This window comes from Electrophorus electricus, chromosome 24, assembly GCF_013358815.1.
Source record: "Electrophorus electricus isolate fEleEle1 chromosome 24, fEleEle1.pri, whole genome shotgun sequence".
Classification (NCBI taxonomy): domain Eukaryota; kingdom Metazoa; phylum Chordata; class Actinopteri; order Gymnotiformes; family Gymnotidae; genus Electrophorus; species Electrophorus electricus.
Genome location: NC_049558.1, coordinates 34,595 through 322,500, shown reverse-complemented (window position 1 = coordinate 322,500; position 287,906 = coordinate 34,595). Strand labels below are relative to the sequence as shown.

The window sequence follows — 287,906 nt, the reverse complement described above, 5'->3', positions numbered from 1 at the left end:
CACATTCCAAGCATTTTCCACAACTCTTTGCAGTCTCTATTTAATGAAAATAACTATGCACTCATAGAGTACTCAAGGAGTGATATTAAAGTTACAAGTACTCTGAAATTAGTGAGTTGATAAAGATGTTATGTACTGTACATACATGCATGAAGGCATGCACACATGCTTTCCTAAGCACACGCGCACACACACACACACACACACACACATATTTTTTAAAAAGTTTGTTAAAACACACACACACACACACACACACACACACACACACACACACACACACACACAGAAGATAACTTTGGGGCAGGCCAGCAATAGAGTCAACACTAAATCAGAGTTGGTTTGCCTTCTACTTCCTGGCTGTCAGTGTATGTTCAGGCTCTGGTCTCTGATGGCTGACTGTCTCAGAGCTTGACTCTGACTCTGGCTATCACCTCTGTGCGCGAACCCGGGCTGGACACCCAAGAGACCCAGGCACCTCAGAATACTCATTCTCTAACCTGGGCTGGACACCTGAGAGACTCAGGCACCTCAGAATACTCATTCTCTAACCTGGGCTGGACACCCAAGAGACCCAGGCACCTCAGAATACTCATTCTCTAACCTGGGCTGGACACCCAAGAGACCCAGGCACCTCAGAATACTCATTCTCTAAAAGACAAAAAGGTAAGAGAAGCCAAAACCAGCTCAGCACTGCAAGACAGAATTCTGCAACTTTCTTTTTCATCTACCTAGTGACAACCTCAAAGTGTTGCACTTTATAAAGGTAATGCATTTTATAAGGGGACAACATACAACTAAGTATTGTACTACAGCTATACATATTGTACTATATATATAGGGTGTATATATATATATATATATATATATATATATATATATATATATATATATATATATATATTTATTTATTTACATTTATGGCATTTAGACGCTTAGGCATTTAGACATTTATATCCAAAGCAACTTACAATTATGAGTACAATTTTGAGCAATTTCTCAGGGACCAAACAGTGGTAACTTGGCAGTGGTGGGACTTGAACTGACAACCTTCCGATTACTAGTCAAAGACCTTAACCACATTTAATATGATTTCTCGGTAAAGAGTTATTTAATAACATTGCAATCAAAACTGGAAGAATTATCAACAGTAGAGAGCTGTGACATCTTAGAACAGGCCAGACGCTTGCGGATAGCCGAGGTTTATTTATAGTGGAATAATCAACAATTGCAAATGCGAAACAGGCGAGGGTAATAGTTAGATATACACACCAGGGAATTGCTCAGTACACACTATAGAACAGCGACAATACTTTACACGGAATAAATGGAAGTGGAGAGAATAAATAGTGTAACAAAGATAAGACACAGGTGACACTAGAACTGGTAATGAGGATCTGGTGAGGTTGTGCCGGGGAAGACAGGAGTTGCAGTCATGGACTGAGGGCAGTTACATGACAAGAACAGATTTGTCTAGACATGAGGTATACCTTTTAAATGTGTAGTTTTTTAATTAATTTTGTTTTGCTGTCACCAAATTTGTTTTTTAAACAATGTAGTATAAATAAATAAATAAATAAATAAATAAATATATAAATATTCTTAAATAACAGTTCAAATGTATTCTTATGCAATAACATTAGCCCACCTATCAAAATGTTTTGAAGTGTTGATGTCCCTTTCTGTTGTCCTTCTTGTGTGCCATGGAGAAGAACTAGGGCAGATAGAACTGGTAGCAAATATTTCTGTGGGCAGTCTGTGTTCTGACACACACACACGCACGCACATGCACACGTACACGCACACACACAAACACACACACTACTGAAGTGTGACTCGTCGGAGCCTATCACTTTCCGTTATAGCCCAGTGGTCTATTACATGTGTTGCATGTGTAGTTGGAACCATAAACAGACAGTGTCAGGTGTGATAAAGAATTAGTGAACAGCAATCTGTCATGATCCCTTGTCCTGTCCTATTCCCCTCACACCACTGGACACTACAGCCTGTGTCCTCCCTGACCTCTGACCTGTGTCATCAGGTGCTTACATTCTTCGCTGCATGCCCTTTGCTGAATACTCCAACTTTGTCTCATTTATATTTTCTTTAAGTTTAGTTTTTTTCTAATAAATGCAGGCATTTTATTGTTCTACTGAACCCCTCAATTTCCTTTGCGATCAATAAAGTTTTTGTATGTATATGCATGCATTATCTAGTGTGCTAGACATCTATTATCCATGAGTATTTCACCTCAATATGCATTTACCTCCTTTTGATTATGTTTTACACATTTATTGTACCCCTTTGTTATCATCCATTTTATATCCAATAGGCAGGTGAATAGTTTGTTTCCTTGCGCCATATCTGTGTTGATCCAGCTGGAAGACAACTGTAATCCGAGCTGAAGCTCTTCACACAGCGTGCACTACTGAACCCTCATGCTTCAGTATATTCTCACACTACTGAACCCTCATGCTTCAGTATGTTCTCACACCACTGAACTCTCATGCTTCTACAAACACCACTGTCACGTTTTTAATTCACTTTGCACACAAAAAATCTACATACCAAAAACTGTGTCTTGTTTGCATCTCACTTTATATATTTATCCCAAATGTCACTTTGTACATAAGGTAAATGTTGTTCTTGCCATGTGCATTGTGGTTCACCTGTCTTACAGGTGGATTTTAAAGGTGTACAGTTACAGACCACAGCCCCTTGTTGCTGTAGATAATGCAGACTTTGTCAGCCGCGCTCTAACCTCATCTTTCATTATTCTCTGACTGCTGAACAGCTACTGACCTGATATTATCCAGGAGGTGGACCATTGCCAGCACAACAGTCACACTGACGTGCTGTAACGCTGCTGGCCCGAGTGCCGCAGGGCGCCGTGCAAGACGCACAGACTTCCTCAGCAGCACAAGACGTTTATTCACATTAAACATATACAACAAAGGTGGCACTCACACATAACACTTACGGTAAACATGACTCTACTCTTGACATTACAGGAAGAACACATATACATTAATACAGGACTACACAAACCAACGTTACGGCTACAGCGGGTCTCACAAAGATTAACACTAACACTTAGGTAGCAACAATGACCAACAATGGTGCACACACTGAGAGGGCTTTAAATAGACAAACATACAACAGTAAACCCTCTGCAGGTGTGTGCAATCGCGAGGGCGTGGTTACAAACACACATGTGAATCCTTCTGCATGCGGCGGGCCGTACCACATGACTCATGGGGGGCGGAGCATTCCGTGACATGTGCAAGGTGTTTCTAATACAAGATTTTGTTTAAAATAAAAATAGATGATTACTGTATATTTGGCTAGCTGATTTCTGAAAAAAATAAAATAAAATAGAAAAAAACCCTCCACTTTGCACATACTGTGCTTTAGAATATTACAGATCCATATATTGCATTTCCTTCTGAAGCCTAAACGCACTATTCCTTCTAAGATCTGTGATGCCTCTGTGTTCTTCTAGATTCTGTTTCTTTTCTGCATCTGACCAGCTGTTGAGCTCTGCACAGCTGGACATCCTTCCACCTGCTTGGTGAATAAAATGTCACTTCACATGACACAATCAAAAATGATTAGAGCTGCTATTAGAACATTCACGCTGGAAACAGTCAGTTATATTATGAGTTATATTATGAGTTATATTACAGTCTGTCACCATGTAATCTTTGCGGAGTGAAGCAGGATTTCAATCACTACAGACTGGATGTTGATCCCTCTATAGCTGGACAAAACCAGGCCAAAGTCTATGAGTCACACAGATTGGTGTCTTTAGGGTAGGAACACTTAAATTTAGGTATTTGGGGGTGGGGGTGGGGGGAAGGGGGCAATTAAAATATTTCAAGACTCACTCCTCAGATTCTTAATGTTCAGTCCCTGGCATGGATAATGCCACTCGGAAAAGCCTGAAAGGTTGAAATGCACCACTTTACAATGTAGAATACCAGCTTTGCTGAGAATATAGTCACCTATTATTCCACTGTTCAACTGAAAATGACATATACAAATTGAGCAGCTATCTACAGCAGCAGGAAATCTGCGTGAGTATGCTACATTAGGTCAGAGAACTCAGATCGTACTGTTCTCACATCCCCGTGGTGTCTTAATGGGACTGCTCTAGATCATGCCACTAGGATGGTGACAGGTCACTGTGCTCTTCATCCACAGAGAGACACATGGCTCTCGAGAAAGGGATCTTCACCTACATACAAAATCAATTGTCTGTTAATGAATTGATCTGACTCATCAAAAAAAAAAGAAAAAAGAATTGCCTAAATGTGAAACCATTGCTTTATACAAGCTAGAACACTAGCAGTCCTGCAGAAGCACGTGTGTACTTCCCTACTGCAGCATATATGAGGGACCACTGGAGTAATTACCAGGTCCTACAAGAGCTGAGTCAGATGAGCATGGAAAGTGCAGACCAGTGCTGTTTTGGTCAACATCATATGCAGATATAATTCATTTCAATGCATTTGCTGTCTTACTACATGTGATTCTTCAGCAGATTGTAGGTTACTGAATTTGAACATATCTAAAACTACATTTAATTATTTTATGTTAAAATCACCCCTAAAGAAAGCTGTTAACCATACATTATTAACAGTAGTGTGGAGTAGGCCCTTCTGTTCATTTGTAATCAGTATTGTATTTTGTGTTTTATAAGTTCTGATTGTGTGATTTATTTTCAGTTGTTTTTTTGTTGTGCTTTATTTATGTTTATGGTTTGCATTGATTACACTGAGGCACTTAATAATACTGTTTACAGACTAAATTGATTTATTAATTCAACTGAATTTGGTATTAAACTCCATACCAACAACTTGTATTTTCCCAAATAATATTGGTAGCATCTATGTGTGCCAGTGGACAATCTACCAGCTTCTGATAGCTGAGCTGACTGTGAGACCTGTGTCCCATCATTGATGTGTGTGCCTTGGGTGAATCAACCAGGCCCAGGAGGATACATCTCACAGACAGTCAGGCCCAGAGCCGACTGCGAGACTCAGTCATTGATATATGGGAGAATCAACCAGCACTGGCTTTCAGGCTCAGGAGAATATGCCTCCTAGACAGAACATGCCCATGTAGGACAGCCACCTGTAAGGTGTGTAGATGAAGGGTAGAAGGGTTTTGTTTGTTTGAACTGCCAGTGAAGTCAGGGGAGCCCTTCAGTTAATTTGTAATCAGCATGGTATTTTATCTGTTTTATCAGTTAATCATTGACTTATTTTCACGTGTTTCTGTTGTGCTTTGTTTTTGTTTTGCAGCTTGCTGTGGCACTGACTAATATTGATTAAGACTAAACTGATTTTCAATGGGACTAAATTGGAAATGGCCTCTGCACGAGTAAGGAGCTTCTATTTTCACAAATTATACCAGCAGCTACCTGTAGAATGGGTGAGTGTTTTAAAGAGCTGTAGAATAGGTGAGTGTTTTAAAGAGCTGTAGAATGGGTGAGTGTTTTAAAGAGCTGTAGAATGGGTGAGTGTTTTAAAGAGCTGTAGAATGGGTGAGTGGGCTTCTTTGTTTTGCTGTGTGTTGGTTGGTTGCTGCTATGCCAGTTTGATATTTCAGGCACTCATTGCCCCAGTGTCCTTAAGTTGCTATGAAGGCCCGCTATGGAGATGATCACCTGCTAGTCTATAATAAATAAATCTATAATCAAATGTGAAACAAATACATTGATTTTCTACAATATAGGTTTGTATAGAGGGTGTGCTGAAGTGAGCTGTGTGTGTGCGTGTGTTCAAGCTGCTTTGGGTACCAAGAGTTGGAGCTGAGCTGTACCCATTACTATCAGGAGGTGATTCAGTAAACACATTCCAAGACCCACGAAGAGCCAATAAAACTAGACATAGCCCATACCAGGCCTTACTGAACTCAAAGTACATGCCCAAGAGCTATGTAGAGCTACAGAACACTAATAGAAAGTTTTGTTACTCCCTGGATTCCTGATTTATCATAGATTATACTAACAGTGGTTTTGAAAATAAGACAGGGCCCAACATGACAGTAACTTCCCCAATTGCTGTTTGAATTAGTAACAGAAGAATTAGGTTTTGTTCAACACCTGGACTATGTTGTCTGAAATCTCTACCATTCCAGAATTTATCAGCTGTTAATCGAGACTGTATGTATCTAATATTGTTCATGCCACTACTATACAGTACTTATGGTCACAGCTCTTGAAGCCAAGCATGCAGATTACTAAGTTAATACTTCTCAATGGCAGATCTCTTACAAATAAAATATCCTTAATTAATGTTTCACTGTATAACATATATCTAGCTAAATTAATGTGGTATTCCAACCTTGCTAATTAAATCAGCTCCACCAAACTGCCAGGAAAGGAGGCAGGATAGCTGCTTCATTTAAAGATCATTTAGCCCATTTATGTATCTCTTTGCAACTCTGAAGGGGCACCACATATTCACAGTAATGCCATGGATCATGTTGCCATATTGGACTCTGTTGGTCTCTCACACCATATAACTGGTCCCATACATCCTTATGGTTATACCATGGCTTTGGTTATCTCAAAAGGACTCAATATTTCAACCACTGTTAAAGATGACCAGTGCATTTGATATGTGGGCTTCACTAAACACTAGACATATATGTTTCAAGAAAAGATCATACAACACAATTTTTATGGACAAAATGTCTACCTTTACATCCAACCTGGTTCAGTTGTGTCAATTCTGGTGAGAAAGGAAATTGGAGACATCTCCATGGTTATTCTGACCCGATACACTGATCCTATCTGGCCTAGTTGCATTAGTTTTGCATCAGCTAGCTGACTAGCTGACTCCAGTAAAATAGTTTACTGAAGTCCTCCAAGGGCCAATGAATGATCTAAACGGACATTGGGACACCTAGTGGCAAATAAAGAAAATTAGATTGAGCAAAAATAAGAAAAATAAAGCAAGGTAATCAGAAAAGACCATGAGAAAGGAAAATTAGAACAAGCCAATCAGAAAAGGATACTCTACCTTTAAAGAATCCCATATTTCAGATTACACACCACAATCATATTCTCTCTTAAGACTGACCACCTCTATTACTCAATCATTTGTAATAAAGTTTATTTTGGATTTTAAATATTTGTTGTTTTGCTTATCCTCAAATCTACATGAGAGACAGAAAAGAATCCTCAATGACAAATTTGGCAAGCCAGCCAGGAGCGCTAGATCTGGAGAAGTGGGACGGCATGCACTGCTCAGGTGGGAAAAGAACTTCTGGACGTTGTAGGGAAAAAGTGGAGGAGATCCTATTTTAGTAATATTAGTAGTATTAGTCTGCATTAGTAGTAGAGGGATAGCAAATGACCTAGCAAAACTTGAAGTAGGTGGATACGGCTGGATATCCAAGTACGAGGCACAGACGGCTGTACAGAGCCTCGTACTATGTGGCATAAAAGCCATGTTAATAAATAACATGTTAGTGACAGGAAAAGACATGACAAAGATTTTCTGAGAAGTAGGCCTGACAGTAGCTGTTAATACCAATCATCATGATGGAAAAACCTTTAATATGTACAGAAATATTTAATATGGGGACAATACCCCACTGACAGAGATGACTCAAGACTGAAGCATTCTAGAATTTCTAGAATTTATTAACAAGTGGTCCTGCCTCTGCCACCACTGCTACCACCCCAGTGATGAAGAAACCTGGAAATAGGGATGCCTAGAGAATGCTGTTGACCCACCACCAGTCGGTACAAGTGCCTTGCATCTACCAGCTGTTACCATGACACCTTAACAAGAACCCACTATCCTGGATGGGGTGTGATGCATCACCCTGCCCTTTCTTGTAGATTCAAGAACAACCTATTCTTTCATAAACATGCTTGAACCTATGATAGAGCTGCAACTAAAATTTATATGGAAGACTGTCTGATTTACTGAACCAAGTTCAAGTTCAAGTTCGGTTTATTCGTCACATACATAGTCATACACAGTATAACTCGCAGTGAAATGGTGGAGAGTGCTCTGTCCAAACTGAGGAAAGGAAACAGGGGTGCATAGAGAAAAATGTATATATGCAAGATAAATATATATACTCTATGTATGTACAAAATATATTAACAATGTGGTTGGGTATATATGTACACAATCTACAGAATGTACAGTGCAGGTGTAATATGGTTGGGTATAACCACAAATGCTGGTTGTGAAATATCAAACAACAGGGTTATCCTTTCTGTATACTCCAGCATCCCAAGTTTTTTTATATCATTTTTTGGATTGTTTTACATAATTTTCTCCCTAATCCTATTTCCACCTGTCAGGTGAGTCTCCACTGTCCCAAAACAGCTGCCAACCAGGGAGGGGGACAGCTGTCATATGCTTCTACTGAGGCACATGCAACCAATCAGCAAATCTTTTCAAGCTGCAGCTCATGCAATTTCAGAGAGCAGAGTAACATGCTCAGAGGATAGTGCTACCCACCCCTTTCTGATTCATGAGCTCACAGACACCCATTATTGGCCAGTATTACTGTAATTGACAGGGGAGAGTGAGTGTGCCACCCCTTCACCCTTGAAAGCACAGCCAGTTTGCTGTCTAAGGCTCCTGGCTATGGAAGGCTGTGGCATCATCAGATTCTCTGTGATAGGGTTATGATAGGGGCACAGAGTCCTGATTGTAGATGGTCTCACTACGTCCTGTTGACTGGCATGAATGTCGTTAATGACTGTTGGTTTGCAGCCCAGTGCACATCCAATGCTTACACACATTTTATTTGATGTTTGAGGATATTGTGAGGCTACCAGTGGATGTGGTACTGTTGGTGGAATACCAACAGGCCAGGTATGAACTGGGGTAGTAGGGTGGGAGAAGATTATCAGCAGTTAATGTATGCTTATTCTTTAGCTGATTAATCTATGGCTTGTGCAGCAGAACAGCCTTGTGCAGCAGAACAGTCTAAACAGGTATAGACTGACTAGATCAGAAGACTAGAATTCTTCCTTTAATTCCAGGAGAGCAAGAGGAGGAAGAACAGAGGGAGACCTGGGAAATGTAAGCTTAGGGGTTAATGGAATGTAGAGTCACATATGGTTGTCAACTAGATGGGGGGGGGGGGGGGGGGGCACAGATCCATGGAGTCAAGTCTAAGAGAAGAGGGAAAGGGAGAGCTTTGCAAAAGAATTCTATTAAGCTCTATATCACACCTATCACAGGTGCACCTGTAACAGACCCTGAGATGAGACCCAGTCATTGATATATGGCTGAATCAAGCAGCTCTGGCTCTGCAGGCCCAGGAAAATATGCCTTCTTGACAGACAGAATGTGCCACTGGTAAAAGTACAAAGGTGAGGTGTAAGGGACAGTGAAGGGCATAAGTGTTGGGGGGAAGTTGTATGTCCATTTATAATCAGTACTGTACATGTGCTTTAAAAGCTGTGACTGAGTCATTTATCTTTTTCATTTTTGTTGCTCTTTTTGGGTTTGTGATTTGCTGTGGTGGTGATTAATATTAGTAACTTTCTAAATTGATTCCATACCAATAAGTATGTTTTTCCCAAAGTACAACTGGAGCTACCTGCCTCTGATGGTTCACTTTGCTGTTTGTTACCATCTGATGTCATGCAGGTTTGATTTTTCGGGCAGTTGTCGTTCTGGTGTCCTCAAGCTGCTGTGAAGCCCTTACACAAAGATGATCACCGCTGCAGAGGCAGAACTACACATGCACTGAGGGCTAGTCTACCCGTGAGCACTCAGTAGCGGATCAATAGGAGGGGTTTTTGGAAGACATCACAGGAAGAACTATAGTTAGGTGAGTACAGTGCAAATGTGGAACACCATTAGATTAAACAGAATGGGCCTGAAAGCCCTGATGCTGCATATATGGGACTTGTATCTTGAACTCCGTGCTCGTGTATGGATGCTACTCTTCAGGGATTGTTGTTGACATCTTGTAGTGCAATTTGAATGGTTTTTTTTTCCATGTTCATGTATTTTAATAATGTAATATATGTTTTTTAATTGACTGAGTGAACTAATTGTGCTGCTCCTCCCACATCTAAAAGAAATTGATCTCGTTAGGCTAGTAGAGTCCCAGTTTGGCACTGGGTGGTGAAGTCAGTTAGTCATTATTTATCTGGGCAAAATCAGCATACATAAAGGTTTAATGTCACATTAAAGTTTATATTTAGCATGGTATTAAGGTCTGAAGCAAATTGGTCTAGTAAAATCAGAGTGATGCAGCAACAGAAAATTTGTCTCAGGACTGTGGGGAGCAACAAAAAATAACAATAAATAAAAGGAGGGGAAAAAGAGAAAAATAGCAGAAACAGAAGTGTGTGCGTGCGTCTGCCGAGCCCCACACCTTTGACGACAAGGATTATGTAACATCTTCAGCACACGTGCCTGGATGTGTGACTGCGAGAGCAACGAGCAAAGGCATGGGGAAGATGTGTGGAGTGTGCAGCAGAGAAGCCGCTGGCTCACTTGGCAAAGCTGTGTAGCTGAAGCAGCACTAACGGGGCGCATAAGAAGGCTCATAATGAGACACAAGAAAACAACGTGTGATGACGCAGCGCTTCCGCTGTTGCCGGATATCACGCCTGGCCATTTCAAGTGAAGGTCCCCTTTTTGAATTTGTTGAGAAGACAACTGAGGGATGCATAGAAACTCGGTGATAAAAAGCAATGCTGGCAAACACATTGTGTACAGACCATTACCTTCTTAGCTAGTTAGAAAATTATTAGGAGCCCGAATCTTGCTTCCTGTTGTGCTCATGTGGAAATAAGATTACCTTCTACATCATAAGTGTGCACTCACAATCTGATGCACTGCTTAAAAGACAAAAAAAAATTATGCATGAAAGGCATTTGAGATTAAAGCATAATTATTTCCATTTATAGCCAACATCCTTCTTTTCTTGCACAATGAAGGCCCTGGTTTTCCACCATAGACTGATTTAGTGCTATATCTTTCACTTTTAGATAACATGAATTATTTTTCACACACTTTAAGACAGTTGTTAGTGGAGCATTCGTGCGCAGACTGAGCAGCATGCAGTACTGAGAAAATGGAGTCTTGGCTAAAGCATAACACTGAGAGTTTTGGGAAGATCAGGGTAGGAGGATGTCCAATAAGGGAAATGGTAGCGATAGCACATTGATGTTGAGAAAGCCTGCTGGATTGCTACTGCGTGTGTGTAGCCCATGATAGGAACCCAGCCTGGGTTTCTGCCCCCATTGCTCTGCAAGCTTCCTGGTGCCATGATGAGAAAAAGGGGCCTCATGTTTCTTTTCTGCCTTTGCATTTTGAACAGTAGTGGCTTGCTGGGGACTGACATGACTATTTATGATGGTATGTTGGCCCAGGGTGCCAAATCCTGCCTGGATCACTGGAGAATGCCCGAGGGCAACATCTATGCATGCATGCTTCTTCTCCGCTTGTTTATAGAATCTGTTTCAGATTTGCCCCTCCTTGAACATGTACACATGTCCTTTTCATACATGAGTGGATCAAGAGGGATGTATAATGTTCAAAGATCCCCATGATGCCTGCCTACACACAAAAACAAAAACAAAAACAAAACCTTGAGCATGCAATAGATTTTGGAATTATAAAAAGATTTCATCATTTACAGAACTCTAGGTACACATATACATCATCTGATACATTCATCATTATTCCCTGTATACACTTATGATTCACCAATGATTGTTAGGATACACAACTGCAGAAGAAACTTTACATGAGCTTAATTCTGACCTTGTAAAAACTGGGATTCATTACAGCCAATACAAAGCAGAACCATGTATTTTCAGTGACCCTGAAGTATCTTCTCAAATATACATTGTACATTGTGTATATAATCATAATATATTGTACCTACATTGTTAATATATTTTGTACATATATAGAATATCTATATTTCTCTATGCACCCATTTTCTTTTTCCTCAGTTTGGACTGAGCACTCTCAACCATTTCACTGCGAGTTATACTGTGTATGACTATGTATGTGACAAATAAACCAAACTTGAACAAATCAGAGGTTTGCTTTTAAGCTTCTGCAGGGATCTGCTTACACGGTGCAGAAAGCCAACACCATTTCCCATTCAACAAGTGAGGAAAATCAGGAAATCTACTCTGTAATCCTCAAAGTTTTGCCAGGGAAAGAGCCAGTGTTCCCTGAAACCCCTCAGGGGTTGAGGGTCAACTGTCCTAAAATCTATTTTTTTGCCAGTGTTTTGGAGAGGTCTAGAAGAAAAAGTAAATACAGGCTTACCCTAAGACCCAACAGTTCAACTACACACACCTTCAGAGGTTAATGAAAATGTTATTTATGGGATAAAATAAGGTGACACTGATCAATCCATATTTATTTCAGGAATCTTTGGATGACATGGCAATATTCCTTTGTTTAATCTCAGAAGAATGAACTTAGTTTTTGAAAATGAACCAACATTGCCCCCTCGTGGTCTTATAAATTTAGTACCATTACAATTCATAGGAAGCATATCAATGTGCTTCTCCAAGTGCTGGAAAATGAGTGTTTTCTGAAGGAGGCCATTTTAGTAGTACAACCAGTTACTGTTTTTCAACCACAAACAATGAGCACAATCTACACATGAACCAGCTCAGAGAGCTCCAAGCATCTAGTGTCTTTGCTAGTTCTGATGAGACTGTTAATGAGTACAAAGTTCTACAGTTAGTTTGTTAAAAGATCCTTTTATTCCCCCCCCCACCCCAAGTATAATGAATATAAAAGTGGCACTTGTAAGAAAAAATGAAGCGCAAAAGGTCAAGATACATATAGACTAGCTATAATATTCTATTTCTTAACACAGATTTTAAGTGAGGAGACAGTCCGTTTGCCATTTCATCCAGTTCCACATTAATGGAGGACAAACAAACATTGTCAGACACATTATTTAAAAACATACTCAAATCACCAAAGAAAAATAAATGGCCCACAACTATTAATACTTTTAACCAATTTGTTCTGGCAATCTGACTTTTAACAAGTCTTCAGAAAAAAAAAAAAAGATCAACTTTTTTTTTTAAAGTAGAGAAAGGAATAGACAAGTGAAATGAATAATGGATATTAAATAGGTGTACACACACACACACACACACACACACACACACACACACACATACATATATATATATATATATATATATATATATATATATATACACATACATACATACTATATATATATATATATATTATATACATACATACATTATATATATATATATATATATATATATATATATATATATATATATATATACACACATATACATACATACATTATATATATATACATATACATACATACATTATACATATATATATATATATATATATATATATATATATATATACACATACATTATATATATATATATATATACACATACATTATATATATATATATATATATATATATATATATATATATATATACATACACACATACATTATATATATATATATACACACATACATTATATATATATATATATACACACATACATTATATATATATATATATATATATATATATATATATACATTATATATATATATATATACACACATACATTATATATATATATATATATATATATATATATATATATATATATATATATATATATATATACACACATACATTATATATATATATATATATATATATATATATATAAATAAATGGGGGGAAGTGTGTGTAACAGAAAAAAAATGAATTCATCACGCACTGCGTAACGATAGTCAGTTTATATTAAAAATGAATCAATTATGTGCTAGAGAATAAAGAGGCAAGTCAGAAATTATCAGGAAAAAAAAGAGAGTGGAATTATATTTAGGTTTGGTGTGTCAAGCTCCATGGTGAATTATTTCAACATGTAAATTTAAAGTTAGCCCTGAAGTCAAGACCTAGAAAAATTTTTTTTTAAAAAAGGCCAATAAAAGAACACTCCAAGTTCTGGTATTGCTCACGCTAGGTAAGGAAGATCTTAACTAGCAGGGGTCTTCAAATTATAAAAGTATTCGGAAATTCTGAATCTTGCTCCAGGTGCCAAATATCAAAGTGAAAATGAGCAAATGACAAGCATGAACCGTGCTGCTATGCGGGACATGGACATACAGTGTTTAGGTTCTGACCATCTCCTCTTTGGAGATTTAGAAGGTGCATTGGTCGAGAAGAAAGCATTTATGATGACATTCTACAAAAGAAATAATCCCAAGGATTTACATATTATGGCAGTATAAGGAAATAATAGATAAATGGCATCAAGAGAACAATTTACCCAAGTCCTGTAAAAAAACTTTAAAAAGCTGCATCACAGTCGAAATAGTTAAGAAACTCCAAGCCATGTATACTGTATGTATACTGCCTTTCCAGAGGCTGTGCTTCAAAGCTAGGTGCCAACACATCTAAAGAAATTTGTTATAAAAATATAATGAGTATACTGTTCCAGCAGCAGGACTTTCTAAAATTGTTACTGAAAATAAACAGATTCTAAGAATGCACAGTATAAAGATAGTGTCTGTAATAGATACCAGCTATTTGAAATATGCACTCAAGAAAGTGATTTTAAAAATAAAAACTTGTAAGGCCGGACTGCGTAAGAGCATCTAAATATGTCCTTAGTCATGAGCATAAACCCAGAAAATGAAGACTGCATGTTTTAGTTCCATTCTTCCATCTTTTGCATATTAACTAATTTAATGAAGAAACACTTGTGAATTGCTGGTCACCCAGGGTTTAGGGAAATCATCTTATTCTGTCATTATTCAGAAATGTAATATAAAACTGTCCATCTAATAAATAAAGTAGTAACTTGCAATGCAAATACACCCCAAATATCTACATGCTTGGGACCAAGGTATGCCACATAAAGTTTCAAAATGGTAAAGATTTCTTTGGTAGCCCTACTTAAAATGCTCTATGTGGATAGTATGTGGCCAGTCAGCCCCACCACCACCCCTAGAAAGATACCAGCACCAGAGGTTTTATATTTATAAAAAAATAATAATAATTAAAAAAAATAATAATAAAATAAAAAGTTTATGGCCTCATTCTCTGAAAATCCATAAACAGACTAGATTTTTACCATTTGTTTTCTTTGTGTGTTTTTAAAAACTGTTCACATAAAGTACTACTTGCCCACCCCCTCAACTTTAACAATACAGTCTGGTTCAACCATAAGACAAAAGCCTGAAACAGTAATCAAGATTGTGGCAGTTGTTTTTTCTCTCCAACTCCATGCATTAAAAAATATGAACACACATCACAGTCATTAATCAATTACACATTTTTTTCAATCTATTGAACATGTTGAAATGTTTGGCTTTAGTCTAGACTTGCCCAACATAATTGTTTGGGTTAACAATGCACACTAAAGGTCAGCATATCAAAAGTATCATCATAGAAAATCTACCATCTTGAGATCTTGGCTGCACCACTTTTGCTTGTCAACTCACCCCCTTCTCTGGTTATCACTGTCAAAGCTCTGCCCTAAAAAGCTCAGCAGATAGAGCAGAAAGGTCCAGTATTGGGACTTCCTACGTGTTATTTATAGGACATGGAGCACCTTCATGTGCAACGGGCCTGTGTGAGTGACCCCCCCCACCAAAAGGTGATTCTAGTCTCTAAAGCAATTGCTTGAATAACCAACATATAGCAGAAGAGAGATTTTGAGCTTTCTCCGATCGTCTCCTTGGCAACTGTAAAAACAATTAACATTAAACACTGCGAATGTATTTGGGTCAGAGGAAGACAAGGAGGTTGTGAAGCAGAGGTGACACAAAAATCCTTTTATAAGAGTGTCATGTCTGCTACTTCACTGTGTCTTGAGTTTACTGATTTGGTTGACTACCATTTTTGTTGTTTTGTTCTTTCTACAATTCTGATGCATGTATGAAGTCCTTGTGACTATCAGTGTGTTTTAGCAATGAGTCGAGAAGTGTGAAACAAAGCAAGCATAGATGCATGTTACTCACTGCCAAATAAAGTCTTGTGCTATGTCATAACCTTGCCTTGAGATTTTTTAAGTAATCCATTAACCTAACAGGCTGGCTGTCCCTGATATCACTATAATCATGTGAATAGGGACAGAATTATTGGGCTTCTCAAAAACACAAAGCTCTTGTTCCATAAGTGTAAGTAGTTCTACTACAGACACTAACCTGTCTGGATTTTCTAAAAAGCTTGACTCAGTGTTGACCATTTTAAGCCAAAGTCACCAAACTTGTTAGGTGTCTTGTTGCAAAAGCCAGATAACGCCAGGAAGCATTTAAACAATCCAAAGCTTATTATAACATGTACAATGAAAATCAAGCATGGCATAGTGCCAGTTTAGCAAGAAAATAAACATACAAAAAGCACAACTAAATTGGTTTTCACACTCACACAAACTTGGTGTGAAACGACCTTAACACAGGAAAAACCAAACCATGGATTGACTGGTTTCTCGGGGATCGCTCAGCCTTTATGAATTGGACTCAGGACTTCTGGATCCACCGCCTTTAGCCTTGATCTGCAGCCAGGTCTCACCCAAAGCCTGAGCAAAGTGGTCATCCACGGAGCCCGTGATGGACACGGAGTTAGAAGCTGCCTCAGGCTCCTGGTAGATGTCTCCCAGGCTACGCCGAAAATGCTCTTCTATCACAGGGTCACACACAGTATTTGCTAGGTGGTAAAGAGACATTTGAGAGTGCTTAAATTTAATATTTTCCAAAGCAAAATCTTATTTAGTGATCCTCAAACACTCAGAACATTGTTTTAGGAATGTTCTTTGAAATAATTTCCATCTTCCAAATCTGTAGAATACTGTCAATTACTACAGGCATAACCTTTTAAATATGTTTCTCTGTGCTTAGCACAGAATGCAAAAATCAGTTCAATTGAAACAATGGCAACCTAAAGGCAGTAGTAGTTCTCAGATTATTGCCCTTAGCCTTCTATTATAAGGTTTTTTTTTTTTACATTCTTTTCAAAGGACAGAAAACATTTTAAAGTTATTATAGTATCAGATAGAGATTTGGTTGGAAAAACTCTAGAATATTCCTTTAAAAGAAGGGGAAGTGTGAGGACTTACCATTAGTCTTGCTCTTTGCATTAGCTGGCACAGAGGTGCATCCATTTGGAGACATGTGACAGTGTGAAAGGTTGCATGTGCGGTTGTTTGCAGGGGCACAGGTAATCACAGATGGACGATTCTAAGGTACATCAATAAGAGCAGAAAACAAGCTGAGTGTCACTATGCTGATGTCGGGTGCTATGACACAAAATGTATTATGATTTTTAGTTTTCCTGAGGTCTATTAACAACTTGGAGCACACACACACAAAGCACCAGCAAAACAGCAGTGTTGCACAAATACATAATTGGTCAGCATTCTCAAAATACCAACAATACCCAGAAAGACCTATCGCAGTAATTACAGCATTTCATCATGTTGCGCACCCCTATGATGCCTTTCATTTATCAGAGCCCAGTTCAGCAGGCCCTCAGGGTTTAAATACTGAGACCACACTTGCCTGCTGACGTTCTGCAGTGCCAAGAGATGGAAGGATGGGGGACCTGGTACTGTCCATGTTATTTTTGGTCAATGCAAGAGGCTGCTCCACAGCAAAGATGGGAAAGGGAGCATACAGGGGGTTGCCATGGAGGCCACTGATCACAGAGGAAGTGTGCTCAAAAGGGTTGTGGCAGTGATTCCATGTCTCCTGCCTACTATCTCCATTGGCAGGATTTCCCCTTAAATCAAATATGAAACAAGTCAAATGCAAGCATCCAGACATAACAGTCTGGATACATGACTACAATGTACATGCTACATGTCAATGCACAGTGTGGTAGGGGCTGATTTAAAAAGGAATTATTGTTGTGAGCAATTTATATTTAAATAACCAATTTTATATTTTAGGCAAAGTGGTTAAGTAGGGAAACTCTGCTTCAGCATGTGTTGAGTTCTCTCAGGTAGTGTCTTGTGAGGGATTACAATGGATAAAACTCATTAAGCACAACATAAACTTACAGGTGAGATGTAAACAGACGACTCATTTTCGTCATTTGTTCATTGTCATAGTCGTGGCTGTTTCCAACTTGTTCTCCTTCATCAAACTTTCTTTTACTTGGGCTAATAGGTGTCCCCGTCCTACTGTTTCCTACTGAAGAGGACAATGCATGTATCCTCGAGTCCCCTGAATCATCTGAAAATCACCACAAAATCGAGATGTTTCATCCCATTATCTGACATTATTTTTAAGACAAATGAAGGACGGTTTCGTTACCAAACATGAGACTTCTAACTGAACACAATATGTTGGAAGAAAAACGAAGGTTAAAAAAAAACATCTAGTAGACGTTAAAGGCAAGTTAACTTGGAATACAATAATTTGTCTTAAAATTAAACGTTTACATTAAAGTGCTTTTGCTACAAATAAAATAATAGCTATACGACAACAAACAAACTAGCTAACCTATCTAACTAGCAAGGCGTATTTGAACAATTTAGCTCCACGCTAACTAGCTGTTACAGCTATACTTTATGCAACTCGGTTAGTCAAGAAAATAAGAAAAGGCTTTCGTTGTAAAGAAAAGCTAGAGGTCAACAAATACGACCTTAAACTCGTACTATATTATTTACTAACAATGAATATCAGCAAATTTGTTAAGATAGCTAGCGTTAACTAGCTTTATACGATTTAAATAAGTTTCTATTAATTTAACATAACTAAGATAGCTAGCTTTCTAACTAGGATTAGTGGAAACCAACCAAAACAAAGTTATCGATTGGGAATTAGCCAATTTAGTTAAGATACCTAATTGGACAGATTACACTATGCTAGCTATCTTTATGAACGTACCATCATACGCATCGTAGTGAAGTCTTCCGATGTTGTTGTTCATTTTATCCATAAATTGATGGCTCAAAAGGTCCATTCTCGGGAGAAGCATTTAGCTTAAGAGCTAGCCGCCAAGCTAGCTAGCCAACCAAGTAGTAGCTAGCTAGCTTAGCAATGACGAAAAGGTGCGCTGGAGTTCAAAATACGAGCCCTTTTCATTCGCAGGAGTGAAGAATAAGCGGTTTAGTTATTGGATATTTTGTCCGTTGCAGGCTTTAGCAAAAACGTAGCTAGCTAGCTAACGCTACTAAACAATATAACTAAATAGCACAACCTAACACTAGAGAGCTCTGCTTCAGAAGAAAGCCTTGCTAACACCGCCAGCTAGCAGAGTTAGCTTGCCTGCTAAATAACAAACCAAGAGTCGTCCAAAAGTTGTTAGTCAACCTAGCTAGCAAGTTAGCTGTACCAAACTATACTCCAACAATCTTCACGCGTGAACAAACAATTTTATATTTGAAAAAGAAAAACCCCACTTTTCACAGTCTTATTGACTTTTTTAAACGTCAAAAAGTCGGACGAAATGGTCCAAAGAACATGAAAACGTTAGCATACCACATAGCTAACTAAAATACGTTGGGCAATGTTTCGGCGCATGCGCGTTGGCGGACTTTCGTCGGTCGTGTCCTGCGATCCTGAATCAGATCCGCATTATCATAAAATACTGTTCACGTACAATTTTCAGTGTATTATTATAAGCAGTAAGTAACCACGCAACGCAAATTAAGCTCACTTCATTGAAGTTTTTGACATATACCATTTTGTACCTGAAGTATAGAATGAATGTGCTTGAGAGATTTAAATCAGCATAGATTGCCCATCTTCAATTAATACCGCCACCTTTACAAACTGCTGTTTGCCCATGATTTGAATACACCGAATACACGGACACAAACGCCTGACGAAAAATAAAAATGCATGTAGTTATCTACATAACATGATGCGCGCTTGAATTTTGAGCATACCCTGTATGAGTGTGAAGCACGGGGTGCGTTGCAGACCAATAGGCGATATCCTACCAAATGTAACGATCGGTGATACACACCAAAACGAATTGCATTAACTAGGTTGCTTGTGTTAAAAGTAGCACTTCTTAAATCAGTTGTTAGTGACATAAGCGTAGGAACAGAGGGAAATAACAGTCTGCTTGGCTTTGTACTAAGAACAGACACCATAATCCACCATGTTTTTACGCCACGAGACTGCTTAAAACACAGCAAACATGCCACGGAGAGAAATGAATCTATACGAAGCTACCTCAATTTTTTTTCTTCACACATGCACTGGAAACCCCCACCACTGGCTTTATTTATTTAATTATTTACACACACACACACCCAGCAGCACGAAAAAGACGTGACGATGGTAAGGCAGAAGATTGGGGGAGGGGGACCCAGGCAAAGCAGCACGTTCAGCACGTTCGTGAGTGGGTAGCAGCGGAGAGAGAGCGAGAGGGTGAGCATCTTCTGCAGGCATCCAGGCCGCAGAGGAGGCTTCTGATTGGTTGCTGGTAGTCAGCGACGTCAGCATCGCAGGCTGGGAGAGTGGAGAGGAAACACAGCGAGGCTGGAAGGGAACCCGTTGCACTCAAATGGGTGATCAGATCTGAGGGCACTCCACAGCTGCAGCTTGAAATCTTGTGATTTCTGCGCATATAAATCATTGCCTGAGCGACGTGTTACCCAGACCAGACCCTTCCCTTTAGGATTAGCACTGCAGACCACTGACCCTCAGACTCCAGCCATGAACTACCTGCGCCGCCGTCTCTCTGACAGCACCTTCATCTCCAACCTGCCCAATGGCTACTTGTCGGACCTCCAGAAGCCCGAATCATCCCAGCCGCCTCCACCCAACTCAACGGCCGAAGGTGGTCAGCAGGCCACCCCTCCGCCCGTCATTTCTCCTACTCCTGAGCGGAAACCCCAGCCAGCTGTCCAGCCCTCAGGGACAGGCTTCTTCAGCTCCATCACCAACGTGGTGAAGCAGACCGCAGCCTCGGCAGGGCTGGTGGAGCAAACCACCATCTCTATGGCTAAGAAGTACAAGATCCTCCTTGTCATTGATGAGCCCCAGCAGGACTGGTATGTGCTGCAACATGTTATCTTGCCAGTTTTGATCACTAAACAGCCTTTTGAATTGTGATCGCATCATATTACATTTTTGGGTTTTTGGTTTTGCATCTTGCTTTAGTTTGGTCAGTGGTCTGCTGAAACCTGTTGAAACATGTTGGTTAATGGGTAAATGCATATTAGAGCTAATGAGTGATATAATTGTCCGTTCAAATATATTGTGCAGTAATTGGCCAAACCAGGAAGCCTGCATCCCTACAGCATGGATGATGCATTTCTTTTAGTGTGTTTGTAGTGTGTGTGTTTGTGGTGTTGTTTTGTGTTGTGTGTGTTGTGTGTGTGTGTGTGTGTGTGTGTGTGTGTGTGTGTGTGTGTGCTCATATGTCCAAATTATAAGTAAAGCTGAAATCATTCATCAGATAATGTAACTCTGAAACACAATTAATGCAGGTTAACATTAATGCAGGTATAATTATTACAGTCAGTGTGCACAAAGTTCATAACTGATAACCAAATAGACCCAAATCCACAGACTATTCATGTATACTTCATACGATACTCAGCAGGTTAGTCTGATGTAAGCTGCTTGACATTGTTTTCCTTAAAAAATGACACTGTTTTTCAAATTCATTTTGTATATGTATACACCCATTTCTTCTAATTATTTTTTTTATTCACCAATTGGACACGCTGTCATGTATTTAGTCCCAAATATAAACTAGGGAAATCATTTACTGCCACCTTATATACTTAGGTTTTATTAAGATGTTCATTCCTTTGTATTTATCCCAGGTGCATAATAATAAAGATGAGTGAAGTAATGGTTGACAGATTTATTTTGCCTTTGAGATATTTGTCTTGTCTCATGAATGTACACTTCAGAAGATAGTATATGCCTCAGAGAGACTTAGAACAAGTGGAATGTTTATTAGATCTTCTTAAAACAGGCAGCGATATTGTGTAGGGAAATATTTGGAGGAGGTGTTTAACTATAGCCCTGTGCACGCTGTGTCATGTGAGTCACCCCTAGCAATTAAATAGATTAATTACAATATTTTGCCCCCTTTGATATAGGACCATGCAGTGATATAAGAGTGTAGTGACCGTAAAAGGATGACTGCGGTTTTGTTCCATGCCTCCTGACTATTGACAGGTTATTTCCATGTTATTGTACACACCTCTTCCTAGTTAATGGACTCATTTGCATGCACATGCTCCTTCAGCATTGTAATTTGCAAAGTCTTGTTTCTCACCCTGAGCCATGCTCTGAGCTTGTGCAATGACTGGGTAAGTTTTACATTGCTTGATTGTGTGTACTGTTTTTCCTCTTTGTTCTTTTTTTTAAAGAACAAATGAAAACTGAATTTTCATCAAAATAAATGAAACAAATTTTGAAGTAATATGTAAATACTGTTAAAGTTTCAAAACACACTGTTTATTCCCCCAGTCCATATATAGAATCTAAGCTGCAAAATCAGCACATTTCGAAATCACTCCAATGTCACAAGAACAGCCATGTAGCGCGAGCCCTGAATGATTTTTGAATGCAGCGCAGCCAATCAGAACAGAGCTCATTTAACTTGCATCCATCTTAAAGGTGCAATACAAGAAACAGCCTGTTTAGAAGTAGAAAAACGGTCATGTAAAAATGAATTATGGCTGTATTTAAAACCACACAAACTTAGTGGATGTCAAGGAAAACATATAAAAGAAAAATGTGGATATGAACCATTCAACAATTTTCATCTGTCTGGTTTGCCTGAATTAAGCTTTGTGACTGTATTTTCTAGAATTCGTATGCAGTATTTGATGTTAAAATCAGCATTCAGTGGATTTGTGTGTGATCTGTATGCAGGTTGAGCTTGTACTGGTGACAAGTTTTGAATTACCCACATTTGTCTGCTGTGGGTGAGGTTTATAGTTGGAGTGGTATGTTCAGTACCATTGGTTCAGGTGCAGCCACTGTCCGGACTAAATAGTTTGAAGCCCTCAAGCCACTGCGCAGCTTCAGAGGCAGTGTCTACATAACAAGCCTCATTGTTCAGTTACGATTTTTGACACAGATCTATTTTGCCTGTTCAAATTTGTTATTGCCTCTGGCCTGTATCAGTACACATATATGTGAACGCTTTTGTCCGTCACATGCGCACATTCATACATTTTGCACAGCTATCACCAACAACAAAAAACATTGTATTTGTGAGGTGATTCATGATATTAAAATTGGTAAAATGGACACACTAGTAGCTCATGAATGCATCACATTTTGTTCTGGAGGATGACAAACAGTTCGTCATGATCAGGTCGAGAAGGTTAGTTTTAGCTGTTTTAGCTGTTTTAGCTGTTGCTGTTGTCACTGATGTTGTTTTCCTTTGATGTTTTGCTGTACTACAGGTGCTGGTTGGTGACAACATGCATATAGGCAAAAGCCACACGAATTTTGATCTGACCTTTCTCATTTCTGTTGCATGGCAATGAATCGGATGTGTACCTGATCTTATACGAAAGTGACTCAAATGTGATTTGAAAAGATCAGCTTTCTTTGTCCACACAGCCCTGAAAAAGATCATATATGTGTCACATTAAGGCAAACTAGATTTGAATCACTTGAGCCTGGTAATGTGAATGCAGCCTTGAGAGCTCACCATGTGCAATCCTTAACAAGAAACATCTCACCCAGAGGGGATACAGTCATGTTCAAATGGCTTTCTGTTTATTATTATTATTATTTAAAAAATGGGTCATTATCACTGTAGACAGATTTTTATATTAAATTCTAAAGTGACTTTTAAATGTGTGATGGAGACCATCACTCCCTGGCTGTTGCATGAGGGAAGTAGCTCTTTGCTCTAGTGGTCAGAGCATATGTTCTCTGCTTAGAAGACTCAGGTTCAGCACTGGGAATGGTTGCTGCTTTCAGACCTTTGGTATAAAACAATAAGCAGAAATGGTGAAAGAAAAATAGTTATTAAATTGACCCCAAAATGCATAAATATTTTAGCTTCCATCATTCCTTCTACGTTAAAGCTGTTCTGCATTCTGTATTTGTTGTTTCAAAAATTATATTTTGGCATCAGTCATGGGTAGTGGAAAGGTGCATGGTAAGGACTTCCATAATGCTGTCTGTCCCTCTGCAGTCTTCTGTCAGTTTATTAAGGTCCAGCCAGACAAGAGAGAGGCTGGCTGGGGCAGCTGGCAGAGGAAACGGTGCAGTGAGGGTCACCACCAGAGCCCATCTGGTGCTGGACGAGAGAGACGGCACATGTCCACCTACCATGCTACAATGGTCAGACAGCAGACTGATACCGCGGTGCAGCTGTGTTTAGCGCTGCAGGAGAAAGCTCTGCATGCGCTCATGGGTCTGCTGCCGGAGCAGCACAGCAACCCCTCGGCAGCTATCACAGCATCACGGCAGGCAGGATGGGGGCTTGAGGAAGAGATAAGTGAGGAAGAGTTTACGTGCTGCAAGGCTTCTGAGCGAGTGGTGGAAGAACGACTAGTGTGTTGGTGGAGAAGGAGAGGGGGCACCATGCCAGCCAGTGCCGTGAATCAGAGCCATATTGAAAATAGGAGCGGGAATACCCAGTAAGGAGTGGGCAGAGTCCAGAGAAGATGACCCTCAGCATCAATGCTACAGCGAAGAAAATTGTTTGTTGCTGCAGACTTTAGATAAAGTGCAGGAAAGAGCTCACTGCCCTCACTGACACAGGTGTGCGCTGAGAACTGGGAAGTGACCACTGACCAATTCAAATCTGTCACTGACAGGGAAGTCGACATGACAGGAACGTGGCTCCCGTTGTGGTGGGAGGTCTAAGTGCACGGTGGCTCACACTGTGGAAATTTGGTGAGCTGCAGAACATCTTGGGTTTGGCTTTGTGATACCAGCACTTCGTCCACACATTTTTGAACCATCCACTACACCAACTCGTGGCAAAGTGGGCTGTGTTCCAGAGGGATGAGGAGTCTTGGCATGTGTTTGCTGTTTTCCACACTCAGCTGTGTGAGCCACCTGTGCTGGTAGTGCCCAGGGAAGGAGGTCAGTTTATCGTGGACAGTGGTAGCTCAGTGGTTAAGGTACTTTACTTGTAATCACATACTACATTGCATACTACAGTCATTGCTTGAGCAATCCAGAGCAAAACTACTGCATGATGAGGAGAGAGCTGTTGGCTGTAGTGGCGGGACTGTGGCATGTCCTCCGTTCCGCCCTTATCTTGTTAGCGTCCCCTTCCTCCTTCATCCCGATCACACCTCACAGACTTGCTCATGCAGTTCAGAGTCCAAGGGCCAGGTCATGAAACAGGTCATGGCTCTGCAAGAGTACTACTTCTACACCCAACACCACGTTGGATGGCTACATGGTAACACACATGCCCTGTCTCACCCGCCATGTGCCACTAAAGAATGTCAGTACGGTGTATACCTCAAAGAGAGCGTGGAGGCAGCAGGCTCAACGCTGCTGCTGTCATTGCCCCCGGTGACACGTACTCAATGCCATGAGCTGTGAGGAACTCTGCCACACCCAGTAGTAGGATGTGGCGCTCTCTCAGGTGCACAGATGGCTCCAAGCAGAACCATTAGGGTAGGCATGGTGCCACATGGGCCTACAGCTAAGACCCTTCAGGCTATCTGGGCCCTTCACGCTGTCTGGGACATTCTCCGGCTGTACCTCGAGCTGCTATACCGCGTGTGGCAGTTGCTAGTGCCAAGCAGTTTGATGAAGGCGGTGCTAAGCACAGTACATGGGCCAGCTGGCGTGACACACTTTAGCATAGGCAAAACACTGAAGTGTCTGTGACGGAGATTCTATTGGCTGGACTGCCACACGGACTTGGAACTACACTACTGCAACCAGTGCATGGCTAAAAAGGAACTGCTGCAGCAATCATATGCCCTCTCCTATTTCTCTGCTCCAGTCCACCTATGGGGAGAATCACCAGAGATGTCCTGGGTTCTTTTCCTACCATCGGCTCCAGGAACTAATATGCCATGGATTACTTCAGTAAGTGGCCAGAGGTATGCGCAATCCCAAACAAGAGCACAGATGCGATGGTGCAGCAGCTAGTCAAGGAGATCTTCTGCCACTTTGGAGTGCCTGAGGATCTCCTTGGCAAACAGGGCCACAACTTTAAGACAGCAATCATGACTGATGTCTGAAGATTCATTCAGATCCACAGATTCATTACATTCATTGCATTTTATATTCAGTGTAATGCAATTTAATGCAATCTGTAGAACTTGCTGCAGAAAAAAGCATGTGAGCACCTAACACCACCTCTCACACTTAAATTAGCTTCTTGGATATGCCCCTCCAAAATCCTGGGCATTAAAATGGAGCTGGCCCCCCTTAGCGGCTATACCAGCTTCCACTCTTCAGGAAATGCCTTAGACAAGATTATGGAGTGTTTGTTGCAATTTGTGCCCAATCAGTCTCACCAATGACTGGGGTTGACATCATGGCTTTGTGCAGGCTGCTGGAATTCATCTCAAGAAATCATGCCTTTATGGACCTTGTTTTGTGCCAAGTGAAACTGTTCTGCTTGAACAGGAAATGGCCTTCACCAAGCTGTTGTCACAAAGTAGCAAGCATATAATTATCTAAAATGGCTTTGAATGCTGTAGTATTAACATTACCCTTCACTGGAACTAAAAGGCCTAACCATAACCTGACAAAACAGCCCCCAGATCCTCCATCAACGTTTACAGTTTGTACTATACATTGTGGTAGGTAGCGAGATTCAGCTATCGCATCCCGATAGTAAAGTGTGATCGATCACTTGAGAGAACACGATTCTACTGCCCCAGAGTCCCATGGGGGTATTTTTACTGCCCCAGAGTCCCATGTGGGTGTGCTTTATACTACTGCAGCTGACATTAGCATTGTGCATTGTGATCGTAGGCTGATGTGCTGCTGCTTGGTCATGGAAATCTTTCATGGCACTCCTGACTCCCATTTCCTGTGATCAATCTGGATGATTCTATTTCACAATAATAGCTATTACAGTGGACTGGTGCAGGTCTATCAGGGCTGAAAGTTCACAAACTGACATGTAGCTGAGGTGGGCTCCTATGACTGCGCCATGTTTAAACTCACTGAACTCTTCAATGTGTCCCATTCTTCTGCGAGTATTTGTCTATGGCATGGTACCACATTATTGCCCTTGTTCACCTGTGTCTATCTCTGGTTCTATATGTTTCTTTTGCTGTGTGCGTTTGTTTTATTATGGCACGTTCCTTCTCCTTGTCTTTGAGCTCACCTGTGTCTTGTTTTAACACCTCCCCCTTCATCCTCAGGTGTTCTTTGTTTTTCAATGTCTATATATATTTCCCTGTTTATTTGTGTTTTTCTTTGGTGTGCATTTAGGTGTACCTATGCTAGTTTTTGTTCACTTTGCCTAGATCATTGTTGCTTTTCATTGAATGTCCCTTAGTATTTAATAATGAATAGTTTTTGTATCTTAGTTTATTTTGTTGTTTGTGTTTCCCCCCTGAACATTAATATGGACGACAGCAGTTTTGCGTCCTGTGTCCATGTCTTCTGCTACTCCAGCACTATGGTTGTGGTTTTGATTTTATATACCTGTCACCACTGAATGTGGTGGAAACATCGGAACACCTAATTAAGAGGGGTGACCCCATTATTTTGCCTATATAGCATATCCGATTGGTTGTGCTAGGCTGCTAACTTGTCAGTCAGAAAAAAACTCAACTAATGACTATTTAACAAATGCACAAGAATCCCAACTTGTATTCTTACCTTGTTTCTGTGAAGGTGATTGGCTAGGGAAAAATGAGCATCATCTCTGAAGAAAGATGGCTTAATCCACACAGAGCCTGTTATATTATATCAGACTTCATAAAACTATCACTGTGTAGATTCTATTAAAGATGGTTTGATTTCCCAGTCTTACAGTAAGAAAAGCATCACCACCTCTGCAACATGACATTTCCCTTCCACTGTGCACCTTTACAGTCCACTGATAGCAGCATTCCTGTAGTAGCCTACTCCGTATATTAATGTATGAAAGATAATATTGGTTTAGAAATGGGACATTTCATGGCTTTCATGGAGCTATGGCTTCAATGGAAAAGCCTCTTAATTAAATCACTACAGTGACTCATCAGAATGAGTGCCACCAATTTGCATAGTGAACGTGAAACTTGTGAAGAAGACCCAGCAGGTTAAAGAGACTGCATAGCCTTGCAGACTGTTGTTAGAGTTTGTTCTATTTTACTATCATTCATTATTTTTGCAAATAAGAAGCCTTTGTGTTATATCCATAATAAAATTTAAAATCAATCATTATTTATTTCTTTGATAAAAAGGGATGTAAGCAAGTTGTACAGTATTAAATATATGTTCTATTGAAGCTTCTTGCTTGGTATTTGGATGTATGGTTGAGTGGCAGGCTATCCCTTAAGTAATCCCCAGTAATCAGGGCAAAGATTATTGGGCGTACACTGCCCTTAACACTGGATTGCAAGACAGCTGCATTCATCCACTAATGCAGGCCCATCCTTGAAAGGACTGAGGCAGAGACAAGCTCACAGGAAGAGATTCATCCAGAGAGCAGCGTGTTAGGAGTGGGGCAAAGAACATCATATATCTATGAAATCTATTTCACACGCCAGTGGTTGTCATTTTCGTCATATCATTTTTGTTGTATATTTGTGCTTGTGCACAGTGATGTCACTGTGTTGCAGAATCATAGACGAAGGTATTTTGTGTTCAGTACGATGCAGTTTTTTGGGTTTTGTGCTGAGGCTGCTGGGAGAGCTACTGCTATTACTGTTGGTACTGCTGATCCTCTTTTGTGTGTACAGTGCAGTAGGACACTGTTTCCTTTTCCTTTTTTAAATTTTTCTACGTGCTTGTAATTGTATCTGATAATCCAGTGAAATACCTGCTACAACCAAAAGTGCTGGATTTTTTCAGCCTTTTTTTTTGTCTGTCATGGCAGTAAATAAGAAGTGAATCTCCACAGCAGCAATGACTGATCTCTGGTTGCTAATTTAAATGAAAGAAATGTTTAAAAATTAACTACTGCTGCTGAGGCATAGCCTGCCATCTCTATGACCGTTGACTAAAAGCAGAAGCTGTTGTAGCCCTGTAACATGCATGTTTTCCATCAACACATGCTCCAACTTCCTCTGGTTACTGGCACTTTATCATCTCCAGAACAGCATGGGGACGGGAGGCATGCAGTTATGCACATTTGAGCACATTTACAACAACATTGTGGATCCTAGCATTGCTACAGTGCCATGCAGGGAGAGGAGTGGTTTGCATAAGCAGCCCAGACCAGCCTGGTGTTCCTCAAGAAAAATCACATAAAATTCTCATGCTTTAAGAAACAAAATGCACTATAAACACAACTCTTTCTTCCCATTTATGTAAGATGGCATATCTCTTGGTGCTGTGAGATACCCATTTCACAATGATTTCAAACCCAGTCTTGATGGTTTGTGCCCCTTCTTCCATATGGATCTTTTGAGCTAATAAATAGGCATCACTTTCAGCCTGGCATTGATTTATTTTCTCCCCCTTTGATCTCGATGGGGATGAGTCACTGTCGTCTGCCCACAAGGTTCCGTGGTACAGTGTTGACATGAATAATTCACTTTCGACTTTCTGACAGTCTGCTGTCATACGCTCATTGCTGGTATATATGCTGCGTAAGCAAACAAATGTGTCTCCTGTCGTATTTGCTGTTAAATTGAGTGAATATATTTGGTGTTATAATATGGTTTGAAGTTCTTGATATGACTGTGTCCATTTGCTTATATCAACCCATTCACAAGGTCATCTGATCATTACCATTTAACCTTACCTTTGAGAAAATATCCCAATACCTGTTTTTCAACTAAATTCTGTATTGGTGCTTAAAAATACTCTCATAATTACAAATACTCTCATGTTTGTGTGCAGAACCCTAAAGCCTCATGTATGACAATGAGCATTGTGAACACACCCACAGTATTGGACACTAAACTGTAGGCTTTAGCCCATCTGTTCAATGCCCAGACACCCTCAGCTTCATTCATCACATCCAATTCAGGCAACAGCATCACTGCTGGTTAGTCATTATTAGGATGGCAGGTTAGCTGTTCTCAACACAGCAGTTACGCTGACATGGTAGTGGCATTGATATGAACCTCTCACACACCGCAGAATTGCTGGAGGTTTTGCATGTTTTATGTATCAGCATAACTGATGGATTAAGATTGATTTCTCATCCTGAAACATCCAGCCAACAGAAATGCTGTATTCAGAGACTGACCACTTACATAAAACCGGAGGCTGGCTAACACAAACAGGCAACATCTATAACGTGTTTCTAAGAAGCAAATGTTTCTAATGAAGTGTGTGTTGATGTACTAGATTACAGTCATTAATATTTGAGTTACACTAATTGACATTGTTTCTATGTTGTACAGGCCCAAAGTTTTTAAAGGCAAGAAGCTACAGGGAGATTATGATATCAGAGTGGAACAGGTAGGTGTATGAATATACCAGACATACTCAAAATATACCGTGGTTACGTGCCTGTAGTTTTGATGTTAACAATGATGTATGTCCTTGTTAATCTACTCATTCATCTGCATTGAAGGCGGAGTTTCGTGACCTCAGTGTGGTTTCCCATGCCAACGGGACCTGTAATGTGGCTATGCAAGTCCTGAGGAATGGAACCAAGGTAGTGAGGTAAGCACACAGACCTACACAAGCATTTGTATGTTTGGCTGAACTCTAATACATGATTTGTTTGTAGCATCTGGGTGTGTGCTGGGATAGATAACAATCTGCCTGTGCAATCACTTCTGCTACATAATGGATTGCAACCGCGTCATTTAAGATGCCTGTCTGCTATGTTGTAATGGTCTCTGTCCAAGTGTCTGGAAGCATTAGACACTAATTCATGCACATCACTAAGAGGGCTGCAGTGCGTTCATGGGCAGAAAGTTGTGGTACTGTCTGATCAGACTCCTGGCAAACACACAGAGCATTCTGGGAAAGCAGGAGGCTGTGATAACGCAGTAAGGCTCCTCTTTACCCCTCCTAAAACCATGAAGTGAATTCTTTAATCTAGCAATGAATCTATGTACTACAAGGACTCTTCTTCCTGAGTTATACATACTATTGAACAGTTGCCACTATTAGAAACATCTATCTTCTACTTACACTCACTGGCCTCTTCATTAGGTTAATTATCTTACAGGAGCTGTTATAGCAGTACAGTAACAGACTATAGGTCATGTTGCCTTGACCTGCAAAGTCTTTCTAATAAATGGTTCAAATAAAATTTAGGTGGCATATCTAATAAGGTGACTATGTTAAAACTACTATTAAATTATGGGGTTGATGTTGTAATTGAATGTAAGAAGGGTAACTGTGTGATATGATGCAGCACCTGTTATCACATTCCTGCTGTCTCACAGACCTATAAATACGCAATCCTACTGAGACACAACAAGACAATCATACATACAGACAAGGTGTTTACTATAGAGTTTAACAAGGCATTAGACCAAACCACCCCACAATCTGCTTTACAGCACTTGTGCGGTGCGGTGAGGTGAGTGGCTCTAAACGGAAAGTCTGAATGTGTTCGCAGGTCGTTTAAGCCGGACTCTGTGCTGATCCGACAGCATGCCTTCAGCATGACTGAGAATGCAGACTTCCGCAACCTTGTCATCGGGCTGCAATATGCAGGCATCCCTAGCATCAACTCACTGGAGTCTGTTTACAATCTCTGTGACAAACCATGGGCGGTGAGTCCTTCAGGAAAGTCGCATGGCGAGGATATCAATAATATGGAACAAAGTGAAGAAAGGGTAACTCAGGGTAACTCAGTGTTTACTTCATGTGTTTTACCTGAAGTTTGCTCAACTGATCAGCACACACAGGAAACTTGGAGCAGAGAAATTTCCACTGATTGGACAAACTTTCTATCCAAACCACAAAGAGATGGTAAGACATTTATGCTCACAGATAAGGGAGAAAGCTACAAGCAAAAACCAAACAAACAAATCAAACTATTATCAAGAACCATAAATATCTTTTCTGTTGTTATGCACTGTTTAGGTAACCATGCCAACCTTCCCTGTTGTTGTGAAAATTGGCCATGCACATTCTGGTGTGGGGAAGGTAAGCTTAAAATCAGCCAGTGTTCCTATAAAGTAGATAAATCCATTCAACTATGATGGGTCTGCAGAGAGCACAAGCGCTAACTGCTGTTTAAATCCACTTGTTAAGGTGAAGGTAGATAATCACTCAAAGTTCCAGGACATAGCGAGCGTGGTGGCTCTCACACAGACCTACTCAACATCTGAGCCCTTCATCGATTCCAAGTATGATATCAGGATTCAGAAAATTGGCAATGATTACAAAGCGTACATGTAAGTGTTACTGCTGTTGCCTAGAGATATATAGACTATGAAAATATCCCCACGGCAAGATGAGTTGTATCTGGTGAACTGGTCCTGTGTTGTAGGAGGACCTCTATCTCAGGAAACTGGAAGTCCAATACTGGCACTGCCATGCTTGAACAAGTGGCAATGACTGACAGGTAACGGAAAGAATAAAGGGAAATATATCAACATGAAAATGCATTCAGGGACCCTTTTTATATAGAACCTCTTATGAAAGGGGTTTCATTGGCTCAGTGTAAATTGGTCTATTATGCTAGACTGACAGACTGAGGAGCCCAAAATGATTCATCTTAGCGTGATCTGTTCTCTTACCTATAATTCAGCCTGCTAATAATTCAGTATTTCCTTTAAGAGTTTTCAGCAGAATTTCTCCTCCACAGATTTCTTCCTTTGTTATTGAGAGATTTCTAGTATGGTCACCATGAGTAGATTCAAATCCAGCAGAGTAAAGACAAGAATAATTTTGGATTCAGGAGTCTTGATGTAATATTGTGTGTTCTCACTTTCTGGTAACAAAACGGATGCCATAAACTTGCTTACCCAGACTCTGTGTGGCAGGTATAAGCTTTGGGTGGATACCTGCAGTGAGCTGTTTGGAGGACTTGATATTTGTGCAGTCAAAGCTATTCATGGCAAGGATGGGAAAGACTATATTACTGAGGTAGGCTTAAAATTGCAGGTGAACTATATTTGTTATTTTGGCAAATTGTTGGTGGTGGTGGTGGTGATGGTGCCTTAGGAAAGCAATTAAAAAATTTATTTTAAAAATGCTTCATGCTATTATAAATTAAAAATAGTTTTGTGTGATGACAGTGGGCTCTGCCACAGTGTGGTGTGACTGTGCTGAGCAGTGTGACTCGTCTCTGGACAGGTGGTGGGCTCCTCCATGCCACTAGTGGGCGATCACCAGACAGAGGACAGACAGCTCATCGCTGACATGGTTATTGCCAACATGAACCAGGCTATGGCACAAAACCCCAAGAGACCAACTACAATCCAGCCAACGCAGGTACATTTTGTCAGTTGTGGAGAGATACAAGAATAACATTTAAGAGCAGATTCAATAAATCAGTAATATATTGGTAATAGTAACAGTACCATTGTGGGTGTGCCCTGTAATTGCTAGAGTGGTTTCCTGATAGGCCTTTGAGTTGAATTAGCTGTTTGTATATCACGTTGTATATTTTACATTTTATGTCATATATGTTGTAAATCTGTGCAGCTGCCATCCTGGCCACATCTCACTTGTAAAAGAGATTCTTTGATCTCAGTGGGACTTAATACATTATGGCATTGTTGTATTTACTTGTAGAACAACAGTCAGAAGGAAGCCATGACAGACCTGAAGAAGACTCCGCCCCAAAAACCTCCGCCCCAGGGTTGTCTGCAGTACATTCTCGACTGTAATGGCGTTGCAGTAGGTTCAAAACCAGTCCAGGGAAACTGAGGTGGGAGAGAAGCCAGAGTAACATCACTCTTCCCAGGCTGAGCGCTAGAGGCAGGCTAAGGGCAGGCTCAGTCAGGTTTCTGTAAGGGTGGTCACAGAGAAACCCTGAACTGTGTTTTTTCCTGTGCAGTGTAATCTGTACTTCAGCTGTGTGCTTGGGAGGGTTGCTTGTGTTTCTGTGTATAGCGGTTGTGTTCTTCAGGGCTGTATTGTGTGCTGTTATGAGCAGACTATGTCCACATAGTTTAGTGTTGTTTCTCTCATCATGTACTTTGTTTCTTTGATTCTTGTTATCCCTGCTGCTGTCACCATGTCAGTGTTTGCTTATCAGTGGCGTTCAAACTGTGATTTGGTCAGCAGTTTGACATTGTGTGTGCAATATATGTGTGTGAGTGTGTGAGTGTGTATGATCATGGTGGAAATTATATAAATAGAAATGTATTGATATACATACACATTGTTTTTCTCCCTTTTTTGCATGAGCCCTTCAAAAGCAGATAATTGTGCAGAAGGTGTGGTGGACATGCTATGCTTTTTGGTGACATCACTGTTAATGTTTTAATAGAACAATTCGAACACATTAGTGGTGCTTATGGAATTGTGAATGCGTAATAAATATCGTCAATAGTAGTTACAACTTAGTGATCAGAGAACCTATGTACAGCACTGTCAGTTTTTGAAGAATTTAGAAATATTAGTGGCTTTTTATTTTAGCTACATTGTAAAGTCACATATTTTTTCCACCGGATTATGAAATACTATCATGTGTAAGACGACTCCAAACCTGAGTGATTGATTTTTGTATGAGTTTGGTAGAGATGTTTTTAAAAGTTCGCCTATTGAGTCAGGTGTCAATATATGACAATACACATGGGGTTTTTAGGAAAATGATAAGGTAGTGTTTTTTAAAATTGTGATTTAATTGTCACCGCAGACATTTTAAAAGATATCAATATAAGCCAAAGGTTTCTCCCCTTTATTCTAGTTTTAGGTATTGGTAATGTATTTATTTTTTATTAATGGAAGCTAGTATATTTGATTGCGACAACATCAGAGAGTTTCTGATAGCTGAATGTCCTGATTATTAATCCTATATGAACAAAGTTATATATCCATGTGTGAACAGCAAAGAAGAATGATGTACTGATTAAGGGTGAAGTGCATGTTATGCTCTAAGCCATATCAGCAGAAGACAATGACAGATTGGCTGGGACAGTATTTTAATTCCTTTCTTTGCCTTGTTATAGTCCATGTGTCACTGTGACCGTTTAATGGATGGAGATTGTGGCACTGGTGAAGGTGTGTTTGTGTTACTGCCATTCTTTCCATTTTTTGCCTTATTTACATCAGTGCAATATGTGCAGTATGTACATGTAGTTACTATTTATGTCGCAGAGAGGTTATAACACACATGACTGCAGTGCTAAGCAAACTCTTTGACTTGTCCTTGGTCAGAGGTGAGGTTCTCTATATGTTCTCCTTGGTCAGAGGTCAGGATTCCCTTCTGTGCTCTTGCACATTCCAATGCATGTGAGGTAGAAAATATTTGCTGTATAACAAAATGTATGTTGATGTTGAGAATAATACTGTGTGTGTCTTTTCTTGAACTTTGATGCTGTAAGGCTCATATAAGAAGATTAACATTTGTGTCTTTGGTTTATACTAATACAACTGTCCCCGTGTGTGTGTGTGTGTGTGTGTGTGTGTGTGTGTGTGTGTGTGTGTGTGTGTGTGTGTGTGTGTGTGTCTATATTAATATATATATATATATATATATATATATATATATATAATTACTCTTCTCTCAACTGAAGCATGATTCTATTCCAATGAAATTGTTAGACATTTCTGTCACAGGCTTATTTCTCTTCTAAACTCAATTGTTTGATATAAATGTATATGTACTGTACTATGGAAAATGAACACATGTACAAAAAGCTATGTGCTACTATTTTAAGGCAAAGCTACCAGATGCAGACATGGCTGTAGTAGTGTGTGATTTAAGTATCAGGATCTGGACTGAGTTTAATGAGAATGTGAGTCTGAACGTTTTTTAGCTGAATGAGTATTAAATTCAAATGTAGTGCTGCTCTGCGTAATCTTAATCTCAAATTTAGATTTACTACCTAATAAAGTGACATCAGGTTACGTAGGTTTTGAGAAATACCTTAAAACACAGAGCTGGAAAAAGCCAATGCAAAATCCAAAAAACATACAAACAAACAAACAAAAGAAAAACACTGAAAACATTGTCAATGCGTTTGTGAAATTTTGATTTCACAGGCAATAAAGCTTACATCGCAATATATGTTTATACTGTGTCATCAACTCAGTTATTTCTGTTCTGCATGAAAAGACAAATGAAGATTACTTGTATCTCTTCTAGTCTACTGTTGTGCTTTTTTGCACAGTCTCTGTGATTAACACAATTATATATACCCAGTTAAACATAATATACCCCTCTATACAAAAAGAAGCAGAGGGAGGAACCTTGATACTTGTACTGGGGACAACATGAGGTCATTTACACACAGACTAATGCAAACCACCGGATTTGCCAAGTCTGTCGGTTAACTCGTGGACTAAAAGTTAACAGCCTCATGCTGCCTTCACAGCATCCTGCTTTTGTGACGTGAAAGTGATGCTCTGACCGACCCATCATGTCCTCATGCAGAAGTGTTTGTTTATACTTAAACCCCCTGCACTCCTGCTTTCCTGTCTCTAATGTAAATGTAAAATGTCTCCTGTGTCCTGCAAATATAAATGTGGATGGATAAAATGAGAGGATTTGAGTGTTCAGCTGAAAAGCACTGCAATGTGTATTACAGTGTGTATTAATAACACAGTGTTTCTCATACAAAATTTAGGGGGCTGGTTGAAAACCCAGGCATCAATATCAGTTAATGATCAGGCTTCTTCTGGGGCATCTAGCATTGCACGGGTCAAGGGGCCAGCCGTCGGTCTGCCCACAGCATGCCTGTGCGCTGTCGGAGACACAGCCCAGGCTGTGACCGACGCACCTCATGTTCCAGACGTTCAGTGTCGGCGGAGCCTCACCTGACGCCACAAAGCAGGGAGCAGGTACACCCAGCGCTCAGGTGAGAGGTTTTACTTTCCATTTCATGTACAGCTGCTTTTGCTTTCTGTTGGATATTTTTCATTGATTATACACTTGGCTTCTGTCCTTCTCCAGTAAAGCTCAGTGCTGTCCAGTGCATCAGAATGTAGGGACAAGTCATTCTTCCACAGCCAGTGAGGACGAGGGCAGAGCTGAAGTGATCCGAGTCTTTCACAAGCCTGCTCTCAGACTGACTGCAAAACCAGAAAAGAGTTCTGCACATAAATGACAGTTCATTTCATACTGTTATGATTCCATCTGTGTATAATATACAGGCTACAAGAGATGTCCTAGTTGATGTTTTCTTTCTGTATTGTTGCATGTTAATTGCAAGTGCATGAGTCTCACTACATAGTCGTACAGTTGCATGTAACAATACAGATTAATGTAAGGCTTTTTTTAAATAAATGACTAACAAAAACAATGTTTGTGAAGTTATATTAAGTGATTGTATCATAAGTGCAGTTATATTAAGTGATTGTATCGTAAGTGCAGTTATATTAAGTGATTGTCTTATTTGCTGTCTATTAAATTGGTAGAAAGCAAAACAAGCATAAACACTTCTGGTAGGAAATTGTTGTGTAACCTCAAATTATAAGTTTTGGTTGTCTTCTTATTCATCTCTATTCCAGTGAATGGGAAACTGCTTAGGATATATAATTCCATCCTTTATTTTTTCCATCCTTTATTCTTTTGAGATCTGAAAGTAATCACATTGTGAAAAATATGTCTAGTGTCAGACCCTGAAAATCAGAATTGTTTGCATTACATTGTGTGTACATTTGTGGGTTTGGACATGAGCACACATGTTGTGTTGGAATACCAAGACCAGGTAAGCAGGCCCAAGCAACAGGAACAACTATCACTGATTACAAATAAAGCATTTTAAAGGCAGTGTGTCCAATGAATATAAACTGAACGTTCACTTTCAGAGTAGTGCAAAAGTAGTGGATTCAACTTCTCTATCAGTGCTGCTCTTTAAAAAAATACAACTGCTTAGGCACAAATAATTAATTAGGGAAATATCTGTAAGTGTAAAAAGCTATAAATTTAAATTGAATTTTGCTGAATAACAATACAGCTATAATATGCCAATATGGAATGAGTAAACAGATATGCAGGACAGTTATTATATATCCTGAAATAGTAAATAAAAACCTAATAATTAAGACTGAGTTTTTTGACATTCAATATAAAATTTTCTAACATGGTCCCCCCATAAATCCGTTCTAAATGCAGGCTGTTATTTTAAATCTTCACATCCCCCTGTATATTTTCAAATGGTTCATTCTGAGACAATTTAAGCAATAGGCCTACATATGACTCGAAACTTTTCCCTGGAAAATTGTTAGGAAGAACATAGGAATAAAGGCAGTATAAACTGACTGACTAACTAGCCAAACAACCAATCAATGAACTAACCAACCAACACTTGACAGCAAACTGTAAAATGATCATGACGCATTTTAAATTATGTTTTTACAACGTGATTTACACTTCCACTCTAACCCCAGAACCGTGGGTGGTTCCAGACCTCTGCTACTCATATACAATGCACATAAAGAAGGGACATGATATGAAACCTACAGTTTTCCTTTTTTGATTTAAATGAATTATTCCTGCATATTGAAAGATGGCTAATTAATGCAGTAAATAAACCTTGGCTATCATGCAGAAACAGCCCTATGAGGTATGAACAAACTTATACTTATATGGCCGAAACAGATATCAAATTGAATTCTGAAGTCTGATTCTCCAGGTTATGAAATGTTAAGCCATTACTCAGTAAAATTTACATTTATACTTAGCAGACGCTCTTATCCAGAGTGACTTACAAAAGTGCTTTGTCACTTACTTATAGAATGTATCCTAGGCAGCACAGTAGGTTACGGTTGAGATACTACTGGTTTAGAATATTGTTGAAATAGTTCCAGTATCACAGTGCTGAACAGAAGGTTTTCAACAACACCTCTGATGTGAGGTCATTTTTAAAAAGCTGAAGGTTTCGACAGCACCTGTGATGTGAGGTAATGTTTAAAAATAAGACCTGTGAGACCATCCCGTCAGCTCAGGCCAGCTCAGCCAAATGCTTTCAGACACGACTACAGCTATACACCTGCACCCAGCAATGACAAGACGAACACAGTCAACCACTGGCTCTGGACCTAAAAAGAAGATGCGTCAGTTTGGAATGAGCTTTACATTTATCACATTTTATCATGTTTCCCTCAATATATACTTCCCTGAATATAATAGAAAAGGTCTAGAAAAGGTCTTGGCCACAGGAATTTTGAATAAAATAGGGGCTGTATTTAGATGAGATTTAGTTTGAAGAGGATGGATGCCAGGGTCTTTCCTCCTCGTGTCAGGTGCACTAAGTCTGGTGTGGACAGTGAGTGCTGCTGAAGAGACACCGAGACCAGGCACAAGATGGGGAGGTAACTGAAGCCCTGTCACCAGGAAAGGTAGCAGCAAGTGGAAAATATTCTCTTACAGCATTTTTAATCATGGTCATTCTCTTGAATTTCAGTTATTGCACCAGCTCCACTTGTTAGAAACGATTAGATTAACAGCATGTGCAATTGATTTGCAGCTAAGATTGGGGAAGAGACACTCGAATACCTCCCAGAAGGACCCCTGGTGATCATTAGTAGCAGGATGTGTATATACATGTATATAGATGATCTCCTAAAAAAACATTCCTGATTAAAGGCAAATATGAACCAATATATCACATTGCAAGGATATTGGTAAAAATTCTAATTGTGGTATGTGTTGCAGCATAACATAACTGCTCTGGTAAACTCATGATGCAACGTGGCTAAAACAACCAAACACTCTTCTGATGAATGTCTGTTATAGAAAAGGGTGCTCACGGAACACTATAAAAAAAAATCATAGTTTGTAGTAGATATCATTTCTATAGTTTAACTTTCAGTGTTGAAAAGGCTAATACTTTGAGTAATGATATATAGAGATAGTAATTTTATAATATAAATATTTATTGTGCAGCCCTACCAATAACAATTTTACCCACATTTGTATAACATTTCTTATCTCTCTGTAGTCCTAAACAGCACTAACAACCAACAGCCAACGATCTTCTTTCTCTCCTGACCGTTTCTATAAGCAAAAATGCTTTAGGCCCCCTTATGTCAAAAGGTTGCTTATCTAAAGCTCATAGGATGCCCAGCTGTCAGTGAAAGCTTGCTTGAAAGATTACATTTATTCAGTAATGTGATCAAGCAATCAACATCTAATCGAGGGGGAAATACTTTATGTAAATAGTAAAAATAAAAAGCATAAAAGTGACTTTCTAAGATTGATTACCAAAATGAAAAACAAAGAGTCATAATGGATTTATGATGCAACATACTAAAATACCTTTTATTTGTATACACCTTTCTGGTACTGTCAAGTTCATAGTGTCATGCAATAAAAGATATAAATATGGGACAGAGGGGGAGTGTTTTTAAATAATCATATTTTAAAAGTTGTAATTATTATAGCTGTAACTTATTCTCAGATCTCTAAGGTGCCCAAATCAATGCAATTTTAAAATCTAGACTGAAAACTCCTGTGCTTTTTATAAAATCCATGGGCTTTGCACTGTAGCCATGTGTTTTCTTTTAATCAGTGTACTTCCTCCAATGTTTAATTCCTTAATCTTTTTCCTTTTGTGTGTCTATTTATTTACATTTTCTTCTATGCTCTTCTTCTCCTGCATGTAAATCTCCTCTGTGAATGGAGAATGCGATACAGATTACTTCGGCTGTTCTGTTCTATAAACTTTGTTTGGAGTCCAAACCCTCCACCATGAGAAAGCAGTTTCCTGTATGCTAAACTTCACAATGATATATCCAGTGCTTTGTTAAACATGTAGTGTAAAGTATTTGGTAACAGATCCTCTGGGTAACACTATGGAGTGCATGTATGTGAATGATGCAAGGTAATACAAACAACTAACAGTAACTGTGAATTGTTGGTGTAATTAAAAAGAACAACTGTGTGATTTATTTATATATATATTTATATATATATATAGTGTGTAGATATCCCTTGTGTGGTGGTCATATTTTTGTTACTCAGCCAATGTTTGACCCACCGCATTATTGGGTTTCTAAATCAATATAGCCATAACAATTTATGTAATCAAAATACCAGATGGTTTCCTTATGACATATACTAGCAATAAAGACAGGATATACGATTAATATTTAGTGTTTACCCCTTTTAAATCATATTTATAAATGATAGTGCAACCCGTTTATGTGCCAATGTAAAAAAAAATTAAAAATGTAAAAAAGGAAAATTCAATATCAGCATATAGGTGGAAAAAAACATGTTTATTTAGACCTCTCTAGCTTTCTGCCAATTTCTGTGTCCCACAGGGATTCTGTGGATTCCCCTTTGGCTAAGAAAACTCCAGCAAGGATAAGAAGCCCAAGGTATGCACGTAAATGGGTTTGGTCCATGTCCTTCCAACCTTCTCAAAAAACACCTTCCTTTTAAATTGGTGCAATCTAGAATACTTTTTGAGATGTCATCCAGAATGAAAAGTTCAAAAGAAGACTCATTGTCCTGGACGTGAGTAACTGCCATCCTTGTTGGCCCTGGTTGCATCTTTCTCACATTGGCAGACCTGCGGAGTGGCTCTTTCTTTGGCCAAGGAGACCATTCAATTTCACCATTTTTTGACATCCATATTTCTCCACATGCTAGCTGCTGATGTCCTGACTGCTGTTGGGCTGGTCTGGCGGCTGGCTGGTGAGGGATTCCTGAGGCTGGTTGTTGACTTTGTGTGTGTGTGTGTATAAACATTGCCTGTCCAAAAAAAAAAAAAAAAAAAAAAAAAAAAAAAAAAAGTCTCACAATAATATTTCGTTGGACTGCCTTTAGCTTTGATTACGGAATGCATTTGCTGTGGCATCGTTTCCACTAGCTTCTGCAATGTCACATTTATTTCTGTCCAGAGTTGCATTAATTCCCCCCTTTCACCATTAAACATATCCCTGAGTTCTGTTTTTCTATGATATAATTTCATACCGATGACAATCATTCAAGATTTTTAACACACACACACACGATTGATGTCAACTGTTGACTTGTTCGATGCATTTAACAAAAAGGTAAAGAAAATGTTCATGAAATTTTTTTATTTAATTTTTAAAGTGTCCAGTGCACTTTCAGGGCTTCTTTCAGAGAACTGTTAGATTAAAGGTGACAAATACTGTGAATTGAACTTGATAAATGTTAGTTCTGTCGCTTTCTGATGAGTTTTGGTGGGCATATCACAGCGTCAAGTCTCACTGCTCAGAATTTTGCTGTAAATATACAAGCCTAGAAAAACAGTATACATTTAAGGGACATTTACATTAAGGTTATAGTAAGTCTACTGGTCTAATTGAAGACTTAAATCTTAATTTCATGTACATCACTTAACCTACTAAAATCAAGGATTATTTAGTTATTAACTACCTGAAAGGGCTGTACTCACATGAACAGGAATGACAGTGTTGACCTACCCGAGGGTCTCTGAAGCATGGGTAGCTTTGGCTTACTTATTTTTGACAGCAGATTCCTAACAAATTGCATGGGACATTGATATGAAACGTTTGATGCAATAGGTTTCTGGGGTTGTGCGTTTTAAGATGTCTGCAGAAAACATACTGGGGATGAGTTGAAGAGCACTGTGAAATTGAGACTGTTCTCAGCTCTCATTTGAAGTGTGTTAGTGGTGGCTTAGGCAATGCTATGTGTGGCAGACCAGAACACTAGTTCACAGAGATGCAGTCACAAGAGCACCATGAGGCTTGAGCTGTTTGGTACAGAGTGAAGCTGACCAGATAGCCCATGGATGGGGTTTCCACTGTGGAACTTGACTGTTCTTCTCTGAGACTTCTTAGTCTTGAAGATTTTAGTTGACATCAATATTAAAAATCCAAATGAATATGAAAAACTCTCAATCTTTAAGAAATTTATAGATAAAATTAGTATTATTTTAAATTTTGAGGGAAGGACTATGTGGGACACCAGCCTGCAGAGGAACAGAATGCATTGTTAGTAATTCTTCTCACTCACACAGCTCTAAAGCCCAGTTGTCAAGACCAAAAATAATTCTAAATCTAGACCAACAAGAATTCCCAATGTAGATTCAATACTGGTACTGCACTTTAGCCCAAGAAAAGACTTGATCTGCGTCTGGACAGCTGGCCCTAATTTGAAAGCCTAAAAGCCAATCAATCAGTGAGGCTCCCGTCATCTCTTTCTCTAATGTTATAAGTTTTGGCCAAACTCCCCAAGCAGAGTGGGAGACGCTGAGCCCACGTGGATGCAGGCCAGCTGGACCAAGGACAGGCAAGTCTACAGGCCCTTTCCAAGTGCCTATATGATTCCTACCTCAAATGCAAGGTCAGGGCAATCCTAGCAGAAAAGCAAAGAACACAGTGGGATCTGTGCTTATTCCATATCCTACAGCATATCTGCTGACCGAAGATCAGGACTTTTGCCTCTTTTTGAATCCTATATTAAATCATTACTGTTATGTGAACAGTGTGCCTGATCCTAAATTAGTGCTCTTGGAGGCATTTAACAAATAAGCATGCTGACTGTGTTATTTAATACACGTTAAAATGTCTCTCTGGCATCTAGAACCTGCAGGAGCAAATATGCTATAAATAAACAAACATTATAACATTGCACCCTCATCTTCCCTCGGTTAGATTTCATCATCCACATGAGGTCTCTGCAGGGCAGGAGTTCCTGAACGGCAGGTGGTCCTGGGAGTCTCAGGACCCACTCCTGAGCTGGAAGTCTCTTTGGTCTTGCTGAGGTGGTGTAGCGGGTCACAAGATCGCCAAGAGCATCCCGGACTTTACGGAACCAGACCTGAGCAAACCAGTGGCCATGCTCGAGTCGAGTACACGCCTCTGAGGGCATCACCGTGAGACTGGTGTACCTCGGCATCAAGTGTGCTGACAGACACCAAATTGCTGCAGCTAATGACAAACCTGAGCCCCGTGGTGGTGGAACATGTCAGCATCGTCCACCTGCTAAAGGCGGCAGTTGGAGATGTTCCTCCACGCTTAAAGGAGATGGTGAAGAACGTATGCTAAAGCGCAGTTTGTCTAGACTTGATCTTACGAGATACAATGTGAGAAAGGGAAAGGTGCATCATTATGCACTATTCAGCTATGCCAATCTTCCATGTTGTGAGGAGGCATTTATGACCAAGATTTTTGTTCACAATTTTGACAGATGATTTCCACAAGGGGGCGTCTGATTGCACTTTTCCAACCATGTCCATCATAACAGACATAATTGTTATCTGTTTAAGGCCATCTCAATAAACAACAATTTCTACATGAACTCACAATCTCCTTCTCCCTCTCCCTCACCCACGCTAGTGTTGGTTCTCCAGTAGAGGTACCCATGCCCTGTAACATTACTTCAGTCTAAATGGGGAGGGGGGGGGCATGAGTAGGTGTTCAGACCTTAAAAGAAACTGGTAGAATTGTTAAGACTATAAATATAAAATATAGAAAACTTTTTCCATCCGTTTTTCATGGGTTCATTTGCCCAGTGTTGTTTTAAACCCCGACAGACTCCGAGAAGCTCATGATCAAAACTGAACTTTGACAGTTCAGAGCGTTTCCTGCCCTTCAGAGGCTCGGGCTCACGAGTCACTGCAACTGTACAGGCAGTTCAGCCTACCAATCATGCAACACCACGCTGCCACTGGAAACATGACACATGGGAAACTGCCGTACGTCTAGTAGAGCAGTCAAGAGGCTGGGAAATGCTGTGAAGCTGGGCGGGGCCACGATGAGGAGACGCTGGGAGGCTGAGGTTACCTACATACATCACTCTCCTTTCCTTACATTTTACTTGAATGCTGCTCCGACATCACCACACAGAGCCAGTTTTCTAAGCTCGATTACCTCTAATCTCATTACCCTTTACACTCAGAGCGGATGTATTTACTCAAACATCCTTCACATCCGAGCGCAGGTTCTGAGCCTGACAAAAACAAAGAGCTCAAAATGTGATACTTCAACTGGACAATTCTGTATTTAACTTAAATTTTATTAAAATAACCATTACTGATGAACAGTATATAGTCGCAGTCTGCAATAAAACCTTCAAAGAGCCAGATGACAAATCACTAAAGAATCAAAATCATTTTTAAAATGCTGAGACTAACATTTGTAATCAACTTTTAGCTGAACACTGATGTTTTTAAGGATGTGAACATTAACTGTTCATACACGTTCCAAACAACGCTTGATAAATGTGTAAGGAACTGATTGGATGGTTATAAAACTTCACACACAAAAAAGCCCAGCAACTGAGAAAGACTGCAAATTGTTTTTGCAGGAGTGATCCTCACAAAGGCACCCACCCCTGCCCTCTGCCACCCAAAACTGACTGGCAGCTCCTGGATGTGCTGTCTGCCTTCAGGGCCACACAGTCATGTCAAAAGACATTCTTCAACTGCAACACAACTACAAGTGCCTCTTCCATATTCACTATCCTGAAAAGGCCTTTAGCAAAGCAGTATGTGATCGCAAGCTATAGAAAATATTGTCTACTGTACTGTGAACTGAGCCATGAAGTTTATGTTGTTCAGTAGCTAAATTACAACATTCCTACAAGCCACCCGTGGCAGTATCAGTGACCTCTTCTACAGCGTTTCTGTTTGCATCACAAATGGGCATCTACTCATTTGGGGAGTTTTAAAAACATACCTAGATGTAATCTAACAGCTTGTTTTTTTGTATGACATAGACATCACCTCTGCCTATAGCAATGATGACATCGGTCCCAGAAACACAAGCACATGGATGCACATGCTGAAACCCCCCATCTGGACTTCAGCCCTTTCAGGCCAGAGCTCAGTCTCTCCTGCTAAGGGACTCCGGTCAGAGCGCAGAGGCAGCTTTAGCAGAACCTCCAACAACTTCTGGCTAAACCAAAACTTCTGGAAACTTCTGGCTAAACTGAAGCAGCTCCACTCGATTCTGGGGCTCCGTTGCAACCCTGCCAGATTACTGGCTGCAGATCGGATTTTGGCACGGACTGTCCCGTCAGAAGACAGGTAGCTTCATGGAAGTCAAAGTGCAGGAGTTGATGTCGTCGGTGTGCGCGGCGCGGTGCAGGGAAGGCTCCGAGGCACTGCGGTTGATCTTGGGGAGCGAATGCTGCAGCAGCTCAATGGAAGACAAGATCTACAGAAACACAGGCAGGAAGTAAGCCATTAAAATCAGTTCAATCTGCATTAGGTCAGTTCCAGTATAAACTGGAAAGAACAAACTATATGGAATTAAAATGCTGCTTAGATTCGAATGGAGTTGAATGGTCAGTCATGAAACAAAGTAACAACAATAAGATGGAATCAAGTGAAGAAGTATACAGGGAGAAAACTGAACATCTTGAGTAGAGAGTATAACCACACCACAGTATGACGTGTTCCAGACAGAATTTGAACAGTGGGACAACAGCTCCTCATACCTGTGGGAATAGAGGCCTTTCCTCTTTGGACTTTTTGATGCAGTCGGCTACCAGTCGCTTCATGGCTTTGGGGCAACTCTTATAGAGTTTACTGAGATCTGGGGACAGGTAACCCCTGCCAACCATAAAGATAATCTACAGACACGAGCAACAAGGAGAGTTAGAATAGAAGGAATGACACTTTGAACCAAGCCCTGCCTTCCTTCTGCTTTAAACATGTGAAGTAGAAACAGTGCTTGACTACAATCAAGTCAAACCCTACGAGTGTTTAAGAGTAGCACAGCAAATCAGGAGTTATGGTTTCAGAAAGCCATCGGATGCATATCCTCATGACTCCTGAGGTCTGTTTGAACAGAAATACAATCTACACTGGGACGTCAGGGCATTTTTAGACACCAGGCCTTCAGGTCCCACACAGTTTACTAAGAAAGCTCTGTGCCAGGGGGATGGAGCAGGACCACACGCCAACGCAGCAACCCAGCACACGAGGCGGGAGCTGGGCAGCGGGTCGGGCTCGTGATGGGGTGCTCTGGAGCTCAGCTTGGATTACACGATAAATTTAGTTTAGTTTTGAGGCTCCATAGTAACTGGGCCAGTAGAAGTCCAGAAGTGGCATGCTTCTCTCCCTCTGTCCCACTTTCTCTCACACACACCCACCAACCCACAAATTTTCAATTTCACATTTTGCTGATCACCCTAAATGTAAACTGTTCCTCAACTATGAGACAGAAACAAAAGTAGCTTTTAAGCAGTTATGTACACAATCTGTTTCACTAGGGACAATAAAGACAGGGACACAATACAATATCAATACCATTTAAAACATGTTAAAACACTTTTCTCTTTCAATTAAAAACCACCAAACAAATTTAAATGACATTCTGTATTAAACACAATACAAATGACTGTAAATGTATCTTAGCAGATAGAAACATACAAACCATCTTCGTTTAGGGGTTTGGTGGGGTGAGGCACTGTAGCAGTTGTTAATTTTTGTAATTACATCCAGGCCATGATGTACACCATTAAAATATATCTACCTGATCTCTGTTAGCTATGTGTGAATACGGCAACTCCCCCGTCATGAGCTCATACAACACTACGCCATAGGAGTAGACATCCGACTGGAAGCTGTACGGATTGTTGTCCTGCATCCGGATCACCTCAGGTGCCTGGGTGGAAACAGAGCAGCTCTTTCCAGCTGGAGTAGAAGGTGTGTTCCCACAATTGCCAAACTAACAGGTTGCTCCTCCAAACAAAGGGATGGCATATTTCTTTCACTGAATTATACTCTTTACTATTTATGTATTTGTGTAGTCCAATGTCAGGCATTCACTAAAAGAATGCATTTATTACTGAATTACTGAAAAATATAGGTTTATGATACAAGAGTTAAGCAGAAGTTTCAGAGGCCATATTTATTCAAATCCTGTTTTTAGGGATGACCACTGACCATCCATAATATAGATCCTGACGGCTGTTCCACCTGATGAGAACCACTCCACCGGGACTTCACCGTGGCCAAGCCAAAGTCTCCAATCTTCACCGTCAGGCCCTCGTGCAGGAAGATGTCTGTGTTTGAGTTAGAGGTGCACAGGGCAAGGTTCTCTAAATGGTGCCCATGTGTGGTCACGATCACTACCCTAGTTTTACTGCCAACAGATGCTGCTTTACAAAAATGACACCATGACATATGTGTATGCATGCAGGCTCCAAAGTACAAACTCAATGCAACAAAAGTGATTACAGTGATCCCTAACACACATGAGAACCTGTGATCATTGGAACTAAATGGACAAACCTGTGTTTTCCAATTAGCCCAATTGTATAACATGGTTACTAAATGACCTCTGAACGGGTGAACTTTCTCCATTTTGGATCTGTGAGCTGTGCATGTGCATGTCTGCAACAGGACTCCACATGGAAAATAACTGCCACAGGTGTTTAAAAAAATCTGACTGAAAAGGATACAGGAAGATCGGTCACCAATTAAAACACTGAGGAGGTACAGAACAAGCCACAGTATCACTAACCGAAACGACTGGCCTCGTAAAATTATGCGACAGGCAGAGCGCTACTCGCACAGTCCAGCTCTGAAAAACAGGGCCAGGTTCTTGGCTCAGGGGCCATCGGTGAGAATCTGACAGCCGAGACAGGACGAAGGACACTGCATAACGTTAACCTCTATGGATAACACCCAAGAAAGGCCTTGCCTGCTCTTTGGCATAAAACTGCAAGATTAAACTTTGCATGAAACATGAACATGGTAAGAAGCCTGATGAATACTGGGAGCACATTCTTTGGTCAGATGAGACCAAGATAAATGTGTTCAGCTCAGATGGAGTCCAGCATGTTTGGCATAAACATGGCCAGGATTACCAGTGAGTGCACAGTCCAGGCTGGGAGGCATGGAGGGGGGAGGGAGATATGGGGCTGCGTGACTGCAAAAAGCATTGGGGAGATGACAGTTATAGATGACACCACGAATGCCAGTGGATGCACCAAAATACTGGCTGACAGATGACCCCCAGTCACCAGAAGCTTGGCAGAAGAGGAATATTCCAGAATGAGGGTAAGCCAACGCTCACTGCCAAAATCATACAAGAGGTTCTTAAGAAGAAAAAAGTGAAAACCATCACCTGTCCAAGTATTTGGCCTGACCTGAATCTGACAGAACTCCTCTAGGGTATTTTAAAATGAAAGGGTAGAGGCAACACAGCCCCTCAACCAAAGAGCAGATGAACATTTCTCCAGAACATCTCTTCAGAAATGTGTGCAATCCTGGTGTTAAAAAATAAAAGATCTGAATCTCAGTTTTGTAGTAGAGTTCCTTCTTTGGGGCCTGTATATTTAATATACTAAAACTAAACTGTCAGTTTTAATTTTACATAAAGAACAAATACCCTACTGTTCATCTTATAAGTAATGCAATTACTGTAAAGTGATCCAATTTTGATTCATGTGACAATCATTTAAGTCTCACACACACACACACACACACACACACACACCATTTGGTGTGACTTGGTATGACATCTTAATGGTTTTTAATCATTGCTTCGTGTGCTCTCTTGAGAAGGATACTGTTTGACTTCATGTCCCGGTGGATGATGTTCTTTGCATGCAAGTAACTGGAAGAAAAGGAAGAGTGTAAGATCATGTTAAATAACCACGTAAAAGCGCTCTACATCAGAGAGGACATTTCCCTTCTACATCAGGCTGAACTCACTCCATGCCCTGAGCGGTCTGCCTGGCGATGTCGATCAGCTGGAACATCTGGAAGTTGGTCTCCAGCACATGGAGGTGTTTGTACAGGCTACTGCCCTCACACCACTGCGTCACAATGGCCAAGTTATCCCTCGTCATGTAGCCCATGAAAAGCAGGATGTTGACATGCCTTGTTTTGCTGTGGACAGACAGAGAGAGTGCTAAAAGACGTTGATGGGAAGAAGTAAGGTATCAAGTGCAAGTGTGTACCCATCCTGCTTGCTAAAGCTCAACCTGCAATAATCACTGCAGAGCAACTTAAAAACTGTAGGCTTCAGTGTAGGTACAAAACACACTGCAGTGTTGCTTTAAAGGAATATTCTATTTTCATTTTAAGCCTTAAAGAAATGTATTTCTGTTCTGCATTTAAAGTAATTTACCGCTGTAGAGTTACAGATGATGTTAAAATTGCCACACACACACGGCAATGATTTCTACAGGGCACAATTATAAGATATAATTACAAAATGCTTTCAGAAACTCTAATGTACAGCCAATATAATGCCATAATATCCACCAACAGCTGGAGGACCAATTCTTTTGTAAAGCAGGGACCTGATAAAGAAGACAACGCTATGCTAAGCCATATTGCTTTAAGCGTTTAATCTCACCGCAGGACTGCCACTTCGTTGCGGAAGGCCTGGAGCTGCTCCGGCGTCGGGTCCGTGACTTTGAGAATCTTCACTGCCACGTCACCTGCAGGTCAACCGAGAGACAAAGCACGGAAGTGTTGCGAGGCAGCACAGAGGCGACAGAGCATGTGCAGACCCAGAGCAGCAGGCCCATTACCATGCCATTTCCCTTTGTAGACAGTCCCGAAGGAGCCCGAGCCAATCCTGGACTGCAGCATGACCTCACTAGCTTCGATCTCCCAGTAGTAGCTCGAGTCTCTCTTATCCCGTGGCCTCTGGGACACAATACGGCAACGTCAGCCAATTTTTAACAAGGGGAAAAACAACAGAGCTTGCTGCCTGTATACGGCTGTCCGAGCATCAAGCCTAAAGGAAACTGGACTGGATTCAATAGGGTTGCTCGCTGTAGCAGTATGTAGTGAAGTTGCAGTATGAAAGCCTTTATGGGGAAAAAGATCATGTGTAATAAAGTGCACAGCAGAGTTACTGTTCATATTCACTACGTGGCAAGAGTAAGTTCAGAGCAACAGGAACTGTATTAACTAAGGCTTATCAGTAGTGTTACATCTGTTTCTTCTCTTGCGTTTCTCACAGGATGCACTTGAGAAAGGGGAAGTGTTACTCTGGTTCCACGCGGAAAAAAAGGGCCAAGGCAAAGAGCTTACAATTTTGTTTTTCTCCTGAGAATTGAAGGACGACACCCTCTCTTTCTGAGCTGGTGCAGGTGTTTTAGACTGGGTCCAGCCAGTCGGACTCTGGCTCGGGGAACTACCTGCTACAGAAGGAAGAGGGGACACAAAACAGAATGAGCATCTCACTACTGGAATGTATAAATGCAACACCTCAATCCAATCGTACCCAGTATTGCAATTTTCTTCTTACCTGAGCCATGCCCATGACGTATTACATCCTAAAAAATAAGTACATAAAAATGTAATAAATGTAAATAATCTTAAATGCAATGTAGCTAAACAGCACATTAGTCCTTTCATTCACACTGAGGAAAAGTCCCAGTGTGCCTTTCTAAGCAGCTTACAGAGCAGCTGCTGACCTCTGGCTAGATCAAGACACTGTTGCGCATTTAAACCAGAGGTGTCGGGGAGGCAAACAATACCTACTCTTCTCTTCAGACAATACTGGTGGCTCCAAGAGCTGGGAGAGGCATTCAGGAAATCTAGCTACTCCGCAGAGCAGCCCAACGAGAAGAGAGGGAAGAAACAAAAACAAAGAGGGAAATGGAGAGAGGGTGAGGGTGAAAAGGGAAGTGCACAGGGCACTGGCTGGTGTCCACATCAAAACACGAGCATGCTCTGAAGAGAAACGCGTGACAGCACGCACCACTGCAGTAAGCAGACCCTGTAAGCAGTCATCACACCTGCTTTGATTAATCAGCCATTTATTAAGCCCTGAGTGTATTTTAGTGTGGCAGGAGTCCAGACCTGTAAAGTTCGACAACCCTTAACTGGACTTCAATACCAGCTAGTGACAAACAGAAGGGATTGTGGAAGAGGCAGGCATAAGCAACCTGAAAGAAGAAAGTTTGCAGAAAGTACAGTGGTGAAGGAGTGACAGAACAGTGAGAGGAGTGAAAAGGGCAAACAAGAGCACAGGAGCAACAGGGATCCTTCTGGTGCTCTTACCCTGGCTAATCAGAGCAGAGGAGAGGAGCCAGGCTTTACCTCAATCAGGCTGCCATCAACAGGCAGGGCAGTGCTGACCATGTGCACATTGGGTGTTGAGGTGGAGCGCTGCCTCTGAGAGAGAGCCCCCCCTGCTGGCGAGTATGGGGTTGTACAGCTGAAGACGTAAGGGGTCGAATGTCTGTGCAGGGAGCTGGAAGACAGGAAAAAAATAAATAAATAAATAAATATTAGTCGGAGGGCCGTCGTGCCAAAAGCACACCAAGCACAGCATAACTCTCTGGGCCCCTGACAAAATGTGCTGAATGTTTATGTGAGTAACAATGACCTTCAACCAGGATGACCTTCAAAAGAGTCTGGGAAAGGTTTATTTAGACTTCAGACCACACCATTCTAACTATATTCACTCTTTCTCTTTGCTTGACTGAATCTGTGCATTCAGGTCAGTGTTTTTCTATCCGAAAGAATGGCTTGTCGTAGTTGACCGGAGATAATGTTAACAGGAAAACCACCACCACTAAAAACAGCACTCTAGGACCAGTTCCAGCTAAATGTGAGATTAAAACATGCATGTCAAAATATCCTGGTGCACCTGTGGAGGATGGCAGGCAAAAGCTGCCCACAGAACCCAACTCAAAACCGGACGGTGGACAGTGGCATATGATGTTGGGGCAATTAGGGAGTGGGTGTATCTGGCAGTGCTGGGGGCTCATCCTTTGTAAGGACTTTGCTTGTGTCTACAGAGGTGCGTGCAGACCAAGTTCAGCTTGCTGTGTGGGACGCGGCTGTTTGGACATTCAGGTGGCAATGAGCTCAGCTTGAAAATGACCAGGCCTGAGATTCAGAATGATAGCATAATGCTTGTCAGTGAACTTTAGCTCAGTTCTTTCCACCAAGTTAAGTCTACAGGTTGAAACTTAGGAGGCCAGAAATAAACTCTGTCCCAATCAACACACAGACATAGGGAAAGATCATTAAAATGAGTTGAACTTTAAAAACAGCTGCCATGAAGACATACTCCACTAACCGTACGGTGTGTCTGAGTTCCAAGAACACTGGATCAAGCAAACCCACAGCAGAGCTTAAACCAGCCTAACAGACCACAAGCAGATCCCTTAAAACTCTGGTAGGAGAACAAAAGCTTTTACCTGCTGGGGATTCGGGTGAGGGATTCCCTCATTCTCCTTGAAGTAAGAGGAGGTAGAGCTGGAGCTCCACTCTCACCTGGAGTTGGGAATAACCTGCCAGGAAAATTCAATCGTTCATTTAAAAACAACACTCATAAATCAATTCACTTAAAAAAGCCAAGATGATATCTGGTCATAAATCATTAGGTAAGTACATGTCCACCCACTGTGCCTAATGTTTGGCAGGAAGCAAAATTTACACTGATAGCTGCTGCACTGCTTCAAAAGCAGCTGGGCTTTCACTAAAAAAAAAAACACCTACATTGATCCTCTCGCTCCTTCTCATTAGTCACCAATAAACCAACAAATCCTGACAGCTTATCTTCATCACTTACAAGGTGGTTTGTTATCTCATTTGTAAAACCAAAACTTTAAATGTCTCATTTCTATACTTTCTCCTAAGCCTTTAATTACTTTTTTTCTGCACTTATACGAGGTGTAAGTTCAGGACAGAGTGCTGAATATAGTTTTTCTTGGTAAGAATGCCTGGATAGACAAAACATTGTGAGCCTCACAGGAGTTGCCTGATATTACTCCAGTCCACACACATCGTAGGAACTTTCGTGCTGCAATGCTCATGGAATTTATAGCCACATGTCTGGCAACGAAAGCCACTCAAAAGGAACTTCTGGCACATGTCACAGAACGCCAACTTCAGAAAGGTTTTCCGGGCCTAAAAATGAACAGGAAGGGTTCATGAGGACCAGGACTAAGGTCAGTACCAGAACTGTATACTTAGTGTTACTTAAAGTGCTAGTGTTCCATGGAACTTACAAAATTGTGGGTGGTCAAGGGTACATGGTCTAGGACCTCCACGAGCAGTTCCTCTCCGATCAGAGACGTCGAGTCCGTGCCCCAGTCCATTCGAGACTTTTTGCTGCAAGGTTAAAGAGGAAATTAAGCAGTGCAGAAAAACATGAACAAAAAAGAAGCTTCTGCATTAACCAGTTTGTTATTATAAAGAAGTATTTCTCAAGACACAGCTAGTCTAAACATCAAAGATGAACTCAATCAAAAATGCTCTAGTAATGAAGACTGCAATAATCTCTAAAGAGGTATATCCTTGGATTAAAATATTCATTATGGCAAAGAAATAGAACAGATAAATATGAACCACACTTCATATTGCAATAAGTAAAATTTTAACATCAACAATCCACACTGTGTAGTTTGGTTTCCATCATGCCTGCAAACAGCACTTGGTCCCACCCAGCTGCATCTTATCCACTGACCACAGTTCAGTGGTTTAGACAACAACCCCACAATTCCGCTCACTGTTTACAATTGTGAAAGTGCACGTTTGAATGCAACAAAAACATAGTAATGTCTGCACGCATATGACATGAATGTCTAACTTTTTTTTGTTTGTTTTTTTTTGGAAGACCCTTTAGTTAAACAAAGGCAGAAACAAATAAAATTCCAAACATTAAAAGAAGCACAGAGTCTGGCCATGGCAGGGCAGCTCCTACCTCCTGTGGGCTGCGTGGAGCTTGTAGACAGCACAGCACTCGGGCTGCAGACCCCGTACCTTCAGGGCTTTGATAAGGCAGCTGTGCAGGGACATTCCCGGACGCACGTTCACCTGAGCAAGTGACAGCAAACAGCATTTACACTCAGTGTGTTAGAAACACTGAATCTAAGTGTGAATGTGATGTGAACAGAGCAAAATATAAAGCTCTTGCTAAATTAGTCCTACGCTGACACTGTCCTGCGCATTATAGCCTTAGTCAAGTATGGAAAAATGTAATCCAATTATTTACAAATAATAAAAAAAAAACACAATACAAATATACCGCAAAACGTTCTACTATATTTGTATTTAGTCAAATCTTTTGAGAGAGCCTTTTGATACAGCGACAAAAACAACAGTGTTGCAAGACAAGAAATATTAATATAGATTTATTGAAACTAGAATACTAATTGACTTGACAATTGATGCTTAAATGATATGTATATGTATGACTACTGCGCTAGTGCGGAAGCACTGAAAAGGAGCAAATTATTGTGCATAAGATGCACATTGGTGTTCTGGTGTTCACTGCACCTCACAGACTTCACCGGGATAAGGATGGCTACTGAGTCTGAATCCTCTCAAGGCTTTTTTTCATGCCATCATTACCGGTCACTTGTCACTTTGGCTTGCTTAAATAAATAAATAAATAAAAATAAAAACTATACAAAAACTGAAGTGAACTAAATGCAGCCCCCACTTACAACAGTGCGCTGCTGGTTGGGGAGATACACTCGGATGGTGCTACTGGTTTTGGCGTCAGAGATTTTGCTGTCATCAGAAGCGTGGCGCTGGTACGGAAAGCCCTGCACCACCGTGGGGGAGACACAAGCGCTCTCAAACACGGAGTCCTTCATCCCCAATCCATTGCTTATGGTCTTCCAGGCTCCTTGGAGGTGCTCCATTGGGATAAGCTTATGAGTCTATGGATCAAGCACATTTACATTGGCACTTAGCCGCTGCTTTTATCCAATAAAAACCCTTACAATTATGTCTCAATACAACTTGAACAATTGAGGGTTAAGGGCCTTGCTCAGGGACCCAACAGTGGCAACTTGGCAGTGGTGGGGCATGAACGGGCAACCTTTGGTCATGTAGTGAGAAAGGGAACTAACGGCACCGTTCTCAACTCAGCAAGCCTTTTACAGAGGTGACCAGAGCACATGAATAAGCAATCTCCTATCTATTACAGCAACACAATGCCCAAGGTAACCTTTCAAAGAAGCGCATTCTGTGTTATGTTTTCTTTATGACAGTAATACCTATAAATGCTCCCTATAGCCTAAAATACTGAAGTTATATTACAATACTATGCGATCGAGATATATTTTACAATATATTAAGATAAAATGGCAAGCCCTTGATTTGATATGGTTGGGTTGCATTATTTATACCAAAATTATATTTGATGGATCATGTGAATGCCATGATTAATCACAACACCCAATGACCATTTGACTGACTGGTCACAATGTTCACAGCGAACACAAACTTCTGATTTGTTTTAGTACATATTGAATCCCTTTGCAATATCAGTACTGCAAAGGCCAATATTTTGATAATGATTAACAAACAATATAGGCTGTTCAGTCCTAGTAATGTACCCTGGGCCCCCAGTGTTTAAACCTTCTGTTATTAAAACCTCACACTCAGTCGGATATGACAGGATTTTTACAGACTATCTGTGCACAGTTGTAAGAAAGCTATGGTGATATTAACCTGATATTACCTTGATAACTTAAAATGGTGTGCTGATTATTGAGTTTTAAATAATTTTGAAATAATTAGCCAAATAATCTAGAATGCCCAAATATGGATATTCTAATTCCAGGGAACTAGACACTCATCAAATTGTTGGCACGGATCCTTCTTAAGACCCCAAATGGTCTCATGGCGTTTCCTGGCAAACAACATACAAACACTGATGGGGTCATCTACTAACCTCATCAATTAGCTTATCACAAAAAAAGAGCAAGAAGCAGTCAAAATAAAGGGCTATAAATATAACTGAACATTTTCATTTCTCTTCAGATGCATCGTGTCCCAGCCATATTCTAACATATCTAGGCTACCCTGCCAAAACCTTAGCTGAGCCCATACCTTAATTAACTGCACGAAAGGTGCTATATTAGGACTGGAACTAAACAGCAGGTGTGTTCATCACCACCAGGGCTGTGTCCTTGGTCTACTCAAATTTGCAAAAGTGTCAACTGTAATGTATTAATCACATTAGAAAAGTTGGATGGAGTACCCAGCAGTTTTCCAAACCTGCCGTGCATTGGTATCCAGCTTAAACAATTCACATGAGCCAAATAAACAAGAGCTGCAGAACGCTGCCTACCCGCATGAATACGTGAATATAGTGAAAGAAATCTCGAAGAAGTCCGTTTTAGCAACATTCACATATACAGTGATAACGCTTAGCACTGGAAATTAGACATTTTTTCTTTAAATTATATCCCTGCCACCTTCTCGGAATATTGGTTATTTACATCGCTATCTTGATTGAACGTTTTCTGTCATTATCTTACAACACGATATAGCATAAACTGCGCAGGAGACTCATTTTAATGAACTCTTTCTGGATAACAGAACAATGGCGGATTGCAGTCAGGCCGTATTTGTCTATTTGTAATATCAGAAACAGATAAACCGTTATTCACTTTGTCAGGGCTCTTATGTCAGCACTGCTCCTGCCACACGGAGGAAGCGTAGCAGGGCTCATCCTTCTACAGGTAACCGAGCAGAGTAGAAGCGAATTGGCACGTTAAAGTGACAAACGCAGCGTAAACTTCACATCAAACCTGTACACATCCTCCTTCCTTTTTTGGACATAAAACGTGAAGTGATAGCTACCTACATGGCACATATAACCGGCTTTGACTTTTTTTTTACCATATGGTCCTAAAAACTCGTTTTCATAGATCGCTGGCTAACGAACCGTGTCACTAAAATAGCCGAAGCCTAACCCGGGTTAGCTAACCTGAGCTGGTGACCTGAGGGTCGTGCTTCACAACCTCAAACCGAGAGCAAATCTAATTAATGTTAGTGCTTAGTAAAGAAACCACAATCCTCCCTCACTTAAGAGAGACGAGGTTAGCTAGCTAGGCTAGCGTTAAGTTTACACTCCAGCACTGAGTCACACACTCCAAACACTGTTTACACTTTTGGAGCCGCGCAAAGGAGGAAGCAAGCTAGCTAACAAAGTTACACATTTTTGAAAAGCTGTTAACCAAGTGAACTAGTTAGTTTTCGCGCTAGTTAACCTAACCTAGCTGCTAACCCTAGCTAACCTAACGCTAGCTAAGCTAGCTATTCACGGGCCCTCTCCAACGTCCTTCATAAACCTGGCTAACTAAAGCTAGCGGTACTTAGCTTAGCAAGCAAGCAAGCTGTTAGCTAACACAAAGTTCTAAATCATCAGGTAAACGTACCTTAAATGACTATTTTTGAACGAGTGCCAACATGCGTTACCGTTTATAATTCATCAAGTCAAATAAAGCAGCGACAGGTATATACGAGTCACAAACAGACTTACCAGGAAAACTTTGGAAACTTCAGCTCCGCCATAACTTCAAGAAAAAGCGGAGATCTGATGACATCACATTTGCATATTCAAATAAGAGATGGGACGGGCGGTGGGTCCGCGAGGAGCGTCTGATCTAGAGCTGTTAGGCAATAGATTTGTTGTTAACAACAGTCGACACAACCGACTACCTTGTTCTATGAAACATTTTAAATCTGTCTCAGTAATGTGGAACAACAACCACCTACAAATCTTATTACCAGCCTGGTCTAGAGAAGGGGCGATAAAGGGCTCAATCATTCGTCTGACTGACGTCGACGACTGAAATTGGATCCCTTGATCATTAGCCATGTGTGAATATTAAACGAAAAAAAAAACAGTGTACAAATAAGCTTATTAATGATATTTTAATTAATACTAATTTTAAACCTTTTCCTCAGCTCAAGTTGTGAAAAACGAAAAGGTTAAAAACATTTTACCAGCAAGTTGCCAAACGGCCTCTGGAGGCACGGATATCGGATCTGTTCAAGACGTCAAGTAACAGTAAGTGCCTAGGAATAAGTAGCTAATAATATTTTAAGACAACACACTGACATTTAATTGAAAAGCTAAAACACTAAAAAGGTGAAATACTGAGACACATGGTCTGTTTCCTTCATATAGGTGTTTTCTGATCAATTATGGCTTCGCCGTATGTTCACACATATAATTATCTACAATACACAATTTTGTTGCAATTTTCACATTTGAAAACTGTATAAAATACGAGAATCTTGTGCCACAGATGCACTTTTAGAGGCAAACGTTTACAAAAGTGGTTCTTCTTCCACCGGAGTTAAACTTTGTGAACAGTGACTGTAAAGTCACATGGAGACCGTTGGCGTGAGAGCAGCCGAGTTACCAGAACTGAGATTTGGGACTCGAGTCTTCACAGGACTGAACAGAAAATGACCCGGTGCAACAAGTGTTGTATCGCTTCTATGAAAACTAACCAAGAGCATCGCTGGGACGCTCACACTAAATAAAATAATCGTCTTTTAAAATTCCGTACACATAAGCAAGCTGGTCATTATAGGCGGGACAGTATCGTTTGCAAGCAACCTGATTTGACGAATCATGGGGGCGATGCCCATGCTCACGCGTTTCTTATTGGCTCAGGTTTGTTTTTGTGAGAGCTTTTATTGGCTACCGGAAACGTCAATCCGAACAGACATGCGCAGTTCGTATGTGCTGCATCGGCGAGGGGCGGAGTAAACACCAGTGAGTCACGTAGCTAACTGGCTAATAGTGAATCTAATAGGTGAGTCCAACAAATGTTAAGTTCTTTTCGCCAAATTGTTATTATATCGATTTAAATTAATTGTTTGATTAAGAGACTCTTTAAGGCTGGACAACAGGGATGTCCAAAATCAAGTAAACATCCCTGAAAGTAAGTTTACTTGGGCGACATAGCTGGCTAGTTTCCTCTCCGAGGGCTCGTGGCCTAGCTGTAGCGTGGCTGCGCGGGAAAGTCTTCTCAGAGCTGTGCGTGAATTGTTTAATTTTTGTAAAACACTTGCACTTTTACCCCCAAATTAATTACTCCATCTTTAGTGGATAAAGAAAATGTCTACCATCCAGATTACACCGTCGATGCTGTTGGTGTCTTTGGCAGTGTGCGCTGCATACAGTAATGCGGCCCAGTCCGGGGAAGCTCGCTGAAGTGACCGTTAGTCGAGCAGCCAGCTAGGATAATGTGCTAATTATCCTGGACAGCGCTAATGTCGTTAACGTTAAATTTTTTTCCCCAAGGGTTTGTTGAAGTTTCTTTGCCTAAATTTCAATGTGTAGTGACTGTTGCGTGTTGCACTTTCCATTCCACGTGTAGGACTGCAAGGTCGGCTCCACTTTCTCCAAGCCGTAGGGTTAGCTAATAGGTTAGATACCGTAGGGCTGCCTAGCTAACATAGCTATCTTGTTAGATACCAGGTAACTGGAACCCCAGCTAGCTGGTGATTGACTCCGAACGGTGCTCCAGCTCTCCGCTTTACTAAGTTACGTTGGTTAACTAGCGTCTTTGACTCTAAACGGTACTCCAGCTAGCTGTTTTACTAGGTCGGTTACTAGCGTCTGGCGGAGTGGTGCGCTGGCTGGCTCGGAGCTCCGTGTCCTGCCTACTTGGCTACACCAGTGGGGAATCACATGGCATGTGTCTTAGCTAGCTACATGCTACGGGAGTCTTTAAATAGCCACATCTTAGCTCGCTAGCTGGCCTCGCACGCTTTCATGGATGGATATGGCTAACTGGCCATGTTTGTTGTATTGGTGGATTTATCGTATTTAGCATATTTTATAGTGGTGAGGGGAGGTAAATCTAGCCTGCCCGTCGTGAGGTTAACTAGGAAACTCATTACTTTAATACAAGGGATGACAATGGCGTTATGAAGTTATTTAGCTAGATAGGGTAACTTTTTTAAATTTGCTGTTTGGCGCGTCATCTGAGTTTTTCAAACAGTCAAGATATTTTTTTTTTTTTTAAACCCTGTTTAGATAATGGATATGAGTAGCAGTGAGTGCTTCGGATGTGGCCGCTCTGGACACTGGGTGAAGAACTGTCCTAACGCTGGCCGTGGCCGCGGGAGAGGAAGGGGCCGTGGAAAGGGTAAGGACGTGACCCCTCCCCCCACTTATACCCGTTAGAAGACAGATCATTTATGCAAGTGGTACGTTTCTGAATTTTACATATTACCATTTTGTTATTAATTTCTCCCTAGATCTTTTCTGTTACCGATGTGGAGAACAAGGGCATATTGCCAGGGACTGTGAACAGACCGAGGATGGTGAGACACTGACTGGTTTTGAGTCATTTGCATTTGGGATGTATTGCCCTGAGCTGCCCATGTGCTCCGAAATCCAACCCGAGCGGGATTTTTCTTCCTTCCCGTTGCAGCATGCTACAACTGTCACAGGAGTGGCCACATCTCCAGGGACTGCAAAGAGCCCAAGAAGGAGCGTGAGCAGTGCTGCTACAACTGCGGCAAAGCTGGGCACGTTGCTCGTGACTGTGACCATGCCAATGAGCAGAAGTGCTACTCCTGCGGAGGATTTGGACACATCCAGAAACTGTGTGATAAAGTGAAGTGCTATCGGTAGGTGTTTTGCTGCTGAATGAGGAATAAAGCTGTGCCGTATTTCACTTGTTGCCTGTTACAGTATATGCCATTTGAGAGTATATTTAACCAGAGCAAGTTCATATATTCCAGTTAAATGTTTTTTGATGTCACAGCTTTCACTTGATCCAGCAAATCAAATTAAGCAAAATAAAGCATATTGATCACAAAGCAGACAAGTTGTGCATACCTAATGTAGCTCTTGATGCACATTTATTTATTTATTTACTGATTGTCCATACTGGTGGAAGAGACGGGGGGGGGGGAATTCCTAGCTGTGTCACGCTAAACTGGTTGTGTGTTTTGGTTTATGTTGTGCAGGTGTGGTGAGATCGGCCATGTGGCGGTGCAGTGCAGCAAGGCCAGTGAGGTGAACTGCTACAACTGTGGCAAAACCGGTCACCTGGCAAGAGAATGCACGATTGAAGCCTCTGCATAACCGGTTTCCTTTATCATCCCCTCCTTTTCAGATTGATGGTTGGTTGTATTATTTTCTCGGAATCCTCTTTATTGGCCAGTGCTTGGCAAACAGAGGCTTGTCCCGGGCCAGTGTGCTTCTTGAAATGTTTAAACAAAAAAAGAGGAAAAAAGGGGGTGAAAAGTCTTTCTGCATTTAATACAAAATGTCTATTTAGTTTGGTAGAGGTGTATGTATAATGCTTTATTAAAAGACCCCTTTCCATGCCGCTGGTGAGATCCTCACTGACTGGGACACAGTGTGGTATGTAGGAACCCTGGGCTCAGAGTGAGCCCTGGCAGTATGAGGCTAGAGAGAAGTTGAGGGAAGCCTCAGTTTCTGGATTTTTGTTTCAATCAAGTCAGGGGAATATAAACTGGCTTAGAGTATGACCGGGACAACCATTCGCACCACAGGAATCCAACTTAATCCAGGCACCACAAGCAAGGTGGGCTTTAACTTGTGCAGAAAAGTTATATTGATGACAGAATTCTGAAATATTGAGAAATTAAGTTTTTGTTTCCTTTTTTTTACTTTTTTTAAAAAGTCATCTGTTTGCAAGTGTAGCAAACATCGCTTATTAATGCCTGAAGTTAGATTCCAAAAGTAATTTTAGTCATTTCTATCTTAAATTATCAAACAATAAGCTTGTGGATTTATCAGTAATTTGCAAAAGGAGAATGTTTTCACAGAAATCAAATATTATTTTTGTACAATATCACTTGGACTACTGTAAGAATATCATTTGCTTGTACTCAGTTTTTAAGTCAGAAGGAAGATGCAACTGAAGTCCTATAACATAGAAAATGTAATTTTAAACTATCAATAAAGCTGGAGGAGGATCTGGAACCTGATTACACTTTTTTTTTTCCCTCTCTTCAACTGTTGGGACTTTTAAAGAACAACAGTGTATCAACATCTGAGTTGAGAAATACTGGGATAATAGTAAATGGTGTTTCTACTATATGTAGTGCTTCACTTGAAATACCTACAAACCTTGCAAGATGTATGGATAAAACAATTTGCAGAAATCAAATCATTTAATGTTTTGTTTGTGGCTGCCCATCTGTTGTACTAGTTTGTCTTGGGTCTGTTACAAATGCAATTCAGCAGATAAAGGCCTGTATTCTTTTAAAGCAGAACCGAGGTTAATAAGTTCTCTCCTTGGTTTACACACTGCATGCACCTCTTCTGCATATACAGAAGAAAAGGTTTTTGAAGATGATTAGATGTCTCAATACAAAGCTGTGACACTGTTATACTGGTAGAGTTGCAAGACAAAACCTTTGCTAAGTGAGAATGTGCTTCTCAATGTGGACAAAGTACATCTGGGGTAATGCTCTGAAAGCAGACCAATCAAACCTGAGACTTTTGAAGGCTGCTCCACCTCCACACATGCAAGTCTCCTGTAGTAGCCCCAGTAACAACCATGGGGTCAGGGACGTGAGATTATTCTAGTTAAGGTTAGGAAAAAAATGGAGTGGCATATTATTTGCAACTGACATTTCCTAAAGAAAACATTTAACAACATCCTTAAGTTTATATACATTTTATCATGTATTACAGTATGTCTTAATTGTATACCAACTAGTAGTCTTTTAATCTGGGGGTTTTTTTCTCTCTCATTCCAGTTTTTACAGGCACATTGTACAGAAATGACCTATCCTGTCTTTAGACATATTAAAAAACAAAAGCTATAAAACAATTTCAGTCATTGTAGGGTTATAAAATGATGGGATCAAGGTTTGGTCAGATCGGGACATGACCATCAATACAAGAACAGAGACAATCAACAAAGGAAAGGATATAAAAAACACAAAATAATGAACAAATTAGTAAATATCAGGATTATACTGAAAATAACTGCAAAAAGCTCTTGATTTAATCAGGGATTAATCATATCAAATATCAAAAGCAGTGAACATACCATTTTGGTTATATATGTATGGATTAGTAAGAAATGTACCACACTGATTTTTCAGTCATAATATTTTTACAGCCTTCACCTGCATATTGTAAATGACATGTTGCCATTGAGGAACAGTAAGAGAACAGTACAGGGCAACCTCAGGTAGTTGATGTTTCTTTGAAGTTTATGTTGTGTTCCTTATGCAATTCATCAATAATTTGAGGAAGGATCTCCATTTCGAGCAGAGGGCTCTGTAGCTCAACGTTGTGTTGGCTTGCACCAAAGCTCTTCTTCCTATATCTGTGTTTTGGCTTGAGAGAACGCAGAGATTCTACCTCGAAGCCTGTGTGTCTCTCACTAATGCCCAGAATGAACGTCAAGTCTTTAACCAGTAGCAAACACCACAACAGCAAACCAATGAGAACACTGAGCATGACCCCTACTGTTAAATTATAAAGGCTTCCAGAACATTGATGCTGCAGACAGGCAGAGAACTCAGCCTCACTGAGCCTAGCGATGGGTCTGTGAGGTAGTGAGGCAGGACTGGCACACGTAGGGCCCTCACCAGCCACAGCTTGGTTCTTCAGGACCCAAGCTCGCAGATACTGGATGTCACAGCCACAGTGAAAGGGATTTCCTGACAGATTTACCACCTGAAGGCTCTGCAGCATGTCAAAATGCCCAGGAGTAACTGAGCTCAGCTGGTTGTGCTGTAGGTATAGTTCTGTGGTGTCGGGAAAGTTTGGGGATTTTCTTGAGGCCCTGGGAGATGCAGTTAACCCTCAGTTCTTTAGAGGGCAATATAGAGCACTTGCAGGTGTCTGAGTTGATTTGCCCAACTGATAAACCCAGAAGAAGCAGCACTGAATTCAGTGGGGAAAAAAAACCATTGTAGATTCAGTGAAAAACACAGAACTTTTCTCCTAATATATATTTAAAAACTAATTGGATATCAATACAGGAAATTTATCGATTTGTTTTTATGAAATTGTAAACTTCACAGCCTTTTAAGTAGTTGCTATATTGGGTATCCAACACATACCTTTCATTGACCAACCTGCACTCAAAGAGGCTTTTGCAGCTTTTCTCATCCTGTTATAAGTGAAAATCTCATTTAGCACTTCTCTTTACATTATAGTAGATAAGTGTCCATTCCTGACCTTATTCAACCAACAAGTCTTTTGAGTAAGTACATTTCACAGCTCACTCTGGGTCATGTGACTGCAGGAAAGCATCTCTGTGGCCAGAGATAAGACTCTACCATGCCAAAGTTTTAATGGCCACACGATTATACTTGTGCGTTGATGCAGGAGAAAAAATACTGACTGTTAAAAAGTAACTTAATGGCATATCTGCTAAATAAATATATAGTGTTCCCTGCTGTCAGTCATATATTTTTAATATGCTTAATTAATCTTTAAGTAATTCGACCTCAAAACACAGGTTTTCATGCATAATAACCAGAAAGCTAGTCTCAGCTCTACTTGTAGTGGGCTCTAAAAGATGTGTAGGGAAAAAGCTTAATACTTGAAAAAAAAAAACGGTCTCCCTACGAGAAGAGTGCTTGGACCAAATTAATTGAGTCGGCCATGATATGGTCGCTTGGTAACCACGGGTGATTTCAATTGCCTAGTTGTTTTTACAGTTTTGTTAAAGTACGCTCTGCACTATCAAATCATTTCACTGTTTTTAGTAAACCAAATCTGTCTATAATGTGCCATGCATTTTCCAATATCTATGCTCTTTAATGAATATTTCACTCTTTTGCCAAAACTTGCCATCCTGCTTTCAAAGTTAATTAAGACAGAAAAGAGCTCCAACATAAGAGAAATTGTGTTTCACTCTTTAGTGTGTTTATTTTAGTTTTATTTCTCAACATTGTCACAGCTGAAGTTTTACACTGATCAGATCTTAAGCACTTAAAGACTGCATATCAAAATGAAAGCATTCTCTTTCCCAAATCTTCCCCTTCTCAGACACGATCGTAAGGACAGCAGTGGTCTGGTGGGCCAAAATGAGAGACAGTGAACTTTCTCAACAGTCTGTTTTAAATGTACAGCATCATAGCTCTGTATGGAGCAAAGCAGACATGAGCCAAACTGTACATCTCCATCCGCCTCAGCTGAGATGGGAACACACCCTCCAGATATAAACAAGGACGCTACATTATGAGGAATTATACTATGCACACTATGTACAAGCAGATATCCCCCACTTGGTCCTCTGATAGACTGATATTGTTACACATGGTTACTTCAGCTACTTAGACAATTCAAATGATTAGACTTCTTATTTACACAATATGAAGTCCTCAGATAGACTGCTGTGCAATAGTTGGACTCCTTTGTTACTTCTTTCTACCCTGCTCTCTTTTCTCACTTTTTTTTTTTTTTTTTTTTTTTTAACAATGGACATGGAAAAAGGGACTGCATGCCTCACTTCAGTAAAACACAATGCAGCACTAAACAGCAACAACAGGTCCATATCAAGGGTACAGATAAAGGATTAAAGAAAAAACTAAAGTGTTCCAGGCTGAGGGTCCTTCAGCTCACAGTGAACGCGATGCTTTGGGCCCGCGCAGTGCTTAGTTGGGATATGATTTTCTGGGTTTGGGATCCATGACAAAAAAAAAGTCAAAAATAAGTAGAACAGATTTGTCTTTTTTCCCCCTCAATATCATTTCCTTAAAGACATGTTTAAACATTAGAAAGAATAGAAAGATATATGAATTATGTAATATATGGATATACTTCATATGTTGTCTAAAACAATATAATGGATACTGCACAAGAGCCAGAAGCATCAGACATGAGGAGCAGCATGTGGATTCTTGGATCGGGGAACTAGACGTGAACCTCTGAACAAACATCATCCAAAGTGCTGCCTGAAGAACACTGCTCCATATTAAAAGCCAGGCAGTGCTGAAGTGTCTTTTAGCTGTCCCACCTGATTACCCACAATGCATCATGATAGTGCATTAAGCAATGGGCTCTGTGTGCTTCTGCAGAAACCACCATACATCCATGTCACCTTCCTAAATGCACTCTTCATTGTACTTTATCTGGAAGGAAAAGATATTTGCATAATTGGAACATTCACCTGAATATCTTGAAGGAGTAACAGCTGCTGCCCTATTATCAATGATTGCACTTCATTGCCAGGGTAACACTGATTTCTACTGGGGGAAAGATATCTAAGAATGAAATCACAGGACAAAAGACAGGACACACAAACACTTGACATTCCACTAAATTTCAAGCTAGTGGTTCACTGCATTACGGTGCCACTTATATAAGCCACTAAAATAATGTATTTGTAATTGTGGAAAAAAATAGCTTTCGCTCAGCATGAAAGAAAAGGATTCTTCACAAACTCATTACAAATATATTGCACATATGAAGGAAATGAAAAATACTTCAGTCACTGGCCCTCTTACATATTGAGCAAAACTCCACAGAAAATGTGCAGAACAAACATCAACTACTTAACCCACCTTTAGTACACTTTACCACACAAGAATCAGAGTTTAAAAGTAAGCTTAGTTGGTATTAGTAAAATACTAGTACATTCCCAAACTTTTTTTTTTTTTTGGGGGGGGGTTGTATAAGATTTAAAGAAAAAGCTGATCCCAGTACTGAGGGACCTGGGGGGAACACAACCAACTTCACAAAGACTCTCCGCCGTGCTGCTCACAGTTTGCTCTCCTGTATAGGACATTAGCTACCTGTCAGCCGCTGCACCTTCACTCACTCCACCACCTTCACTTCTGCAAATGTGAGGCTCAGTAACTCGTCAACCACACTGCTCAGTTCAAGCAGGTCTCCTACGTCTGTCCAGTCCCGTCCAACGGGTTCACGGGAGGCTGGAGCTGAAGCCCAACCAGGCCTGGTTCTGCATTCCCCAGCTGCTTCTAATATTTCAAAGGCATTGAAAATGTCCAAAATAGCTTTTTTTAATCCTTTGTTTGATACATCTGTATTGTACACCTGACCTTTACTGTACCTGTGACCATAATATTTGACTTATATTTAATCATAATATAAAAAAACCTTTATATTTTATATATATATATATATATATATATATATATATATATATATATATATATATATATATATATATATATATACATACATACACACACACACACACACACACACACACACACACACACTATCATAGAACATCTTACAATGGATGCAATTACACTACTAAATACTAATACATAAATTACAATATACACAGAGGAGAGCATTTGACTGAGTAGATATGCGATGATTATTGGCACATTTATATATGATTGCCAGGACAACAGATAAAGCCGTTATCCACAATAAATACAGTATTAGGATAACTTCTCTTGTGACTGACACCTGGGCAGTTCTGCCAGATCTATGCATCCATGTATAGAAGAGTTCATGTTTAAGCTCCTGAAAAACGATGAATCATTCTACAATGACCAACACGCACTTTGACATAAAAATAATCTCTTGGAGATGCGAGTAGGGAGAGTTTTAAAACGGCAACAATGAAAAGAACAGAAAAGCATGTCTTATGAGACTTTTTTCAGGGAGCTATTGTGAAGGAAACATGGCGTCTTCGTGCACCAGTCTGTGTCTCAGTGCTGCTGGCCCTCTGGAGAGTGACCAGGTGCTTCCGGGCTCACAGCACACGAGCAGAATCTGGCCAACTGCTGCTTTGCCTTTGCAGGGGAACATAGAGGCAGCTGAACCACTACTCATAGTTCACAACTCTATGGTCCTTCAACATCTCCCCCAAAACTCCATCCTAAGTGAAATCCTGACCGAGGACGCAGCGTCTTTGAGCTGGACGTCTCCCCGGCGAGGTGGTGGGGGTGTGGAGTCCTGCCTGCTTCTCCCACTTCTCAAGCCACTGGAGCTGTTGGCAAGGCAGCCGCCTACAGTGACTGTACGTATGGGATGCGTGTGAGGTTCATATGGCTCAGAATGGTGCTGGGGCTTCGGGGTAGGCCGGGTAGCTCACACCACCGTACTAATGCCGCAGTGTTTGGGTTTGGTGCCGATCGGAGCCGAGCCAAGTGCCTGCTGCTCGCGATGGTGGCCGTGATGGTAGAGGTGCGGTGGGAGCCGGGAGTGGCGCCCACCATGCGAGCGTGAGTGGGAGTGTGGCAGAGGGGCGTGGCCTGAGTGCTGCCGGAAGAGTCGGGGCCCGGCTGGGGTGTGTGCGGGTGGGTGATAGTGGTGATGGTGGTGATAGGGTGGAGGGTTCTGGGGGAGGGGACAGTGCTGTGCATGGTAGGTATGGCCTTGAGCCTCCACCTGGGCCTGGGCTGTGTGGTGCAGGTTGGTGGGGTGGGGCTTGTGGGAGATAAGAGTGGGGTGACCAGGGTGATTTGAAGGTGGAGGATGAGGAGGAGGAGGAGGAGGAGGAGGAGGGTAGCCCTGTGGCAGAAGCTTCCCTCGCCTGCTGCCGAAGAGCGATCCCAGCAGGGAGGGGGCGGGGCTAGGGCTGGGGTGCTGGGCGCAGGGCGAGTGCTCCCGGGCAGAGCTCACTCTCCGGCGCAGGTGGGGGGTGCTAATGATGGAGCCCTGTGAGCAGAGAGAGGCCAAGCAGAACCCATGAGTCCAAACACACCACTCTACACACGCACACACGCCCGCGCACGCACACGCGCGCACACACACGCACATTGCCAATGCTAAACTCTCATCAGATCTAATCCTGATCCGAGAAGGTTCCAAGGAAAATCTAACTTGTTTTTTCTAATAATACCTAATATTTTTACTGACAATCTGATCTGAGTTGGATTGACTTTGTAAAAAAAAGCATAATCAATCATTTAATAACAAAAAAATGTCTTGTTCTTACTGAAATTCAAAACTGGTATATAAAAAAAGTCATATTAAATATTGCAAATTACAGTATACAGAAATATTTTTACATACAGAAAAGTATGACATCATATATAGATTTACCCTTTTAGGTAATGTTTACAGAGCAATCTATATACTTTTAAAATATATAAATCACATTAATCTGCATCTATGTAGTGTTTTGGTGTTTTATGTTTTCTTAGAATATAAACACAAATGAGAAAACCTGAGCCACCTGACTGATGTAGACAGATGTGACACGGTGACATGTAGAAGAACATTTAAAGGAGCATTCCACCCAAATACCACCACCATCATCATCATCATCATCATCATCTAATGTGCTTATCCACCAAGAGCAGTTAGGGAAATAGAGCCTGCATTCACTACGCCTTCTAAAGTTCACACTAACTCACGATAATGGTCGCAGAATACTGAGCTACACCACAGATCTCTCCGAGAGGGGTCTTTCTAAGAGGGTTCTGTATGGCAAGTTTCTGTTTGGGTCATTTTTCATCAAGGATCTAGAACTTTTTAGGGAATTTAGGAGTTACTTAACCAGCCAGTACAGGAAAAAAACTGTTCATGAGCATATCCGTGCTTTGCTTTGCCACTATCCTGCACAAATGTAAAGATCGTGTAAATTAGGAGCGCATGACTATAAAGAGGGATGGGATGATGTATCATTTTAGCATGCAACAAAACCACAAGGGGAAACATGAAGCAAGATGGAGTTGTTTTGTGTAACTTAAATTTTGGGTAAGAACAATAACAACGAAACCCAAATCTCTCTGGGTTCCTCTGGTGGAAAAGAGGATAAAATTTCTGCCTTCTTGAAAAAGTTCCAGATTTCTGAAAAGGGTTCTGGCAGTAAAAAAATGGATTTTTGAGACATGGTTTACTGAGACATTGCTCTCACTCAGAGGGGTCAGTTCTCACAACAGCAATGTAGTTCAGTGATTGGCTCTTGAGTTCTCCTGCACAGTATGTTAAAGATCTAATTTCTGAGGCTAAACTGGGTCAGTTACAGCAGCAAAAAACACCAAAATGTGTAGTGCAGGTAAACTGCAGGACCAGAACTAGGAACCACTACTCCAACACTAAAGGAGGAAAAACTGTACAGTACCTGGAGCTTCCAGGGTTCTTCATCTGGATCCAGTATTTTGTCACACATTCTGGTCCTATAGTCTTCCTTACTATAAACCATTGAGTCACATGAGTTATCCTTCACTGTTGGTTTATTTCACAGTTACCTGGGGAACCTGGGCAATCTTGGCCAAAATTTCCACAGACCATTTTCATGGTGAGATATTAGATATTAAATGATAGATTTTGGGTAGAATTCTCCTTTAAATGTAAAATACATAAAATGGTAATAAAACACATTAGAGCCCAAGTCTGGGGACAAATCTTGCATGCAACTCATTAGGACGATGAGGGCGGATCTTCAACATGCAGGGACAGCAATGCCAAAATAAATAAATAAATAAAATTCAGTCCACACTTTCGCATTCATCTGAGGAACAGCTTGGAATCCCACAGGCGTTCTGCGTCTTTACTGCAGGGTTGGAAAACTGTGCATCTCTGTCACTTCCTTCAACCTTTTAAACCTTCTAATGAACTAACAAATGAAGTGAGGACGTTCGGAATGGTGACAAAACAGTGATCAGTACGCCAAGATTCCCAAACAGAAAAAGGTCATGAAAAAGGATGAATGTGTAATGACCATGAGTATGCTAATGAAATCCACAGACTTTGGGATTAGATTCAGGGTGCACATTGGTCCAGTCCCTGTGAGCGGAACGCCGTGGCTCTGGGTCACTACAGAGCTGGTCTCTGTGCTTCTCCCAAGGGACAGTGAAGCAGCTTCACTCTACGTCTGGATCGTTAGCCCTACTTTCACGCAGCGTAGAACTGCAGCCACGGAAAGGGTCCCAACAAACAGTGAAATGGAACAAAAAGGAGAAGCGGATGGCTGTGGAGAGTTAGTGCAGAGCATGCACCAGTCAGAGGACGGAAGTCGTCACGACGACAGCTCACACACGAGCCCAAAAGCCACAGGCACCTCATGCATGCATGTGAGCAGGCAGGCAGGTTAGGCATCAATAATCGAGTTCATGTGGAAACCAAAAACGGAAAAATGTAAGGGATGAACTCGTTGAAAACTATGAAGCATAAGAGGGTGCAAGAACATAAACAGTAAATGTTTGGGCCGGTTGTTTGGGCTTTTTTTTTTTTTTTGCTTTGTTTTGTTTTTATTTTAAAGCCTTGCTTTTAATGTGCACATCAACAGAGTAAGTGACTAGACATCCACTCCATCCTACTTACTTCCATATTGCTGTCTAGAGATCCTGCACTGGTGCGGCGCCCGCGCTTGCCTGCCCGAGACATGCAATACCACAGATTAGAGATGGCCATCACACCTTATGGGGGGCTAGTGGTGTGCACCTCCCTCGGCTCTAGGGGGCGCCAAAGGGACATGTGAGCACACAGAAAGCCTAGTTCAGTGTCTTAAAAGGGTGGACAGGGATGGAGGTTGGGAGATGGTGGTAGGCAGAGTAGTTGTACAACAGGCATTATTAAGGAGTGTAATATTCTAGTACCAGATTAATCAGTGGTCTGTGATTAATTTGATTAAATAAATGGACTGTGATTTATGTGAATAGACACAGACCCCGATGATTTTTGAGTTAGTTCTTATGCTAATGGAATGATTTGCAATTTAGTTTTTATTTAGCACTGTCGGACTCCTGTATTCCATAGTGAAAAGTACATTTGCTTAAGGAGAAATGTCTCAGTGTCAGAGAAATCTCTCAGTGTCTCAGGATAAACTATTTGGACTTGCATGAATCCTAATTGCACTCGGAAATGACAGACTGCAGAAGCAACTGCTGTGTGTGTGTGTGTGTGTGTATGTGGTCGTCCAAACCCCTTCTGCTGCTGCCTGTGAACGAGTCACACAAGCTTCAGCGAGACAACACGGCAGCCAATGGACAGATGACTGAGAGCCAGAAGCACTTCTGCACACACACTAGGCTGAGCGACACTGCACGATCAACAGCTATAACTCGCAGGAAATTTGGTGGCAGGGATGGAACGATGCCTCATACACATGACTGATTACAACTCATGCCACACTCCAAGTGGAGGACCTCATCAGCGATGTCGAACAACTGGGACTGAGCAAGGTGGATGGCGAGGGGACAGTGTGGGACACAACACCTTGTTAAACTAGGATGTTAGTATTTCTGGTGGGGGGGTAAATTGATGGAAAATAAGAATACAAATGGATTTTTTTGTTTCACTATGAATCTGATTCATTTTATGGATTTCATTCCATCATTTCTGATGGCCAACTGACAGCAAAAATTGAACCAGGATCAAAAATATTCTAGCACTTGGAGATGTCTTTGGAGATATCTTTTTGGAGATATCTTTCACCTTGGCTTTATGCTGAAATGTAAAGTGTAATTGGTCAAAACACAAAAAAAAAAAAGCTTAAATATAATTATGAAATTTATACTGATTTGAAATAAAAAGCAACTCAGACATGCTTGTGTTGGATTTAACATAACATCTGCATACAGCAAAGCTCTGAATCACTTCAAGTGCTTTTGATCAGATCAACATTATAGTCAGTTGGTTACAGGGTCAATGATACATGGGACTGATGATTCACCAGTTAACCTTTTAACTATGAAAGACAATAGTAAACTAAGCTTAGGATACAACAGAATATGAAATGTTATGGGAACAACAGGAGAATCAAAATGGAAGATTAACATTTTACAGGGTGTATAAGGCAGTTTCATTTTAGTTTAATCTAGCGTGGAACCAGTTAGCAAGTCTGGATATGACTAACCATGAATAAGAAGAAGTGATGTCCAATTAATTACAAATAAATAAAAAATGTTATCTAAATTTAGGCAGATATCATGCATCTCTATATGTCCAAAGTATACACATCAGGTTAGTGCATCCCTGGTACAGACATATTTTTCCATACCAAAATCTCTAACATTTTAGGATTTAATCATGTTAACCAACCTCTTTAAAACTCTTAACCAATGTCAAAGCCACAATATATAAACTCCTATACTATACAAAACATTCTCTCAACCTTTATGGTATTTGGGTACATAATCCATGCAATCTTATTGCACTAAAACAGAGAAAAACTTAGTCAGTCATCTACAGCACTATAGCATCTACGAATAGAAATTTATATAAATGCCAAATCATCTCTTTAATTGCCCTAAACACCTTTAACCAAAGCCCAGTAATACACACCACACAATCTATAAACTTTTAATTAAGACTTTCTGATCACCGTGGCACAAATGTACATATGAGGACTTTTCCTTGTCTGTGGTCCTGTTGTATAGGTCAGTGGTCCCACACAAAAACTCACCTGCTTCAGACAGGTCCCGCAGGGAGCTACTGAGCGCGCTCCTCTTTAGCCCCTCCCCCATGGCATAGGAGTCATCCAGGCTGGCGCGACTCATGGTCCCGTTGCCAGCCTCTTTCTTCAGGCCTGACATGCTCTGGGACATGCTGGGTCTTACTACACCTTTCTGCTTCTCCAGCTCAGCTACAAACACGAAACATGCATACGCACATGCTAGGTATATAGTGTTGTGAGGTGTAACCATTTTCACTTCTAAACACATAATTACAAATGCCACACAGGGACACCAGGGGGAGCTAAAGTAAAGCAAAGCCTGAACTGCAGCTGTCTGACTGTGTTCATTTAGTGAGACAGTAGAAATACACAAAATTGAAAAGCAATTCAATGTACACCAGCAGTCCCAGGTGTCCACAAGGGATCTGATTCTAGCCACATCAATGCAGAACTCACCAAGTCTGTGTGCTTAGGCAGCACATGAGTTCACTGTTTATTTTTGACCTTTATTTCAGCTTTTTAAGCTGCACTGATTTTATATTGTTTATGTTACCCTGGTGACAGTGAGAAGTCTCCAGCTCTGCCCCAGTGTGGCTTGGCTTGCCACAGAAGTGTGTGTATAGACGTGAGCAACGGTGAGTGAAGGAGAGATGAAAGAGATGAAGGTTGCCTACACTCTATCCGGTACTTTTCCATTTCCTGAACCTCAGCAATGGACTCCCGCAGGTCGTCAGTGAACTTCTTCCGGTCCTGGGGATTGGGAGCATTGAAGCTGATCAGGACCCTGATGTCAGATCCTGGGATGGCTGAAGTGAGCCGTATTCCATTGGGGTAATCTATAGGCACGAGAACACATGGGCTGCCTAGTGGAAAAACATCCTTAATACACTGCTAACAGTAGCCAAAAGCTAATAGTTACTAATTACTACTATACTAATGAGAAAGAACCTGGCGCTTGGAGACTGCTCAGTTTTATATACTGGTAGTGTCAGCCTTAGCCAGAAAGCTAACAGACCTCAGAGACAAAGAGAAAGAAACAGATGGGGGGGGGGGGGGGGCTACTAAAAAAAAAGTTACATTAACAGTTACTACTACTGCTACATTCTTACATTCTACTGTTACACTAACACAGTTACTGTTACTACTACTGTTACACTAACACAGTTACTGTTACTACTACTGTTACACTAACAGTTACTGTTACTACTACTGCTACACTAACAGTTACTGTTACTACTACTACTACTACTACATTCTACTGTTTCACTAATAGTTACTGTTACTACTACTACTACATTCTACTGTAACATGGTATAATGTTGTGAAGCGTGTTGTGATGCCTTGTAATGAGCAGCATCATAAAGACTTCCATGACTTACACTGGTTCTCAAAGAGCAGCACCTGCATGCCGTACAGGGAGAAGGACTGTCTCAGGCTGTACGTCACAGAGTTCTTCTTCTTCTGAAAAATCTTGGTTACCTATAAAGCCAAAGAAGGCCAGGAGTACGTGAGCAGAGCAGGTCTCAAGATCTCTCACAGATCCTGCAGCACTGACGTGCACCTGCAGGTTAATCTGCAGTCCAAGGCCTACAAGGTGTGTGTGTGTGTGTGTGTGTGTGTGTGCGTGTGTGTACGCGTGTGTGTGCGCGTGTGTGTGCATGCATGAGAGAGAGAGAATGAGTGACTGTGAGAGCTCTCACCACCAAGAGGTCGTTGAAGAGGAAGATCTCCCGCTGATGCAGGCCTAGCTTCTGTAGTTTGTTGGGGTCTGGCACTTCAAATAAACGACAGTAACACACCAGCCTACGATGGGGTAGGGAGAGCACCTATGGTTCACACACGCACACACGCAGGCACACGCACGCAGGCACACACACAGTTATATTATAAACCTGAAGCCTGTGCTTCCTGACTGCTTGTATTCAAGCTTCTCCAGTGAACCCCAACACAAAGGAGATGCTACACAATCATTTTCAGAAGCCTGCAAGCTTCTACCCTCGTCTCCTTGACTCAACTGATATGAATGAGGAGCTCTACCAACATGTCTGCAGGAAGTCTGAAGGCTTCAGCAGTAACAGGCACTAACGAAGAACTGCAGAAGTGAACTGGTTTGTGACCTTCTGGACTGCAGCATGCACTGTCAGCTTCCTGTCAGTACTGAAAGCAATACATTACCGCCATAGAATTAACTGTTATTGACCTAGTGACAGAGCTGTGAGTTCAGCTGACCACACTGCCGTAAAGCTTTATGCGAAAAGGCTCAATGTGGATTTTGGAGCTAGCATTCCTGTGAAGCCTGGCCTAAAGTTATAGATGCTTCTTCGACCAAATTCTGCTGCATGATAAATGATTTGAAGACATATTCCACCCACAGGCCCTGGTTCTCCCTGGTACTAGGAGTCTTTGCTTATATGTCAGGTGGAAGACAGAGAGAGAATACTTACACATCCTAAGCCATGATGAAGAGAGCCGATCTGCAAAACAAGGAGAAAGGAAATGAGTGTTTATCATATTACTGCAGTTACCGCTGATGCTTTCAGTGACTTACAATTATGACTGAATACAACCTGAGCAACTGAGGGTTAAGGGTCTTGCTCAGGGGCCCAACAGTGGCAACTTCATGATGGTGGGGCTTCTGAGTACTAGTCAAGTACCTTAACCACTACATATAGAAAGCTGATTTATAATTTCTTTAAGTAAATACAGTAAATCAACCTGATGGTGATAGAGGAAATGTTTTTGCTTGATCCTAAAAGGTTACGGAGGTAAAGGAAGATCAGTTACATTACACTGTACAGAGTTGAACAGCCAGTGAATATCTGAAACAAACACTGCAGAAACCTCCAAAACCTCTGAATGAAAATCTGAGGTGAGACTCTATAATTCTGCATCCAGTTACAAAAGGTAAATAATCAGGACATTTGGAGAATAAGATTATTTTTGGTTCACTGAAGCTGAAAATAAATCCATATCACCTTTAATTTGTTTATTATTTTTTTGCTAACAGTTCAGTGAAAATTGGCCACATATCCATCCCTCTATCCATCCATCCCTCCAACAAACCTAGTCTTACTAAAGGTCCCATTACGTCAGTAATCTTGATCACTAATGCTGCACGTCCATGAGAGACCACAGAGGCATTAAGCAGGAGGCAAGCAGGAGTCAGGCTTCGACACAACCACCTCACTAATCACAAGCCCACCTCCCCACTGCTCCCAGGACTTTACACCTCAGCTTTTATGGCTGACATCACTGCACAGGTACTAAATCTTGAACTCAAAGACACTTTACAGTCAGATATCAACTATTACACTCACTCACACACCTGATGAAATGCTAAGGATGACAAGAATTAAGCAGTAGGTCATTCTCTGAATTCATTATGAACAGCTTTTGTATCAGTACCTTTGCTAACAGTTACGGGTTGTATTTGATAAACAAATGCCTAAGTGCACCTGCAGTGTGATGTGACAGACTTCAGAATGAAAGCAGAATTGTGGGGATGTGCAGCACAATAGCACTTACTGGCTTCTTTCCCACAATCAGTTTCTCCACCTTCTGAACCTGAGACACATGGTCCTCATTGGTCTTCAGCTCCTTCTGCCGAATACGCTCATATATGCCAATCAGCATCTCACGAGGAATGTCCTCGCCATCATCAACGCCTAAAACACACATGCAGACACACACATGCATTTGACATCAGTTTGGCAAAATATGGCAAACCTGAATGCTAAACCTAACCCCATGGATTACTTCCATTATCCACAATTCCAGTTTCTGAATTTGACCTATGTGTATATCCTTAAACTGATAACCACAAAATATTGTCTGATCATCTTTGATCATATGCTCTAATCAACTTCTGCAAAAGGCCATTGAACACAGTTTCTGAAGACTCACCTCGCAGGTTCTTCACAAAGTCCTCCAGCTTCATCTTACGCTCAGGCTTCACGTTGGGGCTGTACATGTCTGTGTTGAGAAGGATGATGGCGAAAGCCAGGATGAAGATGGTGTCTGGGTTTCGGAACTGCCGTACCACGCCTGGGTTGCAGATGCAGTAGCGCTGGCTACGAAAGACAGGACAGTTTCAGGACTCCAGTACATCTAGACCTTGTTGTATCACAGTTATCTCACAGTGATCTGTCAGTTATATAAGCACACTGCTTTCCCAGTTAAATAAGCAAAATGATCTCAGATAAACCAGCACAGTAATGGTTGTTGTCATTCAGTGTAGCTGCAGTCTACACAGGTCAGACAACTGCCTTCACAGCTCATCCATCAGGCTTCCAGCTGTTTTAATACTTCTAGTTAGCTGTTTTTTACACTTAAACCCAAGACCATCAAACCATATATTAATATTAAAAATAAGAACACACTATTACACTTACACAAATGTCTAGTGAAGGATCCCTGCTGACCCTAAAGCTTTTCTGACCAGTTAACAATGGGGTTCCTGACCAATTAACAATGGTTGGCTTTTGTACTTAGTGTACACTCAACTTGCAATTAATTAATGATGTTCCTAAATGCTTAATATCTAACATTTAATAAAAATAAATACCTAAAACACAAATGTACTGCAATATTGTGATATTGATTAACATCATATATTGTGCAGTCCTCCTACTGAATGATGGGGTACAGCATAGAAAAACCATCAGTGCACACCTGAAAGCCTCAATTAGCCGTTCCACCTTCTGGGCTTCTCCTTGGACACGAATGTGTGCCTGGAATTTCCTGAGAGCTTCATCCAGCTCCATCCCTGAGAAATCCATCTCATCCACCACACAGCTAAAAACATACAAACAATTAACACAAATCAGATTTAGTATCAGAGAGCAGAGTTTACCAAAAATTTCCCTGCTAATTGCTGGGCTAAAAAAAACTGAAACAGAACTTTGAAAACTTCACATGTGCAGCTCAGTAATGAAAATATATGTTTAAGAGGACCAGGATTAATCCGGAACATTCAGCGTGATTGACAGAAACACCGAGGCGAACCTGCTCCATCAGATTAAGTCTGCTGGTACTTGACATTACTGAGGTAATCTGGAATGAAAGACTTATTGCCTGTGTGTGCGTGTGTGTGTGGTGTGTGTAAAACAGAGAGAACTCTATGTAGCGTGGAAAGTGTGTGAACAGCTGTCAGGAGGAGATGAATTAATTTCCAGAAAAAGTTGTACCTAATTAGACATACACTGTTTGATTGGATAAAGAGAGGGTGTCTGCACAGACAAGCAGAAATCCTCAGGGGACAGAAAGTAGATCACTTTCACAGACACTGTCCTAACAGCCTCTGGAAGTATAGTACTGTGTAATGAGGCAGCCATAGGAATCTGTGCAGGGGATTAAGATTTTTAAAGTAACAAGTCACTTTAAACAGCCAGTATGTATTTAATTTGCATACAGCCCAGGCCAACATGACATATTTCCCAAGGCGAAAGAAAGAAAACACTTACTCTAATACATCCCTGTTGAACTGTTTCTGCCGGTTGCCTAGGAATTCGCCAATCATCTGGCGGCTCAGCCCCTTCCTCTGAAGCAGGAAGTGGGCCACGCCCACAGGTGTGTCCGGAACAAAACCTCTCTCAGTCAGGTATTGAATACCTTTCTCTGGCTTTCTGAAAATGAATCAACAGATTTGTCTCAATCTTGAATATTCTGCACCCTTGACTCTGCCCTTTAACCCTCTCAGAGACCCCATGATGTGTTGCCTGAGTAATTTGAGAAAAGCATGAAGGGAAATGACTTTGGGTGAAATGTCAGAAGATTAAAACCAACAAAACAAAACAAGACTATTAGATGGCGAAAAATGAAGGTGAGAGCACCTGTGAAGTTTATTACCTATGAAATATAATTTGGCATGACTCCATATGATGATGTGGTCCACCAGGGTTTCCCCTGAGGGTGAGCTGGAGTAGAAGGTGGCATGAATAAAAACAACTTCATACTGAAATGCCCTCAGAAATTGCAGCCAAATTCACTCACACACAAAGAAAATGCAGATAGTTTCTATAATTACAACATACCATTAAAAAATAAAAGGAGAATATGTGCACTTGCAATAATCTAGGATCAATTTTGTCTGTTAGTTTTCTGGAGTAATACCATTAAACAATTAAAGTACAATTAGTCAAATTAATTGAACTAACATTTTATACTGCAGTATATTGCAATAATTATACAAAATGATCTACTGATTTTTCTATTCCACACACACACACACACACACACACACACACACACACACACATTTTCTACAATTCCTTTTTGTCTCTGAAGGAAACCTGACTCTCTCACACAATCCAGTTCGATATGAGCTGTAGCACTGAAGTCCTCTTTATGGACAGATATTCTCCAAATTTATATTCGGATTCAGAGAGCAAAGTGTTCAAAACGTTTTTGTGCAATCCTGTTCACTCAAAAGGAAAAGGGCCTCTGATCTTTTAAGTTGATAAAGGTATTCGTTTTTCTTTGCTGAGTTCAAAGCGAATTGGCAATTGAAAGTAAGGCTCTCACACAGACGTCAAAATATACAGTTACACCCCCAAGGACACCTATTAAATAGAATAATCTCAAAGCTGAAACAATAAGACCATTTCAAATGTACTTAGTTCCCACACTCATAGGAAGCCTTACTAATAAAGCATCTACAAAACTCTGAGTAAGTTTAGCCCACTGTTACCAATTTGTCTACTCCAACATATTAAGCACCTAACAAATGAGTAATGAAATAATTATCAAATAAAATAAACTTAGACATGAACTTCACATCTACTCCCACAACTGGGCTAAAGCGTGTGGATCTCCAGAAGTGGAGGACGTACTTGTTGAAGAGGTTGAGGCCAATGCGGTAGTGGCGTTTGCGGATGACGTCGTTGCTGAAGGCAGGCGAGTCCCAGCTGTTGCGCGTCTCCTTGTGATACGTCTGCTTGCTAAGCATCTGCTCCCTCACGCTGTCCCGCGATGACGACTCTGAGCTGCAGTTGATGGTGTCGGTGGAGTTTGAAGTGCTGTTGATGCTGTCGTTGTCGCCGTCACCGTCAGAGAAGTCCGACTCTGATTTGCTCTGTCGATTCCCGTTGATAGCCAGATGGCTCTCCAGCTGCCGGTGCCTGTGTCGGATGGGCTCCTTGTCCCGGGAGAAGGGGGGTCCTCGGGGAGGCAGGCTGTGAGCCACGTGCTTGGGACTGGCTTGCGGTCCGGCCACGCTTCGCTCGTAGAGATTCTGCTGCTTCAGCGAGTCAATCTCAGAGCGGTCGCTGTCGCTTGGCGGCTCAATGGTCAGAAGAGGGAGGTGTTCCAGATGCAGCCTGGGCTCCTGGACCTCCAGAGACGGTGTGCTCCGGCAGCTCGTGTCCGTGTCTGCTTTGTCGTCCTTCAGGTCCATGCGCCAGTACTCCTGGGAGGAGACCACAGACTGAGACTGCTGGTCCAACTCAGTGCCGGACGGTGGGTCGGCTGAGCGCGCAAACCGGATGGGGAGCGAGAGGTCCTCCTCATCGATGAAGAGCGTCACGTCACTGTATGAAGCCATCATATTGTCCATCTTGTGCTGGCTAGCCCCGTGAGCTGGGTTCAACTCATACGCAAGCTGGGCCTGCATGTCCTGGACCTGCTCGTGCTGGTCCTCCTCCACTTCGTGCAGGCTGCGACAGTTCAGGGCGTCATCGATTGACTCTGCCAATGACTTCACTTGCCTAGAGAAGGCGTCCTCCAGCTCTGTAATGGTGTCGCTGAGGTCGCTGGGAGCTGAGGGCGGAAGTGAGCACGCAGGGGCCACTTCCCCCCGCTCGGCCTGCACCACAGCTCCCACCTGACTCCCCTCGTCAGACACAGACATTTGCTGGCCCTCCAGAAATGAGCCATGGCCCTTCTCGGGCCCCTCAAAGGAACACTGCATCCTCATGTTGGACAGAACAATCCGCCGTGACATGCGGTTCTCTGACATGGAACTCCTGAGACGTTCAAAGTTCTTGTTCATCTGGTACTGGCGGAACGCTGTCTGGATGGTGCGAGCAGCATGTCTGCTAATGAAACGCCCGCCATATTTCCTCTCTAGCATCTCCACCTGGGAGGCCCGACAAAGAAGATTAAGAAGTTGGCCTTTGAAAATGAATAGTGCCCTTCAACATCATTAACAACATCAGTGAACGTAGCTCCCTCCCATTAGTCATACCTGCTTGTCCTGGAGGTCCGTGGAGAGCTCATAGCTCTCGGAGAGGGAGCGTGAGCGTTTGATGGCCTCTTCCTCGGCTTGCTTGCGGAGGATGGACTGGGAGTGCTGGAGTTTGGGCCGGCGTGGCCGCTGGGGCCCGGGCAGCGCCGTCGGGCCGTACCCCGCACCCTCGGGGCTGAGCGAGGAGCCAGGGCTTAGGGGACCGTAGCCTGGGCCCCGGTCCAGGGACGGAGTTGGCTCAGTACTCTGAACCTCCCCCTCCACACTGCAAAAGACAGACAGAGCACACAGTCCTTCAGCTGTAACGTGAGGCCAGAAAACCCACCACAGATGCCCTAGCAGAACACGAAGAGCAGACTAGTCTTCTTACTATGACTGTAGCAAAGAAATTGTTACAAATGCAGAAACTAGAGTCAGTACCAACGTATGACATGTGGTTCAATGAATCAACTAACATTCTGCACTCGGGAGAAACTGTATTTTCTATGTAATGAACAACTAGAATTATTTGATAAAATATGGGACCTGTTGTTTTCCTGCCTGGTAAAGGGTCAAGAATAACCACACCTGATATGTGAAGTACCTGGAGCTGGACATATACATGTTAACAGTAGAAGTCTGGATTGTAACTGTACTTTTAAGTTTTCGACCGGCCAAGTTCCAGTTGTGTTTTACGCTGTAAATGAAAATAAACACTTTCATTTCACCCTAGCAGTAGCCTATACCACAAAGTGCACTGCATTCAAATACAGTTCTCTGAAATCTGACAAGCAAAGCCTTCTCTGTCTGAATAAATAATACTGGAATATTTTACATACCACAAATGCAACAGTTTTATGAACAATAATAAGTTTCACATTTCACTTTTGTCAATCAGTAATGCTGAGGGTCCAAGAATGAAACCCAACAGCATTTGTTCCAGTCAGCTGATCAAACAAACGTGGGACTCAAAAATGACAGTAAACACAAAAACCATCAAATAATTACAGTAAACACCAAACGCATGAAATACATCAACAGTGGCAAACTTACAGAAACAGAATTCATAAATTAATAGTCAAGATCAAATTTTTACACTGACAGGTGTAGCAGGTCAACGGTTGGCTAGCGGAGTAACGCTTTAGTAAAGACACCTTCACATATCACATATTAACATCACATATTAGCGTAATGTAAGGTTTTACTCACTCACACTCTCTGTCCACAAGCCTTCTTCCAAAGAAAGGACTCCTGTGTCCAAAAAACTCGCAACTCTTCCTCCAAATATTATTAGCCATCACGAAAAAACAAACAAAAAGTTCAAAGTGCAGCGCAGACAAAGTCTGCTGTGATAAAACAAGACCAAGGACCAATCATTTACCAGCACTACCACGTCAGAGTGGAAACACTGTGCTTGGAACCAGTTTTTCAGAGGTTAAAATCAACAGGTATAGCCAAACATACAGGCTGTAACAGCAGAGACGTCCAGGCAGTGAGGCAGCTCGGGTGGGAGATCCTAGTGCCCCGGTCCTATCCACGGCCAGTAGGAGCACTCCCTCGGGCAGGGCTGCGTGAACCAGGAACTTTCACTTTAAACAAGCGATGCCTCACTTATAGTGCAGGCTGGGCCCTCCTCCCACACAGCCCCTGCCCCTAATGATACACATGCTTGCAGTACACAGCAGCAGCAGGCTCAGGAACCTGGCAGAGCAGATAGAGAACTGCTCTTATTCCTCCTCTTATCACACGTTCAGTCAAACTGACACTTATACAAAGTTGTGGGCTTCACTTATTTGGGAATGGAGTGCATATGTATGTATGTACATCTTGTAAAATGGTCTGCATTAAGAAATACAGTAATGTAAGTAAAGGCTAATACAATAACCTACTGAGAAGGCAGAAGGTTACATAAAAGTGCAGGCATGAGATTCTCAAAGGCAGAAAGTGAAATGGGTGGTAATGTTTACACATTCATCAAACACTAAGTGACTTAAACCCCTACTACCACAGCTGACTACAGGGGTAACAGGAGCAGTTGAATGTTCTGCTCAGACACCGGGCCAGAATGGTACGGATGAGCTTGCTCTGCTACATAAGCACAGGCATGCTCGCATGCACTGGCCCACGGGCCTGGGGCTTGTGGCCGTGACAACGTGGTTTACTGGTGAAGCAGCGAAGTTCACACATCTTGCATAATGGCCTCCACCATCTGTCTCAGCTCTGACTCTCTCGCTCTCTCTCATCTGGTAGAGATTCTACCCAGCATACCCTTTACAGCACCACCACCAGTGACAATGGATATAATGTACATAAATAAAAGGATAGAGAGAGAGAGAGAGAGAGAGAGAGAGACCCATGTCTTGCTGCTCTTCAGGCCCTGTCTGGTCACTTCCTCTTTTTGCAAACTGCTACTGCTGGTGCTTCTTCCTTCAACTTGTTCTGAGATATTTTTCAGTAGTGAGCTGGAGACAGTGTTCAGTAGTGAACTGGAGGACATTGTGAGCATGTCCATTTCAAATCGCAATACACAAGCAAAACTGATTTGACTTATTGAAGAATTAAAGGTTGTTTTCTAGATTTGTTTAACAAGTTCAACAATTTTAAACCATTTTTCTAAACGTCAAGCTCCACAGCAATAAGCACTCTTCTGAAATTAGTTTTGTGCGTTTGCCAACAGAGGAAACTGATCCAATAAAAGCTTTTGTATTTGTACACAGATACTGCATATAAAGCAATTGGCATCAGAATCTATTAATAATGTGCATATACCAAAAAATGACTGCTGTCTTGTACAATGTACAAAAGACGTGATGCATCCAAATTGAACTAAAAATGCTAGTGTGTGGGGAAATGTACATACATGTACATATGATGGTTATAGCACATAAAACCTGGCGATAAGGAGCAGACCCTGAGTTACACAGAGGACAGCAGTTCACAGCTTTCTGTGCGGTGGACACAGAAATTCCACATGATAGCAACAACACTGCTGCTGTCTGCAGGGCCTTCAATCTTTTGATCTATGGATCTCTAGCTGGAGGACACATGGCAACGTCAGCAGACAGGGCCAGAAAACCATGTTTACTGCCTGTTCAAAGTTGGTTTGACTGAACACAGGGGGCAGACTGAGCAACAATGTGAAGTACAGGAAAAATATTAGGATTATCCACCTCTGAAATCTCAAACACACTCAATAACCCCTGAAGGACAATAGCTTGTCACAAGAGAGGTCGCTCATGACTGGGACTCTGGTTCAAACCCCAGCTGGGCCAAGTGTCACCACTGAGAGTGCAGTGTGGATCTTTGGGTAACCTCTTTACCCAAATGCCACCGTACTACTTTTGTGTCAGCCGCCCCTTTTTCACAGCTCAAATATTCACAGACGCTTGCTGCTGTTATTTATGTCTTCTTCCACTTTTACACCCTGCACATGGAACTGGTGGATGCACTGTACTTCAATCAGTAGAAGACACTATATCTGATCCCCATGACTCAGAAGCTGGAAGTAGATGTGGTCTCCACACTCTGTGTGTGTGTGTGTATGTGTGTGTGTGTGTGTGTTTATAACCAAGATGACAGAAAATAAGTATCATCAATTATGTTTAAGATCAGACATGCTAAGCAGTGACAGGAAAGTGTGTGAGGTGTGTGTGTATTAGTGAGAAAGGTAACTAAGCATGCAGTGTGCACTACAGTTTCCCCAAAGGCTGTCTCACCTTTGCACCACAGCGAGGTCATAAAAAGAACATTCTGGAAAGAGCAGCTGTTGGCGTGCACGTGACGGAGAAAGCGCAGTGCCTGACAGAACTGTGCTGCCAGCACTCCCTTCAATAAAAGCACGTCCAAACTCTCCACATGAGACGAGACTTCTAATTTATTTACACTTGCAATAGCTGCAAAGTTGTAACATATAGCTGAACTTGCATCTCAAAGTCCCACTTCTTTATGAAATGGCATAAATTATGAGTGACTGCCATAAATGGAGACCAAGCATTTACTATATGAGCGATTTAAATTTTTTAAAATATCTCCCTAAGCATGTGTTAGAATTCTTTCCACATTCACCAGCTTAACCGCAAAGACCATAAATACAGCATATAGCAATTCTGAGGTTTTATCCATTAATGCAGAGATTCCTTGGTTATGAAAAACATTACTAAACCAGGAAGCAAACTAAGACCTTACATTGTCACTAACAGTAAGAATAGTGGAAAGTCCCATATGAAAACAAAGAAAATGACAAAATGAAAAAAAAGAAAATAAATTTCAATTAATTTCGAGTTGTCACTCTGGTGGGCAGATCAGGTAAAACTCTCCTATATATTCTACAGTAAGACAAAGAATAATTAACATGATGGGAATGCTACAGAACCATATGGTAGCAGTTCCTCGTGGGGGGAGCATGTGCAGGCAGTAGGTGGAGGCGGGCAGAAGTGGGTGGAGATGAAAATGGGTGGAGGCGAAGGAGGTGGAGCGGGTAGAGGTGAGTGGAGGTGGAGGTGGGTGGCAGAGGCGCTGCCCTCCAGCCCCTCCCCGCTTCCTGCCAAGCCAGCAGGAGCATCCAGAGCTTTGGCAGCTGCGTGCGATTTACAGTCAAGGGCAGGATTGGATCCGTTTAACCGGACGCCCCATAAACGTTCCCTCAACCTCCCTTTAACCGTCCCCAGAGCGCTCCTAACAGACGCTGCTTGAGGTTAATGTATTCCATCATGAGTTGGGGGAAAATTCCAACATTCCCAGTCCGGTGAGTAAGCATGGATAGAGGGGTTAGTGGAGGAAGGGGGGCAGGAAAATGTCCACAGACGTTCTGGGAAATCCGACCTGCTAATGAAGAGCAGTAGTGTGTATGTGTGTGTGTACGCATGACTGTATGTGTGTGTGTGTTTCTCCAGTGCCCCACACACCACTACTCACTCACATCTGTCTGTACCATCACGCTGTAGCATGTCAACATCCTCATGTGTTCCAGCAGTACCCTACACAGCATGTGCGTCTCCCCTATAGGAGATACGGAGATGAAATATTCCCTACTGCTGGCAATGGGGCCCTTGGTTCTCGCTAGTGAAAGCTGTACGCTTTTCCTATGCAAAAGGCAGCACTCTCTCTCGGGCCCCCAACCGTAAATGCCAACAGTACATAGCGGTTGTCCCGGAGAAGCCGGGACCAGCCTGGGGCAGACAGCATGGTGTAAAATAGCTGTCAAGAAGCTGGAGGAACTGGCAAAGTAAATGGTGACAGCCGTGGAAGAAGGCCAGTCGTCGTGCAACCAACAGCTGCCCCATCAGGAACGTGTTACTTCCAGAGAATGTCGGGCAGAGCTGCCGATGGTCATGGTCACTTGGACCGGCGTTAGCGTCAGTGTGGCCCGGGGAATTTAATGCTCCTCTGAACCCGAGGAAGCAGGAGTCCCGTATGCAAGCTGTTGCCTGATTTGGCCAGGCAGTGCTGAAATGTGACACTGTTGTATCCAGTATGTCACAGCAGACTAAAAAAAACAGCTTCTGTCTAGAGGACACTCAAAGTAATGCCTTTGGTTATGTTGCCTGGAAGGTTTGTATAACCTGTTGTAGGTTTGGTTACTCTAAGTTGAGGTAGACAGAAACATACAGAATGCTGTAACATGTTGAGAAAGTGCTCAAGGGCTTAACACAGAAGATGTAATGAAGACAAGTCAAACTTTTCACAGGAAGATGGATGTAAGTATGAAAGTATACAATTTTTAACAGGCCAGGCATGAATCTTACAAAACAACCATCAGTTTTGGAGAGTGCTCCTTTAGATGTCTTCATAAATAAACCATACACTGGCTTCTCACAGATGCCACTCTACGTCACGCCAGGTTGTTGTCAGTCATACACAACACGCCTTTAACCTCATTATGGAGCATCTCTCTGATAAAGTCACACAAGCTTATTAATGAATTCATATGCGGTGTACAGACACTACACACACTAGCACAAGTCCTTGACTAGGATGTGTAAAACTCCAGGCACGAATGGCTTAAGCTCCTAATAAGAAATGAATTAAATTCCTTCACAGAAATGCAGAGACATACTGGGCCATCGAGAGACCAGAGTATGAAATCACTGGGCTAAATTACTACCAAAATATGGAAGAGAACCTCTTGTAATTATCTCAATAAATGAAAGGTATTTCCAACATGTGAACACGTTCAAACTGACCCCTCTACTGTGGATACTGAAGGCCATTTCAGCGACATCACCCTAGTGAGCCCTCCCCACAACCCGCTCTGCTCACAAACAAAGACTCGTTTATATCACCACAAGCATCAGGTAACTTCTCATATCCTGTGAGTTTGTTCTTCAAACTCACACCCACCCACACATACATACATAATACTCTATTACACACACACACACACACACACACACACACACACACACACACACACACACTGCCCAGTCTTACCAGCCATCCAATTCCAGCTCCAGCAGGGACTGGGTCTTCTCAGAGTTGCACTGCAAGCACCACATATCTGCCTGATGAGCACACACTCCCGTAGAGCTCTGTGCCTGGCCATCACCACTGCACCCTGCAGACATGTGGTCCCACTCGGAGACAGCCGGCTAGGAGAGCCTCCGTGGAAGTCAAGCAGGCCATCGTCAGAATCACAAACAGAGCCCTGTCTGTCTCTCTCACTCTCTCTCTCTCTCTCTCTCTCTCTCTCTCTCTCTCTCTCCCTCTCTCTCTCTCTCTCCTTGGTACTGCCCCCTGCTCACAAGGAGTGAGTGTGAAGGGAGTGGGTGGGGTCTTAGAGAAACAGGGGGCGTGTGCTGTGTGTGAATGGAAGGACAGGAGCCAGGGGAAGGAGGCGGGGCTCTCTCCCAGTTCCGATGCCAATGAATGGAGTGAGTAAAAATGGCTTCCCAGGCTGCATATATAATAATCTGAAAAGTCTGAGAAAAAAAACCCATAAAATGTTAGTCAAGAAGAAAAGAGAGAAGGAATGGTGGGTGTCCACAAGATGATTCTCCGCCTCTTTTCAAAGGCAGCAGAGAAATGTTAGGGAGGCTTGGCAGGGGATGAGTGTCTATTAATAGAGCAGAGAACAAGGGAGAGACAGAGAGAGACAGACACACACACAGAAAGGGAGAGAGAGAGAGAGAGATAGAGTGTGTGAGACACACCTGCCTTTAAATTGACCTATATTAAAGTAAACCTCTCTGTTGTGTGGTATTTCTGCAGGTCTGCATGCTCTTAACCAAACTCTGCAGCTTTTGGTTAAGGGTCACACTAAAAACACACTCGACGCACACTCAACATACTGTGGGTGTGCTCAGCCATACACCCTCATAGCGGCACACCATCTCCGTCACACTCCTAGAACGTGCCGAGCATCCAAGATGTCTGTAGCGCTTTAGGAGTCTCCTCAGCTCAGACAGGTCCCGAGTTGTCTGTGGACCAGAAAGCTTGTGTGACTATGTGAGGAGTTTGTGTTTAATTGGCCCAGCGCTGACTGGAGACAGAAAAGGACGTGGGTGTTTGAAGGGAGACTGGTCCAAAGGCCACAGAAATGGGGGGACGGAAAGGCAGCTGAAGCAACCAAAAAAATGCCGAAAATAATTCCCAGATGGCCATGTGCATTTACAAGAGCATGGCAGGATGAAGCTGGCCAATGCCTCTAATTTGCAACCTGACATTTCTCTCCCTGAGGAGGTACTGGTTGTTTCCCCTGGCCTCACCGAAACTTCAAACAACAGACTTCCAAAGGGAAAATGGGTGTGTGTGTGTTTATACGTGTGTGTGTGTGTGTGTGTGTGTGTGTGTGTGTGTGTGTGTGTGTGTATGCGCCCAAGGGGGATGGGGGTCGCCCATATAAACATTTGCCATTGTGAGCTCTTTGATATGATATGGATGACAATGAGAGCAGCTGTCTGTGACTGGGTGTCCCAACGCTGTGCTATTTTAATGCCGCCGTGCAGTGCTTGCTGCTATAAGAGAGAAGTACAGCTGTCTGGTTTTTGTGACCAAGATGATTTACACACAGATATCATATGTTAGAGCAACTTCCTCTAATGCACTTTCCTTGTTCACACAGAAACCAGGTCACAGAACTGTATCTAATGACTGTCCTTCTAATATGCCAGAGCTACTAAGTCCTTGTGCCTCTAGGGCAGTTAAAAAAAATTGCTCGGTGTTTACAAAAACCAGGACCAGGTTTGGATTCAAGGGCCTGGATTGAGTATCAGGGTTCCAGATGCTCCTCTTCAAAAACCAGCAGGAAGAACAGCTACTTTTGATCCAAACCGGAGCCCGTAGGCACGAGGGTGATTTAGACGATAACACTGAGCACCTGGGGAGGGGGTAAACTAGGGAGGGGGTCTCCGGGGGGCACAGATCTTACCACAGATGTACCGCAGATGCTGAACTGTCTTTCTCACAGTGCCTCTGTGTTCTGACTAAAGCACCACAGCTGAGGCGTCAGGGCTCCCAGGAAGATCCTCCAGGACCCGAGGCCAGTTCACACCTCCTGCTTGTAATCAGGACCATTCATGAGCTGCTCAAGACTCCATTCAGATTTACCCTACAAATCCAACAATGAACTCATGCTTGACATTTATCAAATTTCCTTTTGATTGTTGGAGCATTCATTTTCCATTTTATATGACATGTTAGAGTAATGAAAGAGTTAGCGTAAGACTGGAAGCAGGTAGTAGAAAAAAGAATTTAATAACAGGTGTCAGAATGAGTTATAGACTTTATCAACTGTCTGCCACATCATTTTAACAGCATTTTGAGCTCCTGTCAAAGGCAATGATATAGCTGGAGCAATGACAACCAGCCAAGTATATTACAGTCAGTCCTGACAGAAACAATTCTAGGACATGTATGAGAATAAACAAATTTAATATTGTACTAAACTAAAGTGTAATAATATTGTCCAAACAAGGGTGCATGTTTAGGAGTTCTTTGAAGTCACTAAATTGATGAGCAGTCAGCTGATCTCCCTCAACCATATGATGATGTCATGGAAGACAATTCCAACTGGACAGTCCCTCAGCCTCCAAATGCATCTGCACTGGAACCAAAGCTCAACCAGGCCACGGCTAAGTCTGCCATTGCTCCTGCATGCTCAGGGCTTCTCCACCATGGGTCTCTCTGAACATCCCGTTAAGAGCCGGGGTCGACTACAGTGCCGACAGACACGTGCGCGAGTCTTTCTCACAGCTCACGCTGAGCTCCTAACCCCCTTCTGCCTACATAAACATACAGGAAAAGGCAGAGAAGAAAAATGAAATGAAAACGAGAGGCCCCAGGCCCAAGGGAGGGCTTGATGTGTTAATGCAAACCAGCAGAGAGAGAGAGAGAAAGAAAAAGTCCCTCACAAGCCAGGGCTTTGTGCTCCTCAGCCCAGCCCAAGCAGGCTAAATAACAGCAGTCACCCACTGATGTCATGTGCAGTTTCTCACATTTTCATTTGCTATAACAGACACTGACTCGCTGCCTGGAGTAATTCTGGAAACAGCAAAGAGCAGGAACGTGTGTGGCTCCGACTGGAAGTAATTAGGAACAGTGATGTCATGATTTGATACAATGGAATTCTTTGAGGGGAAAATAACCAGGAGGTGGAAGAACGTCTAGGATCGGCACAGATGCAGGCTGGGCTGGAAAATGGTTGGCTGGGAACTGGAAGCTTTATTTCTACAAGTTACCAGAAACTGAGAAGAGTTTGGCTGCAATTTCAATTTAAGAGTACGGAAAAGGAAGTGAGATCAATGAGTGGGCCCTCTGATGGTGGCAGGAAAGCTGCTGGACCTTAAGAGAGTGATGGAAGATCAAAAGAACATGAAAGCTGTTTTCACAACCAATCCCCCATCAAACCCTACCACCATCCAACCCTACCGCCATTCATCACATCTGCGTAAACCCAGGTTTTCCAGGTATCACTGCTCTGACCACAAAACCAAAAGAGCCAGCTCCAAGGCACAGCAGCCAGAACACACACCTTCCCTCTTACGTTTAGTGTGTGTTCATATTCACCCTCCTCACAGCAGCGCAGGCTGCTCTGATCATGGGTCTATTCCAATGGCTCTCCACCCACCTCTCCACCCACTTCTGACATCATCCGTAGGCAGAGTTCTTTGACCACACCCAGCTTGGAAACCAGGGCTTTACAGGCTCGTGGGTATGTGAAGTGTATAACATTCATGTATAAGCGGTTGTATAAATGTTAGTCTGTTCTGACCTTCAGCCTACTTCTCTGCTCTCTCTCGGTAATCCTTTGTGCCGTAAACAGTTCACCTGAAGTGTTGACACACTGAGTTTTAACTATGTTCTTGTGGCACAGTTTCCTCTGAAAGGGACATCTCGAAGAACATTCTCAGTTCTGATAAGATCACTGGACAAACAACTCATTTTAATTTTCTACATCATTATCTACTTCATTTCCTGATGTTCTGTGGGACAGGAGCAAGAGTGATGGAACAGAAGATTTGCCATCCAAAGAAAACTGAGGACTTCATCTGAAATGAATATTAACTATTGAAGCATCATGCAAGATCTGCAGATCAAAAGTTTTTTTTCTTAAGTGACGCTTAAACAGTGGTTCATTCCACTAATTTATCAACACCGAGTCAACTCCAAACAAATACAAATAAAACAACACCATGAAGACACAAACCAGCATTTAAACATCAGTCCTAATTTTCTATCTGTGTGTCATCATGCTGTGTCTTATCTGCAGCATTGATAATACTGTACTCTGTGAGCTGGCTTTTACTGGGAGCTCCAGACACATTATGAAACCAGAAGAATGCAAAAGAAAGGCAACTCTGTTCAGAATTAAATAATTAACCACAGCCAGTTACAACACAGTTGCAATAGTGCAATAAAACATTCCGTCCCCAATATAAAGAACACACCATGTTTATGTCTAAATGGCAAATAAGACATGAGTCAGGAGAGTTACTCAACAACACACTAGGAATACCCAGAGGGTGGCTACGGAGAGCAAAAATAAACACAGCACAGCAAGAGCACATGACACAGCATTCCAAAAGCCACCAAGACATGCTCACGTGCACGCGCTCACGCGCTCACGTGCACACACACACACACACACACACACACACACACACACACAAATATATACGAATACGTATGAGTGTACAACTCCATCTGCTGACCTACTTCTCCCATTGCACTCACTGTACTAGAGTAACTAGAGAATGATAGACAATGTAAACCATAATTTCTAGCTCCATTTCTTGCTGGGTTTGAACCATTTTAACCCAATTTTAACCCAGGCAAAAACACTGCATTGCACACTAATTGCTGATCGCTGGGGGGAAAAAAAAAAAAAAAATTATATATATATATATATATATATATATATATATATATATATATATATATATATATATGTAAAAAAAAAAATTTTGGGCTTCCTACACTACAACAGGTCGACTTTATAGTACTTTTTAGTCTGAATTCAAACCTGTTTTTAGATTTTTTTTCTATCATGTATGCTTTTTAAGTGATAGAGCAATTAAGAGGGCATCCAACGCAGAGAGGATCCAACACAGTGGGGATTCAGCACAGTGGGGATTCAGCACAGTGGGGGTAACCCTTTTTGTACTACACATGATGACACATGAGTATAACGGAACAAAACAATATGGGTGACAGAAATTCTGGAAACATCTGGATTCAGCAGGCAAAATATATAATAAACAAGTATTTTTTGCAGGAAGCAAAATCATTGCTGACCAGTGTAATTTTAACCTAAACACAGTTTGTTGTAACCGATGCGGTGTGTGTGTGTGTGTGGGTGTGTGTGTGTGTGTGTGTGTGTGTGTGTGTATTATATGCTAGAGGAGTATGAAACCACCACATTTTTTACAATGTAAAAGCTAAACTGAAGCAGCAACAGCAAGCCATAACATACACACCAAGCAATGACTACAGAGTGATCAGAAGCTCCTCCAGTCTCAGACATTCACAAGACATGAGATAGAGATAAAAGCTGAGGTAGTCGTCCTTGTTGTTAGACACGGATTGCAGTAGTGGAGTGCTGTGGGGGTTCTTCAGTGTTTATAAGACAACAAACACACAAGATAAACAATAAACCAGGCAAAGCTACATACATCAGGAAACCCCACAGAAATACTTATAAGTAGTGTATAAACTACCAAGGACATGAAATTACTGAACTGCAGTTAACTGGTCAGTCCATCAAGCTTATTTTAAACACAAATTGACACTGGTCTCATGTGTTCTGCAATCCAATGTGAGTGTTATAGTAAACAACTATAACAAATGATCAAATCTAAATGATGTTAGAGAAATACATTTTCATAGTGAAACCTCCATTATTCTTTTTGTCCTTAAAACGTTTAAAAATCAACAAATTTACAGAATATAAATCTGAATTATTCTTTATAGAGCAGCATGTTAGTTCTCCTCTGCTGTACTTATTATGGCATTGGCACAACTTGAAACATGACAAGCCATTCAACACCAAACCTAATAGAAACTCAGACTCCTAGTTACATCCACCTGTGAGCTGTTCAATATTTGGTCATTTAGAATACAACAATAACCAACCAAACCAACCTTGCGGTGAGGCCAGGTCTCCTCAACTCCTCCCACTCACCTATACTTCAGGCCCCCAAGCAAAGAGCACACAGGAGCAGAATGTCTCACCGTGTCCGCGACCATGTGGGCACGGTGGAGCTGACACTGGGGGGTGGAGCTACCAGGACAGAGCTGACGTGGGAGGCCAGAGTTGACAGGCTGGAGCTGACTTGGAAGGGCGGGACTAAGAGGATGCAGCTGACGTGGACACACTCACAGCTCCCAACCATCCAGGCACACGACACTCTGTGGTCTGGTGCAGGCCTGACAGGACTACGAGCCAGAAAGGAATATGGCACAGGGGGAAGTTAACGTCTAGACAGGAGAGGGATTTTACATTAGCCTTTAGAAATTAGGGCAGTGAAACAAGTCTGGTGTTGCTAGTGTTATGGGTTATGAGGCAATCTCACTGTAGGCCCTTGTCCTGAGCCAGTGGAACAACGTGACCTCAAAGTCACTACTGGAGAGCAAAGGAATGTCTCTGAAATTTCTTCCTCTGAACCTGCTATTATATGTAAACATGTGTCAATCATCTTTAACAGACCAAAAGTTACCATTCACCTCCAAAACCTCAAACAGCTTCTCAAGGGTAAAGACAGATAGCTCAACATCTTCACTTCCCTTAATAATGCTGAAGTAGTGGGGTTTTTTTGTTGTTGTTTTTTAAATGACCACGCTTTCCTACTGAAACCGGTCCAGTGCGGTTTTGTGCTTGCCTGCTCAAAAACATTGTAATGTTTCGGGGAAAGTGCAACGTCAGCCTTTTAAACAGTCGCTGAAGGAAATCCTGTCCTGATGCAGATTGGCTACTTTTTTGTCTCCAAACAGCAAAACTTGATTAAGAACAATCAGCAATATGTCAGAGTGAGCTGAAACAGTGCCAGAAAACAATTATGAGAATCCCTGTTGAGTGTGAGGTATGAACATAACGTGGGAGCTAATGATCAGTCATGGATGAACAAGCATATGGACTCAAAACTTGTTGAATTCAACAATGTTTATACCATGAACTCAATAACTGTTTTATACCATATACCATGACAATGCCACATGTACAATACGTTCTCCAACACTGGCTTATCGCTTAACCATTTCAAAATCAATTCTTAATCTGACCTGAAAAATCAGATGAATGGCAAAAGGCAGTCACTGAACTAGAGCAATTACTGCCAAGTATACCAACTGGACAGATGTGTACATGGTGAAGGCAGACAGGTCCCAGACCTGTAGTTGTTTGGTAATGTCAGGAACTTCTGTCCTTGGGCCAGAACTAGGTTTTAAATAGAGTGAGTCAGGCTTGTGCTGTAAAATGGGTTCACGACCGCTCAGTGAGGTACCCGAGTAGGTGAATTCCATACATAGTTCAGAAGCAAGGCCGAACGCCTCAGCCTTCCTGCCTCAGCCAAAGATCATCAGGTCAAAGGGAAAAGGAAGAGATGGGAGCATGTCTGAACTTGAGTAACCTCCACAAAACCTTACGAAACCTCCGACCAGTGACTGCCTGACTTGTTTCTTCATTTCATTCATCTGGCCACTTGCTGCAAAACATTGTTTCTCCACAGCAGGGGAACACAGAAGTGTTTTCAGGGCCTTTACGGGGGTGTGACACTCTGTCTGCACACTGAAGACATACTATCCTGCTTGGACATCAGTCCTATATTTGTCCTCTGCCTTATGCAAGTCATGAAGCTTTTTAATGTTTTATCTTGTCAAAGTGAGAACCATGTCAGTAGAGAGAGGCCATAGCTCTGTACTGCAGTTTTTTCAACTGTCCAATATGAAGCCAAGGGAGTGTTCATGTGGTGTGAGAGATGAAGGAAGGAACCCATAACTTTGCAAAATGAGCCCAGTCACCATGATGTGGCCCTGTACCTCAGACAGGGACATCACGCGTGTGAGCCCTGTGGGAGCTCAGCTGATGACTCATACTACACAAAGCTCAAACTTACACTAATTACTTTCTGGACACACGCATTCCTGTTTTCCTGGCAGATATTAAATGAGAAACTGAAATAAAATGGCTCACACATGCAGAAGTTTGTTTTTGATCACAAGGGTAATGATATTATCCAGTCCCTGGATCTGAAGAAATACAAAAACAGGAATTTCAGTAAACACCTTTCTGAACTTCTCTACCTCCAATTTAGCTGTCTCATCAATTACACGGAGGGAGTTTTTACTGTGCAAAAAATCTAAAAAATGAAAAGGGAGACATGCAGTGTTTAACTCGCTTTTGTGATCAAACCAGCCGGGAGACATGGCTCGTCCCCCATTAGCCACAATGCATCTTGGGTAGTGTGTGCTCTCTGCTGCCGTTCACACAGCAGGTCCCAGCCACAGATGCCGGCACACAGACGCCAGTCAGACAGATGCGGAATGCAAACGTCCATTACTGTGGTTGCCGTCACAGCCCTGCGTTGCGCTGAGCATGGGGGGGGGGGGGTCTTCCTCATTACTCTCTGAGGTTTTCATTTGCACTAATGACAGACCAGGGAGGTCGCAGTCACTTAGGTTAGGTCAGCAGCTCAGAGTGGCCAACAGCAGGAAGGCTTCTGCTGTTAAGCAGTTCAGAAGATTAATGAGTGTTTGTTAGGCCAGACGCAGCACTGATTGGATTGTAGGTTTGAATAATTAGAAGCAATTAATGAAAGCATCCAATGAATAACAGAAAGTAAAAGATTGCGCTCCATGGTTCTGGGAAGGACGGACTTCCCAGAAGTCGCTTTTCACAGGAATGCTGACCGCACACAAAGGTGGAACATGTCTCTCCATAACAAGGACAGATTTCAGGCCACCAAAATGAAACAGATTTCAAAGAAATGCACCACACTCAAACTGTAAACAGACATTTATCTCCAGGTTGTGAAGATAATATAATGCTGGTGTTTCCACATCTGGGTCACCGGCTGAAGACCCTCCGTCATTCATATGTGGAACCCTCCAGAACCATTTTAGAAGGTTCTATTCCTTACACCCAAAGGAGCTGCTGTATGATCACTACCTTAAAAAAGGGTTTAATGTCATGCCTTGTGGGACAAACACAAGGATAACTATCTATCTTAAAATTCTGAATATGTCATAGACGCCAATACGCTTATCCAATATGAGGAGACGGCTCTTCTTCTCCACCCACCCCCCCACCACACACACACATACACACACACACACACCACAGACGTATTCTCACATTACACACACTCTCATCTCTTCTTTTTCTTCACAATGGCACTACAGCCCATATGTCCAGTCCGCCTTCGTACGCAAGATGCTGGAGTCCAGAGGCACTTGGTGTTAACAAATCCAAAATGAACCAGAAAAAAAGAAGCAATTGAATTCTGGCCCAGAACAACAGAGGGAAGCCGGGCAGGTGCACAGGTATTCACCACTCGGGCAGGAGGTGAGGTCATCTCACCCATAGCACCAGTCACGTGCACACACGCTGCACACAGCTGCCTACCTGTCAGCGCAGGCACACGTCCACCGGAGCGGTGGAAGGAAACGCCTTCTCTCTCACCCAGGACAGCGGAAGGAACAGGCAGACCGGAGAGGAGCAGCAAACACCGACAGACTGACTACTACGCTGCCCACTGCCCGGTCAGCTAAGGAATCTCTCTCTCTCATTGCTTTTCCTCTACCATAAAATGCTCTCCTCTTCTTTTTCTTCATCCATAGCTCTTAAGTCAATAATTCATTACCTTCCACTTTTCATTAGTCTTTTCCCCTCTCTCTCTCTCTCTCTCTCTCTCTCTCTCTCTCTCGTATTTCATTTGTTCAGCTGTTCTCTGTATCTAGTGTCTGCAGGTACTCAGGGGTCTCCTGTTCTCTCTCCACTTGCAGCATGTCTGGGAGATTCTGGGCTCTGTGCCAAGGGCCCGGCACATCGCACACAACCTGGAACTCAAAAGCAAACCAGCACGTTTATGTCGAACTGATTGCAGATCGGTGTTTAACCAAGACAACACATCTCACCACAGAAATCGACACACTTCACATGGAAATACATAATCAGGTGATAAGGACAAACACTTCCAGCCCTCCAGTGCCCATCAGTGGCCTCAGTCAGAGCCAGCATGACGAAGTACACAGCACTGCAGGAAACTTCTGCCTCCTCTGAGACTTTCCTGTCAGATGTTTTTTTAAAGCCATTCTGCTTCCTTTCGATGAGCAATGCAGGCCCACTGGTTGTCTTTCCCCAACAGTCGCCAAGGCTTTGGTCCAACCTGTTAGCATCTCCAAAAGCTACAGAGGAAACTGCTGATCTCCTGTAACGCTCTAAGTCACATGCTCAGTGACAGCACATTCCAGGAACTAAGGCTATGTAAGCGCAGACTCTGTATTTGTACATCTGAACCTCTCTCTCTCTCTGCAAGATAATATAATAGCAGCTATTGAAGAACCATGGAATATAAACTACTCAATAGCTGAAACACTACATATCAGAGTTCACCATACAAGCTCATATCAAAATGACCTGCAAAACCACCAGCTGGTCCTATGGTATAATGAAGCAGTTTTAACCATTCTAATAACACCACAGCAACAAACTCACATTGCTTTGCTGTCTGGACTTTGAGTACAGTGATCCAAGACACTGACTGATCTGAAGTTTCATCAACCTGAAGCCATGAACCCATCCGGGTCATTATACCAACGAGGGTTTAACAGCTGCATCCTAAGCCACACTCCTCCTCAGTCATTACTGCCCCGCTCTGTCTACAGCACCCAATCAGCAGCAAAAACAGACAGGGTGTGGGAGCAGGAAATACATCACCAGGGGGGCGGACAGACCACTAGTCTGTTAGCTGTTAGTTTCCTGCATCTCCCAGGTGACTGGTCCCTTTCAGGATCACTGCAGCCTAAGAGAACAACCACCATATTGGGAAAAACTCCCAATATGGACTTGACCAATGCACTGAAAGCCCTACACACACCCCACTTGTACCCACCTGTAAACACCAGTACCAGAGAGAACATCTGGCAACATGCTGGGTGGCTGGCGCCAGGTACTTTAGAACACAATGGGTAGTAGTGACAGCTACGGCTGGGAAGTGACTGGATATGACGGACACATTTGGGCAGAGCAGACACATCTGGGCGCAGGCTGGGCACAACAGCAGAACTCTCAGAAGTGAGGCAGAATGAAACTGCCAACCTGTCACTGAGTGCTGAACGCCATCAACTGCTGTCACTTGTAAATATACATTTAAATAAGCTCTTTATATATCAATTTTTATACACTGTGAACAGTATGTGCAGGATATATGTGAAAAGACAAAAAGCAAGTAAAGATACGGTCAACAAAAACAGTAGAGAGAGAATATGGTAAACAACCACTAAAATGAAAACAACTCTACAAATACATTGTACATTACATTCTGATCCCTAAAAATAATCTGAATGAACATTTGAACAAACATTTGTATTACTGAAAGTAAGTGCAAAGCAAAGCTAGGAGATGTCAGATCTAAAGACCTGAGAGGGAGGTAAGTGTTGTTGTGAACAGCAGCCTCTTGGCTGATCTATTACTAGGCCTGTGGAAACCAGGTTCCTGTCTGTGACTTGGCAAAGCTAGATGTCCTGTGCTGACAGATGACCTTTCACAATGCTCAAATACAAGATCAGGGAAGCCATACACTCTGACCAACATATGATGATGTGTGTCTTTTAGAAAATACTTGGTTACATAATGAGCAGGTGCGTCCGTTTATGTTGCACACAGGGTAGAGGTGGCTAAGGCTGGAGGAAGGGCTACCCCACCCTGCACAATCCCCCCGAATCTACCCCAGGGTCGAGGAGTCCATGTGGGGTTATCAGAAACAAAAACACCCTATTGTGACCTGAGCATGGCTGAGGGCCGGTTTCAACAATGTGACCCCCTGTGAATTTATCACAGCAGGGGCGTTTGCTACCATTTTTCACCACTAGAGGGTGCACATACATCACTGATTAGTGAATACATACAGCAGCGTCCTGGAACTGGGAAAAACAAAAAGCACTCTGTTAGTGATAGTAGAGGATCCCAGCCTGAGAGACACTGGAGGCATTGCTAAGGAACACTCACAAACAGTGAAGGACAACAAGGTGAAATGAGGTCAATCACAATATGTAAATACATAAATAAACCTCAGGTTCAGGCTATTTTAAAACCAGAGAAAATTAAAAATAAAAAGTATTGCTTTATAAATAAATAAATACATACAAAACAAACAAACAGTAAACAAACCCAAGCGCACACAAAGACGACTGATTATCTGGAGAGTGATGGGCATCTTGTGTTTCGTTTTGTGATGTGTGAAGCCAAAATCCGCCGTCGTGTATGAGAACGTTGGGTACATGGGTAATGTTCTACCCTGGGCACTTGCTGGACTCTGCCCTGGATGCTGGCTGCTCTGGGCACTGGCTGGACTCAGCCTGGCTCCGGGAGCTGCTTGCAAGACCACTCTCAGAGGGCCGCTAGGAACCATTTACATTTTTTAAAATGGTTGTTCAAAGCGTTTCTCAGATGTGAAGCATGTCATGAATATAGTCTGTAATCTAGCCTGTAATCTAGCCAGTTACTCACTCAGAAAGGTTTAGCAAACTGAAGACTGGCCATGAGGGGGCGCTCTTGGCTCTTAAGCAGGGGTGCTGGGTACTTAGCATCAGTTAATATAGTAGGTCTTGTTAATTTACTGAGTCATAGCACTTATTACATTTGAGTATTCCATTAATACAACTATTAAAGTAATATTAAATAAAATAATGAATCATTAGCAAGCAATTTAAAAAGATTTAACACTTCAGAACTGCAATGCTGAGAGTGAGGAACATATCCAAGCTGTTATGGAATGTTGTATGAAGGGCTTTTAATAACACCACACATTCCATATCTTGCCTTCATGTGTTACATACCCTTGCTATCTACATACACAAATGAGGTCATGTACACACACCCACCCACCCACATCCACACACACACTCACCCACACACACACTCACACTCACCCACCCACACACACACCCTAAACTGGTCATGGGTATTGAACTACATTTAATTAATGTTAACCAGCAGTGTCGATTTCAGTGACACTAATTTCTTACAGCTCATTAATAATTATGTCTAATTAAGGACAACAAGGGACAGTTGATTTTGCAAACCTCCAGAACCCACAAATGGGCTATAAGAAAAGTCAGCAGTACTGCGGATTCCCTTCGGAATTTATCAAGCACTCAGGTCCCTGGCAATCTCAAGCATGCACGCACGAAAAAAATATGCCTATGCAACTCAAATAATAATTCCACAAATAATCAAATAATAATTCCACAAATAATCAGACAAATTAACGCAGCTGATAATAATCATGACTGAGCTCTAATGAGTCGCTGCGTCTACAGACACCTGTGCTCCAGGCTTGTGTTCAGGGGACCTTTGCTTTCACTTCCATCTTCGGTAAGAGTAATAAATTTGCCCTCAGTGGGGTGACAGGCCGTGTCAAGAGGCAAAGCTTCATTCTCAGAGTTTGGAAGTGTTCCAGATGGCGATGGAGTTGGAGAGGGGTTATTAACGCTGTTGTGTGAGGTGGTGGTTGTCCCTAATGAAGACGAGCCAGCCAGCTCCACCTGCAGCTGGGGGGCTCCACCACCATGTCTCCCACATGAGCTGGAATGGTTTGGACCATTAGCACTTCAGTCCGACCCTCTGGTCCAGATCAGGTGTAACTGGCCTTTCATTTCCGTTGGCTTAAAAGCGGTTTGTGTCTTGTGTTTCTGAGGTTACTGTGTACACTTCTCAATAAGTCCTGACATAATTATCTTCTGAACCCTCCAGTAGGATCCTGGTCCTCTATGGTATTTTAAGTTGGTCACCAGTGCTTTCACGCTTCCTAACCATATACTAAAGAGGGCAGGATTTCCCAAAAACATCGAAACTCAAAGAACAAGTTTAAATGATAGCACCAGTTATTACACTGAACACACGCTCTTTCTCAGCCTCATCTAAGATGATCTTAACACTACAAGGCTACAAGGAAATGGTGGACTTTTTTACCCACAAAGTGTTTCATCTGTGCCTCTTGCTGACTTGGTTCTTCAGCTTAATTAACTGATATCTGTTTGGTACTCATGTGGAGAGACAACCACAACAGACTCCAGATGCCCAAGAAAAATCAAGCATTTGTTCATTCTCTCTTTTTCCCATATGACAGACTACTGAAAAGAAAACACTAAATCCATGTTAGACAGAAGATTCAGCTGGAAGAATTGAGATTTTCGAAGATGGAATACAAACACACACACACACACACACACACACAAACACACAAACACACTGCAGCAACATGAGAGAACAATTCAAGCTCTGTCCCTTCTGCTTACATGCTAGCTAAGGAGAAAGAGAGGGAGAGAGAGGATAGAGAGAGAGAGAGAGGGAGAGAGAGGATAGAGAGGCTGAGAGAGAGAGAGGGAGAGAGAGGATAGAGAGAGAAAGAGAGAGGGAGAGAGAGGATAGAGAGGCTGAGAGAGAGAGAGGGAGAGAGGATAGAGAGAGAGAGAGAGGGAGAGAGGATAGAGAGGCTGAGAGAGAGAGGATAGAGAGGATAGAGAGAGAGAGGGAGAGAGAGGATAGAGAGGCTGAGAGAGAGAGAGAGGGAGAGAGAGGATAGAGAGGCTGAGAGAGAGAGAGAGAGAGAGAGAGGATAGAGAGGCTGAGAGAGAGAGAGGGAGAGAGGATAGAGAGAGAGGGAGAGAGAGGATAGAGAGGCTGAGAGAGAGAGAGGGAGAGAGAGGATAGAGAGGCTGAGAGAGAGAGAGAGAGAGAGAGAGAGAGGATAGAGAGGCTGAGAGAGAGAGAGGGAGAGAGGATAGAGAGAGAGAGGGAGAGAGAGGATAGAGAGGCTGAGAGAGAGAGGGAGAGAGAGGATAGAGAGGCTGAGAGAGAGAGAGAGAGAGAGAGAGAGAGAGAGGATAGAGAGGCTGAGAGAGAGAGGATAGAGAGGCTGAGAGAGAGAGAGGGAGAGAGAGGATAGAGAGGCTGAGAGAGAGAGAGAGGATAGAGAGGCTGAGAGAGAGAGAGAGAGAGAGAGAGAGAGAGGATAGAGAGGCTGAGAGAGAGAGAGAGAGAGAGAGGGGATAGAGAGAGAGAGGGAGAGAGAGGATAGAGAGGCTGAGAGAGAGAGAGGGAGAGAGAGGCTGAGAGAGAGAGAGAGAGAGAGAGAGAGGATAGAGAGGCTGAGAGAGAGAGAGAGAGAGAGAGAGGGGATAGAGAGAGAGAGGGAGAGAGAGGATAGAGAGGCTGAGAGAGAGAGAGGGAGAGAGAGGCTGAGAGAGAGAGAGAGGATAGAGAGGCTGAGAGAGAGAGAGGATAGAGAGGCTGAGAGAGAGAGAGGGAGAGAGAGGATAGAGAGGCTGAGAGAGAGAGAGAGAGAGAGAGGATAGAGAGGCTGAGAGAGAGAGAGGGAGAGAGAGGATAGAGAGGCTGAGAGAGAGAGAGAGAGAGAGAGAGAGAGAGGATAGAGAGGCTGAGAGAGAGAGAGAGAGAGAGGATAGAGAGGCTGAGAGAGAGAGAGAGAGAGAGAGAGAGAGAGAGGGGATAGAGAGAGAGAGGGAGAGAGAGGATAGAGAGGCTGAGAGAGAGAGGGAGAGAGAGGCTGAGAGAGAGAGAGAGGATAGAGAGGCTGAGAGAGAGAGGATAGAGAGGCTGAGAGAGAGAGAGGGAGAGAGGGAGAGAGAGGATAGAGAGGCTGAGAGAGAGAGAGAGAGAGAGAGAGAGAGAGAGAGAGGATAGAGAGGCTGAGAGAGAGGGAGAGAGAGAGAGAGAGGATAGAGAGGCTGAGAGAGAGAGAGGATAGAGAGGCTGAGAGAGAGAGAGAGGGAGAGAAGGAGTAAGGGGGGGAAGGAGAGAGGTAAGGGACAGACATACAGAAGCCGCCTCAGACCAATCAGAATCCAATCAGAGAGAATTAACAGAATATCTCTACACCATTAGAGATCTACAGGAGACTGTGGTCACTGATCCTCACCAAGTACAGGCTCAGTGACCACAGTCTGTCCACAGAGACGCGCAGAGAGAAGAAACTCCCTCCGCCCAGAGAAGACGGTGTGGTCACAGTGAGAACAGTGAGGTCAGACAGAAAACCTCTCTCCTCCAATGGGGAAAATTCACACAGATTCATCAACATTTCACGTAGTCCTCGTATTTGATGTCTGCAGGGCCAGAGCTTGTGCTGCCGAGGTGTGTCGAGGCCTGAAAAAGGCAGAAATGTGAAGCACGGCTTATGATGCGTTGGCAGAACCACTGAAGGTTTACTGCAAGTTTTACTTCCGAATTTGACTACAGACTGCAAGATGCTTTGGACAAACTCCAGAAAAATCATTATGATTAAAATGTTTTCTGTTTATTGCTTCTAGTCTTTTTCCATAATTACTAAATTAAATTATTTACGTTAACATGTCCATTGTTCCAGTGAGTAGATTACCATTATTGTAAGTGTGAAATAGACGCATGTATACTCCTCTTCAAAGGCTAAAAACAGTCTTGCATCTCCAGGAAAAATATCAGCATGTGTTTCTATTGATTTCGTTGTCCTGTTTGTGTGTAGTCTGAATACAGTAGAACTTTAGAGTATACTTACAAATTTTGAAAATTTCCCACATCTAAAAAAAACAAACTAAAAATGATCCTTGGAGAAGGAAACACAGCACCTCTCACTGCAAATAGTGTAGAGAGACTCTACACTCACCACACCTGTCACTACATTATAGCAATCTCTATACTAGTACTAGATTGTTTTTTTATTACTGTTATCTTGCTTTATGTAGTTTACTTGCATTTATTGTCACTTCTATCATACTCATTTATTCATTTACAATTTTTATTCCTTCTATTATCTTGGCAAGTGTCATGTTCAGTTCCTAATTATTTGCTTTGGCACCTGGTCTAGTCAAGAGTGAGAGAGAGGGAGAAAGAGAGAGAGAGAGAGAGAGAGAGAGGTGTGAATGTGAGGATCTGAGTGGGATAGACCCAAAAGAGACACCATTGGCTGTTTTATGATGGATTAGCAATGAGAAGGAGAGAGAAACATAAGTCTCCAGAGACAGCAGTCCAGTGCCATGATGGATTACCAGTAAAAACCAAAGAGTTCGCAGAGGAAGAGTAGGATCCACAAGGTATGGGGGCAACAAAACCCTAAGCCACAACCTCTGACCTCACACACGCCCCAGCTACCCAGCAGTGTGCCATAGTGCCACCTAACTCCTCCACATAAGTGGAATGGGCAGTCTGTGTGTGTGTTCACTGCAGAGGACCAAATGAGGTCGCTTACCTCCCGCCAAAAAAAGAGCATGCACTAATTATTAATCACTCTGGTGATGACAAAAGTGTGTTGTCATGCACTGCACTGAACAGGAGATCTCAGGAAGAGGCAACACTAATATAATTTCACAAAACTAAAACAGAATCTTGAATTTAAAAATACTCTTAAAAATATACTCTTGAATTAGGAAGGTCGTAGATTTGATCAGAACAGTACAAATTTGAACAGCAGAGAGTGTCAGAGAGACTTCACATACAAAGATTGCAGCTTCTACAATCATACGTTGTTTTTCTTTTAATAACTTCCCCATTTCATTGTACCTGAAATGCATGATTACTGTGTATGGTGTCACTTAACTACAGCCTGAGTGTACTGTGTTCATTTAAAAGCTTCTGGTTTGACATCCAAATTGCTTTGATTGCTGATGCAATGCTATGAAAGTTTCAGTAACAGCTGAATAACAGGAGAGTCAGGGGAAGGCAAGTAAGATTGATAAACCATATACGTATGGCTACAAAGGTCCAGTATGAAACAGCCAGACGGAGAAAACATGAAGCAACGTTAAACACACAACACTCAAAAAAAATGGAATGACTTCATTACCTGGGCTCCTTCTGCACATGGACTCCACATTATTATTTACAGAACCAGCGGTACCACGGACTGGGCCAGACAGAACAGGGCCGCCCCGGCCACAGGTCAAGACTGATACACAGAAGGGCCAGACCTGCTGGAACTTGGCATGTCAGACTGTCCTTTGTAAAGTCCACACACAGACAGCAGCTGCAGACTCGAGTCCGATGCTTTGCTCAGGACGAAAGCCACGGCTTCTGCGATGAAGTTCTCTGATAAAGAATTCTGAGAAGTTGGAGAAACTCTGAAAGCAGCATGTTGGATGGCGTTCCATTGAAGCCTGCTTTGGACCTTGGAAAATAAAGGTCCTTTCTGTGCCTGTAAATGGCAAGTTGAACACTAGCTGTGTGGATGCGCAAGCTCTAAATTAATGATGCCCTCACCTTCCTCAAATGGACATGTGGCCGTGTCAGGTTGCTGGAGTTCTCCAGTGTCACCACGGTGATGTGCAGTAAACAAGCAGCCAAGAACTAGTTCAAGGGCAGAATATCAGCTCTGCGCACTCTTTTTTTTTCCTCACAATGGCCTCCCATATTCTCCTCAAGAAACCTCAGAGACAAATCGAGCAAAACCACTCAGGGTGTCTCACTGTCTTTTGCAGTGATCAGCCAGATGGACCCCCAGGCCAGTAATGTGCTGGGCTGAAATGATGCTCTCTCTCTCTCTCAGCATGGTTCAGATCTCCAGGAATGTCATTGGCTTTTCCTCAGCAAAGGGAATTTATGGTGATACTTTATGCAAAATCCCTTTAGGACAATTTGAGACGGTTTCCAAATCCAAAGTCTTTTAATAATAATTTATTGTTGTTCATTGATATTGTTTAATAACGAGTTAAACCTTAATTAATTAAAATACTATGAAATCAGACATATTCCACAGTTGCAAAGATGTGAGAATGTATCAGATATTCTGATGTTATTTTGAGAATGGCATAAACCCTTTTTTATCGTCCATTGTATTAATATTAATGTATTAATATCTGAACAAAGAAATTTTTTAAAAGCCCCTCAAGTGTGTTTGAATACTCACAGCATCCATAGAAACATGACATTTAGTGTGTCTTACCTTCCAGTTCTGACTGAGATACAGTACTTCCACATCACATCCCCCAGAGCGGTGACGTCCCCCTATCAGACACGGGACGTTCCCGAGAGAAGCAGAAAACGCAGCACACACTCAGAAGAGGCTGCCGGATCTGCCGGTTAAGACGACTCTGCTGCTCTTTGGGAAAACACGGAGACTACAGGGAGGCTTCCTCTTCTCGCCTTCCCACAGGTTTCATCACTGCCTGAGACAGAAACCGAAAATCTACTCGCAGACCACATGCATTACTGTAATCGCTCGTCCCAAGGCTGCTCGCTACTTGATCGGACGCACCATGTGTTTTCTGTCAGCCAGGCCAGCCATATAAATTCCAAGCTCACCAACGCAGTTCATCTGTTAGCATACAGCGCACTGACTTCACCAGCGGGAGACAGCGCCCGGGCCAGGCTGATCCAAAGCAGGGCCTCATCTGCGGGACTTTCCACAGACTCTGGTTCTTTCTCTTTCCTTTCCCATTTCTCCACTCCCAACAGCATCTGTGTATGCAGGAGAGACAGAGCCCTCCTCCCTCAGTCCGTGGAGCCAGGCCAGCCCTCATGGAAATGGCCTGTGTGTTCCAACAACAACTGTAAGCAGGCTCGTGTCCAAACATGACGGCTCCTAGAGAGCGGTGGGGGTGCTGGGCTCAGCTGTAACCATGTCCGCGGAACCTCACAACAAGGCTAAAGGTTACTCGTGCTTTTTATATAACAGAAACGCAGAGAGCTGGTATGGTTGTTCTGGTTGTTGGGCAGCAGGGCACAGATGTGGCATTGTTCCCCCAGCTCAGACTCACACTTCACATATGTCAAGTCCATGCAGCACACAGCATAATAAAGCCTTTCAGATTTACACCACAGCAAGCATAATGGCAAAGGCCTGATTGTACAACCTCCCCACATCATTCTGGGAGGAGAGTGAATATACCAAGAGCGTGAGAGCAGGCTTGCTGAGAGTACAGATGGAAAGATAAATTATAACCAAGCCACGAGATTACAAACAGTATTATGTATTAGCCAAACCCAAACTGTACGCAGAGATTCAAAAGTGGGAAGGACATGATTCCAGGGGTCCTGCTATACAATGCACCTGATAAGCATACAATGACATCTTATTTACATTCCAGCAAGCGGTGACTGGGACCAATCTGGCAAGAGTTTGATGTTCATTGAGATGCCTTTACTAGCTCAGTGTGGAGACCTCATCATATCATCAACATCACTTCATGTTATGACTGAAGCCAGTGTGCCGAAACTCCCTCCAGCCACTGTGATGGTTCTTTCTTCTCTGGAACCTCAATCTCTTTGGCTTGAATTCTGTTAAAGAAACTAAACAAACAACATGATACCAATGAAGGCAAGCTTTGTTTAGAAATAACTGAGGGCCAAACTGCCAGGCATGCCATAGCATGGAAACCCATCTACCCCCGCACCCCGTCCACCTCGTCCAACCAATCTACTCCCACCCACCCTGTCCACCCCCTCCATGCCCCCACCCTGTCTACCTCACCTACCCAATCTACCCCCGACCCCACTCAACCCTGTCCACCCCATCCACTTCATCTACCCCCATCCACCCCGGTCCACCCTGCCCACCCCAAACAGAATGCCAAGCAAGGCAACCTTGTAAGAAAATAAATAAACAAGCCGACCTGCTCTGAGAATGCACTATAATTAGGTACAACAAGCCACAAAACCCATTCTGCACGGGGACCACATCATGAGCACAGAGAAGAGGCACTGGTGAGAGCCCAGTCCACTTTACACCAGTGTTCACAGTCCGGGCTCCTAGTGAAGCCTTTTACATTAGTTCCAAACCCAGAAGGAACATGGCTGAACTACATAGGTCAATTTTCATTTAAATCAGGCACATGATGAGTATTTTTTTCTGGGTAGAACCTAGAGTGTGTAGGACAGCATGTGTCCCAGTGGAAGGTTGGTCACCTCTGTTTTCCACCCTTTTAAACCCATGAAATCATCAGTAAGATGAGTCCTGGCTGCACACGTTGGCTGTTCCATTCCATTTTCATGCTCCTTACTCCCCAGGTCAGCACCAGCACACAGGAAGACTAGTGCACAGGTTTAAGAACAGCTGTGCTATTCCAAAGCATGTTCAGTGATAGTCTTATCTAAGACTTTGAAAGTAATTGTGATGAATAATTCAATATTACTTAGTCATCAGTGCAGGTCTTTAGGTGTCTTATTCAGCTGAGCCACAATACAAAATTGGTGTAAGCAGCTGTAGGAAAAACTGCTGAAATTAGATAAGAGTGTCTCACGGAGTCAGAACTGTACCGTCTTAACCTTCTTCACCCCTTAAAATCTCGGGATATGTAATTAAATGGTAATTAACTGCTAAGTCCTCTGCACTCAGAGGCTGTGAAGATGTACGATCCAACCTGAACTCTACAGATTAATCTAAAGCCTGGCACAGTGGATGCTTTGGGCAGAATACAGTTAAATGCAGATCAACTATACCACTTTCCTTACCTTCGAAAGAGTCCAATGGGAGGTTGCAAACAGAGAAACTGCCAGTAATCTAAACACAGAGCTTTGAACCTGGACATCCTCCGGCTTGACTCAATCAGTCGGAGCTCCAAACAACAAGCGTCCAGTGTGACCAGCACCCAGGGAAGGAGAAGGCCGTGCACTCGGCTCACACAACTGGCCTGCCCTACTGCACCCACCTGGGCCAGCGCGTACCGAGAGAACGTGATGGCCCACACATCCACGCCAATCCACCTCCCAACTCTCGCCCCCCACCCTGCTGGACAGTCGGAACCGCGCTCAAGACATCGCCGGGCCAGTCCTGGCAGCGGGTGCATCCAGGAACAGTCGGCGCCGTCAGTTCCACACTGTGGAAATCGGGGTCGAGCCCAGCACCCTGCAACCAGCCAACTGGGCTCCGCTTCCAGACTCTCTGCCTCCAAGCGCAAAGTCCAGGAACTTCAGCTGCTGGTCATCCAGAACTCCGCCGGGTACATGTGTGCACACGAGCCCTGCCTTCGGACCGACTGCACTTAGCACTCCCGTGCATTCTGTAGATCTACACCAGGGTGTGCAGTGGTGCAGGAGCCAGTCCAGAGCGGTGGAGGAGTGGTGCAGATGTGCATGTGTCTCCCATTTCCATCGGAGGCTGTCTCCACTGCAGCCATCCACCCAGAGCGGAGCACATATATATTTGCCGATTGTGGGTTGCCAGGCAACACCACCACTACTGAACTTGCAAAGGGTTGGCTGACAGCAGCTGATTGGTCAGGCTATGTTTTACTGTGGGGTGGGAACTCCTGCATCTTCTGTACAATGATGTCATTGGATCTGAAGAAAGAGCACAGGTTGCACTGCCTAGGAAACCTCTTACCATCTTAATGGCTTTACTACACAGCCATGCATAACATTAAACATGACTGAACTGGGGAAATAAAGAAAAAAAAAAAAGGTTTTGTTAACTGGTAATATTAGCACTTCTGGGCGGTGTTCACAAGTACAGTGGAGTGCACAGTAACATCCAAACAAAGACACAAATGAAATAAAAAGCTTCAGTATTAAAAGTCTAAACGTGAGGCAAATTTGACTGAAAACAGCTGCACTGTTCATTCAGCGTTGTCCCAGAGCTTCTTGAGGGAGACCAGGCTTTTCTGCCAAATAATCAAATTATAATTTGTATATAAATGTAAATAAATGAATAGATCAGAACACAACATGCTAGTTTTGCCTTAATGAGCCAGATTAAGCTGTCCTTTATGAACCCACATCAATTTCTCCATTAAGCATTTATCGTTTTAGTATCAATTGTAAGTATGCACTTGTACATCTAATTGTCTCCAGAACATGTCTAACCCTAAATAACTCTACTAAAGGGGCTGTAGGAACACTGGGAGCAGTCGTTCAGATTTCCATGGACAGCTAAAGCAGCTAACAGTGAATGAAAGATTCCACTGTGCACTTACGCTTTTGGAAGAGCCTTTTCAGTAACTACTAGCTTTCCTCACTTTATCAACAACAGTACCATTTCCAGGCAAACTACAGCTGAAGGACTATTTGTGCTGAATGTTGTAACTGTTATATACTAATTTCATGCTAAGCACTAATGACGAGTCACTTCAGCATGGCACTTCAACCCGACCCATCTGTGGGCAACACTACTTTGTGGGAGAATACGTTTAACAGATGCTGAAAACACATTCAAACCAGCCACTCATATTCGTCACATGTTCAAAACGGCACGCTGAGATCAGGAAATGGCTAAAACAGCACGGAAACCTGCAGCCTGGACTGATAGTTAATGGAAAGCAACCGCATTTGGGTAAATGCTACAATACGATTTCATTTGTTAATTGGCAACGGCAGCATTTTTGGAGGGAGAGTTTGTTATGGGTGTACTGCAGTGCAGCAGATGTAGTGGGTACAAAGTACCTATGTGACAATCAACTCCCCAGCTGAGTAAAACACTAAAGGTTTTGTTCCAAACTGAGTGAAGTGATGGAACAAAGAGTAAGCCCTCGGGGGTGGGGGACTTCACCGTGGGGGTTTCACCCTTTTTTGGCCTGGAACAGAGATGATTAGGATCTATTCAGGGGGACCATCAGAGACTCTCAGCAGAGAAAAAGCATGTTGTAGTTACTAATCAGAATGACACTGTTTAAGGGCCAACCGCACAATGACTAATTTTCTTCATAAGACATGACAACCAGTTATAAATCTAAGCTATAACCAGCTAAAACTGGCCTACAAAACATACAAAATGCAAAAGTGACATGTGAACCCCATCACATTAAATATACACTGCCTGGCCAAAAAAAAAGGTCACCACCTGGATTTTCTCTAAGCAAATATGTAAGAGCCTCCCATTGGATAATTACTGCATGGGTGATTATGTTTCAGCTGGTAACAAGTTATTTAACCCTAACTGATGCAGTGAGTAGCTTCTCATTTGTTAAACGACCATGTCGAAAGACACATCCTGTGGTTGTGGAAAAGATGTTAATCTGTTTTAGAAGGGTCAAATTATTGGCATACATCAAGCAGAGAAAACTTCTAAGGAAATTGCTGAAACTACTAAAATCAGGTTAAGAACTGTCCAATGCATTATTAAAAAGTGGAAGGACAGTGGAGAAACATCATCTTAGAGGAAGGAATGTGAATGATCGTGACTGCCGATCACAAACGTGGTGAAATCAAATTGTAGAAAAACAACAGTAGAACTCAGGGATATGTTTAATAGTGAAAGTAAGAGCATTTCCACATGCATAATGCAAAGGGAACTGAAGGGATTGGGACTAAACAGCTGTGTAGCCTTAAGAAAACCACGTGTCAGTGAGGCTAACCGGCAAAAATGGCTTCAATTTGCTAGGGAGCATAAAGCTTGGACTCTACAGCAATTGAAGAAGGTCATGTGGTCTGATGAGTCCAGATTTATCCTGTTCCAGAGTGATGGGCGCATCAGGGTAAGAAGAGAGGTGGCTGAAGTGATGCACCCATCATGCTTAGTGTCTACCGTGCAAGCCTGTAGGGGCAGTGCGATGATCTGGGGTTGCTGCAGTTGGTCAGGTCTAGGTTCAGCAACTTTATGTGCCCAAAGAATGAGGTCAGCTGACTACCTGAATATACTGAATGACCAGGTTATTCAATCAATGGATTTTTTCTTCCCTGATGGCATGGGCATATTCCAAGATGACAATGCCAGGATTCATCGGGCTCAAATTGTGAAAGAGTGGTTCAGAGAGCATGAGACATCATTCTCACACATGGATTGGCCACCACAGAGTCCAGACCTGAACCCCATTGAGAATCTTTGGGATGTGCTGGAGAAGACTTTGCACAGTGGTCCGAATCTCCCATCATCAACACAAGATCTTGAGGGAAAAATGTATGCAACTCTGGACATAAATAAATGTTGTGACATTGCAGAAGCTTGTGGAAACGATGCCACAGTGAATGCATGCCTTAATCAGAGGTAAAGGCGGTCCAACGAAATATTATTGTGAGAGACCTTTTTTTTGGCCAGGCAGTGTATATTTATACACACACACACACACACACAAAATGGCCACTTTATTAGAGACACCTGCCCCTTCATGTTCGGTGCTTCCCTGTATGGAAATTGGATACATGACCCGCAAAATGTAGCATAAAACCAGGTGTGTTTTTGTGTGGATTTGTGTCTAGACACGGTCATGGTCATTGCTCCTGGACTAGACATGGTCATCAGTGCTGGACTAGACATGGTCATTGTCAATGGTGTCAAGAGTAATCACAGAATGGCGTGGCAAAACAGTGAAAGGGGATCGTGTGGATGTAAAGACTGAGGAAGGAGTCAGAGCAGCATGTCAAACATTCTGATCAACAGTTGAGATAACTGTAGTCAAATACAATGCTGGCACTCCAGCTAAAGTGACCTTAGGACCTACAGGCTAAAACAGCAGACCATCAGTTCAGGTGCCGCTGCTGTCCAAAGGAAACAGCTAGGTAAGAAGTAAAACTGGATCACGGAGCAGCGGAAAAACATCAGCTCATCAGATGAATCCAAATTTCTGCTGCATCGTGCTGATTTTGTTGCATCATGTCAGAATTTGACACAAAGCATGAATCAAGGAGCCCTTCCCATCAAGTGTCACCAGTTCAGACTCGTGGAGGTGGAATATCCTTGGCACACCCTCGGTCCTTTGATACTGGTGTACGGATGTTTGGACTTAAGCCTTGTCGCCGACCAAGCAGGAAGACACTTTCAGCAGGACACTGCACCAAGACACAGGGGTCGTATAGTCATGAACTGGTTCCAGAAACACGACAGCGAGTTTTCTTTGCTTCCTTGGCCTTCGCGGTCCACAGAGATTAACCCAGTAGAGCACCTCTGGGATGAGGTAGGACAGGCTGTTCAGAACATGTCAGTACCTCCATCTAGTTTTCTGCAACTGCAAATAGCCATCCTGTCAGAAAGATGCCCTCGCTCACAGTTATGTCTGTCAAAGGCACTTCCAGGAGAAACAGCACAGGTTCATTTTGAGTCCTATGAAATCTTCGTTCCTCAGTAGCGCACCTCGTGTAGGCTAAAGGTCACCGCCAGCATGGAGCTCCGTGAAGCTTCACGTGCATCACCTTCCATTTGCACTGTGACACTTGAAGCCATGTAACAATTCTCTGACTTAAGGAGCATCTTTTGCGTGCTTAATTCATTTTGGTCCTGGAAGTACCGGGAGGTAAGACAAGACCTAGTGCTGGCTGAGCATGGGGAGGTCAAACAGCATGGAGACGGCAGACCTTCACACCTGGTTGCCATTACGTCTCGTGGCTTTAATGAAGGAGGCATTTCAGCTTTAATTTCACAGACCCTGTGAAAAAATATCAAGACAAAAAGGTCTGAGGCAGCAGAGAACACAACAAATCAGTTTCACTTCAGTTTTTAAATCTGCAATGATTATCCAGTTCTCACGGGGCTCAGTGCTCATGTGAAGCTTTAAAAGTTCATTTTTTAAAGATAATTCCTGAAAACCACGGATGCTAAATTGTTCAAAAACAACTCTAAAGTGTTAGACATAGATGGAACACTGTAGAGCTGCGTTTAGTTTAAGACCACTGGCTTATGTGCCTGGAAACATGGCTTACCACAGCAGAGGAACTGAAAATCATTTCCAATGTAGTTTCAAGCATTTTCCGACTCCAGCATTTGCCTCTGCATATGCAAAAACACACTTGTGCGTGCACACACACACACACACACACACACACACACACACACACACACACACACTTCCAAGCTATCTGGTACATTGGAAATTTGACATAAAAAAAGATAAAGAGGTAGGAGAGAGAGAGAAAGAGAAAACCATCCTTGCTAAACACATCTCGCATTTCCACAAGAATTTGGCCCCTCCTGAAGATCTGAAATGCACCTCTAAAGCCCTCAGCATGAGAGCGGTCCTCACGTGGCAGAGAGCTGACCTGCTCCGAGTCCAGCCTGCATCACCTCACTGCTGCATTTTAAACGCCGCCTTTGACCTCTAGGACATCTGCAGCGCGTGGCGCAGTGCATGCCTTGTCACGCTGCTCCCCCTTGTGGCCAACAGCAATAACAGCAACCGAATCAAGGACGCGGCTATTCAGAAAAGGCCGTTGCTGCACCCATGCTCAAAAATCTGCAACAGCAATTATTTACAGATGACCAAATTAAAGTCTTGGCAAATTATGAAGATTTTAAATGACCACGAACAAGTAAAACTATTCACCATGATGGACATGTTAAAAATACACCTTTTATTTGCATTTTATTAGGTTTCAAGACAGCATGCCAGTGATGTCAGACAAGGATATAGTAGTAAACACAATCGAAGATTTAAAACTACAGCAGCATAATATTAGTCAGTCATCCTGATCACATGCAGCTTTTGATTCTAAAATGAGCAGCGTTACTCTAACTAGAGTTTCCTAGGAATTCTCTGATCCCCTACAACTGTATCAACAGGAATATCACGAGAAGCTCCATCCAGTCCATTTCAGGAAGTGGAAGGTAGTAGTGGAGGGACCACACAGAGGTGTTATCATATCTCCATCCCGAACAGCTCCAAGATGGTTCATATCCATATGTAGACTACTCATGCACATGGGAAATGAGACGTTCCATGAGGCACAAGAGCGTTGGGGGGTGGAGGAGGGGTGGAGGCTGAGTGGAGGTTCTGCGGTTCTCTCTGGCTCCGCTATCTTGAAGGGCTGCTGCTCCCCGAGGGTGGGCAACAGAACTGGTGGAGACCATTATCTTCCCTGGCGAGAAAGGCAGATGGACAGAGAACACGCGTGGCACGTCACTGTCAAAACTCACGCATGCACATCACACGCACGCACGCACACAGGCTGGTGCTTTTGGTACGTCTTTCTTCACGTTTCAACTCAAAAGCATATTTGTCCCATGAAAAAATAAATGCTAAAAATTGCTCGTTTGACAATGGAGGTAATTGCCGTTGTCTCTGTAATTCCAGCTTCACAATGTGATGATTATGGTAAAGGCGGCGAGAGGGAGGAATGAAGTATGAAGAAACACAGGAGCTTTCAGAGATGCTGTAGTTCCTGTGTGACAACACTGCATTGCAATCTGTTCACCGAGGCCGTCACCACACACGGGGAAATTAATCCACTCGAAACAGTGTGGGGAACAAAGAGTGCCCACGCAGACTGATGACATACTGTTTTCTTAACGAGTTCTCCAGCAATTAATCACTGCTGTACAGGTTAATATTGCTGGTTAATATTTGGCAACCCCTTCTCTGCCACGCCTGCGTCATCAGCTGATTGTGACCGCTTTGCTAGCTGAATCACCCGAGCAGGTGCAAGGCTGAGAGACCCGTGATGAGGACTAGATGACCCAGGAGGAAGAACCCCTGAGGAGCAGCACGTCTCTCGCAAACTTCAGCACAGTGAGTTCTACTGGTCCTGAGTTACGTCAGCGACCTTTGAGACGTCCTGCCAGATCAGGGAAAAGATCTGGCAGAGGGGCGGTGTGGGAGGCTCGTCCAGGCGGCGGCCGTGGGCAGGACGAAGGTGATGGAAGAGGCCAGCTAGTACGCAGAGAGTCTGGAGATGAGCGAGGGGACATGTTAATCGCCACTTCATTATGACTCCATTGTGTGATCAAACAGCTCTCTGTGGGTTAAATGGAAAAGCAATGCCGGGGACCCAAGCACCGAGACTCTAGCACACGGTGCCAGCTGCACGCTAATTGCGGCGGGGGCAGCTTTCTAGGGATCACCAGGTGTGAAGCTGTGAGCCATGTCTCCTTTAGCTATTAATCTATGGGAAGTATGTTTGTGGACTGGAGACTGAGGATTTCCACCAAACTGAAATCTAGATTTAGTTTTGCTGGAATGAAAGGGTTTTTTGGGTTTTTTTTAAAGAAAAGCAATTTCCTGCAACTATAATTCTAATTATGGATTTTTCTAAGAATATTCTGGCAGTAAAACAACAGTGAAGGGACTCCGTATATAAGGAGTAATGAGCCTAAGCTTAAACGCACTATTAAAATAACCGCCAGTTTAATGCATCTGGTACCTCAGGAAATACATCTAATCAAAACATTAAATAAAACTGACAAATGGAAAAGGGAATTATGTGAAGGTGATATCATAACTCAGTATGGACATAACTCAGTCCTTACAACAAATAGCACTATTGTAAATAGACAACACATTAATCAACTTTGCCTACGACACTACTTAGAATTAGAAATGTTAGCGATGGGTTTCACACATGCACAGTAACACAGAGATACAGGAAACGAACCCGTGATCAACACAGAATTAACGGGAGACACTTATGATGATGCAAATGACAGCACCATGTATCAGTGCACAAACAAATGATGAGCAATGTAACATTATGATTCACTTTATACCAATAGAAACAAAACATGAACCAAAAAAAAAAAACCCACACACAAAGTAATGGTTTTGATTGGAATTACCTTCTAAATACACCCCATAAACATCCCCTAATCATGCATAGAAAATAAATGAGAAAAAAAAAAAAAAAGGTTTACGGTCAAGCTTTGTTTTATTTTTTTTTAAACAAAAAATGTCATATTATATATATATATATATATATATATATATATATATATATATATATAAAAATGTCTAATGGTAGACTAAAGGATACCAACCAAATACAACTAAAGGAATTACCCAACCAAAGATGCTCAAAGATGCTGCTCTAAGAAATGAATTCTCGTTAGTACACCATGCTGACTACTGCTGGTTAGTAGGCCGTCTCGTTAGTATGCAATCGTGCAAACTGCCACTTCTGGACTACACCGACAATGTTACCCACATCAGCATTAGCTAGCCCTTAAAAAAGGCGGGAAACCCCATGGTGCTACTTGTTCAGCAGACGTTAGGACCTGTGCTCAGTTTCGCGAGCCTACAGCAGGAAGGAGAGTGGTCGGACTAGATGGCCCCCTTACCTGCACGCTCTGACATGGGCAGGCACTGCTAGCTGCTTACTGTACAACGGAGCAGGGCAGCAATACTGGTGCAAAGTGTCTACGGACCTACGGCACAAGGAGAAACAGAGAGTGAGGAAGCTGTGGCCATGAACGCTGGAGCATGAGGGCTGCCATGCACAAGCGCAGATGCAACATCAGCAGCGTCATGCTGAGGTCAGCAAATGTTAACACGGCATTTTAGAGAGTCACTGTTGTAAGAAGAGGAAAAAAGTATGGATGAAATTTGAAATGCACTGACAATAACAAAGGGGAAATTAAATATTTGCCAAAGGGAGAGAGTCATATTTAAGGAAAGAAATGTATGCATATCCTGCATAGTGATGTTTCTGTTGCACAACAGCACCATGGCAGCCGATAGCTGTTGTATAATGGCATTAAGCTGTTGCCTGACAAATTCAACTTCAGAAAAACATGAAGCCTGAACTGCCAGTGCGTAATATATGAGGAGGAAGCGAGCTTTACCGTCACAGGTTGGGAGAAATGTGTCGTGTGAGGGAGGTTTCTCCATCACCTTCTCCCTGTAGGCACAGAGCCTGTCAATCTGCCACCAGTGTTTTGTATGACTGCTCAAGCCGTGTGCCCCCCCCGGTACTGTACATCACAGTTTCTAAAGCCTAGAGCCCATATTCAAATTCTAACAGCAAGTTACAGTACCACACGCATCAGTGCTCCACATGTTTATCATTCTAAAATGCTTTACAGGCTTTGAGATCATCAAAAATCTGCATAGCTTGTTCCATATTGTGGAGTGAATATGAAAGACAGGAGAAGCTACATGGAGGGGTCAACAGCGCTCAGTGTGGGGACACAAGCCCTCTAACCTGAGTCTGACGCTCACCATGGAAGCATTACACAATCCTCTAGCCTGAGGCCTTCTGACCTTTGACCTCACACTCAGGTTCTCTTTGCTGCTGTTTTTGGACTATGATGCAATGCTTCTGCTCAGTGCCAAACAGATGGCCAGCTTCTTTCTGCACAATGGGTGTATAATTCGTGTATAAATGGAAAGGCAAGAGAGGAAGGCATTTTTAAAAGGTGGGAACACAGAAGCAGATATACGCCCACACCAAAGAGAAGACGCCTGGACACCACACGTCCAGGATTTGTGAGCGAATAAAGACAGCAGGGCTCTGAAGTGAAGCGTGAGACGCATGTGTGGAACAGAAGTAGCAATTCTGTACTATTTGAGCCCAAGCAGAATTCCTGAACGTTCATGTTCTGAAGGTGAGAAGAACAGTTTGGTGTGATCGAAATACAGACGGGGGGGGGGGGCAGAGGTTACACGGGGTTGCACCTTGCAGCCGAGTGTCAACGGAGCCTGCACAGATGCCAACGAAGGCACAAAACTGGGCCGTGGGTTCTGAAACGGGTGGAAGAGAAATTGTAGTACCGTCCTGCTTGCATAACAGCCCACAGCTGTTGTCAGACCTTCTCAGAGGAACACAAGACAAGCTTGACGTTAGCAAGAATGACCTGCACAGGCACCATCAGCTGAAGACGCAGAACTCAAAGAACAGTAGAGTGAAGTGAGCAAGAACAATTGCACAGAGCTCTCAGAAGGTGCCAGACCTTGCTATACGCACACAGTCACATGCGCACCATGGCAAAAACTCCCCATGTATTGCATAATGGACAGCAACTGCAGAAGCATGATTCACTTGCTCTCTGTTGAGCTGTGATCACCTCGTCACATCTGGTCTCATGCGCTCACCTCTATCCTGTAACACACTGAGCCCCAGGCAGTCTGGCTCTAAACTGTCCAGCTCTCCTGCACTGGCACTGGAAGCAGAAAACGTTCACATGACAATATCCCTGCAGAATATTCTTGTTTATGGACACATGACTGGAGGCTCATATGAGCACGCGCATACGTGCAAACACATACACACACATACACACCAACCCAAGCCCTAACAAGACAAATGGTAACATCTGAGAGAAAGAAGCAACTCTGTAGTTTAATTAGCCACACAACCCAGCAAAAGGAAACATCAGCTTGCGTTCCCAACCACGACGGCGGCAGTAGCTTCTAGCACAGTACAACCCCAGCCCCCACTACACACACACACACACACACACACACACACACACACACACACACCTTTACTCACATTTTGGAGAGTCTGAATGCCATGGCTGGTCTCTGTGCAGGTAGGCTGTTTGGAGCTGCGCGCGTGCGTGTGTGTGTGTGTGTGTGTGTGTGTGTGTGTGAGAGCCGTAGAGGAACAACAGGGGTGGAGAGTGTCGTGTGCGCCCTGGCTTACGAGCTCCTCTGCTTCATTCAGGCATGTCACAATAGGACGACGTGCTGTGATGTAAGACGCACAGCACACACTCATGTGGGCATGGTCCAACTGTAGGTGTGGCTGCAGCAGGTGATGGAGGTGGGACACATGCACTACTGACACACGTAGGAGCTTGTTTGGGCACAGCTGGGCTAAACACAGCGTGAGCTGCAGTACGGCAGCGCTGCGAATGACAGGCAGGTCTGTTGGAGTGGAACAGGTCATGAGCTGTGATCTCCTCCATGTGTGAGACATCTGCAGCCTGCTCAAACTGCCACCCCTCATATGCACGCCTTGGTACAGTCTGCAGCCAAAGCAGGGGATTGGCTCCTTGGTCTCCATGGAAACTGGAGGAGAGGCTCAAGGCAGAGGACTCAACCTTCCATTTGCAGAAATGGGCTGAAACCAAAGACACCAATTAAGAGGCATTGCGCATGAGGCAGTACTGGTGGAGAGCGCCCCCTCCTGGTGCTAAGAAAAACACACCAGAGCTTGTTACGAGAAAAGAAAAATAGCAAGGTCATTATTTTATGGCCAATATGAAATATATTTGTCTTGCAGATAAGAGGAAATGTATCAAAATGTGCAATAAATAAAAAACTATAACAATGAAACATTGACTTTCACAATATATGACCACTTATATGCATCAAATTCTTATACTGAAACAAGAGTTTCGCTACCACTGTATCAATAAATTCAGCCTATAAATGGTCCTTCCTGTTGAACATAGTTCTGTTCAGTAAGTCATGTAGCCTGCCAAGGACCGAGGGTAAAAAACATATTTTGGTGGCAGGAACGATCCCCTGGGACAGGGCTGCAGCAGGGGCCGTGCCCAGTGACACGCAGCGGAAACACACACGCACGCACACACACAAACAGACAACAACAGTAAATAAAAACTATATGATTTATGATTTAGACAATGTCTGATCAGGCCATTCTGTCATGACATGATTAAAGTCTTCTGGGGATGTTTATTATAGTTTATTACAAGTATTCGGAACATGCCTCCCTGTAAACCCACAGCCCTCCTGAGCGCGTGTGTACAAACCAGCACTCGTGTCACACCTGGCACGGCCGGAGAGGGAAACGGCGGCGTTCCCTCAGTGCTGCTCAGCCCACGAACGACACCGCACACCATTTACTCCCAACAGCAAATCCCGTTTTATCCTGGTGGAAAAGTGATGACAGTTTATGGCATCGTCTTGGTATTCTTGTGTTCTTCTCAAACTAGCATGTTAGCATGTATGCACTGTGGCTCCACAGTGCCGTCACGTGCTGTGCAGGGGAACTGTAGCACAGCCCTCTACAGCAACCTTTTTAAAAGGACGCACTTATACACACTCATACACAGTCATCTAAAACCAGTATTTACATTTACACCATATAGCTGATGCGTTTATCCAAAGTGTCTTACAGTTATGTCAGGGTCTTGCTCACAGGCCAACAGTGGCAAATTGATGGTGATGGTGCTTCAACTGGCAACCTTCTGATTCCGAAGCACTTGAACCACTGAGCTCTCTGTGCTGGCACTGGCTTCCTGAGCACACCAGATGGCAGCAAATAATCCACAGAAGAGATACTCTCACCATCATCAACTCTCTCAGTGTCTAATGTACCATCATCAATTCTCTCTGTGTCTAACATTTGGTGAAGAATATGGTTAAAAGTTTCATTTACTCAAGCAAGTCAAACATTTACCACAGCCAAAAAAAGAAAAATAAGGTTTGAACAAAGATTTCATACAAGTTTATGAAAGAGGCCACAATGCACCTTAAACCACAAACTGAGGCAAAGACCATTTATTTGGGTTCACTGTGAGCAGGAGTAAAAGACCCATGTAAAGAAAATCTTCACGCTGTAATACAACAGAAGCCAGCATCTTGTGACCTGAACAGCAGTGAGACAATAAGGTCTCGGTCATTTTCTGCACTTCTCTAACTCTCTCTCGCTGTCTCAATCTCTCGCTCTCTCGCTCTCTCTCTTTCTCAATCCTCCCACTCGCTGTCTCACTCTCTGTCTGTCTCACTGGCCGGACTGCAGACAGGGTTCCACTTCACTATGTAGCTGAACAGAGTGTTTTTGTGATCCATCATTCAGCCTCGACACCTACTACAGCACAACAGCCACAACAAGGAGGAGGATTGAGTCTGTGCTACAGTGCTGCTGGATAAACTCCTGCTTTAACCACCTGTCTCCAGCGTGGTCCTTTAGAACCAGAAACGTTTCACTTCCCCGAGTACGTTACACTTACCAGGATTGGTAATGCAGCCACGCATGACACACAACACACTAAACTGACTCCTCACATCCACAAACTAATGCTTACTAATATTACTAATATTCAATTGCAAGCAAGACTTTAAACTAAGGGAGAATAATCATTTTAAAAAGTAGAAAAGGACATATTAAATATAAAACAGGCATTGTGAAGGCTCAGAGATATTAATAGATCTTAATTTTGAGGGTCTAAGGAAGTACAAAATAAATATTATTTACTACACAGTACAGAACGATAAAAAGATTTGCACAGTTGTGCCACACCCTCTCTCCCTTGCCTGTGTTGTGTGTCTCTGTCCCTCTGTTGCCTAATGCATGTCTCCTGGGTGTCAGGCAACCCCTCACGTGCTTGTATTGCACTCAGTGGCATCAAACTCTTACTAGCAGCCTGTTCTTCATAACTGCACTTCCTCCAAGAGCTTCTTGCCCTTTGCTTTCAAATATCTGACACAGGGATATTTGTAGATGGAGTTGTTTTTTAAACCACTACAGGACCAATGTGCACTCGCCAGCATCTCTCCCGTGAGAAGCAGTCCAGTGTCCAGGAGGTCCACCCCACACCTCACCGCTGATGACTGTCTGACGCAGCTAAAGCAGGACCAGGAGCGCCGGACTTGCAAATGCACCCCACTTCTGCCCCTGTGTGATGTAGGGGCAGACCAGGAAAAAGGGTATAGCGGGTGAGACGCGTGGCGTGGTCACGCTTACCTCCCCCGCCCCCCCAACTATGACGTGTCCATACTGGCAGGATGTGGGCAGAGTCTCATAGCTGAAGGTGAAATTACAATGAATAGTGGAAGTGAAATAGAAAACTGGATTGGGCTCAGAATGTGAGAGACAGTGAGTCCTGTGCACACAGATCCAGTGGTCAGGGGGAAAAACACACACTGCACACATTTCACAGTCGGTCTTAAGCCCCAACTGATTTCACCCTGAAAATTAAAAATAAATTCTAGTGGTTTGGGGGAGGGTAATTTGTATAAAAGTGGGATTTAAAAATCTGCAGGACTTTACTGCAACTGCAGCTCCGTGGCCAATGGTATCCGTAAGCGTGCGCGTCACAACTCTCCTATAAAATTCCCCATAAAACTCCTCACTGTTGGACCACTGGCGGCCCCTGCTGCTGCCTCCCTGCTCACGGGGGACGTCCACTTTTGGAGGCAGGAATAAAGAGAGCAGGCGGGTGTGGAGCAGGCCCCCCCCCCTCAGGTGCTGGGAGGGGCGGTATCATTATTGACACCGAGTGTGTAAGAGAGGACAGAGGGGAGAGGCATGAGGAACTCCGACCTGCTCACGGTGGTGGACTACAGAACCAAAAGGATTGACTGCCATGTGATAGATGCTCAGACCTACTAGCTACTGAAGGAAACTCCACACGACCCCTTGGGCCAGAATCAGCTCTGACCCTGACCTTCAGTGATTCATGCAGCCATGGACTGGAATGACTTGTTAATGCTTCAGGTAATGTAATTCACAAAATATGATCTTCAGTTGAGATTTTCCTTCAGCACAGTGTACAGCGGTTGAATAGACCCCCCATACACACACCCACACACACAAACACACGTCCAAGGTCTTAACCAGGGCTGTGGAAGCTGGTGCATCAACCCTGCACAACAAGCTTAGTGATAGACCGTTCAAGCACTGAACTACATGTGAGCACATGCGTGCACGCAGACATCTCTTTTTGATTTTACAGAAAAATGAACAAATACAATCTCTTCTGTAAAATGTCTTAGGAATCTGTCGTTTCCAAACCACACATACTGCACATAAAACATTTCTTTGTATATTTTGCATAGACTGTGCTGAGTGTCAGCCAATACAGCTGATTTTAAATTCATTACACTTTATGAGAGATTATCAAGACTGCAGTGAAGTTGCTTTGTTGGTGCTGAGCCACTTAAAAACAGCAGAGCAAGAGTTTGAGTATTGCCAACCTTATCTGAAACTGCTTATTACACGGCCACAGCTAAACTGCCCTTCCTGTTTCTGAGGTCCAGTCTCTCTCGGGACAGAGTGAGACTGAACGTGTCTGTGCAAACTGGCATCATGTCAGTCTGAGTTCTGGGGTGAGCAGTGTCACTACAGCACTCCAGCTACACACAGTGTGAGGAGACACTCTCAGGCTGCTGCACCGCCAGCCCCAGTAGTGAATGGATGTCCATGATGTGGCTAAATTAGTCATATAAAGATAAAGCTTATTAGCTGGATTTGATTGTTTACTTTAGACCGATATCAAGTGGCAGTTGAAAGCTGCGTCTCCTTTTCCTCACGAATATAAAGCAGTCCGTGACCAGCCAGAAGCAGATTTCAGAATCACGGCAGGCTGGTCTCTCTCAAACACTGCTTGCTTCTGCACCTTCCACCACTCCAGACACTACAGCGATTCAATTATCTACAGGAGCAAAGGCAACATCACAGTGTCGGCTTGGAGGAACCTGTTCGAGTGATCAGTGGACACAGCATCCTCATCAGGCTGGATCGACAAGCAGACATCATGGTAAACATGTTTAAATAAAAAACAGGATCTTACAGCCAAGGGGAAATGACAACAACCCCATATTACCGCAGGAAATACTGCAACCAGCGGGTAAGGTTTGGTAGGTAGGCATGGGTGTGGGCAGGGTGGAGCTCAGGGGTGGAGTGCACACAGCCACGCGGATGAACATGAACACCTGTCACAAGTTTTATTTTACCATACAACAAAATGCTTCATTGTTAGTAATAAACATTTTATTTTCTTTAATGACAATGAGGTGTTGATTTTTCAGTCATTCTCATCAGACATTGTTGTTAGTTTTGGTGGTTTATGAGAGTTTAGGAGATATGGAACAAGCTGAAGGCTTTTAAGATCCACCAGAGAACAGTCATTTTTCATGGTCAGATATTACCACTGCTGCTGAAATGTCTCCAGATTGGGTAAAAAGAGACTGCAAGTGCATGAGAAAACCGGATATTTCAGCAATGTCTGTTATCATCAGTTAGGCTCAGGTGATATTTCTTGCCAACACATGAGAACATCAGAAGCAGGCTATAATCTGCATTATTATGGAAGCAATTAACGAACCAATATTATTTGTGTCAAGAAAATCTATATGATTGATATTTGTGGCATTGTTCTATTGATTAGGTGAGACAGGCCCAGTACGGTGGTGACTTCACGGAGTCGTTTCAGAGAGTATCATTTGCAGATGTAGGCAGGTTTTTCCCTACAGTCTCGTTGTGTTGTTGTGACAGACACAGGCAGTATGACACAGAGTTTCTGCTGTACTTGTTTAACCACTCACAAACATGTGCTGATGAGACAAAACGTACAGGTTTTTACCTGAGCTAAAGGGAGAATGGGTCACAGGCAGGGTTTATCTAAGGAGATGGGGCAAGCCCGGCGACGACCAAATGTGAAACGTTCAGGCCCGGCGATGACCACATGTGGAACGTTTCCACCTAGTGGGGGACGAAGAGTAATCAGCATGGGGCCTCCGTCAGCTGCAGGCTGAGCTCCACCCTTGCCATCAGCCCGCGTCCACACCCTCAGCTGCTCACCACACCTTAAACATTGGTTGCAGCACTTCCTGCGGTAACACGGGGTTGTTTCCTGGACTATCATTTTCCCTTTTCTTGATTTGTCCGTCAGCTTGCCGACGAATAGGGAATGGTTCGATTTTTGTTATTTTTTATTAAAACATATTTATTTACCATGGTGACCACTTAAATGACAAATAATGATAAATGACCATGCAAATCATAGATATTGTTTGCAATCCGATGTATACACAATGAATATCACATAGGCAGAATCTGTGATTCAAATAGTATGCAAACGTGCAAAATTGAGGTGTTTACTGCCTTTGTGTGGAATAGTTTTTTTCCATTTTTTGATAGCTTTTTGATACCTAATCAGTTTTAGCCTAAAATGACTGCACATCACTGACTCCTGTCACACAAGATTTTCTTTAACCAAGGCTCGCTCTGACCTGTGTGTACCACCCTGGTTGGCTTTTCTCCTCCAAACTAACACCGCTGCTGAGTAGAAGCTGATGCAGGACTGAGCAGTGGAGGATGTGAAGTTTGGAGCTCAGTCCTTTCTCATCAAACGCTTTGTTATGAGATATGAAACAGTCGCCAGTGCTTTGTGTAGCTGGCACAGCAACAAAATTTTATATGAACTCACACTCACAAACTTGTACACCTGAGGAAAAACGGCCACGCCATTGTGGATGGCTGCACGCACGAGTGTTTCAGCAGTGTCAAATGAAATGCATCAGAATCAGTGCATAAGCAAAGAGAAAAGACCAGCAGGTGTACAGTACCCAAAGGACTTCCATGGATGACAGGGGACTGTCCGTCTGCAAATGGGGGACACAAAACTGGCAGGGTTTTCTGAAGCTTCCACAGGAAGAGATGCATGTCTCCTACAGAGAGAAAACAGAAGTAAAGGAATAGCGTCTAATACACATCTACAGCTGGATGGCCTTTCTAAAGGCAAAACCATAGTCTGTACAACAGGCAACAGCGACTAAAAATACAACACATGACACACATCAAACTGAAGAACTGATTTAATAAAGCAAGATAACACTTTCAGGGCAGTTTGGTCTGAGCAAAAGGCCAGAAGAGACAGAGCTGGTTCAAAGACTTTGGTGTTCTACACCCTGTAATCATGGCAGGAATCTCATGTGAAAACCATGTACCACAGGTTCATGTAGCACAGACTTTTACACCATCTGTCTCTTCAAAACAGTGCGCCAGCAGCGCACAGCACTTAGTGCATGTGCATCTATTCACCCCACCATAGACCATCACGTGTGTAGCTCAGTGCATGCTGGGATGATGGTGTGCATGGTGGCGAGATGTACGAGGGGTCGGTCAAAGCAGCAAAGAAGGAGGCGAGGTAATGAGGAGAAAATAAAGTGAAAAGGGATGTGAGGTGGTACGGTCGGGGCACAGGCCGGGCGCACACCCGATTCCCTACTGAGAGAGAAGCACGGGTCAAAGGCATGGATACCGCACAGCAGAATCAGCCACCACATCATCCCTGGGTTCTGGCAGGCGAACAGAGCTCTGTTCATTATGAGCTCCTTTTAAACTAGATATGCTGTAATATATGCCCTAACTGGTTACAATTCTATTTGTTTTATTGATCTTATAGTTAGCAGTAATGAAACTGAACAAACTGACTATGATCACAATGAAACTGAACAAATGAACTGTGTCAGTGACTATAGGATTAATATTTGGGTCAAGAAAGCACCCGTATCTGTTTAATGTGTTGTTGGTGATACATTTTTCATTAACCCTGAAGTAGCGGTTATCCACTGGCATACAAGAAAGACTTTATGACATTAGGGAGGGTGTGTGAGTGACATGGGTCAGTGTGAAGCTGACAGTCGTCCATGTTTTGTCCATGACAGTGGCTGGATTAGGAGCACAGTGCTGGGAAAACCTTACATCATCTTACGGTCTGTTTGTAGCCCCTCCGATGAGCTGAGGGAGTTCACCAGGGGTGTTCTCTGGGACTACAGCCCATTTCCTGTCCCTGCATGGGTTCTGCATGAATTTAATATAGGCCAAGTTCCAACCACCCTGTTTAGTAGTAGCTTGCCCTGAAAATGGCACCAGGCATTACTGGTGTCCCATAATGAAACAAGACCTATAAAACCTTGTGGCTGTCACATCACAGGACATACAGCTAAGAAAGCAGTATGCCCATCAGGTTCTCCAAACTGCCTTACAGGCACTAAAGAGATGCATGTTGTGATGAATCTGATGGATTACATGCTTCTACACAAGGCCACTGTCCTGTTGTTGAAATTATGGTAATTCAAACTCAAGAATGCTCTCAAAGATGACTTTCTTCATTAAGCTTTAATTACCATGATTTCAACAACATGACCATGGCCTTGCTTGTTATCCACCAATCTTAGTGTGACATCCCCAAACGCAATGGAGGAGGAGGAGGAGGATGATGATGATGATGAGGAGCCCTCCCCCAGGAACCAGTGTGGGGTCTGGGGTCCCAATCAGTTTAGTTTTTAAAAAAAATAAAAATAAAAGCAGAGACATGTTTTTATGAACTCAGCAAGATGAAGGAGATGAAAGAGAGGACTTGTTTGAGAGGGAGTACAAGGGGAGATCATCCTGTGTAATGAGACACAGCCTTGGCGTCAGAGGAGGCAGCAGTCAATAAAGAGCTTCCATGCACTTCAACCGTATTTCCGGACATCTGACTAATGCAGGCAGAGACAGCTGAGTCCTAACAGAATCAGACATTGGCAGGTGGAATTGTGCAGAGGAGAAGACAGGCAACCGTGATGCCAAGATGTCAAACGTTGTCCAGACAAATAACAGCAGCTTTTGGGCAGGTGTCTCCAAGGTAGTTCAGACATCACATTACAAAATGTTGATTCTGATGAACTCTCCTTAACAAACCCAACTGAGAAGCATCTTAGCTAAGGTTTGATAACATCAGTGTTTGTTTAGGAATGGTGATATATTTGTTTATACAACTACATTTTTAGCAGTTTCAGAGCAAGAACAGTAAACGCTCCCAGAGTAAAGTCATGCAGCTGAAAGACCAAGAGAGATCCCAGATTATTCCAGGTTCTCAAAATAATGTAAATTTGGCACCAATTTCAAATGCAGGATTCACGGAGTCTCCAGCACTGAGCACGTCCTGATGTCATTAGTGCGTTCTTCAGTGGGGCATGGGTACCGTCCTCAGGGTGCACGCCTCACTCTGGAAAGTCACTCGCTTCCACTATAGATGCAAATCAAGCCCCCAAAACAGGATCTCTATCTGGGACTTCAGACGCTACAGAGCTCCTTTTGTCCCGCTTGGTCTTACATGGCTGGTGTTTCCACACTGAAGAGGTTCATAATGGCAGCAAATCTGCTCGTGTCCACCAAGAGCTCTGCAGCACAGTCATCAGGTTTTGGCGGATGTGTCCTACCTGGTGTGCCACCTTCAGAGGTGTTCTCAAAGATACATGAGATCAAAGCTCTGCTTTTGGTCCCACTGTAATTTGTTTATTGTAGAACAACCAGAGGATTTTAGATTCTAAGCGGCAGTTTGTCTGCTGCTGCGAGTTTACATTTACATTACATTTACAGCATTTAGCAGACGCTCTTATCCACAGCGACTTACAAAAGTGCTTTGTCGTTTACTCATAGAATATATCCTAGTACAGTAGGTTAAAATCAAACATACCAATGCACTAGAATACTAGTTACCCTGCAAATCATGAAATATTTATTCAAAATTCAGAGCTGTTGGGTTGGATTTGGTGGGAGTTTTTGGGCCATGTCACATGTCTATGTAGGGAGATAGACAGAGCTGGAGCCAAGAGTAAAATAAACGGCAGTTTGGTTTTCCAGAGGTGGTGACAGCTCCATCACCTGAGGTGATTCAGGAGTGACACTGAGTTATCTTATTGCTGAACAGTAATGTTGGTGGTTTACTAGCTAGCTATTGAAAATAGCCAGCCAGATTATTATTGATGTTTTGGAATTTGTAATGTATGCAATGAGTATTCAGTCAACAAGGGAAGTTTCAAAGCACAGCAAACACACTCTCGTTTGGCACAGCTTTCTACAGAACCTTCTCCAGCTAAACATCTTATGACACTTGGATAAACCTGGATAAATAGATACACAGATTAACCAGCCGGTCTTAATCTTGTACTCTGTGAAGATGACAGTTTTTCTTCTCATACATATATGCATTCATAAATAATGTTATGAAAATGATGTTATGAATGTATTTTGTTTACATGGAGTGCATCATTAAGAGTTCTCTTTTGAGGAGTAGACAGTTTCATAATGATCAGAAAAGTGATAAGCAAATTACTTTTACTTAATACACTCACACATACACCCACACCTATAAACTGAGCATAGTAACAGTAATTCCCATATAATGGGTATATATTTTATGATCCACATCACTTTTGGAGTGGACCCCAATGAGAGAGTCTAAATGACTAGTGTCTGTAGACAGTCTTCATCCTGAACTGAGCGCACATGTAAGTCCACCAGTGTTGCCACAAGCTGAGATTACCTCAGTTAATGTATACTGAACACTATATTGAACTGAATAGTGACAACAAAATTCAAACGTGTATGTTGTCAATAGCATTGTGGATATTGTGGTCAGTCACCTTTGCTGAAATGAAGTAAAAAGCAATGACAAATTGCTATTTTTTAATTAATTTTTAAAATGTGCTTAGAACTGATTGAAATTCCACATTCTCCACGAGTCTCAGATTCAGACAGAATCATTATGGAGTGAAACCACTTTTTCCTGATACGGCCATGTGCAAAGCAATTAAAAGTGCGTGATCATCCCTTTCCCATCAGCCCCTGTACACGGATGAAAGAATTGTGCAGTCATGATGGCCCATTCCCTCCACATGCTGCATGCAGCATCAAAGCAAAGCGATGCTCAGGGAGGAAGATTATTTATAGTGTCTTCCGTGTGGTTCAATGACTTGCTATATTATTTATATCATTGGGGTTTTTTTTTGTTGTTGTTTTTTTTTGTTTTTTTTAGAAAATAAGATCAATTTCAGCAAATATAATGTGGTACTACTGTGTTGTGGTGTGTCCAAGGTCATGAATGCACATTGCACCGGAAAGGGTGCAAATGGCTTTGTATAGTTTCTATCCAGAGTAACGACTGTCAGGCAAGTCAAATACAGAGTGTGAGCATGTGAGAGAGAGAGAGAGAAAGAGAGAGTGTGTGTATATATGTGTGTCTGTGTGTGTGTGTGTGTGTGTGTGTGTGTAAAAAAAATGCCCTCAATTTAGTAGGGAGAAAATACACACAAAAAAAATGGTTTTCAGGGAGAAGCATGGACAGTCCGTGAAAAAGAGAAACACAAAATGTCACATACCTGACAATCCTCGAGCCGTCATAATCGGATCTAAAACACACAAAGCAAAAAGCAAATCAGAACATGTAAATGAGTGAACTGAGATAGTAGTGCAAACATGCAGCATTTGGTCCTGTAGCTGAGACTCTTGGGAGTTTTGGATCGCAGCCGTGTTAAGGCAGGGTCCTGAGGACGTCTAACGGACGCCTAGCAGTGAGTGCCAACTTCCAGCTTCTTCATTTGTGAAGTTGCAGCTGTAGCTTTTACAGCACATTCCAGCTTTGATGGCAAAGGCAGGGAAAATAGATCTATATGTATTGTGGATATGAACATGGAATTCATTTCCACAGTTCAATCAGTGTACCAAATGCACAAATAATTGCACAAAATTAATTCATTAATCACTGGCATTGCACCTACATTACTGACAGCTTTTAAGTACCCACATCTTATAAGAGCATTTCAAATGTGCACAATTACAGGTCTGTCACCTGTTTGTCAGTCAACGTCTACCACTCTCATTCCTGAGCAGATTTGGGCGAATGACCTCTGATCCTAACGCTCCAAATCCCTGTTCTGCAGTATTAGAACACACATTCACCAAACTCACATAAACCTGCTTCAGCTCCCTTGTTCTATCACACACACTCGCATAAATCTCCCAGTTTCCTCCTTCCATTAATGTCGGCTTCGTAAGTGGACTCCGAGTGGCTGAAGAGCACAGTGGAGCACATACAATGGCTGGACTGATTTTCACCTCATCACCGCCTCACAGAGTCTGAGAGCCTGTAGAGTTCACCACCTCCCTTCTGCACACCAGTGCTCCCAACCTCGCCATGTTGAACACTACGGCTAACACACACCAGTCCAGTCCTGAGTGAGTCAGTCATGTGTCCACCACAGTGTGGCACAAGAAGGCAAAACAGTTTATTATAATGGCTTACTACAAAGCGGTCGGAATAGTTTACTCTAGTTGAACATGAATGTGCTCTGGATAACTATGCAAGGTCATCGATGGGACTGCAAATGTAGTAGATGATGGCAATTCCAAACAAAATATTTGCTGTGCGTTTTAGAAAGACTGATTAATATGAACATTTATTCTACATTAAGAACATTACTTCTATAGTATGAACATGAGTCTAGGAATGAACTCTGTAAATTTGACATCTGAAAAGGAACATGGCAAATTTTGGCCTTAGACTCAAATGCATCAGGCTGACACGTTCAGATGGACCTGTAAAGTGAGATGGTTCACGCTGAATGAGAGCTGCATAAAAAGAAGCACCATCAGCACTTCTTGAAGAGGAAGATCGATAGGGTTGAGTCCAGAGGTCAGCAAGGATGCGTGTGTGTATGTGTGTGTTTGAGAGGGAGAGAGACATTGTGTCTGTATGAAGCATTTGTTGTTTCTTTGGAAAACAAACAGCTCAAGCTTACCCCGTGTGGGAAAAGGCACGCCATGATCACACACAGTGATTACACAAGTCTGATTTTACACACTCAACTAATACCTTGCATTTTAAACTGAGATTAAAGCAGTCATCCCTGCTATGAAAGTAAATAAAAAGGCATCCTTGCTTAAAACAGGGATGGGGGTTCACCCTGCCAAACTGCATGGACATATGAGCTGATCATCTCAACAATGTAATAGTATCTCTCCTTCAGACAGGGAACTCCAGTGCTAGAGGGCCAGCACTATCTGCATGCTTCACATATACCAGCTAATCAGTAAGTCACAGATCAGGTCATTTTAGATCAGGTCAAGAATCACATTTAGATCAGGTCAAGAATTACATTTAGATCAGGTCAAACATTAGCCTGCTCTGGCACTCCTCAAGCAGCTGTTGCATCCTGTTTAAAAGGATTTATGAGGCCATTTTTCTTTATCTTCTTATATATTTTTTAATAAATATTTACTTTAAACACTTATATATTTAATTACATCGGCATGGTAAATTGCAATACAAACAACAATGCCTACAAAGGTTTCCCAAAAGCAACTAAGTAAGCCATGTGAGTGCTTGAGAGGTGAAAGGATTGAGACCATGCCAGAGAGACCTCAGCTTGATGTCAGTTTGTCTGTGTCACAGCACTGAGGTGACAGCACTGAACTGGCCAGATGCCCTTCGGTTTGGCCTGCTTGCCCATGCAGTTCTGCATAGTTCAGCAGTTCTGTCTCCTGCCCCAAGAAATTTGCACAATTCATCCTTCCCAATGAGCTGATCTATGATGAGCAGATAAATAGAACCATGTCATTGCAGTCATCCTCTAGTTGAAAGATCCAGCCTCACCATGATCCTCAGATCTCTTGTTCAATAAAAGAAATAAAAATAAAAGAGGCATTACAGTCCAAAATGCAATTCAAGCCTGCCTGTTCATGACCCAAGCACATGCAGATCTCATTTTCCTCAGGCCACTACACTGTTCCAACCTACAGACACTTTCAGAACCATGGACAGCACCTGTTTGTTCATGCATATCTCAAGCGCTGTATACAAGAACTATAACCGATGGCATATCCTTGCAGAGTGGAATGTACTCTTAAAAAATATTCACTCTTTTCAAAAAGACTTGATTTTCTCAATAAGCTTCTAATGCACAGCTGATAAACACACGTACTGGTTTTGCTAATGAGACATGAGTCCCCCAACAGCCAGAAATGCTGAGCAGTTAAAGGAGTGGAATAAAAACATACAGCACCTCTGGACCAAAGACTCCATATGAACATCACTTCTGCAGCATAAAGGCTTTTAATATCAACAATCATTGGCTGTAGTGTATTTAAATAAATCCAACAAAGCCAGGTGTCATTTATTCTTGGCAGAAAAAGGGTTTCCATGTCATCCTCGGAATGATTTCCCTTAATAGCTGTGCCAGAGCATGTGCCCACGAAGCTGAAAACTGCCGTCGGCTTGTTACCATGCAAGTAAGTGTACGGAACCAAGCTCAGACCACAGGAGTCCTTACCACTGTGTGTGTGTGTGTGTGTGTGTGTGTGTGTGTGTTTAAGCACATATTTATAAAGAAGACACACTGGAGAAATCGGTACCGTATACACAGCTCCCCAAGCACAACTAATGAAATAAATTTATCTTGTAGTGCTTTACATTTAAAAGGAGTCTGCTTAGCATGCAGCTGCTTCCACGGCAGCAGGAAGAGGCATCATGTCAATGGCTTTCTGGTGCAAGGAAGCTCATCTTTAACTTCTCCAACCGGCATTTAGCCATGTTCCAGTGCAGCTGGGAATACTTCATGGACGAGCCTTTATCATGTGCCATGGTTATGTCAGTACCCCTCAGAAAGATCTTTCCACATTGCTACTGGAGGGTTGCGCTGTAATTCACAGAACTGAAAATGCCTCTGGTTAGGCACACGCACACGCACACGCACACACACACACACACACACACACTCGATTTCAAACCTCTTCCTGAAATCTAATCTGAGCCTGCTGTTTTAACAGTGCCTCGCTGTGAATGGACAGCGGAAGGCAGTGAGGTTGGATTGCTCCTCTCTGTCCTCTACCGGCTCCTATTAGACCCCTTCATGGTCAGCATGGTGTGAAACTGCACTCAGCTCACTATACATCTCTTATGAGGTTTCTCTGCAGAGGGACTGTTGCTGACTCAGTGCAAACAAGCACATTTGTCTACATTGGAGAGTACAAAGACATGGAAGCTATGGCTTATGGTTTTACAACTGAGGATTTTAATAGTATTTATGTCTTCCATGTCATTATTTATATATTCTACCTTCTACCTCAAATAAAAATGCTCTTATAGCCAATAGTGAAAGCTAAGTGAACAGTTAGCATGAGCTTAGCTGCTCAGTGACAACCCCTGCATGCTTTCAATGATATCACCACTAATTGTTTGGCTACAAGTAGTTTTATTCCTCTGAGGAGCTACAGGCTGCCAATATGAAGGAACTGAATGAAGGATTCACCACAGCATGCTTTCTAGGGTGCACAGATAAAAGAGAAAAAAAGGAATTAAGCAAGACCCGGGTCTAAACACCAGCAGAAAGGTTAAGACAGGAGCATCACATGGGGTCAATACTGCAGAAAAATAACATCTTCCTTTTCCTTCTTAGGTAATAAGTTTATAATAATTAATAATGACAGGTATTCTTGACTCCTTAATGTAAAAATGCATATTTTATCCATTATAGAAGTGGAGAGAACCAGTTCCTAGGAGCTTCTATTTATTCTAAATATATATATATATATATATATATATATATATATATATATATATATATATATATATATATATATATATATATATATGGTTAGTAGTTGTGCTATCTCTTAGGCAAAGATGCTGAAAAGAGTAGGAAACCATTGCTTATTTTGGTTCTTTCTGTAATGGACACAACAAAAGACTGCTTTGAAAAGCCCTGCATCATAGTCTCAGCCTGAACATTGAGTACCTCACAGTAATGGAGAGAACCTTCTGGAAATCTCTCAGATATACCGCAGGATGCTTTATTACGTTAAGAGCCAGTGACGAAGTCTGAAGTTATATACTGAATGCTTATCCAGGTGGGTATTTTTAAAACTGGTGATATTTATGAAATTAAAAGTAAATTTTGTTAAATGCAACATTGCGTTTGTTCATATGTATTTAATCTTACTTTCACTGCAAAGTAAGAGCAATCTCCAAATGAGCTGGCAAATCCAGACGTAATGCACATGAACAATCTTGCACTGACCTTAGCATCAGTTAGCATCAGACTTTTCATTACATCCAGAATGACTGGACAAGGTGCATATGGATCTTTGATTTGGCATAAAGCACAACCATTTAACACCATTATTGCGATAGAGCTGACTGAAGTTTAAACCTTAGCTTCTTAATTTAACTGCACATTTCATGTGTTAAAACTACATGAAATGTACTGTTTTAGAAATCAAGACAATTTGTTATTGGTTAAGGATCCTAGTCATCACCTGAAACAATAATACAGCACGATAAACTACAAATTCTTTCTTTACTGTGAGAAATGCATATTTTAAAACAGAATTTCTAGTCCTTGAAGATATACAATAACGCTATCCAAAAGCATGGGGTCTCCAAGTTTAAATCAGACAGACTCAGTGATGCTTGACCATTTTCCATTTTGCCAGAATCATTACACAATGTAAAAAGCCACTTCTCCTTGAGCAGACTGTGTGCACGAGTGCTAAGTAATGGTTAATCTACAAGAAGCTGTGAATTGTACATCTGCATGGCTGCAGATACTCAGAACCTCCCGATGCAAAGCAGAGGCTCTGAGTCATGGCACCACCTGGTCACACAGAGCCTAGGTTTCACTACATTACTGTGTAGCCAGTGTGTGGATACGTCCATACACTGCCATCAACAGTTTATCAAACCTTCTCTTGGCCAGAGTATGGATATAGAATTTAGAACAGCGATCAAGCTTGACTGCAAGCAGCCAATCAGGATGGAGTATTCACCTATACCATGATCCAACAGTCCCACCTTATGCCTAGATTACAGGCTGTATGTAAATCTGCTGTTGCCAGTATTGTTTTTCTTTTGCCACGGTAACAGAACTGAGCCTTTTCTAGTACCTGCTGAATGAGGTGAGAACATGTACAGAGGGATGAGAGACCATTCCTGCATTCAAATCTTTCCTTCAGAATCCTTGGTCCTGACTGGGCCTTTTCCTAATCCACTCAGCCCACTAGCTTTCACCTGTGTTAATGTCAATGGACTAGCATGGTCACTACAAAAGCTTGATTCTGTGGTCAGTTAACTGTTTCTGTGTGGATTTGTGTCAGATCTGGGTCATATCAGAGGATCCAAGCTTGATCCATTCTTAAATCACCTGGCAGAGGCAAGCAGATTTGGATTTTAAAATCCAATCTTGTGTGTTTGATGGCATCTATGATGATGCCTAAATTTCCTGACCTTTGACCTAATCATGGGGATTCTAGGTAGCATGTAATTTTTATAGCCATTGCCTGATTTATGAAGTTCAACAAAACATTTACCTAACTTCCATGTATTTTCTGGTCTTTATCATATTGATGATGGAACTCTAGAAAAACTAAACACCACACAAAATTGCCATTTTTGAAGACCCCACCATTATTTACCACACAACAGTAAGAACACAGGAAGTTGTGGTCAGGTGGTGTGAGCAGGTTATTTTTTTTTTGGCCCAAATAGCCATCGGATTTCAACCTGAGAAACTGCATTTGACGACATAGTGTAAATGTACATGGTTCAAATGCTAACATGACAGAATCTAGACGCAAAACGCCTGACAGCGTAAGCAGGGTCTTGCATGGCCGCAGAGCAACTTCACCTCATCAAAGGTTCAGTGTTTAGGGTAGAATGAAGTCCACAAACCAAACCAAAGATGTTTTTTCAGAGCCATTTTTGCTCATCTTCGATATGGGCATTTCCTCCTACTTACACTCCCCTAAAGTACCTTTAGAAGAGCTGCAGCCTTATGGATTTACGTGCCCCTCTAACAACTCATCAGCTCCTGGGTTTGGGGTTTTGCCAGCACAGCCAAAATATACTCACAAACCATAGTCTGTATTTCAGTAATAACCTAGAAGGAAAAATTAGGAATCAACAACAATCAACATCATGTAGACAGTAGAATTTCAGTGACAGGAAGTGAAAACATCATAACACTATTTTATTTTTTCCAATTTTTGGTGTGAAGGTTAGTCACAAAGAAAGTATCAAATTAGGAAGAAATAATAATAATTTATTATTATTATTATTATTATAGAAATTAGGAAGGTCTCAAAAGGTACCTTACATCCCAGAGAAAATGGAGAAAATTCAGTCAGAGTATCATCAAAGGAAGGATATGGAAGCATGACACAGATCCTTGAAGCAGATGTGGGCAACAATGTTTTCTCTCTTCACCAGGGAACCCAAAACACATTCCTATGTAATGACTGAACTATTTTTGACATTATATCCCCATGAATTCCAAGACAGAATATGTTTGGTTGCTAAATAAGTACAGTACCCTGCCAGTTATTGGAACTAAAGAAAGAAACCGGATATGTGAAAGCAGTAACTGTGCAAACTACATCAGGCATTCTCAGTATCTTAGTCTCTAAATGAAGGAGCCTTACATATGAAATAGTGTTACACTTCATATTGTCAAATGTATAAGCTAAAAGAAACTAAAGGATGATGTGTTCCACTACTTCAGTAGAAGGAGTAATGAAAATCTGCATTTGTTCCACTACGTCTCAGGACTTTATTCAAGAGAACCTCCCATCCAGGTACTGACATCAACCAATTTCACAACCTGGCTGTGTGTCTTAAGACTCCAAATGTGTCGTCATTTACAGCACTAGAGGAAGAAAAAAAAAGAGATCATACTGATATTTCACCTCTACAACAAATCTGTTCCAGTGTGTGTTAAACTTCAGCACAGGGACACCTCATTCTACTTAAGGTGGTACTGATTAGATGACCAACTGAAGTAAATCTTATTTAAGGAGCAGTGTGAAAAACTCATGGAGAGCATGAATGTTGGGATTGAAACTAGGGTTATTCAACCAAATCTTGATTTCTGAACTCTTCCTATGATAAAACATAAGTATTGTTTTGTTTGAAAATACAAATATATAGTAAATCCAGAGAAACAGATCATTTCTGCAGTGGTTAAAATTTTACCTGGTTATATATTTCAAACATCAGGGGCAGTCAATACGTTTTGGTGGAGTGAGTGAATGATATTTGCCAGGGAGATTTTACCTCTGCATATTTCTGAGCACAAGAGTGTTTTCATGCCTGTTCACCAGAACCTGGAGCCTAAATCTTGTAAAAATGAGACCAGTGCAATGTGCAGCTCAGGGCAGGTCTACTGGCAAAGCACCCCCTCCAGTATCTGTCCAATGGGCAGTTAGGGGCAGGTCTACTGGCAAAGCACCCCCTCCAGTATCTGTCCAATGGGCAGTTAGGGGCTGGTCTACTGGCCAAGCCCCCCTCCAGTATCTGTCCAATGGGCAATTAGGGGCTGGTCTACTGGCCAAGCCCCCCTCCAGTATCTGAAAACAGGTGAAATGAGGGAGCACCACCATGAAAGGGGTGAGGGAGCATCAAAAATAAATTAAAACTACATACTCTGATAAAGATGAAGAAACACAAATGTATCGAAACATCCATAACAAAATCTGAGAAGAAGAAGAAAAAACAAAACAAAAAACAAAAAACAAACAACGCACACTTGGTGACCATGCATGTCAACACTGCTGCTGAATGAATGAAACTCAATAATTCTAGCAAAAACAACAATTCATAAATATCATGACTAAACTTGCTAGGAACGTTCAAAACCTGCATTGCATCAGTCATTCCTGCCCCTACTCCAAAGCCTGGGAGAGGCGGTGCAGAAATGGAAGAGGTAAGCTGTCAGCTTGCAGGCTTGTGCCAGTCTGCGGGTCAGAGATTTAAGATAGTGTTTACAGCTATTTGTCTACATACTGAATACTAATTGAGCCTGTGCAGATTCAGCTGCGCTCTGTCCCGAAGGGTACGGCAGCAGAAAAAGCTTTAAATCAGACATCTTATAATTTCGAGACACACACTTCCACAATGTATAAAGGTCTCCCCCGCTATGCAGGTTATGATTCCATACTCTGCTAAGGGAACTTTTCCCCTTGTAATAAATAATGTAAAACTCCTAAGAGATTCACTTATATAGAATGCAATCCAAAATATGCATGTTTCATTATTTCAACTTTTTTTTTTTTAATTGTTATGCTAACCTAGTGTTTTCTTCTGATTCCGATTCACTGTGAAAAGGACAAAGAAAGGCAAAATCATGGCACTTAATAACCAGACAACTCCTTTTAACCAATTTTCTAACTATGTAAGAGAAAGCTACTGTCAACAAGAAACTTTACTTGTTTTAGAAAGTAAAGTGGGGTTAGTACAGAGTTGTGTGTATTTGTGTTTGTCCACAGTTGAACCAACTTCCTTTGGCCTAGATGTCACTCCACAATTGTGCAAAGTCTGACTTTTGCAATTTCTTGTCACCCTACAAGTTACCCACAAATGCAATCTAAAATGACTCACCCCACTTAACCTATGCCATTCAACAGGTTGAAAAATGTTTCCCTCTAAATAAAAATGACAAAAGGCTTACTATTTTTTCCATCATTCATAATTTCATGGCTATTTATGAAAACCTTTTTTACCTTGACCTTCTCCGTCACCAATCAGGATCAATTCTGAATGGTGGAAGCAGTGTGGAATAACTATATAGTACAAAATAGCCATGTCCTCTCAGTGGACACTGAAGGCTGAAACCACCAGTATTACTAATTTCATTATGTTATGGCAGAATATAAAATAAAATGCAAACGGTTCGTGTTTTGGTACTTAAAGAACGGCTGGCTGGTCCTTCTGGTGTCAGAACCAATATGTTCTTGCTTAGTTATTCCCCAAACATTCATCTGCTGGATCTAGAATGAGTTCTAGCCTGTCCTCCCCTGCTTCAGACAAATATGCAGGAATTATCCCCCTTTCAGTAGTCAGCAACTCTGAAACGTAAGGGCTAAAAATAAACACCATAAGAATATATTGTGTGATTAATTTAATAAGAAGCGACTAAAATATCAGTCCCATTCATTTATATTTTATGTGTAGTATGTAGTGGGATGACTTGGGACCAAACTGAAGAGGCTCTACACAAATCAACAGCAAACGCGTCTGTCATTTACGATCTAAATATTGAATAAATGTTTATTCATGTAATGAAAATTTTACATAAATTCAGGTTCATCGTAAAATCTCTACGGAAGTACACTAGTTCGAAATACCGTATGCAGAAGCTAGTTATCTTAAAATGCTGCTGCACAACGTGGAACAATTTGTAGCAGAAGCCAAACTTAGTCTAGGAAAAATCTCCATGTTACAGTGCTAGATCATCCTTTACGACGCCCCTCACTAGCGGGTTGCTGTCAAGAATGTATTAATATATTACCAACTGCATCTAGACTGTAATTAAACTACTTGACGATCCTCCTTCTCCGGTGGTATTGATTATTTACCTGCATAGTCACGCACAGTTTGTCATTCAGAGCCCTACAATATAAAATAGGTGTGGCTGAATTCAGCTAAAATCTAGTTCTTTTTCCACGCTGCTCTAGTGACAGGTGCAAACATTCTTACTTTGAGTGAAAGATGTTTTCTTGAATGGATCCTAAAGCGGCGAGGCTGTTATTCTGCTGGAGGCTGCAGGTGAGCATGTGGCGCCGATATTCGTCTCTAAGGAAGGCGTTTTCGCTGTACAGATCTGCAACTTGCTGCTCAAGCTCTTCAATACGAATCTTTTGCTTTTCCATCAACACTTGCTGCGTCTCTATTATTCTGTTGAGCTCATTCAAATACTCCGCAGCCTTGGTTGGGTTTTCGCTCAGACTCTCCATTGCGTTTTTGGTTCAAGCGTGGCGTGTCCCAAAATTTCCTCTTATTTTTGAAACTAAATTCATCTCCGTCAAATTCGACCGCGACGCACTCCTCCAAGAAAAAGGCATCGTTACCATTCGAGCTGGAGCGGAGTGAGACTGAAGTTCGCTGGCTCCAGGCGCCTTCCTCCACACTGCACCACAATAACTAACCTTCACTTCCAGAAGTGTGACAGGAAGGCCGTTTAACCCTTCACAGGGGTATACGGCGCCGCTCCTCCGGGGCACATCGCAGCACTGTTTGTCACAGACAACTAAAAGCGTGTACTAAAACACACGAGCACGCGCACAAACACGCCAAAAGAATGAGATGAATGAACCGGTGCTGGTGAAGGGCGCTTCGTGTCTCCGTGGAAAACAATGGCATTTTAACTCTTGTTCTGTAGTTCATTACGCAGTTTAATGTCAATTTCTGACTGAATTACTATACAATAAATCGTAAGTAAACAAGTGATTGAACGACGATGAAAAACTGTATGAAACGATTGCTGCCTTTTCCTCTCCAAGATCATAACGCATGAATCGATGACCCCCCCATGAGTGTATGCAGCACTGGTCCCGAGACTGACTGTAGCTTCGCAGTGCGCCTTCGGAGCGTCAGTCTACAATCCACCGATAGGAATATGACATTTTAGTCGCCGACAGTCAAAAACAAGAAATTCAAGTCGTTCGGCATTCATTTTCATTTTCTTCCTAAAAATATATTTGCCTTCAACTATCTGGCTCTAAACAACATATTGCCCTCTGCTGGTGATTTATGAGTATTCACCATAGCGACTTATTCTCCCGGCGACTCGGCGAGAGCCTCACCATCCTTATCACTGACCGCAGGTGTTTAGCCACGCCCATTGCTTACAGGTATATAAACGCAAGCACATGGCCACGCGACCTCCATAATCAAACACTGGCAGCCGAATCATACTTTGGAGCTCCGTGTATAAAAAAAAAAAAAAAAAAAAATGCATTTAGCTGACTTTTACCACAAATCAGTTTTTGAAAGTTTTGTTCAGCTAGATCTGCACTCATCCACTGTAAGCACTGCTGTTGTAAGATGGAAGTGTGTTGGAGCAACAGTATCTGTCATGAAGCAGGAGATGGTGCACATTCAAAGGACAAGGCTGTGGTGTGGTAACCAAGCACACTCACAGGACAGGACTGTGGTGTGACCAAATGGGGCATGAATATATACCTCAATACAGAGTTCCGGTCAAGGGTAATGTTAGTTAATGCTACAGCACACAGTTTAGACAAGTATATGCTTCCAACCTTTTGGCAACTTGTTTGGGAAGGTCCTGAAGAGTTTGGTGTAAAACGCCTGCCTGCGCTCAACTCCACTGAGAAAAAAAACAAAAAATGCAAGCCGATCTATTAGACTATTACAGCTGGGGAGACTGGCCTTTTGGTGGGATGTCCAACAAGCCCATAGGTGTCCATATACCTTTGGCTATATAGTGTATTAAACAAGTTGCATTCATGACAAAGCATTAGGTAAAGCATCAACAATTTATTCTATTTTGCAGCATTATCCACAAAGATCAATCTTTAAAATTCCAAAATCTTTTCCAAGTAAAGTGAACAGCAGCATTTTCTTCAGTATATTGGCTGTTGTGTTATTGAGAAGAAAGGAAGATGACAGATATCCAGTCTGAGTAAAGGATGCAGTCTTCTGTTCACATTCCACACTTCACTGCATGACCCAGGATCGATAGTACCAGGGAACATTAACGTGCATTGGGGTTCCCCCTCCTCCTCTGGGTCCCCATTTAGTTTTGCCTTTTGTGAGTCACTCAGAGCCAGTGAACAAACCTGAGTGATTATTTCATCTCTGCTGCTCAAGATCTATTGAGCTCAGAGCTTGTCGCTGGCACAGCAGGAAAAATGGCAGGTTGCCAGACAGCCCCTCTGATGCCAGGGCCAGGTCTGGCCTGCCACCCCTCTGATGCCAGGGCCAGCCCTGGTGTTAATCGCTGTACTCCTCCCCCGACGCTCCACCCGAGATGGCCACTGGCCACAGTACTGTGCCAGCCTACACTGGGCCAACAGGGCTTGGAACACCACAGCTTGCCATTCAGCTCAACCAATCAGTGGGCCCACCCCCACCATTCAGCGTCCCTCTCCCAGTCAACAAAGGGAACCTTTCTAGAATAACTTTCATGATGGAAGCACAGTCCTATACACATGTGTCTATGTGAAGCACTTTGCTTGCACAGCTGATGAAGGACCTCTGAGAAACGCCAGTGTCTCTGGAACTCATGTATTTCACGGCACGTCTGACCATCTCTACATCTCCTACTATAGTACACTGCAGTTACTCCCCTGGAATCTTCAGATCTCTCCAGAGCTCTCTGGGGGTGTGAACTATTCAGCTTTGCCACACGTATTCCTTCAAATGGACACCATTTCAATATTTTGAGAAATGACAATGATATTCAGTTCTCCAGAGTAGAACACTCTACCAGTCCATCCCTTTGCTTTTGCTTCTATGCTAATTATTGCATAATTACTATCTGGTACTGTACAATCAAAATGAGCCATTAAATAATCAAGTGATACAAGGCATGATTAAGTATTAGTTATGCAAGACTCAAAACAGTAATATCTTAAAAATAACATTTATTTAATAAAGCCTGGACAAGCAAATGTTAAGTAAAAAAAAAAGCAAACAAAAAGTATTTTCAGGGCAGCCATCTGTAATCTGACACCAATTTCAAACTGTTGCAAGAGGTGGCAAAGTTCCTGAAACCGAAAACTCTCATTGTAAAACAGTACAGTTTCTTGACTGATAAACAGGTGGAGAGGGTTCTCAGAAAGAACAGTATTAAACAAGCAAAACATTTTTTTCAATTTATATCACGGTGCTGTCTTAGGGGCCCAAGACTCACACTCACACATACTCACACATACTCACAGCTTATGGCACCCAGTGCAGGGAACAACACAATCAAAATGAAAATTTTTCACAATCCTAGCACTGCGTTAACTCATTCACTGTGTTTAGTTACATACAGTATATACTTTGAACTCCGTTCACACTGTTATACAATATTTCGCTCAATGAGAGCAAGTGATTATCAGAGAAAAAGGAAGCAGGTCTCAGTGCAACTGTAAGAGCCCACAGTTCAGCACTGCGTCTGCTCCGCAAGTCCAAGAGGCTGGGAATTCACATCCATAATGATGATGAGCTGCACAATACTGGCTCAGGAGAGATGGATTAAGGCATTTCTGACCTTAAAAAAAAACAACAGTAGAAAACCCCACAGACTTAACTGGCCAACGTTGTTCTGAATTAAAACACTGTTTCCAAACAACATGTAACTGGGACGGATTCAGTGATGCTCTTCAGGATATGCTACAGCAAGCATCAGATTAGCAAAGATTATGTCAGCAAGCAAGACTGCCACATCAGAGGAAGAGCTGTCCTGAGTTTCAAATCAGATTCACATGAACAAACTAAAATAACCAAAACAAAACAAAACTGAGTGGCAAATCTACAAAACACAGAGCAGAGAGCACTAAACTAATATAAATAATCACTTCATTTTACAAAAAATCTCTTCAAACTAAAAACAGTCAAACTCAACATAAGTGCGCGCACACATGCTCAGATTTTCAGTGCAATAGCACTTATCAAAATGCAAAATTTAATTCAGGAAGCCATTACTGTACACACACAAACAAATACCTTGGACTTCCTTTGATCATAGAAAAGGCACTTCTAAAGGCTGTTGGCAGCAGGCTGGCATGTGTTCTCAACGAGAGTTGTAGTCGGGTGAGAAGAGGCGCAGTTTGGGGCTGCCCATCATGTCTGAGGCCATCGTGTGGTTGTAAGGGTTCCCGGCCGGTGTGGCTAGACCAGACAACAGCCAGGAGGTCAGAGTTTATACTCACAAAACCAGAAAGGTCTGCGATCATAAAGCTTTGTGAGAAGCCCAAAACTGTAGCATACCAAAAGTATTCATTCCACGCTGGACCTCGCCAGCATTGTTATCAATGCTGCTAGTTCTCTGTAATTATATCAGTTATTTGTAATTGTACAGGTGTTTCTTCCTGGCCACTTTAATCCAACATCCTTTAAGTAGGAGTCACGAGTAATGTGTAGCACTCGGACTTGTAAACCTTTAATCCAGAGCAGTTCTCAACCCAGACCTGAGCGTTCCAGTTTTGCTTTATCAAGGTTCCCAACACCATTAGGCTAAAGCAAAAACGTGGAACTGTCTGTAAGCCTCACGGTTAGGAAGCTCTGCATTACCTGGTGCCGGGGATGTCCTCTGGATGAAGACGGGGTGAACTGGCTGGTCTCTTGGAGAGAAGAGTGCATGGCAGACTGCAAAGGATGAGCGGTGTTTGTTTCAGACTGTGCTCATGTAGGCTGTTAGTTTCAGACTGTACACCGTCTGCTACTGCAAGTGTGTTTATAGAGGGACATCACTCAGCCCGTGACGCTTACCAATAACAATAACAGCTGTGCCAGCCAGAAGAGCAAACAGTGTGAAGAACATTACTTGGTAAGAGTCCACAAACTGATGGAAAATGCTGGCGCCTTCCCCTCCGATGACAGCGGCTGTGAGGCAGAGGAGCAAGAGCATCGTTCATCAGCTCATCATCAATAAACGCAGCCCATCCCTCAAAACCAGCTCTGCGCAACATTTCTGGGCTCCTTAAGGTCTCAGGCCATTTAAAAGGTACAACAAATGCATTTTTCATTTGGATTTTATGGGAAAATCACATGGCCTGAGAGGAGTGGATATGATCTACATGGTGTTTCCCCAGCTCACTATGAAACAGTCCATAACTGTTTACTCACCTTCATACCTTATAATAGTTTTATAATTTTGTCCATAATTGCATTGAACATCATGCACATTGCCAAAATGAACTTTCAAACTGAACAATAGATGAGCGATACAAACCTTTCACCGAGGTGCTCATGTCCGCCACGTGCATGACTGTTACAGGAATGTCAAGCACCTGGCCACTGATTGTACTGGACACAGACACAGCAGCCGACGCTGTTCCTCGCGGGTCGGCCAGGATGACAGAGTACTTAATGAAGCTCGGATACACATAGGAAACCTCCTTCTCCTGCACCACGACAGAGGGAGAGCTGGACTTCACCTAAACAAACAAATGGGCACAAAAGCAGCAATAATGAAGGAACTGCAAGAGCGTGTCTCAGTTTTATGCATGTATAAAGACAGATCAGCGAAGGTCAAGGACATTTCGAGCTGTTCAGAGTTAGTTATGACTGGTCACAAGAAGAAAAAACAAAAAATAAATCAACCCCCACACGTTAGCACGATCCTCACTCTCTTAAACAGAGTCAACTAGATTGTTGATGGATCAACAGGCTCATTATGATTGGTCGGTTCAGTTCTAACTCTGGGTATTACCTCCAGCTGCCGCAGGACCGTGAGGGCTCCATACACGGTCAGGTCCGCTGCGGCATGCCTGCTGCTCAGGACGATGGCCGTCTGGTCTGCGTAGAAGCCTGGGTCCACAGGCAGCTGGGCGCTGACCTGCTCGCCGGAGAAATGGCTGCCATCCACGGCGGCACGCACCATCACATTGGTGGAGGACATGCTCAGAACCTTGACCTGCTCTTCAGTCAGGGGCTGGAGGGTCAACACACAGATGTAGTAGCCTGCAAGACAGGAAGGAAAACCACACACACGACATGAGCAAGCTGTTTACATGAAGCAATCTCAATTTGAATAAACAACATGTTGGCTGGAAAAAAGACCACCAATTCATTATTCAGTTAACTAATGGCACTGCTTGGCCCCTAACAGAATATCAAGTACCTAATCATGATCCATTTTAAATCAGCTTTTGTTCCATAGTCTATATTTGGCTCAGTAAAAAGACTTTACACATTTAGAACTTTTAAAACAGGCTGGATTCGTCTGGTTAAGCCCTTGTGTGATTTGTTACTCAGATAAGCGAATGCAGCACAAAAGCACCAAAACAATCCGATCACAGAGCAGTCAGAGGAATTGTAAGACCTCAGCACATGATCTGGTGTCCTGCGGTTTCTGTTCGGGCCAAATGAGAGTGCCTGGATCTCCATACTGAACGCACTAGTGTGCTTCTAGATCTGCCATGCTCATTTCCTTACCTGTGGTGGTGTCAAAAGCAGTGTGTGTCAGGTAGATGTCGTGAGCAGAGAAGTCAATTGCGTCGTTGGTGAACTGCAGATGGCAGCTGATGGAGGTCTCAGGGTGGATGGAGACGATACTCTCTGCCTGCGCAGGCGAGCAGGTTCCTACAGGCACAGACACACGCAAAAATTACACCAATCTTCTCAATAAGCACAGCTACGGAGGAAGCCGTATCCATGCACCACCTCTACTCTACTCCACCCATCATGGCCAGATGAGCTAGAAACCCTAGTGTAGTTAATTAGTTTTCAACACAGATAAATATAGTACAGCTAAAGGCCCATCAATGAATAATAAATAAAAAGATGAAAATATGAACATGCATAAAACAATCTTTCCATATATGGTGTAGAAATCTGGATCTCTAATACCAAGAGTGGCGTTCACCATGGCAAACCATTCCTGCATGGTGCAAATATGCTGTAGAGTTAACAATTTCAAATTAGTTATGTATATGGATTAATGTCATCGAGTCTGCAAACCTGAGCAGAAAGCGTATTGGAGGGTCAGGCAGCAGAAGTGAGTCTCTGTACCTATAAGGTTAGCCCTCGTCTCTTGTAGGCAGAAGTGAGTCCCTGTACCTATAAGTTTAGTCCCCCCGTCTCTGGTAGTCAGCAGAAGTGAGTCTTGTACCTATAAGGTTAGTTCCCTTGTCTCTGGTGCTCAGCAGAAGCTTGGTTTCTCTCTCACTTCTCACCACGCTGGACGGAACCATCACAGTCGTCCTGGAGACACTGTTGACAACAACCTGCCAGATACATATTATTTAAACTCAGTTACTGGTCAAAACACTGCCCCCTCCCCCCTGCTTTTTATGGTAACCACAACAGTGCAGGATTGACAACTGTACAACAACTAGAATATTTCATGAACATAAACATGTGATTATGGACAGACAAAAAAATATTTTATCCACAGTGTGAAATGGTATACATGTTAAATATGTTGTTGTCAGTGCACCCACAATGTAGATGTCCATCATTGACATCTTGAGCTATGAAATCAGGCACCCTGTAAGAACAGCGTCCACAACACGCTACAGAATACAAGTTTATATATGAATCCTATCTACACCACAGCACTGATAAGAAACCACTGTGTGTGTGTGGTGTGCATCAGGCCACAGGGAGATTTTTTTATGCTGTCTGTAACATGCCCTTGAAAAGTCTCCAGCGTGCATTCTGGAGAGAAGTGTGTGTTTCAGTGCTTTGATCCAGTGCCACCGCCGCACAGCATTAAGCCTCAACACCTTCACCCTTATGTCTGCAGCGTACAGTACTTAAAGAGCATGAGAAGCCATGACATACCCACAGGCAGGGCCTCACCTCTCTGTAAGTGCGCAGCTGGCCGGGGATCTCGTAATACACCGTGACCACACCCTTATCTCGGGCCACAGCCACGCCCGTTTTGGGGTGGACGTCCAGGACAATAGTGGACGAAGAGCTCCAGGAACCAGAGATGCCTGCAGGTCAGACAGTTTGTTCTCAGAAAGGTCAACATTCCTTACAATGCAGAGAGCATTAAAAGTGCCACATTTCTGAGGCTTCTGGTAAAGCAGGTTATTCTTTTTCTTTTGTTATTTTGATCCGATTGGTATTTATTTAGAGTCCTGCCTGCCCATGCCGTCTGAGACACTACACTGTTGACCCCCTCACCCTCCTGGCTGACCAGCTGGGCAGAGAAGCAGACAACATCTCCGACCACCAGGCTGTGGGCCTCGGCAGGATGGATGGCGTGCCGCACAGGCAGGGCGAGGTAATCAGACAGGCCTGCCTGCTCCACGTCCCACACACCCAGCAGGGTCAAGCCCACGTTCACGGTACGCACCATCAGGGTGCCGTTACTGGAGCCTTTCCCAACCTGCACTAGGTCATCTCTAAAGACAGAAAAGGGGGGGGGGGGGGGGGTGATGTTAGGATACAGCAGCTTTTAACAAGAGCCTTAAAGCTATTACTTTCAACTCCCGGAGACCTTCTGTTGCCCATGATAACCACACATTTGCCCCCCTCCCATTCTTATTTGTCCATTGCACTTCTGTAATAGGTCAACAGGAGGCCTGAGAGAGCAAAGTCCTCAAATCCATTTTACAGGATTGTCATGTTGGGGTGGGGGCATGGTAATGTGCATCAGCTCCTCATTCCTCACTTTCCAATTAATTTAATTTGGTAGCAACAACTTGAGGGTGGGTATTAGGACCTACTCAGCAAATTATCGCAGCATGAACACGGTTTAGTCCCCCTTCCCAACTTTCTCAGGGTGGTGTTTGATTCAAGTTTGGTTTAATTTGTCACATACATAGTCATACACAGTATAACTCGTAGTGAAATGATTAAAATATCTTGTTAATTACATACACGACACTGGTCACAGTTCACCATTAATGATAGGAGTATGAAAACTCCATTAATACAAGAGAGACTGCTGAATTTCCACAGCATTCTTAGCAACCAGACTACAGCAAACTGGCATCTATAGACCATAGACATGTAGATCCCAGCCAGCATAGGTTAGGTGCACCTGTATGTGGAGATGGTGAGAGTTATGAAGGTGGACCTGTTTGTAGAGAAGATGAGTTGAGAGTTGTGGCTGTGCAGGGCCTCTCCACTGCTGTCGTGGACGTGGGCGGTGAAAGTGAGGACGGCCCCCAGCGGGACGGCTCCCAGCGTCTCCCTGCTCGCCGTGTACAGCATGGGCCCCGTGCTCAGTCTCAGGTACGACACCGTCACCACCTGCAAAAGCAGCACATTACTGACCCTGTCTGAGGCTGACAGGGATGACTAGCATGTCCATCACACTGGGACACAGGTTCACTTACAGATCAAAGACTAGTGGAAGCTCACCAACGTCTGAGATTTCCAAAAAACATTCTATTTTTGTTTTATTAAAACTTGGTAATAATGCTTCCAGTACGTTTTTAAAATGTTTTGGTTAATTGTTCATTTATTGTTTGCAGGTGTTGTGGTGCTTAAGGAGGAAGAGGAAGGGACTTTCCTTCACAGCAAGGATGATGGTTTGGTTGATGCCGAACGACTCCTGAGAGGTTATGTGTAAGGAGGCTGTGCCCGTCAGAGAACCTGAAGACACGTGTCCTTTGTCGTCCACCTGGATGAGCGCAGCTTTGTCTGGGCAGCTGAGTACTCGGTACACCAGTGCAGCGAGTCCATCCCTGAGAACGGAGCAGAGGAGTAACCCAACAGGAAATGCTCCCCTCACGCATGCCTCGATCGGACGGGACTTGTTATGAAACATTTAAGCATTGCCCTGCGGACAGTACTGGGGTTTGGTTGTTCTACCTCACTTGATTCATACAGTGTTCTGTCTGCATTTTCACGTTGGCTGTCTCAGTCACTGTGTGCAATTCTCGAGTCACTTTATTGTGCAAGTGCATTTTGTTAGTTTAAAATCGTTTCAGCCCAGTTTGCCCTCGAGGGTCAATAAAGCACAGCCATCTAAAATGAACATTTTGTAGTTCGCACCGGGTTTTATATGGACTAGAGGATTTATGAACTATATGACAGTAGAAATCCATATAAAAGTCATAAGTTTGTCCCATTCCCAGCACAGGAGATCCCTCTGAAGGCCCTCAGCCTTTACCGATTGGTTTGAAGTTTTAGGAAAGAGTTCGGGGACATCAGGATCTCTTCAGCCTGCACTTCAGGGTTCAGGAGTTGCAATTTCTCATAAACCTCAAAACACACAGAAAACGGAGCCAAACGTTTATTGCAAGCCAAGGCAGTACTCTGTACGAGTCAGACTTTCAGACTTGTGCTATTTGCTAAAAAGACATCATACACAGTCAGCCAAGCTCTTTCCCTTTTCCTGCAGTTTAAACAGGAAAAAGCCGACGGTTGACCTCTGGACTGAAGACTAAAGCTTGGTGAGGAAGTCCTAACATCTCCCTGTGGGAGTACCTGGATCTGGATCTCGTCGGACATCTCCAGGGCGTTCTCCTCCAGGTGACCGGCCTCAGGGACTGTGGCCTTCACCACGACCCTCAGGCCGGTGCGGCCTTTGCTCCGCCCGAGCACGTTCATGGCAAAGTTGTGCTCAGCTGACAGCTGGATGTTGGCCTGGTGGTGGGGGGGTGTGTGATAGAGAAGGCAGAAGGGGATCAGAGCAGCACACGACGTCCTGAACTCCCAACACTGCAGTCACATTCCTGAGGCGAGCGGCACGTCACTTTTGAAGCTTGGCCGAGAATCACAGTGCAAATACAATAAGCAAATAAAATTGTTTCCCCTTTATGTAGTTTTACAGTTAATATAATTAAAACAGTTTAAACTAGCAAGCATGAGCTGGAAATTAAAGGCAAATATTTGATCTCTTGAATTCTCATTCAAGCCAAAAAAAAATGTATAAAAAAAAAAAAAGAAAAAAAGTGACAGTGCCCAACAACCACTAATGTCTGGACAGAAAACTAACATTACATAATTCCAGAGCCAAAATGGCCTTCAGTCTGATACAGCCATCAATTCCCATCTCTCTCTCACACACACCCACACGAGAACAGGTACATGCATTTATACAGTACTGGTTTCGATAGATAGATACATAGATAGATAGATACATAGATAGATAGATACATAGATAGATAGATACATAGATAGATAGATACATAGATAGATAGATACATAGATACATAGATAGATACATAGATAGATACATAGATAGATAGATAGCTTAACTAGACACTGTAAGATCAGAGATGTACGGCTCTCTTACCTCAGAGAGGCGCGTGCGCACTTCCAGAATGTCCCTCTTGGTAACCGTCCAGTGGAAGCTGAGACCAGGGAGGGCATTGCCAAAGGAGAAGGGCGTCTGGCTGCTGGTGAGACCCATTACATGCACAGGCATCTAAAAAAGGAAGGACACACTCTTACACACTACCATACAAAGCTAGCCAACACACACACACACACACACACACACACACACACGATTTACCATGGTACCAGTCTTCAGTCGTGTGATGGGAGCTCTGATTCGGATGGCTTTCAGCTGGATGACTTCGACCTCCACCTGGTCCTGTGAAGAGAACGGTAAATACTAAACCAAGGAGGATTTTTTAAAACATAGAAGCTTCAACCCAAGCTTCAACCCAAGTCAGTCTGACAGGGTAAGCTGCAGCTCTACCTGAGAAACCACCACGAGTTTGCCGGTTTCCGTGTCGACTGCTTGCACTACGCCGGTGACGGTCATGTTGCCGACCGCGAGGCCACGCACAAGCCCCACGCTGCTGATGGACGCAACGCTGTCCTTGCTGAGGGAGAAGAGGATGTTGGAGTGGGGCTGAGGACCCCCTTCTGACGTGACCTTCGGATTCAGCAGAAGACAGAGCATGATAAACAACAGTGCTCAGAATGAGGCCAGCGAACCTAGAAGTAATAAAACCATTTCCTTTTGGTTCGATAACAACAAGCCATGGCTGCAGTTTTACATAAGACACGTAATCAGGTGTAGCAATAAAGCTAAACTATGGTCTGTAAGAAGAGTATTGATCCTGGGGTCCCAAACCAGGGCCGTACCTGCATCACTGCACCTATAATCAGAGTGATTCTTCCTGGGAGCAGTCTGAAAGGAGGGAAAACCTAGACAGTAGCAAGAACAAAACAAAAAAACACCAACACCCGAATGTTCACATTTCGACCTTTATAAATTACTTCTAGAATGTACTATAATTCATATGTGTTTGTACTGTATGAAATCTGCGTGTAAAATGTGTCAGTATTACAGCACAGCTCACAGATGACTGCTCCAGCAGAGATGGGGTGGCCAAAGGGCTTTACCTCGATCTGCTGTGGGGCAGATGTAACCCTTCTCCCATCTTTGTCTATTACCACGGCAGACACGCTCGTCTGGCCAATCACCAGGCCTTGGACCAGGAAGGTGCCGGTGTCCTTCTCTGGGTACTCCGACAGGGCTCTAACAAAATGGATGACGGATTTCTGTCAAGATTTCTGTCTCCCATAGAACACCCAAGGCGGTGTTCTGGAAATCTCACAAGTAGTTATTTTTACTCACTGCAAAGAAATGATAGATGAAGCAGCCTTCAGTTTCAGATCCATGCGGGAGAAGTACTTTGCAAGGAAGGGCTGTTTGTTGTCATCTAAAACTCGGACGTATGCTTTGACAGACTTCCCAATCTCCACCTGAAACACAGTACAAATCCCAGCATTCACACGCGCACCCTCATCAGCACCACTCAGTACTGCCCTCTGAAACGAAGCATCAAAAAAAAAGAAGGTCATATGCAAAATGAGCACTGTTTCTCTCTCAGAAGTGAGTGAGCTATTCAAGCACACACACTGAGCGCACACACTGCGCTCAAATCCTTCTGATCAGCTGCCTGAGTTCGTGCGTTGACACGGGCCGACAAGTCTGCCAAACCCACACGTTCAGACAGGAAACCACGATACCATGGCGCTCATCTCCAGCCCATCTGCAGATGAAACACTGTTTGATATTCTGGGACTAGACTCCCAAAAGCATCGTCATGAGAAGACTTTAATGAGAGAGTGTTGAGTGCAATACTCGAACCACCATTTAAACGTGATCTTTGTGTTACGATGCTTTCGGGAAAGCCTGCCTTGAACATTTTTCACCAGCCTACAAATACACAGGACTCATTAACAAACAGGAGACCTAGTTGTCAACTCCACAGTGGTTACAGCAAAAGAGCACCAATGAGAGCCTTTCAAAGATGGACATGCTAAAGACAGTCAGACCTTTCTGACATATGACAAGCTAGAGGTGTAGAACAGAGACGTGAGAATTTCCCACATTCATCCACTGACCTTATCAACCACACGCACGTAAACCTCCAGGATATCGGAGATGTGCACCATCACTGTGGCAGGGGCAGGGAAAGTCAAGCAGAGGTCATGAACCATGACCTGCAAGACTCCGGGCCGCAACGGCACCACCTGGAGCACATTAGAACGCGTTTAAGTACTGACACACATTACTTCATAAGTTGCATTTATGTGCCTCCAGTAAACAATCACAGGGGGAAACCACCACCGTTGCTGGGGCAACCAAAGAAAAACAAAAGAGTTTAACACAATAAAACAGGTTAGTACTTTAAACTCTGAACTTTTCAAATAAGATTAAAAGCGTCTCAGAACTTGCAAACAGAATTCTTGTTTTGAAATTCTCTGCTTACAAACCCACCTCAGCAGTTCCCTGGGACTCCTGGAACACAACATTAGCTATTCCCCCAACGCTGGTATTGACAAAGAAATATCCAGAGCCCTCCCGCAAAGTCAGGTCAGCCTGCCAAACAAGAATGAACAAAACGTGTGTGTGTGTGTGTGTGTGTGTGTGTGTGTGTGTGTGTGTGTGTGTGTGTGTGTGTGTGTGTGTGTGTGAGAGAGAGAATTCATGAAGTCTAGCTTGTTTGGAGGGACAATTACAATGTTTCAAATGTTTTGAGTGTCTACATTTTGCTTCTTTAGCTTTAGCTTCATATGGCTAATGAAGTTAATAAGTAATAGAAGCTTATTGCCTCTCAAATCACGCAATTTGTGGAAACGTTTTATAAATTTGATTTCTGCCGAAATCAATTTTTGTTGCCTTAATCGTGTAACTCGGGACACACTGCTTGGTCACCCTCACCAGCGTGGCCTGTGAGACTGAACTGGGAGAGCGTACCTGCACTCCAGGGTGGTTGTAGACAGTGACGGACTCTGGGCTCACCCTCACGTCCTCCACCAGCAGGAGATCCAGAGTAGCAGAAACAGAGGACAGAGGCTCAAACTGCCAGAGACAGAGGGATGGTAAACATCAGAGAGGGACAGGACACTACATCACAGCCCTGGGGCACCACTACATCTGCTGCTTCATGCTGCTGTTGTTGTTATTGCACGTTGGCACTAGCAACCAGCAAGATACAAGGCACAAACAAGCATTTGTGATGAGAAGTCACTTCCTCTACCACTTCCTCTCTGCTTCAAAAGAAATTAAACCAGGCGCATGAACCAGGCAGCATGCAGCATCTCTTGGGTCAGCAACGGTTGTTAAGTGCCTGCGTACCCCACGGGAAATGGCTGCTGCCTCCAGGTGAGATGCCTGGTAGCCCACCGCAGTCACCGTGATGGCCACTACCCCCGACTCATGATGGACAAGGACCGTCTGACGACCTAGAAACAGGAGAGAGGAAAGACTTCAGCAGAGCAAACAGAAAAACCTCCATTAACCTTCACTTTACCATTAGTGCAGCACTGATGGAAAACCGAACCATAAAGGACATTTATAAGCGGATTAATGTATTGATATGAGCACTGGTGTTAATATGCAACTGTCTGCCATCCCCTCAGAAGACACATCACATCAAAGCTTGATAAATGACCTCCAGGCTGAACCTGCCCGCTCACATCTGGATCCAGTCACACACATCATCAGTCCATTCCAAACTAACAGCACGCAGTGTCGTAGGCTCTGGTGTGTTTGGGGTCAGGGCCCTGTGGGTTAGCAGGGGTGTGGATAGAGACCTGCTTACCGTGAAGCTTCTTCTGTTTGCTGCTGTCTTCAACTAGGTGGAGCTCCATGGGTCTGCTGGGTTCGATGCTGGCCAGAGCTGCTCTGGACGACTCCCACAGCACTCCCAGCGAGCTAAAGTTGTCAAACTTCCTCCCCTGCTGGTCGAAGGCCGCCAGGTCCAGATCGGGGTTGCGGTAGTTAGACACGGGCACCTGTGAGTGAGAGAGGGGTCACTCAGCGCTCCTGTGATCCACACACAAGAGACCAGCAAAGGAACAGGAAGTCTGGAGACACCAGCTTCGCCTGCTCACCACTTGTTTGTTCTGCTGGAGCAGGGGACAGGACAGGTCCAGCTGGGGGTTGGTGTAGACAGGGACAAGGGTGAGACGCGACGGGGGTGCACAGATGAACTTCACCACTGCTGGCTCCACAGCGGGAAACGGGTTGGTCACTGTGGGCTGGTTCCCCACCGTCACCGCCAGGACCTGCAGACCCAAGTACAATTGGTCAAGCAGTTGGAACACGAGTCCGACACTGCTATAGTTCCTCCAGGGAAGAATTCTGCAAGCTTCTTGGCCGCACCTGCTCAGCGAGGGCTCGACAGGTGGCTCGCACCAGGTGTCTGGAGTAGCTGCGAGAGGGCGGGGCCATGAGCGAAAGCTCCACGCTGCTCGGGTCCTCCGATGTCAGGTTTCTGAAGAACTTTGAGGGTTCCAGAACCCACGGTTTGGGCCCGCCTTCAAAGACCATGTCTTTGGAGGAGCCAAGGGTAACCACAGCAACAGACACCGGGTCCACGGCCTGTCATATGGGGTAGGAAAAAGGCAGGCTTTAAGAAAAGGGAAAAAAAAAAAAAAAAAAAACTCAAACAAACGGCAGTAAATTTTCAATTTTAACCAAAATCAACACAAGCCACATACAACAGTGGAGAAAACAGCTTATTTAAAATCTATTTTTTTGTGATTTTACACAAGCTTCACCGTCAGAGGAGGGTAGGCAGCGATGGTGATCTTGGCGCTCAGGTGGACGTTGCCATGGGTATAGCTGACCAGCAGGTTGGTGTACCCTGGAGATAAGGCCTGGACACGTACACCACTGCAGTGCTCCTGGCCGGGGGGTAATTTCCCTGAATACACACACACATCCGAAAGTCACTTTACCATCAGACAGACACTCAAATGTCTTAGAAGTTCATGCCATCATCAGGTCTAAATTCAGTCACTATAGTAAAACAAACACTACATGAACTGATAATATTTTAGATACAACACTGAGGTTCAAAGATATTCATTTAAGAGCCAGAAGCGAGAGGGCAAATTGCCATATATGGAAGTTTCAAACCAAGTCTCTTCCCTCACGTTGAACCTTTTTGATAGTTATGACTGGATAAAGTCAAATGATTCCTCAGGTCTACGAGTGATTCGAGTCCAATCAAACCATCAAGCAGCGCCAAGCGCTGCTCTGTGAGATGTGGGACTAAAAACCAAATGTCTCAATCCTAATACCTTCTTTTATAATCATAACTTCAACATTCTTGCTGGTTAAATATGTAAACAGTACTAGATCGACTAGGAGTTGCTCACCCTCCAGCAGCTTGAAGATGCCCTGGCTCTCTGTCTCCACCTGCAGGTCAAAATGGGAGCAGTCGCTGAGGGTCACCCTCTCCCCAGCCTCCCAGCTCTGCCGGCCGAAGAAGCGCAGCGGCAGGTCGAGGTGAAGGCCCACGCGCACCTCCACAGCACACGGGCAGAACTCCATGCCCACAGGCTCAATCACGTACACCTGCAGAGGCAGAGAAGTCACATGACTGCCATGGCTCCACCCCCCTCCTCTGAGACACCGCCCTGGCTGCCTCACCAAGCACGATCAGAGAATGGATACACTGAAGGCAGACACAGTTGGGCGACTACAGATGAGCAACTCTGCTGAACTGTTCAGAATGATGTTTGGGGTGTTGAAAGGGTTTCAGAAGATACAGCAGCCTGACAGCAACCTAATCATATTACCAGCATATAAAATACTTACACACATACAGGTTTCCACACATAGAACATCAATTTGACATGTCTACCTGTTTTCCTAAAGTGAAACCACTGCTGTTGCAATAAGTTGAAATTTAATTATCCTTGAAATAACAGACCAACAAAATGTCAGTTTATTTTCCCCACACTGCATTAAAACGTCTTTTATTAAAACCCTAAGCACACTGAGTATTGCTTGCACCTTCATCTCCCCATAATGGAGCGGGTTGCGCAGGTCATGGGCGTAGATGGTGCTAGCACCAACATCCCGCACAGTGGTCATGACTCCCTTCACTGTGACTGTGGCAACAGCGGAGTTGGAAGACGACCAGCTGAAGTTCCCACTGCCTCCAGATGCCTGTAATGTAGATAACCAAACAGATGAAGTCCAGGGTACAAGGCTGTATCGGTATTAGAGAAAAAACAACAAAGTTCAAACTTTATTCAGTGGAGAAGCACAGGAAGTTATTATATTACTGCACCAATATTAGACATTTGGACAGACACCACATATCAAATGTTCATGTCTTATTTGCACATGCTGAGCATGAGACCTATAGTTTAGATTTGCTACATTTAATCACAAGTATGAACAATAAAGCTCAGATTCATTTACTATAAAATGTTGCTAGTGGTAACAACCCCATATTCACTAAAGACATCACTGTGTCAGCAGATCTGCACCTGTGCAGTCTACAACTGATGGCCAATGTTCCTGTGGCACTGATATTGTGCATTACTATTTTTATATACATCTTATTTTTATCTAATCTTTAATAATTCTATACAATTCTCTCTTGCACCAATAAGATGAACAAAACTTGAATTCAGTGTTTCAGCACCGTCAACACATGACAGTTTACCTTGATGGTATATTGGTAAGCGCCTTCTTTAGGTTGCCATGGGAACGTAAGTACTGAAGGAGTGAGGACTATTGGATTGTAGATTTCCACATCCTGTTCGTTCCGTACTGGTATCGGAAGTGCGTGGATGGTTCCATCCTGAAGAAAGATGATGTTTGATTGGAGCACAAGATAAACTCCCCACCACACATCATATTTCCATATTTATAATTCTGCTCATGTTGACAAACACCTAAAAACCATAAAACAACCTACTCGAGCCATGACAGACTTTAGGGTGCCATCTATAATGGTTTGGCCATTTTTCAGGGCTTTCACACGATGGTAAGATCCATTCAGGGAAGAAGCCAAAACTTGGAAGAATTCTTTGGGGAACCTAGTTTCTATGCGAATGTTCTGTCAGAGAAGCACAATACGTTTCAACATTAAAAATAGATCAATTTACAATAAGCTTTGAACTTCAACTTGTTGAATTTTAAGAATTTATGCAGTTATTCTAAATATTCTCTTTATGCTACAGTTAATCATAGCTTTAGAGGTCCTATTTTATTCTGTCTGAAAATGCCCTCTTTACCATAATGACAGGCATAAGATCGGGATGATGACATGAGTGATAGGCCACGGAGCACTGCTCTTGGGTTCCTTTACCACTTACATCAGACAGATGAATCCTGTTACTTGACTTGTCAAACACTTCAGTGAAGATCTCATAGATCCTTTGGGTTTCCAGGACCCAGCGCTCTCCAGGCTGAATCTTGAACACTTTACAAAAAGGTACATGTTATATAAAAGGTGCTTCTCCATGAAGATCAATAATTACTCCAACATTCTCATACGATAAAGACACAAACCCAAGTAGCCTGGCTCCACCACGTACAGGGTGCTGTTCGGAAGACGACACGCCCCCTTCATACCAAGACCTGAGTATTTGCAGTTAAGAGAAATGACATGTGGTCCAGTAACTCCCAAGTACAGCCTTTCTTCGCTTAAATTGTGTTCTGCTATTCTGATTAAATCATTAGCAGGCAACACTAAAAGAAAACCCAATCCATGTTTGGAGTGCAGGATACTCTTGTGATCGAGCACGATGTTGGTGTGGCCCTGCTGAAGGCCAAACACGGTGGAAGTGCTCTGGTCGAGCTCCGCCACGGCCACACCTGAGTATCCACCAGCAGCGACCACGCTGTTCTTCAGGTGAAGTTCGTACTGGTCACAGGGCATGGACAGCTCTGAAAGAGGGAGCAGCGTCACCGCACCTACCTGAGACAGAAACCTGCTTACGTATCAGTTTCAGCTGAAGACTGAAACGAATCGGAGAACCACGCACCTGTGATCTTTCCCTGACGGATCTTCTGCACCTTGTACTTGATGGAGGTGCCGGCAAGCAGGTAAACATCATACGCTGGGCTCAGGAGAAGGTTCTCGAGGATCAGTAGTCTCACCTCTGCCGCGCCAACATTCTTTTGAACAGAGTTAAAACATGCAAGCTGTGACTGGACAGATGAGCTATAATGTACATTTGTTTGGTTTTTTTATTTATCCATCATTTAATTATTCAGGTGACTGCCTGATTTTAATTAAGATTTAATTAAGATCCCTTTTGGAAGAGAAGCATGATTAATGTAGTCCCACATACTAAATATGTCAATTAAACCAGTTTGAATTGTTGGCCCACGATAAACTTACCTCCCAAGATCCAAATGAATCAGTCTGTCAGTTTTTTAAGGCTACTAAACATTTTTAATTCTAATATATATCACTCAATAAAGAATAAATCAGCCTCCCATAATTAGTGTAGCTGCAATTATGTATTTATACTACACTATCATTTTAGATTTATATTAGAAACTGACAAAGTGCTGACATTTCCACTGACACCCTTGAATTTTTTTTTTATTATTATTTATTTATTTTTTTGATGTGTTGTGCATCTTCCCTTCCTAAGAAAGTTGGTATGCCAGTCTACATCTCCAGTCTCAGTGCCATCACCAGAGAGCTGGTTTGGCTGTACCCTCAGCAACATCACTGTAGAAACGAAGGGATGTTATGCAAGAGAGGCTATTTATAGTAACTCTGCCTACCGGGAGAAGAAGCAAGATTTAAAATATTAAAGAATTACTTGATTTCGTCCCTCTACCTATGACGCATGCACTAGAATTCATAGCACGAGATGATTCAAGGGGAAAATGAGCATCAAATGCTAAAATAAAGGACCTTGGCAGAGACATAAAGGCAAACAGAGAAGAGAGACTGTCATACTGTGTAAAGAGACTCTTGGATTTTGGCCTTCAGTTTGGCTTGTCCAGTTTTGATTCCTGAGACCAAGATGATATCTCCTTGTTTTCCTACTCTCTCCATCTCGGAGATGTAACCTGGAGGGATGTAGGTCGACTCTGAGAACTTGAGGACCCTGAAAGAAATATTACAGTTAGCAGTACCAGGGATGAAGGATCATGAAGGAGCTAGCACCAATGTTCACCTCTCAGACACTGTCCAAAGTCACCTCTCAGACTGCAATCCGTGTATGTACAGAGCCAATACGCAGCTGCAGTTTTGACTTCGCAAATACAGATACTGTTTGAGTAACAACAAAATTCAAAGATATGGCATCCTCAAAGAAAACTCAAAGAGCATCTCTGTTATTACCGTAATGAGTTGTAGGACTCAGGGAATGTAGCCATCTCTGTCCCTTTTACGAGGCTCCAATCAAACACGAGCCCAGCTAGTGTACTGAATGTGTTCCCTGCACAACACAAGAACAATACAATAATAAACAATCAAGAAATATTTCAAAAATCTTACTTAGTAAGGCCTTCCATAACAATGACCCTGATATGCTTTGCACCCTGCATGCAAACCTGAACACACAGATGAACCAAATCCCCTATTAATAACTTCATATGCAATAGCAAGCAATGTGGTGGGCTCCCAGGAAAACTTAACCCTTTGAGGGCATGTAAGGTTTTTTGGGTTTTTTTAATAAATAAATATATATTTTTAAACACTTCTTGGAAAAACCTTCCATTTTTGTGCATAAACAAAAAGCTCCCCTCTAAGATCTATGGTGGCCAGCAAATTCAATTAGTTTTCAAGCATTGGCAAAGTTTCAAGCAATAGGGTTAGCTGTTTAGTAATAATACTTTAACATGTTGTTAGCAAAAGTCAAGCGAGTGGTAGTGCCTGCATGCAGAGGCCCAGATAAATGATGTGTGCATCAGGAGAGGGCCACAGCATGGCTCTCCATGGCAGAAACAGGATTTATTCAAGCTGCTAAATTTACATTTACGGCATTTAGCTGACGCTTTTTATCCAAAGCGACTTGCAATTATGACTAAGAACAACTTGAGTAATTGAGGGTAAAGGGCCTTAACTATGCTAAATTATGACACTCCATTGCATTTCTTTATTTCCTTCAGATGCAAAACACCTCGTGGAACAGGATTGGAACTCAGTCACTCACAGTTAGCAAGCAGTAAAGTCTTCACAAGGTGGCATTACTGGAAAAATCCATGAGGGGTACAATACCACTGTGGTCCTTGGCATCAATAACAATATGTCCTCATTATTCAGAGAGACTCACTGTCTAATGATGTTACCCAAATACTCAATGCCTAGCACACTGGGTTCTGCCACAATTTGACAAGCAGGATTAACTAGTTAAGCAAGTCTTCACTACATGATGAAACACCCTTAAGGCCAAGGTTCCTGCACACACACAAGCTGAATAAACACATCAAAACATGGTGTCCTGAAGACACTGCCTGAAAAACCTTGCTTCAGGACCCATTTAATATCATATGCTAAATAATACCCAAAGTCTTCATTAATAATGGTGACATTTTGAAGAATATTTTGCCCAAATATCATCTGTTCATTTTGAATAAGATACATATATGAAATATTTGCTTTCTCTCAGAGGTCTTTACTCAGTACCTGCTCTCTCATGTTTTCCTTTTTCAGACACTATTCGAGAGTGTCAGTCTGCTGGCTCGTGTTCTGTGAGAGTTAAACCTGGACTTACTGAGCTGCTGTACTCACCCTCGGAGTCCAGAGCATGAATCTTCAGCTCGAGAGGAGAGTCCTCCAGATGGAGTTCACGTGTGGTGGAGACAATCTGGATCTCACTGATGATGTCTACGATGGCGTCACAACGCAGTACCTGGCCCGTCACTGACAGCCAAGAGGAAACGTGGTTACGGTATGGAAGGAAGGCGTGGTTACGGTGTTGAGGGAAAACTTGGCTAAGGTAAATGTGATTAAGAAACACCTTTATTAAGGTTTGTGATTAATCAAAAACATGATTAAAGTGTTTAAGGTGTTAATGGAAACATGTGACAAGTAACTAGATGTTCAGAACGTGATGAAGACCCGGACACTCCAACACCACACGATGCAGGAGGAGGGGCATCTTTCTTACCAACGTCCTCTGCTAGAATAATACTGGTGAGCCTGGTGGGCTGAGTGGAGCGGGCCTGTAGCACGGCCCTCTGGGAACATTCCTGCTCAGAAACATCCACCGCCTCGATGCTAGCCACCTCCGGCCTGTTTGAAGACCTGCGGACCAACCCGGACAGCTCCACTGTGACTTCAGTTGTGAACTGGGCTAAACCACACAGATGAATAGCTAGTTTGGGCTATATGTTTCACATTCATACTGTATTTCCTGCTGGGTGATGTACAGCATGGTAATGGGATTGATTATATTGGAACTGTGCATTTATTTCATTAAACAATCATGTACAGACATCCATCAGTGTTATTACATGAACGCTGAGATGGGGCCCTTTGTCGGTAGGTTACCCTTATGTATTGTTTACACGTCTAATGGACATCGTCTAGCTAGAATAATTCAAAAACCTAACAAATAAATATGTAACCCAAAACATCCCTCATGGGGCAAATTAACACTTCAAAATGGAACAGGAAATCAGGCGTCATATCCTTCTAGACAGGGACACGTGCCAGGCCTCACTTTGGCGGTAAGATGCTCTGACAGGACAAACTGATTAAAATCTGAATTTACACACCTATTAGCTCTGCAAGACCCACCAACTGGGACACCTGTATCTCAGTACACGTCTAATATTTAGTGGCCCTCATCAGTTCAATAAATGTTCTTCTTTAATTCCTCACACTTACCATCTGTAACACCCTTCCGTTGCTTCCAGTGTAAAGTTGATTTTCGTACTTCTTGCAAGAGGTAGCAGAACTTTGGGAATATTCAGTTTCGCAGCATGCGTGTAATGGTCGTAAGAAAGTACCGAGAGGAACAGGAGTGCTTCACACTGCACCCACACGTTTGCCATCGTGGTCCTGCTCAGTTTCACAGTTGGGGATTTCAAACATTCACAGCAACGTTATTTCAGATTCTCAAGTGTATATTATTCCAGCCAATATCCAAGCTGATAGAAGACGGAATAACTTTACCACAGAACTATTAATTTTGTCACAGATCTAGTCGCTGGTGTCCTAAAGCGAAACACCAGGTTTCTGTATTCTGCACAACGCAGGTGAGCTTCGTACTGCAATAACAAACGAAACGCGGTAAGCGCGCGTCCCCTAACTAGCCGTGACCGTTACTTTACAGTAACTGAAGTTTCAAACTAGTTTTAAGAACTAGAGGTCGCGTGGAAGTACGCGCCATTGCTAGACCACTACGGCGAGTGGAGGCATGCTGGGAAACGTCTGCCGTCATTCAAATCAGGTCGCGAGGGCGATGACGCGTTTCTTTAAAGAAACAACAGCCCCGTGGCGTCGGTTCGCCTCGATGCGTCCTTAGCGATCACGGCTCAGCAGCGGAGGCCCGAATGCGGTAAAGATTAGGATAAAAGGATTAGGATTTATTAATTCAGTCGTTATGACATTATAACCAGGCTATAGTATAAAAACTGAAGTTATGTTTTTCATATCAATTATAAAAAGTACGCGTGTCATTCGGACTAATGTAAATCTTTGTTGACTGCATTCAGCACCACTGCAGTCTCCATCAGAGCAGTTACAGAGCAGCAAGGTCAAGATTTGTTGGATAAAAAGATGTCCAGCAAATCAAATATACCCCAGATGTAGTCCAGATGAAAGGTTCAGCCAATACCTTTACGATGAGGCACACCAAGATGTCATTCACATAAAGAAGTTTTCAGGAGTCAAGGACGTGATGATTTGTAACAGAAACACCTCCCCAGAGTTGTGAATCCACCAGAGGCCAGAGATAATTACACTAATCTGTGGTATGATACAGTTTGAATAAGATTTTCTTTCTCAGTAATCAAATATCATTCTACAAAACAATTAAAATTTTCAGTTGGCTATCTAGGCAAATAACTTGTTTTGAGAAAAGCAACCAGTGCTGTGTATTAAACTACCTCTGTTTATCCTTTTTCATTTTCATGTAGGTTATTGAGCAATATCATCTTAATGCAAAAGGCTTTTTCTCCTTTTGTTAAAAAGAAATAGGATATTGCCACTTGTATTAAGTTCCATTTACTCCATGTCCCTGAATTGGACTTAGAAAATGAATAAGTGAATGAATGACAGTTCAGTTTTTTCAGCTGCCCCTAGAGGTCACTGGCATGCACCATAACTATGTCTGTTTCCACCAGCTCCTGGAGAGAAGCAAGGTCATCAGGCAGTCGTGGGAAACCACCTTGCTCCTAAAAACCTTTTAAAGCGTTATTATTATTAATAAAACTGGTTCATTTCAGTGCAGAGGTTTTCAGTTTGCTAATAGTAAAATTACAGTAAAAGGAGACAGAAAGGACACCACAGTGGAACAGCCAAGAAACTTGTACTGGAGAACTGATGTCATCATTGGTATTAAAGGACTGATGTTATCACTTTAACTGCTAAACACATTCCATTACATATTGTTGTGTTTCACTGCGTCCCAGTGTGAGGGTGTATGTAATATATCCAGGAATGATGAAGGATGTTGGGAAGGATTCAAATTACAAATGTACCACATGAAGTGACCCACTCATGGATCTAAAGGGAACCCATGACCTGAACACAAAAAGGGCTTAATGTCAAGATGACCTCATCCATGGGGATCTGAGGTGATCGCCTGCATGGAGCTGTTTCTTCACTCTCCAGAGATCTGTCAGATTGTTTCAGGCTGCCGTTTTCATCAGGAGTTGGAGTTGAGATAAGTTGTTTTTGTTTTTTTTAACACTTCTGTTTTTGATAAACAGTATAATGAAAAAGACCTTGTCAGTAGTATAGTGCATAAAAGACAGCTGAACCATTGTCTGTTAAGAGAGGTGGTATTGCAATAATTGCAGTGTTAATTTGTAAATAATAATTTACTAGTATGGAGTTTTCATAATATAGCAATAACATTTATGCTACTGTACAGTAAATTCTGTCACAGATAGCTTAAATTTAAACTTTAAAAAAGTATGTGTGTAATTAGTTAGAACTACATCTAGTTAGTTAGAAGTAGTTTCAGAATGCAGCTGCCACCCTTCTTCACCTGTTCAAACAGAGAACTGGGAGTCCACACTGTGGGAGTTGCCCTGAATACCAGAGATAACATCATTTGTCCACACTAGGGGGCCCCATACACTCCAATCAAGTCACATCCACATGCCCTATTAACCAAAACATCTAAATAAATTATTTAGAAAAACCAAAGATTCCACAACTCTTTCAGAGATTAAACTCTCCACCCTGTGTGGGTGTGCTGCTGTGCCTGAGTAAGGAGAGGTCAGTGAGAGGTCAGTGAGAGGTCAGTGATCTGCCGTTGTTAGTTGTTAGAGAGAGAGGAACAGGGTCACACTGGTAGTATTGGCAGAAGTCACTATTAGACCATGCATGAATGAGAAACAACAAAAGTTGTGGGCAATTACCTTCTCCAAGGTAGACTGCCATCAGCTCATATTACTTGTACTGAAAACATTTTGTCAGAAGGAAGGACTAAAGGATCCTATAGGCCCTGTGAATGTAGATTTCATATAATATGCTTGCCAAGACAGCATATAGACTTTGCAGCCATCTGATTTCAGTCTCTATGTAGCTACATTCTTTGGAAATTTCCATTTTCTTTAATGGCAGTTATCATCGGTGAAGTGTATTTGAATCCACACAACCAACTTTTTAAAAATGGTCAGAACTAACTAAAATACTCATTATACATCAGTCAAACCTGGAAATTCAGGTCAACACAAGTATGAAAGCTTTAGGCTTAATATAGTCAATCTTTTGACTGAAAACAAACTTTAATTGAAAAATCAGCTAACAGATCCTTGAACTTTTTGGATTGCTGTATCCCACGCTGATGTCTTTTGTTCTTTAGAACAGGGGCCCCTGAGCAGGGGCCACCCCACATCCCCGGGCAGATAAAACCACTGCTGTCACAACTTAAATCCTGTTGCGTGCGTTACATCTGCAGTAGTCTCTTACAGTAATCTCCATGCTGAATACATTTAAAAGATTGTCTTCTCACAGGATTAAAATGTCTATGTTAAAGGTAGCATAAAGAGAAAAAGAGGCTAAAGTTATTCATATAACGGGAAACACCGCATTTTAACTGTCATATAGTCCTTATAGTGTTAAGAATATTAAAGGGTGTAGTAATAAAGATAATTAGATTTTTTTTTTTAAATAAATGCTAGATGAGCAAACGAAAATACCATAAGGCATATTTGACTGGAGGGGAGGCTACAGGAGTTATATCGTTAAAGGACGTATATCGTTAAAGGACGTATATCGCCCCTAGTGGCGGGTCCCTCCCACTCTGAGAACTTTCCGCCGCTCTTCGCGCGCAGTGCCCGAGCGTCAGTTAAAAAAAAGTACTCCGTTGCGTTAGCACGCGGACGGGAGTGAGCCAGAGGAAACCGATAACGTAGCTCAGCACTTCAGGTAAGTTTTCCTCTTGTCTAGGAAATTGTCTAAATATGAGTTTTGCAATAATTTGCAACTGAGAAAACGCCATAGTAAATGCATAGTATGCAGATGTTATAGAAACGTCAGAGCATAGAAAGGATATCGTTATATACGAGCGAAGAAAATCGATAATATACTTATGTATGTGTTTGCAACTATATTTATGCATTTTGGTTAGTTAATGCTGGTTGCGGCCTATTGAGTTTTTCTATTTGCTCTGTTTGACTCGATCATAGGCATTCAAGATATTTACATTGTCTTGCTGTCATTTGACGTTTCCACATTTTGATTAAATCTGTCGTATACATCCCTCTCTCCCTGTCTGTCTGTCTGTCTGTCTGTCTGTCTGTCTCTCTCTCTCTCTCTCTCTCTCTCTCTCTCTCTCTCTCTCTCTCTCCTTTCATGGGTGTTTCGAATCGCTAAGATTCTAAGTATTTGAAACAGGTAAATCAGTGACCTATCTCTGTTGGCTCTTAATCTGTAATGGACAAGTGAACTAATTTTGTTTTTTGTTTTGTTTAGCAGTACTCTGATAGCAGTACTCTGATCAAACCCTTCTGGATAAAACAATATATACTAAGTATTTTGTGAGAATGAACATATATATATATATTTATATATATATATATATATATATATATATATATATATATATATATATATATATATATATATATATATATATATATATATATAATTAATAATAATAAAAATAATATAATATTCATATATCATTTTCCACAGGGCGATGTGGGGGGTGGGGGGTGGAGGCAGGGGTGAGCTTTGCCCCTCCCAAGCACAAAGCGAGCAAAGGCTATTTTTCCCTTCCGTGGCAAGGCGTGAGGTCTTAAGACAGCTTTACGAGTTTAAACTCACATCCACACGTTAACGTTAGTTTAATTTTGGTAACTTATTGCTTGATATTTCTTTCACATTTCTAACTAAATGTTTCTTTGGTATTTTTGCTACTTATTATTAGTAGTTAGGCGTTAGCTATTGGCAGCTAATCTCCCGTTAGCTCGGCCTGTTATTATAATTTATATATCTTTTCACATATCTTTTTATTTTGAGCATTTTACCTACATTGAAAAGAAAAAAAACTTATGATGCATTGTTTTCTGCTAAAAAAAACAAAACAAATGAACTTGACAACGCCAAATCTGAGATTTACAAGGAGCGGCCCTTGTAAAAAACAAACAAACAAACAAACAAGCAATTTATGATTCGCATCCGTTCGCATTCCACCTCAAATCAAGCTCTGAATATAGTTCTGGCTTTCAGAATATGACTAAAGATGTTCTGTAATACTGCCCCCAACCGAAGCAGTGTAGAACCGGAGCTGATTTCCCAAACTGCACCACTGCTTCTCAATATTTTTCGCTGACAGTATGCCAGTGTCTCCCATCTTGTTTTATGAGTCAGGTGGATTCTACATGAGGTTTACCACTTTAAACATTAAAGCCCATATTTCCGAATTCTTTGCTTGTCGTGTCTGTGGTATGCTGTTGTTTGGCTCTCTCTTGCCCACATCAAAACAAAGCATCTGAAAGTATGTACAAGCTGTAATGTGAGCAGTGTTAATGTCTTTAAATGGTACACACATGAGAGAGTTGCTAAACAAATGAACTAAGTGTGGTGCAGTATGTAGTGAAATATAATGTGCAAGACTACAAATTAACTAATAAAGGCCAGCCGTGTTACGAATCGGTGTGGTTTAAAACTAACGAACCCACCTGATTCAGGGAATACAAAAGACGAAACGGTCAGAGGATGTGCATCTCAACATTTTTATGAGCTTCACTGAAAACTATCAAGTTTGCTGAATTCAGCACTCTTGTGATTTATAGACTAGAAAATGAAGCATGAATTACAATGCAATTAGGTTTCTCACCAAAGTTTCTTATCTCGACTTGTTTTGAGATTTGTGTGTGAGAAGTAATACGAGAAGCATGAGCCTGCCTTTGACAGTGCACTTATTCTGAGGAATAGAAAATACGGTTTCTTAAATTAACTAAATTTCTCAGTTTCAGCATGCTGAACACCCAGAGGCAACACATGCTGGGTTTATGGACTCATTTGCAAGTAGAGGATAGACTGTAACCCTACGACATGTTAGAGCAGGTTATACTATCCACAAATGTACACAAGAGTAAGCAGGACTTCTACAAACAAAAATATAACATGTTACTGTAGGATGTCTTTGACCCTTTGGAACAACAGCTCCGGATCTACGCACTGACATCTGTCATCGTCTGTGCACTGACATGCTATGACATGGAGAATCTGTGGGGTACTCTCCACTGTGGATACCAAGAAGAGTGCACTTAAGACATATTTCTAAGCCGCATCCATTAATTTTGAAAAGTGTATTTAAAAAGTCAGAACTGTGATTTCTATTATTTGACAGTTGAAGGTAATGTCCAATATTTTGGAATATAATGAATTTAATAGACTTATTTAAAGTATACTTTATTAAGAGCAGTTATCCTAGAGAGTAGTTAAATAGAGCTAAAGATGTACTTCACAGAAACTAGCTCTTCTTCAGAAAGAGGGCATTATACATGCTGGGTATGGAGATTTGATGTTTTGTTGTTGAAATCAACAAAAACAGATTCTAAAAAATCAGAAACTCATTGGTGACTGAGTTACCACAGCTCTTGTGTTAAACTCACAAAATTCTACAATAATAAACTTTTCAACTTCTGATACCTTTAAAGTAATAAGTTTGCTATTTAAAGAATTAATGCACATGATATGTTTTAAGTAATATTGGAAGGAAAATTAAAGAATAACTCAATAACTCATAACTGTACATATGGACGATGCTACTTACCCCACCAAATTGTGGGGTCTAACTACTCTTAACTGGGCAGATTATAGACAATTGGTGCACTACATTGTATGTTAGACACTGCATTCAAAAAACATTAAGTGTTACCATATAAAAATCATGTGTAAAAATAATTTTTTTCAAATACCTATAACAACTAAAATATTTTGTAACCCTTTATGCCACTAAAGACCATCCACAGTTTAAAAACATAATTGATGACAGTGTAGCACAGATACTGAGCATTTCTGTGAGGGGTCTGGCTACTTCTGTGAGTGCTCCTGATTATTCAGAAATGCTGTTATCATGTCTATTATAACGGCTCTTTTAAACTTGAGCTGGAAAAAATAAATAAATAAATATATATATATATATATATATATATATATATATATATATATATATATATATATATATATATATATATATATATATATATAAATTGTGTGCTGTTTGGTTATGCACTTCTGTAAACTAAAGTTAAGAAACAGCAGGATGTTAGCTGTTTATATTATTTAGTTATATGTAAACAGTGTCTTTTAAATGTATATGTAACGCGAGGACCCATAGTAGGATGCGGGGATGAGTCGTGTAAAACAAAATGATACGTTTATTGTAACACAAAACAAGGACGACTATGTGGCTCACAGGCTAACAGGGTTCAAACATCGACAGCATTCCCACTTAAAAACACAAGACTTATATACATGCACACTAACGATACACAACGAGGAGCAGGTGTGAAACACAGGGAGGGCGTGGCCATATAGACGAACACACACACACACAGGGAGCAGGGGCTGTACCATGACAGAGCCCCTCCCCAACGGCGCAACTCCAGGCGCGCCAGCCTATAGGGCAAAGACCCCGAAACCAACGCCAAATTGTGAGGCTGAAGGACCGAGCGACCCGACACGGGCCAGCGCGAGCCAGACAGAGGGGAGGAACAACAGACAGGGACAGACACTGACGGTCACAGGCACTGACACAAAGGGGGACAAAGCAACTGGCACAGTAATCGGGACATGGATAGGTACAGTGATTAGGACAGATACAAGAACAGGACTACATAAAGAACTATTAAACAGTCTAGGGAAGGTAGCAGGAGCCCCAGCCAGTCCTCCTATAGTTGACTGAGTCTGCCCCGGCTGGACGGGATCCTCTTTCGCAAGCTTGTTTGGCTGCGGCTGCTCTGGCTTCCGCATACACATATATGGAGATGCACCAGCTGGATTGTCCGTCTCGGGGGCCAACACTTGTGACACTGTCTTCTTGCCTTTACGAGCCTTTGTGGAGGGAGTGTCCTCACTGGATGACGATGCCTCCCTGCAAGCCCCGCTGGGCAGCCTACTTGTTCTGGAGCAGAGCCTCCTGGGCGGAGCCTTGGGTGGTACCTTGGGCGCTGGAGGCCCTTCACTCCCATCACCGAGGGAGAATCCCTCCTCCACCTCCATCGCCGGATTCTCCACCTAATTGACCTCCGAGTCCGATCGGAAGCTGACGTCTGTATACTCCGAATGGAGGCTGACATCCATATAGCCCTCACTCGGTTCATAATCCCCGTAACTCCCTGTTGCTTTTACTTGTTTACAGAATTCATGAGAAGAGATGGCTTGTTCTGATTATTTTGTAATTTCTTTTTGTATTAATTATATATGTATATATTATAATTATAGTGTAGACCCATCAAAAACTCAAAGGAGTTCTGCCACAGTAAAAGTAGTTCTATCAACGCTTTTTTTTAGCCCCATAAGGTTTTATTGCCTGTAACACAATGTGTAAACAGCTAACGCACTAAAAGAATACTGTCACTATTGTATGTCTATCATAAGTTACAATGTGTTTGGATTTTATGTTAAACATATGGCTCTGTGTTGTCTTAAGCCTGTTTTACAACATAAGGCAGGTTTTCACATGTTTTATGTAACGTGTCTGTGACATGTCTGCAGTTGTAAGGCTCAGCTCAGTTTTACATCCAACGATTTAGACTGGATGAAACAGTATGGCACACAATATGGCGATAACAATAACACACATGTCTCTCATTTTTTACTGTAGAACAACAAGGCAGAGCACAAAAGCAGCCACCGTGTTGTTCGAACCCCTGACAGGCTGCAGAGGTTTCAACAGGGCAAGACTTGAAGCGGCAAAGAATGATTAAACAAACTTGTGTGAAGTTGTTGGTCATCGTTTGGGCCCTGCAGCTTTGCCTCCCCACGTGCCTCGGTCAGAGGGACTGCACAGATGTGGACTGTCCTGTACTGGAGAACTGCATCGAGGAGGTGCTGGAGAAAGGAGACTGCTGCGTGTCCTGTGTCCAGCGAGGTTGCAAGTGTGAAGGTTATCAGTACTATGACTGCATCAGCGCAGGGTTCAGAAACGGAAGGGTTCCAGAGGGAAAGTCCTACTTGGTGGACTTTGGCAGCACAGAGTGCTACTGTCCCACGGGCGGGGGGAGAATAGCCTGCCACTTCATCCCATGCCCTGACATCCCCTCTAACTGCATTGATCTGTCAGAGCCCACCGAAGGCTGTGCCCATTGTTTGCGGATCGGATGCGTCTACAGGAGTCAGAAGTACGAAGCAGGCCACTCCTTCCACATGGACCCTTGCCAGGTTTGCCACTGTCCAAATGATGGAGGAGACTTGATGTGCTCCACTATTCCTGAGTGCAAATCAACAACAGTGAAGGAAGGCATACTGCCCTCAGACTCCAAGGAGAATGAACAGAATGAGAATGAGCTCCACATTGCCAAACACAGGGTTCCTGTTCACCCCCCCACCAAACATCATCATAAACTCCCTATTAATTCACTGCCCCTTTACACTGAGAACACTTCAGAGTTTGATGAAAATGAGGACTCTGAGTATTTACCTACAGCCATTGCAATGTCACGCACAGAAAGTTCTATTCAGTCTTTTGCAAATACCAGCCCTGAAGCTCACTTTCCCCTTGTAGATCAACATGCAAACTCCAGAAAAGAGCTTAAAGAGAGTCTGGACACATATGACACAGAATTTAGGGAAGCAGGAGAAGACATGAGCTCTCCTACACCAATGGTCCCCACCACTACAATTCAAGAGGGTCAGAATGTAACTCCTGAAAGAGCTTTGGTTTCAGAGAACCCTGCCTCTCAGCCAGAAACCTCTGAAGGGCGGAGCCCTCAATACGACCAGACGGAGAAGGCCAGTCTGATAAGGGATGGCACACACACTGCCTGGGCTGATGAGAAGCCAATCAGCAATGTTGGTCACCCCCACAGCGAGGGCTATAGCACCAGCTATAGGGGCATGGGGAAGGATGAGGAATCTACTTACCGGCAAACAAGGCTACACCCCATAAGCACAGGACATAACACTGTTACTGAACTGCAGTTCAACCCCACCAACACACCACCAGTGAATAGGGAGGAACACAAGTCTCCCAGGCAGCCGCAGACGATGGTCAGCTACCGAGAGGAGAGCAAACAGGATGTTAAAGATATCTCTCCAAAGTCAGGTGACCATGGGGGTGAGTGAAGCTACCATTATGTGAAGCAACCATTACTAGGTAAGTACAGTGGGGCAGACATGAATGTTCATGTCAAACTGAATACAAAATATGCAGTTATACCCTGTGTAGTTGCTTGTATTGCAGTATGGAAGTTTGTGTACTGCAGAAAAGAAGAAGTCCAAGAGCATGTCATTAATGACTCGATCATTACTACATACAGCTTTAGACCTTTAGCACAGTAAGCTGTAAGTTCTCCCAGCCACCCATACACCTACCCGACACAGGGGACCAGAGTTATGCAGCGCTCTCTATGGTACAATGCTCAAAATAACAAGATCTGGTGCAGCAGAAAGAAATCGTGTCCTGTAATTGTGTACAGAAGCCGGGATGTCCAGGCTCAGGTTCATGATTCATTCTCTTTTAATGCCACTTTCCTCTGTATTAATGCAACAGTAAGAACTGTTCCATCAGACCCTGTGGTCTTCTCAAACTAAACATTCTATTTTGTACTCCATTTCATATGCACATTCGAGGATTATTTGTGGTTCTCTTGTTTGCAGTAGGGTAAATACAAGCCTTGACAAATGGGAACAGACAGTCCCACTTCACTTATGATATCACTCAGGAATTATGGGTAATTATACCACCACACAGATATAAAATAAAGTGGAGCATTTGGGCAAAGTAGCCTAATAAACAAAGGATTATAGGATTATGGGATTATGGTCTCCTGTAACCCTGAATGATGGCCGTTTTTTTCAGTATCTGAACAATAATTTTGGATTCTTGGCTTGTTCTTTTTGCGATTTCCCACTGTGCACTGCAATATTCAATAGGCCTGAATATGAGAGCAAATACAAGTGATAATGTAATTGTCTATTTAGGTTTTTAACTGTTTTAGAATTGGAGATGATTACATTCTAGAAACCAGTCTGAACAGGAGCTGTTTTTTCAGTATCATCTATTTTTAAGCCTCGAGTAATGAGGTAATTAGGTGGGCTGGTTCGTTGTTGTTGCTGTTTTTTTATTGTTTTTGCACTGCCCCAGATTCCCTGATCAGATAGGATGTTCTTCACACACACACACACACATACACACACACACAAACAGCAGCTTGGGGCTTACACAGGGATCAACAAATCCGTGCATTCTCACGCGGAGCAGATTCTGATCCAAACACCATCGTATCCTACGACAGCACACGGACTCTGTGGGCGCCGCTCGCTCTGTTGCTACTTGCAGGAAGAACTCAGCCTTGTTTCTTATACATGTTTATTTATTATATGTATCCTGCTTAGTGTTAGTCAAGACAGTTAGTTGTCACTGTGCTTAATATTTTGTAAAGCAACTATTTTCCAAATCAATTTATTATAAAGTAGTTAGGTTATATTTAATCATCACTTAGAATATCAAGTGTAAAACCATACTGATATTCAGATCGTTATCATAATATTTATCTTAAATACTGAGGTATAATTTTTTTGCACATAACATACAGCCCTAAGTGTCACACACACACACACAGACACACACCCCGGGGCATCTTCGCCCACCAGCTCGCCCCCACACCCTATACCCCTTCCCTCCTCCCAAGATAATAAAGATACATAAAATGTATTTAGAATGTATTTGTTTATGAGGCTACTTGCTATGCATTTAAAGGTTAAACTGGTGGTGCAGATGTGTTTTTTCTACCTCAGTGACTGTGAATGCTTCTGGAACTAAATGTGTGTTTTACTCGTTAGTTGCTGGGCTGACAAACTTTATTTGGTTATGACAGAAGAAACACTGATTGTTACATTAACTATGTGAAAATGGTGACTTGATGCACTGAATGAAATTCCTGTGTCTCTTTATCCATTTATTAGTTGGCTTATGTTACTAAACATATGTTATGGTTCAGAAATGAACTGGTCTGCCCTCCTGTTGCTTTCTCTCTCACTTTCCACTCCTTTAGTTTATGAAATGCAAAATGACCCTCAAGAGAAATACTGACTCCTTTAGGCTAAAGGTGCTTCTCAATTATAGAAATGGTGCTTCCTGCATGTTGTACATCATGTGATGTGTTTAAGTGCACAGAAAATGGGCCAAACGAACAGCATGGAGTTTCTGCTCTGGCATGAAACCAACATCTTTGCTAGCTAGTTCAACTATTTTCCCATTTTAGAGACTCATAATATTTTGATAGTAACCTCCCCAGTGTACAACTGCAAATAATGACACGAGAGAGGGAGAAAGGCCATTGAAACCACTTAATGGTTCATGATGCCATTACTGCAGAGGTCATTTTTGTTGACTGCACATCCACACAATTTTTCATTACAAACAATAGCAAGACATTCAATGCAGTCACATTTAAGGTCTGTAACGTGTTATATAAACACTAATGGTGACACAGGAAATTGAAATACAGATTCATACCATATAAATCAAATATACCACAAGAAGTAGTTAGCCTCATGATGCAAAAAAAAAAAAAACCCAAACAAACAAAAAACACATCACTGCAGCCTGAACCTTGAGTAATGTTTCATGTAGGAGGGTTTTTAAAGCCGCTGGCTCCCACGTCTGTCTGCAGTCGGCGACTGAGCTGGTGCTGGACTACAGCCTTCTCCAGCAGTGTGAGGGGGTTCAGACCTGCTCTCCCCTCTACAAGCGCCTCATTTCTTCCCCAGCTTTCATGCTTTATAGCCAAATGGATCTGTTGTGTGCGTGCTGTGACTGTAAGCTGCAAGACATTCCTCCAGGGCTTCTTTAGAGCCCTGCTCTTCTGGGATCAAACAAGGGTTTGCTCGATGTCTTATTTACAGTTCCCAGCTAGAGTTCAGCAATGGTGGAGTTAACTGGAGAGACAGGAATAAACTTGGCTTCTCTGCAGGCTAAACATTGCAACGCAGTACATAAGACCGTGTTTTGAATGGCATTTGCTAATGGATTGTTTGATGCTGAGTTCCTTGTTGCTTTTGGATGCCTGGCTCACTACGATACCATGTCCTGTTGGACAGTGTGTAGATGCGAGGACAGACTACCTGAGACGTAGAGTTTTTTGGGCTAGTTGGCACAGCTTGGGTCCAGCTGGGAATGTCAGTGAGTGAAGAGAATAATTCCAGGACCGTGACATCCTGTAGAGCAGGAAAAGGCGTTAGCACTAATCTCCATGAGGAATGCCTTGTGTCAGCCTCTGAACAGGGCCGAGAAGGGTTAGTGGTGGACCAATTCAGTCTGCCTGCCTACTACTTTAGTAGATGTGCATTAATTTCACTGGAAGAGTCTCAGGAGACTACTGCTATTGCCTTGCCTTTGGATCACAGGTCTAGTTTGATTTGGCATAAAAATAAACTAAATTAAACATCAGATGACCTGGTGACTCTTTTTGAGTATGTGGTTTAAGAGCAGGCTAACCAAATAATGCTAATGTCACTAACAATCAACGAAAGCTTATATTGTCTTGTCAGCTATATATATATATATATATATATATATATATATATATATATATATATATATATATATATATATATATATATATATATATATATATATAAAGATAAAGTAGTCCCCGCATCATCAGGAGACTGTGAGCGTGATCCCTGATGATGTCATAGCCATCTATGGATGGGAGCCTGAGAGAGAAAACTGACTGTGCTCTCAGGGAGGAAGGGGTGGTATCAGTCAGTCACAGTGACACTGACCAATCATGGGGGAGATTTTGAGCTCATGCATCAGAAAGAGGTAGATTGTACTGTCTTCCGAGTGTGTTACGCCGCCCCTTGATGTTGCATAAACAACCAGGTAGAAAGATACGGTGATTGGCTGCATCTGCATGTGCCTCAGAGGAAGCATGTGACAGCCCTCGCCCTTCTTGATTGGCTACTGTCATGTAACAGGGGAGACTTACCTGATGGTGGGAACTGATTACAACTAATTTATGGAGAAAAACATGAGAAAAAAAATCAGAAAACAGAGTTTACAAAGTAGTGGAAGTGGAATGAGCTGACATGCTGTAGTGTGAGCTCGTCTCATGGCACTGTTAGCTGTCATCCACTGCACTGGTGTGGCCCATTTATATACTCTGGGTAGCAATGAATGAGGAATAAGCCTCTCAGGGTTACGTCATTGTCTTTTATGACTTCATCCCAGGGGTAGGGAGAAAGTCGTCCCACGTCTCATCTTCTCCCCTGAAACTCTGGGCTGCTTCGATTCTGTTATGTTACAATTACCCTCCACCTACGCAAAGGTCAGCACGGGTGGATTAAAGCTCCGTTGGGGGATACGTACACATACTGTTCAGTCATCATAATCAATGGAGGATCGAAGGTGCCAAAAGGTAAAGTAGAAGGTCACTGGAAAATCCATGTGGACATGGAAAGAAGAACTGTAATAGAAAAAAAGAAATGCTCCCAGAATGACTTTTTCCATTTTCAATTTCAGGCATATTTTCCAATCATGTTTTTGAAGCATATTTCTGTTTGTCCATCAACCAGCTTTGGACCACCCAAACCTTGTAAGTTGCTTTGGATAAAAGCATCAGCTAAATGCTGTCATTGTAATCAGGTCTTAATAATTGGTTTAATTGCTGTGGTCATACACACACTTTTTAATGAAAGCTGACATGGTAACAGGACCATCAATAGAAAGGCCTCTTAGAAACTTAAAAAGGTTTTTTAGAGTACATTTTTTAGCTTTTGGTTTATACAGAAACCATATACAAATTATATTAAATAAATTATACATTGACACACACACACACACACACACACACACACACACTCACTCACTCACTCAGCAGGAGAACTCCAGAGACAGTCAGTTAGATCATGCTGACAGCTTTCTATTCAGTATGTTTGGAGACTGGAGAGTGTGTAAAACCTTATGGGTGGGACCAGCAGAGTAGACACTCCACCACTTTCTCTTCCTTTCTTTGTTCTGGGCCCAGCAGGGGACCGTCATACCACAATATGTTTGCAGCCAAATGTGGACTCAAACGTCAGATGAAGTGCCCATATTAAGGTTAGGTCATTTAGTTTAGTATCCTGTATTGAAACATAACCTTTAATTCACAGGCCTGTTATCTTGCTTTTAAATAAGATGAGAGTCTGTACAGCACTGGAAAAGAAGTCGAGTGCATCACAAAATTACAGATCCATGTGCTCTCTCTCTCTCTCTCTCTCTCTCTCTCTCTCTCTCTCTCTCTCTCTCATGTTTCTCTCTCTCTCACACACACACACACACACACACACATACACACACTGACACTTTTCAGAAATAATTGCTGTTCTGCCAGTGCAGCAGTGGCAGTAGGGAAAATGAATGTTGCAGTCCATGCAGCAAATCACATGATTCTGTCACGCCTTACCTTGCTAGCGGGTTCAAAGATAAGTGTCTGTGTTAAGCTTGTGTTTGTTTCACAATTCATCCTTGTTTTGCAGAACTCTACAAGCTGCTTTTTGCCTCGCTGTGGGGTTACACTGCATGGTCTCTGTCTGGGGTGTGCTGTCAGATAAATTAGAGGGTTCCTGAGGGTTTTGTACTCTGCTCAATGGTCCTACAGCACATACACCATTCTCTCCGATGCCAAACATTTCCCAAAGGAAGATTTAGTGGGAGATGAGAACACAAGTTTAATTAAAGGAGAGATTAAAGGATTTTATAAAATTTTGTTTTTCTTTTCTACAGTAAATATCTACAGTAAATATCATTATTTCTTAAATGTCGTAAATTATTATTTTTTTAGAGGTATGGTAAAGCATCCTTTGTTTTTATTCCTTTGTTTACACACAATTCAACCATAAGCAAACCCTCTGGATCTTGAAATGATGGTTCTTTCTGTCACTTATTGCTGGATGTTGGAGTTCTCTCTGGGAGGCCCACATATCTCCGAACTTTCAGCTTCACAAAACCTAAGAGATCCATATGCGGCTAACTCGTCTTATGACAGTGGTTAAAAATTTCCTTTGATGATCCAGTTTTTGATAAGGCTGTGGTTAATCCCACATGTGTGTGTGATGTTTAAAACACACCAAGCTGAGGAAACCTTCAGCAGAGGAAATCATAGCCTACTACAGAAATGTGAGTAATGCAATATAGTCTGAACCAGTTATAGCAGCAAAAAGCAATACAGAGTGTGTGATGGGCTGTTTGGATATTTGCCCTGTCGATATAATGAACAGAATGTTAAACTTAGCTGCCTCAATAAGGGTGATGATCCCTTCTGGTTCATTTGAAGACTACAACGCATTCTGATCTTCATCTCACATGAACTGCACTTTCATAAACACTGTTCACTAGTTTTTGGTGGTAAAAATGACTTAGTGCTAAATTGGGGTGGGGGGTGGAAGGTTGAAATAGACTTGGCGGGATCAGCCTCCACCCGAATATTCAGCCTTCTAGATCTGGGACAAGGTGCTCGTCTCACAGTTTGTACTCCTATAAATGCTTGGAATGTTGAAGCCATTTTCACACAATACTGGGGAAGTTCAATTTGGAACAATAGGAAATCTGACAATGGACTGGTCCAAGAGCTGGTTTACTATACTTTTTTCCCCTGACCTTCGTGCGCCCCCCTAAGCAGGTTAGATGTGCAGCGTAAGTTGCCATGGCGATGTAGCACCATTGTACAAAAGAAAATGGAGGTTCACATGAAACTAAGCATGAAGTTAGCTGACTAAGCACACAATCCTGCTTCAGATCTTTCTCCTACTTGCAAAACTAGAAACATGTTTGTGAGTGTTATTGCAAACAATGGGCACACTTCTGCTCTGGGCAGCATACACACGTTCAGCCTGGAGCAAAAAAGCCAAACACTCGGGCATGCTAAAGAAGCAGGCAACTCTGTCAGAAAAAGTGAATGTGCTGAGCATTGCATAAGCCGAATTAGTGACTTTCTACAGAGAATGTTGTTCTCTAGTCATTTCTCTTCTCTATTTGCCCACTGTTAGGAACCTTATCTGTGGCTGCTTGTGTAGTGGGCTGTAGTTACAGTACTTACTGCAGTTTAACCACCCCTACCCCAGTTACATACAACCAGTGGAAATAAATGCGGGTGAAGGTTTAATGTGTATAAAACTGTAGAAAGGTTATGACTACAAATTATAATTTGGAGTCACATCCATACCCTTACATCCATACTACTACCATGCAGTGTCCTACCATCCAAATAACACCTGGTCAGTAATGGTCCTATGGTTATAAACTGGCCAGTGACGAATGGGGTGGAGGACAGCTGTTGAACTGAGTGTCACAACAGCTTCACTCTATTGAGGGGCTTTTTACACCTCTGAAAAGCACCTGTGAGGGTAGGTGCAAGGGAGTTGTAGTATGTAACGTAAGTGCATCTATAAAGGCCTATCACACTGACAAGGACCTGCCTTCTCCTTTACAATGACAGTAGTCTGACAAGGACCTGCCTTCTCCTTTACAATAGCAGGAGTCTGATAAGGACCTGCCTTCTCCTTTACAACAGCAGTAGTCTGACAAGGACCTGCCTTCTCCTTTACAATAGCAGGAGTCTGATAAGGACCTGCCTTCTCCTTTACAACAGCAGTAGTCTGACAAGGACCTGCCTTCTCCTTTACAACACCAGTCTGACAAGGACCTGCCTTCTCCTTTACACCAGTCTGTTGTGATGATTCTTTAGCATTCATTCCATTATCATTACCATTATAATTTTTATAGTAGTTTATTTTAGGTGATTCAGAATTATTATATACAGACCATTACTAAATGAGGCATAAATATATATAATAAAAAATTGCAAAAAGAAAAAAGGTGAACAACAAATCCAAAATTTCATTCCATACCAACCTGGGAATGAAACTCAAGCAATGAGCATATCAGAGAACCAGGATGTCACTCACACTTTGATAGTGTTTTGAACTCTCTGTACTTTTGAACACTCTGTACCATAACATTCTAGAGTGTGCAGCACCCAGACAATACACTCTGTAAACACACTCTTCATGTGATTACACTTCTTTTATGTATAACTCAAGGTTTGTAAAATTATAGTAACATATTTCAGATTTCAGTTTGTCTGATCTCACTGAAGTGGCAATGGAAGTTAAAATGCAGAGGCTCTGACTCAAATAATTGAATTATTCATAGGTCTCTTCAATTACTCTTCATTCAATATGCCAGATATATGTGTGTGTGTGTGTGTGTGTGTGTGTGTGTGTGTGTGTGTGTGTGTGTGTGTGTGTGTGTGTGTGTGTGTGTGTGTGTGTGTGTGTGTGTGTGTGTGTATGTGTGTGCAGTCTCTCCTGGGGAGATGGTTCAGGTGTGTTGTGAAGCAGGTGAGAACTGGGCTTCTTCTCGTGACGACTGCAACAACATGGTGCCTCCCATGTTGGACTCACACTCAGTCTGCTGGTAATTAAATCCATTTACTCTTTAAGGTACTCCATGTAGTAACCACACAAGATGTGGAATTGCACATAGACAACAGGATCACATTTCACTTGGAGTGCTCGGTTTCTGTTTTTAACTTTGTTTCATTTCTTTCCTTCTGACTCCTGTGACTTTTCCACACTAGGACTGCGCAGAGGCAGTGCTGTTTGGGGTCTTTGAGAGAGAGCAGGTGTGTGGCTGGTCTTACTGCAGCCAGGCAGGGACAGGCCTGTGCCGATGGCCGCAGTGATGTTTGTGGAACAGACTCCTACAAGGCGAGTCATGTACTCTAGCTTTCTGTGCAGGCCATTATATGGGCAAGCCCTCAAAGTGAAAGATATAGTGTTTAGACATCCTGTAATCAAATTACTTTATTTAATTTGAATGTGTAACCTTTTCAGATTCCAGATGCCAGTCCAATGAGAGACTTCCTGGAATAAATTTTAGAGAAAGTCAAAAATGACATGGCTCAGTCTGATATTTTGTGTAATGACAGCTTTGAGTAACTTGAGTTCAAAGCAAGGGGAAGAACACTATAATGTCTCATTAAAACATTTCCTGTCAGTCTGAATTGTTTTGAAGGTCATTCTGGCACCTCCAGGTTTACAAGTTTATGTAACTTCACTGTAAGATATCAAATGTCCAAATCCAGAAAGTGTTTTTGAACTGTGTCATGCGTCAAGCTTTAGTTCAGGAGTTAACTAAGTAGCTTTTAACATGCCTCATTTGTGGACTCTGGAAAGCTCATAACTCAGGTAACATGTCTGCCCACATTGTTACGGTCCGGAATCCAGGATTTTAAATCCAGTCTTCAGGACTGGAGCCAAACTCCCAGCCAGTCCGTTCTCTTGGTTGTGTACCATTTCCAAATGCAATCAGCGCTATAAGGCCCCAATTACCTGACTGAGGTGGGTTTGGAACCAGGAGAGAGAAAAAAATTGCACTGGCCGAGAGTCCTCTGGACTGGATTGTGTGTCTGTGTCTGTGCTGAGCATTTGAGTGATGTGATGTGTGTCTGTGACTGCTGTGCAGTTGAGTGATGTGATGTGTCTGTACTGTGCAGTTGAGTGATGTGATGTGTCTGTGCTGTGCAGTTGAGTAATGTGTCTGTACTGTGCAGTTGAGTGATGTGATGTGTCTGTACTGTGCAGTTGAGTGATGTGATGTGTGTCTGTGCTGAGCAGTTGAGTGATGTGATGTGTGTCTGTGACTGCTGTGCAGTTGGGTGATGTGATGTGTCTGTGCTGTGCAGTTGAGTGATGTGTCTGTGACTGTGCTGTGCAGTTGAGTGATGTGATGTGTCTGCGCTGTGCAGTTGAGTGATGTGATGTGTCTGTGCTGTGCAGTTGAGTGATGTGATGTGTCTGTGCTGTGCAGTTGAGTGATGTGATGTGTCTGTGACTGTGCTGTGCAGTTGAGTGAGGTGATGTGTCTGTGCTGTGCAGGAGTGTTGCAGGTGCTGTGCACTGGGCCTGCGTTTGCGTGTGGAGAGGCAGAACTGTGAGGCTCCCCAGGGCCTGGGTTATCCGTGCAGACATGTCATCCACACATGCTGCCTGGGGCTGGATGGAGATGGCTGGAGCACAATCAGGGAGAGCGACCAACCCCACCCTACCACCCCACCAAAGCGAGGTATTTTATTCTACCCACCCACTCACACCCACACACGCACACCCACACACACACACACACACAAACCCAAGTTCAACACTCAGCTCATGTCATAGGGTGTTTCTCACAGACCAGCCTGTGACCGAGATCTGAGATCCAGCCTATATAGCACAGGTCAGATGAGACGTGGCTGCTGATAGAAGTGGAGTATGACAGCTCAGCTCACCTTGCTGGCCTTCCCCTGCCTGAGCCTGTCTAGTGTCCAGTGCTCACTGATGAAGTGACAGTCTTGCAGAGATACCAGTTTGTTCTTTGCAGAAAGAAATAAGACAGTAAAGCTTTGCCAGGCTGTCTTAGATGCAGCAAACCACTGAAACATGCACCAGAGCCTGTTGTGGGGTCAGCCCCTAGGGCTTACAATAATGAAACATGCACCAGAACCTGTTGTGGGGTCAGCCCCTAGGGCTTACAATAATGAAACATGCACCAGAGCCTGTTGTGGGGTCAGTCCCCAGGGCTTACAATAATAAAACATGCACCAGAGCCTGTTGTGGGGTCAGCCCCTAGGGCTTACAATAATGAAACATGCACCAGAGCCTGTTGTGGGGTCAGTCCCCAGGGCTTACAATAATGAAACATGCACCAGAGCCTGTTGTGGGGTCAGTCCCCAGGGCTTACAATAATGAAACATACACCAGAGCCTGTGCTGGGGTCAGTCATCAGGGCTTACAATAACACGCTCCTGGAAACATTTACTCAGTTGTCTGTTTGGGTTGAGATGTATGTGTAGAGGGTTGGTTTTACCCTGCTAACGCTGACTGTGTACACGTCTGTGTGCATGTTGTGAAGCACAGTATTTACATTTGCTTTTGAATTACTTTTTTTGGGCTGTACTCATAAAGCTCTGAATTATGGAGCTGTTGAAATTCTGCGGCTTTGACCCAACACTACAGGCATGTGAAAGAGTCTGTGCCAGCTCACGTGTCTGTGAAAACACCTCATTCTTGCCAGTTTCAGACAGTGGGAACAGGCGTGCTTTCTCCCTGGGAGGGGCTGAGGACACCGAGAACCTGGTGGAGGAGGTGGAGGAGGTGCAGGAAGTGGACGAGTGTGAGTTGTACGCTGGGCAGCTGTGCCCTCAGCGGTGCATCAACACACCAGGCTCCTACACCTGCGCGTGCTTCCCTGGCTACACGTTACAGCCAGACGGGATCAGCTGCGTACAGGGTGAGAACACGAACCACCAGCAGAGAAGAGGGAGAATGAGGGTCACAGAGAGTCAGTAGGTAGATTTAGAAAATTAGAGAGACTCCTGTAGCCAAAAAGAGTGTGTGTGTGTGTGTGTGTGTGTGTGTGTGTGTGTGTGTGTGTGTGTGTGTGTGTGTGTGTGTGTGTGCATGTGCATGTGTTGGGGTGGGGGGGTTAAGGTTATTTGTCTTCACTGGAAGGCCAATTACCTTCCTTATTGAAACTAGAGTTCCTTCCTCTGAAGCCTCTTAGATTGACTGATAATATTTATCCAAATAAGACATGGAGAAGCTTCTGGGCCCAGCATGCTGACTGTTTCTTAAGGTCACCAATAACCGTAATAGCCAAAAATAACCATTTTTTTCTTCTCTGCTCTTTCCTAAATGGTCAGTGCTATTCAGGAATGTCTACAGATTGAAAGACAATATATTGTTCATACACACATTTTGTTCATGGTATTAGGTAGCTGGAAAGTAGCGTCTTCTGTCCAAGCATGTGTAAGACCTACAGTGGCCGCTTTTGTTGCCTGCCAGTAAAGGCTTTCAAAAGACTTCAGTGGACAAGTCTGAACAGGAAGGAAAGGCAGGCCACTTTCACAGGAAATTATAGTGCGGCTCAATCCCAGAATGACACTGGAAAAATAACGATACTTGTACAGGTTCATAACCTCAGCTCTCGCACACATCACATGTTTAACCCTCTGCCTGCTCTACTATTGGTGAAGGAAACATCCAACACCAGATCCAAGTTCCTTTCCTCCACCACACCACATAAGTGGAAAGATTTGCATTACATAATTGCAGTCCCCTTTCTGGCTGCTTGGTTTGGGTTGTGTGTGTGCATGTGTGTACGTATGTACGTATGTATGTGTATATGTATGTATGTGTGTATGTATGTGTGTGTGTGCGTGTGTGTGTGTATCTACAGTGATGGTAGATGAGGAAAACACACTGACAGAGAACGAGGCCCCCACAGTGAGCCCAGCTGAGACGCCATCCTCAGCACCTCCTGGCATCCCAGGCCCATGCGAAGGTAAGTGACGTGCTTGACACCTGAGAGAGTCAGATCTGAGTTCATCATGTCCCTGGCTTAGCTGTAGATATTTTTTTAATTGCTTTGAGGGTTCAGCTCCACCCAGTAAGGCAACAGAAAGCCTATACCACAAAATCACATATTTCCAACAAACAAATTTGGCTTTCTCAACCATATCACTCCAGTGTTACTGAGCTGCGCTGACACGTTTGGGTCCTGCGTGATCTCGGCTTGAAGTCTCCTGGTTCGGGTGCCACCCTGGTACCCCAGTGTGCTGGCGTCAGGCAGGAATCCTAAAAGAGCAAAGGGGAAGGGAAAAGGCCAGCTAACTGTGAATCACTCATCACACACACAGGGCTGGGGACTTTCCGCATTTATGAGTAGTATCACCAAGACAACCGTTGTCCTTCTGCAGGAATTGGCCCGTGTGAGCAGCAGTGCTCCCTGGTGGCCGGGAGGCCTGTCTGCTTCTGTTTCCCAGGGTTCTCGCTGCTGGCTGACAGACGCTCGTGTGAGGGTATGTGCCTTTTTATAGCACACATGAACTACTCGTGACTTTACCCACATCTGAATGGCTCATTTCTGATCAGCACAAGCCCTTAAGATGGTTGTAAGCGAGCATAATCTAGCTAACTGTGTCTGTGTAATTTAGATTTTCCTTGAGTGCTTGGCAGCCCAGGTACTGAAGTGTACAAATAGAGCATGCAGGTGTGTTAACACACACACACACACACACACACACACACACACACACACACACACACACACACACTCATGCTGCTTATACAATAGATCTAGTGTTTCTTCCAACAGGAGGGCAGCATTGAGTCAGGTGAGGGGGAGCAGTGGAATGCACTTGCAGGAGTCTAGAGAGAGTTACTGCAGTATATACCTCCATCAGCACTTGCTAATCTCACCCCCCACCCCAATACACCACCACTAACCCCCCCACCCCCACCCCCACACGGTATCTCTCTCTCTCTGTCTCTGAGCTGCTGAACCCATTGTAGGCCATACTCATGCTCAGGCTTAGCTGTGTGAGTGCACACTGAGCTCCCTAGCCTCACGTAACCAAGCCAGATGCTGCTGATTTCCGAGCGTTCCTGCAGGGGGCTAAAGCTTGTATTAAATTCAGTGCTGCTCAGGTCGTGTGTTGTTCAAGGCGGGGGTCTCTGCTGGGCATGCAGTGACTCTGGGATATTGTGAGAGCGTCGGTCTACTGTTGTTCACTACTGCTCACACTCCGCCCTTATCACAAATGTTCTGCTTACACACTGCTCTTCTCTCTCGCACTCTCTCACATTTATCTCACCTCTCTCATTCTATCCCATTTTCCCCCATCTATTCTCTTTCTCTTTCTCTCTCTCTCTCTCTCTCTCTCTCTCTCTCTCTCTCTCTCAGACATCAATGAGTGTTTGCTCTCGACTCACACTTGCCAGGTGGATGAGAGGTGCGTCAACACCGTTGGTCATTTTACATGCGAGCAGCAGATTGTTTGTCCTGCAGGCTATCAAGTGAGGAGCAGCGTGTGTGAAGGTACTCGCGCTTAGCTAAACACCATCACAGCACACCAAGCAATGAACACCACGTCCCCTCACAATGTCCCATGCCACAAAATTCCTAGCTGTCCATAGTCAATAAACTTTTTTACTAGCATTATTAACATAATTCTCACATTTCTCATACGATGCAGTTTTATTATTTAATATTAGGGTTCATTTCTATAATATTTTAGAACAACACAGAACAGAATGTTTTTCTTTGCTGTCTTGTTCAGGATATTTTTGTCCTTTGTATACTGTAACATCTATGAGACATGTCAGTCAGTGATGTCTCAGATAACATCCTTGACTTCTAAACTTCTAAAAAGTCATCTTCTGAATACTGGAGTCTCTACATCTCTCTCTCTCTCTCTATCTCTCTCTGTCTCTCTCTCTCTCTCTCTCTCTCTCACTTTCTCTCTCTCTCTGTGTCATTTTCTGTTTTGTTCTTCTGTCTGTCACTCTCAGTCTCACATTCTTTTTCTTCATCTCTGTTCCTCTCTCACTTTCTTCATCTCTGTTCCTCTCTCTCTTTTGTTCTCCTTCTGTCTCCCCGACTCTTATGTTTACTGGCAGATGTCTGAAGGCTCCAGGAATTTGGCACCAAACATATAAGCACATCCCTGATCAGCACTGTGCTATCTGAGCTTGCTGCTTGGGTTGGGCAGAACGGACATTACAGTGTTCCTGTCCCATTATAAAAGGGATTAAGAATTATACAACACATCTTCACATATAAATCTAGGAAATATTATAGACAACATATGTACTTAGTAAAGGAGTATGAATAGAGGGAAAAGAACTTGATGGTTTTCATATTTTATCCTTGAGTAACAGTGCCACCAAGTGGTTATAGTGGATCCTACTTCAGGGGAATATTGTTTGGTTTTTTTGTTTGTTTGTTTGTTTGGTTTTTTTACTGTTTGCAAATTAAATGTAACTGCAGCCTAACTTGAATGATGGCATGTTAGGAGCAAACATGTTCCAGTTAATGCTACAGAGTTCTCTCATGTAGGTAGCCATTGTACATACACCCTGCATAATTATAGCTCCTAGTAAAACTGTATGTTCGTGTTTATGACTCAGTTATTTCACAAAAATACAAAAGCAACAGCTACCATTTCTGTTGTGTCCTTTCAGACATTAATGAATGCACCCAGGGAACACACAGCTGTGCGCTGGGATACAAGTGTGTCAACACAGCCGGCTCCTTCAGCTGTCGAGCCAGGGCAAGATGTCCTGAGGGTTTTAGTCAGGACACACGGGGACAGTGCATCGGTAAGACCTTTAATTCCCTTTGACATCCAATTAGGATGTTTCAGAGACTCAAAAAAAAAATTGTAGAATCTATGGCAGGAACTGTGGCACTAACAGACCTAAGTTAATAAAGTCACAGGTTCATATCTCAGGGTTTCTTACAGTAAGAGACCAAACAGTGTACTATTTCTATCATTAATCAACCCAGTTATATTATATTGACATTAAAGCTTAAATCATAAATATCTATAAGGTATTTTTCTCACTTTCTGTTGCATTTGTAATTTAATCTGTTGTTGTGCCTTAGAGTTGATATTTAAAGTTCTGATCTTTAATTAATTTCAGTTAATTTAGCAGTTTCAGGCACATGTGAATATTGGAAACAGAGAGTGTAAGTTGGCTCTGCTTGGATTGGCTCTCCAGTACAGCAGGAGATACTTGGTCCAGTCATCTTATTTAGGTCGCAAATGTCCATCTGCACAGCTACAGTACTGCAAGATGTAGCTGCAGGGTCCCTAACTAAACATACCTGAGCAAATTCATCACCTGATTGGCTGAGCGCTTCCTTCGCTGGGTGGGTATGATCGAGGGGGCATGGCCCAGCCCCATGATGCTCTGCTCTGCAGTTGGATGCCAATGGTGTGAGACCCAGCATAGTGTCTCAAAGCAGCAAATCATAGGGCAGCTATTGAGTTAAACAGCAGTCGGTTTGCAGCAGGATCAAAGAGCAGGCGGGGCAGTCGCAGAGGGGCAGAAAGCATGACCAGCAACATACTTGCCCCTCCTCCCCCCACCCCACGCTGGTGAGATGGAATTAGTCCTCAGGAACAGGAAGGAGGGCATGTTGAGACAACCAGCAAAACCCAGATCTTGAGTTGGAACAGGCCTAAAACGAAGGCATTCGTGCTGTAGAAATGCCATCTTAAAATGGCCCGATTTATCCAATTAAAGGCTATAATTGTTATAACCTTTAGATGTGTTGAACTGAAGTTACCAGTCACTGGGCTTTTCATTGTGAACTGTAAGAGCTGCTCTAACACTGTCCTATCTGTCCTATCCTGGGTTGTGTGTGTAGACATTGATGAGTGCCGGACCGTAAGCCGGCTCTGCACCACTGGCTTCAGCTGCATCAATACAGTCGGCTCGTACAGCTGTCAGCGCAAGAACATCATGTGCGGCAGAGGCTACCATGCCAGTGCTGATGGCATGAGGTGTACAGGTAAACACCTGCTCACCTGAGCTGGATCTGCTCAGAAAGGTATTTCTCTGTTCCAGGTGTTCTGAGCACTGCTGTCACGTTTGGCTTGACACCTGCTCTACCGCAATCTGATTCTACTCTTTAAGGGATTATTAATTACCCCATGCTTTGGCTCTAGTGTTTTAGAGCTGGAAAAAACACTAAAAAAACAACAACTAGATGGTTGGTATAGTGTAGTGGGTAACAATACTGCCTCTCCTGTAGCGAACTGGGATATAATCCCCTTCTGGGAATGTGCTCTATACTATACCAGTATGAGCTTTTGGGCAAGACTCCTAACACTACACTCACCTGCCTCTGTAACATACTTGAAACTGTAAGTTGCTCTGGAAAAAAGGGTCTGCCAAATGCATAAAATTTACATATAGTTCAACCAAACCACACTTTTTCCAGTATATTAATAAAATCCAGACTTAACAGTAACCAAGACTTTATGCTAGCATTATCTTTCATTCACTGTTTGCATGACTAAAATTTCCCTCATTAGTTTTTATTTTGATATGGATGATATGAATGTGAATTATTACTCACAAACATGCTCTGGTGCTGCCCCCTGTCTGCTATGTCTGGTAATACATCCTCTGGCATTCGTATGCAGATGTGGACGAGTGTCAGAGGGGTGTTCATCACTGTGGGGAGGACCAGCTGTGCCACAACCTGCCCGGCACCTACCGCTGCGACTGCCATACTGGTTACCAGTATGACATGTTCAGGAAGATATGTGTGGGTAAGGGGATGTAGATATACTCCAGGTATGAGCATGAGTAAGCCCAACACCCAGTCTGGATCTGTTAAATTGGTGCCATGACACTGTTTGCTAAAACCTTACTGTGTGTGTTGTGATACAGATGTTTGTACCTAGTTGCAAAAAAATGCACAGTACCTAATATGATAAAGTACAATCCAACATGATATGAAAGGGCAATATATGATTTAATATGTATAAGCATAAAAATAGTTCATTACTATCTTTGGCTGGGGGCCATCCTGAGTTGGAATGAAATAAAGTTACCAAAATATTGACAGCTATTAATCAGATGATAAAGACTTCCAACCCTAAGCAAATATCTACCGCCTGTGAAAAGTTGACATGTTGTGAGACACATGCAGTGGTGTGAAATCGCCTGCTCAGTTTAGACCATCTGTTTACATTTTTATCAGGAGCACTGGCACAGGTAGTCACGTGCGGCTTTGAAGAGCCTTATCTCCACCTTTACGGTTCCAATGGGCTGTAGAGGACCAGGCACTGATTCATGGTGTTGTGGCTCAGTGTTGGGCCCTCTTTGCACTGTTTAGACTAACATCTTGCCTCTTCCTGCAGACGTAAACGAGTGCTGGCGGTACCCGGGCGGGCCATGTGCTCAGACCTGTGAGAACACCCTGGGTTCCTACCGTTGCTCCTGCTCCGCCGGATTTGCTTTATCCACCGATGGCAAGAACTGTGAAGGTAGGAACTGATAAGGAGGCAGCATGTGTTCAGGACGCCTCACTCCGAGCTACCTTTCCTTCTGACATGACGTCTTCCTGTTTCTCACAGAGCAGAAATAGTGCAGGTTCCCTTTCTGGCCTGCCACACCGAATCTCTGATGAGCGACTGTTAGATTACTAGAGCATTTATATCAGTCAGCATCAGTATAAGAAAATTCTGTGGTGATGATGGAAGACGGCAAACGTACACCTCAGTGATGGAAACATCCAGAATAACGAAAACATGTGTCGTCATGCAGATGTGAATGAATGCCTAGTGAGTCCCTGCAGTCAGGAGTGTGCCAACGTCTACGGCTCCTTCCAGTGCTACTGCAAACAGGGCTACCAGTTGCAGGAGGATGGACGCACCTGTGAAGGTAGCTGTAATCCCAGTACATTCACCTGTGAAGGGAACCATAATCCCCATACATTCACCTGTGAAGGTACCTGTAATCCCAGTACATTCACCTGTGAAAGTTCCATAATCCCCATACATTCACCTGTGAAGGTAGCTGTAATGCCAGTACATTCACCTGTGAAGGTAACCATAATCCCAGTACATTCACCTGTGAAGGTTCCATAATCCCCATACATTCACCTGTGAAGGTACACGTAATCCCAGTACATTCACCTGTGAAGGCAACCATAATCCCAGTATATTCACCTGTGAAGGCAACCATAATCCCAGTACATTCACCTGTGAAGGTAACCATAATCCTAGTACATTCACCTGTGAAGGTAACCATAATCCCAGTACATTCACCTGTGAAGGTAACCATAATCCCAGTACATTCACCTGTGAAGGTAACCATAATCTTAGTACATTCACCTGTGAAGGTAACCATAATCCCAGGGAAGAAGGATGTGAGAGATCGGGATGCATAAAGAGCTCTTTTAAAAATCTTGAATAAAGAAAATTAAAACACCAAGAAAATAGGTTCAGTCAACTTTCTCTCCTTTTCTTTGGCACTTTTCAGTGAAGTCTGAGTGTTTTCCTGCAGTAGAGCTCTCTCTCTCCCTCTCTCTCTGTCTGTTTCTCTATCTCTGTCTCTCTCTCTCTCTCTCTCTCTCTCTCTCTCTCTCTCTCTCTCTCTCTCTCTCTCTCTCTCTCTCTCTCTCTCTCTATCAGGTAAACTACTGAAAGAGAAGTCACAATTGAAATAAACTACCATCAACGCAATGCAGGTGCAGCCAGTTTGAATGATCTGCTCTCTCTCCGGCTCCCTCTCTCCGTCCCTCACTGATGATGATGGAATACACATTATGATTTCCATAAACACTGATCTACAATGAAGGAGAAGGATCAGTGTGATAGTGATAGGATTAACTGACTATCCAGGATCCAAACAGTCAATAATAAGTGTGCTTATGTGCTTAAAAGACACATATCTTGGTATGTTACATAATCTAAAATCTAGTCTAAATAAACTGTTGCAGTGTTGGCACCCAAGAACACACAGTAACAACTAATAACACACCAAAAAGTGATGATCCATGTATGGCCACATACTCCCAACTCAGTTATTAAATGAACATATTACAACATTAAATTTTACCAAATAAAGGGACATGAAGAGACACACTGCATCCTAGGATTCCTCTCTGTACTCCTCTCCTCTTAGATGCCACATTCACATTTTCTCATTTAAAGATCATTTAAGAATCTTCTGCAATTAATTAATTATTTAATCTATAGAGTTTATTTGTTTTGTTTTAATTAATTTTACATAGAGAAAGGTCATTTTAATCTTATTTTGCCAGATAATTGTGCTTATCTCAAATAATCATGCAGATAATTTAGCAGTTTTTAAAAAATATTTGAAACAAGCAAAATAACCTACTAAGTACCTACTATTAAGACACTTTAACTAGAAAAACTAACTAGAAATAAGTTAATTTAGGCTATTTGCTAAACATAGCTATCTAACCCAGTTAACCCAGCTAACTCACCAGACAGCTGGCTAGCAATGCTACTTGGTACGATCACTGGCTAACTTATATGAGAGCCCCAAATATAATGCATCAACTCTATCTATGAATGGATTAGTAAAGATGTAATGTCCATTCATCTTATCCTATTACATTTCATCTTGTAAATAGCTTTAAAAAATCAGCTTATTTGTTGCCTCTTCTTCTTTAGAGTGCAAGAGTCAGTGTGGTTTGAATTGCATTCACCAGAGGGGCACACGCTAAAGTACTTGAAATTTACATTTATGGCATTTAGCTGATGCTTTTATCCAAAGCGACTTACAATTGTGACTGAACACAGCTTGAGTAATTGAGGGTTAAGGGTCTCGCTCAGGGGCCAAATAGTGATAACTTGGCAGTGGTAATTATATAGATGGATATTACTCATGCTTATGTTTTTTACCATACAGATATTGACGAGTGCTCCCAGAGGATCAGTCACCTGTGTGCCTTCAAGTGTGTAAACGTCCCTGGAAGCTACCGGTGTGCCTGTCCAGAACACGGCTATACCATGTCCTCTAATGGGCGTTCCTGCCAGGGTGAGCATGTCTGATTCCCCTTCTGGCACAATCACTAGTATCGAATAAAACAAACAAACATCCTCCAGATTTTCAATGAGATTTACACAAGGTGAACAGACATGGAATTCAGCCCCTTAGGGTGTAACTGAGAGTCAGGCTCAAACTCAGCTCCCGTTGCTTCAGATGCATATTTCTTAAACTGTGATCTGTCAGGTATAAGAAATATAACTCAGCCTCCATAACTTTGTTGCCTCTAGATTGGCTTTTTGTTGTTGCTCTTTGTTTGTTTGTGTTTTTCTGGGTATCTTTTGTTAATCCCTGCTGTAAATCCAATTGCTACTGTTTATTTTGTGTCACAAAAATAAAACACTACAAAAGAAGTCATTGCTAGTGCATGTTGTTTGATGAAGTCAAACTTGACCTCTTTCTGTTGTGTGTTTTAGACATTGATGAGTGTGGGACGGAAGCTCATAACTGCACTGCAGGAGAAACCTGCTACAACATCCAGGGAGGACACCGTTGTCTGGGCTTCAGCTGCCCCCACAACTACCGCAGGGTGGCGGACACGTATGAACCGCAGCCCACAACACAGTTCAGCCACCTGAGACACACTTGCTTCCAAATAATAAAGTAGGGCCACCCCCACCAGGATTGTTCTGTGTTATCTACAAAGGGGCAGCGTCAGTGCAGGTTTTCATTTCAATCAGGTACGAGCCATACCTGTTTGGTTGATTGGAGACAGAGACCATCTGATTACACAAATGTCAGGTGTGCACCAAAAACCTGCCACCACGTTGGACCTCTGTGGATAAGACTGAACCCACCAGGGTTAAGGAATGATGTACTTACAGGTGTTCATCTCACTTTACTGTAAATCTCGTGTAAGCAGCTGTGTGGCCCTGTAAAAGCACTGTTTAGTTCCTTAATCTGAACAGTCATGGCTGATAAAAAAAACAAAAAACAAATTGTTTCCCCTTTGTTTCCTTTTTTTCAGACGCTGTGAACGGCTCAGTTGCTTCAACTTTGTGGAGTGTCAGAACACTCCTGTGAGGATCACCTACTACCAGCTCAGCTTCCAGACCAACATCATCATCCCTGCCCAGATCTTCCGCATTGCTCCTTCTCCAGCCTACTCTGGAGACATGATCATCGTCAGCATCTCCAAGGGCAACGAGGATGGTTACTTCAGTGCCAGAAAGCTGAACGCATACACCGGTGCCATCTACCTGCATCGGCAGGTCCAGCATCCGCATGATTTCCTCCTGGATGTGGAGATGAAGCTATGGAGGCAGGGCACCTTAACCACATTCCTGGCCAGGATCTATGTCTTCATCACAGCCAATGTGCTCTAGAACGAATCCTGCTCCAACGTCCAGGGAGGATTCGGCAGCCTGTCTTTTGGCCGCCCACCAGATTGCCACAGACTCTTGAACTCATCCCTGCCTTATGCGCTTCACAATCACGGCTCAAACCTAGATCATTCAATCATGCCTTAAGTTCTATTTATTATTATGCTTCCTAAGCCTTAAGACCCTGTTGAGCAGATAGATGCAACCCAGGGGCCTCAGACTACAGGCTCAGAGGGTCACAGAACTGTTATGTTAATTATAAGGCAGACAGTTGCACTTATGCCAGTTTAAGTGCTGAATGTCTCAAACTCAAGGTTCACAGTGTATTTCTCTCTTTGTCCTGTCTTAAAGCCCCACTGAAAAAAGGGTAAATAATACATTTTAAAAAGCAATTTTAAATAAATAAACAATTGTACACACATTGCTAATTTCCATTTAATATTTATGATAATTGTATTTCTACTCATATAATATTTACTGGATGTATAAAGTTGTAAGCTGTTACATTTATTTTTCTTACTTATTTGGTATTAAAAAACAAACATTTGAAATGAATATGGGTTATGATGCATGCTAATCAGAACCATCCACAGTCCTACCCAATGTCTCAATTTCAGAGCTTTTCTGAAGTTGATATTCGACTAAATTCACACTCACCTCTCCAGATTTAGACATTCTCTGTGTCCACATTGGGAAGTCTGTTTATAACTGACAACACTAATAAGCAGGCAATACTTTCAAACTCACCAGCGGTTTGAAAATATTGAACATTTGTTTTATGAAGAGCCTACAAGAAACATTAGGTCTAGCTTTCTGTACTTGGCTAACATTACAAATCCCACCTGACCTCACACTACAGGTTAAAAAAATAAATAAATTGGTTTGAAAAGCATGTAATGTAAACCCTATAAAGAGTGATTAAATATGAAGGAACATGCCTACAGTGGTGGATCATTATAATAAAAGGGCAGGCCCTGTGAGGAAGTGTGTCTGGGTCTTAACTATCTTTTCCTTTTAGTGCTTCAAAGACATCCTGTCATTCTCCTGCCATCCCATAAAGCCTGGAGATCTGCCTTTCTTCTGTGTATTTATCATCTCTGACAATTAGGCTTACTATTTCTGCCAGATTTAATTGTGTCAGAAGCTGTGATCAGGGCCACCGAGTTGAAATCCTCTTTGATACCTCTTTGATACAGGTGGTCATTCTCTTAGGGGAAAATGTTTTTAGCTACATGGAAAGACATGCTCAAACCTATAATTGAGCAAGATATGAAAGCATATCATCACCAGACAAAACTGAACTGAATTACATACTTCACCACCTTTTTGGCTAAACAAGTCAGAGTCAAAGAAAGTAACTCATACACCTTAGGCTCATGCTCATAACCACAAACATTTCCTCTGAAAAAGGAGGTGTGAGTTTAAGTACCTCAAAGCAAGAGAGGCTGAGTGTGCATCGGAATTCGCCCCAGAGGAGCATGAAGATGTAGAATGACTGTGAAATAAAAGACTTAGCAATTCTCACTCCTGTTCTGGGCTCCAGATCTCAGAGGTGGAATGTAGCACAGCAGAGAGAAATTACAAGTTGTTTTATTAACGTCCATCCAGTGGAACATCAAGCCTTGTCTACAGACTATTTTTGTTAAAGGAATTCAGTTATATTTTAGCTTCTGGGTTAGATTAAATATATTTTCAAGTTTGCAAAATCTCAGGATTTGTTCTATGACAAAAGTCAAAATCTGTTCAAATTATTCCTGGAAAAGGAAAGAAATCAGGAATTATGTTGATTGCAAGAATGTAATGTGATAAGTGACCTTACAGAATTATATTCACAATACAAAAGACTTGTTTACCAACCATGGTGAGCATTAGTAAGCAGATGATGGGATTTATTTACAGTAGCAGACATTTCAATAAATATTCCCTGAGTACTGCTTATACATTTTAAATTTTCCTTTTTAGATATTTTTCTGACTTTCACTTTAGTACTTTAGTCGCCATCTGTCCCATGTCACTACTGAATGGGGTAGGCTGTCTGTCCAGTCCACATATGGGCTCTGTCAGTGGAGGCTTCTGAACTACCCAGCACATGACAACGTTACACTCAGAATAGGTTTGACTCTTTCATTCTCTTTCAATAACGTCATTGTGAGTTGTTCTTGGGGATCCTGGCTACAGACAGCAGATGGCGCTGCTGAGCGTTGAAGTTTACCGCGTCAACATTTCACCAGCTGCACAGTGACAACTGTGGCATCTGTTAAACCCAACATGGAGGAATAATAATAATAGAGGAAATCAGGAAACTGTGTTCAAGCAGAAGTGGCGTATACAGAGAACCTAGTGAGACGCAGCTCTATACAACACCACACAGTTCTTCTCTCAAGTCTCAACTACTCTGAATGCGTACACTCCTGTTGTTATCGCAATATCACAAAAGTGTACACTTCAGAGAATACCTTAGGGGCTTAGGGCATAGGGGCTATGTCACTTCATTATGTAGAGCCACTCTGTATGCCTTCACAGTAATAAAGTGATACAAATCCAACTTTTGAGTCTAAAAGAATAAAGACTCCTTACTCATAAAACAGACGGAAAAAACAGAAATTTGTTCAAATATTAACCTAATCGAAAATGAATTTAACCTAAAACTTAATTCATTAAAGAGCTTAAACATACCAATTTGCCACAAGCTTCACATTTACACCTGGCCATTGAGATCAGCACTGTACTGCTCCCTTCTGGTTGGAAGGCGTTACTTTTTTTGAGAATGTGTGATTTGAATGTCTTTCTTGAAGAGACAGTGGATGAACACATTGCAATGTAGAATTCTAAACTACAAACACGTTTTAATCTTCATGTAAATAAAAATCACCTCATATAATACCGAAAAATAGCTATCCTTAATACCCTCTGTGCTGTCATTACTCGCTGTGCAAATAATGAGCAGAAGGTGAAATGAATAACGTTTCGTCGTGAAAGTCATATTTCAGAATGTGAATTTTGCAAGATGCAACAGGTAGGCTTTTCATGGCTGTTTGCATACCGTGGTGACCGCAGTCTAATCATGATTTACTCCTGCTGCCTCATCTCCCCCAGGGCTCTGCAGGAATATCCTGTGTAGTCGTTCCAAACCCACTTTGCCAACTATGGGATGCAAACATTTGTTTGTGTTTATCCCTACAGCAACGTCTTCAGTGAGCTCGCGCCTTTCAATCATGTCGCTTATTTCCTTGATTGTAAAAAAGGTGGAACAAAGGCTGGGGGGGGGTGAAAAGTTGCGCTACAAAATTATGTCAGCATTCGGTCCCCTTTTCTGCATTATTGGTATTTTATAGCCGTGCAGTGTTGACTTGATGAGTACTTTATTGTTCATCAGATCAGTGACAAAGCAATACGCACAGGCATCATCTTCACTCCATCATCATGGCAGGAAAACAAAGCGAAGTCTTGTAAGCGGAGTTAGAGTTAGTGTTAGGGTTATGGTCAGAGTTAGGGTTAAAGTAGGGTTAGGGTTATGGTCAGAGTTAGGGTTAAAGTAGGGTTAGGGTTATGGTTAGAGTTTGCAGTTCAACTGCTTTCAGAAGATAAACGACTCAATATCCAGCAGGTGGCGCACTTCCTCACCTCACTGCTCCCAGATCATCTCTTCAAAAGTGATTTGTGCTTCAAAATGTGTTAATTTTTTTATTGATAATTATATTGACTTTAACTTTTTTAAATTTATATTGTCATTCTAACTTATAATCATCCATCATCATTCCTGTCTGAGGCCTTAACTACATGAACGATGCGTCCCTCCATGATCTTAATAATCGTTTTATAGAGATTTCATTTACATTTTTACTATTAATTCTGCTAATATTTAATTTTTACAGTTGGCACTCTATGAGGCTGCAGTACAAAGCATTTGCTGTAATCTATTAAATTACAATAAGTGATCTTGTTGAGCAAAGTTAGTTTGCTCAGTCTGACAGCAGGTGGCGCTGCACTTATACCCAGGAAAACATTTACTTTTCATATCCACACACGGTGAATCTGCCCTGATTTTTCTTGTGTCAAAAGTAAGTTGATAGGTATAACCCTTGATTCTCAACTTACATTTATACCAAATGTCTGATACTGCAAAGCTTTTTGAGTTTAGCTCTAACCTGAAGTTGCCATGCTATGGTTCTAGGTATCGATGTCCTTTTCTTAAATATATCTAAAACATATTTGCTGTTTTGGGGCTGTTTGCTGTAATTCTTTGCTCATTCTTCTCACTGCTATCACTGTATGTCAGATAATATCTTTGTCTCAGAACCCCAGTCACCTTTACAATGAGATCAAATCAGCTCATGTGTAGTATCACATTAACCTGCAAATACAGGTATGGAATAGAAGTGGGTGTATGGGTGTATGTGTATTATGTATTATGTATATATTAATACATATAACACGTACGTCTGTGTACCTGGGAGGGGTAGACACCTACCCTCCACTTTTGCTAAAATGAGGGCGAGACTTAGGCACTACTTTTAACAAAGAGCTTCTTCTCACCAAGGTGCATGCATTACCTAATGAAGGTGGGGGGAAAGCCAAGATAAAAGAGATGGAAAATGACATGTGATGAATGTGATCATTGTTTCCTGCTGCTTTTCTGTTTCACATGATGAAGCTCTCGGAATGCAGCTATGAATCCGTGTTTCAGTTCCGTCTCCTCGTCCATTCAGTGCCTTTTGTTGTGCACTCACCTAGATCACACTCCACAGTGACTGCACGCCCTCGATCACTGATCTGCATGATGTTTGCACAAGCTGCCCTCATCCACAGACCCAGGATCAGTTCCATTGCACTTACCTATGGCTTAAGATTGGTATTTAGGCACTGGAAACTCTGAACTCAGACCTAGCTCAAAGGGGTCGTCTCTGCCTGAGCACATTCTGCCTGGCTTGTTTGAACCATGAATCTGGATTCATACAATGATAAGAGGCCTGTATATTCATGGCATTCACAGCCAGTAGCCATGCCTCAACAACAGAGATCTCATGTAGTCACTCTTGCCTGTTATCTCATGATTTGCCTGTTATTTCTGAGATGCTTGTCTCCATGCAAAAGAGACTCCATGAGTGAACACCTTGCAAACTGTGACTGCACTGAGTAACGGTGGCAGTTTTTCCTACCACCAGGAGCTTTTATATATGTATATATTAAACAAACAAAAAAGCAGCACCATGCCCATTATGCTGCATCTCATCTGCCCTAAATTGGCAGATAATGTCCAAACTGACCATTTCTTGGTGGTGATCTGGATAGGGAGTTCCTGATTCCTTTCACTGGGAAACCTCAATAGTGATGCTTAATTTTCATTGACTCTGTTTATGTTGTTGCAGAGGGTCTCATCAATCATTATATTCAGTCTCAAGCATTCTGACAAAAAACTGGGGATTTCCTTCAACAGGGCTGCAGAACACCTTGTTTTCTGATATTCTTCATTTTCCTGTGGTAAGGCTGATTAAGACTTAAAAGGTAATTTTGTGTTAGTTGAGAAGTGGATTTTGTATTGAAAACACCAGGTGACCAGGTGCCAGGTAGGAGCAGAACAGAAGAGTAGCTCCAGTCTTCTTCCAGGGTTCATCACTACTCCATGGTTGGTGTAGCATTGCTACAGCTCAGCTCCACGATGCCATGAAGCTAGGCATGAGTTCTAGAATCCACCAGAATGGCTACAATGTTACTTGTCTGTCTGTCTTCTAGAACCACTTCCTAATATTGAAAGATTTGAGACATTTAACTTATTCTAACCTATTTATGTATGATGTTTCTAAGAGTCTAAAATGTACGTTAGAGCTCAAATCAACCTTTTCCCTGTTGTGGTCTTTCAAAAAAGTGAGGGGAAAAGCAATCCTTGCCATACAAGGGTATATTCCAGTCTGTAAACTGCAGGTTTTGGAGCAGTGGTAGCTCAGTGGTTAAGGTACTCCACTTGTAATTGGAAGGTTGCTGGTTTAAGACCCACCACTGCCAAGTTGCCACTATTGAGCAAGACCCTTAACCCTCACTTACTCAAGTTGTACTCAGTCATAACTGTAAGTTGCTTTGGATAAAAGTGTCACATAAATTCATTCTTTTTTTGTAATGAATGAATTTGAACTGTTCAGTGATCCCCTGGCAGAAAGAACATGATATGGCATGCTATTCTGTTTTTCTTTTTGTACAGGGTGGCTGCATTTCCTGATGAGGCAGAAAAAACCCACATCGTGGAAGGCACAACATTATCAGAGTGCATCTGTAGCCTTCTGTGGACACAGATGAGCGGAAACAGCCCGACTTCAGAGCATATTGATGCCCTGTGGTCTTCAAAAGCTTCTCTTTCATACACAATGTTTGCAGTGTAGATTCAAACATCAAGAGAACTGGAATTGTTTTGCAGTGCATCTCATGCAGTAATTGAATTTAGAATGGAAATAAAAAGCCTTAGAACGTGAAACGTATGACCTCATTGACCACCATATTCAAAGTGAGTGTGGGAATGAGCTTTACGCTGGAGGCTTTGGGTCTTGAGTTATACTGCGGCAAAAGCCTCTCTATTACATCTGTCCTGCCTTCATTTGTTATAGGACTTACGCAATGTTGGGACAAATGCAGAGCCAGCGATGTTAAGGCAGAACTGTGTCTTTGAAACTGTGAAAATGTTGACTTGTGTCTCGGTTGCCCACAGGGCAGTGTGTGTGTTATTGCTGAGATTTACCATGACAGGTAAATGATTACATGGTAAAGATAATTTCCTGGCCCTGCCCATGACAAGACCAGGATGAATGTCAACAGGATGAAGGTAGCAGAAGGATAAAACAGGCAAGATCACTACAGAATGTTTATTCAGTCTCAAGTAGAATGCAGTTCCAAAAAACTATTTCTACCAGAGCTTCCCATGGTAGTAGGTAAGAGCTCAGCAGAAAATAACACACACACACAAAATACACAGTGACTTAAATCTGTCACTTGGGCTCTATATTGGGGCAAATTTTGAAAAGATTATAATATGGTAAGCATAGAAAGGGTGGACAATCTGGTACTCACATCTGCAAATGTGTAAATGTTAGCATTTCAGCTAATTTCATGCTGTAGCCTTTTCATCTACATTTAAAAGTATTTTGCGAAGTCAGTAGCTCTGGGTGTCTGCACAGCAATTAACAGCTAGAAGTAATTGTATACATATGAAACTGATGGCATTAGTAAAACAGAATTGCAGCAACAACAGAAAGAAAATCCAACCACAACAGCAAAACATATGGGACTCTTGTGATGAATGTCTTTCCTTGTGAGCTCAGATTGGAGTGCCTCATTAACGCTGGCACTGGTCTGATCTCCCTGCAGGAGAGTGTGTTTTCAGAGACTTCATCTATTTGTGGGTGGTCATGATTACCTCTATGGTCTCCGAGCTTTGATGTAAATGGTCCCAGCTACACATAGTACTTCGAGGTTTGATGTGTAGTCGTTGATTACCAGTGTGTTGCCATGTATTGTCATAAAACATCAAACAGCTCAGAAGCCACAGTACCTCATGCGCGTTGTCCTTCTGCCATGTCTGTGCTCCTTTGGATCCAGGAAAGTGATGATACCAAAAGCAGTTTCTGGCATAAGTCAGTTATATTGGGTCTGGTTTTGTACATCTCAATGAAAAAAAAATTGCTTTGTTACTTGATTAGTAGAGTCATTTGTATTGGGGACAATTTGACAATCAATTGTTTTATCCAAGATACGCTTATAATACGTAAGGAAAACTGTGACATTTATATGCATTTTATTGTCTAGTTATGTGTTGTTTCACTCATCAATCCACCACTCCATTCACCCATTCATCCTTTTATCCACCCATCCATACACACATCAGGAAAGTATTTTAAATGTCTTTCCAATTAATAGTTAAGTCATGCTTTCATTCTTAAAATTGGCTTGAAATGTACATCAGGAATCAAACACTCCACTTGGTAGGATCTTCTTCAGGATAATCACTACCTGCAGGGTTGTGGGGTTTTTTTTTGCCTTTGCTTCACTGAATGGAATATGGGCTTCCTATCTCCAAACTTGTCCCCACAGGACCAGAGAACTCAGCCACTGGGAAAATGCCAGCTGACTCTGAGGGGTACAGTAGCAGTGGAACAGGACTTCTGCTTGCTTACAGTTCTTAATACTACAGTTAACAATATTGCAAATGAAGGATTTCACGTGAAGGTTCTATTTATTCGAATGTATTATGATATAGCAGGTTCATCTAAATATAAAATGTAAGTATTTGACATATATAAGACGTTCTTACTGCTTCCTGAAGACAATTGGTGTAATTAATAAAAAAGGGAAGTGGTGAAGCATAGTAGCTGTGACATCAGTAACTGAGGGATAATTAGCTGGTATACCTCTCAGGCTTAATGTGAGAGAAGGATTTAAGGAAAATGAGTTCCTTAACTGATTTTCTCTGTGTTGCTCTGTGCAAATTAGAAAATACTAAATATATTGAATAAACCAGTTTGGTTTCAAGTGGGTCTAAGATGTTGGATCATTCAATTCAATAAACCCATGAAGTCCAATGTGTTCTTCGTTGTTGTGAATTCACTTTAGATTTCTATGTTTACAATGATCACAAGTGAGCAGGAAGGTACACTTCTTCTGGACATATTGATCTGCTTTTAAAGCTATTGCACACACCTGTCTGAACATATTGTTACTGTTGTGTTTGTTTGTTTGTTTGTTTTTCAGTACAGGTGATGCTGAGGGACTGTCTGTGCAGACTGTGGCCAGCTCTGTTCAACATTACACAGGACCTGGGGAGGACAGGACAGCTTCACAATCAGTGAGAGCAGCTGCATGTCAGTTCATAGAACTCTCCACACTCTCCGGATAGGCCCAAAGCCTTCAGGGACTAAAGCAATTTTTCACATAATTGCAGTAAACCTGCCAGACAGGCTCTGCACAGATACAGGCCTCTGACTTCCCCCGCGCGATACACCAAGTCTTAAAAACCCCAACTGTGGAGCCATACACACTGACGTTTGAGCTGTTTACGTATTTCAAACATCTCGCGGTGCGACCTGGAAGAAAGCAGGTCTGCCTGCATGCCTTCTGCAAGTGGTCCCTTTGCCCAAGTCATTCAAAAGGAGAAAAGGGGCTCATTTCTGGCACAGCACCTCATATATGGAGTGCAAGTGATTTTAATAAAGCACCACAGCATATCACAGTGAGAAAGGTTAGAGATGCCAGGTTGGGACCATTATGTAACTGTGCATGACACAGTGCAGAACACAACACCTTAGTCAGAACTACAGAATTTAGACTGAGCTTCAGAAGAGCATCCCTGCAAATAGAGAACATTAACAAGTTATAATGCAAAATAAAATAGAACTAAGGACGCCTCCAGAAGGAAAGATGTGTCTTGAAAAAAAAAACCAGAATAAAGAGGTTATGCTGTTGACATTATAAACAGCTAAATACAGTGTATACAAAGAGGGTTGAGCCCAGAACGGAATTCCCCTAAGGATATATCAGTTCAGCTTGAATGTCTAGCTGTTGTTATATTGGGGAATCTATCCTGGAGCCTCTTCAGCAGTTTTGGCCTGTGTGAGATAAAGAGTTCTGTTGTAAGATATCATTTTCTGTCATAATTACAGAAGTGTAGTGAAATTACATATCCCTTTGTCCCAGCTGGTTTGTTTGACTGTATAAATATAAGTATGTTTATTTCCTACACTACTGTTTGTTTTTTCAATGCAATTTGAGATAGAAAGAAAGAGAAAAGAAAGAAAAAGAATGAATAGAAGGAAGGCAGACTGACAGAAGGAAAGAAAATGGCTCTATTAAAGTTAAGACAATCTGTTCTTACCTAGCTTAACTATTGAATGTCATATCCAGAAATAAAACTGCAGGTCAGTCAAAATATTTCCACTTGGCTATGTATTTGTTTTGCAAAATTTTCGTTCCTAATTAACCTGCAGTGACAAAACATTTTACAGGAATCACTATAACAGGATTAAGCAAAATGATGACATTTCAGTTAATTACTACTCGGTAATTTTATTATACTGAGTTCAAGAAACCACACACTCAGAAAGAAAAAGGGTGCTTGTTAATGGTAGGTTTGGTAAGTGATGAAGGAGAGAAATACACATAGCTGAAACTAGGGTGCAGAAGACAGGAGGAAGGTGCTATGATCTGAGGACACGAGTCAGTGATCTGCTGGAAAGCTTCCTGAAGTCTCTAAGCAAGTCTCATTAACATCTCTAGCTGAATGTAATACACACTACACAGTTCCAGTACAAACCAGAGCTTTACAGCTCTGCTGCTTTCCTTTGCGTACAATTTCTCAGTGTCATATTTCAGGTCTATATTCTATATATATTTCACTCAGCTGATAGCATAGTCTATATTTTTATTTTTTTATATAATATTTTTGTGCCTTTTTTCTATTTCTACTGCTGTTTGCTGTATGAACACCGCTGAGATTGTCACTTAGTTTCACTGCACCCTGTGCAATGATAATAAAGCAATCTATCTATCTATCTATCTATCTATCTATCTATCTATCTATCTATCTATCTATCTATCTATCTATCTATCTATCTATCTATCTATCTATCTATCTATCTATCTATCTATCTATTCACATTTCGGATCAGATTTTTTTTGGTTTTGCTTTCAAGTAAGGTTGCTTCATATCAGGAGTGAATGGCACAGAAGGGAGTGGTCATCCACTGGGATCAAGACCATGAGCTCTCTGTCAAGTAAAAAAGTCCTGGGCATGAGCAGTAACTTGCAGCCATCCTGTGGGCTTAACACCCGGCTTCTGCTTACCTCCGATCACAGCAGAAAAGTCCTCAATAACTGCTCAGCTGTTTCATCTATTTGCTGACTGACAGAGTTGTACACAGCAGGTGAATTTTAGAGTCTGAACAGGAGTTTACCTTTTCACAACTTAGCCCATGAGCACTCTGAGGAGTGGGAGTCATTTTCTACACTATGATTCTATTTTTTTTCCCCCAAGAGTGACTCATAACATCATAAGTCTTTTTTAAGACCTGTAACATCATACAATGTTTTTGAAAAGTTATCCACTTCAAAAGAATATCTCAGTGCTAGCGTTCCACTTAGGTTGGCCTTGTGTGGTTGGACCAGATAAAGACAACCCTGAGGGAGGGTAATCCCCGTGTGACAAGCGAGAAGGCAGACGATGTTTATCAAATTCATGCAGTTACAGTCAGCATGTATATTAAACAGGTACTCTATCGCTAGGATGCCTGGCCGAGTAACGTAAGTCATACTTAACAATGATATGTTACCTGTTCAGAGTATGCTAACATATATCTAAAACCTTCACCTAGAACTTAATATCATACTTTGGTTTGAAAAGGATTTGCTTTTTTTGCCAGTAGAGTCCTGACCATAATGTTATCTACAGTGAATAAGCTCCGCGAGAACACTGTATTCTTGGCCAAAGCCACTTTATAGCCATTGATACTAACTAAAGAACAATTACATATGTATAATTGATCATGGGGAGTAAAATATATTGTACTACTGTGCAATGAAAATGTATCGCCTACTCTTCTAAGTAGCTGAATGATTAAGGCCAAGACAGCCCCAGCACAGAACAGAGGCCTGTTCCAACCTGCTTATTCCACTCCAATCACCCGAGAGTCAACAAAACACATGGAGCAATTAATCAAAGTTGTGATTTCAAGCTAGCGCAGTCTGACAATATGTGCTGTGTGTTCAATGTTCGTATTTTCCTCCCTGTGTAAGGAAGGGAAATATCCGGAAATATCTCACATCTGTCAAGAAATTTAGTCAGAAAGTCACAAGCCTGAATATATTTCATAAAGTAAAGAGTGGGTGAATACCTATAGCTATAAATACTAAATCTATGAAGCTAGTATATACTGTATATATAGTGTATTTTCAGCTTTGATGTGTAGCTTAGTTCAAACAGATGTTGGAGTATCCATTAATATTTAAGAACTGACTCAGAGGTCCCATGCATGTGCTTCAGTCTGCCTTTGATAGACATACTGCAAACATCATAGAATGGAATTGGTTAATGTACATATAATTCACACACAAATACCCTCTGACAGATGATTTTAGAAATCTTTGCCTTTAAAAATCAAAAACCAAACAAAAATAGTTTATAGCTCTAAATGCCACGCCACACTTCTGAGCAATTTCATTAATCCAGAATATTTAATTATTCTCTTGTTAATGGATATACATTTAAAACATGTGATCTCATAGTTCTAGGCTTTCAAACTGCAACCTTTGTGGAATAATAAGCAGTATATATTTTTTACTTTTATATTACATATTTATACCGTACACAGTCTGTTTCTCTTTTAAAACGTGACTCAAAAGGGAGTGCTGAATTGAGCTATGTGAGTTGATGCAGCCTTGGGCACTAAGAGTGTGTCAAGCTGTCTCCATCGCTCTCAGACAAGCACCACCCTGTACTGCATTAGCTACTGATCAGTCCTTAAACAACAGCCTGAGAAGACAATGCTACTGTCCTTTGTGTGCACAACACCGGTGGATTGCGGATGTCCTCCACCGCCCAGTATAATGTCCTCCTTCCAAAAGCTATTCAGAGAAGATCGCTGCTCTTCCGTCACATTGCCATCGCCAACATTTCGTCATACTGTAATGAGAGATGGGGGCCTTTGAGAGAGTGTCAGTTCTGAGGAGAGCTCAGATACTCGCTTTAGCAGAGAATGCCACTGTGCTACATTCTATCTCCCAAGCCATGGTGAAACAATGCAGGAGCAGGAGCAGTCACTGTGGTGTAATCTTTCTCCTCTGGGATGTGGTTTTGAAAGCTAGCCTTCAACACCTTTCCACGTTCGGTGACCAGCAAGAACCTGCAAAAAATTGTTTTTAAATGCACGAATGCTTGAGGTTGCCCACGAAAACCGGGACGCTGTGAAAGTCCTTCCAGTGAGACAAAGCCTTCCTCCCATTTCATTTGTCTCCGTCTAACCCTGTCTTTAGAGTACGTTATATGGCAGGCCTAATTAAGCATTGAATCTCCAAGGCCCGTAAAAGAACCGAGTCGACCGGTTGGTGATGTTGATGGTGCCTCAGCACAGTGGCAGGTTAATATACATCAGCTTAGTAGGCACATGGGGAGGGACTTTTGTTGGACTGGTAACAAAGATGCTTCTTTTCTTTCTCCACCTTTTGTCCCATCCGTTATCCCATTAACATGACTGTGCCTCTGCTCATAGAAGTACAGCCAGCTGGACTGCTCTGACACACGCTGAGACATTTGACCTTGCTCTGAACCGCTACCGGTGGGGGGAATGTTCCATCATTAAGGCGGGAGGAGGTGCATTTTTTGTTATAAATTGCAATGGTGACTAATGAGTGTCCTAATTATCGTTTGGATTTGAAGATGGACACAATGGCTGCTGAGAATACATTGAGATCACTCAATTTTAAAGGAATACAAAAATGATATTGTCTGATTTGAAAGAATACATAAATTATAGTCCAATTTTAAAAAGAAATGTGAAAGGTTCTAATAAAATATAAAAGTCTAATAATTGTTTAGTATACTATATATTTAGTGTAACATGCTATAGTGTTAGTACTTTAGCTCAATGATAAATCACATTGTAAGGTCACATTTCGTCATATCTTTTACACTGTATAGTAGTGATGTCCTTTATATCACACTCACTGTGAAAGCTGACATTGTCTTCACTACAATGCAGTATTTCACAGATCTGATGGTGTCATATCTTCCAGGTACTTTTTTAGCAGCAGCCTTGTAATGTAAGAGGTTTTTTACCTCTCGCATCTTCCCACTTGTCTGGACCTGTTTCAAATGTATCATTGCAGAAAGCCATGAAACAATTTAAGATGATACTGCCAGTTTAAATTACTAAACCATGTGGTCACAGTCATTATGCTATCAGTCTTCAATCTCGCTCACATGCAGTGCATTCATGCTAGTCTTCTTTAAAAACACTACAAAGGAAAAGGCAGCACCTTCCCAGGTTTTTGGTAGGGTTCTAGAGATCAACCACTTAAGCACAGAAAACTATTTTAACTACCAAAATGTTTCTTAACCCTCTTTGTAGTATGAAAAATAATAATATTTGCATTCTTTGAAAGCTATGCCATACCTCCCAAGACACTGATGAAATTACAAGTAGATTATAATACACCAAAGAAATAAAAGGAGAAGAAAGAAAGAAAGAAAGAAAGAAAGAAAGAAAGAAAGAAAGAAAGAAAGAAAGAAAGAAAAAGAAAGAAAGAAAGAAAGAAAAATGGAGGAAACATCGGTCATCAAAAGAGTTTTGACATCGAGTTCACTGTCACTGTGATACAGGTTGCGGTTCAAAAATGATACACTGAGCTTTCCACTCTTCATTTAGAAAACCTTTCAAAGTCCTGTTCCATGGCACAAGCCTTTCTCTTTGTGGTTTATAAAGCCCAGTGTGGTGAGTTAACACAGACTTTAGGTCTTGTTTCAATTAGCACATCTTAAACCGGACAATCCAGCAAGACGATTCTTTCTAGATTTTCTTTCACCTGCATGATTTCTGTTATTTATTTGCAAAGTAAAACTCCAAAGGCCCAGTACATTCGAGGAACAAAGAGACTCTGATTGGGACTGAGCTCTCCCAAAGTTCTTTGTTCAACTTTAGTTATTTAGTTCTGAAGTTTAGTTTAAGTGTTTTTATCCCAGTCACTAGACCTAAGTTGTATTCTCTGAGTTGCCCAGAGGGGAACAGTGAGAATCAGAAGTCAATAGGAGACAGTGCCAAACTTCTAGTTTCCTCAACTGGAAAACAGATCAATTACATAATATAATGAAATGTCAACATACACATGAAATTAAAAATGAATGATGCACAAATGTCACTAAAGATTATCTCCATGTAAACCTGAACATTTATAGCACATTTGTACATTTATTTTGTGAAGTTACAACATTGGTATGAGTGAAATCACAGGATTGCATACACACATGCTGCAGGCTCTTTTCCTACTGCCCAAGTATAAATTATTAACAAGACTACAAGACTGCTGTGCAAATATGGCTGCCTCACCATTATTACTGGATCCCGTAGCTTACCTGCCCTGCATGTGATGTAGGAAACCACTGCTGACTCTCTCCCAGCTCAGTGCAGGTGGCAAGATGTGGATCGGCTGCTGCAGGGAGCGCGTCGTCTAATTCTTGAATGCGATCATCCATAACAAGTCCTTAGGCTGTTGTCGCAACATGGCTGGACTGTGACATGTGGTGATTAAGTTAGATGACATCAAAGAAACCCAGTAGCTTCAAAGGTAAATATCCACTCCCACTATTTCCTCACATCAATACCATGTCAGCTGTAATGCTAGGGAATGTTGCATCTAGGTTACCTGGTTCATTTGACCTTCAGCTGTGTTAAAAAAACACACATACTAGAAATGAATTAAAAGTGTTGGTGAAAAATAAAATACCATCATTATGGAAGCTCAGAAGCATCATAAAGAGAAGGCATGTGTCAGGTTGTTGTGCTTCAAGCTCCTTATAGAGATGTCAGTTGTACGAAGATTATAGTACGTGTGACTGCAGTGAAGGGGACAGGGATGGGTACATGAGAGACCACCATACCCCACACCAAACCACAGCAGAGTTTGAGCAAGTATCCTATGGGGTTCACGGCTCCTTAAGAGTACCATGAAACATGCCAGAATTCCTGCAAGACCTTCAAAGAAACTCATTATTGAAGTTCAATCACTGTGTCTCTAATATGCACTTGCGAAATACATACTTCAAGGATTTCTTTCTTTAATGCAAACATTATCTGTATTAAAAGCTTGCCTTGATGCTGCCTCCTCACAATCTCATTGTCTAGTCATGTTCCCCGTGGGCTTTGTGGAGCTTATTTCCGAGTGTTTACAAGCAGCAGGAACGTGTCGGGAAAACACGAGCCTCCAGTGCAATGGCGTGCATTGTTCTGTCCTGCACACTATCAGGTAATGCAAAGACAGAGTTGCCAACCTCACAGCACATTACCGTTACTGATTGTCTCCTGCCACCAAGATGCTTTCTGTGTTGTGACACTACATCGTGTCTCAGTGGTATAATGATTGCCTCGCACTCTGCAGTTTGCAGCGCACATCTCTGGTGCTCGTGCATGTCCCAACCAGACAGAAAAACAAAAGTATGACTGATGGAATTATGTGTCAGGTGATTTATGGACAAGCAGAGGGTGGAAAACACGCTTGACTCCCCGCTCTGCGTCTACTACAATTACTCTTTATTGTTGTCTTTTGACTACTGATTATCCATGGTGATTACTTTAGTTGAGGAATTAAAGCTTTCTTATCCTGACAAAAATTATGTTTTATGAAACCATTTATAAGTAATTTAATGAAATATTTCTAAATCAGCCTTTTAATTTTTATAAAAAATCGAATAAAAAAACATTTTTAAAAGGGTTGCCCGATACAGATAAAAAATTAAATATGCTTAAAGGTAGACAGTCTAGAAGCTGTCTAGCAGTCTAGAAGCTGCATAGTAAGCTGCAAAGATATGAAGGAAAGTTTGAGGGAATGTTTGTATATACGAGCAAGTCTAAAAAACTGAAAGAATAAAAGGTTCCACCTCAACAAACACATCAAACATTGCTTATATTTGCATTGATGTCTTTGTTTATATAGAAACACTGCTAAGAACATAATTGACATCACCTTGATCTCTTTACTACACAAAGGCTCTCTTGCACATGCTCGTCAAACAACAAAGCCAAAACAGTAGCTTTTCAGATGACAAGGCTGGGAAAGGCTTTGTTGCAACAGTGCATATTAATCCAGTTTCAACAATATCTAAAGAGCATTTCAGAGAATCAGTTGAAGCACTAAGGGAGAAGATTTGCAGGTTCCTGCTTTTGAAGAGTGGAATTCATTCCCTGAGCAAGGCAAGTTATTGAGTATATTTGATAGCATGTGTCTATACTTTTAACATCATTTAATAAGTAACTTAATTGATCAATTAATAGGTAACTTTATTCCGGCAATGAATTTCCTCAGTGGAAAGAACAACTATGTGTTTAAGCACGTGACCCTAATGTGACTGTAGCTGATGACTCATAATTAAGCCTCAGTGATGCAAAATAGCAAGAAGACTTGCTCCCAACCGCTACGACTGCAAGAGAAGGTCTTAAGGGGTCTTCTGGTTTAACTTTAACCAGATTTCCCAGCCCAGAAGCCATTCATCCCTCTGCCACCTTTTGATCCTAAGTGGAGGTTGTCTTATGCATTGCAAATCTTTCCCATCCTCCTGCCACTCTCCAATGCATATACAAACCTTCCTCCACATGAAATATGTGATTTTTAAGGCCATGAAGAAAAGGCAAAAAAAAAGGACACTTCCGGACAGTGAAAGACTGGCTTTCTCAGAGGCTTTTGGGAAGACTGGCTTTCCCAGAGGCTGGTGGGAAGACTGGCATTTCTTGGATGCTGCTTTACATTTTGTGGCTCCTTCTTGAAGTTGTTGTAGCAACTGGCAGTGGAGTTTGAATGAGGTGCATGTCAGTATCATTTATCACCAAAGGCCCCAGCTCCTCCCACAGGAGCAAGCCATTGCCAAAACACTTTCAGAACAAAACACATCCATTGCATCCTCTGACCTCACACTGCTCCTCTGCCCTTTGAGATCTTAATTCAGTAGTTTTATTCAGTAGTTTCAGAAGTTTTGTCTTTTAAACAATCTTTTTTTTTTTTTTTTAACGTTCATGGTTTCTATGAGTAATTTCTTATTTGCAGGAACATTTAAGCTTATGTCTATATCGATATGAGAACTGTACCTGACTACATAGAAAAAAAATTTTTTTTTTTTTTGAAGATTAAACAGTAAAAAAAAACCCTGAAGAATCAGTACAAGGCAGTATTACCTTGAAGTTGTCTAGTGCCAATAAACTATGCAGAACATAGGATACCATTTGTAACATATTTATATCAGCATTTGTGGTGTTAGCTTTTAGCTTTTCATACTACACTTCTTAGCAGGAAACCAATACACAGATACACAGAAAGAAATTACACACAAATGATGTGTAATTAGGTGATTCATTAATCATGCTTGATTTTAATGTCACTACCATCTGCCAGCTTATGTTACCCATATTCCATAACTACTGCATAACCAGACTGAAAGGCAATGCAAACTGTGCACAACAAACAGGAAAAAAGTATAAATAAGTCATTCATATAAAAATACTCTTTTACAAAATATACTCTTTTACCAATTATTTTCAACGTAATTCCATGTCTGGATATATCACTATACTAATTAAAATTATGCTTGTAGTCAGTAGTTATTCCACCACTTCACCAAATGGTGATTCTCCAAACTAGCAGCAAATAGAGGGAAACACAGAGAGACATGAACTATCACTACATGCCTCCACTGCTGTATTTTTAGGTTCCAGTGAGAATCTGATTTCAGTGTGAATCTGATTTCAGTGTGAACTGATTCTGCGTTCACAAACATGCAAGGCTGCACTACTACTACTTCGTAGCACCTGAATGATGAATAAATAAATAAAATTGTTTCTCTAAATGAATCGTCAGTTATCTCTAACGTTGAGTTGTGCCATTACAAGTTGCACACACCTATCGTTATGAGTCTAACTTGGAGGAAGGGAAAGTCTAGTAGCTTAGATGCATTTCAGACAGCTCCAGACTCGCCCATTCTCAACGTGTGCCGCAGGCCTGTTAAGATAAGCAGGGCCCTATGAGGAGCTGAGGTTATGAATGGATGCACTTCATTCAGTCTTACAAGTCCAGGACCATGTCATTTTTCTCCCCATCCTCTAGTCATTTTTAAGGTCTGCTTTTAAAGTCTTTCTCCAGTGTTCAGCCCTGACACTCATGGATACATTCCATGAGGAGGCAATGTGCAAAAAAGACAACAGCAAACGTCTGACATCAGGGCTTTGAGATGTTCATCAGTAGACTCAGCATCCCACCCACAAAAAACGTGGTGCAGACTTACCACCCCACCCCTCCCGCACCACAGCAGGGCGGAGCCCCCAAAGGTGAGGGGGTCCAATGATCACTCTTTAAAACCACAAGAGCAAAGCCAAGTTCACTTGCAGGTGTAGACCTCCGTCCGCTCGCTGCAGGTGTTGCACTTGACGTAGCAGCACCAGAGGAACTTGCAGTTGCACTGCCACACGCGCGAGTACTGGTGTGTGTCATAGCCACGCCCACAGCACATCAGGTCGCAGCTGCTCGGGTGGTGCGCCACAGTCTTGTTGCACACACGGCCATGCGTACCCACACTGCCTGTCACCACATCCGGCTCGCAATAGCTAGGGGACTTGTCGATGTACACCAGGTCCGTGTCCATGGGCTTGCGATAGGAGAAGGGCTTCTTGATCTTGAGGAAGGTGGGGCGTTTGTTGCGGCTGGCCTTCACGGGCTCCACCAGCACGGCCTGGCTATACTTCTCCTTCAGGATGTAGCCCAGCTCCCGAAACTTGGGCAATGTGGTCCAGCAGGTCTTGGTGGTGCAGGAGCCCGACACGCCGTGACACTTACACTCCAGTCTCATGTTCCTCTCCAGGACCTAAAGCAGAAAAACTCCTTAGTCAGCTACTTTCAGACAAATGTATCATGGATTACAACACTCTGGGGTTTTTGTTATTGCAACCAATATATAGTTCCGCGTATATAGTATTATATACCATACTGTAATTACAATAGAATTACAACCTGATTTGATTTTACAGTGAGCATGGGCATAAAATGCAAAAACAGCAGTATTGCATTCATGGTAAAAATACTCAAATTAGAGTTACATAATCCACCATTATTCACTATACAAATGTGGATGAACCTCTTAGGTTTTGGGAAGATTTGGAATCTGACACTATGTCAGTGTTAAGTGAATCCCTCCTGACAATAGCAAGGTGCCCCTACAACTTACTGCCCTGTCAGAAAAAAGTCTCCTGTCCCAGCTGAACTGATATGATTAATGAGCATAGGTCACCTGATATAGTAACTCTGTCTATAGTGTATACACAAGTGCAACTATCAGATGTCAGGCTATGCATGTGTGGTTATACCTTACCTTACACAAGAAAAAGAAACAGAGTTAAAGGAAAGAGCTGAATAAAATCTTAGAATTACCATGAATTTCATCTCTTAAAAGTGTGGTCTCATATATTTTACATCAAAGTTTCAGAGCTCTTCTGGGTTATTGGGAAGAAAGTATTTTCTTTTTTAACATTTCTCCAGTGTTCAGATCAAACACCCCAAATGTTCCCAAAGCAATATACCTAAATGTCAAAGCTTTGCTATTCTCAAGTAATGGTGAATACGGTCTGATAACACACAACTGCAGTTGTGCATCACACCATGGGGCATCTTAAAAATGCCATCATTTAAAATGTTATTTGGCAAGAGAAGTTCAGTATTTAAAATGGTACTGTTAGCCTTGCACAAAGTTTTCCTCTTTGCCTGAGCATCACCAATAAAACTGACCTTTCTGAAGTCGCTTCTCTGTTAACATACCAGTGACAAAAACCATGGGCAGCTTTTGTTAGCTCCTGCTTAGCACTGGGCAATGAAAGCCAAGATCTTAACCAATGTCATTACATGAGCCAGCATAAATTAAGACTGTGGATAAGGACGTTCCCAACAGAGGCCTCCTTTAATGGCCCGGAGACAAAACATACAGATAGAATGAACCTGGAAGCATAGTCAGTCCACTAAGAGGCAATTTAGCCGCTTAGATAAGCCAGTGTGAATTCAGCTGTTCCATGAGGAGGGAAAAATGGCAGCTGTGAATTGGCTGTGTAATGTCAGCATGGAGGCCCTATGTGAGGGGATGATGCTCGAGTCATGAATCGTCTCTCTGTGACGAGGAGTTGGACAAGCCAGACACAAGATGGAGACTTCTTTTCCTCCTCATTAAACTCAACCAACAGGGGAAAATGAGATTTGTTCTGTGTCTGCCAAAACTCTGCCACTGGAAGCTGAAGAGGAGCCCAAATCTAAAGCTGACAGGCGCATACGTTTAACGAGGTCCACTTGTGATAGCAAGAATTCCTGTTTTTCATATAGAAGCACAACAAAAGGCTTTTATCAGGCTCAAGATTTAGTTGAAGATATTAACCTGCACCACATCAAAGACAACTGGCAGCTGGTGTGGAAAGGGAGGACTTTCAGATGCAGGTGAAAGTGAAAACGGCATTTAACAGCACAAGGTGTTCTGAGGAAACTAAAAGGTCTGACAAACAACAACAACACAGCATCAGAGATGAAACATGTTACCTTTTTCACCATTTGATGAAGAGAGGAACATCATGAGGGCTCCCAGTGTGAGTCAGTGAGTTGTAAACTGAGCAGAACATAGGGGAGCTGATGCTTTTGTGTAGTTCCAGTGTGTTTGCAATTCTCTGATCTGGTTTGTAATCAAACTCTGCCACTTAAACTGCTCTTACCCCTAAAAGCTTCCCATTATTGCACTGCCAGCTCAGTTTTGGCTTCCATGCCAGGCTGCTGACGTCCAGGCACTGCACTGCCAAGTTTACTGACTACGTTCAGACTCTGACTTTACTTTGATCCATTTAGTGTGACCACTTGGCCAATAAGAGACCAAGTAGTAATAATCTACCAATAGCTAATGGGAAAAACAGTAATAACAACCAAATAGAGTAAGCCATGGTTACACCTCACATCTTTCTAGCTCAGTGGCTGTCAAATTAAATTGTGATTTGTTTTCCCTGATGAAATGGCAAAACAAGCCAAAAATACAAACACACAAGTGATGGGATATTGTGAACATTTATGGATTATTTAGTGACAACAGCCTATCTGTTGCCATGTACAGTTTGGTTTAGACAACCTTCAATTCTTCATGAGTTGCTTGGATCTGTTTTGATGACAGACAATTCTCAACCAAATGGCATGTGTAAAGATGCCCTGACCCCCTCCGCCAACACTGCCACATCATTGTCTCTGCTGATTTGACCAAAGGATGCACCGCTGAACTGAAAGCTGTCCAGCTATGGTGACCAGCTAAAGCTGTTCAGCTGTGATCAGAAACAGACCAGTGAGGAAAGAGGTCAAATGTAGCTAATGGATGGTGCCTGGGAATATATGTACTAAAATCTGTACCTGTACACCCATAAAATGTAATAGATGTGAAGTAAGTATAGGTGTATTGTAGAGGTTTCCACTAACATAGGGGATGAGTGTACACTATGGAGATGAGGACCACATAAGAACCATTACACTGCTCTTTCTGCCAGATTAATATGTCGAATTGTATGCATGATGATAAAGGGTTAAAAACACAATTAGTTAATTAATGCATGGATTTATTTTTGGAATTCCTACTCTTGTATACGTACCTTCCGCCCCACCTCATTGTTGTGGAGGTTCATGAGCGTTCTGGCACTCTGCTTGATCTCGCGTGCATCCACGAACACCTTGGAGAAGCCCAGGCCGTAGTGGACGTCGGCTGAGCAGCCGCCCCACTTCCAGCCATCGGCGCGTCCATAGAAACCTTGCTTCTCTTTGTCACAGCTGCAGTCACTCAGGTTGCCCTGTGTGCACGCCGCTGTGATAGCATGTGCCACCCCCGCTGCAATGATGGCATAGGTGAATGCAGCCTCTTTACTGCCTGAAACACACACACACACACACAAACACACACATACACATGAATATACACAAACACGAACAAACACATGAACACATACACATAATTATATATATGCACACACAGACACACAAATACACACACACAGATACCCACCTACACATACACTCAACACACACAGTGTGTACCAAATCGTCCACATATTTTAAAAGTGATCTGTAAGGTGGACCATTTCATGTTTGTGAACACATGAGCTGTTTATTACAGTAGACATGTAAATGTGAAGTTTTAATTACAGTGCTGATTCTCCTATTGAGAAATATATGTTTCTTTTTTTGCAGAAATGCCCATTGCAAGCATCAAGTATTTGTATATTGTATATGTATATCTTTTTGATACTCATGAAAAAAATCTAAAGTTAAACAACTCAAGTGTCTTTGGAGCATTTTCTAAAAAATTCACCTAAATACTGTTAAACTTTAGTCCACTGTCCACATCGCTAATACAAACTTCAGTACAGCGACCATGTTTTTGGCTAGTAACACATGACACATATGTCACAACTGCACTGAAATGAGGTTTGTGAGAGGTGAAATGCATTCATGTCTATTAATTATTCTGCACAGAGGTGCTGCACTGTGAAAAAGAAACGCTATTGATCATCTTAGTCAAACTGGTATTACATAGCGGGAGTGAACACCTGCACCCATAAGGTTAGCACCTATCTCCTGTGTTATAAATCATCTACAAACAGCGGTTATGCAGGATTGGTGTTTAGGTACCAGCCAACCTGGATGCATATAATGCAGGGCAGGTCAATCATAACAGGCTTACACTTAATAAGGCACCTGCATTTAATAACCTTCTTTCTAACAGAACTGAAACTTACAGTACACTGTACTTCCCACCATGTTTTAGAGTGAATAGTGTACAGTATTATTTAACAGTATTATTTACACTGTAAAGTATATTACAGTAAAGTTTATTACAGTATTATTTACACTGTAGGTTAGAGCACTCCTACTTCAGTTCTATAAACAGACTATTTTCTGATACTGTGGATTTGCTGGAGTACACCAATTTGGCACGTGATCAAGCCGGGCTACTAATCTGCAATGGCACTGCGCTGTGAAGGAAAACAAAGTAATTTGTCTGTTTTCTTTTATTTTCAGTTAAACACATCGTAACACATACCCGTGGAAAGACCTCGCTAGCTGTAAATGCTAGATAAACAGATAAGAAAACACAAAAATATGTGAATGCTTCTCTCAGAAAGTCACTTTTCATTTAGAAAAGGGATTGACGAACTTGCTGACAGCTTTCTTCCTATACAGTTCTACTTAACGCTAAACAATAACTGCAAACAAATGTCCGATACCTCTCACCCAAGTAAAGGGCTTCACTAACGGGCAAGAAAACCATGTATTTACGCACTCGCCCGCAGCCGTAGTTGCTGTTTTTGAGGTAAAAGATTTTTGTGCTACCGCGCGGCCAAGGATTTGAATAACAATAAATACTAAAGTCTTTTTTTTTTTCATATCAGAGATGATAGCAGGAATGTTTATTTAAAAGTACAACGCTAAACTAACCAAAAACAACGTATCTTTTGCTGTCTGACTTTTAGAGGGCTCTTAAAAGGTGATTGGGTGCGTGCATCTGCACGCTTGCACGACCCCAGGTACAAACACGCGCTCATGTCATCTGACAGACATCTCAGGCATGTGGGACGGAAGTCTAAGGTGAACCCGGTCGATCATTTCGTGAACTTTTCAAACCAACCTAATCCATCTTCACGCATTGCCACTGGGCTGTTCAGAATCAGGTTTACCTGAGTTGTAACTCAAATCAATGCGCACATTTCCCTTTACAGTGAAGCCGTTGTGTAACGTCTGCCCCCATAGACCCGTAAGGTACGTGATGCAGTCGAGCTTTAAAAGTTTTGCAACATACCCACTTTCAACTCTTTTCCGAAGACAGTTCTCTCTCCAAGGGCAGAACAGTTCCAACGACCGTTCCTGAACTGAAATTGGCATTCATTAATCCCCATTTTGGGCTCCCTGTCCGATAACAATGATTGCGTCCGGTCGACTTTGGCAGATGATCCGTTGTCGGGGTACGAGTCCGGGGATCTTGTTGCATATGATGCTAGCTCCTAGCGCTATTACCGATGAGAAACCCCTAAAATTAACAAGACAGAAAAATCCGTTGTCCGTTATTCAAAAGTTGAAGTGCAAAAAGCAAGGCTTCGCTTGTCCCACTAAACTAATTCTACAGTAACAAAAGCAGAAGCATAAAAGCAAAAAGTTAACAGTAATAGATGTGTGTATGTGTTTTAAATGAGAATACTCGTTTCAGTGTTTTTATACAATATACAACTTCTCTGCGTTTCCGAGACGCGTCCTGAGAGGTGCCGTGTCAGAGACCGCGCAGTGCGCACTCGCACAGCTCCGAGCGAGAGAAAAATACGATATCCGAAGACTTACACAAACACGGCTCTTAGACAAAAAGAAATGGGTAAAATGTATACTGTGTTCTATGTAGGTTTTACAGCCTGTTCCACATTGCGATTAAGCAATAATTCTAAATGTTCGTTCCGTTTCACACTGGCGAACACTACATAAACTTTTCATACCTCCTTTCATACTTTCAGCCTATTGTGCGACAGTTCATTAAGATGAACCGTGAAGCTCTTAAGATTTCATGTTATGTCAAAGAATAGCCCAGAATCCATGTACGAATAGTCGAAATGCAGATTGATCTCCGTCATAACTCACCCAATTTTCAAGTAGATTATTCCAAGACAAAGAAAAACGCGAAACATCCAGCGTCGCGTTTTTCTGCTCATGGTGATCGCGTGTCTGTTTCCCGCAATGATAACTTGGAAGTGTAAAACTAAAAATGATGTTCAGTTGGCAACTGTTTTACCGAAGTCGGCTCGAGTCCTAAAAGAAACGCGTCCTCCCGTCATGTGTATTTCTTGCAGCTCGCGTCATCAGAACGCAGATACACGGCTTTGAGCTCGCGCAGTAATGCTGGTGGAAAGATGGGCACGCAGCTCGCTGATGTGATATCAAACTGCCTCGTGCCGTGTGATGTCTCTAAAGCGCACTTCAGTGCACGAGTCCTACAGTGGGGCGTGTTCTGGGCTGCAAGGACTGAGCCCACCTGTGGAGGCCGAGAGACAAGCCTACTGCACGAACGACAATTCACCTGTTCATTGTTTTTATTTTTATATGAGTGATTTCTTAATGAGTACAGGTTCGCGCTGAAGGTTATTGCGTATGACTATTTCAAGGGACTTGCACGCCCATAATACGATTAGGCATTTTCTTACATTATATGATCTAAGATCTAATTTTTTGTTCCCTTTAAATTGAAGTGACGGTGAGACACGAGCGTTTTTAAGTTAGAAAGCTATTAGGAAAATAATTGTATTTATTTGGTTCGTTTGTAACGTAACAATAACCCAAACCATGTGTGTTTCATTCTACAGCCTTATCGGGCGTTTATACATAGAGTTGACTAGTTCACTGCATTATATAAGTTTAATTACCAGATGTAGAATTGGTAGCTTGGTATTGGTCTTGGATGCGCGTGTTGTTCCATATGCAAAAAATGGCAATTGGGAACGACTGCTGGTATTGCTCCCCCTGCTGATACACTGCGTCACGTGCTTTCTATATAAACAGATTAACCACTTATTAAAAAGGTAAATACGTCCAGTTGGACACAATCAAATAAGTTAACTAACTGAACGCTAGAGATGATGCTACAAAAGAATACAATAACCCAAATACATTGGGTGAAAATAGGCTCCTAAACATTCTGACGCTCGAGGCAGGCTGAGGTCGTGCTGGTTTGTGTGAAAGAGTATTTCCCATCACAATGCCAAAATATTGTGTAACTATCATTCAACAAACCATTAGGTAATGATGGGAAATGTTTATAAAGCGTACCTATAAGCGTACCTATTCTTGTAGTGTATCTAACTATCTCTCTCTCTCTCTCTCTCTCTCTCTCTCTCTCTCTCTCTCTCTCTCTCTCTCTCTCTCTCTCTCTCTCTCTCACAAGATGTATATATATATACATCTTGATTCATGTATGGCAGTTTTCATAAATGCGACACCCTCTTATTATCTTTCTTTTAGACAGCCTGATTCGCCTAGCAATAGTTTTCCGTTAACATTCTTGTTCCAACCCTTTCTCACTGCAGGCTGCTTGCAGGTAAAAGCTCCCGGTTAGGGTCGTGCAGTGCGTGTCTTTTCCCGGTTGGACGCATGATCGGGATGCGCGCAGAGGGTGCAGGGTCTCTTCACTAGAGCGCCGTCCGTCTCCCGCGGGGCTCCTGGGGGTCACACACAGTAGTCCTGGAAAAGATGGTCTTGTTGACACGACTCAAATTAGAAGCACAAATCTCTGTTTTTTCACCATATATCGAGCGACTTTCTAAAATGGCACAGCTGCATAATATTGTAAAAGGGAATGCTCAATGGACAGGCTTTGAAGAAGAAAATTTGATGTTGGCTACACATCAACTAACTTGTTATAGATATAGTAACCCACAATGTGCCGTTTTAACTGGATTTATATTGCTATTTACACAGGTCTCACCTTCACCATGTACACAGCTGAAATAAATGGCTAATAAATGCTGCACAACAGACTGCAGTGCACTGTTACCTTTAAAATGTAATTACAATATTAAAAGTAGGTGCAACACGCACACACACAAACACACACACACACACACACACACACACACACACACACACACACACACACACACACACACACACACACACACATATATATATATATATATATATATATATATATATATATATATATATATATATATATATATATATATATATATATATATATATATTCGTTCATTTAACGAGAAACACAAACAAAAATCACTCCTCTTTCAAAACGCATTTCACCAAAATTGTCCCCGTCGTGATGCCGTAGTTGAAGTAAACATATCCTCAAACCTCGATGGACAGCCAAACGTCAGGCAACTGTGGTAGTCTTGACCACAATATGGAGTACGATCAGCACCGATTACCGCTGGATTGTTGGATAAGCATATTTTCTTTTCTAAATGAGGATGACTTAATCAGAGTTTCGTGTGTGTGTAAGGTGAGCAACTTAGAAATTGTATCCTGCCCGCCTCATGAAGCTGCTATGATCTAAGCCTGGTCGCTTCTCCAGACGTACCGTGTCCCCTGTGAAGTGTTTAGGCTACCTACTGGTAGCCTAATCCCACGGACTATTGTACATGTGAGCACAGAAATGCACAGATTTCACGCGTGCCAAAAACCGGAATAGTAGTGGCAGCATTGTGTCCGACCTTCTCCCCCTCACCACGCACATACATGAACGCGAGGTGAATGGAGTGTAGTACTCTTTACAAACACAAGCATTTGGGTTTTCCCAACTGCTCTGGTCAGTTTAATATTTTCCCCTGCTTTTACATACGTGCTTCGACTAATCGAATAACTATAAAAATCACTGGTATAAATGTGATGTAGTGGATGAGAAACTATGGCATTTTAAGGAAGTGTTTACACACCGCTGGAATTAAATAAGGGCCTAGTGTTAAAGAAAGTGCTTCTCAGGCCCAGAAATTTCCATGCACCGCACACACTGAGCGTTCCCTGCTGAATTACACCTGCGCCACATATTTGGTAATTCCAGCTCCAAACACACCTCAGCCAGGTAATCCATCCCGCTCGCCAGGTGTGTTTGAAAATGGAACTTTACAAAAATCTAGACTGGAGTCAGGATGCCTAAGGACAGGGCGACCATAACCTAAAAACGGACCCTTTCTCAGCAAAAACTCTGATGATTGCAACAGTACTATAATGTAGTACAAAGCCCAACATAACAGTTAAATCTAACCAATGTCATTAATAAAATGTCTTAAGCAATATATAGTAGATGTAATGTATTTTTAGTTTATTTATGCAACAAATATGACTGTTTACACAGGAATAATATTTTTTCCCTTCTCATTAATTGCACCTTTTGCTGAGGAATGGCATGAAGCTGGAGAAACTCCATGGCTCTGGAGGTAAGTTACACTACAAAACAGTAATTCTGCATGCAGTCTTCGGGCTGCATTTAGTAGTCAGTTACCTACCAATGAGAGGATGCCTTTTAAAAATCCACTTTGTCCAGAGAAATGTGCTTGCGCCGATGGGGTTTCTGCAACCTAGGCCAGCTCCTCGCCGCCTCCGAGAGGTACACCTGGAAAAGGTATTACCTGCATCGAGTGAATCTGGAGCATCATATGAAGTCAGGTAGGCCAGGAGGGGACTACACCTGCAAGAGCCTGAGAGGTCATAAAGGTACCTGTGCCCGTTCTGACGATCGTTCCAGCAACAGTTCATTTTTTTGGTGCTTGTTGCATTTATCTTTATGTGCATACTGTTTGTGTTAATTTTATATCTGTAATTGTAATTACATACTTTGTGTGTGCCATAATAAATGTCAAATACTATGGTTCTGCATCTAATCTTTAAGGAAAAGTTGTTGGTTTTTCTTACCTGGTGGGAAACACCACTCTCCAAGACATTTGGAGATGCTCTCCAGTTGTCTGCAGTGCATCTCTGGATGGCACAGTGAAAGCATGGGACATTCACAAGGTGGGACATTTCACTGCGAGTTATACTGTGTATGGCTATGTATGTGACAAATTTATGTGACAAATAAACCAAACTTGAACTTGGTTTTATTTGTTGTTGTTGTTTTTTCAAACTTTTAAGTCAATTCAGCAAAGACCTGAGACAGCATGTGTTACATTTCATGTTTTTTTTTCTCTGAGGGTGTCAGTCTGTGGTCCAGCTCAGCTGGGAACCCAGTGACTGCCATCGTCACAGACCCACAGCAGTGTGTTGTAGTCACTTCTGATAGCACAGGAGCCATCAAATCATGGCAGGGCCAGTCGGGGGCGGAGCTGGCCACTTTCTCCTCCTCCTCCACTCAGTGCACATTGCTGCCCTTCTACAAGGACGGAGCCTCTTTCCTCATGGTAATTACACAAATCTTGAATTAGTATTGATGCATGATTTATTCAGAATTCAAATTTGTACATTATGCCTGTTTTTTTCTTTTAGGTGGGAACTGCTCCAGGTTCATTACTTGTCTTGAGCTCCCCCTTTCTGTCAGAAATATCAAGGCATGTGGTGTGTGACTCATTTCAAATAAATATTATCCTCTCATCCCCTGATAAGAAATGGATACTTGCTACCTCAAAGGAGAACTTTGATTTTAGTCCAAAGGTAAGCTTTGCAGTTTCAGACACTGGCTTCAGGTATGAGACTCTTGAACACAGAAAAAGTGGACAATTAAACAAAGGGTTTAATGATATCATAACTTCAAACAGTTAACCTCAAAATAGGTTGATTCTCTGTTTTCAGAGAACCACTTTGGTCGTGAGTAGTCTGATCAGTAGTCAAGTACCTTATGCACTAAGATACCACTGCCCTGATTGTATGTATAAAAACCTATGGGTCAGATGCTTCACAGGAAATAGAGTTTGCCTTGTTACACAAATCACATTGTGTCCCTTATTTGTATAAGTGTTGTACCTGAATACATATCTGTTCCAGACCCTGCTTAACTTAACACAGAACTGGGAAAAGAAGGATTTAAAAGCCATATTTGTTTTAATCACTACACTTAAATTCTCAGGATTTATACGTGCAAACTAGAATTAATGGACTGGTTTAAGTAGAAGTTTCAAAAAATAATCATTATGAACTACAAGAGGTCTGATACGTACAGTAGGATTAAAACAACATCTGGTACTGGTGTCAATATCAGCAGTTACCTGAAGATCTGGAACTGTACTAGCTGTGATGCGATAACACAACCTCTGCATCTTTTTTGAACTAAATACATTTTTGATATACCAGTCTATATCCTTGATGCAAAAGGAAAATAGGAAAATAAAACTTTCAGCTGCCATGCAGAATACTATTTTAATTGGAAAATTTTTTAGATTTTTGTGTTTTGTATATGACTTCTTTTAAAGCCATGTATTCCTGTTATTGATTTATTGATCTCTGTATGCTTTCCTCTAAAAGTGTTTAAACGGTTCTCTGTACTGCTTGAGAGATAAAAGGGTAAGATCAGAATACGGAAAAAAGGAAAGCACAAACCTTTGAGCCGCTTTTCTGTGGTCAGGTTTTCTGGAGTGCGAGCCTGTGCAGCCCTGTTGAAGAAGAGGACACAGTGTTTGTGAGTCTCCCCGTCAGAGGCTGCATCGCTGCAGTCTTTCTCCCCACTCAGCCGGCACGTGTGGCCGTGATTCACCATTGGGGACCGGTCCACCACACGGCTCTCTCAGTCTTCGATTTAGGCATGAAGAAGTCCAAGTGCAACATGGAGGCTGAGGGTAAGGCTGACAGCTAAACACAGCAATGTTTTTTAAAGTTCTCATTGTTATAATTGGCTGTTGTGTTTGTGGTGTCAATGTTTTTGAGTTTGTATTCAAGATGTACTCAGTCTTCGGTTTTTCTGTGGTTTCAGGTCAGCAAGTCGAATCATTTCCACTAAATTTAAAGCAGAGGCATTCAGACATCATTCTTCACGCTAAAGGCAGCAGCACCATTCTGCTTACTGATGGCAATGACCTAAACGTCTACACCCTTAAAGGGGCCCTCATCGCTAGCTTTAAGGACCACATACAACCAATAATCTCGCTCTGTGTGGTAGGAGACTGTCCTCATGTTCACTTCACCTTTACCAGGAACATAAGGCAAAATGCATTTACATTTATGGCATTTAGCTGACAAATGCACTTACACTGTCCTGAATTTACAGGACAGTTTCCGCGTGGTCACTGCATCACGTGACTTGTCTTTAAGAGTGCTGACATGGAAAAAGGACCAGGATAAAGCGCTCACCCTCGAGAGCCAATACCACCTTCTGGGAGGATCCCACACAGCATCAAGGTACATTATCACTGACACAAGGGTCCACTGTATTTGGTAGACTTTCATTCAGTGCTCTGGAAAACCAGACAATACCATTTCAAGCCCATTGACCAATGCCTCAGCACAGTACAGACCAAAGTGTGATGTGCTGTGTGGTACTTTCCACTATTGGTAGGGAGAGGAATTTGCCTGTAACTATAGCTGGCATCCAGTGCTACTTGCAGTGTTAAAAGTGAAGAGGTTTCGTGTTAAATGCAGTTTGTGAAATTTTTCAGCAATGTGTAAATGTGTCGGAAGCTTCAAGCTTCCCATACAATAAATGTACATCAATTCAATTTTAATATGAATTGCTTATTTCTACAGAGGATTCACAGGGGTGGCATGCGATTATGCAAGTATAGTTGCATCTGTGGAGTCTGTGGAGGGGAAGGATGTTCTGAAGGCTTACATTTTTAATTCTTGATCTACTTTTGATTTGAACGATGATTCTAATATGCGGAGAACATTTACCACTTGTTTTACTCAGATTGTTTTAGGACTGTGTGAATGTTTATATGATTCTGGAGTTTTTAACATTGCAGATTTACCTTTTTATCATATTAAATATTGCATTAATTCTAATCAAAATAGTGATGTTTTAACTTTAACAAACCAACTATGCTCTCATGACAATATTATTCTGTAAAAATAGATTATTCTAAAGTTTATGTAAAAGTTACTTATTAAGCCTCATGACTGATGCAATTATTCGTGTATGCCTTAAGCTTTGTTTTCATTATGAGATAATTGTAGTAATGTAGAAATAAAGAGGCAACGAGTAGACCATTCAAGCAAGAGGAGAACCTGCCCCTGCCATGATCTCTCCACCTCGGCCATGGTGATCCCCCTTACGTTCGTTCACTGTGTAACTAAGACTTAAGGGAATGTTTTTTTAATAATAAATTCTTAATAATAAAAATTACGAATATAGCGAGCCCTGCTTTTGTTTCATGTTTTTTTCCACCACAAATTCATATCTATATGTATAGTACTTTATGGAACACGATATGAAGCAGGGTTACAGAAATCATATAGAGAGAGAATCCAGGTCCAGACCTCTGGTGAGCAAGCTAAGGCAGCAGTGGCAAGTCCCCAAAGGGAACCAGGAGACCTGAGATGTACAGGGAGCTGGCTGCTTCTTATTTAGCATTTTACGTAACGAGTCAAAAAGTTTCTGTCTAGATTTGGTCTTCCCAAAGCTACAAATAATTGATTTGGGCATTTAAAAAATAAACACAAAATAATAATTAATATATTGGAAATGAAAGACAATCAACACAGCAGACTGTTGAACAAGCAGATTATGAATGAGGCCTCAACTTCTGCTCCCACCTAGTTTAACCCACTAATCCAATTATGCCTGAAACAGCAAGAGAAAAGGTCGACAGCCACAAACAGACAACAAATAACGTTGTTTAGGCTAATCTTTATCATCTGTAGTTCTTTTAAAAAAATAAATAAATAAATAAATTCCTTACAAAAAAAATATTTAAAAAAAAAAACAGGGCCCCAATATTGCATGAAAATATAAATGACATCTGATATTTATTTTCTAATGCAATGGTCACATTAAAGTAAATGAAGGAACAGTAACAGAACAAAAGGAGAGATCAGGCAAAAGCAACATTAAAATGCAGCTTTCTGTATGAAGCCAGCATTAGAATTTGATTTTACATAGTTACATAGCAAATTACATATGCTTTAATGTAATTGTAAAGTAGCAAGCAAGAAGTCTCTGACTATTCAATTCAAGCAATGATCCTGACTTTTTATTCATGTGGTCTATTAATGATATGAATTATCTTTAATGAAACAACATTTTATGACATTAAATAAAGGCAAACTATTTCCTGTGGAACCACAGGTTTTTATGAATGATTACATACAATCAGGGCAGTGGTATCTTAGTGGTTAAGGTACTTGACTATTGACCAGACTACTCACTACCAAGTTGCCACTTTGGGGCAAGACCCTTAACCCTCAATTCCGCAAGTTGTACTCAGTCATAATTGTAAGTCGCTTTGGATAAAAGCATCAGCTACATGCTGTAAATGTAAACAACCAGGGATGTACAATGGTTGGCACAGGTGCCTCACAGCTCTGGTGACCTGGGTTGAGTTCACAGCTTGTAGATACTCGTTTCCTCAGTCTCATCTTCATACCTGAAGATGTGTGGTAGACTGGTCTGGTATGACTGGGAGTGAATGAGAGAGAGAGAGAGAGAGAGAGAGAGAGAAACACTCTGAGGGTTCCTGCCTTCTGCTGCTGGGATAGCCTCCCCCTCTGTGACCTTGAACAGGCGTGGTTTATAATTATTCTAAAAAAGTACATTTTTTTTTAAGGACAGAGGAAGTATAGTAATGATAGAGCCATATTTTATGAACTTAGCATCCTGTACTGACTGTCAATACTGCAGTGTATCGTAAACATGTTAGTCAGTACTGCAAGTGCTAGTTTTATGTAAACAAAGTCACTGAATTTAGCTTTAAGTGAACAATGAAATTGAATACTACTAGCACAAAATTAACCACTCTGACATTTTCGGTATTAACCATTCATTTTTTAATAAAATTATATTTTTATATCTCACAATCCACCAAGGGACTCCTTATGATTCTAGTACATCTGAATATGAATAAATAGGAATGCATGTGTCAAACAAATTTTCTAAACAACAACAAACTAGTATATTACATACATTATGTATTATTAATTGCTACTTTTGCCATCAACAATCATACCTTTTTGTGAAAATGATTAATCTGTGCAGTCAAATCACCTTTATTATTAATTCAGATTGCAGGAGTCATGGTGAATTCTGCCAGAAAGACACAGAGTCCATTCCAGAGTGAACTGTGATTGGACCATTATTCTGAGCTCAAGGAAGTGATCTAGTCCAGATGGTTTTAAAATGTAGATAGTCAATCTGGATTCCTGCAGTCCCTTATTTCTTTAACTTCTGATCCCCTTTGAGAGAGCAGAATGTCAGAAAGACACCTTACTTACATGACTGTACATCGACAGCAATCATCAGACAGGAAGGTGAAGGGAAGTCAAGACCACCCATCCTTGTTTAGATTAGGAGACATTGTACAGTAACACTGGCATGAGGCATGTGTAAGCTGGCAGGCCTTGCTGGACTGGCCTCTCACCTGCTGTGCTCCAGACTGCATGACTGAGCTTCTCCCCTAGCAGGTAAATGGGGACCATGCTGACAGAGGCGATGGCCAGAAACAGAACCAAGCCGAGCGGACTGAGGCGGGCCATGATGGGGTACACCCAGATCCCCGAAATGTGGCGAACCCATAAGACCCTGAAAAAAAATTAACACACAGGTATGTCAATTTCCACCACCTGGTACCAGCTCAAATCGACTGTACTCACCTTTTGTGTGTGTGTGTGTGTGTGTGTGTGTCTGTTTTAAAAGGACCAATAAAACCTCATTAGTGGGAATATATAATTCATAAATAAACAGAGATCAAGCCTTGTTGGAAGGACATGTACTAATGACATACAGAAACCAACACTGATAAAGATGAAAGGTCAAACAAAAATCATAATTGTCAATAATAATAGTGGTAGTAGTAATAATAACAGCAGCAGCAATAACAGCGATGATAGTAATGATAAATCAATAAGTGATAAAAGATTAAAAAAAGACAAGAAGAAAGGCACCAATTTAGTTTATTAAAGCATAGCGAGTTAAAATTTTATTTTTTCGTTCAGATTACAGAATATTCTAGCTAGGAACCATTATGTAATGTTAGATTCAAAATAGTAAAAATGAGCATTTGTCATAAAAAGCACCAAGAGGACATTACCATGCCAAATACAGGGAAGCAAACAGAGCCAAGCTCAGAATGGCTTTGGGACGACTTGGGTGTCTGTGGTGCTGCAGATACATCTGCAGCAAGAGCAAAGGCATGACCGCGGTGTGCTGGGGGGGGGGACGACGACTGCAGTCAAGAACAGCTCACGAAATCCACCATCTTAATAGCAAGACTAATACTGGTCCAACATGACAAAGCTTTTATTTAGCACAAAGGTTACGCATACTAAAACGTTACATATTTAAGTGTTTGAATTTCAAATTTAATACAGTACGTGAAAGAAATATGTACAAAACGTTATCAGCGACTATTAGAGCTTTCAGGCCTGTGAAGGCCTACATGTAGCCAAGTACAAGAATTAACCGACAGATCCATGGAAGCAGCACTGCCAATACTCACCAAGGCGTGATTTAGCCACACGGGAATAATGTGGTCTATGAGCTTGGGATACACCAACTCTCGGTCGTAGGCGTACAGAGACCAGAAGGAAGCGCACACAAACTGAAAAGAACAGGTGCCGTTCATTAACCGGACCGTCGCCCACTCACGTTAGCGTGTGTTCTGGACCGGGACACTCACGGTGCCGACTGGAGCAGCCAGAACGGTGAAGAGCCCATCTCTCGCGCTTACAAGGAACAGCACAGTCCCCCGCGTGCTTCTGCTCGGGACCACCAAGTGCGCCACATCAGTTATAACGCAAACCGCAAAGAAGCCCGTCTGCATTACCTGCGCGGGAAACAGGTGCGGTTAGCTGGCTAGGCTACGCGCGGTTACATAGCTGGTTAGCTCGTTAGCTAACTACTCAATAACTGTCCGGAAACGAATATGAAAGTCAGTAGCTATCGTACATCTTCATAAACAAATATTTGGCTGGCTTCGTCATTAACTGAGAACAAAGTCAGCGACTAACTTTGTTGAGAATCGTTTAGCCATTGCTACTTACCAGATTGATAAAGGTCAAGTACTTCCAGCGACCTCCGTATGTCCGAGCTCCAGGATGTCTGCCTGAAATGTCTAACGAACAGTTAGAATAAAGAATGAACACATACCAGGCAAAAACTGTAATATGGACAAGCAGACATAACTTGAGATTAACTCCCGGTCTGACAGTTTGAGCCATTTTTAATTCTACTGTTGCAAGTTGGATATGTATACCGCCACCTACAGGCGCCTGAATAAACTTGTCGGCGTGAAGACAATAAATCTTCTGGATTACTACATGGGCGTTAAACTTGCGGGAGAACTACGGGATACCAGTTTTGCCCCGACTTAATATGCTTATCATTTCAAATGTCCTGTGCTGAAAACTGACAAATACAAATGCCTGAAATTGCATCCCAGCTGCTGAAACAGAGGCATAATTTCATTAAATTTAATTTAACCCTCAAATTTTCATTATTCTACTTATTTCCAGAGGCTGTTTTAGAAGCACAGCTGTGAAATTTCCCTTTAAACATCACAAGACAGTATTGTTTCTCCACAGGCCATCCAGTTAATTACAGATTTGAAGTCATTTACTGTTTCCTTTTCATTAACTGAACTTACTTTTAAAACACAATCACCTCCAGAGCATAGACTGACATGTCAAGGGAAGAACTCGTAACCCAAATCATTCTCAAAATTGGTACACTGCCCATTTTCACAGCAAAGGACTCATTTTACTCCATTCAACAGCAAAACTGTGCCAAATCCATCCAGATGAAAATTGAATTTAAAGAAAGCTTGTGAATTCAGATGTTTGTAGGAGCGTAGACTATATTCTGAGGGTAACAGCTTCAGCCTATGTGCCCTGCGACAACTAATCATTAAACTACAGCAGACCAAAAGGAAATTCTTCCAAATGCAGTGCATCTAACTCATGCCTGGAAGACACATGACAGAGTCCCTACAACACAAGGTTATTTTATGTAACTAGCATTATTGCATTTAATTAAATGGAAATACTTTTACATTTATCTGACATTTTTATCCAAAGTGATTTACAATTATGACTGAGTACAACTTGAGTAATTGAGGGTTAAGGGTCTTGCACAGTACCAGCTTACTAGAGGGGTTGGAACCGTCGACCTTCCGATTAAAAGTCAAGTAACTTGACCACCAAGCAAGCACAGGTGGCAGCAAATAAGTAAGTACACTTAAAGGAGAGGTAGGGTTATAACAATAAATTACAGCAGACCACTCCAAGATGAATCAATTTACTACCAATAGACTAATCTGCAAAGCTTGAAAATGAAAATTCTGAAAATACAGTTCAAGAATGTATTCAGTGTGAATTTGAGAGATCTGAATGGTATACTCTGGTCTGAGACCTGAGTGTTATATTCTTGAGAAGAGAGTGTTATAGCTTGCTGATGTAAATATTATTTTAAGAACACATAACGAATTGTGTAGTATTACACATCATAACATTTAATAACATTTCCAATGCACATACAGTATTAAATCATGAATTAAAAGGTCTGTGCTGGAACATGAGGGCAGCAGCTTTGACGAACGCAAATGTTAACATCAGACAAAGTGTCCTAACAGCTCAGGTTCATAAAACATCAGTTAACTTCTATTAACTTTAAACATGGGGTGTATTCAGTCTGTACTGTTTGCATGTAGTATGTGGCTATTAAAAAAACCAAAAAAAAAAACAAAAACCAAACAAACAAAAAAACAATCCTGACAAAACAATATTCCAAATACATAGATTACAATCTAGTACTGTTTTTTCCACCACTTAAACTTAGATACTCTCTGTACAATAACAGTCTCTCTGTAGCATGCTCTGGCAGCCTATTCCTTCGGGCCCGAACTATACATGCTGCCAGAGGAAAGAGACGTTTGAATCCTCCTGAAGAGGCAGGTACAGCCAAAAGCTTGTGGCAGACACTTCTTAACTGTGGGAAACGAGTGGCCTCTCTCCAAAATACCTGGATGGAAGCATCTCCATCTAGCAAAGGTTCTGATATATAGAGGTCCAGCTCTGAGACAGTCATTACCTTTGGGGCAGGCTGCATAAAGCACTTGATGTTGCCCAAACTAGCTGCTCCTGTGGCAGGTATACCACCATAATCTAGAGCCACATTGCCTTCCTCCACTGGAAACCATGTGTTGGTTTCACTCATTGCAGATTCTAGTATTGAACAAGCCCAGTATTTAGTAGGTGGAACAAGTGTGCTACCCTGAGCTACTTCTTTGCCATCGTCAAAGGGCTGAAGCTTAATACGCGGGTCCAGGACCGTGGCTAATATGACATCTTTTTGCATAATCAGAGGTTGGAAGTAGTCATGCAGGCCAGAGCGGAGAGCTTTGCAGAACTGGGTATAATTTGTGGACTTGTCCTTGAGGGTTTTATCAAGGCCAATAAGAGATGGAATGACGAGGGAGAATGTGACGCCATCATCCTGAAGCACCTGGATGGCTTCTTCAAAGGGCTCCAACAGGCCTATGAGGTCCATCACCTGTTCACGCTTGACATGGATTACTGGTGGAGACACGGTAGTCTCGTTTGCCTCTTTGCGGGCTTGTGTTAAAACAGCCATCACGGAGCCCCAGGAAAACTCCTGCACTAGTTTGCGAATGATGGTAAAAGTGGAGTTCCAAGCATAGCTGTTATAGTTGTAAGGATTTGCAAGGGTAAGTTTGCATTCCTTTACCAGAACCTCATTCCAATAGGTGCTACGGCGGAAGAAGGCCACAATATCTTGGACCTGAGAGAGCACATACTCAGCAGACCTGGAAGCCTTTAACGCTTCCTTGATCACCAAGTGCAGAAGGGTGCTAATGCAGTCAACATTTTGGCCCAATAGGATTTCAGATAAATCCACTATAGAGCCTTGATCATCAAGGAAGTCTAACAACTCATCTTCATCTGGGTCGTTCTTTAGCGCACTATGCATAATCTTGTAGTCGCAGAAAAGGTCATGTGTAGCAATGGTATTCTTGGCTTCGTGGGCAATAACATAGCCAATATTTCTGTGAAACAGGCTGTAGCTAAGGAGCACGGCCTCCAGCTCTCGCTTAACCAAGACATTCAAGTTTTTCCGATCTAAATGGCGAAAAGCAACCATTGGCCTATGAATATTCCAATCATTGTCAAGGAAATGCAGCTGAACAGCTAGAATAGGTTCAGAATACTCACTGGACCAAATATCTGCAGTGACATGAACATCAGCACTGCCTCTACTAACAGTGACACAGTTCCTGAGCTGTTTAATCAGATGAGGTTTAAGACACTTCTCCACCTTATCATAAAGCTTTAATGTAACCATACGCTGTGAAAGCCTGGGGTACTGGGGACCAATACTAGCCATGAAGTGCCGGAACCCAGACCCCTCAACAATGCTAAGTGGCAGCATGTCTTCTGCCACCATTTGGAGTACAACCTTTGTGAAGGTTTTCTGTTGAGACTGCATTGTGTGACTGGAAGTTGAACCTGGGGGGAGACTTTCATTTGTGTCATTTTTAAAGTCTGCTTTCAACTGCTTTCTTGTTTTGAGTTTGTGGTTTTGCCTTGGATCCCTGGAATTTCTGACTGTGGTTAACTGCAAAGAAGAGATTACTTTTATATTTAACATTTAAAAAATTATTAAATATTCTCACTCACACACACACACACACACACACACACACACACACACACACACACACACACACACACACACACACACACACACACACACACACACACACACACACACACACACACACACACACACAGAGAGAGAGAGAGAGAATCACCAGCCCCTTATTACAATATGTACATTTAATGACTGGTAGAATAAAATGTCCTTGTTTGTTTGTTTGTTTGTTTGTGATGCTCCTAGATTAGGATCCTCAATTTTTTCCTCCATCTCTCCATTGTCCCTTCCTTCATCTCTTACCATTACCTGCATTTCTCTTTTTCCCTGTTCCACAATCTTTACTTTCATTCATCCAGCTCAGTTCCTCTTGCCTCTCCTTGATTGGTTTCTCCTGTCTGTCTAACTGTCTATTAAAGTAATAGTAAAGAAGAACCTACTCTTTATGTGATTATCATTCTTCCACAATTATGACAAATACCTGTGTGAAAATGTGTAAATATTAACTGAATTCAAAATCAAGACTTTCTAGGTAAATACTAGTGAACTAAGTTCCTGGTTTGTTTGTTTGTGTTTTTGGGGGGGGTTGTGTTGTGAATGCACCGACTAATCTCCACTGAATGCATCTGTGAATTGTAACATTATTGTTTGTTAATTGTATGCCTTTCCATAAACAGCAAAGTAAGTATGTAGTTAAATGTATAAGCATTGTTTCCAAATGCAATTAGTAATCTTATCACTCAAGACAATTACAATAATATATGTACTGAAATGTACTATTTTACATTGTACAATTATTTTATATTGTACAAAGCATATACAAATATACACTCAGCTGACATAATATCAAAGCATGATGTCACCAATAACCAATTTTCCAATTCAAGTACAGACTTAATATTCTTACCTGCTCGGGAATATGTGTCACAGGATCTGAATCCAAAACAACATCACAACAAAAATCATCCAAATTCATTTTGGTAGGCAGTGGTGTAGTTTCATTTAGCTAGGACAAAAATATATATAACAAATAATTACAATTAATACATAGAATAAACAAACAATTACATTTTAAACATCCAATCAACCATTCATAAGAAAATTCAGCAAGGAATAATATCAGAACTACATAATTTGAAAATCACAATATTATAATTTACAAACCTAGTTCAGATATTTAATCAGATTGATATGAATTAAGCATGTGAGCATGAACATAAATGAGCATTATAACGCTGTCACCCAGAAACGACTTACATCCTCAGTAATGTCCACCATAGCACCTGATGTCAAACCAACACAAGCAGTGTCCACCTAAGAACACAGTTCCTACATTGTAGTAATTAGCAACTCATTCATATACAAGAAAATAATATGCTCCATCCAAATATTACATTGTCATACCTTGTTTTCCTCTACAGGGGGAGACTTATTGGCGTTATTTTGTATAGATGGTTCTACACAAGGCATATCACCATCATCCAGCACCAAAGCACCAGTTTCCACTTTACGCTTTAAAGTTGAATACCAGTGATTCTTGATAGAGTTATCAGTCCTGTCAGGTATATTACAAATTAATCAGTGCAATTGTCTTGATGCAGTGAAACACACTCAAACATTGACGCTGAAAACAAATATTACACTAAACTCAGTCATCTGAGATGTAGTCAGAATCAATATTTAGAACATTTCTCAAACACTTTTCTACATGCAACAAATTTAGAGTGAACTGAACAAAATAAAAATACAAAGTATTAAGTAGGATGGCATTCCTTGGGCTTAGGATGTTTGAGACTCTTCTGAAGGTTGCCTTGGATTACTGAAGTCTGTTAAAGCATGTAACTATTTGGAGTCTTCATTGCAGGCCAAATTTAGATAAGAACTAATATTTTAAAGTTGATTTAAGTTCCTTAATAACCATTTTTCCTACTAAATTACAGGATGTGTGTTGATTTAGATCAGCTACTCTATCCATGTTCACACCATTAAGATGTATACAGGTTTCTGCTGGTCTGACCAGTAAATTTTGCTACTCAACACTGAACAAAAACAGCATTTAAAATTTATGAATGAAAACAAATTAAGCAATGCAATAACCTTAACATACAATGATCAAAGATTCACATTAATATATTTTATTGGCGCACTATGTTTAAGTCACACATGCTCATTATATATATATATATAAATATAAATATAAATTTGCATACCTGCCAGGGAGCAATCTTGAAATCTTAGCCCAACGATTTCCTAACATATTATGGGCTTTGCAGATGATGACATCCTCTTCTGTGGTCCAGGAGGTTTTATTTATAGAAGGGTCCAGATGGTTATGCCACCGCTCTCTGCATTGCTTCCCTCTGCGACCTTTTAGGTACTTGGCAATTCTTGTCCACTTTTTGTCTCCAAACTTTGTTACTAATTCCATAAGCTATAGAAATTAAGAGGTTTGTTAGAAAACAATTGACTGCAAAGAAAACTGTACACCAGTGTGTATGTACATGTGTGTATATATATAGAGAGCCAAAGCTGAGGGGATTGTCCTTTGGAAGGTAAGGTAGCATAACAGATGTTAAGGTCAGCTACAAGTACCTTGGAATCCCACCAACAAATGGGAAACCAAAAGGAAAGCAGCTATAGCCAAATTCCTACTAAGAGTGAGGCATGTCCTGAGAGGTCATGTGAATGGGAAGAACATGATCTGGGCTATCAGCCTCTACAGTCTACCAGGCACCAGATACTGTGCTGGCACATTAAGCTGGCCAAAGGAGGAGATAGAAGCCACTGGCATCAAGACAAGGAAGCTCTTTACAATACATTGAGGGTTTCATCCCAGTCCTGCACTCAGAGACTGAGCACTAAGCAGAAAGAGGGGAGCTGAGAACTAGTGAGCATCAGAACCAGTATCCAGGATGAAACAACCAATATCCATACACCAGGAAATATGCCCCAACTGATGAAGTACTTAGTAAATACCCGAGACAGCAGAAAGCCAAAGATAATGGGAATGAGGAGGAGCAAGAACCATCAAGGGAGAATAAACCCCTGCACAGCATGTGCTACCGGCAAATAGAGAAAGTGGCTAATTTGGAAAACTCCTACCAATGGCTAGAAAAGGATGGATTGAAAGACAGCACAGGAACAAGCTGTGAATACAATAAATAGAAGTTGGAATCTACAACACCAGGCAGGACCCCAGATGCAGACAATCCAGCATATAACAATGGGATGCAAGATGCTAGCAGGCAGACTGTACATGGAACGCCATAACCAAGTGGCTGGCATAGTATACAGAAACGGCCAAATGGGATACACCCCTGAAGATGGTGGATCCTGTGGGACTTCCAGATTTTCTCTCTCTCTCGAAGTCCCACGGAAGTTTAGCTCGGGGTGTGGGTATCTCTCCCTCTCTCATTCTCAAGGCTCACCCTTTCATCTTCTTCCTTAGTCCAACTTCCCTTGACAAGGTTTGGGTCCAATACAGTAGTAAACCGATGCTTACAGTCCTGCTCACTGCGTCCCTATGAAGATGTAATATTGAAAATTGTTTTAGCTTTCCATATGCCACTCTCACACACAACAATTAATCTTTAAAATGGAAAATAATATTGTTTTCTTTTATGAAAAACTACTGTTACTTACAGGTAAGAGCAAAGCAATTGCCTTCCAATTATGGGGGCCAAGGCTCTGAACTAGTGACTTGAGATTTTCATCCTAAATGTTGAAAATAAATAAATAAAAAGACATTTGCCAGGCATTATTGTAAGGACAAATGAGAAATAAAACAAATGAAATTCTGCCATCATTGCCTAGTAAAGCCCATTAGACAAGATTTTGATTCACCCAGCAAATGACATCAGCAATGAATTTTAATTTAGTGCCAAAAGTTCTACAGCATTTTCACTTAACTAAGCGACAGCTGCTGTTTTTTTAATTTACATGTGAAACCCCTGATGCTGCCACCCACATTCCTTTCTTTCTTTTTTCTTGGATCAATACCTTTTGCATATTTGGCAGCCATATTTGTGCATGTGGGTGGCAAATCAAATATTTTTAGTTTCAAACCATTACAAAAGCATATTGCAACTAAGCAAATGCTCAGAGTCCACTTTAAATATATATGCTGTCTCACCTTTTACTGTATGTGCACAAGTCATATTGCACCATACTGAATGCACTTTATAACTGTCATAATAAAATAATTCATTATTAATAAAGGGTTTTTTACCATGCAGTAAAGATGACATTACCAAGAATGCTAATATCAGGGTTTTTCAAATGACAACACATCTGATCCAGCTCCTCATGAAATTGTGAAGCTCTCCAGGAGCAAGGGCAAAGATTGCATGAAGGTGTTTCAATGTTGAGACCCAATGCTAATATTACTTACTTCCTCAAGAGTCCATTTAGCCCTGGACATATCATTCGCTGTTTGATCTTCAGGGATGTCCATTACAGGATTAAGGTTTTCTGTTTCCTCCATGAGGCTGAAAATATAGTAAAGAGGAAATGTGGTCCTCAGCAGATTCCTGCTTCTCATTTTAAAATGTACCATGACAGACAGAGATAGATAACTTTATTCATCCCAAAGGGTAACTGTTTTGTTGCAGCAGCATAAGACATATCTAGGCACACTATGGACCCAACATATTAAATAGTAATTACACTAGAGACAGTACAGTTACAATGTGGACTATAGTTACAATAGAGACAAATGATTCCTCACGAATACAGGGAGCTACACTGGATGGAGGATAGGGTACTTGCTTTTTTGTTGCCAATTCTAACAAGATATATGTACATGTAGCTAATTCTACCAGTAACGTTAAAACGTTACAAAATTTTGGCTGCTGCCGACAACGGTTTAATCTAGCTACAATGTTATAATTAAACCTTTAGCATTAGATAATGAATTACACGAGCCAATTAGTTAGCTATCCTAGCTACTTCCATCTATGCTAGTTAGCCAGCTATTTGACCGGAGCTAGACGTAACGCAAATGAACGTCATCTAAAACGTCCATTAGACAAAGCTATGTGTCTACAAACCTGAATTACAGGTTTTTGATGAACTAACATCACCGTTTAAGATCTGCTTTACTGCTTGTTATACTTTGTTTTTTGCAAAAAAAGCTTCTTGCTACCCTCAACCTGAAGTAGCTACCTAACTTGGCTAATGCTAACTATCTTATCTAACTAGCTAGCTAGTTCAGACTGTTAGCTAGCACGTTTACGATATAGCCAAAAACGTCAAGACTTTCCACAAACATCTGTGTGTATCAATTTCACGCAGACTTGATATGGACGAAGTAACCTTTCCACTTGTTTATTTACATCTGTACGGACACAAAGCTTAGCTAACCAGCTTTCAGTTAGCTACATAGCTAGGTTAGCGCTCAGTTAGCTAGCTCGCACATCTGTAACTAGCTGGTAACTAGCTTTCTCTTGCGTTACAGCTGTGTACGTTAGCTGGGTTAGCAAACCTAGCTACCTTAAAAGCTTGGTTTTGGATATGAGACTACATAAAAGGTTTACTAACGGTAGACAGCTATACAATCGTAACTAGTCGGGCTTGAAAGCTACGCCAGGCTAGTTAGAACCGAAAACAGCAGGTAATTATGCTAATACATTAGCGGAGTTAGCCAGCTAGTAGCTAATGAGACCACGCAGCCGTGATTTATTCACATACCTTAACACTGAAAGCTGTCTTCCAAGATTCTATGTTATCAACGGTTTCCAAATAATTAAAGCCAAGCATACACTACGTGATAACTCTTTTTGTTGTAATATCAAAACATTTGCCTTTTTCTTTTCCGTGCTGTAGTGCACCTTCAGGCGCCGAAGTATCAACTGCAAATGAATGTACTGGTCGAAGTTAAACGGCGCCCGCGCATAGTCAGTTGGCTCTTGCGCATCAGAGCTGCGTTACAACTGCGCATTTCCTAAGTAACATAGCAAGCTAGCTCTCTTAAGTAATCAATTTAGTAACAACAGACACGTCCTTAATGTTTAATAATTGCTTATCGTTATGGAGAAAAAGGACGCAGATACAATATTACAAGATACACAATAACACATCGGTTTATATCAGACAATGAAAGAAAACGGTTTATCCACAATCATATTGATATACAAGCTAGCTAACTCTATAGAGTTGTCCAACTTGGCTGCGCTCGCGACTTACTTTGGGTCGTAATCATGTCAAAGTTAGTAACGGAACAATATTAGCTAGCTATATATACAGCTGTATAATTGGGACAATTAACTATGATTAAATTATTTTATAGATGCATCTTTGCTCCCACGTTACTTGTCTTCTGTAATATATTTACTTGGGGGCAGCAGAAGAGGTAGCGTAAAGCTAATGACTCTTTCCAGCTAACGCTAGCTAGCTAAGCTAAGATAATTAGATAGATAACGACGTCTGGATATTCAAAATTAATATATTGTGTCCACATATTTAACAACATTACTTTATAACAGCCTTGCATCTACTGAATACAAAGGACATGTGTCAGTAACGGTAAGCTAAAAACTGTCTTATGTAGCTCCCAGTCAGGTGTACAGTCTGTTGCGTACAATTCGTTGGTCCTTTATGTTAATAAATCATTATTTTCCTCAGGTACCATTATATAACCAAGATAGCAGGCCTGTTTTAGTCCAGAGTCACTGTAACAATCGACTTGCACTATACATGGGGTGAGATATAATTTCATAGCGGTATAGTATTTAAAATGACAATCAACTTCTATGTAATAACATTAAAACATATTCTCTCTCTCTCTCTCTCTCTCTCTCTGTGTGTGTGTGTGTGTGTGTGTGTGTGTGTGTGTGTGTGTGTGTGTGTGTGTGTGTGTGTGTTTGTGTCTGTGTACACTCTGATGCTTTGTAAATAGCACAAAACAGATCCTCTTAACAACATCATTTTTTGATGAACATTCTGTGCCTCTACATTACTTTGGACCACAGGTGTAAAACAAAAGACCATATCCCTGTCAATTCTTTAACCATTCAAATTGCAAATAAATTATTAACTTTTCCAAATTCAACATAACGTTTTTAGATATCCAGTGGCTCTGTCTCATCAGCTGCCTTTGTGCTAGATCATGTTGTGATTGTGATTGCTGGACAGGTCTACCTTTATTCCTTGGAAACACAGACCTGGATTCCCACACAAGGTGTTTTTAATTATTATTTATTAATTTATTTTATTAAATTATAGCACATTTCAGCACAGTCACTAGCATTTGAGGTGAGTCATGTTTGTAGCATGTGGTAGCTCAGTGGTTAAGGTACTTGACTTGTAATCAGAAGGTTGCTGGTTAAAGTTGCCAGTGTTGGGCCCCTGAGCAAGGCCATTAACCCTCAATTGCTCAAGTTGTACTCAGTTATAATTGTAAGTTGCTTTGGATAAAAGTGTCAGGTAAATGAAATGTTATTGTCAGGTGTTGCATCAAGTGTGTCTAGTGTGTCATCTCTTCAGTGCTGCTTCAGTAAGGACAAGGCCTGTGTGGTAAGTGCAGATCATGTACATTAATGCACATTATGAAAGTCCTGTGATAAGTTTTCACATAGTGCACCACTGTGTTTGCATAGGATGTGAGTTCAGTTGTCATAGTTTACAAAGTTGGAAATGCTGTGGAGAATCAGCACGTTTTTCTCTCTTTGGACGGAGGATTCCACTTTAGGATTTTGCGAGTTGCACCAATGGCCAAGGTAAGAATTGATAGACAGGCAAGAGTAACTCATTGTTTTTTGGTATTGTTTTTATTGTTGTTTTTGTTTTCTACCCAAAGTAAGCTCTGTGAATTGTGCATGTTCAAGGGAATAAAGGCATCACTGCTTAGACAGTACAGATTTCACAAAGAACATGTATAACTCCACAGGTAATTTTTTTAATCATCTCCATTTGTTATCTCACAGCAGTTTATTGGCGGTGTGTACAATATGCCTACTCTGTCTACTATTGTGGCTATGGTCATAGATGAGCAGAATATGGTATGATTACTCATCTAAGCAAGCAGTTATATCATGTATCAACCCTGTGGGGTACTGCCTGAATTGTGGCAGCTTTCTTTCCGGTATGTATTCTCCAAAACCTTGCTGCGAGCTGTCCTGCACCCACTGAGGGATCCTCTGCACCACATCCAGGTCATTCAGCCTCGTGGCATGCAGGGCCATCTCATTATATGGTCACCACACATGCTGCTGTATTCACCCAACAATGGTAAACTCTTGTATCCTCAGATTAATCATAACTGCACCAGTCTCAGCCATTATCATCAAAATATTTTTTTCCTTTAATACAAAAAATTAAAAGATTTAGATTTGAATTTGAAACGAAACATAATTACCTTCCAAGCTTGACTGGTGATATTACCAGAAAACCATATATCTAATCAGTGAATATTTGCTTTTCTCCTTGTTCATTCCTCCTTGTTGAGTAGGACTCATTATTATACCCTTCTCCCAGATTGGTAAAGAAACGAGCACCTTACCCTCTTCAGGTGAAACAGTGCTGCAGGTTACAACAGGTAGTCATAGCAACACACAGAAGCTCCCCTTCTTCCAGCTCTGAAGAAAGAATATCATTAACATGTTTTGTCACTGGTAGGCAATCATGGTTTCGTGGCCATTTATACAAGTGATGGGGCCCTGTACTATGGAAGAGTTGGACTCGAAGCAGCAATGACTAAAGTAAAGAGCAAAAGAAATGTGTGGAGTCATGCAAACCACATCTGTTTTTGTGATTGTCATGATAACAAATAATTTGTACTTTGGGCTTATTGTGCTAAAGTCATATTGTTTTTCTTTTTAGTATTTACAATCACATATAATAGTGAAAGTACATTATAAACTTGCACTGTCATATAGTGAGATCTCTTTCCTACTTCACACTTTTTCAGTTTTCTTTGGTTATGGATGTCTGTGGGGAAATCTTCATGATGTTCACTGAATATGGAGACCTGATGCTGTTTAAAGCCAGGGCTAAGGACCTGCTGATGACAGACTTTATTTTCGATCGTACCTACATCAATGTCAACCAGGAGTTAACACGCTCTGATCCTCCTGCTGGGTTTTGTCTGGTCAGGCAACAAACTGTCCAATATTTTAAACTTTTTAATTTATTTTAATTACAGTTCAGCTGAACAACACCGATGTTGCTAGCAGTCCAATGCTAATGGGGCTACTTCTAAAAGTAAACTATGGTAACCTGGTATCATGGTAACCGTAATGCTTTGTCAGTGTCCATGGCATTAACATCATGTGTTTTCAATATTACTGTGATTTGTTAGAGTGTATAGTTTGCTCTATTATATCTCAGGTAGAAGAGTTTCATAGTGACTTTGAAGATCAGCTGTTTTACATTGATGTTGGTGGCACCACACAACTCACTGCTGTTTTCTCCCCCTCCCTTTACAGTCGATTATTTCCATTGGTAAGAAACCGGCTGTGCGGTTTTTTTTTTATGTAGATGTTGAGAATTCCGGAGCTAGTATGTTTTTTGGCTCCTGGAGCACTTGAAGAATCTCAGACAGTTGTTTTCTCCATTTTCTTGCATTTTCTGTGGTTTTTGATTTTCTGGTAGGTCACAGTGACAGATGCTCAGGTCATGGAGGCTAGATACATATGCAAAGAGGATGGTACCACCACTATAGGAAATATCAAATACAGACTGGTACTCTCATGCTTAGATGTGTTAATGTAATTTATGCTCTTAGAAGACTTTCCAGTGCATGTACAGATTAATATTTATGGTTCCTTTACATGGCTGTTGTCCTTACAATGTGTTGGACATACTTCCAGGACATCACAATTCGCCCATTAAAAGACAGGAAAGCTACAAATATGTTACATTGGTAGGAAGATGTTATATGGAAGATTTGTTTTGTTTGTTTGTTAAACAAGATAATCCATATTTATAACTTAATGTATATGCATCCCTCACAACCATACAATTCATGGTTGGAGTATTTTAATTAATTTATATGGCTTTCAGTGTGGTTTTGGAATTGACGTCAGTGTTAGCACTGTTTGGGTGGGGGGTGAGGAGGGTGCTTCATCATGCGTGCACTTGCATGGTCTTCCAGGAGGTGGCAGTGATGTGCAGCAGGTGTTTTCTCTTCCATCACAGCTCGCAGGACAGTGGAATCTTGTCTACAGTCACAGTAGACCTGATGAGAAGGCACATAGTGTGCAAAGACCATAACCCTTTGGTGAAGACCAAATACTTGGTGATATTAAATAATAATCAATAATGATAAGTAATTGGTAGTGAATGATCATAAAACACTTATTAGATATTTTTGTTTTAGAAAGCCCACATCATAAGTGGATGCCCTCCTGAAAAGCATTTACGGGTTTTGAGGTAGGAGAGGGCTTATTCCTTCAATCTGCCCTGCCTTTCATTGTTAAAATAGACATGACATTGCAAATCTGCTGATTTTGACTGTTGTTTCTTTCAATGTGTCTTTCCATTAGCAATATAACAACATGTTCTAGGGGTATCTTAAACCAGGAAGTACTTCAGGACAACTTCTCTTACACCATTCCAAAGTAGGCACTATAATTCATGATGGCTTCTGGACTGAAGCAATAAATATTTTCCAACTGTGAAGTGTGCAAATCTCAGCTGGAAATAAAATGCTTTTTACTATATCCCCAGAAGCGTCTATGACCCAGAGCATCTGTTTAGGCCAAACTCAACCAGCAAAGACCTCCATATTCAGTATGACTTTACCAAGTATGAATGCCCCGTGCTCGCCTATTACAACATACCATGGAAACCAACCCTGGAGCTGTAAGTCCCTCGACATCTTGCAATGATGCATTTTATTTCAGAACAAAATAATGTGAACAGTGTGTATGAACACAATATTAGTTTACAGTATTTAGAGTTAGAGGGCTGCTTTTTGCTTTCAGATTTATTAAAACATTTTAAAATGTGTTGTGTTGCACATTTTAAAATTTCTTAATATGTAAGTGGACATATGTAACTGGAAGAACAGGCTCACCATTATGTTCAACTGTTCACCTGCCTTTTAAAGTGTAAACTACCCTGTTTAGCTGTGTGGACTTATCAGATTACATAACATTCTGACAGTGCTCTTAACATGCAGGTTTTACACTTACTGCACAGATTATTCATCCAGCACATTGATTTCAGCTGTAAATGACATCCAGTAGAAGTCCTGACATAAATGTTTAGCAGCAGTTCTGCTTAAGTGTCTGTATATCACAGATATGGAGCTTGGACTCATAACTGCACTTTTCTGTGGCCAGTTTCCTTAACTTGGCACATGCCCTGATCTGATTATATTCAACACTGTTAAACCCTGACACATTAGTTTTGCTTTGGCTGGCAAAACTGTACAGCTGGCAACTGTTCAATTACTTTCATAATGTTCAAAGTTTAGTAAGTGATGTTCATTTAAACAGAATGAAGGCAGAGACAATTGCTTTTTAAATTGGGATTTATCCACTTCATTTTTTTATTGGCAGTGGAGAATCCCAAAAAGACACTTATTACACTGCGACAGTTCAAACCTAAAGATTCTTTTGCTGTGTGGTGTGATTGTAATTTATATTGCTAAATAATATAATACATAATACAATATTGATAAATAGTACAATATACAGCAGTTTAAATGACCTTGCAAGCGTAATGACCTTGCAAGTGTATCATGTACAAAGTACTATCTTGACTGGAAATGTTGCCCACCTTGAACCTCAGCTGTCCCTGTTTCAGCTGGAGTGGTAACAAGTTTGAGGAGTATGTGCCAGCAGATTTTGTGATGTTTGAAGTGAACGGAATGTACAACTACCAGTATTCGCAGTCAGTCAGAGATGCTAAATGTATTTCTCAGCCTCAGAACTGGATCTCCATGCTGGTTCGCCAAAGCCACCCTAACCCCAACACTGCCTGGAGTAGAGAGGTACCACCACTCCACACACACAGTGGCATTAAAAATTATGACCTTTGCAAAGTAATTAATATTTATTTAATTGCCATAATGGTGCAAAAATACAATGGGGGCAAATTCCTTCTAATCCAAGGGTTGTTTTGTGTGATGCTTGGTGGTTTCGTGCTACTTATTTCTGATTGTTCTTAAGAATTATAAAAGTTGCAATGATCCAGATGGACCAGAGCTCATAAATCAAAAGGCAGAGTATCAGGTTCTGAATAAGGATGCCGGGAACAGAATAATCTTCTCCAAGTACAACGGGATATACATTTTCAAAGCAACAGTAGTGGATGCCAGTTACAGGTAAGGTATCACAAGCAGTAGAGAAATCATTTTGCAAACGGTGTGCTAGTGTAAGTTAAGGTGGTAAAGTGTCTGCTCTGTCCTCCCACAGCTTATGTGAACTGAGCACCACATTCAGTGTGTATGTGTACGGTGCATTCCCCCTACAGTCCCTGGTGATTGAAGTGATGCTGGGTGTCTTTCTGGCCATTTTGGGGGGGCTTCTGTTCATCAGCTTCTGTTGGTGCAAGGAGTAACATTGAGAAGAAAGGACATCATCACAGGCTTAAGCAACTATGTGTGATCCATGTCGACTTTTTGTTGTACCTTTTGTTTTAGGTGATGATATTGGAAGCTTACTACTTCCTGTTACACAGTAAAAACATTTGTTGCTATGTCTTAAATAAGTAATCTTATTTATTTGTTTCTAAGAAAGTAAATTAGAATAAAAATCTGTTACACATTTTGTTAACTATTTGAGAATTTTAAGACAGCTGGGTTGCTTACATAAATTTTTTAACAGTGGTAATAAACTTCTGATGCAATGCTGTGCTATTACATATCACTTCTCATTATACAATGACAAATCTCTGAGTGTTGTCATTTGTAATTTACATAATGAACAAGAAAATACATGATAATGGTGGTAAGGCAGGAAAATGTTTTATCTTTTACTTGTTTTTACCACACCTTATACAATTGCTTGGCACTCATAGAACAACTGAAAACAAAACATATCACATGTATACTGTGCTCTACAACACACTCAGCAATCACTTATGTTTTGTTACTAATAATATTGTTTTCCTTAAAGGAAGCCATAAATGCATCAAGGTTCAGCAGTATAGTTATTATAAGGCAACTACAAGAATGGTTACACTGTTTCTCCAGTTTAATATTTAAACCAGGACTCGTTATTATATACAGTGTCCAGTACTGGGTCAGAATTTGTATATACATAATCCATTTTAACACTGAGTATATAATAAAAAATGTCAGGAGGACAGTCATTTAACCACACACACTAACAGTCAAGTGACAGACAGAAGGCAATGTGGAAAATATTCGCATAAGTTTCATCACATGTGGGTGAGGGGGAGCTTATGAACGGTGTACTACTGTCCAGTCTCATCTGACTTGGACGTTAGCTCATTGGTAACTGGTGCAATGAAAGGAAAATTAAAACTGCCATTCGGTGTTCAATGTTTAAAATGACGGCTTATGCTCTGAGGCTTGACTAAGGCAATCATATAGCTTGCAGACACTATTGTTTTAACTCCAAAAAGCAGATAACCTAACTGCCTTGAAACTTTGAGTATCTTTGAATATCTTCACATATGAATATAAATCACAGATTATGGTTCTGTTAACTTCCTAGTTAACTTACTTACTCTTCTTCAAAATATTAAGGCAGGCAGGTTACTTACTTCTTTTTATAGTGAAGGCTCAAGCTCCAGGAGCCTCAGAGAAAGTTGTCATCACTAGAGACATAAGAAAAGCCGTTGAAAGCATTAGAGCTGCTGGTACCCAGGCTGGGGTTCAGTTCTGGGGTATGACCCACTGAGTTGGGCACCATCTCTCTGGTGAACTCTGGGTCAATGTGCTGGAGGTCCGCTGGACCTCTCTGGGGAAATTGCAGTTATAGAGTAAACACACTGACAGAACTATTTCACTGCATATATCAATCAGTTTAATTCTAAAAAAAACTTGTGATTAACCAGTAATATTTATAAAACAATGCCAATTCTTTCAGAAATTGATAAGAAACTCAAAAATCTAATATGCATGAAGATTGAAAACATTTGCTTAAGATACACTAAATGTGAAGAATTATGTTCACAACCTACCACATTGGGGTTATAAGGTGGAGTGATGCGCTTGTGAAAGAGGTCGTCCCAGTTAATGGGACTGAAGAACACATGATTTTTAATCTCAAGCTGCAAGCCAAAACAATGCTTCCATTATCTTAATAGTTACATCAAGACAAACACACAGTGTTATTACTAGTGGGGTTAGCAGCATGTTAACGTGTTCATTTGCCAGAGAAATGTCCCATTAGCTAGAAGAACGTCACATTTGTAGGCTATAATGTAATTTCTCACAACATTTCTCACTCACTCATACCATGCAGGTATGGTAAGCTGGACAGTGGTAGCTCTGTGCTTAGGTGCTTAACTAGTAATCAGAAAGTTGCCAGTTCAACCCCTGAGCAAGGTGCTTAACCTTCAATTGCTTGAGCTGTATTTAATCATAACTGTAAGTGTTTTTGGATAAAAGTGTCAGCTCAATGCCATAAATGTAACTCACAAAGTCAGCAATGGCGCCCAGTCGACGGTGCTGGTCTTTCTGCAGCAGCCCATGGAGCAGGTGACAGGCTGCATTTGATTTCCCAGGTGGCATTTGCAGGGGCTTGTGCAAGATGCCGTCGTACATCTCTGCTACGTCACGTTGGTAGAAAGGTGGCTGCACACACCACATTGTGAAAGAGACAGAAATTGTAAAGAGAAAATTCAAAAGGAATTTCAAATTTCAAATGGTTTTGTGTATGCACTGTTTGTAAGCAAATCGTGCACTATGAGGTCAGTGGTGGAACTCACTAAGCTGAAGAGCATTTCATACATCACAGCTCCTAGACACCACCAGTCCACCGTGCGGTCATATGACTCCTTCCGGAGCACTTCTGGGGCCAGGTACTGAAATGAGAGAGGAAGACTTCCCATGGTAGTAATGCATGATGGAAGGAAAGGTGGAATCCAGTTTCAACAAGTAAAGTGTTTTTCTTGTGTTCTTCACCTCGGGTGTTCCACAAAATGTTGAGGTGGTAGCTTCTGGGTCCAGTCCTTCTTTACACAAGCCAAAATCAGTCAGCACAACATGACCCTAAAGCAGGCAGTGGTGTTTAGCATACAAGTCACAACACATTTCCAAGGATTTTAGAACACATTAGATTCAAAGATGGGTAGTCCCCAATACCTGAGCATCTAATAGAATGTTTTCCGGTTTCAGATCCCTGGATGGATAGGTTGAAGATCAGAAAGAGTTGAAGTGTGGATGTGAAATTGAGCAATTCATGTGATTTATAATGTGGATTACAGAAAATGTCCCAGGAACTGACCTGTAAATAATATTGAGGGAGTGGAGGTAGCCAATGGCACTAGCAACCTCAGCTGTATAGAAGCGTGCTCGCGGTTCGGAGAAACACCGCTCTCTCTGGAGATGGAAGAACAGCTGGGAATAAAAGAAAAGGGCTAGTTTGCATACGTATTCACAAATGATCTGACCTATATGTGAACTCTGTGTGCATACAAAAGCATGGTATCATGAGCCAACTTGAGAGCAAACTTCTGCAATGATAAGGGTACACGATGGTCACGGCCAAGTTTCTCTGTCAGACTCTACCTCCCCTCCATTGACGTAGTCAAGGACAAAATAAAGCTTCTCTGAGGTCTGAAATGAGTAGTGGAGGCCCACAAGGAAGGGGTGCTTCAGGCTCTTCAGGAGGACACTCCTTTCTGCCATTATATTCTTTTGCTGGAAGGCACAGAACAGCATTGATGCAAATGACATGAGGCGAGGTGACACAGCAACACTGCCTCTCCGTGAAGGTCAAACACAATGGCACACTCTGGACAGAGCATTCAAGCCTGATGCGTTAGCATCTCCTCAAACAGTGGCACATTCTTCTTAGTTGTTTGCTTATTGGAGACAATGGACTCATGTAACTGATTCGCCCGCGGTGCATTACAAGTGGAACGTTTAGCAGGATTTCAGCTCATTTCACAAGTGGTGACATTGCAAAATGCAGGTGGTGGAAGCAGCACATGTAGGCACAGACACAATAAAAGAAAGGTTAAGTGTTCAGCTAAGAGCTATAAATGATTGTCATGGTACAAAGGACAGAGGAAGTATATCATTACATTTGATCGCTACTACAGTAACAAAAAATTAGTCATGGCCACTCACGCTTCCACTTCTTAGGTTAAGTGGTCACATTATCAAACACTCAGCTTAAAATAATGACTCCTATATATGTACCAAACAAATGTTCAGGTGGAAAAGGCTAGCAGTACAAACCTCTTTTTTCTTTAATATGACTTTTTTCTGCAAAACCTTCACAGCATAAAATTTTCCATCTACTTTGAGTTTGGCAAGGAGCACCTGTAATTGATAATGTCATTCCAATGGCATATTATTACCTTGAGTAAAACCCTGCAGTAAATATAGAATTTTCTGCATTATATATTCTAAAGATAGCAGAGTAAACAAAGTTCAGCAGACTTGCTATTAAAAGGTTAATAATTTCTCAAGTCATAATGCAATGCTTCCAACACTCCTACTTTTCCAAAGGTTCCCTTTCCAATCACAGCAAGAAAATCAAAGTCTGTTGGTTTGGCACTGAAACCAGAGAAGGCACAAAATTAGCACCATCATATATATGATGAAGATTCTAGGTGTGTAACTGCAGTTATATATATATATATATAATATATTCAAAAATATTCAAAATATTCAAAATTGTAGTGAAGTACACAAGGTTTCCAGTGAAACAGGACGTTTTTGACAGAAGTCCTTCATCAGCTATACAAGCAAAGTGCAAGTCAGCTGTGCAAGTCCCGTTTCTCTGGAAACTGTGCACGTGTATATATATATATATATATATATATATATATATATATATATATATATATATATATATATATATATATATATATATATATATATATATATATATATATGAATAACCTAATTTTAAAAAAGAAATAAAAAGCAACTTACTGAGGATTGGCTGAGGCCCCTAAATTAACATCACTGGCCGAAGGTGACAGCGGCTGAAGCACAAATTCGTTAAATGTTATAAGTCTATAATATCAGCTGAAGAGCTGAACTCGGTTGGAATGCGGTTGTAAAAGACTTACTGGATTATAATGTGCCATCTTTTTTTCCATTTCAAGGTTTCCAGTTCCCAGAGGTCAGTCTACATCTGAACTGTGTCTGAACGGCAAAACTGTCAGCGTTTGATGACTCGGCCACTATCGAGTGTTTGCCAGTCTGCCTATAGAGGTGGTAGCTTCGCAAAAACTGGATCTTCCGGTTTGTGTTAAAAAGCAAAGCCATGAAGGACATTGTAACAGTTCCCATTAAGTTTACATAGTAAATACTCTCTTTCCATGTAAAGGAATTTGACAATTAGCCTCTATTTACAATTTGGCATAAATGATGTGGAATGACAAAAGACAGACGCAAACAAACAAAAATGATTTTACCTGTAGGCTAAAAGACAAGTGTTATAACAGTCGATTAAAAATAAAAGCATTAAACTTACAGGTGCACTTGCATTAGCCAAATGTTTCGTGTTTTTGATAGTAACTAACAGTCTAAACTATTCTGTAAGAAAACAGGATTAATGCAAATTCTAAGATGTCCATGATCTTACTGCTGAAAACTACACTATAATATAAGTGAAGAGTGAACTCAGCAGTCCTGGTTAACGGTTAAAGTGGACAAAAGTGCTATCGTACATTTGTAAAGAATATGCGACGTAACCTGCTTTCTTTTGTCAAACAGAAATGTATACTGCACAGTAAGGTCGTTATGTCTTATATAACACGTGTATCTTATGCCACTTTTCCTACCTTGGCTATCCGAACTCGTGTAGTTTGCATGACGATTGACGCGCGTGTGAAGAAATGGAATTTTGAGCGGAGTCTCGCGGAGGTGTTACGGGGACGCGCGCTGATTCGCAACATTAGACCTTCACGTCAGACGGCAATTAAATTATCGCACTTACGCCAAAACGACAAGTGAATGATCAACTAAATGTATTGCCGAAAGAGGTGTGGGTGCTGTTTAGTGCGCTCGGGGTGTTTATGGCAGTACGCCAGAAATATTCAGAATAAATAATCTACTATAGGAACGCTGCGCTAAATTATCAAATTTAGCGATATCTTTTTGCATGCTATATATATTTCACAGACAGAAACTATCTAGCAGGGCTTGAATTAAACGTTTATTTATGTTGATGAGCTGAATGACATTTTTACTCAAGAACTGTACATTATTATATTTTCCCATCAGAGAGAGAATAGTTCACCGAAAACAGATTAAGACTTGTGATGAAGGTTCAGTCCCAATCCCTGTTAATTAACAACAACAACAAGAACAAAGAATGAATACAAGTTCATTATTTTGATAAGCAACAAAATACCTCCAGAAACAGTCTAAAGGGAAAACACTGGAGATTGCCCTGATACTGCTCTTCAGTTGGCTCAAAATATGCATCTGCTCCACCTAGTGGCCGATCATATAAAGTGCATAAACATTATCGTGGGTTAAACGAGGTTTCGGGGTAGCACCAAATCTGCCTAAAATGCCCAGATGTTAATGAACACCTCTCACATCGTTACGTAGAACACGTTTGTTCACATACAACAGCATACTGTCAAAAAGTGCTACTCAACACCTGCCTCATGTTTCTGTAGAACACCCTTGTTCACATACAATACCTTACTGCTAAAAAAGTGCTACTGTTTGTGACACCAAATATTATAAATCCCATCTTAGAATAATTAGTATGGGGCCATCCAGGGTATTCACAGATCTCTCTGCACCAGCTATTCACAGTACAAAAACTGCTTGGTTATGACTGAGGAAAAGAGAACACATCCCCTCTTACTGGACTCTCCCAGGAGGTCAGGTGGCAGGATGGTATGTCTGCATCACTTTATGTGATGCATCACGAGCAATGATGACATCACTTTCTATCACCTTCTAGAACACATACTCAAAGGAAAGTGGCAGCACGGACGTGAACAGTGGACAGTTCGCTCGCACGCACATACGCAAAGGTCCTGGTTGACTGGAGCAGAAAGAACAATGACCACCCAGGACAGCCCAGAGCCTTGTGTTTTGGATCGGACCATTTTCTACTGTAATGCTGCGTTCAGCTTTTTTGAAAAGCACAGCATCCTCTGTGAGGCTTCAGCTAGGCTTCACTTGGCCCTTCCTTTTTCTGTTTAGTGGCATTTAATTTTTTTTTTCCCTTGCTTATTCATTTTTATTCATTTTAGAGTGTCTCTCTCTCTCTCCCCTTCTCCCTCTCTCTATCTCTCTCTTTCCCTCTCTCTGGTGGGGACAGCAGTAAACACCAATCACATGATGAGTAATGAATTCCGGGTGGATGGGCACGTCGCACAGATCTGAAGAGTCACACAGTTGACTACAGTCCTTCATCAGTGCTCTTGAACATCAAGATTGCGTTGTAGATCTTCAGGGCAGGTCCCAGCTTGATACTCATTATCTTCACAATATCGGTCTGAGTCAGCAGAAGAAAGGCCTCTCCGTCAATCATCTGTTGAGGAAAATGTTTTTTGTTTGTCTGTTTATTTTAGTGCTGAGACAAAAATTATTTGGACTTTATAATTCCAAACTTGTCCAGTAAATATATAAAATAAAAAAAAACAGTAAATTTAAGACTTGAGAAAAAATCCAATATGGAAATTCAATATTGTGATATTGAGGAAATGAGTAATGAGATATAGCTGTTGTTAATGTTACAATTTTGTTTTTTTTTTCTTCTCTAATGTATATGATTGTGAGAAAATGTACCAACATACCATATTACTGAGACCTACTCTCAACTGACTGACTGAGAAGATGATTGTAACAACGTAGGTGTGATTATTTGCTCACTTCTTCTTTGAACAGTCTGGCCTGCTCCTCACACCCTATAAGGTTCTGCACAAAGCCGAAGACCTGTAGACAAAAGGAAGACACAATGCAGCAAGACACTTCAAACTCCAGAACAGTCGAAGACAATGAGAAGCCAACTGGTAACTCTCTTCAAGAACTGCAGATACATTAATGAGGGCTCTAAGTTTTAAATACTGCACATCTGAAGATATGTTGTCTACCTCGTCAATATGAAGATATGAAGTCTACCTCGTCAATGCTCCACGTAGCTACTTGGCTCGCATGGATTCCAGCGACACCAGGCAGTAACTTGCAGTGCTGCTCCCAGCAAAGGGAAAGCGTGCGGTCCGAGGTGGCCGTCAGTGCTGACATGAAGAGGGAAGGATACATGCTCTCCGTGGATATGTCTGATGTCACACATATGCACGCACACGCGCACACGCACACACGCACACACACTAATTTGATGTTGTGGAAGCAGATATAATAGCTTCATATCTTATTTTGGGAAAGAAGAACTCCATAAAGGTTATATGTTTTACCAGAAGCAACAGAGGTTTAAGCAAATCATAAAATAAAAGACTCACTTTGGTAGGTTCTTTGTTGACTCTTTCGATATTTTGGAGGGCGACCAATCCTGGATAAAAATTTTTTACCTTAAACCGAAATCTGGGCTTCCAAATGATTACAGATCTTTGAAAAGCATGAAAAGTTTAGCTAACTACTAAGGACTCATTAACAACAACCAATCTGAGTATGAAAATGCAGTGCCATACAGGCTGTCAGGAGGAGATGTGCTCCTGAGATGTGCTCCTGTTAAGGAGTAAAGTACCTGCCATGGTAACGTGATTTTTTAGCCCTCTGGCCAAAAACAAGCAGATTGCGTTTGGATCCCTCTGTATCCGAGAGATCAGTTTTGACCCTGCCCTGATTCTTCTCAGCCAGTGGGCAACCTGATATGCAGTGATGCGCTGTAAAACGTCCAGTCACGTGACCTGACCCGTCACACCCGGGTGTAGGACACTTCCTGTTTCAGAGAGAATGCAATTAAGTACTATTTAGCCTTGAAGTGATTTACAGGAGAAATTTCCAAAAAATTCTAACATTTCCACACACTAAAAAGGATATCAAGACACTCTGGACCACCGCCTGAATAGGCCATTTAATATAAAGGCAATAAAAGTCTTTCAATAGTCACTGGAGTTCACAGGCCAGGCCAGGGAACTGCAATGAACGAGGATTTTGACAATTCAAAATCAACAACACCAACTCATTACAACTTTGACATAATCCACTGCCAAAATTTCTAGTATTATATGCTTCTTGGTAGCCCATTTTCTGTACTATTGTCCAGTAATATCTTTTTACATAGGAATTACTTTTCACACAATATATCTATTTATATAACCAATGGCTTTATAGTGGAGTACTTCAGATTCTTAAGAGTCCTGTAACTAAACTTCACTAAACATGTTTTGGTAGTTTCTGGTCAGACCGTTAAGGGAAGGTGCAGGACCGACCTATGGTGGAAGCTGTACTTAGAGGTGTTGCGGGACTGCGGGACAGTTTTACAGGGTGCCGGTGGGTAACTGGGTTGCCCCACGATGGCATTCTCCCTGGGCCCTACAGAAGACATCACAGCATCATACACGGAGATTTTAAAGACCAGACTATATACAGAGATAATAAAGACCAGACTATACACAGAGATTTTAAAGACCGCACTATATACAGAGATAATAAAGACCAGACTATACACAGAGATATTAAAGACTGGACTATATGCAGAGATTTTAAAGACCGGACTATTCACAGAGATTTTAAAGACTGGACTACGACTGTAACATCTTGGGTTTCTCAGCTAATGTTGGTGAGCTGTTCACGCAGATATGAAGTGGCAGGTGAGGAGAGGCTGTGTGTGGGTGGTACAGGGAGATTGTGCAGCCAGGTAACAAGGTTGCTCTTCTTACCAGGATGCTGGATACTGGGTGGTCCGGGAGGAGGCTTGAGGGGGTGGCCTGTGTTTTCACACCAGCCCACCGGGTGTATGTCAGGGTGGTCGGAGTCCGCCCACTCGTCATACACATGACTCCAGCCATCAAAATGGATCTGGGAATAACACAGAACAGCCACATTTCATTTATCTGCAATTTAGGAAATGACATATAGTCAACTGCATAGAGCTCATTCATTTTACATTTCAGTATTATTTGGATAACATTGTAATTATGTTCATCTTTAGTGTAATTACAAAGTGATATAAATGAATGATTAATACATATATTTGTGTGTGTGTGTGTTATATTTTCAGTGCAGCCCCTGTTGTCTTCTTCATTCACAATAGTACATTTATAGTCTAATTCATTAAAACCCACTGCATGTGCTTGAGCGTTCTTGTTTTGCTTCACACAAACCCAACTGTAAAAGTAATGCAACTTGAGTACCAGTGTATCACGATGGCACCAAAATTAAAGTCGAAATCTAGTTAAAATCTTTAAAGCATTAATCCACTGATCCACTTTAAAGCATTAAAACCATTTGATCCACTGGCTCTGACACAGTACAAAAGCAGAACAGGCTGAATTAACCTGCTTTACTTTATCACAGATCTGCTGGGTTGCTGTAGCTACAGCCACACAGCACAGCCGTAGCCGTGTGTGAAGCCAGAACCAGCGCTCACCTTGATCCTGTGCGTGTCCACCTCCTGCACGCTGGCCACGCGGATCAGTGCTGGGCTCCTCTTGTCCACAGCTTCCAGCTTCGTGTTCACCTGGAAGCCGTGTGGTGGCCGCTAGGCTCAGGCAGAGAGAGAGCTCACGTTACACACCTACACCCCAGCATGGCTGCAGCACAAACTTCCAACAAACATGTTCTTCAACTTTGCAGCATTAAATGTTTACTGATTAGTGTGATGTGACTCTCTTAAAGCTTAAATACCTCATAAACCTGCAAACAAGAAAGTAGGCCTATGACCTATTTTAGGTACTATATTGGATATCTACAGAGGTCTCATTTAGGTAACAGAAAAAACTGATGAGCCGCCATAGTTTATATATGATTAGAATAATGTAAGCTTAGATTGTTTTTTTACTTAGAGTGTATTATAAAAAGTAAATGTTTTGTTACTGTGGAGTAATTTTTAGAGATGAGAGGTTCTGATTTCAAACAAAGACTTCTATTAGGCAGGAATGTCTATATTTTACGAAAGCAGTGCTGTGGTGGTGGATTGCGCACCACTTTGAAGACATCCACAGGAGCGGCTGTTGAGCCAGTCTCATCTAGGTACCTCTCCCAGGAGAACCTGCCAGGGTCAGGATAGTCTGTGGAAAGACATGGTGATAAAAACAAGACATGATGATGAGAATAAGACATGATGATGAGAACAAGAATTGTTAGAGTACTGATTATAAAAAACGTCGTTGGGAATTAGAGAGGTGCTGTAAAATAATAATAATAATAATAATAATAATAATAATAATAATAATAATATATTATATGCTTTTCAGAAGTAATATTAAGAATGAACCTTTATTTGATAATGATAAGGTGAATGAATGAAATAACATATTGGTTTATATTGTTTTACACTGTCTTCAATGGGGATTCATAAGAGTTGAACCCACTGGAGGTGTGTTCAGCCTATAGGAGGTGTCAGTCACCTTGTGGAGGGGTGAGGGGGAGGTCTCTCTCTTGGCACCAGCCAATAGGATGAATGTATGGACTTTGTGCATCACACCTAAAAAAAAAAGAAAGAAAAAGAGAACAAAAATGCTTGTGACACAATCTCATCGTAGACTGTGGTGCATAACGTGATACGCCAATGGTTGAACACACCAGTAATCGTATGTGTCGTCCCAGTTGTCGAAATGAACTAGAAAACGGCTGCCCACGATGTCAGTCACCGTGGCCACGCAGATGAGGGAGGGGTTCATGCGGTCGACTGCTTCTAATTTCATGCCAACTTCAAATCCACACGCCTTATCTATCTGTATGTAAAACACACACACACACACACTCAAGAAGATTCCAGGGAACAACTACAATGTATTGTGGTTGAAGATGTAGAACTAGTAAAAATTTGCTTGAAGGTCTATTACTTTGCCCGGGCTGGCAAACAGTTCTTCTGGAGCGGCTTGTGCTTTGGTGAGCTTTAGATAGCTGGCCCAGGAAAACTCCTCCTCTTTACACCCTGTGATGTACAATTTTAGATAAGGAATAGTGTTAGAGCTGTGGCATATAAAATAGGACTTCACGGAACTTCCTGTTTAGTCAACAGAGCCATGTAGATTTGAGCAGTAGTGGTGGCACTGTAGATTTACAGTGGGACAAATTTAGCCCCTAAGTCATAAGCAGCCTCTGAGGAAATGTCTGTCCAAACATGATGTGGATGGAAGTGGATTATGGTGTTTGTTACCTTTGGGAGTGTACAGTTTGTGTCCTGTGCTCTCACACCACCCAGCAGGGTGAATATCAGGGCAGTTGGCATTGACCCAAAAGTCATGGCAGTCTGAGTAGCCATCGAAATGAAGACGTAACCTGTAGCCACACACCTGAGGGAGAAACAGAAGGAGATGTTTGCCTTCCGCTCAGATACGGCTGAAAACAAAGCAAAGTGCTATGATTATCGGGTGAGGTCGGTCTCTACCTCGGCTACTGTTAGCACAAAGTACATGGAGGGGTGCTGAGGGTCGATGCCCTCCAACTTCATGCCCTGGCAGAAGTGGTTCTGACACTCCGGAACCCTTTGGGACTTTGCAGACACACAAGTCAGAGTAATGATGTAAAATCCTCTAAAAGCCACACAGAGACCAGTGCTTATAGACATCACCAGAAGTGTAATCAAACTGCATAATTCCATCATCATTCATCATTTCTTCAAACTGCACCATACCAACATCCAGACCTTTTGATTTTCCTGTTTACATGAGCTGTATAGCTATTGTAACTGAGTTTAATAAATGACAACAAATAAAAATACATATCAATTTAGCAAAAAAAAAAAACAAAAAAAAAAACTATCAACCATTAACAGCTCAGTAGCATTTGCATGCACCTATATTTGGTTGCGTAGTACAAACTCCATCTTAAGAGGACATGATGGAAGCACAGTACCTCCTGGAAGAGTTTGGGTGGGGCTGCCAGTGCCTTCTGCTCTTGGAGATACCGCGACCATGACCACGACTCCCCTTTGGGATCTGTGGTGCCTGCGCAGATAAACATGGCATTGTGTTCACGTGTGGTCCCTCTTCATGACGGCCAACTACAAGCTCACCCAGATAAGGAGGAAATCTTATAACAGAAATGTTCCGTTCTGAAGGATGCAATCAATAGGCTGTACTAGATGTGGAGAACAGGCTTGTGTACATTTCAGTGGTGTAAATCAATAAAGAAGCACGTAGCCTTAGGATATGGAGCACATGTAGCCTCGGGATATGAAGCAGACTCACGCACCTGCTTTTCCCTGACCTTCTGTTTTCAAGTGCTCAGATTTCTCCTCCTTGAATGACAAAGCGGGTCAGTGTAATAAATTCATGATGCATTTAATCTAAACAATCCACACAGTAGCATCACATGGTAGCCCTTTTGAGGGGGGCATGTGTTTTTAGAGCGTGAATCACTGTTGACAGTGTTCAGATGCAAGAGAAAAGATTTGCTACCCTTTCTAGGTGTATCATGGTCTCTGCTTCAGAGTCTTCCTCAGATGGGCTCAGATAGTCCCTCCTCCTTCTCTTCTTCATTGGCTTCAGCAATTCAGGGTCGCGAGAGGTCACATGGGCTTCTGGAACTTTCTCAATGCCTGTTGTGCTGGAAGAAAAAGGTGAAGGAGACCAAAAATGATTTTGACTGTGATTTTGAGTGTCATTTTTAATAGATTTTAATTTAATTTTAATATGTGTTAATATAATATGTGTAAAGCATTAATATATGTTTTAGGATGCAAATGACTTGCAGTTCAGAGTGTGAAATAACTCCAAGTTTTGTGCCTGTGTCTGAATCACATATGCTTTTATAGATTAAATTGCATGTTGAGTTTTTATTTAATTAATTTATTTTTTGGGTGCGCTTATACAGCTTCTCAAATCTGAGAGGATTGTGTGGGTGTACATTAAATATTCATGAGATGCACAGTACAAGCCTACATTGGCTGAGACATGCCATCTCCCAGCAAACTGCACAACTTGCTGTGAAAACAAATGCAAACTCTTCGATTCATGCATCTTTGCATATTATGGGACTTGATGTTGAAAAGTACATTAGTGGTACAAATCTCCCTGACTTGAGAAACATATATACAACTGTATGCACTTGTATATGGACATGAGGATTCTTACTACAGCTTGTTTCCCTAGGACAATGGGGGCCCTCTATCTCTGCAAAGCCTACCACTAAGAAGCCTAAGGCCCCCTGGTGGTGGAATTATATAAGTAAAAAAATTGTGCCATGCAATCATTTCTTCATTAGAATCCATCCAGTGTCAGCAATGAATTTTGGTTGAGCTTCCATGGTTTTCAGGAACCATGTGTATGTGCTTTGCTGTCCTTTTTTTGGTCTTTTGATAGCAGATACTATATAGCGCCATTAACGTGCACAAAGTCATACAGGACAGGTCAAACCGGCTCTAATCTTGGATGCCAGGTGGTCCTCTATTAGTCTTCATGTCACATCAGAATGAACTGATGTCACGCAAGGATAATGACTCAAAACATTTTCCTCTCAGCTTGACAGCACCTCAAAGCCTCGTGGCCCATTATTCTTATTAAGGGACTGTTACTTCTCTGCCGCAGGGCCCCGGTGAAGCTCCTCGGGGTAGGCACGCTTGGGCATCTGCTCACTGCTCTTCTGCTGGCCGGCGCTCTCCTGGGTCTTTGGACTGCCCTTCATAGCCAGCTCAGCCTCCGCCAAGGCAACCGCACTGGCAGCGGCGAGCACTGGGACACCTGGAGAGGAGCAAGGTGTGCTGATCGTTACAGGGCTTTACAGCGGAGCGCTGCCAAACACCTCCCCGTCATGACGTGTGAACTACATGCAGGATGATTGCCTGATCGCAGGCTGCTGTAGGTGCTTTAGATATGTTTTAATCGAGCATTCCTCTCCCTCAGTCTTGGACAGCCCAAAAATGCTAAGATCAGTCGTGAAAACTTTGTCCAGCAATGGAAGACTACAGCACTGCATAGTATCCAGCACACTTGATTCAAACCACTTCCTAATTAGCAGGCTCTTACTGTGCTGGATCAGAGCTGCTGTTTCCAGGACTGGATGTCACAGTCCCTAATTAAGGGCTGCAAACACATTCTTATAAACAACTTGTGGTTATGCAAAAAGGAAACGTAAGGACACTCTGGGAGATCTTTCACCACGGTGTGGAGGAATCATGGAGACCTGCTGAGGGATCTGGGCTGGGTTTTGCTGCCTTTTTGTGCTCGCTGTCAGCTGGCTTGGCTCCACCTCCCTCGGTGAGCGGGTTGGCGACACCCACTTTCCCCTGGCTGATCACCTCGAGTGTCCCGCTGTCCCCGACGCACAGCTGCAGAATACACACACCAACATCTGCTCCTTCCTCCCAGATCTTACAGAACTATAGAAATTTAAATCTATGGCTTAAGATACACAATGGTGTATTGCTAACCTTCAGGTTGCTGCCTGGGAGGATGGCCACGCCTTCTTTCCACTCCAGGACGTGGACGATGCTGCAGGTGCCGCCCACCTGAGTGGTCAGCGGGGTGTTCTCCAGGTTACCCGAGCCGCTACCCTTCACTTCCTTTGCAGCATTTTGGGACACTTCCACCTTTGGCATTGGATGAGCAGAAGCTTTTGGAAAAATGAAAAGGTTGGATTGGTTTTTTTGTTTTGTTTTGTTTTTTTACATTTTGCTTAGTATTGTTTAGCAGAAAGAAGAAATATAGGGCATGTCGTAAAGCAACTGGGACTAACTTCAACTTCTATGTTGAGATCATCCACGAATAACTTATGTTTTTATTGCTTTGGATACAATCAAGGAGCCTTCAGAAGCAAGTGAGGAACAAACTAACATCTAAAATTGTCTTTAGATGGCTGTTAAAGGTATATGTAGCCCTGCATTAAAACCTTTTTTAAAAACTGCAATCCACATTCTGCACATCCAATTAAAAATACACTAGTTGCTATAATACAGTTGGATATCCAGTCAAGACACCTTGAAAAGGCACAGATAAACATATTGAAACAATCACTCTTAGTTTACCAAAACAAACTCAAACAACATATTTATATTTTATAAAACATTGAAAACAACCATCCTAGTGCAAGAATGTGGGTGATGTGACCTATTTGCCTAATATCACCTGGTAAAATGACTGTAGTGGTATTTTGAGGTGGAGGCCGCTGAGATAGACTGTCCTTGGAGGGGAATGTACCATTGCTTTCAGGAGAAGCATCTGCATCTTTTGGCAGGACGTCCACATCCACTTTGGCACTCATGACAAGACGCTCAAAGCCACATTTGACACACACACGCACACACACAGAGACAAAGAGAGATAATACCTTATTTTGGTTAAAGTCACTCTTATGAAATATTATTACTGATGATCATGAGAAGTGTGCACAGTATGTCTATAAAACATAATTTGTTCTCCAACCATTCTTAGTCTTTTATATGGAGGTCAGTTATGCAAGAGATCAAAAGCTGTGACTACAACGCTTTTCTTTTCATTTCAGGTACAGGAAGACCTACAGGAGGAATTACACGACAACGGCGTTTCTTTAATATGGCAATATATAAGGCTTTTAGTTAGGCTGAGACAGTTAACAAAAATATTAGGCATATCTTCCAACAATCCATTCTTTTCGACTGACTGCATTAAAGAGCCCATTTATCCAAAGCACTGTACCCTGTAGACATACCCCTGGTACCCGATATTGCCTCTACGATAGGCATAAACTCAGTTTTGGTTTGATCACCCCATTAACAAAACTAGGCAAATAAATGTGCGCGTCACAAATTTATAAATACGAAGATTTAAGGGTAACGGTAAACGGGATATTATTTTAAAAACCTGTTTGTGTACCCACGCACCGATTAACCAGTACAACGTACAATTTATTGCATATTTCTGATGATAGTGAGCTTGACATGGACCATGTCGGACGTGCTGTTAAGAATCTGTGCTGCATTATTTGACGAGCACAGCCCACATAACCGGTGAGAGGACAGCGCATCCTCTGGGTTTACTATTCCAGATAAATTAATTCAATAATAGCACCGCAAAATGGCGGACGCATATATACATTTCTGAAGTAAACTGGAGTGAACTCTTCATGAACACGCAATTTAACATTTCGCGCACATACTTAATATATTCAATGCTGAATAAGAGCCAGCTACCGCTTCCTACTAACAGTGCTCCATCGCGTAGAACCAACAATTCAGCAGCAAATTATCATGAATTACGGAAAAACATGTCACAAGCCCGCAGTGACGATATATTTCCAGTTTCATGGAAACATTAGCTTGACGGCTAATTATTTCAGCTTTATAAATTGATAAATTAGGCGCTGTGCAGTAATTATCGGTGGTTTGCATTTTTTACCGAGAACAAACTAATCGCGCTGCAACTTTATCTTTGGTATATTGCGGAATGATTGCAATTCAGAATGTACTTGCCGATAAGATAATCAATTTATTCCTACCAGCGCTCCGTCCTGCTTCTGATAAGGTTTTTTTTTTTTTCTTCTTTTAAACAGCGCATGCGCTCATCATCAGCGTGGCGCGCCCCCCGAACGCTCCTGAGCACGCACGCGGGCCCCTGCTCCACTGCCGTAGTACTCAACCCCTCCTGTACCGCTCCATTTTAACTCTTCACGATCAAACTAGGTTGTATATCTTCAGACAATACAGGGTATGAGAAATTAAAATACTGAAAATCAAAACGCTAAAAACAGCGCTACAACGATAGAAACGTATCAATGTGGACTTTAATAAAATGCACAATAAAATTTAACTGTTTGCAATAATCTGGAAATGTCACAATAGGGGAGTTGGTTGGTTTAACAATTACAGGAAATAATACACAAACTGTATATAATCAATGTAGATGACAAAGCCACAAGACAAATCAGCTCATTGTGTTAGCTTGTGCATCATTCTTTTGAATTAACTGAGCAATATTGTGCACAACATTGGGGGAAATCCAAATCACATTATGAAAAGGATTAACTGCATGACTGCTCCTTTGCACAACACAGATCTAAGCTCCGAATTCATATAATTCTGATCATGCCACGTATGAAACATCTAATCTAATTTGTTTATTGTTAACTGGCTTCGTCCAATGGAAGGTCAGCAAATTAAAAACTGCTCAAACACATCTTGCCCTTCAACATTGAAATCCATCCTTTACACGACTGGAAAGCATGTTCTAGTCCTGGGAGGCGGATCTGGATCTGGATTTGGAGCGAGACCCAGACTTGGAGCGCGAACGGGAATGCCGTTCGGGAGACTTGGAGCCGCTTTTCTCCGCTGGAGGTGAAGGTGAGCGAGAGGCCGACTTGGCCCGGCCTTCGTTCCCGTTGGTGGCGGGTGATGTGGAGCGGCTTCGGGATTTCTTACTGGCTGACTTCTCGTTGGAGCGGCCTCGCGAGTCCCGCTCTGACTTCACCTTGGAGGTGCTCTTGGAGCGCGATTTCCGGTTGTCAGAGCGGGAACGAGACTTGCGGCTGGTGGACCTGCTGCGAGACTTGTGGGTGCGTGAGCGCGAGTGGGATTTGCGTGTGCGTGAGCGAGACTTGCTAGAGGGGGACTTGGAGCGGGACTTGCGGCCCGACCGTGAGCGGGACTTGTGACGGGACCTGGAGCGAGAGCGACGCCGACGGGACCGGGACCTGGGAAAGAGGGGGATTGTGCAAATAGATGAGACAACCGCACTGCGCTACAGGAGGAGCAGAGTGCAGAACAACAGATAGTGGAGCAGTGCTGGTACCTTGAGCGAGATCTTGAGTTGCTTCGGGAACGGCTGCTCCGGCGGCTCCTGCTACGTGAGCGACGCCGGCTGCGGGACCTGCGAATGAAAACAGTACCGCAATGCAACACGCATAAGCGCGCGCGCACACACCCCGGCATTTACATTTATATATGGATGCCTTAATGCAGTTTGGCTTTCAAAAAGCTCTTTGCACAAGGTAAGTATAAAATATTCTAATAAGATGATGGAATTTACTACCACAAAGTTTGATTAAATTTAAATTTACAAAATCAGGGTGTGTGCCGCCACCCCCCAGGACAAAATTGTTTTTCAATGTTCTTTACATTTCACATAAAGGTCAAGATAAATGCACAGCAAAACATTCCAGAAGAGCACAACCCATTGAACATTTGTTTACTAATAACTTAGCAATCACCAATATTGATCCTGTACCTGTAATTTATTTAGTGTAATTAAACCTTTAAGTACTCCACTCAAGTGCCTTTGAGAAGTTAAAAAGTTAAAAGGAAATCATTTTAGCCATTCTGACTAGCTACATTCTCCACCTCTTCCTCTGTGGAACATGACCCAATGGACTCATGTATTCACCAGCAAATGACCAGTAAGACTCGAACTATACAAGATCAGATCAATACCACGAGGCACAGAGGAGTCCAAGTTAAAATCAAACTTGGAGACACCTCTACTTAGAGTTAAATGCCTTCATTTTCTTTGAAGTAGCCAAGGCTCTATGGCAAATATTTGATAGTTTACACAGGAGCTCTAATAGTTGTTAAATGCAATGAAGAAACATTACTGTTAAGTACTCCGGAAAGCACTATGTAAATGAAAAGTTTTAGTACTATGAATGAGAAGGGTCAGGGGGTAGGAGCAGATAAGACACAAAAAGGACCAAGCATCACTGGTTCAGCCACCCGAGAGCGACAGATCGTCTCCATGCATTACCTAGAGCGGCTTCCCGAGTAGGAACGCCGCCTCCTTGGCTTGTCCTCGATCAGCCGGATTTTCCTGCCATTGATGTCTGTGCCGTCCAATTTGTCCAGAGCCCTGCGCATGTCGGAGTGGGTGCGGAACTCAATCACCCCCTCGTTGGTGCGCTCTTTGTGGGCATCAGCATAGGTCACCTCCCCCGCCTGTCGCATGAAGTCCTGCCAGACAACATAGGGCTGCAGTTCTGCATTCTGGAGGGTGGTGCAATATTCTGAACTTGTACTGGGATATCAAACAAGTATTAGAGTATATCTATCCTGAGGCATTTTAAATCTTTCTTTACAACATTAAGTTGTATGCCATTCAAGGATGTGTGTCATGTTTTCAGCCATTTCAAATGTAATTTGGGAAAGAGGCACATGTAGTGCAATACTCTTTCCTTGCCATCCTAAAAGAGCACTTCTGCACATGTACAACAACAGGCATACAACAAACTACATCATACAAATGCGCTGTAAAATCATTAACCGTCGAACCCTCCCCTTCACAAAGCAATAATCGCAGATAGATAACCCACCCTATTACAATGCAAAAATGGCAGACATAACATGGCAGAAGGAAAGTCCGTAGCGTTCATACTTACCTTCAGGTCTTGCCAGCTGCAGCGACTGGACAGATTCTCCACGATAAGCCGGTACTCAGTGCGAACCGGGGGACCATACTTGTCCCTGCCCGAGCGGCTCCTGCTACTGTAACCACCTTCAACAGACAGGGGGAAACCAAGAGCAGCAGTCAGGAGGGTCTGCCCCTCTCAGGGAGACATTCAAACAAGAGACTAATTCATAAATTGCCCAGAAACGGTAAAGCTGGCAGCGACTGCCTTCTTGTTGCTTATCGCAAACCTGTTCACAGACTCAGGCATGAGCTGTTTACTGCCTCCCAGACATGGAATTACTATTTGGAACAGAGATATAGGAACTCAAAAACACAGAGCTGATCAGACAAGGTCATAATCTTTCAAGGAAAATGGTCAATTTTGTGTATGGAAAATATATGAAAATACATTCAAACAAAAACAGGTTAAAACATGTTTCTCCCTTGTATGTAAATCACTGACCACATTGAACAGTATGCCTAACCGAATGCCTCCCGTTCAGAGATTGCTTTTACATCTTTGGCTAGAGGCTTTCCATATCGACAACATAATAACTAACATTCCTCACCATCACCCCTGGTCTATTGGCAAAAGGCTGCTGTCATCTTGGCTTCCGGTTAGGTCAGCCAAAGCATCAAGGGGCAAAGGTCACACACACATTGTAAGGTGAAGGCCAAGGCCAAACCGGTCAGGTAGTCATCTTAGCCACAACGAACTCGGACTCAGCCTCAGCCCCCACTGGACTCTTTCAAATTGAAACATCAAGGACTCTGTCACTGTGGCAATCAAACTGGAAATAAAATTGCAACTTTAGCAGTCATACATAATAACTGACGTTCATGTTTCCACTCGGCTACAACAAAAGCTTGAACAGTATATAATCAAAAAATAAATGAACATTCAAGACAGTCAGTATCATCATATATGCTGGAGAGAGTTTCTTCTTAAAACTCCAATTAATACTCTTGGATTAGGATGAGAACATACACGCCAAATTCTTGCTATCAATAATCTGGACCATTTAAAAGACTTGTTTAAACAAACTTCTCTTACCATAAGTGATTCATAATCCATTTTCTGTGAAAACAGCCCATGTTATCCACTATAAGAGGGAGTTGTGTAATCTGTTTCATTGACACGTACTGAATTATTGGGACAAACCAGATTAACAATCTATCTTAAATTCAGTTGAGTCTTCCAGGCATTTTGATATCCATCTGAGATCTTGAGTTCCTAAGAGCTTTATTCTTGCAAAGAGGATTGTTTTTCCCATTGGGAAAACAAGGCACTAACCATGTGAATGAAGTGATACACTATTCTCTTTACTTCATTTGTGTTGTTTGTTTATTTAATTTGAGAGGGTTGTTGTGCAGGACCTTTAAAGTGTTGATGTTTGTTAAGCATACTTGGCCATACAAATGGGTCATGCAGGCAAAGCACTGCTCTGTGAAGCACTGTGACCCTCTTGCACCTCAGTTTGAGTACTGTGCACACTTTATGCCAGATAATACAAAATAGAACTTTTAGTTGGGCTGTTTACTCCCTGTGTACTAACAGACATAGTATCTCTCCAGAGTGCAGGGTACTTAGTAATAAAAAAGTGAAGCACAAATTTGCTTTAAAATTACTAAACCAATTCTAAACTTTTATAAAAGTTTACAAAACTGTGACCAAATACCCAACATACAGGTATTAAAAGCACATATTTCTCAACACTACGGAACACACTTACTGCGGCCGCCTCCATAATAACCTCCTCCGCCGTATCCATCCCGGTCTCGCCGCGGTCCTCTCGCATGCTCTACCATCACCCTCTCGCCACAAAGCTCCTTCCCATTGAGCTCATACACCGCATCGTCGGCGTCCCGAGTGTCCTCAAACTCCACAAAGCCGTACCTAGAAAATCACAGAATAAGTCTCATTGGATTTTTAACCTATATTAACCTATAAATTGTGATTCTTATTTACTCCACAAATAATGTTTGGACTTTTTCAAGAGACTTTAACATTGCCTTCAGATATTATATCCCGGATATCATTCTTTAACCAGTTGTTTAACGTAGTGTCGATGTCGGGCATTTGTTTCAGCTAGCAGTGCAAATATCAAATTAGCTGTCCGTTAGCTACAAAGGTAAACACTTGTCCAACGAAGCCAGTTTGTAAATGCTTAGTCGTTACAGTTTTGTAAACAAATTTAAAAAAAACTCTAGATGGCAATCTTGCTATATTTTCCACATAGCTACTAGTTTTAAAAACGTCGAGGCTACAACAACAAAACTGGACATATTCATTTTATATAAGATAACTAGCTAGCTCGCTCGCGCTAGCTAAGCTACAGCGCGTGTGTTCCGACAACGAGGGTCGAAACGAGAAAATGGGGTGTTAGCTTCTGCTAACAGAGAGAATATGTAGGTTAGCCAAGTAGCTATGAATACGTGGGATAAAAACTGGCCCTTCAGCAAAACCGCATATCCTATGTATCTTGCGGGGGAGTTTGTAGATGGCTAGTTTCTGCCCAAGAAAAGCGGTTGTTGTCATAGTTCGAAAGCTAGGCCAGATAGGCTAACTATGCTAAGATTTGATAAGAAGCTAACGGCATCCAACACATGGCTAGGTAAAATTCTCAGTCAACATAACATGTCCCAACCGAAATGACGATCCTATAACTTTTATTTAACAGATTTACAAACAAAACGGTAAAATGCAATTAGACAATGCTATCTTATATTTCGTAAGCAGTTACGGTCTGAGGTTAGCAAAATAGCTCGCTGGCTAATGGCGCACAGGCTGTACTCTTGTGATATGTAAAGCTCGCCTAGTTACCCATTTTTTAGGTCCACTTCAAGAAGCTTTCCGTATCCACTGAAAAATCGCTGTATATCCTTTTCGCGGACATGATAACTCAGGCGTCCAATGTACACCCGAGGCATGATATTTTCGTTTGTAACAAGCCCTAGAAACACTTCTACTCTCCTCCCAACCACGACATTAAAAGGACGTGAAATCAGCAAAAGCAACTCTTTTATCAAAATGGAGACCAATAGCTTTCAAATTACAAGTCTCGCACTACCAACACCGTGTGGTGTACAAATTATCTTACTCTTTTCTCTTTAGCTTCGGCTTACAGATAATTCAGTGAATGTTGTTCAACACGGACATATTATTTTGTATGCATTGTTTATTTTACAACATTCAAACGATCCATACTATTCATTTCTCATTATAGGATGCTTTAACTTGGAATATGTATCGTTACATAAGATCAAAATCCCGTAACTCCAAACATAAGAAAACAGTTTAGACATGTTTAGTTATGGTACTATCTATAGCATGAGATGTGTGTGTGCATAAAATCTTATACAGACATAGCATGAGTCTTCTCTAATCTACTGATTACATACCAGTCAAGTTATCCTTCCTGTAAACATCAGTGAAAAATAAGTCTGGCAAAGCTATAAAGCAGTTTTAAACAATTTAGATGCATGTCGCCTTTAAAACAATAAATATAATTAACTTTATATATTTTTGATTCAAAAATGGTTTGAGAAATTGCCAGCAAGTGTCAATAAACAATGATAAAACATACACATACCTTCCTTTATGCATGTGTGTGAATTTGTATGTGTTGGAGAAATGTAACATATAGACATGAATGGACAAAGTCCATCTCTATGTTTGTCTGCATTGCATAGCTGTCACAGGGATGAATTTCCCCTGTCACTGCACAAACAGCATCCTAAAATATTAAAGCGAGAAGCACTTCTAACTTTTTCTAATAGTTAGGATGTGATGCTTTGCATCTTTTATAAAAATGAGCCCAACACCTCACTAATTAGCTGCATATACGTATAGTGTAAATTACTGTGATATGTCAAGAAGGATTTATAGTACAAACTTATGCCAGTAAATACACCAGCATCCTAGGGGTATGCATCAAATCATATGCAGACATAGCTTGCATTTTCTTTATTGGAGTCCTGCATTAGGGTAGGAGTTATGACAATGGTTTAATTTGAGGTAGCATTTTTGCTCTTCATCAAAGTGACTCAGATAACTATAGACAAATTCTACCATGACATTTTCAGTAAATTTCTAACAAGCACTGTAAAATGTGCATCACTGTGACCCTGCAGAATGCTATACTCACAGAGGAAAACAGTACACATTTACTATGCCCTAGAAAAGATACCAGAATACCAACAAAAATGCAACATTCTGAAGTGCTTTCCTTCATACTGAAGCCATATTTTTAGGCCTTTGTAAGATTCAAAATGCTATGCCCATCTTATCAAAACACATTCTATACTGGACTGTTTACTATAACTGTTCTAACAATATTGATTTACAGTCAAAAACCCATCTTATGTGCAAAAATGTTATATCAAAGGTGCATATATAAGGGAAGGTAACAGCATTGCACAGTAGCTTTTGCAAGAAAGCTCAGCATGCTAAAATAGGAGACAGATTGCCATATGTAAGATGACAACTTATTAAAGGTAGCAATAAAAAATCCAAAAGAAAACAAAAAAGTATTCCAAAGAGTTCTTACGTCGTACATACAACTTATGTGGTTTAAAGTAGGAATCAATAACACGCAGAATTTAAACGACTACTGTAACATAGTTGGGAAAAACCAAAGAACCTTTGGAAGACATTACTTTCTTGTTTTGTTACAGGACCCTTTGTCACACAATATATTGGTTATAACTGGGAGGGGAGGAATGAACATAATCCTAATTAGGACTTTGTGCATACTGATAATCACCAGGCTCATTCCTTAAGCTTGCTCTCAATGAAATCCTGGATCTTGTTGATCTTCTCCTCTTGCTGGTCTAGCAGATCTAAGATTACTCCCATAGGTGTCCTCTTCAGCCCTGCACCCTCAATCTTATTCTCCAACTTGTTCTTCATGCTACGTAGTCGCAGAGAGGCATGTATCAGGATCACTAAAAAAAAGATAACTCTATCAATTAATTATCCAGGATTTACAATACACAAAGATCAAAAGATCTATGATTAAATAAAACTTAATAGTGCATCTAACGATTCTGTTAAAAATGCTTTCACTACTACTAATAAACAAAAGCATCAACACATTGACTTGTGGTTATTCATTGCCATTGTCTTATTCTACTTTAGGTATGTTAACATTTTTGGTTTAACAGCTCTGCAGGGCAGAGAGAATGAAAATATTTCCAGAGCCTAGTATCAGCTCACTAAATTCTGTGCCTTTAACACAGAGCATGAAGTTTCATTTTAAGTTGAGCCATTGCCAAATGTCAGCGAGTCCTAAAAATAGAAAAATATACCATAAATACTGTAAAAAAAAAATCAGCAGCATTCCATGCCTTAACTCAGCAGCCATTCCACCCATTCTAAACATTCAAAGCTACACATTCTGTTTTCAAACAGTGATGTGAAATACCCACCCTGTCTTACAACAGTACAGGTTCTTTAATCCATGACCTGAGGATGTTAGCTGAAAGTAACCCATGATCACGAATGTGGCTCAACTTTGCAACATTTCACCAGGGAAAGTGAAGAAGCTTCACTATATGGGCCTTTCATCTTGTAGGCTATCTTTTGGTTATGGAAGCTGGTTTTAAAGGGTAAACAACAACTAATGACCCAGATTTATTATTTAAACCATTGAAGCAAACTGCATAACAAAACAGTAGTAAAGAAACTCTGTAAAGAAAACAACAATAACTCAAAATGCAATAAAAGGCCAGTTTCCAAGGTTTGTGCAACAAACATGCCAAATAATGATGACATAGATGGTGAAGGTAATGTCCAAGAATTGTTGACTACCCTACTGACCTCCAAAAACTGCTAAAGGATACACAGCAAGACTGTAAATACTGCTGAACTGTCAGCTTGTCACTAACTTGTCACTGGATAATATGTTGAGATTAATGCTAAACATATAGCATTTATTTAGTTACGCCTCCTTGTACCACTAACAAGGAGATACACCAGCCAGCTATCTTACCTTATATTTACCACCATCTACGTCAACATAAATCTCAATGTGTGCTGTGTTTCACAACTTTATTACAGCTATGCTGCTAGCTTGTGATTATCCTTGAATACTTTGAATGTAATATTATAAAAATTAAAAATATAAAAATAATTTGCATATTTTTATTTTCTTACATCTGAAAACTTTGTGACCAGGTACTGTATCAAAATGACTTCAGTTTTGCTGCCGCCAATGAATTTAGTACTCACAGAGCAAAGGGAATGTGATGCCAAAGATAAACACCATCACCCCTCCACAGAGAGAGAGCAGGAAGTAGCTGGTTGCCATGACAACAATAAGAAAGAGAGCAGGGTTCTTCTTCTTGAAGTTCTTGACCACAGCTTTGTTCTCTCCAGCCCACACTAAGCCCATAAAGACCACGGTGACCACTGTGCCACCAAGCAACATTCCCACTGGGTTCATAAACCTGCAACAACCAATAACAAGAGCAAAAAAGACATGTCGAAAAATGTATTTAGATGATATTCACCTCAAATGACGATAAAAAAACGAACACCAATTCTCTAATGTGAGAAGCATGTCTACGTGTCTGTACATGACAAAGGTACTGCGATGCTAATACTTTGCATTATGAACGCACAATTCCTTGTGATATAATTACACATTTAAGGGTTAGTGGGGTACTTGCTGATGACAATTCACCATTACTGCCGAGTTGTCATTTGGACTATTGATTACATAGTCCGATTGACTACTGGTCCGGGCAGCTGCGACGTTTCCGGCCTGTTAGCCAAGATAGCCATTAAAGCTTAATAAATATCGGTCTACATAACTCTAGTCTATGATCTATCATACACTTTATAAATAGCAAACACTAAAAGTCACAAAGTGGTTATTAGGCTATACGCATACAAATAATAAATGTGTGTGATATTTCTTTCCATCTGGGCGTAACCCTTCATTAACCATCTTAACGAAGTCTGCAGCACAAAACCTAGCAGACCCGATGATGGTTTCTAAATACGTGCTAAACTTTGCTCTAGAAATTCCACAGCACACGACATCCTACACTAGCCGGACTGTCGTACTCATTTACACAGTAGCTGGTTATACGACGGTGGTAACGCTACGCGATAAGCAGGTTTGGGGAGATTTCTCATTAGTTTATGACATCTAGCTAGTTATCTTAGCTAAGTACATCACACGGCTAACTATCGGGTTACGATGAACGCGGGATTTATCCACAACGGACCAGCTAGACAATTAAAATACTGTATCTTAAACATACACAACCACAACCTGTACTACGGTAGGTTAAGCAGTCAAGTTACACAATAAAGTTACTGGAACTGGCTAGCGAACTTAGATGGCGTTAGCTAAATACCTACCCGACAATCAGGAAGAGCACAACAGCCACCGTAAAATAATTTGTCTGAAAGTACAGCAAATTGCTTATTACTCTGTTATTCCATTTAGCTAAGTCTGACATATCTGGTTTGGCGAAGCGATCAGCTCCAGGGAAAAAGTCTTCCCATGGTCTAAACGGTGCGACTTCCATTGCATCCATCGAGTCGTCGATGTTCCGGGACCGGCTCGGTTGGTCCTTACTGCCCAAGTGAAGTCAGAAATAACAACTGGGTTTGTTTAAAAACGTCTGGCAATATACAAGTCTACGATCAGATTTTTGTCAAGGTACCCATTCATTATTCTGGTAAAGAAAGCTAAGATCCAATCAGTGCAAAATAATATCCAATTTTGTGGTGTATAAGCAAATAACAGATTTTTAAAATTATTTATAACTATTTGGGTGAGTTGTAAACATAAACATTTGAACTATGTACATCTATAAAGCATATCTAGAGGTTGCTAATCCATAGATATACGTTATAACAGATAATCAGGAGTACCTGTCATGAGGTTAATTTACTGCTCAGCACTAGGTTTGAGTTTGTGAAAAATAAGGGCCCGTGGAGGCACTACACTAGCCACTATATTTATAGTGCACTAGTCTGATCCATTTTCATAATCAGAAATCGGTTATCTTAATAGGAAGGCTGACAGCACTGCCTGGTTTTTCTCAAAATTGTTTATAGAATATGCCTCGGATACATATGCTTTAACTTTCTTCTCAATAAATTCTAGACCCAAATTAACTAACTAAATCCCGTAAACCAATTAGCAAAGGCGGGGATTCCTGCATCAGCTCAGATCTGCAGAGCACATGCTCCAATATTATTAAGGGTGACCCGTCACGGACGGAAAGCAGGTCTAGCTGACGCAACTCTCCAGGACCCGCCCCCACGTGAGAGACAGCCAATCAGCACAAGAGAAGCCAGTCCTACAGGTGCATCAGCATGGTGCAAAATACTAGGCGTTATTAATTCTCAGTATAACAACTGCAACAGCATCAACAACAATAATAATTATAATTACTAACTCATAATTAAATGTGAATAATAAAGATATCAAATTCATAATGATATAAAAGATATGTTGACGCAGCAATTATTGGGGCCCATGCACTTTGAGACCACAAGAGAAAATATAGGAATCTAATTGACTAACGGCAGCCATGTGTTTTACAGTTTGTGCATTGAACTAAGTCCACAGGGTACACAGAGGGAGAGACATCCCACACAGAGCTCAACTTGGAGAAAAAAATAAGTGCTAGTTTTCTGAAAAGGTCATGTAAAAGAAGAGATCACATCAGACCCTGTTTCTGGTGGTTTTTATATCCCATTCAAAGGGATTAAAGGAGAGCTCTGTGCTACTTCTCCCTCCTGCATCCTGTTTCCCACTCTTTCCCAGTATATCTCCACAACATCTTTCTCTTTTCTATTTTATTTTATATTTTTATCTTTATCTTTTATGCTATACATGAAGTATAAAATAGCCTTTTGATTTACTTTATTTTTGTTTATGTTTATTCTGCTTTCTGAGCACTCTGTAGGAAATAGTTGTGTCAGTACTCACTTTCTGTTACTTACATGCACACTCACCAAGATAAATTCTTAGATAAATGGCAAATCCAGTATCCAGGGGCAAAAAAAGGACATCATACATAATTATATCATCCCCCCAATAAATAAATAAATAAATAAATAGATAGATAGATAGATAGATAGATAGATAGATAGATAGATAGATAGATAGATAGATAGATAGATAGATAGATAGATAGATAGATAGATAGATAGATAGATAAATAAAATAAAGAAAAAGGGACAAAACACCTAGGATTACAACATGATATAAAGACAAGGCGGGATTGAAGCAGGACAGAGAGAATGGTTCCAGGAATTAGAAAACTGCTAACACAACTGTGACACACAAGCAAGGGTTCACACCACAGTCTGGCCAACAGTCAGTGAACCAAAGGCAGTAATTGTCTCTCAATAATTTAATATAATACACTTAGTGATTAATTAGTTATGTTTATTGTACAGTAGTTAAGTGTAGATTTGTCATTTTGCCTGTTCATAGCATCTGCACATCATTTCTGATGACCCTGCTATAGGACATTTCAAATCATCAGGTTGGTGGTGCTCTCATGTGCTTTTTAAAAAAAAGAAAAAAAAGCTGTGTGTTTTTGACAAACTATCACAGATTGCACTGCTGTCATAACTTTCACCACTATACTCCAATATATCAGCCTTCATATAACTATCAGCTAGAGCATTGCTGCTTGTGTGAGCTTAGGGTGACACACTGGAGGAAAAATCAATAGGACTTGAGCCATATATGCAGATGAGCGAGCTTTATTGGTTCTTTCCCTTATGCACTAAGGGAGAGGAGCCTCAAACTTCTCTCTAACATGAGTTCATATACCCCCACCATTCCCCGTTGTTCTCTCATGCTCTAATCTCATGAATCCAGGTGCCAGGCATCTCAACCGTCCTTGAACATTCTTTCCTGCTAAAAACAAGTTGTTACTCCCTGCTGCTGCACCCCTGCCCAGCAACAGTTAAGTGATAACTATCATACTCCATCACTTCTCTATTTGCCTTTCTTGCAGACTGGTCAAGACAAGGGCAAAGGTCACATATTTCTTAATTCTTCTTTTAAGCAAGCATTAAGCATTTTCCCTCGCACACACCTTGTTAGATTACCCAATCTGTTAACCGATTGATTGATCCATGGCCTCTAAATTGTTGTTCTGGTCAACAGATTGGGTTGAATGCAATGATAAGTCATACCAGATCCTGCAGTTATAACTCATATAGTGGTCTTCACCGCAGTTACTATGTTACCAAGTTTATGTTACTATGTTCCATTACAGTGTCCAAGGGTTGCAGGTGTGTGTAGTTACCAGTGGGTGGCGCCATTGCAGAGCTGGATGGCCACATGGCACATGTGGGATCCATAAGATAGACATCTGGAAAAGCCAAAGCACAGCCTCCCATGTATTACCGTGATAGTCCCCTATGAGTCAGTGCTGCATTACTGAAAAATAAAATTATGATCAAAGATTTCTGTTCAACCCCTTAAAATGTTAAAATCTGACAGGCTATATCAGAGTGAGGTTTACATGTTTACATAATAATCACTCTTTTTATAAATAATAAAAGTAATGAAATATTTATTCACCACAATCAGAATTTAAATAAATGATTACAAAACAAAAATAGAACAAAGGGGAAAACAAATCATATCTTTCTACGCAAATACCATGAACTCTTGCCATTCCAACATTCACACAGTTATGTTGCGTCCAGTATTAGTTATTTACAAATCTCAATTTACAGGTATTCACAACTGTGTGAGCAAAATCACACCATAACAACAGAATACTGGGTAATTATTATGGCATATTGTTGTCAGAACTATAGAAATACTGTTGTACTCTTTGTAATCATTATAAATTACTATAAATTAATACATGATTCAGATCATTAAAGAATAAATAAATTATCATACAGTTTGCCCTTTTGCCAGTAAATAGTCATGCTACATTTTTTTTACACTTATGTGTAGTCTACTCTATGAATGAGTGAGAAATAATTGCTCTTCCAGGCAGAGTAGGCCAAGGTTCTATGTGAATTTTCACATGCCTTGGTCAAATTAAAAAATGGTGACCTAAAATTAATTAATCTGTGTTATGAAAACATTCATGCTAAAAGAAAAAAGATTTTTGGAAATAATATTTGGAAATTTTGTTTTTCTATAGCGTGTGTGTGCATGTCTGTGCATGCATGTGTGCATATGTGTGCATATGCTATGGTCCATGGAATATATATGGACATACAAATCTCATGAGATTGACTGTGTTGATGATAGAGATGCAGTAGAGTGTCCAGTAGAACAGGCAGTCGCACACAAACTGAGGCATCAGCTTCCACAACAGAGTCCAAAGGACCCAGCAGAACGATCCCGTGCAGAATGTGCAAATTAGCCTGTATGACATCAGAGTTATAATTAAAAAAAAGCTCTTTACATAAAGCTGTGCAACAGAGACAATCTTGTCAAACTAGTGAAATCACTGGAGATCACATATTATACATAAATAAATGGAGGATGACTGACTGTACACTTTGACATTTGTAGCACTGCTCAAGTTTTTTTCCACTGTTTTAACACCCACTTGGCTCATTAAGATAATTATCAAGTGCTTCAGGAGATGAATCACTGAGTAAAAAAAATCATTTCTAAGCACATTTTAATCTGTATGGGAGAATGCTCTCTTTAGCTGCTTAAGGTAGTTTCTTGTATATCTAAAGCACAAATGCTACTCTTAGAACACTTATTTTTATTTATAATTCCAGCTAATTTGCTCAAATTTAAACTGTGCAAAACAGAAGCTCACCTGGATACTCATCAGGAAATCCTGAAAAGTTATTTATTTAATCATGATAATTAGCTTCCCAATGGAAGTTCAAATTTCCCTAGAATGGAATATTAAAATATCATCCCTTACAAAAAGTATTTGAAATACTTTTGCTCTTTCTACCAAATGTAGTCATCTCATAATTTCAAAACATGTAATAGGACACACCACAGGGTTACAGGCTGTGGTTCTACATGTGCATTGCTTGTGCATCACTCTCTTACCTTCTGTTCAAATGTTAAATTAAGGATAAAACACCCAGGGACTCAGCTTAATCTAAGATCCACCCTGGTGCCTAGAATCAAGGCCAACTGGCAGATCTCACAGGAAATGTGTGTTGTATTTGTCCTCCTGGACTGTTGCTGTCATCCCGTGACACAGAGAAGGACTGTGTGTAGTATGACAACACTGGATGACAAGAAAACATGAGCAATAGAACGTCTCAGCTGTTACCTGATGTTAATTCTCCTCCAGTGGGATTGTAATATTGAACCTTCTTGCAAGGTTACCAGGAAGGCGCTTAAGATGATGATGCGTGATATCCAGTAATGAAGTTCAAGCCAATCCCACACAAAGTCAGCCAGCAGCTAATAAGGAAGGAGACACAGCTTCACCAGAAACCACAGCCACTGCATCGTGCTCAGGGTCTCCTGCTGCCACACCAGGAAGAGGGATCCACAGAGTGAGAATCTGAAAGCTACTGAGGGCAAACAGGTCACACCAGTCTATCTGGCACACACACACACACACATGCCCACTCCTCCTACCAGGCTCTTTAATGAAAGGCCTTCTTCTGATATATTTGTCCACTGTGCGGGACAGCATATGTAGATGAAGGGCAAGAAAGAGACATGGTAATCAAAGAAATACATGTAGAGGATAGTGAAGCATGGGGAGTGGATCAGGCCTAAGAGAAGGAAAAAAGACTTCTTCTCATTTACTGGCTTCAGGAAAGGCAATGTAGAATTATATATGTGTATGTGTGTGTATGTGTATGTGTGTGTGTTTGTGTGTGTGTGTGTGTTACAAACAATCACACATATTTGACTGATAGGTATATGAGGACACTTTACAGCCATGAATTTTAAAAGCCCATACGCTTCCAGAACCCAAGACCAGAGGCCAGAGGAGGTAACGTGCCTGAATCTGTCCTAACCCAGAAAGCCCAGCAGTGGCATTCGGTTTGAGGTCACTGAGAAACATACACAGGAAAATAGTACTGGGATGTCATGTGACAAGGCATTGCATATACAGTGTTAACAAGCACAGGGATTTTCTGCTCCCAGCTCAACTGAAAGTATGACTCATCAAATTTCATAAGAGCAGCATTTTTTAAATTAGTGTGAATATCAACACTGTGGTAGTTATGCGTATCTCATAGCAAAATTCTGGCAATGATTGGAAGCTCAATGATGGGCAGGAAAGTTGCCCAAAAGTGTTTAAGGCTTTCCCCATTTCTGAGGGGACTTAAGGCTTGTTATACATACAGCAGTAAGCAGTACAGGATGGGTTTATGTACCTTGTATTCCCAGAGGGTGAGGGTGTTTCTAGGCCAGTGCCTGCAGAGCATGTACTACCTTCTGCATTGCATGCCTGTGAAGCTGCTTCCCTATACTGTAGGGAGGCTTTGACAAATCCTTCTCCTAGAGCATTCAGCAGCCTAAAACACACACACACACACACACACACACACACACACACACACACACACACACACACACACACACACACACCACTGATGAAGAGAATGGAGAGTGGCTAACACAAATGGTGCACAGCATCAGGTGGGCTAAATTCTCTAACTGTGTTTTAAAAAGGTGACATTTTGTAAAAACTGTTTACCAAATCAGGACCATTTAAAATGCTCCACTGTGTAGCATGTTTGTGCCATACCTGCCGTTGACCTGTTCCTTGAGGAAGATGCCTCTGTACGAGAAAGTCCAAGGACCAAGATCCTCCATCCATATGGCCAGATCCCTCACTGTCCACTCTAGCAGGGGCTTCTTCACCAGCAGCTGTGCCTCTGAGTCCCTACAGCTTCAGTGATACATCAAAAACACTACCTAGGATATAGACACACACACACACACACACATGCACATATACACACATAAACACACACACACACACACACACATACACACGCATATACACACACAAACACATGCACATATACACACACACACACACACACACACACACACACACACACACATGCACACACACACAGTTTTATCCTTGTTAGACACATATTACATATGTATTATACACACTTAGCACCCTCCTTTATTAGGGTCACCCAGCTTGTACCAGCATCCACTCACTATTTTATTTGGTACACCTATTTTATATGTAATAGCTGCTCTATTACTGAATGCAATCTATCCAACGTCATGTACCATGCCAGCAACAGCCTAACCTGTTCATTATTGGTTAGTTTATGACAACAGGTACACTCATGAGCAGATGTTATTGAGGCAGCTGACTACTCTGAGTGCAGCAGTGACTCTGAAATGGGGTTATTTGTGAATTCTCAGCATCGATGCACCTGAGCTAATAACCTCTACTGAAATTTCATATTCCTCCAATACAGCATTTCAGGCTTTTATTCAAAGCTTAACCACAAGTAACCTGATCTTCATCAATATAATTCATTCTTGTTTTCATTGGTAAGTGTTCATCCCACAGGGGGGCTTGACAGTGTGCAGCTCACAGCTATTTTTCTCTGTGGTGGTGGGTAACTTGAGAAGTGTTAGTACGTTGTGTCCCATTGTAATTTCATACAATTTATATATTCTACAGCTGTTGACTGCATGACTGAACTGATGCTGGTCCACTAAAAGGACGCCTGGGCTTTGTTCATGGGTCTGCTGCAGATGTGTCAGCACAGGTTCGTAACTCACAGTGACAAAGGGGAGCGTGATGAGGATGCCAGTGAAGAAGCCACCCACACCCAGCCATGGATGCCAACGAACAGGCAGAGGGATGGCTCTGCAGCTGGCATTACGCGGGTGGGCCTGGAAGGCCTGCAGAGAGTGCACAATTCTTGGATCATCCAGCATGACTTTCCCTCACCTTGTAACATCATCAGAGAAATGCATTTCCACAAGATCCCTGCAAAGAACAAAGTCTTACCTTCGTATTAGGGCTAGGGTTACAGTATGGAAAATGTACAGTACTACATTGGGATTACACTGCTATCTGTTGCAATTACACCACTCCAAGAGTGCTCTCTGGCCCCTAGTGAGTTGCATGAGGTGTGGGTGCATTAAGTATCCCCTCGTTTCACAGGATATGTGGCAAACAGTAGCACACAACACATAAAAATTATTTTGTCTTCCATCTTACCTTAATGAAATGTTTATTTTTGGAAAGTTTTGAAAGAACTCGCAACACCCAGGACACTCCATTGTGTGTGAAGCTTGCAACCACAGAGCGATACAATGGCGACAGAAGCTATGGCCGCAGTTCAGTGTGGTGGGATCCACCATGACTTCATAGCAGCAATGACACTTTAAGGCATCCTGTGAGATATGGACAGACTCATCCTCCACGTCAGATGCAGAGGAACTTACAAATCCATGGTCTACAGCACAGTCTTCTCTTCTTTGCTGGTTTTCCATTTGGCTGCTGTCAGACATATGTCGTGATGTCACTGCACGAGGGAAATACCTAATCGTAGTGGAATCCTCATTGTAGATTTGTGTCCCTTTGATGTTCTTTTTGGTGTGTATAACCTGATATATTTATATATTTACATCTATGGTAACACAAAAATGCACAACTGGAACTTGTGCTCATCAGTGTTCACTGCAGGCACTGTGGTCACTTCCCATTCCAGTTTACAGATCAGGTTAATGCGAGAAAAAAACAGTTAAAGAACAAAGTGAAACTAAACCTTAGTTTAGGGAACATCAAAGTATAAGTCAAATATTGAAGGCTATGTTAAATGCTAAAACCAATGTAAAGCCAACTATCCTTAAGCTCACTGATAGTGTTTTACCTGGTGAAAGCTGCACAAAACCTTTGAAATAAACAATAATTTTCCTATTATGGTTCCTACTGTGTAGAAATTTAAGTATTGTGTAGGAATATAATATCTGCTCAGAACACCCAGCTAAATTCTAAATAGTAAGGTTTCTTACTTTGTTACTGGCCAGTGTACGGGTGGTAAGGTGAGGACCTTGGTGAATATGCAACATTTTGAACATATCAACAAAAAGTTCAAAGCTGGTAGTGTAGAAGAAGAAAGTAACACCCATCCACAGTGTCAACTGTGACAGCCACTCATCTTCCAGGGCGTGCCAGTGTAAAGCATGTTTTACTTACCCCTGTCATTCAGGTGGAAATGTCCTTTATGCACCTCTTTCTGTCACAAGCTGCCACTCATTTGTGTATTAGGAGGGTGAATGTAATGTATACAGACAGTTTGGATATTATCAATTCCATGTTGAAAACTGTACGCTATGGTTAACATTAACGTTTATGTAAAGGACGTGGCTGACTAAGGTTAGCATTTGACGTATGATCCCTTATTTAAGCAAAGTGACTTCCTTTGTCATTGAATCAGCCAGATAGTACCAGTTATCGCACTGTATCAGATGTGCTTCAACACATGAAGCAAAAAACTGCAAGAGAGTCGGACTGCATCAGCTGTTCAGTAGAGCTGCTTCTATGGTTCGGTAACGTTATGTGACTGATCTGAGACCAGGTTTCTGCGCAGACTAAGGAGCAGCACGCACTGGATGACACCTCCACATTCTTGGAGGTCTTGTGAGGGAGCGGGGTCTGGATCGGAGTGCACCTGCTGTGAATTTGAGTGCAGGTGATGCCTCCACCTCTATGCAGGAATCAGCTGACTGCTCAGTGTCTGAAACCAGACCGAGAGAAGGCTCCTCAATCTCCAGATGGAGAACAGCTAAGCGGTCAGAATTTATCTGAAAAAGGGTTGCAGAAGTCATTGTGTAATCCAGCATAGTTTTCTCCACAGTGGTTCAGGGAGGACAGCTCGACCCCCAGGTCCCCAGGAGAATCCTCCTCCGAGCAGGGACAAATAAAGCCAATCTGGAGGATGGTTTTTTTACCCTTCTTTTTTTTCCTTTTCAATAGAAGTGAAGGGTCAGATTCCTCCTTCATGGGGCCATTGAAATAGGGAAGCCGTGAGCGGTAAAGGGACACTTCTTTTCAAGACTCACCTGCCCCGTATTTTTAAAAAAAATAGTGGAATATGCACATCCTCATAGATCCTTTTCAACTGCGGAGATACAGTTTGATGCAAACTCTCATTTTTATTATTTTTTTCAGCATTTTATCATCATTCTAAATTAGCTTGCTGTCAACACCACCAGAACTAAAAGCAAATAACACATAACACAAATAGTGAAGATGTTATTTTGAATAAACATTTTATTCAAGATTAGCGCTTACATATTCAAATGAATAAAAAATCAGAACACATCTTCTTAATCAACCCAGAAAAAAAGGTGTTTAGCACAAGATCTCTGAAGCGGCTTTGAGCTGTTTTTAGAGCACTGTGAAGCAGTGGTTCTTTGTGTGTCATGCGTCATGTTCTTGGCTGCCGTTTTCTGTTTCATGCAGTTTATCTGCTTTGTGAGTTTGTTCTCCTCTTTGTGAGTCTGTTCTCCTCTCTGTGAGTCTGTTCTCCTCTCTGTGAGTCTGTTCTCCTCTTTTCTTGGTCAGTAGTTTAGTTTCTGTAGAATGTCCATACCTGATAGCATTTACAGTTGCTGCACATGTTTTATACAATGTCTCAAGAACCAGTGTTTTGATATCACACCTTTATTACACAGCTAGTTATTGTATTAAAGGCTAAGCCCCATCTATTGGACCTCCGTTAAGATTTCACATTATCTTTACTGCAAAAATGATTATGTGAATTAAAATGAAAATAACATGTTCATTTCTTTCAAAATGACAAATTCAAGTAAATAGTAGCTAGATTTATATTTTAATTTGGAATTGTTGTAATCTTTTCATGGGATTAAAACCTGTATGTCCTGATTTTTATATATTTATTCAGTTATTTTTGCATTGCTTATTGTCATATTTGCATAGAAACTACATGGTGTTAAATTACCACAATACTACTACAGATGTTTTTTTTTAAATAAATTATCATAAAATGCATTTTAGAAAAGTAATAATTTAATTATAATTATTGATTACATTCAAATTAATTGTTTAAAAATGTCTGAAATGTTCCTAATAATAACAGTTAATCACCACTGTGCTCAGTAGAAAGTATTCTGAATTGTCAAGGAATCACTGTATGCACTTTTCTGCAGATTTTTTAGACTACAGAGCAGACAAAGGTTATAGAATGCACTCAACATTGAACTTAAAAACTTATGAAAGAAAAGAAAATAGCAGCTTTCTTTCTTTTCATTGTGACCTACATTATGTACTACTATGGCCCTCTATGTAATTTTCCGTTAAGATTTCCAGTGTACTGAACTTCAAAGAATACATAGATACTGAAGAACCATTACATCTAATCGATCCCTTAGAATGAGACACTTAACCATCCCT

General features: G+C 41.8%; 16 protein-coding genes, 1 long non-coding RNA gene and 1 pseudogene across 41 annotated transcripts; 5 read left to right on the top strand and 13 right to left on the bottom strand.

The window, feature by feature from the left end:
- Nucleotides 1–15,297: 15,297 nt before the first annotated feature.
- vgll4a (vestigial-like family member 4a) lies at nt 15,298–19,528 on the bottom strand. 2 transcript variants are annotated; one of them, XM_027001787.2, is made up of 5 exons: nt 18,894–19,528; nt 18,062–18,236; nt 17,562–17,781; nt 17,120–17,240; nt 15,298–16,710 (listed from the first exon to the last, which is right to left on the bottom strand). In XM_027001787.2, the coding sequence occupies exons 1-5, from the start codon at nt 18,982–18,984 to the stop codon at nt 16,511–16,513; spliced, it is 807 nt and encodes a 268-aa protein (XP_026857588.2). In that variant the 5' UTR covers nt 18,985–19,528; the 3' UTR covers nt 15,298–16,510. The 2 variants fall into 2 exon arrangements, with proteins under 2 accessions (XP_026857588.2, XP_035378481.1); XM_035522588.1 differs by having other exon boundaries at nt 15,298–16,683.
- An 848-nt stretch (nt 19,529–20,376) lies between these two features.
- On the top strand, nt 20,377–34,331 carry syn2a (synapsin IIa). Its single transcript, XM_027001806.2, has 11 exons — nt 20,377–21,013; nt 30,440–30,497; nt 30,613–30,704; nt 31,615–31,771; nt 31,881–31,970; nt 32,085–32,147; nt 32,256–32,398; nt 32,494–32,568; nt 32,990–33,092; nt 33,303–33,440; nt 33,744–34,331. Exons 1-11 carry the CDS (start codon nt 20,676–20,678, stop codon nt 33,876–33,878), a joined length of 1,392 nt encoding a protein of 463 aa, XP_026857607.2. The 5' UTR covers nt 20,377–20,675; the 3' UTR covers nt 33,879–34,331.
- Nucleotides 34,332–35,640: 1,309 nt separating this feature from the next.
- Nucleotides 35,641–37,422, top strand: LOC113572348. Its single transcript, XR_003410099.2, has 2 exons — nt 35,641–36,976; nt 37,072–37,422. It is a non-coding gene; the product is annotated as an uncharacterized LOC113572348 (long non-coding RNA).
- Nucleotides 37,423–45,060: 7,638 nt separating this feature from the next.
- raf1a (Raf-1 proto-oncogene, serine/threonine kinase a) lies at nt 45,061–58,465 on the bottom strand. 5 transcript variants are annotated; one of them, XM_027001714.2, is made up of 18 exons: nt 58,281–58,465; nt 55,447–55,665; nt 54,702–54,814; nt 54,007–54,109; nt 53,748–53,905; nt 53,194–53,286; nt 52,085–52,238; nt 51,524–51,583; nt 51,288–51,315; nt 51,071–51,180; nt 50,563–50,680; nt 50,385–50,469; nt 49,736–49,912; nt 49,591–49,637; nt 47,960–48,078; nt 47,547–47,678; nt 46,507–46,641; nt 45,061–46,223 (listed from the first exon to the last, which is right to left on the bottom strand). In XM_027001714.2, the coding sequence occupies exons 2-18, from the start codon at nt 55,645–55,647 to the stop codon at nt 46,083–46,085; spliced, it is 1,974 nt and encodes a 657-aa protein (XP_026857515.1). In that variant the 5' UTR covers nt 55,648–55,665; nt 58,281–58,465; the 3' UTR covers nt 45,061–46,082. The 5 variants fall into 5 exon arrangements, with proteins under 5 accessions (XP_026857515.1, XP_026857517.1, XP_026857516.1 ...); XM_027001716.2 differs by having other exon boundaries at nt 51,071–51,177; XM_027001715.2 differs by lacking the exon at nt 58,281–58,465 and adding an exon at nt 58,177–58,270.
- A 257-nt stretch (nt 58,466–58,722) lies between these two features.
- Nucleotides 58,723–62,723, top strand: cnbpa (CCHC-type zinc finger, nucleic acid binding protein a). 3 transcript variants are annotated; one of them, XM_027001721.2, is made up of 5 exons: nt 58,723–58,811; nt 60,798–60,909; nt 61,022–61,087; nt 61,198–61,396; nt 61,739–62,723. In XM_027001721.2, the coding sequence occupies exons 2-5, from the start codon at nt 60,801–60,803 to the stop codon at nt 61,854–61,856; spliced, it is 492 nt and encodes a 163-aa protein (XP_026857522.1). In that variant the 5' UTR covers nt 58,723–58,811; nt 60,798–60,800; the 3' UTR covers nt 61,857–62,723. The 3 variants fall into 3 exon arrangements, with proteins under 3 accessions (XP_026857522.1, XP_026857521.1, XP_026857523.1); XM_027001720.2 differs by lacking the exon at nt 58,723–58,811 and adding an exon at nt 59,480–59,568; XM_027001722.2 differs by lacking the exon at nt 58,723–58,811 and adding an exon at nt 59,599–59,697.
- Nucleotides 62,458–65,527, bottom strand: gp9 (glycoprotein IX (platelet)). Its single transcript, XM_027001719.2, is given in 3 exon segments — nt 62,458–64,521; nt 64,523–64,646; nt 64,826–65,527. Coding segments are annotated over 3 exon segments (753 nt in total). The 5' UTR covers nt 64,875–65,527; the 3' UTR covers nt 62,458–63,941.
- An 87-nt stretch (nt 65,528–65,614) lies between these two features.
- Nucleotides 65,615–143,266, bottom strand: LOC113572285 (IQ motif and SEC7 domain-containing protein 1-like). Of its 9 annotated transcripts, none has more exons than XM_027001710.2 (16): nt 142,399–143,260; nt 132,254–132,283; nt 127,673–127,774; nt 82,223–82,487; nt 80,871–82,114; nt 79,503–79,664; nt 78,712–78,834; nt 77,944–78,110; nt 77,566–77,705; nt 76,485–76,514; nt 75,741–75,866; nt 75,420–75,519; nt 74,715–74,876; nt 74,050–74,229; nt 67,508–67,693; nt 65,615–66,844 (listed from the first exon to the last, which is right to left on the bottom strand). In XM_027001710.2, exons 1-15 carry the CDS (start codon nt 142,653–142,655, stop codon nt 67,530–67,532), a joined length of 3,252 nt encoding a protein of 1,083 aa, XP_026857511.2. In that variant the 5' UTR covers nt 142,656–143,260; the 3' UTR covers nt 65,615–66,844; nt 67,508–67,529. The 9 variants fall into 9 exon arrangements, with proteins under 9 accessions (XP_026857511.2, XP_026857513.2, XP_026857510.2 ...); XM_027001705.2 differs by lacking the exons at nt 65,615–66,844; nt 67,508–67,693 and adding exons at nt 67,923–69,353; nt 71,967–72,016 and having other exon boundaries at nt 142,399–143,266; XM_027001712.2 differs by lacking the exon at nt 67,508–67,693.
- Nucleotides 143,267–145,290: 2,024 nt separating this feature from the next.
- nup210 (nucleoporin 210) lies at nt 145,291–165,877 on the bottom strand. The gene is made up of 40 exons (XM_035522478.1): nt 165,354–165,877; nt 164,632–164,768; nt 164,253–164,384; nt 162,861–162,957; nt 162,474–162,624; nt 161,542–161,674; nt 161,285–161,443; nt 161,066–161,134; nt 160,870–160,976; nt 160,470–160,610; nt 160,215–160,352; nt 159,554–159,709; nt 158,914–159,112; nt 158,311–158,456; nt 157,913–158,131; nt 157,642–157,815; nt 157,350–157,542; nt 156,884–156,990; nt 156,503–156,607; nt 156,023–156,124; nt 155,647–155,775; nt 154,874–155,001; nt 154,639–154,774; nt 154,378–154,440; nt 153,986–154,165; nt 153,797–153,877; nt 153,575–153,706; nt 152,764–152,922; nt 152,447–152,538; nt 151,844–152,018; nt 151,406–151,581; nt 150,508–150,728; nt 150,178–150,314; nt 149,486–149,600; nt 148,810–148,956; nt 148,085–148,335; nt 147,605–147,809; nt 147,142–147,255; nt 146,944–147,018; nt 145,291–146,541 (listed from the first exon to the last, which is right to left on the bottom strand). Exons 1-40 carry the CDS (start codon nt 165,518–165,520, stop codon nt 146,444–146,446), a joined length of 5,646 nt encoding a protein of 1,881 aa, XP_035378371.1. The 5' UTR covers nt 165,521–165,877; the 3' UTR covers nt 145,291–146,443.
- A 3,103-nt stretch (nt 165,878–168,980) lies between these two features.
- On the top strand, nt 168,981–198,016 carry LOC113572339 (fibulin-2-like). 2 transcript variants are annotated; one of them, XM_027001792.2, is made up of 17 exons: nt 168,981–169,070; nt 173,983–175,434; nt 183,669–183,783; nt 183,947–184,076; nt 185,247–185,433; nt 186,424–186,639; nt 187,588–187,692; nt 188,108–188,209; nt 189,094–189,228; nt 190,374–190,511; nt 191,566–191,709; nt 192,347–192,475; nt 193,070–193,195; nt 193,476–193,592; nt 195,594–195,722; nt 196,148–196,271; nt 196,699–198,016. In XM_027001792.2, the coding sequence occupies exons 2-17, from the start codon at nt 174,078–174,080 to the stop codon at nt 197,054–197,056; spliced, it is 3,612 nt and encodes a 1,203-aa protein (XP_026857593.2). In that variant the 5' UTR covers nt 168,981–169,070; nt 173,983–174,077; the 3' UTR covers nt 197,057–198,016. The 2 variants fall into 2 exon arrangements, with proteins under 2 accessions (XP_026857593.2, XP_026857595.2); XM_027001794.2 differs by lacking the exon at nt 189,094–189,228.
- Nucleotides 198,017–215,006: 16,990 nt separating this feature from the next.
- On the bottom strand, nt 215,007–222,753 carry LOC113572305 (protein Wnt-7a). Its single transcript, XM_027001740.2, is given in 5 exon segments — nt 215,007–216,641; nt 219,433–219,704; nt 221,634–221,733; nt 221,735–221,861; nt 222,458–222,753. Coding segments are annotated over 5 exon segments (1,053 nt in total). The 5' UTR covers nt 222,529–222,753; the 3' UTR covers nt 215,007–216,158.
- A 1,917-nt stretch (nt 222,754–224,670) lies between these two features.
- fbxw12 (F-box and WD repeat domain containing 12) lies at nt 224,671–229,604 on the top strand. 2 transcript variants are annotated; one of them, XM_027001738.2, is made up of 10 exons: nt 224,671–224,828; nt 225,725–225,762; nt 225,870–226,039; nt 226,215–226,336; nt 226,516–226,722; nt 226,808–226,972; nt 227,880–228,090; nt 228,225–228,406; nt 228,519–228,649; nt 228,995–229,604. In XM_027001738.2, the coding sequence occupies exons 1-10, from the start codon at nt 224,685–224,687 to the stop codon at nt 229,092–229,094; spliced, it is 1,470 nt and encodes a 489-aa protein (XP_026857539.2). In that variant the 5' UTR covers nt 224,671–224,684; the 3' UTR covers nt 229,095–229,604. The 2 variants fall into 2 exon arrangements, with proteins under 2 accessions (XP_026857539.2, XP_026857540.2); XM_027001739.2 differs by having other exon boundaries at nt 224,770–224,828; nt 225,738–225,762.
- Nucleotides 229,605–230,655: 1,051 nt separating this feature from the next.
- Nucleotides 230,656–233,669, bottom strand: adtrp1 (androgen dependent TFPI regulating protein 1). Of its 6 annotated transcripts, XR_003410094.2 has the most exons (7): nt 233,444–233,664; nt 233,080–233,226; nt 232,900–233,001; nt 232,492–232,607; nt 231,823–231,983; nt 231,450–231,637; nt 230,778–230,864 (listed from the first exon to the last, which is right to left on the bottom strand). XR_003410094.2 is itself a non-coding variant. In XM_027001744.2 (6 exons), the coding sequence occupies exons 1-6, from the start codon at nt 233,618–233,620 to the stop codon at nt 230,827–230,829; spliced, it is 708 nt and encodes a 235-aa protein (XP_026857545.1). In that variant the 5' UTR covers nt 233,621–233,667; the 3' UTR covers nt 230,737–230,826. The 6 variants fall into 6 exon arrangements, 5 of the variants coding, with proteins under 5 accessions (XP_026857542.2, XP_026857545.1, XP_026857543.1 ...); XM_027001744.2 differs by lacking the exon at nt 231,450–231,637 and having other exon boundaries at nt 230,737–230,864; nt 232,492–232,574; nt 233,444–233,667; XM_027001742.2 differs by lacking the exon at nt 231,450–231,637 and having other exon boundaries at nt 230,737–230,864; nt 233,444–233,663.
- A 1,186-nt stretch (nt 233,670–234,855) lies between these two features.
- mybl2a (v-myb avian myeloblastosis viral oncogene homolog-like 2a) lies at nt 234,856–242,913 on the bottom strand. Its single transcript, XM_027001809.2, has 9 exons — nt 242,757–242,913; nt 241,459–241,555; nt 240,711–240,782; nt 240,497–240,589; nt 239,279–239,499; nt 238,473–238,623; nt 238,326–238,382; nt 237,976–238,074; nt 234,856–237,032 (listed from the first exon to the last, which is right to left on the bottom strand). The coding sequence occupies exons 2-9, from the start codon at nt 241,549–241,551 to the stop codon at nt 235,197–235,199; spliced, it is 2,622 nt and encodes an 873-aa protein (XP_026857610.1). The 5' UTR covers nt 241,552–241,555; nt 242,757–242,913; the 3' UTR covers nt 234,856–235,196.
- A 6,265-nt stretch (nt 242,914–249,178) lies between these two features.
- On the bottom strand, nt 249,179–255,034 carry sgk2a (serum/glucocorticoid regulated kinase 2a). The gene is made up of 14 exons (XM_027001731.2): nt 254,949–255,034; nt 254,232–254,400; nt 254,092–254,144; nt 253,653–253,710; nt 253,390–253,473; nt 252,715–252,846; nt 252,431–252,543; nt 252,289–252,325; nt 252,109–252,195; nt 251,913–252,008; nt 251,623–251,778; nt 251,163–251,252; nt 250,743–250,939; nt 249,179–249,553 (listed from the first exon to the last, which is right to left on the bottom strand). Exons 2-13 carry the CDS (start codon nt 254,259–254,261, stop codon nt 250,778–250,780), a joined length of 1,098 nt encoding a protein of 365 aa, XP_026857532.1. The 5' UTR covers nt 254,262–254,400; nt 254,949–255,034; the 3' UTR covers nt 249,179–249,553; nt 250,743–250,777.
- Nucleotides 255,035–255,304: 270 nt separating this feature from the next.
- l3mbtl1 (L3MBTL histone methyl-lysine binding protein 1) lies at nt 255,305–266,847 on the bottom strand. 3 transcript variants are annotated; one of them, XM_035522369.1, is made up of 22 exons: nt 266,674–266,847; nt 265,326–265,470; nt 264,632–264,813; nt 264,385–264,529; nt 263,777–263,942; nt 262,662–262,809; nt 262,456–262,501; nt 262,117–262,208; nt 261,650–261,754; nt 261,419–261,554; nt 261,102–261,193; nt 260,839–260,990; nt 260,664–260,740; nt 260,239–260,324; nt 259,685–259,795; nt 258,975–259,113; nt 258,525–258,627; nt 257,837–258,031; nt 257,592–257,641; nt 257,254–257,411; nt 257,005–257,067; nt 255,305–256,663 (listed from the first exon to the last, which is right to left on the bottom strand). In XM_035522369.1, the coding sequence occupies exons 2-22, from the start codon at nt 265,459–265,461 to the stop codon at nt 256,532–256,534; spliced, it is 2,514 nt and encodes an 837-aa protein (XP_035378262.1). In that variant the 5' UTR covers nt 265,462–265,470; nt 266,674–266,847; the 3' UTR covers nt 255,305–256,531. The 3 variants fall into 3 exon arrangements, with proteins under 3 accessions (XP_035378262.1, XP_035378263.1, XP_035378264.1); XM_035522370.1 differs by lacking the exon at nt 266,674–266,847 and adding an exon at nt 266,574–266,584; XM_035522371.1 differs by lacking the exon at nt 266,674–266,847 and having other exon boundaries at nt 257,254–257,369; nt 265,326–266,657.
- Nucleotides 266,848–266,938: 91 nt separating this feature from the next.
- Nucleotides 266,939–272,556, bottom strand: srsf6a (serine and arginine rich splicing factor 6a). The gene is made up of 6 exons (XM_027001730.2): nt 272,374–272,556; nt 271,283–271,446; nt 269,539–269,654; nt 268,911–269,113; nt 267,963–268,040; nt 266,939–267,864 (listed from the first exon to the last, which is right to left on the bottom strand). The coding sequence occupies exons 1-6, from the start codon at nt 272,478–272,480 to the stop codon at nt 267,402–267,404; spliced, it is 1,131 nt and encodes a 376-aa protein (XP_026857531.2). The 5' UTR covers nt 272,481–272,556; the 3' UTR covers nt 266,939–267,401.
- Nucleotides 272,557–272,710: 154 nt separating this feature from the next.
- arl6ip5b (ADP-ribosylation factor-like 6 interacting protein 5b) lies at nt 272,711–277,153 on the bottom strand. The gene is made up of 3 exons (XM_027001805.2): nt 276,922–277,153; nt 275,782–275,999; nt 272,711–274,496 (listed from the first exon to the last, which is right to left on the bottom strand). The coding sequence occupies exons 1-3, from the start codon at nt 277,098–277,100 to the stop codon at nt 274,321–274,323; spliced, it is 573 nt and encodes a 190-aa protein (XP_026857606.1). The 5' UTR covers nt 277,101–277,153; the 3' UTR covers nt 272,711–274,320.
- Nucleotides 277,154–281,997: 4,844 nt separating this feature from the next.
- Nucleotides 281,998–284,980, bottom strand: LOC113572315 (annotated as a pseudogene).
- Between the last annotated feature and the right edge of the window lie 2,926 nt (nt 284,981–287,906).

Coding starts and splice junctions, on each gene's coding strand:
- vgll4a (XM_027001787.2), bottom strand. CDS start 18,984: ATGCTTCTCCCGAGAATGGACCTTTTGAGCCATCAATTTATGGATAAA. Junction 18,237..18,893: donor TCACTACGATGCGTATGATG/GTACGTTCATAA, acceptor GGTGATTTTCAG/ATGATTCAGGGGACTCGAGG. Junction 16,711..17,119: donor TGCAAAGAGCAAGACTAATG/GTAAGTCCTCAC, acceptor TTTACCACCTAG/CAAATACTGTGTGTGACCCT.
- syn2a (XM_027001806.2), top strand. CDS start 20,676: ATGAACTACCTGCGCCGCCGTCTCTCTGACAGCACCTTCATCTCCAAC. Junction 32,148..32,255: donor CACATTCTGGTGTGGGGAAG/GTAAGCTTAAAA, acceptor CCACTTGTTAAG/GTGAAGGTAGATAATCACTC. Junction 32,399..32,493: donor AATGATTACAAAGCGTACAT/GTAAGTGTTACT, acceptor CCTGTGTTGTAG/GAGGACCTCTATCTCAGGAA.
- raf1a (XM_027001714.2), bottom strand. CDS start 55,647: ATGGAGCACCTCCAAGGAGCCTGGAAGACCATAAGCAATGGATTGGGG. Junction 53,287..53,747: donor AGTAATATCAGGCAACTCCT/GTGAGGCTCACA, acceptor TTTTCCTGGCAG/GTTATTCCCAACTCCAGGTG. Junction 51,316..51,523: donor AGTATTGTCTGAAGAGAAGA/GTAGGTATTGTT, acceptor CTTATTTTTTAG/GATGTAATACGTCATGGGCA.
- cnbpa (XM_027001721.2), top strand. CDS start 60,801: ATGGATATGAGTAGCAGTGAGTGCTTCGGATGTGGCCGCTCTGGACAC. Junction 60,910..61,021: donor AGGAAGGGGCCGTGGAAAGG/GTAAGGACGTGA, acceptor ATTTCTCCCTAG/ATCTTTTCTGTTACCGATGT. Junction 61,088..61,197: donor CTGTGAACAGACCGAGGATG/GTGAGACACTGA, acceptor TTCCCGTTGCAG/CATGCTACAACTGTCACAGG.
- LOC113572285 (XM_027001705.2), bottom strand. CDS start 142,655: ATGGAGAGTCTGAGCGAAAACCCAACCAAGGCTGCGGAGTATTTGAAT. Junction 127,775..132,253: donor GACGGCTCGAGGATTGTCAG/GTATGTGACATT, acceptor TTCTCTCTGTAG/GAGACATGCATCTCTTCCTG. Junction 76,515..77,565: donor TGATTGTGGGAAAGAAGCCA/GTAAGTGCTATT, acceptor CTTGTTTTGCAG/ATCGGCTCTCTTCATCATGG.
- nup210 (XM_035522478.1), bottom strand. CDS start 165,520: ATGGCAAACGTGTGGGTGCAGTGTGAAGCACTCCTGTTCCTCTCGGTA. Junction 161,444..161,541: donor CCGTCAGGGAAAGATCACAG/GTGCGTGGTTCT, acceptor TCCCTCTTTCAG/AGCTGTCCATGCCCTGTGAC. Junction 153,878..153,985: donor AACTCGTGGTGGTTTCTCAG/GTAGAGCTGCAG, acceptor TTCTCTTCACAG/GACCAGGTGGAGGTCGAAGT.
- LOC113572339 (XM_027001792.2), top strand. CDS start 174,078: ATGATTAAACAAACTTGTGTGAAGTTGTTGGTCATCGTTTGGGCCCTG. Junction 185,434..186,423: donor TACCACCCCACCAAAGCGAG/GTATTTTATTCT, acceptor CATTCTTGCCAG/TTTCAGACAGTGGGAACAGG. Junction 189,229..190,373: donor GAGGAGCAGCGTGTGTGAAG/GTACTCGCGCTT, acceptor GTGTCCTTTCAG/ACATTAATGAATGCACCCAG.
- fbxw12 (XM_027001738.2), top strand. CDS start 224,685: ATGGACAGCCAAACGTCAGGCAACTGTGGTAGTCTTGACCACAATATG. Junction 226,973..227,879: donor ACTTTGATTTTAGTCCAAAG/GTAAGCTTTGCA, acceptor TTCTGTGGTCAG/GTTTTCTGGAGTGCGAGCCT. Junction 228,091..228,224: donor GTGCAACATGGAGGCTGAGG/GTAAGGCTGACA, acceptor CTGTGGTTTCAG/GTCAGCAAGTCGAATCATTT.
- adtrp1 (XM_027001741.2), bottom strand. CDS start 233,620: ATGGCTCAAACTGTCAGACCGGGAGTTAATCTCAAGTTATGTCTGCTT. Junction 233,227..233,443: donor ACTTGACCTTTATCAATCTG/GTAAGTAGCAAT, acceptor TTTCCCGCGCAG/GTAATGCAGACGGGCTTCTT. Junction 231,984..232,899: donor TGTGGCTAAATCACGCCTTG/GTGAGTATTGGC, acceptor ATTTTTTTTCAG/GGTCTTATGGGTTCGCCACA.
- mybl2a (XM_027001809.2), bottom strand. CDS start 241,551: ATGGAGGAAACAGAAAACCTTAATCCTGTAATGGACATCCCTGAAGAT. Junction 238,624..239,278: donor TCAAGATTGCTCCCTGGCAG/GTATGCAAATTT, acceptor TATACCTGACAG/GACTGATAACTCTATCAAGA. Junction 238,075..238,325: donor TGGTGGACATTACTGAGGAT/GTAAGTCGTTTC, acceptor TTTTTGTCCTAG/CTAAATGAAACTACACCACT.
- sgk2a (XM_027001731.2), bottom strand. CDS start 254,261: ATGGAAAAAAAGATGGCACATTATAATCCA. Junction 252,847..253,389: donor TCATATTAAAGAAAAAAGAG/GTTTGTACTGCT, acceptor TGTGCCTTCCAG/CAAAAGAATATAATGGCAGA. Junction 252,544..252,714: donor ACTACGTCAATGGAGGGGAG/GTAGAGTCTGAC, acceptor TTTTATTCCCAG/CTGTTCTTCCATCTCCAGAG.
- l3mbtl1 (XM_035522369.1), bottom strand. CDS start 265,461: ATGAGTGCCAAAGTGGATGTGGACGTCCTGCCAAAAGATGCAGATGCT. Junction 261,555..261,649: donor TTGTGCTAACAGTAGCCGAG/GTAGAGACCGAC, acceptor TTTCTCCCTCAG/GTGTGTGGCTACAGGTTACG. Junction 258,628..258,974: donor ACCCAGTATCCAGCATCCTG/GTAAGAAGAGCA, acceptor TGTCTTCTGTAG/GGCCCAGGGAGAATGCCATC.
- srsf6a (XM_027001730.2), bottom strand. CDS start 272,480: ATGCCTCGGGTGTACATTGGACGCCTGAGTTATCATGTCCGCGAAAAG. Junction 271,447..272,373: donor GAAGTGGACCTAAAAAATGG/GTAACTAGGCGA, acceptor GTGATTTTCTAG/GTACGGCTTTGTGGAGTTTG. Junction 269,114..269,538: donor GCAGCTGGCAAGACCTGAAG/GTAAGTATGAAC, acceptor GTTGTCTGGCAG/GACTTCATGCGACAGGCGGG.
- arl6ip5b (XM_027001805.2), bottom strand. CDS start 277,100: ATGGATGCAATGGAAGTCGCACCGTTTAGACCATGGGAAGACTTTTTC. Junction 276,000..276,921: donor GTGCTCTTCCTGATTGTCGG/GTAGGTATTTAG, acceptor TGGTTGTTGCAG/GTTTATGAACCCAGTGGGAA. Junction 274,497..275,781: donor CATCACATTCCCTTTGCTCT/GTGAGTACTAAA, acceptor TCTTTTTTTTAG/TGATCCTGATACATGCCTCT.